This window comes from Microtus pennsylvanicus, chromosome 1 (assembly GCF_037038515.1).
Source record: "Microtus pennsylvanicus isolate mMicPen1 chromosome 1, mMicPen1.hap1, whole genome shotgun sequence".
Lineage (NCBI taxonomy): Eukaryota > Metazoa > Chordata > Mammalia > Rodentia > Cricetidae > Microtus > Microtus pennsylvanicus.
In genome coordinates, this window is record NC_134579.1 from 168144378 (window position 1) to 168432735 (window position 288358).

Genomic DNA, 288358 nt, shown 5'->3' on the forward strand with positions numbered 1-288358 from the left:
CCTCCATCCCCCTCCTCCATCTCCCTCCGTAACTAAACTATCAGTCATTCCCTCTCCATCCCCCTCCTCCATCTCCCTCCTCCATCCCCCTCCTCCATCTCCCTCCGTAACTAAACTATCAGTCATTCCTTCTCCATCTCCCTCCTCCAAGCAGCTGTCAAGGTTTATAGCTTGCTGGCCCTGTGGTTTACTCTTGAGCTCCAATAAAATAGTCCTTAAGCTTCCCTCTGAGTCTATTTGAAATTATTTTATTAATGAGACCAAGAATCCACAAAGGGAAACCCGAGTTCCCCTTTGGCCTCTCCTCGGCTCTGCTCTGCCTTGCCTAGGGGTCCCTCTGGGGACAAACTGATCTTGGAGATCACAACACTTGAAACCTTGAGTTTTAGCAGAGTCGTCCTCACTCTCTAAGCTTGGTGCCTGGAGACGGATGCCTTCCTAGAAGAAGAAAAATTGTGTATTCCATTAATTTAAGAGATTTTCCTCTCTCAGCTCTGCTTTCTTGGCAGGCTGCATGGAGAAGTAAGAGTAAACACAGCTCGTGGAGCTGTCTAAAAAGAGACGTTCTTAGAATTGCAGCTTACATAGAGAGGCCAGGAAGATTATACTGAGACAGAGACAGACAGACAGACAGAGACAGAGAGAACGACAGAGTCAGAGACAAAGAGAGAGACACACAGAGAGGGAGAGAGACAGATTCAGAAAGAGACAGAGACAAGGAGAGACACAGAGAGGGGGGAGAGAGACAGAGACAGACAGAAACAAAAGAGAGAGAGAGAAAGAAAAAGAAACAGTCAAAGAGAGACACACACAGAGAGGGAAAGACAGAGACAGACAGAGACAAAAAGAGAGACAGCGACAGACAGAGAGAGGGTGAGCGAGACACAGAGACAAAGAGAGAAATAGAGACAGACATAGAGACCTGCAAGACAAAGATGAAGAGAGACAGAGATAGAGAAACAGACAGAGATGGAGAGAAACTGCACTTCTATATTATGTATGCTCCCAACCCCAAAGCTCCTCCTATAGCTGCCCCACCCCAGGTAAACTGGCCCGTGGGGAAAGGCCCCTGCTCCTTGTGAGAGTTAACCCAGAGAATAGGAGAAAACTCAGAGGCTGCCTTGTGGACCTGAGGATCAGACTTTGATCTCCAGAACCCATGGTTTTTTGTTTTGTTTTTGTTTTTTTGTTTTGTTTTTAAAAAAGTCAGGCTTTGTGGTTCATGGTTGCAATTCCAGCACTGGAGAAATGGAGACAGAAGTTCCCTGAGGCATTCTAGCTGGCTAGCTTGGCTTACTTGGCAATTTCAAGTCAGTGAGACTGTCTCAGAAACAGTGGTGGACAGTACTCAAGGAATGACAGTTGAGGTTGTCCTCTGACCGCTAAGTCACACACACACACACACACACACACACACACACACACACACACACACACAAGCTCAGTCCAGTTCAGTCCTTCCAGAAACACTTCAGAACCCTTCTGCATTTGTCGCTCCTTTTCTTTTGGTTTGGACTCAAGAGAAGCCTGTGTAATGTGCTTCCCCATTTAGTGAGAATAGGCCCTGAGGTCCACACCGGGTTTTCTGATCTCTGGAAAAAGCTTTCACGGGCCCCCTTGTTACTTGAAGATGTGCCAACCAATCCCCCACCCTATGCTCACCTGGGTCCTCTTAGAAGGCAGGGTGACTGGCCTTCACCAGCAGGCCAACAGCTGGACCCCAATACCCATTCTTTTTTTTTAAAAATATTTTTTATTGTTTATTGGTGTGAAGGTGTCAGATACCCTGCAACTGGATCTTCAGACAGTTGTGAGCTGCCATGTGGGTGCTGGGAATTGAACCCGGGTCCTCTTGAAGAGCAGTCAGTACTCTTAACCACTGAGCCATCTCTCCAGCCCCCCCCCTTTTTTTGTTAAATATCCAATACCCATTCTTGACTCCTGCCGCAGTCATAGAACAACAGTTAGTAGGGTTAACCGCTACCTGGAAGAAAGACTGTTCTTTCAGCCTCGGGAAGGCATGGTCACGTGTTGAGACTTGAGAAGTGGCGTGTGGGGCTCTGGGGTCCTTCCTAGACCACAGGCTAGAACCCGAATGGAATGGTGGTGGGAGCCGTTAGCGACCATGTAATGGCAGCAACATCCCAGGAAGGATGGACCAAGATGGAAGGCAACAGGGTCCCTGAAAATACCAGAACTTACAATCCTTCCGTCACATCATCCAGCCTCCTGCTTGACTGTGATTTAGTTGTCTGATTGGGTTTTCCCAGGAGAATGAATCTCTGCTGTTCTCTCCCTTCCTTCACCCGCTCAAGGGTATATATAGTCCTTCTCTCGCCCTTCAATCGCCTCAAGCCAAGGCCAGTGTGGGCTAAGGCAATCCTGTGAACTAAGAATTGGATGTTTGGTGCTAATAGAGAGTCACTACCCAGAACTGGGCTCAAGAAAAGAGCTGCACATTCAAAATGGGATATATCACTTACCCCAGGCCCAAGCCTGTGTGTGCAGGATGGGACGAGGTTCAGATGAAGACTTGGTCTCCTGCCGCATCCTTCCCTCACTCCTTCATATGAGCGCCACCCGACACACGAGGATTTTCTGTGTGAACACCCTGGCTCAGCTCATGCTATTCTATCTATCTATCTATCTATCTATCTATCTATCTATCTATCTATCATCTATCTATCTATCGAGGCAGGGTCTCACTATGTAGTCCTGAATGGCAATTCCTCACTCTGTAGATTAGGCTGATCCACACTCATAGAGATCCACCTGCCTCTGCCTCCATAGTAATGGAATTAAAGTTTTTGATTCCCCATAGAGCCATATTTCCCAGCCTTGGTTAATGTTTAGAGTCTGCCCTGCTTGCTTTTGGAAGAGTCTTGCACAGTCTGGACTCCTCATAATCTTACCAGGGGATGGAAAAGCCCGGTGTGAATGGGTGTCAGAGGCCCCCAGGGGATGAGAAAGTGAGTGTGAATAGGTGTTAGAAACCCCAGGGGATGGAAAATCCCAGTGTGAATAGGTGTCAGAAGCCCCAGCCAGTGCTAATGACCGCTTATAGGTAGGATCTTGAAAGCTCAGTCTATAGATATTTTGTCTGTTTTTGAGTGGGGTTTTTGCTTCTTTGTTTCTTTGTTATTTTAGGCAGGTTCTCATTATGTAGCTTTGGCTGGTGTAGAACTTGCTATGCAGACTGTGTTGGCCTGAAACTCAGAGATCCTCCTGTCTCTGCCTCCCTAGAGCTGGAATTAAAGGCACGTGTCACTGCACCTGGAAGGGGTTTTGTTTTGCCAAGGGTAATCTCGAGCTCACTAAGTAGCCAAGAACAATCCTGATTTCCGGATCCTCCTGATACTACCTCCCAAGTGCTGGGATTTTAGGTAAATGTCACATTGTTTTGACCTTGCCCATCTTTAACATCATACTGGTTGTCTGACGTGAGCTGTGGGAGAAGTATTTACACCATGGAGATTGGCATACACTGAAAATCAGACATTTCTCTCTGAAGAGCCAGACATCCATGGATAGATAGCTCACCCTGTGGCCAAAAAAAAAAAAAAAAAAAAAAAAAGCAGATCAGAACCCACTGAGGTAGCAGTTCTCCCATTGGAATATTGGGGGGTCTCTGATCTTCGCAGGAAGCAGAGTGACAAACCCTGCCCATCACCTGCCATCTACAGAATTCAGGAATGTGCGTGCAGTGACTTATTTTCTTTATTGATTGTCCTTTCTTGTTATGTAAGCAAAGACTGAGACCCTGGGAAAAGGTCCTGCGCTGAGTGTCCATGTAGGGTGAGAACAAGGCAGGGCAGGCTAAAGGGGACCTGCCAAGCCAGCATCTGCCTCATCCTTTCTTGTCCCAGGTTGAGAGCTCAGACCCTGGACACACTGGACTCACCATAGTGGTCAGTGCTGTGAACGTCCATGAGCAGGCTAGTAGAGCACCCGGTTCTACCTGCAAGTCTTCTGTTAGGACACTCCTGCTTGGATAGAGGGAGACCTAGATAGATGCACCCCAACTGAGGTCACAGAGCCAGGTACGTCTTGACATCCTGTGCCGATTCTTGTACGGAACCTTGGGGTCGGCTCAGGACCCCCAAGACCAAGTTCTCGGCACAACGGAGATTTATTTGCCCCAGAGGGACAAAACTGAGGGAATAAGAGACAAAGACAGGAGATAGAGGGTGAGAGAGAAGGGGAAGGGAACAGGAGAGAAGGGAAGAGATACTTGTTCTGGAGTGGGGCGGGGGCAAAGGACTGCCTCCAGATAGAGAGGAGACAGACGTGGCCCACAGAAAAATAAAGGTAAAAGGAGAAACCCTGTGTTAGGATGGGGTGTTTAATTTTAATTGGGCATGTTAATAAGGTGAGCCAAAGGGGGCTTTTGATTGTTGGACTTTAATACTTCGATAGCTGGACCTTGGTAGTCCACCTCGGGAGGAAGAAATGGCCAAATAAGGGAATAGACCTTGGTGGCTAGTTTTAGGAATGTAATCTAACAGTTTTTAGCAAGGCAGAGAGAATGGGGGAGAAGGGCAAGACCTGCCTGAGCCATTCTCACTGTGCTCAGGCCTGCTGGAGACCCTTCAATTCCATCCTCACTAAGTCCACATCCTAGGGTCAGTCTCTGCCTTGTATCTGAGACAACCCTGCCCTGGGAGAGCCCTGTTTGCCGGATATAGTGCTTGGTGAGGGGAGGCTAGATATAATTTTAGCTGTCTGGGTGACTCCCAGTGCCCTGAAACCCACACAACTCTGTCTGGCTGTACATTGCCAACTTGTCTCACAGACTGAGTCCTGATTGCGGCCTGCTGGACATGCTGGAAGCAGAGATTTTCTGCCCAGCGCATGACTTGGCATTCTTCCTCAGTCCAGATGCAACAGCCAGCGGTTGCCCGTTACTGTGCAAAGGCCTGATGTTCTCTGCACACCTAGAAAGCTCCTAATCCTTCTCCCTCTCTGGAGTGACTCTAAGGGGCCACAGCCCCCACCTCACTCTGGAGAATTCTTGAAAATATGGATGCAGATCACCCCCACCCCCTACTCCCAACCCCTACCCAAGTTTAGATGGCTGCTTCCTGCACCACTGTTCCTCCTGCCAGTCTTCCTAAAGGCCAAAGGCCACCATCGCAATTCTGCCATTTTAGCTGGATGTTCCTAGGGGCAGTAGAGGGGCATCTCAGGTCCCAGAGGGGCAAGTAAATGGTTTGGAATGGACAGAGTGGTGTCAGGAGTCAGTCTGGTGTCCTCGCCTAAGCGAGGCTCTCTATGGTCAGCTTTCACCCCCCGGTGTTGCCTTTCTCCAGAGCCCTCTTCTCCTCCGTTTAGGGTCTCCGACCCTCATCTCAGCACCACACAAGGAAGGCAAGAATCTTGCAGCTTTATCAGCCAATGTTATCCAATGCCTTTCCTTGGCTTGATGGCAGTGCCCTCTCAACTACTTCTGACTCAGATAGGCAAGCAGAATTAGGCACATGCACACAAGGGACTGGACCTTTAAGAAGAGTTACATTCTGACTCAGGTAACAACACAGAAGAGCCTTTAAATGATGATGCAGGGTTGGAGAGATGGCTCAGTGGCTAAAGGTGTTTGTTGTGCAAGCCGATCCCACCACGGAAGGAGAGAGCCATCAAAATCACCCTCTGACCTCTACACATACACTGAAGTACATGCGCACATGTGCACCTGCATACGCATGCACACTTACACAGAGAGGGGGGAGGGGAGAGAATAATAAATATCAGCTTCCCGGATACAGAGAGGTGAAATCGTTGTTACTAGGAGTTGAGAAGAGAGATGGGGAACTTACTGATAATGGACTATTTGGACTTTAGTAACGGATCATGCCAATGGCTGCACCACACAGTATGAACGTTCTCGTACCACTGAACTTTACCCTTGGAGATGAACAAAGCAAAACCAAACCAGTAATGATTGTGTTGTGTATACTTTTTATCACAACCTAGGCACACTTCATGAGGAGTTTGAGGTCCTTTATCCTTTACCCTTGCAGGCAAGCTGCCTCCCCACACCCATCCTCAGGGACCCCGGAGGAGACAGCAGGCCAGCACCGAGGCACTGTTTTGACACAGCTGTGCAGGGCGGCAGAAGGGGACTCTCCTTGGGACTCAGTGTCAATGCTTGCTCACAGGTAAGCACCCCCGCCTTGTTAAAGACCCCAAACGCTTTGCTGCCTTGGCTTTCCCCTGTCTTTTGACGGAGTGTGAGCCGGCGCTCTCCTTGGGATTGTTCTTCACAACAAGCAGCAAGCAATTAATTGCAGCAGTTGAAATTTATTGTGTGCTTGCCTTAACTCAAAGCCAGCCTCGGCTGGGTGTTTATTTTTCACCGTTGATACATTGCACACAGCAGCCCGAGGCATCTGAATTTAGGGCACACACCCCATTGTGCAGCGAGCATCCCTGCTGCCGCCTTCCCCTGGCCTGACCCCCTGAAACCCACAGAGCTCAGAGATGGGCGAATTCTTGATTGCTGGCCTATAGAAACAGTTGGGAGCAGAGGACGCTTTGGGTTTTCTGCCTGGTGCACGTGGCTGGTGACTCAATTCATTTCAGGAGGCCCAGTCAATAAATCCTTAGTAGCCTGCCAGCACAGACCACCCCTTCTGCCCAGCTGTCACCGAAACCACCAGAATCTGAGACTCTGTTTCAGAACGAGCAGGCTCTGGCCTGTGTCCTCTTCTGGCCCACACAGATGCCAAGGGGCAGCTCCCAGCCCCGCCTCCTGCCTCATCCCACGTGGCCTCACCCTACTCCCCATCCCAGAAAGTGACTGTCTAGAGAGGACTGTGATGCCGGTGCCGAGCAAGGCAGAACAAAGGCCTGTGTGCTCATCGAGTGCCATTTGGAGTGCGTGATGATTTCAGAGCACAAATGGAAAAGGAAAAAAAAAGAGGAAAAAAAAAAGAAGGCTTGAAATCTATAGCTTTTATCAAACCAGAACTTGTAGGTCTTGCCTGACAATCAGCCAGCAGCTCCAACCCACGAGGGACACTTCTCACGCGCAGCTTCTGGCTGGCTATTAGCTCCCAGCAGCCTTCTGACCCTTTGTGCAGGGAAGTAACAGCTGGCAGCTGGCAAGGGGGCTGGCAGAGTGGGCAGCTTTTGCGTCTCTGGGAGCGGATGTAAGATTGGCAGGAAAGGAGGCATTTAAAATATGACGATTATAAGCATTTTCCCCCCGCCTCTCTTTATTATGCGTTTGGATTCTGGCTCTGATTGCTAAAATGTATTGTATGATGAGAAGCTTTGATGATGACCCCCCCTTAACAAAGCCCCCCATTTTAACCGTAGATATCCCAGATTTTTCTGTGACTAACGCCAGCTTAGATGATGATGGGTTCTTTGAGTGTTTTCTGCTCAGCTCTCTTTCCAACTGTTCTTAGGAGCAAAGATGATGGAAGAATGGCCGTGAGACCAAGCTCGGGTGTGGGCTGGTGACTCACTGAAACAGAGTTAGCTCACGTGGGCCTGTCGGGCAAGGCCTTGGCTGGTATCACAGCACTAGGGAGAAATGGATTTGGGGATGGAGTGGAGTGAGGATGGATTAACTGCCAGTAGAACAGATAAAGATCAATTTAGCCCGTTCTCTTTCTTGTATGTGCCGACCAGCTTTCCATCTTGGATCAGAAAGGGTGGGGGTGGGAGCATGCAGTGGAAAGGCCTAGTAAGTGGCAGGCCGAGCAGAGTGAGGGGACAATCCCCCTCAGGAGAGTGGAAGGACTTTTGTGACAGCTTCCATGTGACTCATGCTTCCAAGGACCTGTCCAGCGATGGCGAGCGCATTGTTTGTGTAACCTCACATAAGGAGGACTGGCCGTCAGGAATCAGTGGATGTGAGGGAAGGAAGAGGGGACATATGACTTCTGCATGAACTATTCTTCACTATGCAGATGCACTGATGCAAAGATTTTGAGTTGGAAGTGACAGCTGTCATTTTGATCCTATTCCAGCCCTGCATCAGGAACACACAGACTTTTCTGTGTTCAAAAAAGCCCCAAGAGAAAGACAGTATTAGTCGTCCCTTAATGGAGACACTTCCTTGGCTGAAAGCTCACGGACCTGAGTTTCCTTGCAGCCAGAAGTGGACAGTACCCTGTCTGGAGGAGCTACTGTATTCTGAGGGACTCAACTGGCCTTGCTCAGAGGAACTCAGTGTCTTATGTGACAGAATGCTTTGATGTGTGGTAAGAAATAAAGCAACAAAGGCAAATGTGCTGAGCTTACCAAAGACAACGGCTGCCACCAAAGAAATCACTCTTCCTTCTCTTCTTGGTGCCATTATGCCGACCCTGGGGCACCAAAGACACTTCCTGTGACGTCAAGAATAACACGTAACTGTTCTTGTCAGCCCCACGACAAATGGGAAATAGGCCAAGTTCAGTATCAGAGTTTTCCCTCCCACTTGCTGGGGTTTTTGTTCCTTGGAGTTTCCCAGCTCACCCCTAAGGTATTTACTGTTCTCCAGTGCCAGGAAAACAAAATAATCTACTTTATACTAAAGTGTCATTGATTCCCTGTGAATTCTACCCCAAGGGCATCTGAAGTCTGTGTCTGTCTGGATTCAATCAAGAGGGACAAACTACACTGTAATTTGAACAGGCAACATATAATACAAAGAATTGTTCACTCTAATAAGGGACCAAGCCAACAAAGAGCTGGCTAATAAGAAGTAAAGAGGAGACAAAAGGATATGAAAATGGCAGATGGAACAACTCTTGAAGGTTGAAATGAATGCCTGAGAGCCAAGTTTCAGCCCTTGTTGAAGAGGGCAGGGTGACGGCCCAAGATGGCAGAGAAGACTCTGGGATACCACAGTGGAGACACATAGTAGAACTCTGGCCTCTGGGTTGTCAAAAAGAGTTGGAGAGGTAGCTCGCTATAGGTGCTTCGCTGTGCATCTTGAGGTAGGGGAAGTCCCAGGGAACTGCTGCTCTCAAGTGCTGCTGGCCACTGTACATCCCAGGAGCTGGTGCTGCAGGAGCTGGAGAATGGCAGACGTGGCAAGCATAAGGGCACCAGGGTAGCAGACCCCACTTCCCTACCGTCTCTTCTGTGCCTTCTGCTGAAAAGCTTAACATGGTACTCACCACAGAGAAAAAACCTTCAATGGTCACAGGTCCATTTTTGAAGAGTATTTAATGAAGGATATGGATGGAGTTGAGAAGCAATGTATTGACAATTAGCACATATTTTTTTGCCATTTTTTATTGAAAAAAAAATTTCCGCCTCCTCCCAGCCTCCCATTTCCCTCCCCCTCCTCCCACTCCTCTCCCCCTTCTCCCACTCTTCTCCCCCTCCCCCCACTCCTCTCCCCCTCCCTCTTTAGTCTGAAGAGCAGTCAGGGTTCCCTGCCCTGTGGAAAGTCCAAAGTCCTCCCCCCTCAATCCTGGTCAAGGAAAGTGAACATCCAAACTGGCTAGGCTCCCACAAAGCCAGAACATGAAGTAGGATCAAAACCCAGTGCCATTGTCCTTGGCTTCTCAGCAGCCCTCATTGTCCGCCATATTCAGAGAGTCCGGTTTTATCCCATGCTCTTTCAGTCACAGTCCAGTTGGCCTTGGTGAGCTCCCAATAGATCAGCCCCACTGTCTCCGTGGGTGGGTGCACCCTTTGTGGTCCTGACTTCTTTGCTCATGTTCTCCCTCCTTCTGCTCCTCATTGGGACATTGGGAGCACATATTTTAAAAGACAAGAAGTGGTCCAGTGGGTAAGAATGCGTATGAGGACCTGAGTTCTAATCCATCACCACATGCTGTGGGATAATGCTCTTGTACACTGTAAAGATCACTTGTGTTAGTTTAATAAAATGCTGATTGACCAGTAGCCAGGCAGGAAGTATAGGTGGGGCGACCAGACTCAGAGAATTCTGGGAAGAGGAAAGGCAGAGAGACACAGTCACCAGTCAGATGCAGAGGAAGCAAGACGAGAATGCCTTACTGAGAAAAGGTACCAAGACATATGGCTAAACATTAATAAGAATTATGGGTTAATTTAAGTTGAAAGAGCTAGTTAATAATAAGCCTGAGCTAATAGGTCAAATAGTTTATAATTAATATAAGCCTCACACAGAGGCTTACCAACTGCTTGGAAGCTCCTCAAAGGAGACTATCCCAAGGGCCCTTAAATCTGGATGTAAGCAACGTAAAGGTCAATCAGGATCAAGTGAGACAGTCAACTGTTGCTTTGAGGCAGGACATACCTTCAACTCTTAAGTTCATCTCTAGGCCTGGATGATGCAGGCCAGGGGGAACAAGTAGATCCCACCAACTTTATTTCTGCTTTTAAACCCGTGAAGAGACAGCACTCTCCAGTCAGCTTTGCTCTGGAGACATACCAAGTCATGGGCATTGGAATGCGGCCCCCAGGGCATCTTCCAGAAAGTTGCTGCTGCTAGCCAGAGGAAGGCAGGCTGCTGGAGGACTCCCATGGAGCATTACGGAGGGGTGGTGGCTTTGTTTGTTGGAAGCCTGAGTCATAGCCCTTAGCCGAGACACTCAGAAGGGCTGCTCATCCCGTACTCCACATGGCTCAATTGGGGCAAGACCCCGAGAAAGCTGGAATTTTCATGACTGATGTACTAGGAAAATGAAGAACTCAAGCATAATTTCATTCTCAAACTTAACAGAGCCCGTAATTTCCCACGGGGCCCATAATTTCCCTTGCTTGGAGAAGTTGAGTCATACAGTCTCTTTTGTGGTGTGTCTCATAGAGGGATTTCACAGGGCCCAGTGAGGAGGACAAAGCATGGCCCCTTGGCCACTTTACTGTAATATTTTGGATATGAAATGTCCCTCTATGGGTTCATGTTGAAGGCCTGGTCCCCTGATGGTGACACTATGGAGAGGCGATAGGATCATAAAGGTGCTAGTTAACCTCATTGGTGGATTAACCCAACTCTGAGTCTATATGTGATCCGTTATTGGTCCGAGGAGCCTGCTGGGGAAGCGAGTCACTGGGAGATGTGGTTTTGAAGCACATGTGTTAGCCCTGGACCTTCTCTTCTTGCTTCCTGGCCACTGTGAGGTGTTCCACTCTGAAGTCCTGTCTTCACAGCCCAGAAACAAGGGAGCCAGCTGACCACTTACTCAGCTTGAAACCACAAATCACAACATTCCTCTTCGGAGCTGTTCTCAGTGGCTATTTTCCATTTGATTCATTTGCTATTATTGTCTGTTATGGGGAGAGGGGCACATGGGGGCTATGGTGTGCACATAGCAGGGCAGTCAAGGAACTATTTTGTGGAATCGGTTCTCTCCTTCCACCTTCATATGGGTTCCCAGGATGGAACTCAGGCTTTTGCAGCAGGGTCCCTACTCAAAGTGTTAGTTACAGTTCCTAGTGCTGTGATGAAACATTGTGACCAAAAGCCACTTAGGGAATGTATGGCCCCCATAGACTCATAGATTTGAATGCTTTGTCCATAGAGAGTGGCACTATTAGGAGGTGTGGTCTTGTAGGAGTAGGTGTGGCCTTGTTGGAGGAAGTCTGTCGCTGTGGGTTTTGAAGTCTCATATATGCTCAAGCCACGCCCAGTGGAATAGTTCACTTCCTGTTGCTCATGGATCAAGATGTAGAACTCATTCCTTCTCCAGCACATATGTCTGCCTGCATGCTACCATGAAGAGAATGGACCAAACCTCTAAAACTGTACAATGTTTTCCTTTTTAAGAGCTGCTATGGTCACAGTGACTCTTCACAGCAATAGAAAGCCTAACTCAGATGGGAGAGAAGGGTTTATTTGGCTACCATGCCCTGAATTACAGTTCACTGAGGAAAGCCAAAGCAGAGACTCAAGTCAGGCAGGAGCCTGAAGGCAGGGGCTAATGAAGAGGCCGTGGAGGGGTGCTGCTTGCCTGACTTGCTCAGTCTGTTTTCTTACAGAACCCAGGACCACCAGACCAACGGGTCTCCACCCAATATGCTGAGCCCTCCTACCTCAATCACTAATGAATAAACTGCCTTACAGGCTTGCTGACAGCCTGATCTTAGAAGTGAAGGCATTTTCCCAGCTGAGGCTCCCTCCTCTCAGATGATGCTAGTTTGTGTCAAGTTGACATAAAACTGTCCAGCATAGCCACTGAACCATCTCGATGGTCTTATCAAATATGTTTATTACAGGACAAAGACATAACTAGCCAGGAGGTGGTGGTGCATGCAGACAACTCTCTGTGAGCTCGAAGCCAACCTGGTCTGCCAGGACAAGCTAGTTCCAGGACAGTTAGGGCTGTTACACAGAGAAACCTGCCTCGAAAAAGCAACAACAACAACAACAACAAACACCTCAACTCCTGATGTGGGAATCCCCTCTGTGTGCTGTCATTGCCATTAATGAATAAAGAACTGTCTTGGCCTGTTGATAGGGCCAACTTAGGTAGGCAGGGAAGACAGAACTGAATGCTGGGAGGAAGAAGGGTGGAGTCAGAGGTACGCCATGGAGCTGCCAGAGACAGATGCTGGGAATTTTACCTGGTAAGCCACTGCCACATGGCGATACACAGATTAATAGAAATGGGTTAAATTAAAATGTAAGAGTTAGCCAATAAGAAGTTAGAGCTAATGGGCCAAGCAGTGATTTAGTGAATATAGTTTTTGTGTGGTTATTTCAGGCCTAAGCTAGCCGGGTGGCCCGGATGAACAAGCAGGCCCTCCTCCTACAAACACCTCAAAGCAAACAAATAAAAACAAAAATAAAAAGCTCACAAAACAAAACAAAAAATTAAAAAAAAAAAAACAACCCTAATATATCCATGGAACAAAGTCTCCATGAGGCTTATTGTCAGGGTGTCCTGTCTTTTTCCTCCTTTCTGGGAGCTGGTCATTGTCACGAAGAGACTGGAAGTGGTGCATACAGCTGGACTGGCTGAGGTAAGTCGGAGCAGGTTCAGCGCACCGGGTAGAGGAGCCCTGGGGCTGTGGTATACTTCTCACCTCCTTCTCTCTGGGGTCTACGCTTCACTCCTAATTCCTAGTTCTTTCCTATTCTAAGCGTTTAGAAAACTGAATTTCCTCCATTTTAAAACACACACACATCTACATTAAATAAGTAACCGAATACACGTACACATTTTCCTACAGACAAACTTCCCACTGTGGGCTCCTTTTGGATGTGGAGCAGAAAAGGAAATGCATTAGCATGAGGGCTTCCTTCCAATCTGCAAAACTAGCAAGATACCCTTCATAGTCCTAGGGCTTCATACACACCAGGAGACCTCTCTAATAAGGCCTCAGCTTGGGAGCCCATGGCCCCCAGCCTTTGTGAGGTGAGGCTTCTGGAGAGGTCCTCAGCCTGCGTGACATGGTCAGGTCAGCACTGCTCTCCTAAGCTCTGCACCCCATGAGTCAACACCCTACAGGTAAATCACGCTTAGCAGCAGCACGGCACAACATAAAGTTTATGGAGGATGCACATAAATTTGGGTCTGGAAAGAACAGAGTTTCCTGTGGTGACAGGCAGCTAGGCTGGCGTGCTTTTACTCCCCGCACCCCAGTCATGGGGCTGCAGGGCTGCAGGGCTGCGGATGCTATCAGCTGGAGGCCTTTGCAGCAGGGAGCAAAATCAGAGTCTACAGGGAGCGAGGACACGCTGGCACCTGGCATCTGAATCCAAACTCTCAAACTGCTTTCTATGTTGTGGCGTTCACTTGATACACTGGAGACAGCTCCCTCTAAACCCAGGCAGAGTTCTTCTTTCTGGAGGTTTTGGTGAACTCCAGGGAGGGAGGGGGAACAGAAAGGAAGCGAACATACTTGTATTCTCTTACCTTCTCTAGAGTTTTACTTTAGGATTTTTGCGTGGGTCCAAGGACCTCTGAAAGAAGGCACTAAATCTGGACATCTTTGAGGCTTTAATACTGACATTAACGTGGCCCTGTCCCTGCAGGTTTGCCTCATGATCTGCTTCTTATGATTTTCAGATTGTCATTGTGATATGTGTGAATGCAGGTGACTATGGAGTCTGCAGGGCTGAGGGCTTCTCATAAGGGCCCAAGTCCAGGCTTGATGGTGGCACCTGTGAGCCCTTCCAACGTTGTCAAACATTGCTTTCCAGGAAAGGGGAGGCTGGACTTGGAAAGGAAGAGATGGGGGCAGGGGTTTGGACTGGAGGCTGGAGTGTCATCGTAAGGAGATGTAAGATGATCCATCTCAGTTATATGAAGACACCCCAGAGCCAGCACTCGTCCCTCTGCTTCCCAAAAGCCAGTAAAAAAGAGAAAAGAGGCAGACTGAGTGTCTGGACCCAGAGGCACACAGAAAATGAACTCTGATCTGGAAGCCAGGGGACTGCTCTGGTTCCTCAGACTGAAGAGACGAGAGGTGTAGGTGAGGTGGCAGGGTGCATCCAGGAGGGATTTGTGAGCCAGAAAGGTTTGCATAAAAACTGGGCCTCTAGAGGCAACATAGGCGGGCCGGGCATTGTTGGTCTGTGCTGGGCTTCTGGCCTCCCGTCTTCTTAGCTGTGTAGCCTGAGCAAGTTTTTTGAGCTGTGATGAGGGGTGACAGGCCTTACCATGTGCCACTGTTTGGACAGAACCTGGATAAAAAGGTGACTTAGTAGGACATCTCTTTCCTGCCCCACACTATCTCCTGGACCCAGATCTACAGGCTGACTCAGAGGGCCAGGCACTGGAAGATAACCACGGGTTCGATACTTCCCTGGATCCTGCTCCATCACCCGGGCAGTGTGGGCCGACAGGAATGAGGGGACAGTCAGCAGAGCCAGCTTGTCACCTCGGCCCTGTTGGACGGCTGTGGGTCACACCCAACCTTCCCGGCTCTAGATTGTGTAAGACTGACAGACACGACACTCTGTGTCCTGTGTTATAGCTGCTCTGCCCTCAGTGAGTCAGCTCAGAAGGACCTTCTGATAGGGGACACTTTGATATCCATTTTACAGGTGGGGAGATTGAGGAGAAAGCGGTACATACACTTTTATAGGCACTTCCTCATGATCAAAGTAATCAGTGTACTCTACAAAGAAAGGTGAGGCTCAGAAAAGTTTATTTAACACTGCACTCTTTTGTTTTGTTTTTGAGACAGTGTCCCTCTCTATATAGCCCAGGCTGTCTCAGAACTCATTGTGCAGACCAAGCTGGTTTTGAACACACAGAGATCCATCTGCCTCTGCCACCCCAGCACTGGGATTAAAGGCGTGTGTCACGACACGCCCCCAGCTTTAACACTGTATTTTTAGGACTCAGTAAGGTCTCTTAAATAAGTACTCACTCTCGATGATTTTTTTTAAAATTGAGAACACCTTACTGAATTGTATTGTACTCCATTCTTATACAGATAAATGGGCTTTTAAATATGTGTGTGTTCTCGCATGCACACAAATGCACACGCGCACTATGTGTACGCCGGTGCCTGAGACGGTCAGGAGAGGCTGCTGAGCTGCAGTTACAGGAGTCGAGAACCACTCAGGATGGGTACTAACAACCAAACCTGGGTTTTCTGGAAGAGTAGCAAGTACCCTTCACTGCTGAACTGTCTCTCCAGGGCAGGCTCAAGTCTTCTAACTGTTGAAGATAGTTTATCAGTTCTTGATTATTTAGTTTGAATAGCAATAATCTGAGCAACACTCTAATTGCATTCAGATGGCTAAGTATTTCTACTCCACACACGAAGAGAATGTACACCTACACAAACACACAGAGCAGCCTTATTGACAACAGTGCCGAAGAAGAAACAACCCAAATGCCCGTCCGCTGATACACGAATAAATAACAAACAGAATGTCTTAGTTAAGGTTTCTATTGCTGTGAAGAGACACCATGACCATGGCAGCTCTTATAAAGGAGAACATTTAATTGGGGCTGGCTTGTAGTTCCAGAGGTTTAGTCCATTGCAGTCATGGTGGAAAGCATGGTGGGATGAAGGCATGGTGCTGGAGAAGGAGCTGAGAGTTTTCTATCCAGACAGGCAGGCAGCAGGAAGAGAATGTGAGACACTGGGCCTGGTTTGAGCATCTGAAACCTCAAAGCCCGCCCCAGTGACACAGTTCCTCCAACAAGGCCACACCTATTCTAACAAGGCCACACCTCCTAAAAGTGCCACTCCCTATGGACCAATAGGGGTCATTTTTTATTCAAACCACCACATGGACTAGTAGTCAGCAACAATCAAGTCAAGAATCAGCAGACATTCTGCTGTCAATGAGCCTTGAAATCATACTGAGAGCTGCGACTGGCCACGTGCTACATGAGTCCTATTAAAGGAAACGTCCAGAGGAGATAAAGGTACAGAGACAAAATAAGTTAGTGGATGCTAAAGGGCAGGGCAGGGCCAGGACTGTGACTGGGAGAGTGACGGCCGATAGGCGAGGGCCCCCAGGGTGATGAAGACCTTCTGAAAGGAACAGGGGTGATGGCAGCGTGGGCCAGGGAATATTGAAAAATCCACTGAAGTCTATAATTTAAAGGTATGAGGCATGTAAATTATGTTTCAATAATGCTTTTGATAATTTGTAAATAATTTCGACCATAATCTATTTTGTTTCTTTGATACAGAGTCTCCCTGGGTTCCCAGGATGCTCTCTACCTCCTCGGCTCAAGCCATCCTCCTCCGTCAGCTTTCTGAATAGCTGTGTCGAAGGTAGATACACCATGACGGGCCATGATCTGTTTTTATCAGCTGACCTGTGTTTTCCTAGATTGATATTTTGAAGTCTTAACTTCCAGTACTCAAAATGTGACTTCATTTTAATTAATATAGGCCCTTTGTGGCGGGGGTGGCTTTTAAACAGAGATGAAGCCTTTAGGGTAACCCTCACTCTGTTGGGGTCCATGTGAGAGGACGTTAGGACACACTGAGAGACACCGGAAATGTGTGTGCAGAGAGGAAATGCTATTCGAGGGTAATGACGAAACAAACCAAACTTCTGGCTTGCAGCATTTTGTATGTCTGCTTTGTTTTGTTTTGTGTTTCGAGACAGGGTTTCTCTGTGTAGTCCCACCTGTCCTGGAACTCGCTCTGTAGAGCAGGCTGGTCTCAAACTCACAGAGCTCCGCCTGCCTCTGCCTCCTGAGTGCAGGGATTAAAGGTGTGCACCACCACTGCCCGGTTACAGTTCTGTATTTTAAAGCATTACCGTTTGTGCACTTTGATTGGCAGTTCCCAAACTAGTACATCCGTGTTGATCATTAGCTTCCTCAGCCATGAATAGTCTGTAAGTCCAGCTATAGGGGATCCAGAACCTTCTTCTGGACTCTGAAGACATTTACATTCATGTGAACATATCCATATTCATGTGCACACATACGCATAATTTAAAAATAAAATATGTCTGTAAAAAATTGATATTCAAAAATGTTTCTATTAGGCTAGGTCGTGTTTTTAGCACATGGAAAGTTGGCTTTTATGAAAACATAATCATTGTTATTATTTATATTATTAATTCTGTATAATGCTGGGAGCCAAAATCTCCTGCTTGTGAGGCCAGTGCCTTACCCTGGAGCTATTTCCCCCCACCAAAATATGAAAGCATTTTGATAAGCAAAACCTCAGAATTTCTGAGGGTCCCCTCCTCCCAAATTCAGAAAAGTAAGATTCTCTAAATTTAGGAGGAAATGACAATTACTGAGAAATAAAACTTTGAAGTATTCAGTATTGTCAATAATTCTCCACATGAAAATTTCTCAGGCCGAATCTCCTGCAGTAATTGATTAAGCTGGAACCCTTGATCTTGTTCAACTGAAAATGTTCCCATCTGTATTCGTGTTCTGGTGTTCAATGAAAAGCTCAAAAATAACACGGAAATAGATAAATTTTTTGGAAGACCCAACAAAACTATTTTGGATTGTACTTTTAAAAAATGGAAACTTTTGAAGAACTGCAGTAATTAACTTCATTTTCTAGCTTTGGGGGAAAAAGACTTGGGAAGTAAGCAAAGCTTAGCCACACGAACAAAGGAAGGTGCAACCCACAACTGAAAAGAGCTTCAAGGGACAGTGGGGGAAACGTGTGTTTCACAGGGAAGTAGGAGCTGGCTCAGATATGCCATTAGCGCATTCTTGTCATGACAGACTCTTGGCTCTAGTTTCCTCTAAGCTATGGTGGTTCGTCGTCGTTGTCCACTTGACTGGGTTGAGAATCACCATGGAAACGCCTCTCTGAGTATGTCTTTCCAGAGAGGGTGAGCTAAGCAGCAAAGATCTACTCTGAATACGGAAGCACTCATGGCTTTCTGCTTCCCCGCGGCAGGTGACCAGCTCATGCGTGAGCTCATGCTCCAAGGTTTACCCCAGTGATGCACACTTCCCTCCTCACATTGTAAGATAGATAAACTCTTCTAACATTAAGTTGCTTTTGGTTCCATATCTTGTCAGAGCAATTAGAATCTGTAAGCCAGATGCTAAAAATGAATAAAAGCTACTTTGATGACATTCAAGTCAACGTGACAATGGGGGTCAGAAAATTTTCCCCGTGTCACTTAAGAAAGGCAGCAAGCCCAAATGCTTCAGGGTCCAAAGTCTGGTGTACATGGTGTTGAAAGACATGGGCCTGCCTTCTCTTCCCCTTTGACATAACTTTGGAGAGCCCACACACCAGGAGTGGGTACACTTGTAAGCCCCACTGACTTGTGTTTGGCCACGTGACTTGTCTCATCAACTGTAGTAATGTGTTCTCATCAGGACTGCCAGCCCACAAATAATGACAGGGAGACTTAATATTAATTATGAAACTCTGGCCGCTAGCTTAAACTTTTCCCCAACTTCTCTTATAACTAAATTATCCTTTCATTACGTTTTGCCATGTGGCTTGGTTACCTCTCCTGTGACCGTATGCCCGCCTTACTCTGCATCCCCCAGCATCTCCCTCGCACCTCAATTCATCCCTCTGACTTCCTCTCTCTTCTCAGAAGTCCCACATACTCTCTCCTGCATAGCGATAGGTCAATCAGTATTTTATTAAACCAATCATGGTGACCCATCTTCCCAGTGTACAAAAAGATTATCCCACATCAGTCAATGGTAGAGATCATGATGCAATCAGATCTGGAACCCCTGGAAGAGCAGGAGAGGCTTGGTTTGATACAGGTGCTTCGGTGACAGATATAACACGTGTGGATTCCTCGGGAAGTTGCTGCCCTCTTTCTGGGATCCAGGACAAGGGGACACAATCATACCTGGATTTGACCCGAAGCTTGTAGCCAAGTCCTAGGAAGGAAAACTGGAACTTTGAGCCTGCAAAGCCGTCCAGAACAGAGGCTGGTGGTTCACCTGCAGACCTGTGATGGAAAGGGATGCCCCTACAATTCGAAGCCATTGAGGTTTGGAATCTATCCTGTAAGGCTAATGTTACCGTGGTAACAGCTAACTAACGCAACTGATCTTCTGTACTCTCAAAGGATGCTCCCTGGACACTTGCATCATCTAGATGCTCATTAAAATGAAGGAGGAGGAGGAGGAGAGGAGACGGCTCAGTCAGTAACAGTGCTTGCTGCACAGATGTGATGTCCTGGGTTTGATCCTTAGCACACACATTTAAAAAAAAAAAAGGTCAGGTATGGTAGTGAGTGCCTGTCATCTCAGCACTGGCGAAATGGCGACAGGAGGATCCTTAGGATTTGCTGGCCAGCCAGTCGAGCAGAGCCAATGAGCTCCAGACTCTGTCAGTCAATGCACAGCACCCGAGGAAGCCCCAGCATTGATCTCTGGTTTCCACACATTCACACATGCGTGTGCACCCACAAACACACATCTTTACAGAGTGAAGGTTCCCGGGAGAGGCTTACAAACACTGACCAAGCAGTTTGGCTAGACATTTCCGCATGAGACATGAAATACAAGGATAGGTTAAAGGTGGTGTCTGTAAGGCCAGCACTGAGGAGGCCAAGACAATAAGATTGGAAATTCAAGCCCACGTGGGCTACATAGTGAAACCTTCTCTCAAAAAAAAAAAATGTCTACTGAATTACTATAGAAACAATTCTAGCTCTAGATCTTTCAAAATCTTGCTGTTATTCATTAAAACATGCGAAGGCATAAATTGGCTCTAACAGTGAGAATACGGAAATAGCAAAACTATTAACAGAAGCAGGGCTAAATGAAGGATGAAGTCTCTGCTGTATGCGATTCTGTGTCGTTTGTTAAGAAGGTGGACACATGCAGATGGGGCAAGTTCTCTGTGAAGCGTTGTTTGCTGAAGAGTTGGCGAGAGCTGATGTCAGAAGCAGCCCTGTCTGCAAATTCAGAAGGGCCACAGAGACGCCAACAAAATGGACTGGGGTCTTCTGGAGAGACAGTGTTGGGAGGAGGTGTTACTTTATCTATGGAGTTTGCTGTTTCCATGCCACGAATTTGCAGTGCAAATTTACATTTTGGGTCTTTAAAAATGTAGATTTTTTTAAAAAGGGGGTTACCCCTTAAATGAGAGGAGTCCCTGAATCTACATCTAACTAAATGCTGTCCTGATAGGTAACCTGAGCGTGTCAGGGCAGAGGGCATGAGCACCTACCCCTGTGAACAGGAGTAGACCTCTCAGGCCTGAAGGGCTTAGGGTTGCCGTAGCTGTGATAAACACCGGGATTAAAGCAACTTGGGGGAAACAGGGTTTATTTAGGTTATATATCCTGAATCACAGTCCACTGAGGGAAGCCAAGGCAGGAACTCAAGCTGGACTGGAACCTGGAGGGAGGAGATGATGCAGAGGCCACAGAGAAGCCCCACTTACTGGTTTGTTCCTCGAGGTTTGCTCAGCCTGCTTTCTTATACAACTCAGGTACAACCAGCCTGGGTGTTCCCACCCACAGTGAGCTGTGCCCCCCCCCCATCGGTGAGTCGCTAATTAAGAAAATGCCCCACTGGCTTGCTATAGCCGAATCTTCCGAAGGCATTTTCTCAATGGATGTTCCCTCCTCTCAGGTGTCAAGCTGACAGAAAAATAGCCAGCCAGCACAGTGGTTTGGGTTTTTAAAAGGTGAGCACTACAGCCCCTTGCTCCCTGGGGAAGGTCCCTGACAATGGCTAGGATGGCCTTCTGCCCCACCCTGGAGAAATGTGCCTGGATCCTAGGGGAGGAGAGGAGGTACATGAAGTATTTACATTTACAAAGAATTAAGGGGGACATTTAAAAGGGGTGGGGGACAGGACACCAGGGACAGGACAACAGATGTCACTCCCCAAGGAGACACCATCAAGAGAAGTTGAGGTGAGGACAGGACCAGGACCAATGAGAGTTGGCAGTGTAGGTTTTGACGGTCCATCTATAAGACCAGGAGCTTTCCCTGAGCGTCCAGCCCTGTGCCCAGAAAATCTGTGATCCTTGGACACTCTCCTGGAAGACGGGCAGTGTCTCCTTGAGGTTTTGGGGTCTCAGCCAGCCCTGTGCAGCATCAGCTACAGCAGAGGACTGCAGCTGGGCACCCACACCTGGGGCCGCATGAGGCAGGCGCTTCTAAAGTCCCAAGTGCAGCTTCACAGCCACTCCCAGGATCCTGATCCCCAGGCTGCTAGAGCTGTCATCCCAGGGACTTGCTTGTTCAGGAGTTGAGGCCCGCTCAACTTATCTGGCATGACCTGGCTTGGTTGGCTTCTCCAAAAGCTCAAGGCTGAGACCGTCCTTGGCCCTTCCTGGAGGGGCTTCGTGTTCCTCATCCCAGCAAGGGAGGGTGGTGAGTGGCACCGTTGCTTCCACAGGTCAAGGCTAAGGGCAGGAGCCTTGCCAGCCGAGCCAATAAGGCCAGGCGAGCAGGACCTGGACCACGAGTGTGTGCCATGGAATGTTCTGCTGCCACAAGTTTTTAGTAGGAAGAAGCAAAGGTAAGCACTGTGCTACAAACTGAAGTCTGCGCCCTGGGTCCAGATGCTGTGCTCCTAGTACACAGAGAGACACGCAGGCAAGACACCCCTCACAGTCTCACTCATTTCAATGTTTGGTCCTCAGTTAGTAGCCCTGTCTGGAGAGGCTTAGGAGATGGGACCTTATTGGAGGAGATATGTCACTGGCGAAAAGCTTTGAGGTTTAGAAACCAGCTCCATTCCAGTTTGCTTTCCCTGTTTCCTGCTTGCTGTTAGAGACGTGAGCACTCACTTATTCCCCTACCATGTCTGCCACCTCCTCCCATGATTCCCTCCTCCCTCTAGAGCCATAAGCCCAAATGAATTATTCATTCTGTAAGCTGTCTTGGTCATGGTGCTTTACCGCATCAATACTGATGCGGTAAAAGTACTGATGTAACCACAGACAGAGAAGAGGAAAGTTTTAAACTGAAGATAACTGTCTACAGACATCTTGGTGGCAGGGCAGGACAGACACCAAACCTGTTGAGGCCTGGATCTTGGATTTCCCAGCCCAATATTCTGCTGCTTGTAAGTCGCTTGGCCTATGGCATTTCTGTTGTAGTAGCCAGTACAGTACAGACTAAGACACATGTTAGAGACAAGTTTCTGGCTTCCTGTCCAAAGAAAGGCCTGAGTGAGCAGGTCCAGGGAAGGCCTGGGCCAGTCTTTGTAAGGATTTACTTAGGTCATGCCAATGCAGGCCCAGATCTGTGGTTTGAGGTTGGCTTGCTTGCTCTTCAGAAAGTTTGGGAGGGGTCGGGGTCAGTGCAAGAAAATGTACTTTATTTTAGTCTCTCCCTCTTTTGAGAGGGCTCAGAACAAGTTCTTGATGTATCTATGACCTATGACCGCAAGCACAAGCCACAGAGGGAGAGGTATGAGAACAAGCTGGGGGATGAGGGTGGAGGATAGACGCTGGGACATTTGGGCACCGAGTAGTCACTCAGCTGAGGGTGTCTGGAGCTGGATGAACCCCAGGCCCAGGGCCCCAGACCAGCTGCCAGGCCCACATCTGGAGTCAAGATTGCCATGGGAAAGTCTTACGTGCTGGCACAACGCAGCTAACCAACCCTTCAGCGCGGTCTGCCTGAGGGAGCCGCTAGCTCTTCTTGACCTGGAGCCATAGAACCTTTCACCTGAGTGACCATGTATCCAAATCTCTCTCTCTCCCTCCCTCCCTCTCCCCCCTCTCTCTGTCTCTCTCCCCTCTCTCTCTCTTCCTCTCTCTCTGTCTCTGTTTCCTCTCTCTCTCCTTTCCTCTCTCTCTCTGTCTCTCTGTTTACCCTCTCTCTCTCTTCCTCTCTCTCTGTCTCTGTCTGTCTCTGTCTCTCTGTCTCCCTCTCTCGCTTTCTCTCCCTCCCCGTTCCCCCCTCCATCTCTCTCTGTCTCTTTCCCTCCCTCCCTCCCTCCCTCCCTCCCTCCCTCCCTCCCTCCCTCCCTCTCTGTCTCTCTCTGTCTCTGTCTCTGTCTCTGTCTCTCTCTCTCTCTCTCTCTCTCTCTCTCTCTCTCTCTCACACACACACACACACACACCCTCTCCCTATAAGACTAAAGTCAGGGGTACCTCTTGGTTCAGCTGAGGGTGGGGCTGCAGGCTCCCTATCGACTTGGAAGTCTCCTGCATTGCGTGTTCCAGCTGTTCTTGTCCGGTTAGCGTTTTAACTGGAGGCTACAGCCATCCTAACACAGTAAAGGGCTGATAGCATTTCTACCCAGCGGAAAGTTCCAGAAAGTCTAGTGTTAAACACCAAATCCAGTGTCGTGGTTCCAATCAATTCAGGAAACAAAATTTAAAAAAAGTCTTCAATTTATTTGCATCTCTGAGACTCAGAACTTCTAGCCAAAAATGCGTTCTTTGATTTTTCATCCCTTTAATGTGAAGCATTCTCTAAATGCATTTCCATTTTAGAAAAAAAAAAGCCTTGTGCTGGCATAATACTTCATATTGAAGGAACTCAGATGGCAACTGAGGATTCCGGTCACTGGATTGAGTTCAGCGTAATATCAGAGGGTCTGAAGCGTGCCAAGTTCCTACTCTTGGTGAACCTGGAGGCCAGAAGGAAACTCTAGGACACAGACCGACACCCCAGCAGGTGGTGAAGTGGCGCCTGCCGCCGGATGACCAGCAACCAGGTACACGGTGCTTCTAGAAGCGCAGCCGTCTCTTGATGTTAAGGTTCTGAAGGTTGAGTAAAGTCTTTACAAAGAGGACTGGGCACAGCAAGTCTGGAGGTGTGGGTCATTTTATGAAGCCGAAAGACAGGGTACGATGAACGGGACAGACAGTGGGGCCAGTTGCTGTGAGTGGACTCCCTTGAACTGGCCCCACATGAGGAGATGAGTCTGATGACCCCAAAGAGTGTTCAAGGCAGCGTGGTAGACTCCCCACCGAGACTGTAGGCAGTAGCTGTCCCAGGACCACTCTCTGGGGGCTCTCTCCAGCCACTGTTTCTTTCTGTAGATTCTGCAGATTCTCCCAGGAAGCCATCTCTGTCCCCAGCTCCACTGCCCAGTGTCTATCTAGTCTCTTAGTTTTCGTTGCAGCCTAGGGGAGATGATAGAATAGCCAGGAGCTAAAGACTTGCTTCCCTCTGGCTAGACTCCACTCCACCCATATGAACTCTTTCTGAGTGTCACATGTCAAAATACGACTAGGCACACCCTGCCGCTGAGGGGGGGGGGTAGGGGGTGAGGCAGATCTTTCAGGCATAGTCTCCTTCCAGTGAAGAGGGTCAGCAAGAGAATGATGCAATGAAACTCGTAATTGTAGATTATTTTCTTGGATAAAGGGTAAGGTTGGAAATGAAGGGCGAGCCGCCAGCATGTCTCAAACTTCTGCCACGTGCCAAGCACTGCTGTTTGCAGTGGCTTTTTATCTATTTATTTACCTTTTAAAATAAATGCTATCTCGTACCTGGCTTTTGTCTGTCTCCTCTCTATGAGCTTTTCTCGTTCTTCTCTTGCTGACACCCCCCCCCCCACCGCCACTATCTCCCGCTTCTGCTTTCAGACCCCACACATATGATATCTTATTCTCCTCGGAGGCCACTTTACTACACAAGGACCCAGAAGCTAAGTAAGAGGCTCAACGAGGCCCCATACCTTGCCCAGAGTCACACAGCTAGTTGGTGGCAGAATGGTGTTTGAATCCCAAATCTGTACTGATTTGAAGCCCTCACTTTTCATGTAGCAAGACATGAGAGGATCCAACTCCCTGCATGGGTCTGCAGGGGCCTCACTAGTCACCCGTCCGTGAGTCTGTCCTTTCTGGTCCTCCTTTGCATCTTCTCTCTCTGTTAACAGCATTGTGATCAGTCACCTGAACCCAACTCGCTCTGACTCTGTGCCCCTGCCAGTAAAGCAGGGGTCATAATAACTGACTCCTAAGGGAGGCAGAGATAGGCGGATCTCAGAGTTGGAGCTTTGCAGACTGAATTGCAGGATAGCAGGGGCTGGACAGAGAAACCCTGTCTTGAGAAACAGAAACAAAACAAAATAACAACAAAAAAGATTAATAGTGATGATGACAGTATGTCCCCAAGGTGTTGAGAACGAGCCCAGAGGATGTTCAGGAAATGCTTACCCCTGAACTTGGCACTTGCCCCACAGTTCTGCAGAATCCATAGAGAGAACAGTTGCCTGCAGATGGGGGCACAGGAACTTCCTTAAAGATGGAACAGGAACTTGTTTAAAGAAGGAATGGGCAAACACTTTCTATAAAGTAAGTATTTTCAGGGTTCTTGGGTCAATCAGTGCTCAACATAGCCAGCACTGGGTGAAGCCAGCTCTGACAGGACAGAACCAGATGGGTGTGGCCGTGTTTCCAGAAAACTTTACACCCAAAAGAAAGCAAGCCAAGGGCCCCAAGGGTGTGTTTTGCTGGTTCTTGTTCTTTGTCTCCCATGAGGAACGATGCAAATCTGTTTATCTCATGGATGTATCTCATGGATGAGAGACGTTGGGTGGCACATGTGTAGATACTCTGTAAATACTGAAGGAACCACTAGGGGGCCGAGAGTGCTTGCCTAGTGTCTGTGAGCCCTAGGTTCAATCCCCATCGTGGAAAGAAAACCAAAGAAAAATGAGTAGTGAGAGAAAGCTAGCTAGGAAAGACAGACAGACGGGGGACAGAATGTTGAGGCTTCCCCAGGGTCAGCGCAGGAGGTGGGTGTTTAAGTGAAGAAAGATGTAATAACTTACAGACTTATTGGATGGGCTAGAGGAGGGCACCAGGCGAGCCACTCTGCCAGCAGACCTGCGGCCTCTTGCACAGACCAGAAGGCTGAGATACAGAAAACCACTGTTGGAGCTGCAGTTACTGTGACTGCCAAAACAAGGCCAGAGGGTAGCCAGGAAGCCAGGAACGGCATGGGCTGCCACCATCACCTCTGAGTGCCTGTTAGAATGTGGAGCCTAGCCAATGGCACCTCACCAACTGAATCTTGACACCCATGACTGGAGAGGAGAGGTCACTGGCTCCATGACCTTGCTTCCTGGTAGGACAGAAACACAGGCTGCGGGGGGTGGGGGGAGACGGGGGGGGGGGGGGGACCTGGCATACACCGCCTTTCTGCCTTCCAAACTCTTCCGCAATACATCTGATTGGTGCAGCCCAATTCACAGTTGTGGTCTAAACAGCAAGGCAGTCTGGGAGATGCAGTTTTCATGTCCCTAGACACATTGGGGGCGGCATCCGGGAGAGCTGTGCCAGCCTACATGTTCTGGTGACGGGCCCGCTGCAAGACAATCCCAAGTCTCCTGGCTAGAATCCTCAGCCATTTCTTTTGCATAGAAACGTAAAGTTAGGACTCGGTGGGTGCAGCTTGTCTCTGCTTTGCCGTGATTCAGCTCGGAGGTCTGAGCACGGGGCCCCGCTGTGTGAGCCAGCCCACGGGCCACCTGGGAGCCCAAGTCCTCACCCACAGCCCCAGCTGGGTTCTTGCTCAGCAGCTAGGGACAGCAGCTAGCGAGCTCTCTGTCTCAAGAGATCCTCAGCCGCTGCTCTGGGGAGGAGAGGCCAGTGGTCCCCAGGAGTCTCCCCAGCTGCAGATCTCTGAGCAAAATACACGACTTGCTTCTAGCTCTGCCATGAAGTTTTGGGGGGTAATCTGTTAAGTAGTAAAAGACTGCCAGAAAGTGGGGGGCTGGATGGAAAACCAATGGGACAAGCAGAGACAGAGAGAGGGGTGATGGTGACCCTGGCTGAGCACAGTCCCTGCCCTGGGACCCTCACAGTCAAGCTTGACAAAAAACTTGGATGCTTTTGTCTACTCGACACTAGAGTCCAAACTCTGGCTAAGTCCTTGGCATCTGCCACTGTTACAGGCACTGCTACCCAGGGACTGTCTCTTGTAGAAACCGTCTCTCTACAGTTTCTGATCATGGCTGAAAAGCTTCGATTTTAAAGCTCTAACCAGGCAAGGCTGATCTACCGAAGCTAGGATGTCTCTGCAGGGTTTCGGGACAGCGCTGGCGAGTTCACGCGGCGGGATTGACACATGGAGTTGTGCCGGTTTGTACTGCACAATTTGAGGGGGTGGCATTCACATTTGAGTCATTGTCCCTTTGAATATTTATTGTAGCTATTTCCTGGCAGACGGCAGCAAAGCATGTGGAGGTAGGGGCGCCTTTTCTATTTGCATAAAGCTGATGGGTAGCAAGTGACAGGAGACACAGGTATAAAGCTGGTGTCTGATCAATCATAGGTCAATGGCAGGGCTGGGGACTGGGGTGGGATGGGGAGGAGAAGTAGGGTCAGGGAAGGCCCTTCGTCTGCCGAAAATGGGAGTCCAGAAGAGAAGGGATTTATGAGGTACAGAGTTCAGATTTCTGAGACAAGCAAGCATACAGAGGAGACAGGGCAGGTCTCCCACAGGACACCTCCTCAGAATAGTCCAGCAGCCGCAGGTTCGCCTTGAAGGGTAGAGACCTAAGGGTTTAGCTAGGCATAGTGGCCCATGCCCCAAACGCCAGCAGGTCAGCCTGGGATGGATAGTGAGAATTTTTCTTTAAAAGAAAAAAGTCTGCCTTTACTAAATTAATAGGGACCCTAGGAAGGGAGACCAGACAAGCAAACAAAGGACGGCATGGAAATGGTGGTGACTGGAACATGAAGAAGCGGAAGGGTGTGGGGGATGGGACGAGGAGGACCGGCATCAGTGAGAATGACTGGCATGGCTGTGCTCTGCCGAAGGGCAGGGCACGCTCTAGCTACAAATGCTGCCCTGCTTTGGAAAAATCTGTATTAGTCAAAAGCAAATATCATAATTCAGAGCAACAGGGCAGCTTCTGACTGTCAGAGCAGATTACAGGACCCCTTTTTTATTTCAATCGAATGGGAGACTGAGGAACCTTTCCGGTTGGAGCAAAGCTCTCCATTTTGCATTTGCTTTCGAAAACAGACTCTCAGCCAAGCGCAGCGTTTTGTTTCATCTATGTATCTTCCAAGGTCCCCTTTGGCTGCACGCACGCTGCTTTTGTTCTTGGCTTGCCGTTTTAAGTACAGCTCTGCTCCATTTCCATCCTCCCTCTGCTATTCAAAACACAGGAACTGTCTGAATCAGAACAGACAAATGCGGACAGAAGGAAGCATCGCTTTCCTGCCCTCCAACACGGGGAGGTCACGGTTTAGCAATAGCAAAGACAATGATGAATGCCTTGCGTTTTCACTCCGAGACCTTCAGGAATGTACAAACAAATATTTCCTGATATTCACAGGTGAGAGGAGGGAGGTGAAGTGGCTCACCAAGGTTTTTTGCTGATTGCACCGTTTCCTCCTCCACTTCCTAACTGTCTCACGACAGTGCTTTGCTGAGCGCCCCTGGAGCTGCCCATGTCTTAAAATCAAGAAGTCTATCAAAGTAGAAAAAAAATCAATGCATTTTATGTTAAGGATGTGGGCAAATTATCATTCCGCTCTAAGAGTCCTCTCCATCACTATGTTGTGCACAGTGTAACATGGCTAATTTACCAGAAAGCATTGTTCTCTAATTCTCTAGGCAGCGGCTGTCATGCGCTAACCATCTCCTCGTGCACTCTCTGGGACTGACAGACCTCCAGCTCCGTTTATGGTGGCTGGGGTTCCAGAGCCCAATCTCCAGAGGCTTGACTCCCTCCTGACACCCTCCAGTGCTTATCTCCTGGGGGTGTCTGAAAATATGAAATGAAAGGACCCACATGCTTGGATTTAGTTTGTGACAGGCTTAGGTGAATCCATTATAAACACATGCAGAAAGAAAGAAAGAAAGAAAGAAAGAAAGAAAGAAAGAAAGAAAGAAGCCGGGCGGTGGTGGCGCACGCCTTTAATCCCAGCACTCGGGAGGCAGAGGCAGGCGGATCTATGTGAGTTCGAGACCAGCCTGGTCTACAAGAGCTAGTTCCAGGACAGGCTCCAAAACCACAGAGAAACCCTGTCTTTTTCAAAAAAGAAAAAAAGAAAAGAAAGAAAGAAAGAGGAAAGACATCTCTCATGCTGTGCCCCACAGTGTCGCATGCATGCTTTTCATTAAAACACTATCTGAATAGTACTCATTGCATCCTCTCCTGCTTCCGATTATTACATAGCAAGCACTAGATAATTAACTAAAAGAGAAATATCCAGAACAAAACAACCAGAACACCTTGTGATACTGAGTAGTACCCTCCAGGAATTTATACCTTGTCGGACGCAGCAAGTGAAACAGTGTGGCTAGCAGGTACAGAAAAATGGGCACACCAATAGGGGAGCTCTCTCTATCGGCGGCCGCAAGGGGAGGTACCAAGTTGGTACAAACCCTTGGCTGGCAGTTCTTGGATGCTTGTGCTCTCCATTCCCAGCCACACTCCAGCAGGTACCTGGAATCAACATCCTGCCTGGAACTTATTCTTGGGGTTGGAGGGATGACCCGATGGGTGAATTGCTATGCATTCATGAGAAACTGAATTTGGACCTCTAGATCCATGTGAATTGGACGCAGAAGCACACATGTGTGATCCCAGCATTCTTAGCACAAGGTGGGAGGCAGGCAGGTGACTTCCTGGGATCTCTCAGGCCAGCTGGCCTGGTATACCCAGTGGCAAACAAGAGAATCCATCTCAAACAAGGAGACAGGTAAGGACTTGCCCACACTCACACATGCATACACACACACACACACACACACACACACACACACACACACACACACACACCAACAAACCAATGAATCCCCCAAAGGGAAAAAAAACAAACAAACGCCAAAAGCGTCTTACCCTCTGTCCTTAAATGGTGTCACCACCTCGCTTTCTAGAAAGTACAAAGAGAGAGAGAGAGAGAGAGAGAGAGAGAGAGAGAGAGAGAGAGAGAGAGAGTGAGAGTGTGTTTTAATGCAACTGCTTTGTTTTCTCTTTGGACTCATACTTCTGTGTTCAAAGCAGGTGTCACCCTGAAAGGCAAGAAGTGTCCCTACACTGCAATACCTAGGCCACCTTCACCGATCCCACGCAGAGCTGACACTGGCTTCCCCTCTACAGACAGCTAATTGCAGTGGGTCCTTTGGGCCTCCGTCTTCACTGGGCTGTGAATGTTAATTGTATGTCTTTTGACACCGGAAGTCTGAAGCGAGGCATAATCACCAGCACTCACGTGTACCCACCATCATCACTGCCTCCATCACGTTTCTCCAGAGAGCGGTGGCCCAGAGCATCTCTCTTCCCAGCCTAGGCTTCTTCTCCTTTGCCAAAGGTCTCCATCCCTCCATCTCCTACCTGTGACATCTGGGCCAAGGAGGCCGATCTGATCTCTCTCCAGGAGGCTCTGGGTGGCTTGCCTTTTCCTTTCCATCAAGTTCTCTCTTGCCTTTTCTCCCCTTCAGACACGAGGCCGTTTTCAGCTCAGTGGGAAGGGAAGTCAGAAAAGCCTCATGAGAGGGGGCAATGGTACCCTTCCCACGATCAGTCTCCACACACAAGCAAGCCTCCACTTCCTATAGTGCTTCTCACACAGGCCGGAAGTACTTGGTCATGCGCTGCCACAGGGATACTACAAGCCACTGGCTGGGGACATGGCACGCCTGGATGGTTTGGAGAAACAGTTTTATATGGAAACAACGAGATGGTTATCTTGGGAAATGGAACAAAGAGTTTTCATAAAATTATCAAATTCAAATAGGACCTCCCCTGGGCCACACTGTAGAGTACCCTCACTTGGTGACTTCTTACTCCATGCAGTTAGCTAGCACGCTTTAAGAAGTTTGAGTTTCTACCCATGCTGTTGGGGCGAGGCCCGGGGGAAGGCCTTCACAGTTATCTTGGAGACTAATAACTGCACACTGGAACGGGCAGGGTTAGTGCTGAGGCGGCATAGTACAGCCCCCTGGCTCTTGGATAAGAAAGCCATCGGAAGGCAAGCCATCACCCCACTGACTGGCGGGTACTATCCATCTAACCACCCACCCATGCATCAGCCCCCCGTCGGCCGGAAGCCCATCATTGTTCAAGGTGCAGAAAAGTAAAATCAAAATACCACGCAGTTCCCGGTCTTGAGGAGTGCTCGGCCTGCGCCGGAAAACTCATGACAGAAGAGCAGTACACCGAACACCCTGGCGGCGTGAAGCGCACCTGGCGGCGTGAAGCGCACCTGGTGGCGTGAAGCGCACCTGGCGGCGTGAAGCGCACGGTGACATGCATTCTGGGTACTTCAGAGAGAAGCACGGTCTTCTAGTCGGTGGGAGAGCAGTCCCTTGTCAAGCGTTACGTTCTTACAGGGCTGTTCCTGCAAAACCACAAAACCACCGATTTGTATTTCAGCCTCTAGACTGGTGTGGCAGGGAGGGTGCTGGAGACGAACTCAGGACCTCAGCTTGCAAGGCAGGTGCTCTAGCCCTTAGCTCGGAGCTTCCACTTAAAGTAAGGATACGTTGGTCCTCCTCATGTCTTCCTCGTGGGATTCTATTTTGCATTGGATAAAGAGGAGGAATGGTTTGGATGTTTGTCATAAAGCGTCTCTGAATATTAATATAAATACTAATTATGAAGTCTCATTTGGTATTTAAGATACTACAGGCATTATTTTTTCATCATGTTCTATGGAGTTAGAACCTACACTTGAAATTTTTTTTTAAAAAAAATAAATATAGATAATGAAGCTGCTTGAGCTACTTTTGTCCCCTCCAGGATCAAAGCCAACCTCCTTCCCTCCAGAAAAGAGGTTTTTGACATCAGCCTAACCGAATCTCACAGTGTATGTTACATGCAGTGGAAAGCAAGCCAACAAAAGTCATCTGACTCTATTAAAATCTCTTTCAGAACTAACTGATCAAACACCAGTTTTTTCTTGAATACAGCTTGTTAGGAAACAAACGCCTGCCCGTGCGTTTTCTTGTTCTGCGTCACAGCCAACAATAGAGGTAGCATCTCTTCCACAGGAAGCTATGGTGCTATTTTTCCCCACATGCTGCCGAGAATCTTACCTTCCCATGAAAGGTTCCAGTTAACATGGCAGACACTGTTACAGGCCCGTGGGAAATCGCAGATAAAAATTCTGCAGCTCTGGCGCTGCTAGAAAAATCCTCGGCTGCCAAGAATTAGCCACAGAAGGATTCCTATCTGTCTCCAGGTAAGTAAACACCCGGAATTTTGAGTCATGTGTCAGGCTTTGTGGGATCATCGTTCCCCTTGACTTTCCCCATGGAAGCACCTGTTCCCACCACGGCAGGCCCTTGAAAGTCCGTGCGGCTGACGCTCTGACACACGGGACCTGGCACCTACCAGGGCCCTATCAGGTAACTCGACGCTGCAGTCTGAGTTTGGGGTGCAGCGTCAATGAAGAGAAGAAGGATCCTTTTATCGATCTTTACTCGTGGGCTAGGAAAATGGACTTCTCCAGTCAGCTTCGTATTTGATTATTTCAGAAGTGAAAATCGCTTGTTGGGAAGGCATCCTGTGCCCTGAGCAACGCTAGTTGGTGGCTCTCCTTTAGAGCAAGTACTTACCTCTTCATTCCAGGTTACTGAAGAAAAACAACAATAAACAAAGACTCCCCCCCACACACCAATCACAAAAACATTTTCACCTCCTTCACAGTGAGCAGGTGCAGTTCCCTGACCCCTACCTCTTGTGACCCCCAAGAGGTGACCTCAGGGTGAATCAGGAGTTCCTAGAGGTGACCACGGGACTAGTTCATTGGACACTTGGAAAAACCTAGATCCTTGCCTGACTTCTTCCTGACTGCATCTCTTCTACCCACATTCTGGAATGTTCCCGGGGTTCTGATCTCAAAAGTGTGCCCTCGAGTTGACCTATGTATGTCTTTAGGTTTTCCTTATGTACAAGAATCCACAATCAACTCACTTGATGAAATGAAAAGCAAATAGTTTTTGCCTCAAAGAATTTCTGCTTAAAAGTTTCTTTTTCAGATTTTTCAGTAAGTCAAAACAAAAATCCTCCAGAGAATATTTGCAAATTACCTCACATGAAGGAAGGATTGAAAATCATTATCTTTAAAAAAAAAAATCTAGAACCTGTTAATGAGTCATCCGACATGATAAAAATTGTACCTAATAAGTCTGAAATTCTGTCAAGGGTATTCATATCCAAAATAACAGTTTTGATTTTAAAATGTTTCATATGTTCCCCCCAAATGCTAAAAAACCTTTCTGAAAGGTAAGTGTTACTTCAGCAACAATAAAAGCCTTTTCTTCCTAGGTGGCTCCATCCGACACCAGTGACCTTGGCGTCTTAAGAAGTTAGGAATGATGGTAGAGCTAGGCGGGGCCGTCACCTGGCCCACCCCACCGCCTTTTCCTCGCACCACTGTCTCCTGCTGAGACAAGTAGAGGGGTGCTTGGAAACGATTTGTCTTGAGCTCAGGAAGGACTCTACAAGGGAAGCCCAGTTCATTCCACTTAGAGACAGGGTCAGGTAAGCTACAGTGCTCGGGCACGCCCAGTTCTGCTGGAACAACTCTTGGAATCAGCCAATCGCTTTGCCTTTTGGTGGGGGAGCCTCTCCAGATGTTCTGCATGTTTCTGTCATTTGGAAATCACTGCGCAATGGCCGATTTCACCAGGTGCTTCTCCCCATCTGGTGCGGGACAGCTATGCCACAGAGCGCCTGGGGACCTCCTGTGACGTAACAAACGAACCAATTGTTTCAAATGTAAAATGCTCTCTTTAATTACTAAATTAAGAAAGTTAAACAATTTAAAAATGTAAACTCACAAATAAATCATCAACAAAAAAAGGAATTAAGACTTCCGAGTTGCTATTCAGTATTAAAAAACTCAATAGAAATAGGAATCGCTCTGTTGTTGTTAAACATATGTATTCAAGGTTGGTACAAAGAGCAACTAAAAATGTAATTCTTTTTTGTGCACCCCCATGAAATGTAAAGTAGTGCATAGTTATTGACTGGAGTACTCTGGACGCGGAGAGCCATTCATTAGCAGTACAGGACATCGAAACACTTACTTTACAATGGGACATGTACAACCCCCCCACCCTTGCCTTCCCCATACGTTTTAGTTGCATGAGAAAGTAGTTTTAGTAGGTTGCCGTGACTACAATGCTATATGGGTTTTAGACCATTTAAATGTGGTTACAAGATTTATTAAATAAAAGAAGAACATTTGAAACACTTCAGCATTCATATTTATACAGGAAGTCTGTGTGGTCTCCGTCTCGCGCCCTCCTGGCAGGACCGTCTGCTTGCTTAAATGTGCTCTTTCAAGTCTCAAGAACAGGTCACAGTACGCCGGAGCAAAAGCCGGTCCCAAGATGTGTGAACTCAGCTCAGGGACCTGAGAAGAGTCATACCAACAATAACCTACAGGTATGATCAGGAATCGAAAGTGCAATCCAAAGGAAGGGGGGAAATTCATGCTGTGTAGAAGTCAAAAAATGAGGCCACCGGCTTTCGGAATGACACCCGTGTGGAGATGCAGGTTTCTGCAGCGATCCTCCCTCTGGTCCTGTAACTATGCGGCCTTTGTGGGCCACGGTCTCCATGGTAGCACCCACATGGTGTATGTACAGGAACATGTGTATATATATATATATATATATATATATATATATATATATATATACTCATGTATAAAAAAGAAAAAAAAACAAACACCTGTCCTGATCGGTTTTTGTTAAAACATGAAAAAAAATTTTATTGTTTTAGACAAAGAGGCCACTTTTGGAAAATAATACTTTTTTTTTTAGTTGAATCAGGTGAAGACAGAGTTAAAATCACATAGGATTTGCATTTTTTTTTCTTTTTTAAAAAAGGAAAGCACTAGGATTGTTGGCACGGGAGCGACTATTTACACGGAACAGAGGTTGGCCTTTGACATAACATCGATACAATGCATTTCCAAAGTCTGAGAAACAACATGGTTCTGTCTCGGATGCTTCACAGAGGAGGTTCGGATTGGGGACAAAAGTGTCATTAATGAGGCCGTGGAAGGTCGTCGGCTTCAGTCACATGCAATCTGATCCTGGACGGTTCTCGCTGCTCAGGGGCAGCTGGCTACGGAACTGGAAGCTAAAGGGGAGGGGTTGGGGAGGCCTCTGGCGAGAGGTCTCCGAAGAGCAGGTGCTCACAGGTTTTCCCCTGGCTGGTACTGGGGCTCCGTGGCCGTAAAGTAGTCCTCCAGGAAGCCCTGCAAGTACTCGAAAGTGGGGCGCTCTTCCGGATCCTTTTTCCAGCAGTGAATCATGAGCTCGTGCAGGGAGATGGGGCAGTCCTGTGGGCAGGGCATCCGGTAGCCCCTCTCCACCTGCTCCAGCACCTCCCGGTTGTTCATACCTGCAAAGACAAGAGGCCGTGAGAAGTGGGCACTCCTGGGTGCCAGGCCCTGACCGCCAGGCTGCCCGTGGTTAAAGGAGGAGGATGCCATCCACCCTCTCGGCAGGAGAACCCTGCCTTTAAGCGGCTGTCACGCCATGCAGAGAGGACGGAACAAAGGGATGAAGAACTCCTAGATGCAGAAGCCCAGACAGGGAATCTCAAAGCCTGCAAAAGAGAAAAGCCAGACACAAAAGGCAGCGTACTGGATGGCTTCATTTATGGAAGGCCCTCGAAAGGAAAAAGACCGGGTGGTGGAAAGCAGACCAGTGGTGGCTGCGGGGTGGGGGGCACGGGTGAAAGGTGGGGGAGCTACAAGGTGGGAGAAGGGGAGTGTCAAATGCCCGTGTTCTTCCTGCGAAGGGCCGACAGCAAATATTTTTGTCTGTATGAGCTAATGCAAGCTTTGTTTTCTTTACACCACTGAAAGGGTTTAAAAGAAAGCCACGTTGGGCGCCGGGCTTGGCCCATGGGCTGCAGTCTGTGATGCTCATGTAGCATGTGTGTACTGAAGTGGCTCTTAGTCCGAATGCATGGAAGTATATTGTAAAAGGACAATTTGTTACATGCAAATTATACCTCAATTGAACAGATAAAAATATAGGCATGGAGGAGATAGCTTAACGGTTCAGAGAGTGTCCTGCTCGGGCAGAGATCCCGAGCTCAGTTCCCAGCACGCACACTGAGCGGCTGGCTCACAGTGGCCTGTAAGTCCAGCTCCAGAGGATCTGAAAGCTCTGGCCTTGGCAGACACCTGAACTTACACGCATCAATATCCACACACACACAGTGAAAAAGGAAGCCTCTCTGTGAATAAAGCACACACACAAATACCCCACGGAACACGAGCAAGCAGGCTTCTATTTGCAGGACATACACGATCTATTTGGGACCTTTGTGGTTTTCACCACGCCTGTGCACAGTGTCTGAGACGTGCCCACATGCCCGCAGGCCTGGGCATCATCTGGCCTGGTGACCGTCCTAGTGCTCTGAGACTTGGGAACTTTTGACAGGTGGGCAGGGTGTCGTCTTGGAGCCTTTGTTTATGGCTGACCTAGGGCAGACCATCTATCATCTGAGACCTTCCTGCCCCTATGCAGGAGCTGCCCCTAGCTGATGTTCTCACACTGCACACTGTGGGAGGCTGAGCGCAGCCGGTCACGTGACAGCACAGGAAATACCACACTGAGTGTGACCCCTTCCCAGCTACTCTCAGGTACTCTCTCTCCTTCTTGCCTAATTCTTTTCTTTTTCTGCCTGTTTACAGGAACAACGGCTGTTAGCTGTAGCATGAAACTTAGGGCTGTCACTAGGAAGGAAGACACACACATGCAACGCAGCCATCTTTAATCTTGGGGACAGAACCAGGTCGCTTGGCCAGAAGTTGTGTGTCCTGCTCTCCTAGTGGGAAACATGCATTTCTGGGTTGGCAGGCGATTCTTAGTTGTACTCTTTGGAAGCGGGGCCCAGCCTTGGTCTCCTTGCTGACACCAATTTCGGTCACTTGTTTGTTAGAGCTCTCACGGGAAGTTTATTCTCCGACTTTGTAATTTCCGGAGATGATAACATCCACACATTCTTGTGGCCGTGTTGAAGCAGATCTTCAATGTAACCAATAACCTCACTCAGGTCAGGCTGTCCCTTGTTTGGGAGAGGTCAGAGCTCAGTAAGGGACTGCTATTCCGCTGGGTATTGCCTGACGCTAAGGAGCCCAAATCCTCCTCCCAGTACTGAAGAGCTAGGAACCAGGCAGGGATCCGGAGGCAAAGGGAGGTACAGCGACTGCAGCTCTTTCCCAAGGTGCTCCAGACAGACGGGGCCAGGGGACAGGGCCGGCATCTACTCAGCCACATCTCCAAACTCCAATAAACTCGGAAATCAGAAAGTCACTGGAACTCACTTGGCTGCATCGCAAATCTGAACTAGTCACAAACCCTCCCTGACGCCACGCCACGGTGGTGCTCACTTCCGTCTGTGTTCCAGCCCAGATTCTCCCTCCGTGTTATGTAACACACGCCTGTGCTGCACTCGCTTTTCAAAAAAATGTCTGATTCAAATGTGTATCATCTGCTCCCAGGGGTTGGCTAAGAAGCGGGGGTCCAAGTGACAGCCACTTCAGGAAGAGAGGGTGCCACACACAGGGACTTGTGTTCTTTGAAGCAACTCTTTACTACACAATACAGTAGATAAAATTCTTAGTTTATAGCGTTTCTGGAGCCACACAGTCTGAGTCTGTATGAGTCTCCCTTGTTCTGACTCCTGCTGGGAACCCCTGGAACTGGAGGCAAGATCTGAAGAGGCCTGCAGCTCAGAGGCGTGACAGGCTTCTATGGGAGAAGCTACGATGTCCCAAATTCATCTCAGGGCTTTAACCTGGTACCAAGTGCCCAGAACAGCACCACAGAATTCAGTTAACCACTTTCCCATGACTCTGTGGCTCTTATGTCAGTATTGTTTTATTTCATTAAAAACCAAACTCCTCAAATGGAAATAGTTCTTTTCTTTTAAACTTTTAATTCAGTCTCTGCCAATGGAAAGTTTAACTGGTCATTTGGGTCAATCCTATTTTTCCAGCGCTCCGCCCAAGACTTGGACATAGCGGTTGTGACAACCTGAATTGGCATGCCACATTTGCTGGGGTGGCCTCCTTCCTGGATAGCTGCAGTCATGGGACGGAGCCACACCTCAGTCTATGCAGGACGATGACCGGGCCAGACCAGAAGGGCCACGTGGTCAGCTTTGATGTAACTTCCTAGCTTGCTACCTCCTGTCCTGCAGCAACCCACCTCCCACCCTCCTTCTCCTCTTCATGTGTTCTCTCTCCAGACCACGCAGAGTCTGGGGAATATATGAACAGTGCTGTGAACTGAGGGAACGGAAATGTGTCAAGGGCAGCTTGGCTGAAAAGCAGGCTATTAGACTCTACAACTGGCTGAGAGCGACAAGTGGACAGGAACTGGGACCAGCTCTCACCCAACCAGACAGAGGCCAGGACACACATAAGCTGTCCTGCAGACCTGGTAGCTCCTCAACAAACCTTCAATGCAGTCGGGATGTTCAGCTAGTGTTCCTTTCACAGACAGAACCTCAGTTAAATGCATCATGCTTCTTCTGTGCTCCCACAGCTCAGGAGAACAACATGCCCCTGCTCTTTCCCTGAGGGGGGCCAATTTGGAGGGTCACTCTCACAGGATCCAGCGATGTGGTCCTGAGCTCACAGTCCGAGGTCTCCCCTCAAATCTTTGTGCTTATAAACACGGCCATGGCTCTAGCACTCCCGTCCTCCTGCCCCTAACACTGCATCTGGGATCCTCTGGCCACCTGGACTCATTTGCTCTCTGACATTACGGCTGCATTATTCTTCTTGAGTCATTTTGATGGCTTCTTTCTCAAACACAAGAGGTCCCAACTCTCCCTTTCAGATGCTGACTGTGCAGGCGCCAACATGGATTCTCGCGTGCACAGACATCGTCTTTTCCCTTATCCTTGTGCTCTTTGCCTCTCCTTCTCTTGAAAGCATCAGTGTCCCTCGACCTGTTCTGAACTCAGGAGACCGTCCCCGCTTCCCCTTCTAGTTCTGGAGGGAAGGAATGAAAATGGCTTTCATTGGCAGAGCACTGAACGCCACTGACGTCCCTCGGCAGGGAACCTGACTTCCTCCAGTCTCAGTGTCTCCTTTGGTCAACCAAACACCTTAACCATCACCTTATTGTCAGCTGCTTGGGACAAAATCTTAGAAGTATTAATGTTTCACCGCTTTCTATTATCTGCACTCAGTGGGTTTGTTCCTGGGGGACCTCAGAGGGGCCCCATCCGCACTCAGTGGGTTTGTTCCTGGGGGACCTCAGAGGGGCCCCATCCGCACTCAGTGGGTTTGTTCCTGGGGGACCTCAGAGGGGCCCCATCTGCACTCAGTGGGTTTGTTCCTGGGGGCCCTCAGAGGGGCCCCATCTGCACTCAGTGGGTTTGTTCCTGGGGGCCCTCAGAGGGGCCCCATCTGAAGTCAGTGGGTTTGTTCCTGGGGACCTCAGAGGGGCCCCATCTGAAGTCAGTGGGTTTGTTCCTGGGGGACCTCAGAGGGGCCCCATCCGCACTCAGTGGGTTTGTTCCTGGGGGACCTCAGAGGGGCCCCATCCGCACTCAGTGGGTTTGTTCCTGGGGGACCTCAGAGGGGCCCCATCTGCACTCAGTGGGTTTGTTCCTGGGGGACCTCAGAGGGGCCCCATCTGAAGTCAGTGGGTTTGTTCCTGGGGGCCCTCAGAGGGGCCCCATCTGAAGTCAGTGGGTTTGCTGTCTATTCACACTGGCACCCGGGCCTCACCATGGCTGTGGGGATCTGAACTCTTGCGCCGTGTGAAGAACTGTTCTAACTGTGGAAATGATACTCAGGTTGCCCGATACTAGATTTCGTTTGCAAACTGAGCTTGTCGTGAAAAGGAATGGTTCGATATTAGGTATGAATGCGGCCTTCTGTCTGAGGCCCTTCGCTTCTCTGCAGAAGCTCTCTAAAAACCCCATCAGCCCGCTCGCTGTCGAGAGCGGCCACATGGTGCTGAGAGGACGTCGGAGTTAATGGTGCTTGCTCAGCACGAGCACACCGCGCCATCGCACACTCGTGCTACCAGATTACCAAGTGCTTTCTCATTTTACAGGAACAACCAGGAGGCTCTGAGACAAGCTTCGTGGACCAGAGTACAAATCCGGGCGTTGGGATGCTGGCCAAAGAGTACGGACAGAAATAAATGACTGGCCTTGAGAGGACACAGTAATCACTGGCTTTGTTTCCTGTGGCCCACCTCGCCAATCACCTGGGGGCAGCTGTTCTTATTAAACGCACGGTTTAATGAAATTGGAAGTGATGGCGGTGCGCTCTACACACAAAGGCTGTTGGAAGTCGATGATGCAATATTATGATTTTTGGGCTTCTCTTCTTTAATTTTTTGGAGACAAGGTCTTGCTATGGTGCCCAGGCTGACTTCAAACTAACAGCAATCCTCCTGCCCCAGTCTCCTGAGCGCTGGGATTACGAGGCCTGGGCAAGCATAGCTGCTTTTTGATAAGACAGTGTTATAAGAAACTTCTCTGTCCTCTGAATAGAGAAGTGACAAGGAGGGTGAAGGTGCCGACGTGGAAGGAGAGCCTGCGCAGTGAGACTGGGTGAAGCAGCATGCTGGGTTCGAAATGCGCCAGGAGCCAATGTCCCTTCCTAGTGTCCTAGCTCACAGGTATTCTCTGATCCTCTCCCTTCCCAGTGCCCTAGCTCACAGGTATTCTCTGATCCTCTCCCTTCCCAGTGCCCTAGCTCACAGGTATTCTCTCATCCTCTCCCTTCCCAGTGCCCTAGCTCACAGGTATTCTCTGATCCTCTCCCTTCCCAGTGCCCTAGCTCACAGGTATTCTCTCATCCTCTCCCTTCCTCTCATTAACCACACTGGCCAAGACAAACCTTGCAGGGGAGGTGACAGCATTCAGGTGGGTCTCCCTCTCTGAACTGGAGGCCTTTGGCCCTGGGGACCACAGAGGACCACAGGCAGGCAGGGGAGGCAGATTGGCCCAGGTTGGCCTCTTCGAGCTGTTTCTCACCCCCCTTCTACTTGCAAGTTCAAACTTTGCTACGTCACAGAGAACCCGTCTCTTTCGGCAGCTTGAACATGAAACTTTGTGCAGTGAGGAATCACAGGGGGCAGGGAGCAAAGGGCTCTGTTCTTTCCAGAAGGCGCTAGCACTTGCGTGGCCGGCCGGCGGGCCTCCCTCACCTCTCTCAGGCATTATCAAGTGACTACATATGCTCAAAAAAGTCAAGCAGCTGGCACTCTCTGAAGGATCTGAGGGCTCTTCCAACACATGGATAGATGGATTTGCTTACGAGAACATTCCTGCTCTGCCAGGTCCTGCCAGAACACAGGCAGGTGTTCCGTGAAGGGCCACGGCAAAGCACAGCCAGGATATTCTGCCTATCAGGTTACTGGATATGGTATTCGAAAACAGGGTCAACACCCTAGAACTCTGGGGACAGGTGCTACCTTGTAGCTGGGGAGATTCATCCCCTGTCAGCCGTGAGCAAAGACAACTGAGTAGGGTAGGAAAGGCTTTGTGGGCCATGGACCAACCTTGAAAGTGTTTAAAAAACCCGTGAGCTCTTCTTCCTTTTTGAAAATTCTCCCTTGTCATATCCATCCATCCCTTTATTTGCTTACACAGAGTCTACTGTGGGCAGACACTGCGGGGAATTGCAGATCATGAAAGATGTCCTGTTGCCCTCAAGGAAGGCACAGCTATTGGGAATTGATAGATGTGCTTCAAAAGAAACACCCGGGACGTGCTGATGCACGCCTTTTATCCCAGCATTGGGGAGGGGGGCAGTGGCAGGCAGTAGACCTCTGTGAGTTTGAGGTCAGCTTCCTCTACATAGCCAGTTCTAGCCCAACACAGGGAGACCTGTCACACACAAACAAAGACTTCCTGGTGTGTCCAGGTTAGAATGTGACAGGAGGGAGACAGCCGGGGACAGAATCGGATTGTGCCAGTCTCCCTGCCCCACTCACTTCACGTGGCATTCAGTAAGAGAAGAAGCTTACACCTACAAAACACCCCTATACCTCAGGCTCGGGGGGGGCACTATGAGAGAGGGGGCGGGGAGATAGCAAGAGCCGGTGGTCAGGGAGCTCACTGACACTCTGTCTCCTAGTGATACCAGGAGCTATACCTGTAAAGTCTCACCAACATGTCTGCCCAAACATGAACTAAACAAAGAGGATACTAACAGGCATGCCACACTGCATGGGAAAAAGCCCATAAGGCCGTAACTCTACACAAAGAACTGCAGGTTAACAGAGCATAAAGCCGGGAGCCAGAGAGATGGCCCTCCCCAGGGGAGAACACAGTAACTGGCTGTCTAGTGCAGAATGAGCAGCCATGAAAACATAGGACAAGTAACATCGTATGTACTCCACAGGTTACACTAAGGAATGTACACACACACACACACACACACACACACACACACACACACACACACAATACATATACATGCAATAACAATTGATGAAAAAGATGATATAGATTTTCAGGAGTGGGGAGACACAAAGGAGAAATGTTAATTATTCTATAATCTCAAAATGAACAACAGCAGCCAAAAGAGTAAAAAAGCATACTCGCTTACAACCCTGCAGGACCCTATCTGCCAGGAGTCAACACCTCCTGCTCCCTGGCCCCCTGCATGTGTGCACAGTCCCCCTAGATACCCCCTGGCCCAAGTTTGCTTCCATCAGAGTTTCACGCAAAGGGTACCTCCTAGTGACTCTTCCATTGCCACCATTTCCTAGCGACCCTCCTTTTCTCTCCCGCTCAACACTACTAGCAAGTGTGAACATAGTTTATATGTCTTTTTTGTGTATCTTCTTCAGGAAAACTCTTCCTGCGGGCGGGGGTTTTCACACTGTCTCTCTGCTATAACCCACGGGTCTGGAGCAGCACTCCACACATAACAGGCATTCGATTATATTTGTGGACGGAGTGAAGGAAAGGCTGATAAGGTGCTGCTCACGCCGCGGCCTCCTGGAGTTATCTGGAGGCCAAAGGGAAGTCTGGGCATCTTTAGCCAGGACCAGAGTGAGATAACTCATCTGTTTTTCAGGATACCATTTCTGCTGGTGACAATGACAGAATGGCGGTGGAAGAAGGGAGGGAGGGAGAGACCGAGGGCAGGAAGTTCCATTGGGAGGTCACTATCCGGTGGTGACAGCTTGATGTGGGCAGAGAAGGCAAGGATTTGAGACAGGTTGTGGAGGTGAAATGGCAGGCTAAGACGCAGAGCCGTGGCTCTAGCGTCAAGCCCAGGAAGCAGCTTTGGCACCAGCATTCCCGGTTCTCACGTCCAACAATGGTTGGCATAAAAGAGCTCTAATCTTGATGCAAAGAACAGCTACAACCCTGCCTGCAGAAAGCGAGGTTGGATTCCAACGATGAGGGTGCAACTGGTCAGGCTGCAGCAGCGAGGACAGCCAGTGGCGGTGCCCTGCAACGCTGTCCCTCACTGTCACACAACTTGGAAGCAGCCCTCCTCACCTGGCCACCTCCCTTCGCTCTCAGGACATTTCAATATGCCTCTTCCGGTTTCAAGGCCCTGGCTCAGCTTCTGTGTCTCCCGCCTTCTTTTGTCTCCAGTGAGTGCTCCCTACATATGCATGTGGTCCGCTCACTGCTAATCTGCCCGTCACTGGGCCATGCCTCTCACATTATCCTCCGAGTTCTCCGAGGCACACCTCTGGACTGGCTTTCACACTGGGCAGAAATATCTGAGCAGCTTTTGCAAAGCTCACTTCTAAATCAATCCCCTCTCTCACTTCGCTGTCACTTCCAAGCCAGGGCACCTTTCCTGTGTGACACGGCGACAAAGGACCATTCTCAGGTATGAAAGAACTCAGGAAAGTTTACCACCACCTACCATTCTTGAGAGGAGAATTATTTGAAATTACATTCTAGGCACCTGAGAAACGACCGTGTCACAGTAGAGAATGGAAGCGTCTGATAAACAGGGATTGGGGCGCTGTCCTGGACGCCTACTGGCAGGGAATAAGAGATGGGTGCAGGAGAGTTGAAGCGAGGTGACCCTGCAGTCTGTGCTGACTGACTGGGACACACCAACAACCGTGGTGACATCTACATAATGCCTAATGACACTGTCTGCGCCCCAGCCCGGCTCCCCTTTGTTAGGATAATGGTCCTGTAATTGCAATCCCTCTACAGAGCTTCTCGCTCAAGAAGAGTTTTCTGTCACATTCAGAAGTCCAATTAAATGTGATTATAGCTGAGTTTAAAAAAAAAAAAGATGAAGCAGTGTCTGTGGCTATCAGAGCAGGTCTGGGACTGGCTCTCTGTGGTGTAGGCAGCTCCTGTCACAGGCTCCCTGACACAGCTCCCTGGGCTCTCAAGTCAACCTGCCAGGATGCAGTGTCTCTCCAGGGCAGCACAGAGGCCCCCCCACCCAGCTGGCTCCGCCCCTTTCCAGGAGCATCATCACATGGGGTACCCTCTTCTCGGACCCTCCCTACAGCTTCTGAAACTTGGAGTAATTTTTGCTGCCTTTCTGGGGGTGTGGAGGGCCTTGGCTTCTTCACTGTGAACAAACCCTCCTGCCCTCCGCGGTCTGGTGTACTTGCCTTCTGCCTCCCCGGTGGCCCCTGCAGACAGGTGCAGTTACGTAAGCCTACAGCAGACCAGCATTTGCTGACCAGCAGAAATCCACACACTATGTTGGACTCAGTTCTCACTTCAAACGCATTTGCTCTTTTCATGGTACTCTCAGTGACGGGCCTCCTTCTGAGCCTGCTTCAGCCATACAATGAGAGCGAAGGTTGGGGACACACACAGAGCTGGTACACTTAGGAATCTACCCTCCATAAAGACGGCATGAATAAGGCCGACTGGGTCCTGGATCTGATGCTTACTCTACCTGACAATAAGATCCATGCACGCAGGTCTCCATTTATTCTTGGCTCACCATTCTCCCTGCATGCACTGCTTCGGGACAGGCACTGCTCTGTGCCACCCGAGAGCCGAAGGCCTTATTCTGTGCCATTCCCAAGGGACCAAACACTAGCGCAGGTCACACTGATTGATGACGAGTGAATGAATCCAATCTAACTTGTATTTTCTTTGGGCTAAAACCCAGCCTGACAAAACTTGTCTCCGAAGACACCTGCCTTCTCTTTTGAGGCCCCTGCCTTCACCTCTTTGTCTTGGCTTCAGCGTGTGACCCAGGAAACAAAAAGCAGCTTAGAATTACGGGAGGAAAGGACGCACAGAAATGCAGAACATTAACTTTTTCCCGTGATTGCTTTTAACACACCGGTGTCTACCAACCTGGGGAAATCAGGAAGAAATTAGCTCAAAATGTAGACAATAGTACATTTTTAAAAATAAAAGTGCCTTCTCATCTTTGAAATCTGGAGATGGCATATCCTCTTCCTCCTCCAGAAGCCATTCCAAAGCACCCATGCTGTGCCCCGCCCCTTCCTGGGCAGCCCTTTCTTCTCTGCTGGTTGACTAGCCCTACGGACTCTGCCCACTTGTGCATGCTGGTGGCGGCGGCTGCAGCGGCCTGGCTAACACAGACTTACACCCGCACCTCCAAACGCTGGCGCTGGGGCTTCAGAGGCCAGCACTCTGTTAATTTCGCCTCAGTGCCAACCCTGCTCTCTCAGAGGTATGGAGGCTGTACTAGCCGAGACAAGAGAGGCTCTTGATGAACACCGCTCTGCTCTCTGACGATGACCAGAAACAATCAGACAAAATGAACAAAGGGATTACAAATTAATCGGCTCTTGCTGGCTCCTCTGCAGAGATATGATTACAAGCCCGGGATTTGCAAGAGACCTCCATTCCTCATTAATCTCTACTATCGTTTCCATCACTGCGGGCTTTTTTTTTTAAAGCTTCTTTTTTTTTTCTTTTAAAGGCAGGGAATGAAGAGAGTGATCCAGCTATGCTCTTTTTTTTGCTCATCAGTAACTAAAAAATATGTCCTTAACATTTCAAACAGCAGATCGTCCCTGTACCGTAACCAGTAAAGCGTGGAGGTGAAATGGCACCAGCGCCCTTTATGTCTCCGTCGGGCTAAGTTAATGAATTTGAGCACGAATAACCTTAACCCATAGCTCCTCCAGAGAGGAAGCATATGATGCTCCGGGACAACTGCAGGCTCCAAGAGGCTCCAGGCCCTTTGTAATCCACTCCCTTCCATGCAGTGGATTCAGCAACAGGCGGCGAACACTCTAAATGCCTTGCATGCGCCTCTACCCTGGGGCCATCTGGAGTTGGAGCCTCAGAAGAGAACAGGTTCTGGCACCTTCCTGCTCTACAGTGTGATCAAAAGCACCAGGAATCTTTCTCAATCCAGACATGTCTACAAACTCCATTTGGGCATAGACTCAGCTTAGTGACATTTCTGCTCTGGGAGGCATGACACACACACCTAAATGAGACAGGACAAATTCCATGACCTGTGGGAACCGGAGCATTTATACCTCTGCTTGGCACACTGAGCTTGGTGTGCAGGTCATAGTTCTGCATTCCCCTGGCTAAACCAGAAGACTGAGCCCAGGGCTTGGACAGGTAACTGGACAAGATTTTTATAAAACTCAGTCAAGGGGGAGCCCACTTCTCAGGTTGGGGCTCTTACCTGGGTAGGGCACTCTTCCTTTGGTGACCAGCTCTGTGAGTAAGATTCCGAAAGACCACACGTCAGACTTGATTGTGAACCTTCCATACAGGGCTGCTTCAGGGGCTGTCCACTTAATGGGAAACTTGGCACCTGCAGAACAAAGACCTGGTTATTTCTGAGGTGGAGAGCCTGTGCCAGGTGAGGAGGGACGAGGGAAGTTATCTTCAGGGGACAGGTTGAAGGAGGATAGGAAGGCAGTGGAAAAGGAATACACGGGGGCTGAGAGGATGTATGGCCCAGGCCTGGCCTCTGTGACTTAAACCAAATCACTTTAATTCTCCCTGCAAAGGACTGGGCTTCAAAACCCTCAATATCTCAGCAAAAAGGGGAGCTGGCTTCTTGAACATGAATTCACAATCACACTGAATGCCATGGGCTTGGTCTGGAGTGTGGTTCTTGACGTGTGTGTTTGTGTGTGTGTGTGTGTGTGTGTGTGTGTGTGTGTGTGTGTGTGTGTGTGAGAGAGAGAGAGAGAGAGAGAGAGAGAGAGAGAGAGAGAGAGAGAGAGAGAGAAGAGAATAAGAAAGGTCCCCATAGGCTCATATATTTGAATGCTTACTCATCAGGGAGTGGCGCTACTAAGAAGGATTGGGGGTGTGGCCTTATTGATGGAAGTGTGTCAATGGGCCCAAGCCCAGCCCAGTGGCCCTCTCTATTCCTGCTGCCTGAGGTCTGAATATAGAACTCTCAGCTACTTCTCTAGCCACCATGTTCCTCCCCATGACAATGTACTAAACCTCTGAAACCATAAGCAAGCCCCGATTAAATATTTTCTTTATAGTTGTCATGGTCATGGTGTCTCGCACAGCAGCAATAGAGCACTAAAACCGTATGTATTCAAAATAATGCTATGTTTTAATAAAACATACAGGATTAGATCCTGCTGTTCTCCTGTGTCCTCTGGTATCTAAACTATAGACTGCCCTTATGAGGTGCCACAAAGCTACAAAAGTTCCAGCTTCTCCCAGGGCAGAGGTGAATGGAGGTAGCATGCGTATTACACTAAAATGGGCTGTATTTCCTCAGTTTCCTCTACGACCCCCTCCCCCAGAGCAATGATCAAAGAGCAGCGATCCTGTCTGTGGCTGATTTCTCTCTCCCCTCTCTCCGTAGTAGCCATCTTCAGCTCTGAGAAGTGTTTTAAGCTGCACTGCATATCACCTTCCTCCTGCCAGTCAGAGCCGGTTCAACCGACGGACTTGTAAGATAAGGCTCATCGCGATGACGATCCTATGAATCTGACTTTATAGGGTCAAGTGGCAAACATGCCAAAGGCAGTAGATTGCATTTCTCTCTCTCTCCTCTCTCTCTCTCTCTCTCTCTCTCTCTCTCTCTCTCTCTCTCTCTCTCTCTCTCTCTCTCTCTCTTTTTGGATTTTCGAGACAGGGTTTCTCTGTAGCTTTGGAGCCTGTCCTGGAACTAGCTCTTGTAGACCAGGCTGGCCTCAGACTCACAGAGATCCGCCTGCCTCTGCCTCCCGAGTGCTGGGATTAAAGGTGTGTGCCATCAGCGCCCGGCTAGATTGTATCTTTAAAATGTCTCTCTGAACTGTGGAGAATCCTCTTTTCTCCATATCTAAAAGAAAGGTGGGGGCCCGCCCTGCTCATCATGTTGCTAAAATGTGTGGACAGGGAAGATGGACCCAGCAGCCTGTGTTTTTATGGTAGGACCAGTAACTGTAAAGCAGCTCTGGACATTTCTTGAACAGACCACAGGAAGAACACAAGGATTGTGCATTAGTTATGCAAACAGTGATATGCTTACGGCATACTAATTACACTCAGGAGCCCCTAGAAAGCACACAAAGGCTGATAAAAATCAAAATTTTCACAGCATCATCTATGAAAAGTCACTGTGCAAAAGTGGCAAATGATTAAAATCTTCAAGTTATGGAGGTTTTCATAGCCAGACGTGATAAATTATAGCAATTACATTTTTGTTTTAAATACAGTACATGGTAACAACTTGAGCAAATACACCCTGGCATTTTCCAGCACTGCAGTTTTCTTCTCCATCTCTTTTACGCTAGTGTGATATCAAAATTGAAAAGAATCCTGCGATTTCCCTCCGTGGTATCTCACGTTAGCGCTGGAGCAGGCAAGCAGTTCTGCTCCTGAACATTATGTTTAAAGTCTGTTTGCTTCCGTCTTCTCCTAAGTGCTGGCAATTGCCTGCACAATTTGGGGTTCTCTGGGCAGTCATTTTGCTTTTAAAATTTCTTTCAAAGCATCCTTCATATGGCTTTCTGTCCTTGGGCATTCTGTCCACGCAGCGTGGACTCTAAGCCACTGGAGCTAGGGTGACAGTCTTCTTCAGGGTCAAGAGCAGACTGCCCTGGACCAAATACCAGTTCAAATTCTCTTATTTACAACAAATGAAGCTACATTAAAGTCAGCCTAACTTAGACCATCTCCAAAGCCAAATGGCTTTGAAGTCTGACCATGTCTGAAGTATGACAGAACCATTTTACTCTGGTGTGCGGTAAACTCCTGTCCCCTATCAGCAGGAAAAAGCCCTCTGTGTTCCTTGGACTCATGTGATACTGGCTGAGTGCAGACACTGTAAGCAAACTCCACAATTTGGGTGGAGTTCTTTTGGTCTCCTTCCTTGAGAGAGACTTCAGCTCCTGGTCTTCCTTGCTGCTACTGCCCAAGTGCTGGGCTTAGAGATGTGGGCTACCACGATCAGGCTTCCATCTGGATTTTCTGGAGGAGGATGTTTATGATTTCCGGTTTTAAAAAGTAAATATATCACCCAGCTACACTAGTCTGCTTGATTATTTTCTTATTTTATAGGAACAGTAATGATAACAATAAGCAAACATTTGTAAAGAAGAACCAAGTCTATATAATATAATGGATCTTTGACAGGACACCATGGATCTGTAGGTATGAACTCTGAAGGATCACAGGGACTTACATACATTTATGCATTCTTTCTCTGTAAGCCACACAATACTTTTCACACCAACCAACAGGTAGTTAGATGGGGAGGGGGAAAAACTGTCTTTTTCCAAATTCTTGGCAGCTACCTTCAACAGAAACGTAAGAAGACTTACTCTATTTTTATGTGTCTGTACCACTTATGTGCTGGTGCCCTCTGAAGCCAGAGGAGGGCGTGGAATCACTTGGAGTTTGAGACACAGCAAGTTGTAAAACCACTTGACATGGAGGCTGGAAACCGAACTCAGGTCTTCAGTTAACTTAAATGTGGAACCATCTCTCCAGCCCCAACAGATTTTTTGTTTGGCTGTTTTCTGAGACAGGGCTTCTCTGTCTATCTCTGGCTATCCTGGAAATCACAATGTAGCCCAGACTGGTCTTGAACTCACAGACTTGCCTGCCTCTGCTTCCATGTGGTGGGATTAAAGGTGTGCACGACCACCTTCTGTTTTGCTTCTGTTTTCCCCAGAAATTTCTTTAAAGACAATGTTTTCTTTTCCAAGGAAGACAAAAGGTTCCATTCCAGCAATGACAAGCTACAACAAAAAGAACTAATCCGTGCCCACTTCCTGCATATCTCATTACTTCCGCTTCCTTCTGGTTGGCTTCCTGCCTCCAGAGGGTACAAAGAGTGTGGCTCTGAGAAGGGGGTGTTAGGCAGTTGCTAATGCCTGGTGTCTCTGCAGATGGCTGTGCAGGATGCACAGTGTGAATCCCATGTCTGAGAAGGGTCTGTCCAAGGCCATCCGCTAATGTCACCCACACAGTCCCAAAGGCTCGGGGAACAAAAAGTGTTTAACTTGGGTCAAATTAGAGAACTAAAGAGACTTGGAAGGAGGCAAGACAGAAGTCGCATCCACTGCCACCCTGTGGCTAACCCCTGCTTCTCTGCCCTTGGCTACTTGCCCAAGGAACCTCCACCTCACCAGGAACACTTGGACAGGTCCCCAGCTCCAGGCTGCCACAGCAACCTGGGTTTGGAGCTGTCATGGCTTAAAGTCTGATGAATGCATGGGCTGTCAGAAGTGTCACCTCTTGACAGAGGGGCTGCCCTGAGGGCTGGGTATGTCGTCTGGAAGACAGTCTCCAGCTCAGAGCCTGGGATGTTGGTGAACAGGAGACTCCTGGGAGAACCAACCGGATGACAGAGAAGCTGGGCAGTGGACTAGGCTTCCAGCGCTCCTCCCCCACTTCACGCTGACTGGCCATGGTTTCTTACAAGCGACTGATTGGGTCTCCTACCTCTGGGGCATCTTCCCCTTGTTCCTGGTGTCAGCATCTGGACAGCTGTTTAAGGCCTGACAACTGCCAACTACAACAGAAAAGCACCTGCCACACACCAGTGAAAGTTAAAACCCCTTAAAGACAGGGTACTCGGAGTGAATCTGGGATGTAGAGGGAGCCCCAGCTCTGCTTTGATAAGGACGTGGGGCCAGTGCACCAGATGCTGCTGCAACGGGCAGCGGTTTTATTAGACAGGGAACAAGAGCCTCGGAGTGGTCCAGCAAGGCAAAGTGGGCAGCAGTCATTTCCGGTTTCAGGGGTTGTTTGCCCTTTTCATCTGAACCAGGGTTGATAATCACCTACGCTTTAAGTCAGAGACAGGAAAGTGTGGGTTCTATTCAATTATCCAAGTTTGTCTGTAAGAACAACCACCCCCATCCCCACCTCACCACTGCTGAGGTGGTCTGCTCTCTCTCCTTCCTGCCATAAGCAGGTCTAGAGTTTCCCCACAGAGAGCACCCCGTTCTCCTCAGGGCAGCAAATACAGCCTCCTTCCTGCCTCTGTCTTTCTTTGGTCCCCAGTGTCCCCTGTTCCTCGCTCACGGTCTAACCAGTGTCGCAGGGCCCTGAGACCCACACTCTCCACTCCATTATTCCTTTGGAAATCTCCCTCTCTCGTTACCAACATAGCCTGCTGTCTGTGGGAGGGGGTGGGCGCATTCAGATGTTTCTTATTTGGATTCTTGGTTCTTTACTTCCAAATATCTACAGGACAAGGTTTCTAGGTGGAACCGGATTTACAGGAAATACAGCAACTGTAGGCTGAGTTCGCTGTTCACGGTACTGTCTTATACCTCAGTACATGTGAGATTGCAGGAGATTCCTGAAGTAGGCAGGAAATTTTACCAAATGACTGAGTTATAAGTTAACTCTTAATTCTTACTTTGCAAATCTACGATACAAACAGAATCTCCCTCCGTTTGGTTTTGTTTTTTACCCTCCACCTTCTGGGGGTGGATCACTATGTTGCCAGGCTTTGGGACAAAAAACAAGGGTAACTGGGACTTTTTCCCTTCTTGCTGTTTCTCCATCTAATCCATCATCTTGCTGTTGATGTCAGCCTCTTGCTTTGTTCTATGACATCTTTCTCAAAATTGCTCTCTCCTGCTTAAGCTCATCATCACCAAAGCCAGACTCCAGCCATCACGTCTGCTAAGTCCTCTTGCCCTGGTACCGAGCCTCAGCTGAGTGCCCTTCCAGTTAAATCCTTTTAAACTGCAGCTTCCTGTCCCAACTTTTTCCACCACACAGGAGGTCCCTGCTGAGTTGAATCAAAATCCACCATCTGGTTCCCAGGGACGCACACATCTATTCAACTCTGGTTCTCCCCATTGCAAGCATACAGTTAATCCGGCTCAGTTTGCTTTGCCTTCCTGTAACAGGTACCCCACACCTGTTACACTTCCTTCTGCTGTACTAGCTGGCTTGAAATGCCATCTTTCCTTCCACTTGCCTAGTGACAACATCCTCTCTCCACCCTTCCTGAATCTTCTGGGATGAGATCAGAAGCAACAATGTAAGGCTGGGAAACACGAGCTCCTAGCATTACTCAACAGACAATGGGTACTTGCTAAGGGTGCCACGTGTCTGACACAGGAATTACATGTGTAAACAACATGTCCGTTCTTCAGCTGAGAGAACACGCCTTGAGGAACAAGTGTAAAGGATGAAAATGGGATCTGAACGGAAGGAGCCTGGCTCCAGAATCAGAGCACTCTGACACTGTGTGGCGCTCTGTCTGGTGTGTGTAGCTCTTAGCACAAGGCAGATCTTCTAAGGTTGGCCTAGTCTGCACTTACATTGTTCTACAGTACTTTCACTAACCCTGTTAGACCACAGCTGCTGAACAGATGTGCTAACAGAAAAAATAAAAAAGGCCCATGTGAGCAGTGATTCATCCAACACCCAATGGCCAAAGACGCTATCTTCTTAGACAGAGACTTTTAAAGACCACGGAGAAAGTACTGACATTCCAACTACAGTTTCCCACTGCTGGTTACTGCTGGGAATGAACTCGTTTGCACAGTACTCTCAGCCTACCTGACTCAGTGTTCTTAGTTCTAAGAGAAAACTGGACGACTGGCCGGACAACAGGACGGCCCATGCCAACTCCAGGTCACAGGCTGGGCCAGTCAGGAAGCCTGCCTTCCACTTCTGTCTCAGACAGAAAAGGGTCTTGACTTGGCTGCTTCAAGATGATGGATGACAGTGGTGTTTTAAGGCTCACACAACACGGTAGATATCTTTTGGCCTGAGTCAGCCTTCTGTAGGAAGTGAAAGGAAGAGCCAGGACTGAGCGAGCCGTCTATTTAGAAGGGCAAAAAAGGCCATTCAGAAAGAAGCTTCAATAGATATTAATGAAATTGTTATGGAGTCAATTTAATGAAAGAAAAAAAAAGGAATCTTCAGAGTCAAGCAGATCTGGGCTCTCAGGCTTACAGCTCAAGTCAGTTTTTGGTCTGTAGCATGGGATGGAGTAGGTAAAAAGGACTCGGCAGTGTCTGGAGCCTGGGGACAGCTAAGAGAGTGCAGCTACCCCTGTGTTTGGATGGACGAGCAGGGCACTCAGCTGCACAGACAAAGGCCCTCAGCATCGGCGACCCCTGAAACTCCACGAGAGGAAGAAGATGAAGAACACCCCCCACATTCATCCATCAACCACTGAGAATTTCCCGAGTGTCCACTAGGTCCCCAAGCACAGTGGGAGGCACTCTGAGGTCATCAGGAGTAGGGCACTACCTGTAGGAGTTTTCTAGACAGCTGAAAGAACACAGCTCTAGTCTGAACCTACAGAGAGCCAGAATGTGGCACTGGCTTGAAGAAGATGGCTCAGGAGATAAGGAAGTGACCTGAGGATGAGGATGGCGGAGAGGTGGCAACAGAGAAGGGATGCAGTGTGACCATGGCTTTCCCAGCGCAAGCCTAAGGTGCCACCGCACGTCACTGGCACTGGCTGTTTCTGGTGCCAATTCCAATGTGCGGTCTCAGGGAGAGGATCTCCTCCAGCTAAAGAACGGGGCCAGTGGAGGAAGTGCAGCCGGTGCAGGGCAGAGGATGCCAGATCGACCCCACACAACATGGTCTGCGCCCAACGTCATTTCCTAGAAGGAGGAGCATCGGCTTCAACAACACATCCTGCTTTTCTAAACCAAAAAACCATCCGAAGCCTGTTCAACCATGAAGCCACAAACTTCGCAAATCAATACATACAATAGTAAGTAATGCATAGGCCTCTGGCTATAAAGTCACCCTGCCAGTAACAGGAAGCTGACTCCACGCTGGAGAAGGCAAGGAGAGCAAGCCAGGACATCCCATGTTAGGACCCAGCCTGGAATTCTGCACTGATTCAAATGCAGTAATAATTTCAAACCTGGGGAAACCTGGCAGAGGAAAACTCTCAATTCTCACACCAGGCCAAGGGGTGATGTGCAAATTGCTCAAATGCCTCTGCAGTAATAAACGGCGTGTTTCCAGTTACCCCGGTAACATATCTGCTAAAATGTCCACTTTAAGCTTGTAAGAGCTTAGCATCATGTTTTTAGAATAAGTATAAATGAAAACCTAGGGGCACAATGGATTGGTATATTATTATATTATTATTATTCCCTTCGAAATTTCATCATGCCAGTGGGTAGGGAGTCTGACAAGGTGAGGAGGATTAAGGAAGAGTCCTATCTCACCAGGGACCTTGGGAGAGGAGGGAGAAGTAAAACCAAGAGAGCCAGGGGCCAGAATCTGAGCCTGAACATAACGCTAAGCAACGGGCTGATTAACTAGGCACAGATCCGAGCTCTGGTTGGGATAAACCCATGGAAGAAACGCTTAGGCTGAAACAGTGAGCAAGCTCCCAGGGAAGCTGAACCGTGAGCAGAGGCAGAGAGAAATCTTGGTGGGCCCAGCAGTAGGTTAAGAATGTGGTGGAGCACAGATTTAGCCACCCTCAGAGGGGCCCAGGTCACACCAGGCCACGCCAGGCCACACCAAGCTAGGTAGTGTGAACAGCACTGGTTTGGGGACACAGCCTGGGACAGGATCATCATGCTGGCCTGGTTGTGAGTCTAGGAAGAAGCCCAGGAAGAGGGGACGCATGGGAGAAAAGCACAACTTTGGGTTGCTTTTAAAACTGTCCCCTGCTTTCCATCTGGCAGAGTCTATGCCTTTGGGACCCAAGGGAGACCAGCGTGCTGGGCCGGGCACCCTCCTTCAGTGCGGAGAAAAAGGCTTGAGGCTGCAGGCAGTCTGCATGTGCTCCGACTGACCCCGGTTATCCAGATGATGCAAACAAGGTCCCTTCTGCCAGCGGAGCACAATAAGGAAGCCAAAAGACATTTCTGATGTTTGATGGCAGCCTGCGGTTCCTATTTACACACTTTAAAATCACAGAGGGTGGCCATCTGCTCCCTTACTGATGATCACCCAGGAACGTGGGCTGCACAGACCGAGGACTTGCTCCTGACCATTCATAAACAACTGCCGGGCAGCCCTGCCCAAAACAGCACAAAGGGAAGGGAGATGCCCTTGTCAGAAGGAGGCGGGGCTACCCTGGGCTGGGCAGATAGAGGGAGGTGCTCAGAGAGCCGGCTCTGGTGACCTGTGCTGGCATCAGGCCCATCTGCATTCTCTGGGCCAACTCAGAGAGCTGTCTAAGGATGTGATTGGCAGAAATCAGTTCTCCCCCACTCCGCAAGCATTTTTAATCTTAAAAGGAACTGGGGAGAAAAGGATGATTTAAAGTCCCCTTTCTTTCATTTCCTCCGGCTTTCAAGACATTTTTGCTAGGAGGGAACGAGGCTCCCAACAGTTCTTTGTCTCCGTTTCTCAGCATCCGACCTGCTCCCCTGACTACTAATCTGGGTTGGAGCTTCAGCAGATAAACAAAGCAGACCCTCCCAGGAAGGCTGGTGTGAGAAGCCTGGAGACTGAGGAGGCAGAATACAAATGAAGGCGACTCCTGCCTGCTGACAGAGGTGTGCCAAACTCCAGGGCTCGGTTCTGCTCACCAGGATCAGCACATGGCCGCCGACAGCTCTGGGGATGATAAACTGCCCACGTGGGCTTGGGGGTGCTGTGGCCTGGTCATTTCACTGCGGCTTCTGGTGGCTCTGCTGGAGGACAAGTGAGTTTTCTGCCTAGTGTTCGAAAACAATGGCTTGCATCAGGAAGAGGTTTGCTTTTTGTTACGAGATGAGCCACTTTTCCAGCAAGGAAAGAATTAGATTAAACTCAACAATTAACGGGGCTCCGAGCCCTCCCCACCGCCTCTCTCTGCTGACATTTGCTGTTCAGGTCACAGCACACAGTGTGGGGATGGTGATGCTGCTGTTGACAGAGAACAAGGAATTCATAGGCTGAAGGGAGCAGAGGGAGGGCATCTCATGGTGGGATCAGCCTTGATCTGCCACTGGATTACAGGAGCCTCTCAAGCAGCTGATTAATAATTCTGCAGGAGCCCTTGAGCTGGAACGCGGGAGCCCCGAGTCTAATAATCCCCAGTCATTGTAACAAAGGAAGAACAGGAATTGAAATCACAGTTCTGCGTTGTGAAACTGGAAACAGAAAAGAAACAGGGACCCAGTCATTCCTGGCTCTGTTTGTCAACCTACTTGCCTGCTTGTTTGTGCTAAATGGCTACTGTGCTTTTTGAATCCAAAAATCTGATTATATTTAATTAGCACGGGCATCTGGGATTTCTAATACACAGAGAGTTATTAAAGTAACAAATCTTTCTAAAATATGTTCTCCAAGAAAGAATGTGTTAATTTATGCAGTAACAATTCTTACCGTGAAATAATGAACATGAAAACTGTAACAATTATGAATTCTTTGTAGTCTAATTTATATGTGAATTTTACTCCAGACAACAATCTATTCAATTTAAATTCTCAATACTGGGAGTATTTGAACAGACACATTTTTCTTCTCCTACTTAATACACAAACCAATGGTCTTGTCCAAAGTTCTAAATGCCCCTGTTTTGTTCATATAGTCCACAGACTCAAAGATGACACTGTCTTGACATCTGCTTCCTAGGTGATCATCTGGTTACTGTTCTAGAACAAACCGACCGGCTGACCAATGCCACAGAGAAACCCCTGCTGATGCTCTTCAGGTGGATCAAATGTGGGAGGAGCCTTGGCAGGAGGCAGGCCCAGTGCAGCATGGGTTGAATGCACCGCCTGTGTGTGGGCATGCTGAGCATGGCTGTTTGCATCCGCAGGGTCAACTGTGTAACTACTGCTGTCAATGCTACTTCCAACTGCACCAAGTCCTTCATGGTAGGTGCTTCCTGTCTGTGCCCAGACTGGGCTGACAATTCTACCTGTTTTCAAAAGAAGATGGGCTCAGGGTAACTTATCCAAGGTTCCAGAGCAGATCAGCAATGACACCAGGATCCATACTATGATATGGACTTCATAGGGCGTGTTCCTAGCCGGCTCAGGCCCCAGCTTTTGGGAGTGAAGCTGGGAGCACAGAGAAAGAAGGAAAGAGAACTAATAAAAGGGAAGTGCTGTGGGGGAAGGATGAGAGGTAATGAGACCAGATAGCTTCTGTCCTTTCTACCCCAACAGCTACCTGACAGGTGGCTCAGGGGTGAGGACACAAGGGCTCAGAGAAGCCTAAGACACGGTTGAAGGTAGAGTTAGCATCTAACACAAGCCTACCCAGCTCAACAGCTTCCACAATTCCCCAAAGACAAGCGCATACTGTGCAGCCAATGCCGACGGAACAGCTCACCCTTTCTGGGGGTTCTTGCAGCAATTACAGCACTTGATTTCCTGGAAGCCCTGTGTACACTGCTTAGTGAGCAGAAAAACATGTCTGAGAAGAGTGAGGAGGAGGCCAGTGACCACAGCTATTTCCACTGCTACACACCAACGGTGACACTTAGTGTGTGCTCTGTGTTCAAGAGGCCGGCATCCCCACAGAGACCTGTTTTAGGGATGTCCAGAAGAAGTGCTGCCCACGGTCCATGAGTGTAAGCATCTCTGTGCAGGTGTGCTGACGTGTGACGCTGCTCAGCATGTCCACCTGACCTCAAACACAGCAAGCTTGTGTGTGTGTGCACGCGTGTGTGTGTGTAATAAAAAAACATGTATGCCTGGATCTTGGGGCCATGGATAGTTCTGGTCTTTGTTTTTTGTTTTTGTTTTTGAGATAGTTTTTATACATAGCCCTGGCTCTCCTGGAACTCACTATGTATGTAAGGTTGGCCTCAAACTCAGAGTTTTTCCTGCCTCTGCCTCCCTAGTGCTGGGATGCTGGGATTAAAGGTGTGCACCACCATAGCCAACCATGGAGAGGTCCTAACAGGAGGAGAGGATGAAGGTCTGTACAAGACACTGGGATGGCAGAGGCTAGTTGAGTGGCAGCTGAGTTCAGGACAGATGGTGTTGTGGGACACATGGACAGAACCAGAGTGCTGGCTGTCTGCATAAAACAGACTGGCTTAGGTGATAGATGATTATGTGTACACACGTACACACACACACGCACACACACACACTCACACTGCCATTATTTATCTGTCGGTCTATTATCCATTTGTCTGTGTGTGTGCATGTGTGTGTGTCTGTGCGTGTATATGTATGGTCTTACAAGTTCCTTTCTTTTATTGATTACGGTTTTTCTCTTTAAAGTATTGTTTAATAAAAATCTTTTCTACGGAAAACATGTCAATCGCTGAAAGTTAAGATTATAAAATAATTTTTCATATTTACCACCCTCAAAGCATTTTTATATATTGCTTACTTCATTCTCATTCTACTCATGCGAGGCGGTTACTATGGTTACTATTACTATTTTACAGAGGATGAAAAGGAGGCCCAAACAGTAGCCGCAGGTTTGCTTGAGGATACCCTGGTCCTCAGTGACAGAGGTGGTTTAATCCTGGGGGTTCTGACTTCTAACCCACGTAAGTGACATAACTTCATTGCCCTTTAAATCTGTGTTACTGCTCCGGGAGACAGTAACTGCCATTGCCAGTCTAGGCCTGCCATGACCTGCCTTTCCAACAGGGCAACTACCAGGGAGGTGGCGGCAGCGGCGTGTGTGTGTTCCCTACCCACCAGCCTCATCTGTAATGGTCCCAGGTGCAATCAGCACCACTGTTCCTGAGTACAGCGATGGGTCAGCTGTGGTGTGTGTGCTCAGTCAGTGGAATATTAGTCTGCTGTGAGAAGCTGGGAACCGTCACAGGAAACAACAGGATCATAACATAGTGAAGGGATGGGGGCAGACCAAACAGGATGTCATGGCTAGATGACGCTATTCCTAGAAGGTTCCCGAAGAAACGGGTCTGTGGAGCCACACTCCAGGAATTCCCACACAGGCAGGATGAATCTGCAGCGACAGAAACAGAGCCCTCTCTGGGGGCTGGAATGAAATAGCTCCACAAGTCAGGTCTATCTTCCTCTGTGAGGAGGTTTTAGGACTACGTACACATGTAAAAATATAGTCCGTTGCACACCGGATTTGTTCATTTTACTGGATAACGTAAATTAAAGAAAAAACAATCACGCCCACAAGAGCGAGTCATTGCTAAACACAAGGCAGCTCTACCTGAGTGTGCTAGGTTCAAGTTAGCATTAGCAAGCCCTCAGCAGCTTGAGAGCTCAGAAAAGACAAAGTCTGTGGAGAATTCTCATTTTCTGTGAGAAGGAACAGATGGCCCAGGGGCTGTGATGGGAGAGAGAGGCGTGTCTCCCTGTCCTGGGCCCAGGTGGGGCTGTGGTAGGGAGAGGGAGGTGCCTGTCAGCAGAGCCTTGGGGAGGCGGAGGAGACAACAGAGGAACAGAGGATGAGAGCGCACCTAGCTGAGGCAGTGGCTCAGGTGAGGAAGCCCCAGTGGGCCTCTCTGGGTTTAGACACACCAGCCTGGACACCACAAACGCAGTAAATCCCAGCTCAGGCTCACGCTCCCTCTCGGAAGTCAAGATGCCCAGATGTTCTTGCATTGCTGCTGCTGCCAGCTCTGCCCTAACCATGACCCACCACTCTTCCTTTGCCCTGCACGGTAACTGGGTTCTTCCAGGGCAGCAGAAACCTACCCATTTGTTTCTTCTCCTGAAGTCCTGTCCTGGGTAAGGCAAACAAGATCGGTAATGATAGTGACATTATAGTTCCCACGAGCGGGAGCTGGGTGAGACTGCAAAGACAGAGCTGGTAAGACCCATCTTCATTTAAAGATAAGTAATCCGCCCATGGAAGAATAAGACTGCTTGCCTCAGGCCCTGTCAATGGATGTTATTGTTGGGCTTCACTGCCTGACTCTGATGCTCCTGGGTTTCTCCTCATGCTAGCCCCCTGCCCTTATGTGCCCTTAGCCTTCCTCTACCATATTCTCCCTTTCTTCCTTAGGAGTCTTGTTATCTTCCCCAGGCCAGTCTCAAATTCCTGGGCCGAAGAGACTTTCCTCCTCAGCCCCAGGAGCTGAGACTACACAGGTACAAGCCTTTGCTGTGGCCTGGGTGTCTTCCAAACGGCCTTTAGCCAAGTTTCTTTTCAAATACCTGACGTGGATTATTTCGGAGACTCCAGATGGACAGAATGAAGCTGAGCTTCTGACTAAACAGGAACTGGCTCTAACTGTGAGATGTCCAGGTAACTATGAGGAATGCCAGATGATTCTAGTTGCTTCTAGAATACTGTCAGGGGAGGATTATGGTCATGGCCGCTGGGCCTGGTCTCGAGCCTCTCTGACAGCAGGCTTCTGCTCACAAGCCAGGGTAGGTGGGTGGTGAGTGTGGGCTCGTAGGAGGCACCGTCCCGGGCAAGACCTGCAACACAGCCCCACACCGCAGAGGTGCCCGTGCCCTGTGCTGTCACACCTTGCTGCCCGGTGTGTCGGTGCGTCATGACAGACACTTCAGAGCACCCTGAGACGGGGAGCTCACAACTGTTTTGCAAACAATTGTCATTCACGGTCCTAAAATAGCTACATTTGGCACACGTCTCAGAACACCGCCTGCACTCCCATAATCAAGATGCGGCACGGCTGTGGCCTGCGGGTGACATAAAACCCAACTTGCAAATATTATTAGGCACACGGACCAGCTGTCTCGAGGAGCTGATTAATCCCCGGCAGGAACGTCGGCATGCGGCACACATGCCATCTGCAGAATACATTGGCAAATACATGCCGGACCTTTCTATCCGGTGGAAAGGCCAGGGCCGGGCAGACCCAGTGGAGGAGTTATAGGAACAGCTGGGCTATCCAAGGCTGGAAAATGAGACTCTCTCTAGTCCCCTGACACATGTGAGCTTGAGAGGTTGCCCCTTAGGGCTTTTTCCATAAAATAAAGGGAAAACGGAACTTATGACTAATTCTCTCCATTTTTACACTCTGCTCTTGGTGAGAGACAGTAGGCAGAGTTCAAGAGCATGCTTGTCCTGTTTCTAAATCCTGCTCTTCCACTTGTGAGCTTTGTGACTTTGTACAAATGCCTCTGCTGACTTTCTGAGTCTATTTCCTGCCCCTTGAAAGTCAGGCAGTTCCAGCTCCCCACATGCCCTGGCCCTTCCTTGTTCTCTGCTTCAAGACTGCGCAGACTGTCCATATATTCTTCCATATTCCAGCTCATCAAATCCTCACCTATCCCTCCCCAGTGTTCAGTTTGGTAAAGGAAAGGAAGAGGAAATCATGTCCAAAGAGGTAAAGATAGAATCTGTTGGGAAATAGAGTCAAGGAGATGCTAAATCAAGAATTAAGGCTAGCCCTCGGGAAGGAGTTCGGACAGTGGCTGGGATGTGATGGGGGAGGCAGGGCAGAAAGGCAGCTCTGATGGGGAAGTGTAGGAAGGGAGGCTGCGCGACCAGCCTGAGGGAGTCCTGGGTGGGTTCCAGAGCAGAAGCTGACATGAGAGGTGCCAGTCACCTAAGGCTGCAGTTTGGGGCACCTTAATGAACGGTGCATGACTTCCACACCCAAGCCCTTCCAACAGCACCTCTGTTAGCATCTGTGGCTTCTGGCCTGGCCACCTTCTCATTTAGGGATGGATCAAGGGTGCTAACCACAGACTTTGCAGAATCCAAAGTCTGGTCAAGAATGAGGAAACAGCCTTGCGGGGCTCCTCCTGCCACTGAGACGTTCTCTCACACAGAAGAACGTTCCTGGCTTCTACTGGAGCCATTTCCTAAGTTAAATCTTCAGGGAGTCCTTTTCTAAATCAAGAATTCAGGTTGTCAACCTTCACTTATTCTAGGGCTCTGCACATATTCACTGAGAGCCTCTTGGCATCCCATGCCACCAAACTCGTGTCTGCATGCCACCAAACTCGTGTCTGCATGCCACCAAACTCGTGTCTGCATGTCACCAAACTCGTGCCTGCATGTCACCAAACTCACGTCTGCATGCCACCAAACTCGTGCCTGCATGTCACCAAACTCGTGCCTGCATGTCACCAAACTCGTGCCTGCATGCCACCAAACTCATGCCTGCATGTCACCAAACTCGTGTCTGCATGTCACCAAACTCGTGCCTGCATGTCACCAAACTTGTGCCTGCATTCCCCCTCTGCTTAGAGAACAGTCCTCTTTTGTGTCCCTCCCCCAACTCTGGGAGTGTGTCTGTGTACATGTCCCACCCCACATGATCCTGAGCGGCTTGCTGTGTGGATATAAGGCTCCAGGACAAGACATGCCACATATTGGAGGAGTTCAAATAGCTGAGCTGTTTGCCCAACGTGGAGTGGAGCATTTGGGCAGTATCTGTAACCCAGCAGGGGCTAGGTTTGACATTTCCCTTAGCACTCAGCAGACTTCTGTTCTGAGTCAAAGAAAAGAAGGGAAGAATTGGCATTAAAAAAAAAAAAAGGAAAGAGAACCAGGAAGAGAATGTTCTAGAAAGGAGTGAAATGGCTACGATTCATTCTGAAAGCAGCACCCTACAGTATATTGCAGTTACTGCTCAGAGTGGCCAAGTGAACCTCACCAGTGACCATCACCCTCTGCTGAGTCCTGGCATCAAATGCACAGAAGCCGTTGCAGCTGCTGGTTCCTCACTTAGTCCTGGCATCAAATGCACAGAAGCCATTGCAGCTGCTGGTTCCTCACTTAGTCCCACACCTGGACATGTGAGCAATCAGCAAGGCGAAAACCACCTTCAGGAATTCCCTCCTTATATCTGCAGCTCTACTAACTCACAGTCACCCGGGTGGGGTGGCTTTGGGTTCGGTGTGCTTTACACAAAGACTGTCCATGAATTAATTTTTGTAGGGTTGGGTGGAGGCAGACAAAGAAAGCAAGCAGGGCTTTTCAAGGAACTCCACCTTCCAGTTCCTCCAGACCATCTCTTTCCCCTTCACACCTTGCTCTGCTCAGGCTGGCTTGCTGGGGGCCATGGAAGGCAGTTGCAGAGTGAGGTCAGGATTGGCCTCCATGGGCCTCTGCAGGCTCCCACAAGGAGGCGCCCTCAGTGGGGTGCTCCCTCCTCTTGCAGCCTTGCAAACCTTAAACCTTGGCTGCCCTGACATTAGCGCTGAGGCATCATAGTGCCCTCAGACTCTGAAAACCTGCCTGTTCCACGGTAAAAGAGCACAATTAAAGTCTCTCCTTGGAGTGACACCTGCTTTCTGCCGTGACACGACTGACTGGGACTGAGCTAGAACCTGGCCACCAAGACTCTACTTTCTCCAAAAGCAGAGTGCTCTGATCAAGTGCACCGGGATACTTCTAGAAAGGCAGGTGCACCGTGGGAGTAGACACCCGCTCACTAACCAGTGCTGCATCCATCTATGGCCCACCAGTCCCCCACCTGAGAACCGCCATACTCCTGCTGGACCAGAGGGGAAGAAAAGGGCAGCAAGAGGAAGTGAAGGTAAGGAGCAAGGGCGGTGCAGAGCAAAGATGCAATCAGGAGCCTTTGTCATGGGCCCGCCCACCTTGTCTTGCTGTGTACTCATTGTCTTCAATCAGGCGAGCCAACCCGAAGTCAGCAATCTTGCAAATGAGTCCATTCCCCACCAGAATGTTTGCTGATCGAAGATCTCTGTGGATATAATTCATGCGCTCGATGTAAGCCATTCCGGCGGCGACCTGTGGGAACGCAGGGAAAGGGTACAGCTGTTACACCACAACCCCTCACGTGTCCATGCTCATCCGGCCACGGTCCGAATCAAGGCACCCCATCACCCACCTGTGCTGCCATGTCGACGAGATTTGGCAACTTCAGAGCTCTCCCTTCACCGTCTTTTAAGAAATCAAGCAAACTTCCTATGAATGAAACATAAAGCAATTTTAGTTTACTCAGAAAAGTTCCTTGCGGGCTGTACTTGACTTCCTTGGTGTAAGTAAAAGGTAGTGGGTTGGGACAATGCCACTGATGGAAAAAGAAAGGCTTGTATAAAAACAAAGAAACAAATTCTATGTTTTAAGTAGTAAGTGTTAGCATCTGAAAATAAACAGCGATTATTTTGTTTCTAAAGACAGGGTTTGGTAACAGAACAGCATCTCCTTTTCTGTCACGGGAGGAGTCCGTCAGGAACCGAACCGTCCTCTCGTGCCCCAGTCTTCCCTGCACAGGAGAGTGATGTGGACACAGACCGCCCGGGGGAGCACACTGAGGATGCACTGCTGGACCGGTAGTGGCAGTGTTGCCAGGGAGTTAGCGGGAAGAGCCTCTCCTCAGGCTCCATCTGCATCAGGAACTCTGGAGTCAGACTCAGACACCTGCGTTTCCCTAGGCCCTCAAGGTGACTCAGAGTTCAAGGAAGTTTTAGAATCATTGACTTCGTTTCAGGTTTTAAGGTGAGAATGTAGTGTCTGAGAAATGTGGGGCAGAGAGCTTCCTAATTAGATCACAGGCAGCCGAGCCTCCGCCTCAGACATCTGAGACAAACAGCCAGGGCTTCAGAGCCATGCTTGTGAACTGCCTGAGGAGGCCCAGAGCCGACACCCGGGTGGAGATAATCATTTGCAGGAGCCGGGGGCACATGATGGTCGTCAGGGCTTTTTTTTTCCTTTTTCTTTTCTTTTCTTTTTTTTTTTTAATGCTTTAATCACAAAGCTATTTACAAAATAACCCTGGATCCAAAGGGCAAACAATCTGCCAGGAAAAAAAAATTCCAATTATATTTTAAGAGAAAGTACATAGAAAAGAAAAACTACACTGGTGTCTCCTAATGTACAACGCGTGGCCTTTTAAGGCTGTTTCTTGTTTGGCTCATTTATTTTTCCAAAACAAAGTGCTCTCTGGCTTCATCCCCAACAATGCTGGTCTGATTGTAACGACATACATGCACACGTGTGCACCAACGCACGAATGTTCGGGAGGCGGGGAATGACTGCATCCCATTTCTTCACCTGACATTTAAAGAGAAAACTGGGGGAAAGATGTTGATCCGGAGCCTGAACTAACCCAGCAACCATCTGCTATTGATTATTTAGCCCTAAAAAGAAAAATTTAACAGAAGCCACTGATTCAAAATGGCAGCAGGTTTTGTAGCCCTGTACATTAGCTCTGATATAAAATGGATGTTTTACTTATGAGGAAGAACGCTCCTGATGAGTAACAGGCAAAAGGCACTGTGCTTCTCAAGACTCTGGGGGCAGACTCAAAGCTCCCCTTTCCTAAGCGTTATCCTGAGGGAGCACAGCCGGCACCTCCTGATGGGAATCCCCGGAACAGGTAGAGACTGGGGGCTGAGTAAGCGGGCAGCCCCGTTTCTGTCTCTGAACAGTCCCTGCAACCTGCCAGCCGGCGTGAGGAGGGAGGAGGAGAGGGCTGCTCAACCTTTATTCATGTACTCCGTGACGATGTAAATGGGCTCCTCAGACACAACCGCATAGAGCTGCACCAGCTTGTCGTGTTTCAGCTTCTTCATGATCTGTGCTTCCTCCAGGAAGGATTCTGGAGACATTGTGCCCGGCTTAAGAGTCTTTATGGCTACTTTTGTGTTTCCATTCCAGGTACCTACAAATAGCCCACAGGAGTAAGTCAATCCGAGGATACTCTTTTCACGGGAAAAATAATTTTGATCAGCAACTATGTGCAGAAAATTAGACTTTTAGTTTTAAAAAATCTTAAATGGTTTTTTACAAGCAAAGACAACCACAAAGGACTCTGTCATGTATTTCAACAGGAAAAAAATGAGTTTATTTATAGATTTTATAATTCACTAACTTGTCCCGCTAGATAGACATCACTTTTTATGGCTCATCCACATAATTGTGCATTTACACCACAAAGCGTTGGGCTTCTTATTTCAGTGGTGAAAGCCTAGGATTCAGAATTGGCCTGGGTATCCAGTAGCTGTCCCCTAGATAACAGGAAAAGCCTGGAAGGAATTAGATTAAATTCCATCTTAGAGGGTGTGCTCCCATAGAAATACGGCCACACACCGAGGATGCCTGGAAATCGGTTTCAGGCTTTCAACTGTGCACCGGATGAGTTAGTTACCTGACAAAGTCCTTCAGCATTCTTGCTAAATGAGCCCACAAGCACAGGCAAGGGACACACTGTCTCCTTGCCCATACTTCCCCAGGTGAGGCAAATCCCTCAGGCTTCTGGAGAGTGACCCCCAAGAACAATGGCTTCTAGCAGGTGGACTGCAGCATCAGCAGTGAGGAGAGAAGCATTTAAACACAGTGTTTAAATACTTCTGTAAAAATCTAGCTAACCCAACGGCGAGGCCCGGCTTATGGTCATCGGTTAGCTCATCTGTAAAATATGGGAATGGACTGGTAGCTTTTCATTCTCTTTTGGTTCTCAAATAAAAAGACAAAATTCTGGCTTATTCCATTTTTAGCTGATGACTTTGAAGGATAATTTTATAAAGGGAAAATAAAAATCTGATAATTCAGATTATATTGCTTATAATCTGAAAGAAAATGAGGGTTCAAACCAAGATTGACTCAAATGTAATCTGACTTTCTAAGGAGCCTGTATATCGAAGTATTTATTACTCTGTTGAGACATACAATTACAACATGCATTCTACGGGCGGGGGGGACCTATGAAAGTACCAGTGGCTTAGGGGTTCAATTATCTCAGAAAAGACCCGCCACTCAGTGTAAATGGGAACTTTGACAACTTTTAAATCGCCTCTGTGATTTAACTGCTAACAGTTTCCAATTTAAGCAGAGTGTGGTCTTCTTCTCTTAGCAGCTTGGGTAACTGTCTAGGCTTCTATCCCAGCTCTTCTACTCCATGGGAAACAACACCTTGGTGCTCTGTGTAATGATGATTTAAAGTTGACAGCTTCAAAAGTTTGAAGATAAAATTCTTATAGAATGCCATTCTTCCTGATTGTGTGATCTGATGAAATTCCTCAAGACTTAACAACTTCAATTATAAGTTGGGTAGATAATGAGATACAAGTTGTATAAGCAGATTTTTATTACACTTGAGCTAAAGTCTAGACGGGGATGGGCACATTAATGTGATCATTATGATAATATGTACAATCGATAATACATATACATGCATGGCTGTCTACTTCCACTGTCCATGTGTGCATCTGCGTCTGAGTCTGCATGGGACCTGCTATACTTCAAACGTTTGATTACGCCAACTCTCTTCCTGTGGATCATATCTGAAGAACACATGTACCTGTTTATACCCTTTTAGACTCCAAGGAAGGGAGATTCCAACACTTTGTCATCATTTGATGGACAGATGCTTTTGGGGGGGATCTAAGTCTATGGATTGTCTGTAAGGAAGGCTGCAGCTGACCTGGAGGATGAGAGAGGCCATCTCAAGGGCCAGTGCCGCTGGCATTACTGACAACCAAGTGAAGAAAGGTGTGCATGAATCAAAGATCTACAAGGGGTTTTAAACACGCCTGATAATCCTCAGAATAATCCAATGAAGCAGCTGTAACTTCAGGTTTAAAGATCTACAAGGGGTTTTAAACACGCCTGACAAAATCCTCAGAATAATCCAATGAAGCAGCTATGACTTCAGGTTTACAGATGAGGAACTGAGGCTCAGAGGTGTTAAACAGGCCCCATGCTTATGCTTCATCATCCAGCAAGGGTTTAGACCCAGGCCTGGCACACAGAAAGCCCGTGACCTCAGTCTACCACTGCCGCCCCCAGCATCTTACCGTCCTATTTAACAGGGCGAGAAAGCACCACATTTCCAGCGTGCTGGCTTCCAGTTTGCAGGTGCTTAATGAAGCACATGAAACAGGACAGATGAACACAGCAAGGTGCCACCACAGTCGGCAAACCCGGGCTCGAGGCCCATCTAGTGACACAGGTTAAGGGGCTTTGTCCCAGTGGTCACAGACACGTCTCTGTTCAAAATTGTCCTTTCCACCGGCTCTGAGATGTTGCCAAAACAGAATGTGCCCTCTGCCTTACCAAGCCACACTTCAGCGAAACACCCCTGCCCCAGCTTCTTCTCCAGAGACAACGAGCCACGTGCAACTTCCCAAGCATCTTTAGCCAATCCAGAAGTTTGTGGGGTACAACTTGATGAAATCACAGTTAAGTTAAAACACAAACCATCAGCTTTCTCTACAGGAAAGGGAATTAATAAAGAAAACACAGTCCTTATAATCCATAATCATGCATGCACTAAGAAAGATGGAAGGTGACGGCCCTGAGGCCAACGCTCGGCAGTATCGGCTGCTGGCTCTAAGGGGTACACTCTACGCAGGCCGCACAGCCCTTCCACCAGCCAGAGCGCAGCCCGAGCCATCTGTCACTCTTGCTCAGTCCTATCTTTTGGAGAAATTCCAATTTTTTAAAAAAATGAAAATTGAGTAATTCAAATTGTCTTCCTGCTCATGAAAGATACCTTTATTTCCACCTTCCATCTTTGAGGTTTGGGATTTCCCAAACGGGGAAGCTAATCAAAGAGTAATTGAGTCTCAGCATACCCATCCATACTTCCCCAAACTGCCCATTTCCCAGTCTCTTGATCAACTGCAGGGATTCTCGAGGGATTTCCCAGACATCTTTGGTTTTGACAGACAGATCGGTAAGCCGTGGCATCCCTTTGTGACAGGGGACTACTAGGCGGCAGCAGAGACCTGCGGCTCTCTCTGAAGGAGCAGGGCAGCGGCGAGGGAGAGAAGAGCAGAACATGTAACAACAGTGTGCACAGGTGGGCAGCGCAGTGTCGGCGAGCGCGGCGCAGGCCACAGAGGATGTGACGAACACAAGCAAACATTCGCTGGAGGTGGACGAGGGCACTTCAGATGGGGCCTCTGCAGTCGTCTGTGTCTGCCCCCCCCCCCCCGCCACCAACCCCCCCCCCCGAACTCCCGGGGAGAGTTCCACACACACAGGTGCAGACTGCTTTGGCTTCTGTGCACTTTAGTCTAATGGACTAGCATACATATTCCGGAGTTCTGAAAATGCCCTTAATTTCAAAAAGTGCATACATAAAAATAAAACATGTGACCGTCCCTTTTACTTCCTGATATATAGATGGCCTAAGGGTAAAAGGAATCTTCCCGGCACAAATGCATTTAAAATGTGACTTTAGCCTAGGAGCCTTCCGCAGAGCTCTGGTCTGTCAGAACAGGCCTCCAGAGCAGGCCTGGCAGCGGGCACAGCATGGCGCATTTTCTTTAGGGACTGCTTTGTCCTTCTGACTCTGATCTACCAGTCCTGTGCGTTTGCAGTGCTTTTAGGGGGCAACTTTCCACTAAAAACAAAAACAAGGACACAACTTTTTAAACAGCTTCCTAGGTATAATTTAGGAGTCTGGATTCAAAGAAAGAATAGAAATTAGCACTCACAGAAACTCAACGACATCAAAGACTAGGAAGACAGCAGCTACTGCTCAGGTTACTGGGAAGCTGAGTCTTTTTCCTCCTTTCCTTTGAAAGGATATACCTCTGAGAACCCAGCAGGGAGAGCGACTAAGTGTCAACAAAGAGTAAGCACTCTGGACAGACGGAAGCCACACAGAGCCTGGGCTGAGAGGTGGGCAGAGCCCTTCAGGTCCCTTGAAGCCCCTCAGATCCAAAGCACAAACTTGGCTGCCTCTTCTCTGGAAACTCCTAGCTTACTTTTCACTTTTCTTTCTGAGGGAATCTGGTTCTAAGGTGTTTAGGCAGGATATTATTTATGTGTCAGTATTTCAAAGGCATCCTACGTGCAAGAGAGAGAGAGAGGAAGGAGGAAACGCCAATATAAAAACAAATCTAACTCGAGATAGATTTCTTTCCCTGAGATTAAAAAACGTCTATTGTTCTTCATATCTGCTCTCTCCTCCAGCTTTATGGCATCATTACAGTGCCCTTTCCAGCACACTGTTTTCAAATGATCCAAACCCTGGGGACCCTGCTGATGTTTGCCTGTAATGAAATATATTTCAGCATTTGAAAAATCCTTATAACATGCAGGCGTTTTGTGTATATCTCTGAAGCTCAGGGAGATTTTCTGCTCCATTTCTCTCAATATTTCATTAGAATCCACACTGAGCGAGAGCTGACGCCCGAATCACTGGTTGCTCAGGTACTGTTAATTTTTTCAATGGCTCATCAATGGCCAGAATCAATTCGTAGGAATTTCTTATTGTTATTTTTAAAAGACTACATTTTTTTTGTGTGCTAAAGATAGCACAAATACTTTTCAATGGTGGGGTAAAAAAAAAAAGGTGGGTGTGGCTCCTATCTGTAATCCCAACATTCAGGATGCTGACACAGGAGGATTGCTGTAACTCTGAAAGGTCACACTGGGGAATACCCTGGGCTACAGGTGAGACCTTATCTCAAAACAAAAGCAATAAATAAGTAAATAAGTAAATAAATAAATAAATGAGGAGGTCAGGTCCGCATGCATTGTATAATGGGCACACTTGTTAACCAAGGAAAGCAAGCACAGCACATTAAACAGTTGCACATAAAGTTACACAGTTAAATGAAATGCACATGTGTATGCATATATCCAATAATTAAACTGCCAAGAACAAAAGAATGATATCATTTGGTGTGAAGGCAGTCTAATCTCAAAGTCGTCACAGCAGCTGGGTGTGGTGAGTGGCGCACACCTTTAGTCTCAGCAGTCGGGAGGCAGAGGCAGGTGGAGCTCTGAGCTGGAGACTGCCAGGCCTGCACAGTGACACCCTGTCTCAGGAAAGAGAAACAAAGTCACAACAGCAGTCATAGAAGAGCTGGCTGCACACACGGAAGCCCGGGTAGGAAGCAGCACTCGGGACACTGAGTCCTGCAGACAGAGCATCATGAAATGCAGGGAGGTGTGAGCAAGCCCACTGCAGGGCAAGTGTTCCCTGCAAGCCTGCCCAGGGGCAACTCCTCCCTCCTCCTCCTTTCACAGTTCTGCAGGACCTTACAGAAGGCAACAGGAAAAGAACTTGCAAGGACTTTTATGATGCAAATAAAGACAAAACCAACTTTTAAGATTTAAACCACAGCCTTCTACTTGGGGGGACTTCTCTGTGGTAGAACAGCAATATAGGCACTGGTGCAAGCCTGACATCAGGGGTGTGCACAGGAAGGGACCTCCTCCTCGCCCCTCGCCAGCTCTGCCCCGCCCCCATTTCCAAGTGCAGAGGGTAGTTAGATTAAGGTTACCTGAGTAGTGCTGTACAAGCTGCTGGAGGGTTTCAAACTGGGCCCGGGTGGTGATATAGTATCCACCATTGTCAAGTTTGCGAATTTTATAATGTTTGACATGGTCTCCTTTCATATCATCCCAATCCCGGATGGAAAGTGAGTAGGCACCTGGTAAACACGCGGAGTGTTAGCAGTGTCGACCAGCCTCGATTGCCAGTCTGTTTGTAGGTCTCATTTATTTAACTGTTCTAATAATTATCGAAAGGACACACATACATGCATGTACACAGATGCTTGCACACATGCACACCCCCCCACACCCCATCTCCACTCAGAACAGACAAAGACAAGTCTCGCTGTCCCGCCAGTGTCAGAAGACAGTAGCAACAAAACGACTTTGCTCTTGAAACGAAAACTTCCCAGCTATTTTTCTAAAGTTTCCTTTCAGTTTGTCATCTAACACAGCCTGCAACAAATCACACTGGGCAAGGTCAAGAGCGGTATGGAGACTCCAGGTGAGCGTGTCTCCCGGTTTCACTTCCCATGGGGTATCTGAGAGGCGGGGATGGCTGAAGGGTGGGAGACAGGGATGGTGGGGGCAGAGATGATGGAGAACAGAGGTGGGCACAGAAGAAATGGCATGGTGCTCCTCTAAAGGAGCTCCAGAATTCTGCGGGCCGACACTTCACGGGGAGAGGCTGCCCGTGTACGGCACACGGAGCCGGAGACCAACCATCTCACTGACCTCCACCTGTGGGCTCTAAAAGGGAAGAGGAACAAAGTCCTCTGCTGACAAAACAAAATGGAACGAGGGGAAAGTAAGCAAAGCAGCCTCCCTGCAGAGGAACTGGGACTCCAACAAGACCTGAGGCTGAGGCAGGGATGCTGTCTGGCCTGTGCTCCTGGAGTCTCGGAGTCCTCTGCAGCTCAGAGTCTTCAAGGGAACTGCAGAACGGGACGGCAACAGCCAGGAGGGGCTGTGCCAGCTAAGACCAAAGTATTACAGCTAAGCCTTCCCACCCAAAGACGAAGCCACAGATTCGAAAGACAAGGCACCTTCGCCCTGTCCTTCTCCTTATCTTACCTTTGGTGGTTTCGCTCTCGCGGATAAGAAAGGTACCTCTTGGGTTTCCAAAGGACAGGAGCTGTCTCTCGGCATCTTTTCGGCCAAGTTTTCCAAAGTACCACCTTTGAGGGAGATGGGGGAGAGAAAAGAAGGTCACCTGTGACTGAGCAAAGTAGCTTGCCCTCCAAAATTCCTTCTCCCTGAATGTTGTCCCAACTGGGTTTTCTTTTCTAGCTTCATTTGGTTCTTTTTCAATCTATCCCTGATTCTATCCTCTCTCCATCTCTTTCATTCTTAAAAAAAAAAAAATCAGATTTGAATCGTGAGTTGTTTTCCTTTCCTCTAGGGCGGCAGGCATTTACATGTGTGGAAAGTGCCACCTCACGCCCGGAGAGAGAAGCCTGCTACCTCGTTTGAAATGCCGACTGCAGGAGCGGCTTCCACAGCTCAGCTAGGAGACCCTTGATTTCTGAGAATAATTACAACCTCTGGGAAATACCAGGCCCCACTGTAGAGACAGCTCATTAATCAAGCATTGTTTTTTTAAAAAGAGACTCACTCAGGATGGACAAAGCAGAAGGATGGGCAACATTTCTACGCAAGCGCCACCTATGAGAATCCTGAAGAGAGGAAGCCAGCTCTAACCCTGATCTGAGAGGACGGCTGTCCTTGGAAGCCCATTTTCATTGTCTTGTTCCACCCAGCAGGTGTGAGGGCTCAAATTATCGACAAGCATTTACCTGGCACCTGGCCTGTGGTCTGCAGCAGGGCCTCTCCTAACACAGCTATAGGGACAGCTTACTGCACATCTGAGATCTGTGCACAGTTAACGAGCTGGTGGGGTAGACATGTTACCATTCCCTTGTAACAAACTGATGGCTCTTTTGTGTCGGGACAGGAACCCTCTGGAGTCACCTGGGGATCCTATGTGTCTTCTGTCTCCCACCTGCACTATTGAGCCCTAACCCAGCCTGGCAACTGGTTCACATTTCAGCACTGGCTTGGCTAAGAATAGTGATGTGCACCAAGAGCCCAAGAAAGAGTTTTGGAGCCTTCCACTAGAATCTCTGTTTAGGAACAAATTTTAGGATCTTTAACCATGAAAACATACAGTTTTTAAAAATGAATCCAGCACACCTGAATGCAGCTAGTAAGCTCACTGTCAGTTCTTCTGAGTGTCAGACTCTGAGGGAAGATAAGCCCCACCGCCCTAGCTCTCCAGTGACTTGAGAAGGCCAGCATTTCCCACAATCCCAGTGTAGCAATAGTTGATGTGAAGGGTATGACAGCAATTACCTGTGAGCCATGTCTTTCTTGGTTGGTGTCAATAACAACAGTGGTGAAGGGGGGGCTTGGAGAACAATGGATTATTATCTAAGTAGCACTTTAACGTAATGCTAACTAACTGCATGTATAAAAAAAATATATGACTTATTTAAAAAAGAACTATCCTCATCTTTAAAAAGCCCCAAATATTAGGAATCCTTATCGTTATAACTATGACTTAAACATGCAGTGAGCCAAGGGCTGGGGCAGAGGCCAAGTTCCTGAGCTTGGGACACCAATGTCCCTTTCCTCTTGCCAGAGTCCTCCAAGTGGCTCTGGTAGTAGGAGCGATGCTCAACCACTCATCTTTTGAGAACCCCGATGTCTCCCACCACGGTTCCTAAACTGCAGTGGGGGAGTGAGGCCAGCTAACGGCTAGCCAATGGCTATCTCCGTGAAAACAACCAAGACCTCACGGGAAAACATCATTTGAAACTGTAGTATTTTCCAAGTGGTGGGACTTGCTGTATGTGAAATACTTTTACCTGGGGTCCAAAGGTGTCTTTTCAGGACTCTCGGTATTTCTGATTATCAGGGAGAAGACTCCTAGCTTAATCTTTAGTGATGATTTGCCTCCTCAGCGCCCAGGGAGTAGACTGCAGGCGCACTGTGGGCTCTCAATATTGCATGCCACAGTGGAGTTTCACCACGTTAGTTTTTAATCTAGAGCAAGGTATTGGGTTTTCACTTAGGGTACTCGTACAAAGCTTCTAAATAAGAAAATGGACAGGCTTAAAGGAAAATATGAAGCTAGTAACAGTGTGTTCCAGAGGCATCAGAACAACATAGCAGCATTATATCCTCTCAAGCCACAATCAGGGGTAAATTTCTTCACTCTCCCGGCCCATGTCGCTGGCATTTTGTTGTGACAATTAACTTTTAGAAGCAGGTAGTTAGAGAAAACAACAACATACTCTTCTGCCTGGATAGAGTCCACTGGAGCCACATAGTTGCTCGGAATGTAACCAGTTTCCCCCGTTGTCAAGGAGCGGGCTTCCCACCAGTCTCCTTCCCTGCAAAGGAACAAGAGCAGAGATGTGACTGCATCATCCGGTTCATTCGGCACAGCACTCTGCAGTCAGACTTGACGCAGTAATTAACCCTTCTGCCTTGCAATTGCTGCAGTCTTGCTCCCCTTCTGCAAGCTAACATAGGCCCTAAGAAGACCAAATGGCTTATAACCCAGATCACCATGAGTTGAAGCCGGGGCTGCCTCTTGCCTTCTGTTGAGATTATGCAGCTGAGCCAGTGATGTTCGCCTAGCACTGGGAGGCAGCGGAGGAAGGGCTACAAGTTCAAGGTCATCCTCAAGGCTAGAGATTCTAAAACAAATACACACTTTCTCCCGAGGGGCTCTGGGGAGGGTAGGCGGAAAAGTGGTTCTCTGGGTGGGAGGCAAACTTGGATGAGGTGTGTAGGGTGAGCACAGACAGCAGCCCCAGCTCACTCTGGGAAAACTGTGGATTGTTTGGGGGAGGGAAGCCTGTTAGGAAGCGCAGAGAGGGACGCATGCATGCTTAGGGTACCAGCTCACTCTGGGAAAACTGCAGATTGTTTGGGGGAGGGAAGCCTGTTAGGAAGCACACTGAGGGACTCATGCCTGCTTAGGTACCCATCTTGCTTGCTCTTAAGAAAGAGGGAAGGCATGCGTTCTGCGGGTAGAATGATCAAGAACATCGAAAGGCAGGCTTTCCTCAGAGACTTTCATCTGGGGGGTCACTCTATCAACACTCGCAGCTTCAGCCTGCCTGAATCTGAGGCAGGGTGGGGGACAGCAGGGGCAGGAAAACACAGAGGGCAGCCAACTCTGAGGTACAGCAGCTAAGTGCTCGGGTGTGAAGAAGGGGTGGGGGTGTCGTGGAGGGTGGGGCACTTTCAACACTCAGTACAAAGTCTGTACAGAAAACAGGTGTCCACCTGCTTGGATTCATGCAGGGTTTTGTGCAACAAAAGGCAAGGATGGAGTATGGGCTTCCTCCCACTAAGAACGGGTGGGCGGAAGGTCTGTTGTGTGCAGTTTAGCTGTGACTCTCCACCGCTGAGGTCAGGAGAGTGGTGGGAGGGCAGGGGCTGCCTCCTGCACATCAGGCCTCCCAGCCTGTGACTATGACAGACTCATTGCCTCCTTGTCTTCCTTTAGTCCTTTGAGGTAACAAGAGAAACTCCAGGCTTTTAGTTACAATATTTTTTTTTTGGCTGGGCTCTGTTGATACTCTCATGCAAGGAAGAAAATGTTCTGGCATAGGGCTGGGGGAATATTCTCTCCAATGTAACGACATCTAGCCTTTGGTTAACCTGGAGTCTTTTCAGGGCCTGTACAGATGAAACTTCTGAGCAGGAGTACCAAGGAGCAGCGAGTCTGTGGGGTTTTAGAGAGCCACAGAAAAAAACAGCAACTAATCCAGTGGGTGTGGTTATGGGATGTCAGAATAGTTCCCAGGGAACTGAACTGCTACTGAGGTGTCTGTTTGTTCTTAAAGATTCATTTTTCAAAAAATTATGACTAGGCATGAGTGTGTGTGTATGTAGTCACATGCACGAGGATGGAGGTGCCCATGTGTAGACATGAGTGTGTGTGTATGTGGTCACATACATGAGGGTGGAGGTGCCCATGTGTAGGCATGAGTGTGTGTGTGTGTGTGTGTGGTCACGTGCACGAGGGTGGAGGTGCCCATGTGTAGGCATGAGTGTGTGTGTGTGTGGTCACGTGCACAAGGGTGGAGGTGCCCATGTGTAGGCATGTGTGTGTGTGTGTGTGTGTGTGTGTGTGTGGTCACATACATGAGGGTGGAGGTGCCCATGTGTAGGCATGAGTGTGTGTGTGTGTGGTCACATACATGAGGGTGGCGGTGCCCATGTGTAGGCATGAGTGTGTGTGCATATGGTCGCGTGCACGAGGGTGGAGGTGCCCATGTGTAGGCATGAATGTGTGTGTGTGTGTGTGTATATGGTCACGTGCACAAGGGTGGAGGTGCCCATGTGTAGGCATGAATGTGTGTGTGTGTGTGTGTATATGGTCACGTGCACGAGGGTGGAGGTGCCCATGTGTAGGCATGAGTGTGTGTGTATGTGGTCACGTGCACGAGGGTGGAGGTGCCCATGTGTAGGCATGAATGTGTGTGTGTGTGTGTGTATATGGTCACGTGCACGAGGGTGGAGGTGCCCATGTGTAGGCATGAGTGTGTGTGTATGTGGTCACGTGCACGAGGGTGGAGGTGCCCATGTGTAGGCATGAGTGTGTGTGTATGTGGTCACATGCACAAGGGTGGAGGTGCCCATGTGTAGGCATGAATGTGTGTGTGTGTGTGTGTGTGTGGTCACGTGCACGAGGGTGGAGGTGCCCATGTGTAGGCATGAGTGTGTGTGTATGTGGTCACGTGCACGAGGGTGGAGGTGCCCATGTGTAGGCATGAGTGTGTGTGTGTGTGTGTGTATGTGGTCACATGCACAAGGGTGGAGGTGCCCATGTGTAGGCATGAATGTGTGTGTGTGTGTGTGTGTGTATGGTCACGTGCACGAGGGTGGAGGTGCCCATGTGTAGGCATGAGTGTGTGTGTGTGTGTGTGTGTGTGGTCGCGTGCACGAGGGTGGAGGTGCCCATGTGTAGGCATGAGTGTGTGTGTGTGTATATGGTCGCGTGCACGAGGGTGGAGGTGCCCATGTGTAAGCATGAGTGTGTGTGTGTGTGTGTGTGTGGTCACGTGCACGAGGGTGGAGGTGCCCATGTGTAGGCATGAGTGTGTGTGTGTGTGTGTGTGTGTGGTCGCGTGCACGAGGGTGGAGGTGCCCATGTGTAGGCATGAGTGTGTGTGTGTGTATATGGTCGCGTGCACGAGGGTGGAGGTGCCCATGTGTAAGCATGAGTGTGTGTGTGTGTGTGTGTGGTCACATACATGAGGGTGGAGGTGCCCATGTGTAGGCATGAGTGTGTGTGTATATGGTCATGTGCACAAGGGTGGAGGTGCCCATGTGTAAGCATGAGTGTGTGTGTGTGTGTGTGGTCACATACATGAGGGTGGAGGTGCCCATGTGTAGGCATGAGTGTGTGTGTATATGGTCATGTGCACAAGGGTGGAGGTGCCCATGTGTAAGCATGAGTGTGTATGTGTGTGTGTGGTCACATACATGAGGGTGGAGGTGCCCATGTGTAGGCATGAGTGTGTGTGTGTGGTCACATACATGAGGGTGGCGGTGCCCATGTGTAGGCATGAGTGTGTGTGTGTGTGGTCACATACATGAGGGTGGAGGTGCCCATGTGTAGGCATGAGTGTGTGTGTGTGTATGTGTGTGTGTGTGTGTGTGGTCGCGTGCACGAGGGTGGAGGTGCCCATGTGTAGGCATGAGTGTGTGTGTGTGTGTGTGTGGTTGCGTGCACTAGGGTGGAGGTGCCCATGTGTAGGCATGAGTGTGTGTGTGTGTGTGTATATGGTCGCGTGCACTAGGGTGGAGGTGCCCATGTGTAGGCATGAGTGTGTGTGTGTATATGGTCACGTGCACGAGGGTGGCGGTGAGGCCAGAGGCCTCTGACTCCCTTCACCTATGAATGGTTGTGAGCTACCTGATATGGGTGTGGCTAACAAACTTGGGTCTTCTGGAAGAACAGCACATGCTCTTAACTCCTGAGCTGTCTCTCTAGTTCTAAGCGCATAAAAACTTATTCCTTGGAGCGCTCACTTGGTCCCAGCACCTGGAAAGCAGAGGCAGTCGGAAGCCAGCCTGGTCTACACAGTGAGCTCCAGGCCAGCCAGACTACATAGTGAGACGCTGTCTCGCACAAACATATTCCTCAGTATCTCAGTCTTTCCTTCCAACCCTATTAAGCAGATATTGTAGTTCTCTTGTCCATAAAGCCCTTTAGTTACAGCCACATCATGTCCAAATTCTTGTTTGAAATATTTATACACATCAAAGACTTTACATAGATAAAAACACCCAAAGAATGCAGTATCAGTTTTCAAGTTCATGAACATCTATCCAGCTACAATCTGTACATATGTCTCTCTTCCTTGTAGTACAATTCATGACTTGGGACTGGGGGTGCACTGTGGCAGAGTGGTTGCCTAGTGTGTCCTAGCTCCCAATCCCAGCACCACAGGGGGAAAAAAAAGGCCATGACATGGTATGGCATGGTTCCCACTTCTAGCCACACAGGAGTATATGTTGCTGAAGTCCAGCATCTAAATGTACACGTGGAAGTTATGCTAACCATTATGTGTGTTCAAGAAAAAGCTTTGGAAAACACCACCTTCATTTCAATACTGACAATCTTTACTGCTCTGAGCTTCCACTAGATGGAGACATTTCACCATTAGAAAAAAAATCACCCATCCAGTCCCCCCCAACCTGGGAAAGACTCTGAACGGGTAAAGGAAAGGGAAGTGCTTGTAGTACAGGCTTACTTTCCAACACATGAAAACTTTCATCAAGGGTGCTGTTAACACCCCCACAAAGAAAATACTTCACCCAATAAACAGCAGGACAATTTTTTGTTTATATTTAAAGGGGGATATGATATAGATATGAATAATTTGCATTGGTATGGATCTTGGTTTATTGCTACAAATTTAAGGTCAATTTTGTTATTTGTATATTTCTGTTCTTGATTAAGGTATCATGTTTGTGTAGCTCATTTAACAATGTAATGTATAACTAAGAAATATAAGTTAATAGATAAATAATAGTCAAGCTTGTAGTCGTGTTAGATGACCTCCTGGGGACATCTCTTACAGTTCCGCTCTTTTATTAATTCACACTCGCTGAGATACTGTCTTACTGTTTTGAATCAAACCCATGATTTAACCCCGACACTGGTTGAGAATGGTTTCTAGGTAGTTATAATAGCCCCCTGGCCTCCATTCCTGTCTCTAACCCTTAAAGACCCTCATGGGGCTGTGGTTCCAGGCACTGGGAGCCCAGACGGAGGCAGGAAGTGGCTTTGCCAAGGGCAGCCAGCCTTGCCCTATCCAGCCATGGAGTGCTGGATTCTTCCTGCATTTGGCAACTGTCCTCACTGAGAGAGAGGCTCTATGTAATAACTTTTATCACAACCGAGTTATCAAGAAAACAAACATACAAAGAAACAATTTTCTTTTTTTCTTTCTCCTGACTGTGAGAGGTAAGAACTTTCAGTGGGTTCCGGGCAATGACCATGATTCCATTTGTAAAATATCGATTGCGTTTTAAGGACTGGCTCTTTCAAGATGGTTAAGTCACTAGCTACGAAGTGTGAAGACAGGGAATAAAACAGGTGAACTTAGACACAGTGCGGAGTGAGCTCCCACCTGCTGATGTCACAACCAGCCCTCCAACCCATCTGTGCTGGGTGGGGCCCTTTGGAGCACTGCCCTGTACACGCTATGGGGGAGGGTCAGGAGAGGGACATACGAGAAGATGGGGTAGCAGCTGCCCCCAGAACAGCACCCCAGCCCTCTCCTGCCAGGGCTGAGAGACGGCTGGGCAGCGGGAGGGAGGGAGAGAGGGAGGGAGGGCGGGCCTCCGTACCATCTGCTCTATGTCGGTGCTTTGTTTTTCCTTTGCTGGCTTCCCTTCCCTGTTATTACTCTTGACTCCACATACCGCTTTGCAGTACAAAGCTTACTTTTCTTTTCCAGAACCTTGAACAGGGGCACTTAGATGGCATGTAGGATGAAGAGCTGCACTCTTAAGGGAGAAGCCCCTGTGCAAGGTTCTCTCCTGTGAGAGCAGGATGAGAGGGCCACGGGGCTCTGTAAACATTAAAAGCTACGCATTCAAATACAAATACAGACTGGGGCAGACAGCATCCCTCCTTCAACGTTTCTCTAGAATTCACTGTTGATGTGGTAGATCCTTCCTGTACCAAAGATGCTGGGGATTTGACTTTGCCGTGACTAACATGGCCGTGCCCTGCAACCTGAATAGAGAGGTCTGCATCAGGCGTGTGTGGATGCTCAGTGAGTGGATGCCCAGTGTGTGAGTGCCTGGCATGTGGATGTCTGGCGTGTGGATGCCCGGCGTGTGGATGCCCAGGGCTGTACTCGCTTCTCTCCACCCCTCCTACTTCTTACTTCCGGGGGCCTACAGAGTTTCAAATTTCTAGTCATCCTCGCCATTTAAAGACTATTGTACACACTGGGAAGGTTTATCAGCCCAGTCAACAGACTCTGACAGGCAGCATTCATGGAAGACTCAAACTAACAACATTCACAAATGAGAGGAGATCAAAGCCAAATCCCCCCCTCCGACTCACCAGCCAACTTTCTAAATCTTTTCCTGTCACTGGGATACTTCAGCTCCCTTTGATGGCAGCATCTGGGCCTTTCCAAGGTCACACCTGATACCACACTGGGAATTCTGAACCTTACCCCTCACCCCGGGCTTTGCCACCTGCCAGGACTGTGGGCTGGGTTCTCTAACCTGTGCCCTCCAGTTCTCAGATGTCACATAGCGACTGTGACACAGACCCCAGACAGTTGTCGTGAGGAATAAATGACAGCAACTGTAACTCAGCACATGGGCAGTACAGAAGGAGCCTTCAATAAATGACAGCTGTTCACTATTAAAGAAATTCCTGTGTCTGCAGATCCCTAGAGGGGGAGGGGAACGCTTTCAACTTGGGTGCTGGCTGCATAGCCATGCTTAGTTTGTGAGAATACCACAAATTTTATGTTTTAAAAAAATTGTGGTAAGAGACATGTAACATAAAGGTATCAATTTTTACATTTTTAAAGTCTGAATTTGCAAGGTAATAAGTTAGTAATTGTATACATTGTATACAAACATCACCAGGCATGGTTATATGAACATTACTGCATGTACTTCAGTAAATTAAGAACCAGCACACACCCCCTTCTTTGTTAGTGCTGACAACATCCACTACACTGAGTTACTAGTGTCTCTGGAGGTATTGGGGTTTACTGCTCAAAGTTGGTATGTTCTCAGTGTCCAGAGCTGCGAGCCAGGGGCATCCCAGGAAGGAGGCAGTCTTTAGGTTACAGGAGTCACCTGTTGCCACCACCCCCCTCTCCTGGAGTTTGTCACCTCTTACCTCCCTCCTTTCATCTTTTTAAAGGGGTTGAAGAGCCAAGCTTCTAATCCTTCGGCTACCATGAAATCCAAGTAGAGAGGCAACTGGACTCGGTAGCATGAGCGAACCCCCTGATGTGCCCAGTCCCAGCGGCAATCTTTCCCCATGACTGGGGAGCACACATCAAGACATAGAGGTGCTGAGCCATGACACTACCATTTTCTTGGGAGCTTGGGTTTTCCTGCTGTTCCCTCATCCATGCACACTGCCTGGATCTAAGGGGTCATGTTTTGGAATCTAGAGAAACCTGGCCCCCAGTTGCTCTTCCTCTGCAAGGCATAAAGGTGGGGCTTGGAAAGGATGTTGGCCCTAAGTTTATTCCCTGTTTACAGCCATTCCCAGCGGCCACATTTACAACACAGGCTTCGTAGCCACCCTCACGTGGGTGAAATGTTTCTGCTTCTTACAGTGCACAAACACTCTCACGCTTTCACTCAGAGCCACCTCCACGGGCGTCACAGTTGTCAAGAGTAGTGGGTCCTGTCGCTGGCCTGAAGAGTGAGGGTTCTTCCAGTGCCCACAGCTGAAACGTGGGGAAGATCTCAAGGCAGAGAGCAAGTGACACGGGCACCCAAATCATGAGCCAGTCATCTGAGAATGTGTGTGTGTGCGCGTGCAAGTGCGTGTGCGTGTGTGTGCGTGTGTGTGTGTGGTGGGGACGAGGGAGGGGAAGGCTGGCTCTTTTAAGATTTTTGCTAAAATACGAAAGCACAGACCCTGAGGTTGGAGAGATGCTTGGTGGTTAGGAGTACTTGCAACCCAGCAACCCTGTCACAAGCCTGTAACCCCAGTGCTGTGGGGGTGGGGTGGAGACAGGAGGATTTCTGGGGCTCGCTGGCTGCCAGCCAAGCTGAAAACCAGGAGATGCAGGTTCAAGGACAGAGCTGCCTCAAAGTGACAGCAGCCACCTGTTGGCTTCCCCTGACCTTGACGCAGGCACTTGCACACAGCACAGTACAAACAGCAGCTCTCTCTCTCTCTCTCTCTCTCTCTCTCTCTCTCTCTCTCTCTCTCTCTCTCTCTCTCTCATGCATGCACGCACGCACGCACACACACATATATATACACACATATATACATACACATGTATTGCGTGCACACACACAAATTAAAAAATAGATTCTAAAAGAAACTCTGAAAACAAAAGCCCTTTAGTTGCAGAGGGGAATTTAGCATAGGGTGCCAAGTATACTGCACTTCTTTTTAAACCACTCATTCATTCAGGTGGTACCGCTATGAGCGAGTGAACTCATTCCCTTATTTCCAGCTATCTGATGAGACTGTCACAAGAACCTTCTCCCAAAGCACAAGGCGGGTGTGCTTCATCTCCCCCAGCCCAAACTTACGAGCTGTTCAGTATTTGAAATTTTTCCCCTTTGTGAAAACTCAGGTCATCTTCCGTCCGTGCTTCGTAGTCGTAAAGAGCCACAAAGAGTGTCACTCCTGCGGAAACAAGGAAGGATATTATTACACAGGTTATCAATACTAAGAAATTACACCTCTGCTAAAGTCTCAGCCTTAAAACCTATATTTATTCAACATTCATAAACATGAGGTATTGTAAGTGATATGGGACAGCATGCTGGATTTATACCGCGGTCTTTGTAGAGGGGACATTATGACAGAAACCTGGGATTGAGGGACATCTCATTGTGCAACTGTGGGTGAGTACCAGGGAAGAGGCAGGGTTCTGACTGGCATGGATCTGCTGCACTTACAGCCGCCCGCTGTGCCTACCCGCTTCCCCGGACGCTTGTGTCAAGGCTTGGGTAAAATGAATCACTCGACTTCAGCACACATGCCAGTGAATGGAAAGGAGACCTCCTGTGCAGCCTGGGGGCACTTGGAGACTGCCCTTGGCACCTGCAGCTGTGGCAATGGCTACCAGCTGTGAGGCCCTCCTGCTGTGCCTCCTGCCCGCTTTGTTCTCCTGCCTTGAATTTACCTGTCTTCACAGTCTTCCCATTCTTCCTCAGACCCAGCCTGTGTCCTCGCATCTGCTCACCCGCAGGAACCTTCCCCCATTCTAGAGGTTTACTATCAAAAGCAAAACAAACAGGCAAGCAAATGCCTGGCGTCTCACTCAGTCTAGGGCTTGCTGCATCTGGCAGACATTCCAGGACCGTGCTCGTGACTCCTGTGTGGTTCTCTCGCCCTGCGCAGCCTCTCTCCCTTACGAACACAATGGCTCGATTCAAAGTGACCGGATGTCCCTAGTGGGACACATCTTTTCAGGAGACAGACTACTCTACTGCCTCACTACCCTGTGGACTCTGATTACGAAGGGCGCCAATGCTGGCAAGGCGCTCATGAAAATCAACTGGCTAACCCTCCAGCCAGGAACTGGATCCTGTCCAGACTACAGGAGTGAGGAGCAGTTCATTCTCAGTAAAACTGTAGTCAGCACGCCCTGACCATGGCCTCTCCTGAGGTGGAGGACCAAGCTGTCACTCCAAGATTCAGACCCTCAGAAACACAGGAAATAAACGTGAGATCACAATGCGTCATGCCGGAGCTGCTAAGTTTAGTGGTTGTTACACAGGAAGTGATAGCTGAAGGAAGCTTTTAATTTCTCTGTAACCTGGCTTCTCACTTAGATTTTTACCTATTTCAAAGTACCTGCCACAATGGTTTAAGAGCACATGGCTTCCTCTCTCCCAAGTGTCACACTGCTGGGGAGGTTGCTGCTTATAAGGACTGAGCAGAGCACAGGACTGGAGGAAGACTGATCTCCCCTTTCTCAGACAGATGTCCCCACCACAGAGCAGGACTCATTTGGTACTGTCTTCCTTTTCTAAGGTTTCTCTGACAGGGTGGCAAAGTATGACTATAAAATGTGTGTGCCTCTACGGTCATGCCTACTCTAATTTCAAATTTTTGTAACAGATGCCTGTAGTGGTATTTCATTTGTATTTTCTGAAGATCAAGAGTAAAACAGTCACACTGGCCAGGCTTACAAACCAGGCAGTGGTGACACACACTTCTAATTCCAGTAGCCACACTAGCTTGCCATAGAAACTGGGTGGTAGTGGTGCATGCCTTTAATCCCAGCACTAGATAAAACAGGAGGAGACAGCTCTCAGGATCAGTCTCAGGATCACCATTTCGGACTGAGGTAGAGGTAAGAGCCAGTGGCTGGCTGCTTTGTGATCTTCTCTGTCTCTGGGTTTTTATTAATCATGCTACAGGTGCCTCTCCTTTTATAATGTCAAACCAGATGCAAGCCATCTCTGTGTGGAAGACCTTCCAACCCTCTTACTCGATCGGGTGGATGGAGGAGGAAGCACAGGAGGCCAGAGGGAATGCAGACACTGCTAGTGGCCTCAGGGGACTGAGGACAATGCTGCCAGAAATCCAGGACACACAACACAACCACCCAAGGAAGGGACATCTGGCCAACATCCTAGAGTCGGGACACACAACACAACCACACACGGAAGGGACATCTGGCCAACATCCTAGAGCCAGGACACACAACACAACCATCCACAGAAGGGACATAGGCAAACATCCTAGAGCTGGGACACACAACTCAACCACTCACAAAAGGGACATTGGCCAACATCCTAGAGCAGGGACACACAACTCAACCACCCATGAAAGAGACATAGGCAAACATCCTAGAGCCAGGACACACAACACAACCACTCAAGGAAGGGACATAAGCCAACATCCTAGGGCCCTGTTTCTTTAAAACTTTTTATATGTATGTGCTTCTGCCTATGTATATGCATGTACACCGTATGTGGGGCCAGAAGAGGACCCTGGGTCCCTGTGAACTGGAGCTGTGAGTGGCTGTGAGCTCACTGGAGGGGGTGCTAGGAACAGGACCTGGGTCCGTTGTAAGAGCAGCATGGGTTCTTAACCCATAAGCCACCACTCCAGCTCCAGGGCACTGCCTTTGAAGCTTCAAACTTTATAAAGAGCCAGATGGCTCTTCCACTAAGATTGTCCCTGGCTGGTGTACACACTCAGGGTTGACAAGGAGCCCATGTTGGTTGGAGCCCTTAATGAATGAGATGTACAGTCTTCACACCCAGCCTTCATAAATGAATCAATGTGATGATGTTTATGCCTGCTGAATTAAGAGTTAGGACTGCAAAACACTCAACCTCTCTCACAGTGGAAGGCGTGTGCATGTGTGTGTGTGTGTAGTATACTGTAAGCTTTCCTATTCTTCCGTATCTTCTAAGAACAAACTGCCTGTCTGCTTTCTTTTCAGGCTCCTGGCTGGAGGGGAACTGGATGTTTGTGAGGGTCTCCATACGCAGCTGGATTTAAGGGTGAGATGGTGTCTTTGCAGCACAGATATCTGTTCTGTGGGGCAGAAACTGACACAGAGCTGCAGGAAGAGATGGTGTCCAGCTCAGGCCTGTGCCCTCTTCCACTGCCGTACGCCGCACATGGACAAAGAGCCTACTAAGGCTTCAGCAGCATCAGCTCTCCAGGGAAAAGACGCAATGAGCTGTCATAGACGACATGAGGCATCTGTCCCCAGAAGAGCTGAGAGATGCTACATTCTTTTCAAGTTTTGTAATAAACAACTTTGGAACAAATAATGTCAAATATCTGGTTACCATGGTTCGTGCACTGGGCGAGGGTTTGGCAGACTAAAGATGCACGAGGTGACTCACAAGAACTGTAGAGAACATGTGAGAATGAATGTAAACCAGATATGTGCTAAAACATTAGCTACGTCAGCCAACAGAGATGGCAGTGAAACCCAGCCTCGTGGCATTGAAAAAAAGAGAGCCTGGGGGAGGGAAAGAAGAGGAAAATGGTCTTGGTGTGCAAAACTCAACCTCAGAACACGGAGCTGGGTGTGATGTTTCATGGCTGTACTCCCTAACACGCGCTAAGGCAGGGGGTTGCTAACAGTCTGAGAACAGCCTGAGCAACAAAGTGATGGCCTGTCTCAAAAATCACACACAAAAAACCACAACACACATACACAGAATATAACAGAGCAAAATGCAGAGATGTACGAAAAGCTGAGGGCTTATCAGGTTGAAATACCGAGAACTTGAACTAATGGTAAAAGCATGCTGTCAAATAATCACACTGGCCAGGAGGTGGCTGGCAGGCTGCGAGTGGGAAGAAGAGGGAACAGAAGTCACCCTAGAAGTGAGGGAGGGGTACATTAATAGTAGGGACCTCGAGGTACACCCCAGAGCCAGGCCTGAGGCCTCTAGTGCAGAAGACCCAGGATAGGGGTCAGGAGCCATGCTTTAGAGCAGCCGCGTTAGGTGGCCAGGGATGGGAACGCTTGGCTTACAGGGATGAGGAGGACACCCCAGGGCACTGACCCATGCAGAATTCTCAGAGCACTAACAAGAGGCCTTTCATGCCCCCAAAGCCAGGCATTTTGATCTTGGATATTCAACTTGGGCCTTTTGTTTTGAATGGTAGGTGATAGATAAAGTTGACTTCTCTGTTAAAACCTTAGTCAAAGTGAGTCAACTGGAGCATGGATACAGAGCTGCCACAGTAATCAAGACACAGTCAAAGGGCTGGCAAGATGGCTTGGTGGGTAAAGGAATTTGTTGCCTGAGCCTGATCATCCAAGGTCGATCCTTGGAGCCCACAGTGAAGGAGAGAACCAATTCCTGAAAGATGTCCTCTGACTGCCACACACTCGTTGTGGCACACCTCCACCCACCCCATACACACACACACAACAGTAGCTTAGAAACAGCACAGCCGAACCCTCAGCCAGGTGTACCCTCAGCCAACACACCCTCAGCTCGCCCAACGTCAGGCTTACCTGTCCCTCCTCTCGTACGCAGGGTCCCAGTGTGAGAGGAAGAGTTCACACCCCCAAAGACGGTGAGTCCCTGGCCCCCAGCTGCATGGAAGTTGTTGTAGTTTGGGATGGAGGTCACGCCGAAGCTGGGGTAGTGCTGAGGGGTGGGGTCTGTGCCATAGCGGTACCCGGAGCTCTGGTTCAGGCTGCCGTCCCTCTCCTCCGTCAGTTTCGCTGCTTCTTTATCCTTACATTGCACACAGCCCATTATCCAAGTTCCTGACGGGAAGAGAAAATGGGCGCATGAGCGGGCATGCTTCTGGCTGCTTTCCTAGAGAGAGGGGCGAATGAGCAGGCTGACAGGAGCAGCGGAAGGGGCTGGTGTTAGGAGACGGCTCCGCTCTCTGGACCAGACTCTGTTCCTCACCTGCTGGACGACAGCGTGGTCACAGAGAGCAATGCCCACCACGTACAATTTCCCTCACACCAGAGGCCTGTGCCCCTAGAAACTCCACATTACCACATACCTGCCCCCAAGCAGCCCACCAGCTCCTTATGATTTTTTTTTAAGTCACCTCAAAACATAATGTGTGAGCAATAAAGTCCGTTTTCCAACGCTAGCGTCAAATCTTTCAATACGGCAAAGGAAATCTAAGGAGGATGTCGGGCGAGCTGGAAAAGCCAGGACACAGCGCAGACACAGCCTACGTACTAGACATCCACACTCATGGGCACCTACTCTTTACTCACAAATGATGGTTGGGATTAAAACCATGAAGTCGTTACAGACGGGGAAACAGAACTGTGCAGAACCGAAGAGGCTGTCCTGATAGCCTCCAGAAACAAGCGTTTAAAGCCGCTAATTAGCATTTCAAATTCCGATTAAGTGTTTGACATTCTTAAAATCATTTAAGAAGACCTTTGCTGTGCTCCAGAGGTGTGGATGAGAATCTTGAGCAGCTGTCATTCCACCCCCTCACAGCTGCCTCCCTGAGTGTGTGTGTGTGTGGGGGGGGGGGGGTTACCACACCTGGGTAAACCTCCAAAGAAGACCCAGATCTCCTATCTGAGTTCTGAGGCCTCCTCGTGGCTTGCCCATTTTACCTCGCCCTTCCTGCTTTAGCTCTGGCCTCCAGCTAGGGGATATGGCCTTGACCACACCTGCCCTTCCTCCTGGGCCTGTAAGGAGTCCCTCATGACCAGTAAAGCCAGCGCTTCTTTTGAGAAACCTTCTCAGACCCCCTTTCCATAAGCTACAGTGACTCTTTAAGTACCAACTGGCTTCTTTGCTATCCCTCGGCTTGGGAGACATTGTGCCAAATTGGAAGATGTTCTGTCCACTTGTCCCACCGCCCTACGGACTAAAGTCCATTTCCTCACAGATCGACTGCCAATGTCCAGGACGTAGTTGCTGAATAAGTAACAACTGAATGAGTGAAAATTCTCTATCTTGTATCTCTTTTTCTTTCTCTGTGTGCTAAATCCAACCTTTCAGTTACTTTCATCAGTATTAGGTCCTACTTTTCTTTCCTTATTATTTTTTTTTTAAAAATGCAGATCATAGCTACACTACGCAGCTCTGGCTGTCTTGGAACTCACTAAGTAGACCAGGCTGGCCTGAACTCACAGAGGTCTGCTTGTGTCTGCCTCCTGAGTGCTGGTCTGAAAGGTGTGAGCTCCCACACCCAGCCCCTGTCCTGAACTTTCTAACACTCTCGTATGTATGCGAGAAGTGAAGATTGATAATTCAGAAATAGAAGGGGTCGGGTAACAAGTGTCACCACTTTGGACTCTAAGTGGGCAGGAGGCAGGCAGAACTTTGCAGTGGGTGTCCCTGCCAAACTCTTGAAAAGTAGCTTTTGGGACCAAAGAGTGAAATAAGAAACAAGTGCCATCGTGTCCAATAACACATCCTCACCGGGGAGGGCAGGGCCGGCACAGGACAGGAGTGAGGAGATGCCCAGTGGCAGTTCCCAAGCACCAAGGTCCCCTAGACCAGGGCAGGGAAGCGCACTAGCTACTCCAAAGCTCTCTCCACTCTCCACCCCGGCAAACACTCAGTGAGTGGACCCGAGTTCTTGAGAATGAGAATGTTTATCAGGCAGCCGCCTACTGCTTGAGCTGAGATCACCAAATCTGGAACCCATTTCCTCATAAATCATACGAGATTAATTTACAGCATGCTGTGTCCAAGATGCTCTCTAACTTACGGTCAGTGAGTGACTTTAACAACATTCCAACAGGAAATGTGAACTATCTCTAAGGCATGATTACTGAGGGCATTTCATCACTGCTGCTGATGTTGCTCCATCTGACTGATAAATATCTTGCTCACTTTATATTAACTCTTCCATGGGAGAAAGTTGCCCTGAGCGTGGGCAAGGGCCAGACAGAAAATACTTGCCCCAAGTGCTTTTCCCCTTGGTGGTTTCACAGACTTCGGCAGAGGATGTGAGCCTAGACTCACAGGTCACATCCACATCTGTCATCCCTGCCCACCAAGAGACATGACAAGCAATGTCTGGAAATGTTTTCAGTTGCCAGAACTCAGGGAAAAGGGTACTTGTGTATCTAGCGGGAATATGCCAGGGTTGCTGCCAAACATCCTACAACACACAGAATGGCCTCCTGCAACAAGCAATTCCTGGCTCCAATGTTAGTGGAATTACCCTGGAGAAAACCTAAAACTAACAAGAACTTTTATTCCAAACCATCTTTCTTATGCAATAAAGCAACCCCCATTACAACCCTTGCAGAAAACAGGACATCATATCCCACAAAACAAAGGAAAGTCAACCTTCTAAAGTCTCTAAAAGAGTCTCACAATGTAATATATGACCAATTTTATTAGTTTTATTAAAAAGTAGAGGGAAAGGTAAGACTCCTTGAATTTCCTGAAGTCAGGAATTGGCTGCTGGTTCTTGGCTTCAAAGGTGCCCGGAGCAGAGCTGAGCACACAGCAGCAAGGTACAGATGCCAAGTGAGTGAATTCAAATGATCGAAATTACTCCAGAGAAGATCATCTCTTATGGAACGAGCGAGCATATTGCATGTGTTTGGTATTCTGAATGGACTAATGCTTCTGCACAGATCTTGCTTGCTCTTTTCTCTTACTGACTGACAGAGATGAAGAATCAGAAGTAAAGGAAGAAAGAGCAACGTGAACAAACAGAAATAATGCAGGATCCAGACACTAAGAGTCACTCGCAGTGAGAATGTGTGTGAGAGCTTGTGGTCTTCTCGCTCCCGACTGTGTCACGCAGTCTAACCATTTCTTGATGAGGACTCCCAAGAAATTACAGGGACTGCATTCAGTGTCATCAGGCAAACTTCTAGGCATTTGGGATCACATAAGAGCATCCCTGTTCAGTTGTGTGCTGTGGTTTTTTATGTCCACCAACATGGAGTGTACTTACCTATGGAGCCCCCAAAATGTGAGCCTATTTCCATATGGACCAAAGGTCAGAGAGTTGGAACTTAACCTCTATCCCTTCAAGGTCATTGTGTTTCTACCTCAAACAAAGGTCCCACCTAGTTTTAGGTCAGAGTTCTGCTCTCGCAAGGTTATTGTCAACAGGTGTGGCTAATATGTCAAGACTTTGTATTTCAGGAATAGAGAAGTAGGTATGTTTCTACCTCAAACAAAAGTCTAAGGATCTTACTAAGTTCCTTTATGGAGATAGCATTGGAGTCCACCCAGGGAGTGGTTTGCCTACAGAATGTTTTGGTCTAGGGTGTGAGCGTGTTTTGTCCTAGCAATAGAATTTTTAACTATGAATGTAGCCCGCAACCTTCATCTGGTCTGTTCATTTTATTGTATCATGTTAATGCAGTTTTCTTTTTTTTTTTTTAAATCGTACTCCCACCTCTTGGGATCTGGGTGTTTTAAGCAATTGGAAATTAAACGTGGGCAATTCACTGGAGCTACTGGAACCCTACCCTGGCGAGTGGTATTTTTGTCGAGGCTGGTCCATGACCCTTACATCCCACTTGCTTTGGATTTGTGGGTCACTGGAAAACACTGTCAGGGCTACTCTGAAAACACGGGTCCTGGAGTTCTAATTCGTATGATACCGCATCACATACTATGGCTCCAGTCCACATTTCGTGTCTAGCAGAGCTGGCAGAGGAGCATCTGACCAACCCAATCATGTGCGCATGGTTGAGATGTCCAGATTACAACAATAAACCCCTGCTTTTCAGTCGGTCTGAAAGCAGAAGAGCCCTGTTTTCTCTTCTGCATACAACAGAAAGGCCCAGCTCACTAAAATTTATGTATTTTTGCAAATCTTCTCAAATGTGCCAGTAGCATGACACAACTGGGGAAGGGCTGCCAGAGACAACTGCAGCATGGCCACACCCTGCTCCGCGCGCACAGCACATGCAATCACTTTATACTGCTATGTCACGGTGTCGTCTCAAGCCCTTCACACAGCTCTGCGATTGCAAACATCCTATAGTATCGGGGGTCTCAACTACAATAGGTGTAATATATCCAGCCCAAGGTGGGCATGGGCAAGCGCACACGCTCCTACGGATGCCAGTCTAAGCACACATAAACACACACAATGCTCCTCTTCCTCAGTTGTCACCTAAGGGTACTGTTGTCTACAAGAAGACTTCAAGTTTGTGCTGAGTTGAGCAGCAAAGCCTGCATGAGACACAGGCAATGCTGGCAGTGTCTCTGGGACGGACTCAGGGAAAACCAGTGAGTAGCTGTCCTCCCAGTGGAGTGTGCAGGATAAGAACAAGGCTGGACCGGACCACCTACACACAGGCGATGAGAATCCAGCAGAGCTGTAGATCAGCTGCAGCTTCACATACTCTGATGGGGCAAAGGCACAAGCAGACAGCTTCCTGAACAAACACCCCCTTAATGAACAGCAATGGCAGGAAGAAGCGGATAGGAGGCAGAGCACAGCAAAAGTGAGGAGACCTGAGACCTTAGGATAGGGAGTTCATGACAGATGGTTTTTGATGCTTGTCAGATCACAAACACCCACAGCATTGACCTAAGGTATTTTACCACATTCTCGATAGAGACTGTAATTCCCCTGAGAAGTCAGACTGGCTGATTCCGAGTTTTCTCCCTGGAGCAGGACTCAGACAGCTCCAATTCCAGCCTGGGAGCAGTGGGGGTTGGGTTACAGAACCTGCCATCCAGGCTTCCTGGTTCACTAGCACCTTTCAATTCTGTGCAGTGGGGCATTCCTCCCTTGTAGGAAACAGGGCCAATGACCCTGAAAGCACACGGGTGTGGGCAGGAAGTGCTGTCTTTTGGATACAAACAGAGAGGTCTTAGGAACTGGGAGGCTGGAGAAAGAGCAGGATCATCTTGGTGCCTCTTGATTACATAAGCACCCCTAGAGGCCCCAAGGCAAGGAAAAGGTCCAGCTGGGTTTGCACTGTGCAACTGTTAAGATCTTGGGGGCTGAGCCACCTAGGCCTTGGTGCTGGGGGTGGGTGGTCACCCAGCCTTAGCACAGCAGAGGGCTCTGCCCACTTGCTGCCAGCTGGAGGGAAGAAATGAGAATATGTGCCTTGCTAAGGTTGTGCTGTGCTAGGCAGGATTCCGAGCTACCTCCCGAGACTCTCGCCCCTAAGAACACTCCCTGTACAACCCCTGGGATGTGTGAATGAGACAGTCACTTCTGTGACAGGCTGTGTGACTTGGCAGAGCTGATTTTAAAAAAGACATTACCCTGAAGAGCTGACCTAATCGAGGAAGCCCTGGAAGACGATGGCTCTTCCTGGACACGCAGAGCTGATGCGTGAGAGAGAGGTGTATGGAGCCAGGATCTCCTCAACCGTAGTTCTTAACCCGGGACCAGACCTTTGGGGATCTCTGGAGCTGAGGAGTGCTCATAGCTGGCAGAAGCGAGGAACTGGGCTGCCAGTCCCACAACCGCAGTAACTGAGCGTGATCAAGAGCCCGTGAGAGTCAGGAACCGGACTCCTCCCTAGCAAGGGCTCAGGAAGACAGCTCCACCGGCACCCCGATGTCAGTCTTACTGAACAGAGGCCCCAGTCATGCAGTATGTTTATGGGATGGGGCACTATAGAGATGAAGGCTCCAAATCTTGGCGGCCACAGCCTACATAAGGAAGTGCTCGCTGTAGGCCAGGTGTTGCACTGCGCACTGGAAAATGCTCCCACCGAATTCAAACTACCCAAACATGGGTATTGTCCTTTTCCTGCATGTCACAAGGGAAGAACAGAGAGGCTAGGGACTGTGTTACACCTGAGCTCAGGGGTGGGGATGAGCGGTGAAATAAGGTAACAGGAGTCTATGCCTGGCATTCAGAACCTCTGTGACAAAGCTGCTTCCTGTACCAGGGAGCCCTGGCAAGTCCACACAAAGGTATGGGAGGAGGCATGGAGGGAAAAGGTCATAGTGAAGGACCCTCATCGACACCACCTCCAGGAGCAGAGGGCAGAGTCCCTGTTTGAGGTATGATGCCTCTGTCCCCCACCCACATTCCACACCGCAAATAGTCAATTCTATGGAGGTGCTGGGACCACAGTATAAAGTGAGTCACCTCTTCCCAGGCCTGGTCTGGCATCTTAATGACTGAGCCAGCAACACTAGAGCAGCCCTCAATTTCCCGATCTTTCCTAGTTGTGGCAAGGATATTTATACATATCACGAGGGAGGCCGCATCAGTTTCCTTGGTATAAAAATGATCTCTCGTATTGCCTTTAACGCATGATTCGCTTTACAGGCAAGTTACCTCATAAATGGAAATGTTCATATAATCTGCCCCCTCCCAACCAAACACAAAATAAATATCTACTCATGGTAGAATCCTGTGAAGGAGAGCCCCGACCAAGTACACGTTACACAATACTGCAGGTTCTTAGGTGTGAAGACCACACAACTGTGGCAATGCACACACACAGTGTCGACACTAGTCACACACAGTGGCCAGCAAACTGAAGTTAGGACATTTCAAGTCAAAGCCTCGCTTCAGAGACACTAAGAGTCGGGCTACTGGATCATTGACATGAGACTGCCGCATAGGCTTCAGGGGGATGAGGACAGATCACGTCAGCAGAGAGCCACTCCTGGCACCTGGGGTCCTCCTGCTTGCAGGGCCTGGAGCTTTGAAAGCACAGAGTGGAAAGGAGACTGAAGCATGAGACCCCGAGGGTGAGCGTCAACACCGCTGTCAGCTGGCCAGATGCTGGAGAGGTCCCAAACCTAATTGGCCAAATGAAGCTTTGACACCAAGCCATGGAAGGGCTCTAAAAAGAGGGCAGAGACACTTCTTGTGCCCAGTTTGACTTAGATCTCTCAGCTGACAGGAGTGTGAAGTTGCTGATACTAATAAGGGTATTTGAACCCTGTCTATATCAAAGAATTGAGGCAGGGACAGGGTACCCCACCTTCTCTAGTTCTTCCAGACCACAGATCAGTTCCTTTGGTTAATACCTTAACATTTTTTTGTGCTGTATTTAAAAAACAAACAAACAAACAAACAAACATAAAATCTACCTCCTTAAAGTGTGGCGCCGTGTGTTCTTAAGGGTATTTATAAAGGAGCCATCACTGCCATTTCATCCCAAAATGCTTTCTTCATCCCCAAATAAACCCTTGTGCACTAAAATGATCACTTGCCGATCCCTGCCTTCCCTGACAACCTCTAAGCTACCTCGGCCTTCTACGGATTTGCCTATTCTGCATATTTTGTATGGATTTAATGACACAATCCATGACCTTGGTGACTTTCTCCTTCTCGCTAGGCATAATGCTATCAGGATTCATTCACAATGGAGTATGTATTAAAGAATCATTCCTTTTATCCCTGAAAAGACATCACTGTATGACTCTGTCACATGGTGCTCATCCATTCAGCGATTATGGACATCTTAGCTACTTCCTCTTTTGAATAATTCTGTTATGAACATTTGTGTACACGTTTATTTTGTTAGACATATATTTTTCTAATGGGTTTATATAGATAAAATGAACCACTTAGGTGGGAAATGGGAAAAACCATTGGCGATACGCACATGCTCCCCTCTGGAACGTAAGGGGAAAATACCACTTTCCATAGACATCAGAGAAACTGTAGATTAGTGAGATAACATCTTCCAAAGCGCACAGATTAACAGTGATCGACGGTTCCTTGAGCTGAGCATGCTCTTGTAGTGCTGTAGAGTGGGAATCAGTAACAGAGACAGTTCCGACAGACCAAAGTGGTAATGTCAGCTATGGGCCTTAAAGACATGCTTGCCTTTTGGCCTGTGAGCTTGTGCTAAGAGATATTTTATGAAATACTGTTTATTATTTGGGTGATTAGAAAATACAACTGTTAGACAAGGGGGTGGTGAGTATATGAGGTAGGTCCATGAGAGGGTGTTCAGCAGAGAAGACAACAGTTCTGATCAGAACTGTGAGGCAGCGCACTGTATCTAAGAGGCACTGGGCCATTCCAGCTATGAAATGGACGCCTAGAAAGTGCTTCAGGGGGGACCCGGCTAAAATCTCTGCAGGTGGCCTTGTCATGGCAAACTGCACTTTCTTAGTTTCTGATTTTATTCCTCAGATTGTCTACACTGAAACTGCACCACGAGAATGCACCATCTTGAAAACGAGACTAAGCTATCTTTATTCTTTCACAGGAAATATCCCTTTTGTTTCAGTTCCCAACTGAATTTGGATGTGAGCTGAACGATCATATAGGAATGAACTATAAAGCTGGAGAGAATAGAGCCAATTCAAAGCACACGAAGAGGTAGCTTTGGGAAGTCACAAGAGCTAACCAGTCAAGGACGCGAATGCATTCCGTAAGCCTCAGTGGGCAGTGAGGGGCTGTGCAGAGAGCAGGTGTTGAGAACACACACATACAGCTGTGGAAACCTTACGAAGGGGTCAAGTGGAGCCATTTAAAGTCACACTTGAGGACTCTGTTAGTAACACAGGCAGACCTGGGCGACAGTTAGAACCAAGCATGGGGGTGGGACAGAAGCAGCCTTGGCGCTGAGTCCTTTGCCCGTGGAGAACCCACCCAACTAGGAATGAGAGTCCTTAAGCAGGAAGCTCCTGGAACTGAGGGCGGAGGGGCTGCGCTGTGCTAAGTTGTGCACTGGCCAGTCCGAGGAGAGAACCAGCAACCAGCACGCGGCTCTCTGAACGCTGGCTGGGGTGGAGGCAGGGGATCTGTCTGTATGCTTGCTGTTTTTCACCCTTTCATGCTGGCACAGTCAGCGTTGACTTTTGAGCCATGACTTCTTCAATCCCGGTAGAGTGCAGAATACTGAGCAACCATGGCTTAGGCAACTTGACCCTCTTCTTTGACACTAGCAATCCGAAGGAGATACCACTTCTCTCTGCTGCTGTCCAGCCAAGCGTGTTCCCACCTTCTTTGCCCCTGCTCTGTGGAAACGACCACAGAAAAACAAAAACATGGGCTTCTATTCACAAACCAGCACCGTGAAACAGGAAAGCCAGCCTCACATCTGGGGCTCAGTGGCAACGCCTGGCTCTGTGGCTCATCTGTTTTAGGAACAGTTGTAGCAGGACTGGCTGAGGGCCAGGGGGGCACAGGGTCTCCTGGCACAGACTCAAGCAAACACATCAGCATAAAGTGGCTGTCCGAACAGGCATCATGGACGTCCTTCTTTGGGAGAATGAAGTCCAAGAGGTTCCCTTTCAGGCAGAACAAACTCCCGCTCGACAGCTCTTTCCAGTCGCCATGGAGGTTCCTCACTAGAAGATCCTGCATGAGCCTTAGCCTTTCAGAAAACAGTGTGTTCTTTTACTTCTCTTTACGTCAGTGGCTCTAGTCAAGATCCATCTCTTAAAGAAGCAGGCGGAGGGTGGGTGAGATGGCTCAGCGAGTAGAGACGCTGCTGCGAAGCTCACCGATCTGAGTTTGGCTCCTGCCGAAGGGAGAGAACTGACCACTCCCAAGCTGCCTGACCTCCACGTGTGTACCACAGCTTGCGTGGAACCTTTTCCCATGTACATGCCTATCTGGCAGGGGATATGGTTTCCATATCATCCCTTTGCTCTGAGGCCTGATATGGAAAGAGTCCCAGCAGAACCTACCAGCCTCAGATATTGAGGTGAATTCAGATGCCATCTGCATTGCGAGTTTGGGGTTGAGACGGGCATCTCCTTTGAAGTATGACTTGGAGCCCTGCGTCCCACAGCCACTGGGAATGCATGTTGGCACTTGCTTCAAGTTGCAAGGAACACAGGTGTACAACAGCGACAGCCTCTGCAGCCTGGCAGAGATTTAGAATTTCAAAGCTTTGCGGCCGCTACTCTGCTGTGGATGCCGATAAACCAGGCAGTCGGGGAAACACTCTGCTTGGATTCTGTGGCTTCTGCTTGGATCTGGGAGCAAACAGCAGCGACAAAGGAAGCAGAGAGGCGGACTCCAGCCAACTGCCTCCCACCTCTTTATGGTGCAGAGTCTGGGAGGAAAGTAGGCTGGTCCCTGCCTTCCTTGAGCTTCCTCCCTGCTGGGGAGCCTAAGAGGTTTGCAGTGATTGCTGCTGAGTGTCAGAGGGAATTAAAGGAGGGAGATGAGAACGTGGGGCTACCTGCAGGCGGCCTTATTGGTTCCCAGCAGCCCTTAGGAAACAGTGACTGGGTGATAATTGACTCCTCTCTGAGGGAGGAACTGGTGCTACCATGACTAACCCACTTGACGACATGTTTGAAGTCCCACAGAAACCCTGTCAGTTAAAAAAAAAAGCTTAAATGAATTAAAAAAAGAATAAATGTTTTATGACCTACCATACATTTATTATACACATTAATAGATTATAAATTCAAGATAAGGTAATCCAACAGAGACCTTACTTGACATGTATATTATTATTAATATTTTTATTATCATTACTATTATTATCAGTATTGTCTTATAGAAGAATTAGGAGCCTGAAGAATTCTGCTATTAGATAGGATTATCCAAGGTCTAAAAAAATATAATTTTGGGCAAGCCTGGTGGTGCACATCTTTAATCCCTGCACTCCGGAAGCAGAGGCGGGTGGACCTCTGTGAATCTTGAGGCCAGTCTGGTCTACATAGCAAGTTCCAGGATAGCTAGAGCTATAGAATAGAGAAACCCTGTCTTAAAAATATATATTAACAAATATATAAACAAAATTTAAAAATATATATCCAAAAGAATAGTTTTGACAACCCCGAGGCCCAAATCTACCTCTGGCAGTGAGGCACAGCGGAGAAAGATGCACCAGACTCTTCCGCATCCCACTAGACGGCCCCTGCCCACTCCACAGGGGGAGCTTCAGGCAGACCCACGGCCATATAAGTGAAGATTTTCTTCTATATGCCTGTCTCCATGTCACTTCATCTGGTGGACTGGTTCTAAGTGGTTGTGACAAACCCATGTTCTTGATCTTCTAGGTAGAAATGTCTTTGGGGTGTCTCCCCTTCCTTCTTACTTCCTGTGGCACAGATGGTGTGTGTGGTGCTGGGAGATCAGCTTGAACAGATCAGCCCAGTAAGGAAGAGCTCGACATCAAGACACCAGCAACCTTACACGGCCGTATCCACCCTAAGTCACTAGCTCTAACCTTTGGGCGAGGTGAGCAAGAACATCTGCCATGAGCGAGTCCTCATGTTTAAGGGGGGCCCACAGGGAGTGTGCATCTTTCTGCTGTAACAGGCAGCCTGTATTTGGACAGTGTCAGGGGAAGCAAATGTAACCCATGGAAATCAAGCCTGGATGTGCTGGGCACATGCCCCTGTCCCTCTACCACTGGGTACCATGCCCAGGATTTCAGGTAGGGAGCATTGGGTTCACAGAACTGAAGCACTTGCTTGGATTACCTAGGGTAGAAGAGTGTGTTAGAGACCTGAGTCCACATCCCCGCAGTCATAGCCTCTACATACTACACGGCACTGCCTCTGACATGCACACTCCGCATTTGGACATTTCCCCAAGTGTCTATAACATCTTAGCTTCTATTATCAGGCTCTTGCTTTACAGAAGGGACGGAAGCAGTGACATTAGCCAGTATCAGGGATGCTGAGTGGCTGGAGTACGTCCCTTTAACACCCTGGAGCCTAGGTTCCTCGCTGATGAGCAATGGGCATCAACTAGAAGCTTGGCAGGGCTCGTGTTCACCCTGACATTCCTGAAGAAGCCAGAGCCTCTCTTCACAGATTCAAGTAGCAGCCCGGAGTCCACAGACCTGAATAGTACAGCTATGTTCCTAAGCTGAACCTCTGGGTCATGGGGACTCACGCGGTGACCTGGCCAAGGGTTGACTCTCGCTGTAAGTGCTCACTGCAGCTTTTCACCGCAGGTTCAGAAGACCCCCACATGCCCTTGTTGCTAGTATGAAGGACAGCTTCTGATCTGACTCAGTGGCTTCAGCACCTACCTCTTCCCTGTCTTTGGCGGGCTCTGTCCACTGACCCCAGACATTGCTGGGTACAGCTACCACTGAGCTCAGATGAGGAAGCAAGAAAGAAAACACTAGCAAGAATAAAGGAACTTCCTCCATCCCATCTCTCAAACAAAAGATACCCAGAAATCACCATAGTAACAAATCACCAGTTCTCCAGGGTTTCATTTCTCTCGGGTTTTGTCCTGCCCATACGCTTGGATTTGTATGCATCTCCGCTCTCTGTTCTTACTCAGCAACTACATTCTGATCCCTTCTTTGTGACAGGCACTGTGTGGTGAGCATGGTCTCTGCCCTCAAGGAGCTTACAGATCCCGAGGAGGGAGACAGACAAGCACACGGATGGTCTCACATCAGGAGGTGATTTAAAAGGTGACTGGCCACTAGCTCGGAGAGGAAGGGGTGCCGTTGGAAGTAAGGAACTACACACTGGAGCCCACATCAACACACTGGAGCGTGCATAAACAGCACGATGCTCACAAGGAGCTGTAAGCGCCCCCATGGCTGGTTTCATTTTTGTTAAGAATGATTCTTATTTATAGGGCACTCAGGCATGTGCCGGGCAGGCCAGCCTCACTGGGTCTCTGCTCAAGTGAAGTTTTCAGTTAAATGAACTGAAGCAGGCAGATGCGAAAGTGGAGAAGCAGCAGAAGCAAGATCGTATGTGTTGATTCTATCAAGTGCCTGCAGCTTTCCTCTGAGCAACATAAAAATTACCCCCTGTGATCTAGTAACAGCCTCGTGAGCTGAATATTGGTAGCATTACTTACATAACCAATGGCACCATTTTACAGATGGGGATGTCAACAGAAGGAGGTCAAGTTACCTACAGGTTTCACAGCTAGTCTGAACTGGATTTTAACCAAGACCTGGCAGAATCTAAGACCTCCCCTCTTAACCACGGGCTAATAAACCAGAGGAATTGTACATTACCCAGCGGACGGTTATCCGGAATTTTGTGGGAGGTAAAATGGGCCATGACAGATACATATTGAAACTGGGGAGAGAAGGGGAGCACAGAGCAGCCAGTCAAGAGGCCAAGAGTGGGAGGATTGTGTGTAGGCGGAGGCCAGAGACTCAGCTAAGTGAGATGTGACTGCCTAAGCTGGACAAATGGCTCCATCCATTCTGGCCACCCATCTATGCATAATTCATACCCCCATAAATCATCCCACGACAGCAAAGCGGTAGCTTCTGTTGTGTGTGAGAATGAAGATCTGAACCCATAGATGTGCGTAGAGGTGACTTTCCATGGGCTTACGTAAGTTCCATTACTGGAGGTCCCCGCACTAAAAGAGCCCGTGATTTTTTGGGGCTGCTAGAGGTGGGGGATGGCAGCTTGTTGTGCAGCTGTGTGGGTGGTTGCTTAACCGTGCTGAGGACAGATAATAGCAGATACACATCTGCAGTGCGGGGCGTCAGGAAGAGATACCACCACCCACTACAAAAGCATGGACCAGCTGGTCTCCAACGCAGACTGGTATCTGGGGTTAGGTGTCTTAAGGGTCCACCACCCCTCTCTATCTGCAGAGACTCTGCGCTGTCAGGTCAAATGGGAACATCATTATCATAGCACACAAGAGGCAGCTGCTTGTCAGTTCTGCATGAAATCCTCTGTTCAGTTTTCAGCTATAACAGGCAGCTGTGCTCACATACAGGGTCAGGGTGGTCGGAGGACGGGACCTGCTCTCCCACCAGCAAGAGTCATTACATGGAGGGAGGCTCAGGGAAGCAGTGCTTTGTCCCAGCATACAACAAACTGGTCTGTTCTTGGAAACATGGCTCACAAGACTCCAGGTGACGGTGACCAGAGGATGGCTTTGTGTTCTGCTCCAGTTCTGGCTCAATGCCACTCAGATGAATGGAGTAAACAGCAGTGGTGTGCACTTGGAACAAGTCAGGCGGCAGTTTTATAATACTTCTCTCTGACTGATTGCAGATTGACTAGCAGGCCAAGTAGGAGAAAATGATTCCCCGTACAAGAGTCTAGTTCTTGGCATCTCCTATCCCTCAGGCTTGTCTATCACATGGATGCCAGTCCCCAGACACACCCCTTTAGAGCCCCCCTTCCCTCAAGATCCATATTTGCCCCATAGAGTCTACTCTGTAACAATGCTGCTACAAACCGTGCATCTTTGTAACTCTTGGGACAGACAGGACATGCCATGCCCTGCTTCCTCAGGCTTCTCGCTCACCTTTTCCTACTTTGCCAGGACATACAGCTGCTTCTGTGGCAGACTTGCTGGTTACCTGCCTTCCGCTCCTTCACTGCTATTTCTTTCCTGCTTCACACACTTGACTCTTGAAGCTCAAACAGCAGCCTCAAATTTCCCCTCTTTGTTTTGACTAGTTCTGGACAAAACAAATAGGTACATTTTTATCTTCCTTTTGTGGTACCAATGGCTTTGGCTTTCCTGTCAAAGCTGGGTGACAGAGCTATCACCTTTCTTTCAGAATTAAAGCTTCATTATAAATAACAGACAAGGAAAAAAAAATCCCACCCGTCATTCAACCTAAACAAAACATCTCATTTGGCCTTTGGCCTAAGCGAAACACAACACCTGTCACAAACTATCATCCTTCATTTCAACGCTGAAATTCCAACATAAAGAGGCCATGGTATGGCAGGGTTTTCAGTGTGCCAGGAGAAGGTGTTCGTGAGCATGGGGAACAAGGAAGTTCAAGGGCAGCACTGGCAGCATCCGCACTGGCACAGCTCTGAAAAAGCAACCTCACATCTACTGAGACGCAGCCCATCTTTTCCAGCTACTCTGTTCCTATATCAACCTGAAGGAAACGTGGCTGATGAAGCAGGGGATGCGCGCACTGTCTAGAACGAGGCCCAGGACTCTGAGGAGCCGTCCTTTCGAATGGCCCGCAGGTCCAGAAAGCTCACTGAGCTAGAGCTAAGGAGCGGGGCCACACTCCCCTGCAGGCTGCTGGTCCAGGCCAGAGGCTGCTCTGCCTTCTCAGAGCCTGGCTCCTGCGGAGGCGGCTCAGCTTGGTGGTGCTCTACTCAAGGCTCACCTCAGTGGGAGAGGGGGTTGGAGCACAGTGTGGGCGCATCCACAGACAACTGAAGTGTCCATCCATGCAGGCTGGGTACCTTCAGCAAACACTTCCCAAGGTCCAGACGACTTGACCTTATGGTAGCAGGTCAAAGCAGCAAGGATAACTTCCTGCTTCCTGCCGCCACTGCTTTGCCACTTCTTGTTCGGGTTAATTGTGTGAGTCCCTATCACCCTGCCTCCCATTCATCTTCTAAGGAGAACAGCCACCTTCTCTTTGAGAACAGGTGGGGAAGCCCCTGAGCTGGCCAGGCAGCCCCCTTCTCATGTCCATTCCAGGATTCTATCTTGGAACTGAAAGACCCTCAGCACAAAGAGCCGACCACCACAGGGCTTTTAGGTTTAAAAATAGCTCCAAGGTGTCAAAAAAAGCAGTACAAGTTCCACCAGGCACCGGAAACCTGTCCTGTCTCTCGGCACCAGTAACATGCAGAGGGTGGAAACAGTTTGTTCACATTGTTAACTAAGAGCAGAGTCTGGCAAGACGCCAGATGCTGGGGCGGGTAAGGGGAAACTGAGATGAGGAGATGGTGGAAGCTCAAATGGAGTCTGGTATGGTTTCAGGGAGGGCGCTCGGCCCATTTCCACACACCTGGTCCCTGTCCCACGGCCCGCCAGCACTCCCCTCCCATGTAGGGAGCTGTCTGACGACTGCCCAGTCTATCTTTCCAAAAGGCCCCTGCCTGGCACTTCATCATTTGAGGCTGCAGGTAGGAGAGAGATGTGAGTGAAATTTCCATTCTACTCCCTCAGTTCTGAGGCAGGATCGCTTCCACAGCTCCACTGTCATTTGCCCAGATTTTTGGAAGGCAGAAAGCCATGACTGTGAGGAAGGCTCCTAGGTTAGGAAGGTGGCGAGGGTATCACTTGCTCATTCACTGTAAAATGTGGATTATGCCAATGCCACGGCTCTAGGCTCTACAATTCATGACTGGAGAGAGGCGACTGGTAAAAGGGAAGGAATGGGCAGGCCACGTGGCACAGGCAGGTCTGCATGCCCAGCTCCTTGGGAGGCTGAGGCAGGAGGACCACAGGTGCATGTGTGAGCTACAGGGACTAAATTCAAGGCCAGCTGGACAACTGGGTGAGAGCATGTTTAAAAAACATCACAACAAAACAAAAAAAAATGGTTGAAGACAAAGCTCACTGGTAGGGACTTGTCCAGCACGTGATGAGGCCCTCAGTACCAGGGGGCAACTTTAGGTGGTTCAGGCTAACAGGTATCTAAGGGTTTTATCTACTCATACCAAGAGTAGTTGCTTAGACACCAGCAGACATGTGGATGTGAGGCCCGTCATGCTGGAGGAACCCAAGTGTTTTCCTGTTGGCAGAGTGAGTCTGTCTGTCCTGAGTACCAGTGAGCCCAGAGCCTTGCTGTGTACCTGAAGATAGGTAGATATCTATAGCAGTTATCCAGCCACCTCCTAGATGGAACAGAATGAGCTAGTTAAGGTAACAACAACATGGCTTGCTGTGATAAAAACTTAGAAAGAAAATAGAAGTTAAGAAGGAGGGCACTGTATTTCTGCCTAACACATCTGATCTCAATTCAGCAAGGAACCTACTCTTTTACAGATGGAATTACTGTCGTGGGACTATTGCCCCACAAGGCCACCTCTGCTCCTTTAAAACACCATCTCCCCGTGTAGCTCAGGTTGGCTTGGAACCATGGCCGATTTTAGCTCAGGCTGGCTTGGAACTCTTGGCAATTTTATCTCTGCCTTCCAACCTCTGGGACCATGAGCCACCACATGCTTGCTAAGACTTATCTGCCGTTTTTCTCAAAGTAGCCCTTGGTGGCCTTGAACTTGTGGCAATTTTCTTGCCTCTGCCTCCCCAGCATTAAGATTACAGGTGTGCACCACTGAGCCAGACTAACACACCTCTGATGTATTATTTGGGAGGCGGTGGTGGAGGACTGCTTATCTTTTAACATGAAAAATCTCATTGGCATCATATCATCAGAGGGCCAGTTTCCAGGTTCACTAAAAAGAAGGCACACAGGGCCAGAAGAATAGCCCACAGGCACACCACCTTGGGGAACTGTGAGAGAGGCTCCAGGACAAAAGAGCCTTTTACCTCAGGTGCATTTGTTCCCTGGATAGTTCCTGGGTGTGATTTCCTGCCTCCTGTGACAACCATTTATGCTCAATGCACGAGGCATGTTTCTTCTTGCTGGATGTCAGATCATAGCTATAAAGCCCAATCTGGTCAGTGTACCCTGAATCTGCATATGGCCTTCTGCCTTGCTTTTGTGCCTTCTCAGATACACTCTATAGAACTTGACGGGAAATTGTGTTTAAACCGATCTATTCTGAAAATGTTCTGGAAAAGAGGTGCTCTGTTAATATTTAGTGTGCGCTTACTTATGTTTATTTGCATGTTTGTTTGTTTGGATTTTTTGATCATGCTTTTCTGATCAGCTCAAACACCCTCCTGGGATCACTGCTTTCTTTGCTACATCTGGGTATAAAGTACACTGAAACTGAAGTACAGGCGTCTACAGTAGCATCCAACTGTAGTCTTCCCCATTCTTTCTGGTCCTCAGACCCCAGGTCCAGCAGACAAGATCTACACAGGCCGGATGAAAAGTCAGCAGAAGGTACTAGGATGAGTGGCATTTCTGCAGGAAATAAGCTAATTTCCCCTAAATATCCATGTTCAAACAGACCTTCTAGAAGTTCATTTCTGATGATTGACAGCGGAGAAGAGCAAATGGGTCTAAGGATGGAGGGTTATAGCTATGCCCACTCTTCTTAAAGCCACCAATGGCATTCTGAGACCCCTGGCATGTTAGGCAGCATCCTTGTGGCCTAGAATGATGTTCAGTCAGCAACTCATGGGGAACCAAGATTGTGTGGGTTTGTGGCAGCCACCTTTGAATTCTTCAGGGATGGCTTCTGTGGCTTCTTGAAGGGTTCTCAGCCTTTCCTCTCCTCCAGCGCTGTTCCCAGCAAAGCCGGGCTGTCCAATTCTATCCTGACCTTTCTATCTTTTGGGAGAAGAGGCAGCTGCGGAACCCAAGCAGTCCCTAGATGCTGTGGACAGGCCACCCTCTCACCCTTCTGAACAAGGCAGGCTCGGCCGTCTTCACCTATGCTGGCATGGGGGGGGGGGGACTACAGGGAGACACGAGACACGATACAACCCAGAGGGTTGTGGCTCTACAACTTTCTGGGTTCAGAGTTTGGACTGTGGCTTCTTCTGCAGCACAAGTTCTTGCTAACCACCAACCTAATGAACTACATACCAGGCACCTGTTCACTGCAGAGAGGCTCCAGAATTACTGATGAAACGGGAAAGGGACAGAGGGGAAACTCATTTTACCTATACGTCAATGGAGAGACTGCGGCAGTGGCCCTGACCGTGTGGTGTGATGGGCTGCCCAGTGGACACCCAGCAGAAACAAGAGGACCTATGTAGTCAAGGTACGTGTGTTACGAGGAGGCAAAGCTCTGTGCCTGAGAGGTTGGGGCAAGATACAGCTTTGTTTTCTTTTCTTCAATTATGTGCTGGAAATATCTAAAAGACTGCTGACTTCTGGGTAGAAACCAAGAACTGGGGTGGGGTTAATATAGAGAAGGGGATCAAAACAGAGAACTGAGGACCTGTTTGGGCACTCCTTTTGAGTCTGGCTCATTTCTTTTGCTTGTTAAAACAGCTCCAACTATATATAACTTTTAGTCCTCAAGTTTTTCTGGGAATTGAAGAATCTGAATAGATTGGGGGGGGGAGTTGGATCACTCTTGGGGCAAAAGGATTAGGCTAGTGACAAACTCAAGTCATGCTGTTCTGAAGGGCCACACAGATATTCTACTCAGAACAAGTGAGCTAGTCCAGGAAACACATATGGCATGGCCATCGGGAGGCCAATGAAGAGAAAGGCACAGAAGACAACAGCCCCAAGACATATCTGCTAGTGACAAACATGTACCTAGGACCTGTTATCTGTTGTGTGTCTGTGTTCAACACTTAGTTGCGAATGAAGAGGACAATGGACATATACAATGATAACCTGTAACTAAGAAGCAAGGAAATGGTACTGGGAATAAAAGAAACAAAACACACAACAAAAGATACAAACCCAGAAACAATTAACTACTTGTGTCTCCAGAGAGGGCCTCACTTGGCTCACTCTGGGCTCAGCCTGGGGAAAGTCATCAGCTAAAGGTGTTAAGATACTGGAAAATGACCAATAAAACAATTACAGATGAAATGAACTGCCAGAGTCAGGAAAACGTCTCCAAATGCATGCTATTCTTGGCCCAGGACTTCCCCTGTCAGACATTATCCTAAGAACAAAAATGTGTAAGAGATTCAACAACATGGTAATGAAAAGTTGGACATGATCTAGGCTCTTACCCACAGGAGGTTAACAAATATGTCAAACAGAGCCCTATGCAGCTATTAAGATGTCCATGTGACAGAGTGGTAGACTGTCCATGCTATGGCTAAGGGAAGTAAACACACAAGTTACAAAACCCAAAGTGAACTTTGGCAGCTGCTCTCCCCTGCCCTCTAACCATCCTCTACTGACTCCGGGAGACAGTTTTAAGCTTACTTCCAAGCCTGAAAATGCCTTTCTCCTGTATTGGAAGCGTTTAAAGTGTTCTAGCAGCTCTGCTCTGGCTCCCACCTATGCTTGCTGCCCCCTCCTCTCTAGACATACTGTGTGCTTTTCTGTTCTTTGGACAAAACACTCCTTGAACTCAGTCTATGTTAACGCAAGCTCTGCGTGACTGTGCCCCCAGCACCCAGAACTACTTCTAGCACAGAGCGCTCAGTGGATGGATGCTGTAATCTCACTGGGGTATGACATTATATATGTGCAGGCTAGCAAGTGGATATACCCACAAACCAGCCAAGAGGCACGCACCTGTTTTCCCATCCAGCTCCAGTGAAGACGTAAGACGCTTTGGGGCTCGCTGCCCAGCCAATCCAGCTGTATGAGAGTTGCTGAAAATATAGCTCAGCAACAGAACACTTGCCTAGCATGTGAGAGGTCCCAGGTTCAATTCCCAGGAAAACACACACACACACACACACACACACACACACACACACACACACACACACGATAGAGGAAGACACGGGAGACGCCAATGTTGACGCTCTCAGGCACACACACAAATGTGAATGTGTGCCCCCTCCACACACATACACAAAGCAAGAGGCGCAGCAAGGGGACAGTATTGAAGATAGTGAAATTCTGGATATTTCTAAGTTTCTTCTTTTTAAAATCAATTTTCTGCAATAACACTTAGAGATTTATTTTTATTATGTATATGTGTGCAGATCCCTCAGAGGCCAGGAGAGGGCAACAGATCCCCTGGACTAGAAATGGTAAGTGGTTATGAGCCATCCAATATGGGTGCTGAGAATTCAACCTGGGTCCTCTGCAAGAGCAGCAAGTGCTCTAAACCACTGAGCTATCTCTCCAGGTCCCATTAATGCTTTCTTTTGAGGTAACAAATTAAGGTTTTCCCTCATTTATTTTTTAGAGTGTGCTCAGGCTAAGAAAATGCCATCACAGCTGGCTTAAGACAAGAAAATATATATATGGAAGACCTTAGAAGCTATTTGGTTTCATGCTCTTCCCCTTTCAGAGGGAAGGGGGGTGGGGGATGAGGCTTAGCACAGGGAAGAAAAAAGAAAGGAAAAGAAGAGAAGAGAAGCCTGCTGGCTTCTGTAGTTGAACATGCAAGAAACTCATCCAGCTGTGTTTCCCTACACTAGTGGTTTTCAGACTTCATGCTGGGGTGACAGTCGCCTGGACGACCTGGGAAAAGACACTGCTTGGGTCTTGTTGAAACTTCTGACTCAGTAGCAGGGACGGGAAGAACCCTGAAAGCTGCATTCTGACGAAGGTACTGAGGGTGCAGTCGCTATTAGCTCGACTGTGTCCCACGGCCCCACAAGGCTCCCTTCAATATTTCTGACTCTTACTGTAGAAAAGTGATTAATTTAAAGAACAGCTCAAGTCAAAGAACTCACGTCAAAGAACTCACAGGAAACCCCGTTCTGCCCTCGCCCAGGAGTTCCTACGGAAGGAAGGAAAGGGAGCAGAAGGCCTACGTTACTTCAGACACTGTAGCTGGACGATCTACATTTTATGTCTGTTTAACCCTTTCTACTATAAGGCAACAACACAGCCAACCAAACAGGCTCTACCCAGGGAGAATAGGGAACTCAGAGGAGATACTGGGATTAGTTCAAAGCCAGAGCTTCATGACCCTGGACTCCATGCTTACTCTCCAGCTTTCACATTGAAATCTGTCGTTAGTGCATCCAGAGTGTTGAATCGAGGCCCCCAGTGTAGAAACAAACATCCCTAAGAAATTTGAATATGACGACTGTGATGGTCTGAGCAAATCTGGTCCCCACAGGCCCATAGGGAGAGGCGCTAGTAGGAGGTGTGGCCTTGATGGAGCAGATGTGGCTTTGTTGGAGGAAGCGTGTCACGAGGGGAAGGGTTTGAGGTCTAAGAAACTCAAGCTGGGCAAGTGTGTCACTGTCACTTCGTTGCCTTTGGATCCAGATGTAGAACTCTCAGCTGCCTCTCCAGCACCATGTCTGCCTGCGCACCACCATGCTTCCCACCATGACGATAATGAGCTGTATCTCTGAACGGTAATCCAGCCCCAATTAAACAGTTTCCTTTACAAGAGTTGCTGTTGTCATGGTGTCACAGCAATAGAACCCTAACTTAGCCAGCATCATACAAGTTGGTTGTGTTGACACATGCCTGTGATCCCAGTTGCTGGAGAGGCGGGGCGGGGGGGGGGGGCACGACTGGATTGTAAGAGTGTGGATGGTGCTTCAGCAACGTAAGAATACAAATATGTATCTTTCCCAGTAATGTGCAGCCAACATGAAGATGGTCTGAGAGGCAGCAAGACTTCTGTGAGGCAAGTGGTGGGAGGCAGACTTTATCAACCCATGACACAGAAAGAATACACATACAACCTGTGGGGGGAAGACCCTACAAAGGGGGTTCTGCCACAGAACATGACTCCCAACTCTCTCAGAGAAAGCGTGAATTGAAAGGCTAAAGCCAAGCACAAAGATGAGAACACATGCATGCTGGGGAATGGCTCAGCTGCTAACAGTCCCACTGCACAGAGGACCTGAGCTGGGATCCCCAGCCAGACGTGGTGGTGTGTCGTCTGTGAGTCCAGAGCTGACGAAGCAGAGGAGGGAGGATCCCTGAGCTCACCGAGCTGTCAGTCATTCTAGCACTAGGCAAGCTCCACAGATAACCTGTCTCAAAAAACAAGGGGAAGCCCCAGAGGCAGGATCTGACTCTATCCCGGACTACCACAGACATGTGCACACACATACATCTGTACCTACACACCTGTGCACACAAGCATGAACTCTCGTGCATGGACACACATACCCACACATGCACATGTATGCGCATGTGTGCACATTAAGACTATCATTTTATATGTTAGGCAAAAGTAAACTAGGAACCAGTTACTGATTTCCCACTCACAAAAGAAATGAACGAGACAAGAGGTCTAGGTGACAAAGTCTCCATACCTACAAACAACCACATAATCAAGGTTGACAATTTGTCTTACGCCCTTATGGTCAGAAATGACCCCAAGTTGGACAAAGTCCTGAGGTCATAAAGAGAGATATGTTGATACTTTCTAACATTATACTATCATTATACTTTTGATTGAAATTCCAAATTGAGACTGAGGTTAAATATTAGTGGGTTGAAGAATAACAAAACCATAATGCTTTCTGTACCAGTCTCCCTGTCTTTCTTCCCTTTGTGACTTTCCACCCGGCTGCTCTAGACTTCCCAAACAGCTGCATAAACAAGTTCAAAGGGAAAGCTTTCTGAGCAATTCCGGCGAGACCATCAGAGGAACAAGGGCTTCACACGAGGTAGCCCATAGCTCATGGGATCAGTCTCCCGTGCCCTCTGCAGAAGGCCTTTGCGTCTCCTTTCCAGGAAGTCTGTTTTCCAGCTATGGCAGTCTGCCCAGGAAGACAGCAGAAGGAACCCTACGAGGAAGGTAAATGAAAAGAGGGAGCAGGGGAGAGTGAAGGGAGAATGGAGAGGGTCCCTGGAGCTGTGAAGATGAGGTTCCGACAGCGAGTTTGCAGACACACCGCTATAAACATGTCTGAGGTTTTGCCGGCCTGTGGTCGCATTTCTCATTTTGATAGGGACAAATAACACAAATTGCACAGTGAGTCCATGTAGTCCCTTACTGCTTGGGGGCTTTCAGTCCCAGGACGGAGCCCCATGAGATCTCGGAATTACACCCACCTCTCTGGTCAGTCCTGCGCTGGCTGTGTAATGTGGACTGCAGGCTGGACATTTAACCTGAAGCAGGACCAAGTCTTCTGCTCCTCGCCCGGCTCCTTCTCGGGCACTGGAGAAGAGCCCTGTAGTGCTCCCCAGAGGCACGGTGCTACTGCAGCTGAGAACACAGCTTTAGCAGCGGGCAGCCTACTGTTAATCGTTTGCTTTTACATTTTATACTGACATAGCAGAAATAACTGTCTCCTCCGACCAGCCTCAAAGTTGGGGACAAACTCTTTCCTTTAGGGCCCATACCTGCGTCCTTGGGGGAGTTCATTCTCTAACCAGGAAGTGAACAGTTGCTCATTCCCCGCAGTGGTTCCAGGGCTGTGGCCTGGGGTGGTTTATGCAGGAGACAAAAGAGTAACTACTTGGCAGGTGCCCCACTTCAGGCCTCAGGGAAGGCACTCGGCTGAAAAGATCTGTTTTCCCTGGACTTCTTCGGAAGTGCTTTTTCAGCAACTATTTGATCTTTCCTGGGCACTCATTCTTTTCCTCACTTTGCCAGGCTGGTGGGAACACGTGGGCTCTTGGCATGCCCTCAGTGTTATAGCTAATCTGATGTGGAAGCTGGAGAACCATCAAGCTCTTATCTCCCCATGGTTTTCTCATTTTGATAGGGACAAATAACACAAATTGGCACAGGAGAAAGATGTTGAGAAAATGCAGGAAGCTAACTGATCTTCAGCAATGGCTGTAATACAGCCCTCCCCTCCCCCTACATTGTTAGTAGTAGGTTTTGTTTTCTTAGAACTGGGTAAGGATTTTTTTTTTCCTGAGGAGAGGGCAAGGTAGAAAGCACAGGTCAGGCTGGGCAGTGGTGGTGCAAGCCTTTAATCCCAGCACTCAGGAAGCAAAGGTAGGTGGATCTCTATGAGTTCGAGGCCAGCCTGGTCTAAGAGTGAGTTCTAGGACAGCTAGGGCTGTTCTCAGAGAAACTCTGTCTCGAAAAACTAAAAAAAAGAAAGTACAGGTCAGGCAGAGTACTGTCAGGGTGTCACCACCTGGGAAAATGAAGCAAGGGGAGCAGGGCTGGAACCCCATAAAGTCTGCTTGTCTGGAGCGTTCTAGTCCTGACAGCCTGGAAGCCGACTGCTCCAGTGCTGCAGAATGAAATGAATGGATGGATGCACTCATTCACCTGCTGCTTAGGAGACAACACCATATCCAAACTGTGCATAGGATACCAGACACAAGGCGTGTCCCCATTATTGAAGTGGGTTAGTGTAAGAGACAGTGGCCACACAGAGGGAACTTTTCTGCTTACTTCCTGAGCAGTGGTGTTCAGGGAACTTGGGTATGCTGATAAGACCAGCCTGAGGGTGCTCAGCCAAGCTCTATAGGCCGAGTATGATTGAGAATCCTCCCAAGAGTCCAGAGCTTGGTGGTCCTGGGAGGTAGGAGAACCTTTTGGATGTGGGCCTTAGTGGGAGAGCCTTCTGATTAAAAACGCGCCCTTCAGAGATAAGCTACTAGGATTGTGTGTGTGTGTGTGTGTGTGTGTGTATGGCTTTCTCCAGAGAGTTACTAAAAGCCAGGGTTGCCCCATCCAGGACTTCCTGCTCCTGGTTTGAGCACCAGTCATGACCTTGATCCTGTCACTGCTGTCCTCACACGTCAGGGGTTGGCTGTTGCCAAGTCTATGCTGTCATTTGAACTGTCAAGTTCTGGAACTGTGAACTAAATAACCACTCTCTTGCTTACGGGGCCTGCTCAGGTATTTTGTTATGACGATGTACAGCAGATTAAGACAGCATCCAGGCTGGGTCTGTAGATAAGACTGATGAAGGAAGGGGTGGGTGACATGCTTCCTGGGCTGAGAAACGGCAGCAACAAAGGAACAGATTCAGGACCTATCCCAGGACCAGTAGGATCAGGTAGAGGGCAGAGCCTAGTGTGAAAGAGCCAGCAGGCCACAGAGGCTTCCAGGCAGCAGCCACATAGTGGATTTGTATTTTTAAAGGATTTAAACTTTAGGCAGCCTGCTCCTGAGAAGGCAATGAAAAGAGATTTAAAACGAAAGGGAAATACCTGTATTTCCCAATACTTCATGAAAAGTCCTGGTTTAAGAATGTTCTTTCTGTACTCCAAATCAACATATTTCCGAAGTTTAAGGAACCTGCTGCCAATTCTGGTCTCTTCCCCTCCATCCCCGGGACACAGTGTTGGAGAGAGAACCGACCCCTGGTCTCTTCACCTCCATCCCTGGGACACAGTGTTGGAAAGGGAGAACGGACTCCTACAAGGTCAGTCTCACTCCCACAGGACACTGAGACACATTCTCATGCACGCACACACAAGATGTAGAAAATATAAATAAACCATTCGGGGAGTGAACATGCATTGTCCCTTAACAGAGTTCCAGAGATTTCTTTTTCCCTCACACTACTCCTGAGGCATTGATCTCGCATACAGTTCTCGGAAAGCCTCCCGTCAACAGGAAACACTGTTTCTCACACATTAGTGGTCCAGGGCTGTCTTGAAGTATCTCATACAGGACAAGAATTTCCAGTAGAAGGGGAGGTTGAACAAGGCATGTGGACTTTCACTCGTTAGCACCACCCGCCCCTCGGCTGTCTTCTTTATTCTTCCTCCTTATCTTCTAGCTTCAGTGTTTTCTTCCTTCTTCTCTTCTTCTCTGTGTCCTCTTGCAAGTCCAGATACAACTTAGACAGAGTGCAGACTACAGACTGTAAGGTCACCGCCCAGTTGTCTATAAACGTGAACAGGACAGACCTGTATAACAGTCCTCCATCAGGACGGAACACTGCAATGTTCCAGAAAGATCTACTTAGGGCAACCCTGTCCCAGCTGAAGGCTGCAATTCCACCAGAGCAGTTTCTTCTCTGGTCCAGGTTTTCATAAAAATGTCACCACACAGTGCGTGGTCTCTGTGTCTGCTGTACTCAGCAGTTCCTGACGTGGTTTATTGTTCCTGAGTTCTGCGGTAGTTCCCACTGCTTTGTTCATTACAGTAACTTGTTGCTTAGGGCTATTCTATAATGTGAATCCATTGCTGTGTGGCAGGTTTTTAATAGTGTTCTCTCTCTCTCTCTCTCTCTCTCTCTCTCTCTCTGGTATGCAACCACTGACTCATGGCAAAGCAAAAGGGAAAAGGCAATGGTATTTGTGAGTTCCAGTGAAGCCATCAACTTTTCTCTATATTAAACATCATCTTCCGAATCCTTTAATGGTCATGAAGGCTAACACTTAAGTAAATCAGGACAAACCTGTACGACAATACTCTTTGTCCTAGTGCTCTAAGTTTGGGTCACAGGAACATATGGAAAATGGTCCTTAAAAAAGAGAAGTTGACTTCCCGAGGATCTGGGTAACTGGGAATCAGACATTTTTTTTTAAAGATTTTTTATTTAATATATATACAGGGTTCTTCTTGCATGTATCATGCAGTACAGAAGAGGACACCAGATCTCATTACAGATGGTTGTGAGCCACCATGTGGTTGCTGGGAATTGAACTCAGGACCTCTGGAAGAGCAGCCAGTGTTCTTTACCTCTGAGCCACCTCTCCAGCCCAGACATTTTTAAAAAAAAAAAAAAAATTAAATGTGAGGCTGGGAAGACGGCTTAGTGATTAAGAGCACCGGTTGCTCTTTCAGAAGAGCCAGGTTCCGTTCCCAGCACCCACATGGTGGACCATAACCCTCTATAACTCCAGTTCCAGGGGATCTTAAATTGCACATGGTGCAGGCACACACGCAGGCAGAGCACTCCACACATAAAATAAAATTTCCCAGCTGTGCCCGCAATGCCCTTTTCAGGGTGTGAGAGCCCCTCCCTACTGTCACTCTTTCTTACTTAAGTGACACTGTGGGAAGTGAACTAAGACAGTCCAGCCGAGAAAGGAAACGATTAACAACTACTAAAGGACATGTAGGTTTCCTTTAAGAGAACCGCACTCATGCCGGTAACCACGTGATAACTTCATGTGTGCTTAACCAAGAGATAATACACCCAAGTCTCAAGAAAGTCTGAGCTTCAGCCAAAAAGGCTCACGGGAGAGCACGGCCAGGAGGCAGGGGCAGAGGAAGGCAGCAGCGGATGCTGAAAAGTCCTAATCTAAAGAGACTATCTTTACTCTGTGGAGAAGCAGCCACACGGCAGACCTGAAGCTCACTGTCTTTGGCAGTACTTCCAGAATTCACCATGAAAGCTAGGTGTGGATGGGTCCTGACGACCTGGAATGTTTATTTGGGTCAGTTCATCCTGCTCCCCTTGCCCACTGTTCTCCTGTAACACCACAGCCACATTAACTCCAACAGGCCTACCACCCTCAGAAATGATGGTCTTTCCCAGTGCCACGCTGAAGACACACAAAGTACCGAGCTGAGCCCTAGTGGATTCCAAGAACCAGGGGGATAATGTCCTACGGGAACACCTGGTAGGCGTCCTTCCACTTCTCGGACGAGATAGATGCACTTGTTAGCGCTCTTTTGTTCTGAAGCAATTTAGTATTTGTTGAGCACCAATTATGGGCCAGACACTGTGCATTTAAGTTTCACCCTCATGGTTCTCTGAAGTAGCATTATTGCAATCCCGGTTTCAAAGATGAGCAAAATAAACAGGCCGGGCTTCAGCTTTCATTACTATTCTCTACCTTGCCTTTCCCCAGCAAGATCAAGGAGGAGGCGGGGAGCCGGGAAGAAACCGAATGCACAGTGACCTCCGTCTTTGATCTTCCTCCTTATACATCTTATCATTACATCTTGTAATTAGGTCAGAGTGAGCGATGCCACTGTTGAGAGCTACAGTTAGAGCCGAACAATTATTTCTTAGAAGATTGCTAATTAGACTGCCTTGGATGCAGCCTCTAGAATGTATAATCATCCCGAGAGCACACTCCCAGTGTGAGGAATCTCGTAAAGGAAAGCCATTGGAACGCTACCCACAGGAAGCAGCTGCAGCTGCCGAGGGCTCGGCTGACAGGAACTGCAGAATTGCATGGAGCTGCCTCGCGGACTCATATATCAGACAGTAACCATCTGAGCGAGAACAGGGCTGTGCTGCAGGAGTGCTCGCATTTTACAGCGCTCACATTTGCCTTTCCTGTCTTGGCTTCCAGGGGACAACTGTGGCATATCAAGAAGGAAATCCCTAAGAAGCATGGACTAGAATTTAGAGACCTGGGTGTACTGGGTGTACAGTTTGGGCCTGATCAGCGGCGCAGACCCACACTGTCAACTACACAATGAGCATCAGCTGCACATGGGTGGTACAACTTTAGATGGGATATAAGGCTCATAGCAGACCCTAAAAGCTTAATATGAATAAGGGATACAAAATACCTCAATAAAGTTTAAAATGTAGTTATTTACAGAAACGATGTTTTAAATGTGTAGACTTAAATATCAATATCACAGCTGTCTGTTTCTTTTCTCTTTTCTAATGTGGCCACCAGGGAATTTAAAGCTATTCCTCTGCCTGTTACAAAGGATAATCTTCATTGTCAGTTTGACTGGATTTAAAACAACACTGAAAAAACCTTTTAATGTGTCAATGAAGGTGTTTCCAGAAAGGTTTAAACAAGGAGGGGAGACCCACCCGGGATGTGGGTGGGTGACATCCTCCCCAGGGCGGGGGACCTTCAGAGAAGAGAAAGGAGGAAGTGAGCTGCCCATGGGCACTCCTCTGTCTGCTTGCTAAGAGTGAACATCATCTAAGCAGCTGCTTCAGGCTCCTGCGGCCGCACTTCCCCGCCTTGATGGACTGCACCCTCAAACTGTGAGCCAAGGAAACCCCCTTTTCTTACACCGCGTCGGTGGGTGTTTTGTCATGGCAATGAGACAACTCCTCAATCATCCCTGTTTTAGTTTGCATCCTATCCCTGGGACAGCAATTGGTATAGAGACTCCATGACAGAAGAGATCAGCCTAAATTGCAGGCTTGATAGCATTAACTAGTGAGTCGCTTGCAGAGAAGTGTGTTCCTTGGGAGGAAACACAAGACTCAGAGCAGGTCAGGCGGCCCACTGCTCTGCCCCGACCTGACGGTGGCCTTGGCTGCCATTTCCAGACTCTAACCTTTACAACAGCTCATCCAAACACGCTTAAGAAGTTCTTCTAGGGATGGTATTTTTAGTCTCTGGCAATTCTTAAACGCTAGTAACTCGGAGGTGAGCATGAATTGAGCATCCCACACATGCATAGCTCGTATCACTCAGGCTTTGCAGCACCAATGTCGCCAGCTTCTCCTCATGGCTGATGTAGAAACAGCTTCTGGAGCAACAGCTCTGAATGACAATAACCGTTGTGTGTGGTGCACATGCACAGACAGGGCCCCTGAAAGCAAGAGAGATGCTGCTTGCTCTACGGCCCAAAGTCTTAGGTGACAAAGTTACCGTAGCAGAGAAGAGCTTGAGAGTTCTTTAATGACCAGACAAAACACAGCTGACAGGCAAGGGCCAGCTATTCATCACAGGAGGGGGAACAGAGCAGTTACCCTTCAGTCTAGGCGCTTTCTTGCTTCTCTTCATCTTCAAAAGCATGCCCTTATCTGTGAGAGATTATTCCACATCTTTTGTGTAAATTACATAGACTATTTTAACTTAAATACTGATTAGGGTGAAGGTTTCAGCATAATATCAGATAAACAGCATTTGTGTCCTGGACATATTCTACAAAAACACACACACACTTGAATCTCTATGTGGAAACAAATGTGGAATTAAGACAATGTCATAGTAAATGAGCCACAAGAGGGAAGGAAATCCCTTGCTTGTTAGGAAGATCTCCAGAAATTCCAAACATGCAAGAAATCTAATTCCTATCTCCATTTCTGTAGAACCTTTCTGTGTTTCTAGTGCATCTGCCTCCTTTGCTTCTGACCAGGCAGAAGTGTGCTCCACGCTAATCCCCATTCCCTGGGGAAGAAGCTGTGGCCTGTTCCATGCATAGGGAACATGTGTATTTGGTCCCGTGCTCTTCCTAATGCTCCCTGCAGCTGGGGCAGCACAGTGGATACTGCTCAGCCCTGCCTGCACTGCAGATAACAAGAGGAATGGCCAAGTGAGAAGGGAAATGTGTGGGATGCAGGCTGCTCCGTTTTCTTCCCTTGGGTCTTCCTTTTACATGTAGTTCACCAACATATCACGCCAGGGCAGTTTACGTTAGTATTAACTCTGACGTTAATAACTTGGCAATTTTGACTGAATTGCTGAAACAAACAGCACATGCTTTTACCATTCTGTAACTTCTGGGGAACTTGTTGCAGAAAGCAAGACGGAGGTTCAAACAGGATAACCCACCACCTTCATTTACTAGGCTCACGGGTGACATACAGCTGGCCAAATCATGACTTACAGCAAGTCTCGGTAGGTTTCTTGTGCATGATCACAGTTTTATTTGGAAGTAGAAAAAGCAACCCTATGTTTCTTTCTAGCTGCTATTATCTGCAGAACCACATTTGACAAAACGCCAAGAGGAGCAGGTTAAAAGCAAAGCTCTCTTGGCTCCCTAACAGTGCCACGTAGCTTTGGCCTTACTTTTTCTTGTTCTACCTCACTCCCCACTATTTCACTGTTGGGGCACAGGATGTGTGGAAACTATAAGGCTTATTAATCTGCCTGATTTTCCAGTGAATTCTTTCAACATCTTTGTGTAGCAACAGGAAGGATGCAGCTGCCTTTCAGATTCAAATGAGGCAAATGGGCCCCAGGGACAGCGTCATGCATAAATTGTTCTGTAGCCCAAGAGCCCCAGAAGCAGTCTCTCAGGTAGGGGGGTTATTTCATCCTAGGGCTTAATTTAAACGTAAGATTTTGGGGTCCTATCATTTAAAGCAACAACTATTAAACAACAAACAAACCAAAACTATAGGTATGGAATAACTAGAAGGTACTACTCTTTAAAGAGAATTCTGATTTTTGGGCTGAAAAGATAAGTATTTCTAACATCTAAACACATTTTAAATTGTGTGGCACAATCTTTAAGTAATGACAACATCCTTCACATTCTTCCTGAAACTTCCAAAATGTATGTTCACAAGAGTGATCCATTTAGAATGTGGTGAGCAACAACACCAAAAATATCTAAAAGATCTAATAACAACAACAAAAATCAAAAAAAACACCAAAACGAAACCATGGAAGAAACTCGGGAGCGGTGTTAGTCAAATATTAATAACAAAATTGGGGACCAACATTATTATTAATTTGCTTAGTGGAAATTAGTGATATTAGCAAGTTACTTATCCTGTCTTGGGTCAATCCTGTCTTTTCACCCAGTCTCCCATAATCAACATCCTCGCTGTCTCCTCATCCATCACACATCCATCGGATACGGCCTGTCTACTCCTGGTGAGCCAAAAAGATGACTCAGCAGTGATCCTGCCCCAGAGCATACAAATAACTACAAACAAAACATGGTCACTGGGGGCAGTGAGAGAAGTTCAGTGCAGCCAGAGATGTCTCCTGGTGAAGAGACGAGGCCAGGCTGAGTCGGGGAGGAACACTTGGTTTATTGCTAAGGAATAAGAGTTCTAAATATAGAAGTAGGTGGGGACACTCCTGGCCATAAGAGGCAAGGGACTTGGGAGCCAGGGAGGAGTGAAGAGTCCACTAGGTGGCGTAGGGTCTGAAGAGCAAGGCCATGGCTGCTCTGAGCAGAGGATGACCAGGGAAAGGGAAAGGACCTGGACTGGAGCTCCATGGCCCCCTGCAGAGTGGGTCAGCAGGGACCGCACTGGGACAGGGACTAGAAAGAGCTCCGGGGGTGGGGTGGGGGTTCAAGTCAGCCTTGGTTTAGGAAGAGAGGGCGAGGGCAGAATGCAAAGGCAGACTGGCAGTCGGTGGGGTGGGGTGGGATATGGATGGGCTACCTGGTGGATTTCTAGTATTCTAGTTGATACACTCTGATATCTGATAGTTTATCGCTAGCAAGGGGAACTCAAAAAATGTATAAAGATAATTTTGTGTGAACTCTAGTCCTATTTCAGCACTCTAAATCTCAGTAATAATTGGTTTTATAAGGAAAGAAAAGTCTTAGGGAAAAAGTCTCAAGGCAGGACACACCGATGAAAAGTCCTGCTTGAGGAATCTTGTTGTAGTGTGTCAGCATTTCGTCTTATCCCGCGTGCAGGGGCGACCTGTCCCTGTTTCTGTTGTGTCAGGAGTGCCTGGACAGGCTGGGGTAATGGTCACGACTGGGATGTGATGAGAGGAAACATGGGGGCTTGAACAAGAAGTAACCAAGCACAGGATGGGGGGGGGCAGCGTGTGGTTTGGCTGCAGCAAGTGTGAGAAAGACGTTGGGGGTTTTAGCTGAAAGTAATTTCAATCTGAGTCAATTGTGTAATGCAGCTGCTTAACAGTGTGCTTTACGTGGTGGTTAGTGAAACACAGTGTGAACTCCAGCGTCACTTACATGGGGGTTCCAGAAACCATGGCACAAGTGGGTGCTTCTGATATGAACAAGCTGGGTCAAGTTACTTAATAAACCAGCCACACTTGACCAAGCAGAGGTTTTGCTGGTCAATATTCTGCCCACTGAGCTAGTGAGGCTAAGAGGAAGGACAAACTAGAAGCCACATGTGCCCATTCTTAGCAAGTCTAACTGTTAGTCTTTAAACTGCAAAGGTAATGCAGCTTTAGGCACCATGAGACTGACCTGACCCAGGAACGATAAACTGCCCTTCTGCTGCCCCTCAGACACACTGCTAAGTTATATGAAGACACCGTGCTTGTTCTGTTTGTCTGAAGAGACTCTCCACTCACCCCAAGAGCTCTGGACCCCAATCTGGGTTTGCGTTCTTGACAGCAGGAGAGGAGCATAAGGGTGGGGCGGTGTGACCCTTGACCTACAGACCACTTGTAAGCCAGCAGGGTCTGTTTCATGCAGAGCTGGTCTCTGAAACTCGTTCTCAGTGTGTAAACTGCAGAACTGCTACTTCCAAACCTAACACTTACCTCACGTTGGCAAGTGAAGGCCATCTCCGTCCCCTCAGTGAGAAACACAGAGAGCCAGCCAGCATGATTTCTAAATGCAGTCAGCTATGTCTGAAAACAGGAAGCTTGCCGCTGTGTGCTTTCTCCTCCCTCGAACAGGATGCTGCTAATCTTCAGCTCGGACCCATGAACCTGTTGTCCATGCTGAAGAACGACAGGCAAGAACCGCAGCTTCTACTCTCACTTGTTACCTGAGCCTGAATGTCCTTCCCTAAGTCCTACAATGCAAGAGGCCGCTTTAAGGCTCAGAACAGAGTATTTTCCCGAGAGCTGGTCTTAGTAATCTATCCAACAAAACATTCCTTACAACACATAGAAGTATGCATACATACATAGACACACGACCTGCCTCTATAGACGCATGACACATGAAAAATTTAGTTGTCCCTCAAGCCTTGACTATACAGAAAATAGAACTTGACAACAAAAGAGCAGTCATGTTGAAGAGAATTGAGAGTGTGTTAGTAAAAACTAGCAAAAAAGCTGAAATGTGTTCAGCTTAGCAGAGACACTTGAAGCTGCTCTTAAGCAAGTAACCCCAAAACGGATGGATGGTATTCAGAAGAGTACCCCTCCTCCATCAGAGAAGTACCGAACCAAGGACTTCACACACTCACCCTACTCCTGAGCCGCCTACTGTTTCACTGGCCCCTTTTCTCTTTTCAAATTTTCAGACAGGCTCCATGTTGCCCAAGCCTTGAACTCTTTAATCTTGGAAGGCAATGAATGAACTTGCAATCTTCCTGCACTGGCCAGCAGAGCAGCCAGGGTCACAGTCCTGAACCACCAGGCCTCGCTCACAACTATTCTTTTACAACTCATTTCTAACGAGATGTCACTAAGGTGGTCGAGCGCACCTAGACACTAGATTGTTCTGGTGGAGTTGTGATGGACGGATGGAGGGTTAGATGATCAGTACTCTTTGAACTGGATAATCCCAAGGGTTCCTTCAGGCAAAAGCCCTAGGATCTTATGATATGGTTTTTCTTCTCTAAAATAGCCCATGGTACTGAAGATAACTAAGCAGTATGAAAATAATGCTCTGAGACTAGGGTTTGTGAGAAACTGGATTCCTAGTTGTTTGGAAGCCAAAGCAAGAAATCCATGTTCTGAGGAGAACAGGCAACCGGTATACCCACATGAAAAGCTATCATGAGAAATACACAGACAAAACGACAATACTGCAAGAGATTTATCAACAACTCCTTTAGAAATTGGCAGAGTAATGTCAGAAAAGATGAGCGTGTGCTGAGTTATGCTAAGGTGTATATATTTGGAAGTCAGTCCCCTCAGCCCCACTACAGAATACATTTTGTGGGAATCATATTAACATTCTTGGACTACAATTTTGTTTTATTTAGAAACCCTTAACAAAATGACTATCAAAAACTGTCACTGATTTGGGGATTTTAAAATGACACTGTTAAGAACTCATGAATCAAAGAAGCAAGAGTTATAGAAGCCATTATGTAACTGTGATAGAGTATCCCACATTATACTGTGTCAGAGGCCTCTAAAGTAGGACTTTGAAGAAAACAATCAAAAGAGGAAAAGGTAGTGGAAAAAGGAAGTGGAAAAGGACAGAAATCAGTAAATTCATAAACAAGGAGAGCTGAGAATAAAAAGTTTTACTTGAAAAAAATTAACAAAACATGCTAACTCACCAAAATGAATCAAGAAAGACACAAAAAGGCACACATTAATAACAGGAATGAAAGAAAATACTCAGCAGAGATGGAAAACAAGAGCATACCCTGAATACTGCAGGCCATAAAGTCTAGAACTTCATTAAAATGAAGAATTTCATAGAAACTTCAAATATTACTTAAATAAGGAAAGAAACCTGGGCAGGGTGTAACTGTTGAAGACTGGTTCAGTAGTTACAAATTTATTCATTTCTTATCAAAGAAAACCCACCCAACACTAGGCTCGGAGAGGTTTAGAGGAGAAAGAAAAAAAAATCAGATATTTATTTATTTATTTATTTATTTATTTATTTATTTATTTATTTTGTATACAACATTCTGTCTGCGTGTATGCCTGCAGGCTAGAAGAAGGCACCAGATCTTGTTACAGGTGGTTGTGAGCAGCTATGTGGTTGCTGGGAATTGAACTCAGGATCAGGCAATGCTCTTAACCACTGAGCCATCTCTCCAGCCCCAGAACCATCTTTTGGTACACTGTGAATGTATATTACTCTCATTTGTTGATAAAGAGCTGACTGGCCAATAGCTAGGTGTGTGGGGGGTGGAGGTGGAGCCATCAGGAGATTTTAAGAGAAACAAGATGAACATGCTGTGTTGAAAAAGATACTGCCATGCAGAAAGTGTAGATAAGAAATATGGGTTAATTTAAGTTGTAAGAGCTAGTTAGTAATAAGCCTAAGCTATCAGTTGTACATTTATAATTATCAATAAGTTTAATTACTAATTGTTATTAAAATCATTGTTTTGACTTAATAAAAATTAATAATAATTACCAATTAATTATTAATAAGTCTCTGTGTAGCTATTTGGGGAGCTGGCTGGTGGGACAGGGCTGGAGGGACAGAGCTGACTGATGAAAAACTCCACCTACACCCACCCTCCTTAATTTTCACAAATGTAAAACTCCTACATAAAATCTGCTAAACTTAACCCAAGGGTACATAAAATATATCACCACTAATTTGGTTTGTAACAATAATGCCATTTTTATTTTATTGTGGGTCTTTATTCTCTACCATGTTGGGGGCAGGGTCTCTATGTTGTTCCTTGCCAAGAGACTTTCTAAAGCTTTAGTCTCCATGTCCCATTTCCTGCACTAACACTGCAAGTTAGATGGGTGCTCCCATTCACACCTGGTTTTATGCATTTTGGGGATTCCTCATATTTGTGTGCAAGCATTTTACCCACTGAGTCATCCCTAGCCCCAGCAATATAACTGTTTTTTTATTGTGCTGGATAACATTCAGGGCTTCACATCTACTCAGAAAGAACTTCATCCTGAGTTACACACAAACAACAGTTGAATTTTAGAGAACTGATAATAACCAACTGCTTTATCAGATTAAAAGAGAAAACCCTGTGATTTTAATCAATAGATGCTAAAAAAGCATTCAAGAATAATTTTAGCTCTTTGCAATTTTTGAAAATGTAAAATCTGAGTAAAGTACAATCAAGGGGAATTTTCATACATACATAATATATATATATCTGGAACTTGCTATGTAAACCAGGCTAGCTTCCAACTTTCTGGAGAGCTGCCTCTCTCTGCCTCCACATTGCTAGGATTAAAGTTATGGATCACCACACTCAGCTTTTATATTTTTAAAATGTGTGTGTGTGTTTTGTTTGTGTGAGGCGATACACACACGAATGTAGTTACCTGCAAAGGCAAAGGTCGGAGGTGAAGATCCCTCTGGAGTCAGTTATAGATGGATATGAGTTGCCGAAAGAGGGTGCTGAGAACTGAACTCAGATCCTCTGAACTGCTGAGCCGTTTCTCCAGCCCCTAAAGGGTCCTTTCTTAACCCACACAAAGCATCATATTCAAGGCTGGAACATCAGTAAAGCCACCCTCCTTCATCATCAGTAGACAACCTGTACATGGTTCTTAAAACTGCCCTGCATTAACCTCCCTGTCGGGTGCGAAGTCAGGAGAAATAGACGATTAAGAAGGAAGAGCTAACACCATTTAGACAGTGCGACTGGTTACACAGAAACTTACACAGAAGCTTACACAGGGAACACGATGAAGGTGGGAACCAAGAAGAAGCGTCATTAAACAGTATTACTTCAGTAGGAAACACTGCACAGCACTGGTCAGAGAAGTCATTTAAGAGGAGAACGCTGGCTTCTTTCTCTTGACCTGCATCTCCTCCTCTTCGCCAAGCACCTTATCCAGATAAGCACAGGATGACAAAAACAAGTAACCGAATTATACTGCAGAAGTATGAGAGAGGGACCACAACCTCACAGAAGCCTTACAGGATTCCAGTCCATTCTAAGGTCCCATGCAAAAATCCAAATTCTACTTAGTATTAGAGTCACACGCAGAAATTCCAATCCTGCCTCTCCACCTTGAAGGAAGAGCGAGGCTGGGAGGGCTCAGATGACAAAGTGTCTGCTGAGTTCCCAGCACCCACGTAAAGGGTGGGTGTTGTGGCATCCATCTATAATCAACCCCAGAGCTGATGGGGTGGATATGACTGGAGCTCTGGAGCTCTTTGGCCAGGCAGGGTAGTGGAATCAGTTAGCTCCGGATTCAGTGAGAGGTGCCGCTTCAAGCACTAAGACGGAATTTCAGCACTAGGGAGACAGGCAGAGGCAGGCAGATCTCAGGGAGTGAAGCCAGCCTGGTGGTCTACATAGCAAGCACTAGGCTGGCCAGGGCTACAAAGTGAGAGCCCATCTCAAACAGCATAAAACACACAACACAAAACACACACACACTACTGCGGAGAGGTTACAGAGGCTCTCAACATTGACCTCTGACTTCCACACGTGTGCGTGCACACACCTCCACACCACACACACACACATCACCTCCCCATACACACACACACCACACACACACCATACACCTCCCCATACACACACACACCTCTACACCATACACACTATACACACACAACACATACCACACACTATACACACACATAACATACACCTCCCCATACACACACACACCACACACACTACACACACATACCGTACACCTCCCCATACACACACACACCACACACACTATACACACACATGACACACATACACATCGCATACACCCCTACACACTACACACACATACCGTACACCTCCCCATACACACACACACCACACACACTATACACACACATGACACACATACACATCGCATACACCCCTACACACTACACACTATACATACACAACACACCCCCACACCACACACACTATACACACACATAACACACATACACATCGCACACACACCCCCACCACACACACTATACACACACAACATACACAACACACACACTATACACACAACACACACAACACACACCTCCCCATACACACACCATACAACACACCACACACACTATACACACACATAACACACATACACATCGCATACACCCCTACACACCACACACTATACATACACAACACACCCCCACACCACACACACTATACACACACAACACACACCACACACACACACCACACACACTATACACACATATAACACACATACACATTGCACACCCCCCACACCACACATACATCACACACATACTACACACCTCCCCATACACACACACCATACAACACACCACACACACTATACACACATAACACACACATACCACACACATTATACACACACCACACACACACACATACCATACACACAAAAAGACAATGGGAAGAAAGGAAAACAAGGCTGATACCCTTCTTCTGCATGACTTACAAGAAATGTCAACAGGAACTGAGCCTCCAAAACGCCACCCACATTGGGAAGGAGACAGGTGTCATAAAGGGAGACATGGGTAAAGAGGGGGCTAGAGAGCCAAGGTTAAGAATAATTTCCTTCATCTTCTTGAAAATACAGTTAAGGGTAACTTTGAAAGAAGCTGTTGAAGCTTCACTCAAGTGAAGAACGGCTTGATCCAGGGTCTGGATCACACTGCCAACCATCTCAGGAAAGCGAACTTTAACATGCACACTCTTCTCCCAAGGGGTTGGTTCACTGTGATTTTTGATTAAAGTGAATACAAATTAAATACAAAATACAAATGAATACAAATAATACTGATTTTCTATATTCCTTTGGATCTGAGTCAGCTATTCATTTAGTAGTAAACAAGGTTATTTGAAAATCCTAAATGATGATGTCACTTTTAAAATATGCTAATAGTCTAACTGGCTGGAAAGGACCCAAATAAAACTTGAGAGACTTCCTATCTGATTGACTGATTACTGACTATTGACTGATTAACTGGTACATTCTTATGATGTAATAATACATAGCACAATGTATTGTGAAATAAATTTCCTGACAGAAAAACATTCATGATACATTGTAAAGTTTTTTTAAAGTAGGATACAAAACACCTGGTATAATTCAAAATCATTTTCAAATATCTAGATTTATAGCAGAAAAGGATAATGAGTAAAATCCTAACAATATGTTATTATCTTTGTACGGTAGAATATGTGACTTTCATTGTTTTTCTGTATTTCTAAGTTCTTCACAATGGAGTGTGCATTGTTCACACAGGTTATTACCCCACAATCATGGAAATACCTCCATTTTCAAGGCTTCTGAAATAGTGATTAATTCCCTTTGTGATGGTCCCACCCAATATAAACCTGCTGGCAATTATGCTGGACCCAGGTCTACCAGTTGTCCGCGAGTGACACCCAGAGATGGTCATCCCCACAAGGTACCTATCGCCTTGCTTACTCTCATCATTCAGCATGACTGTCAGCACAGATGGCCGAGGCTAGCCTAGGATGTGTGGCAGCTTGTTATGCAGAGTGCTGGGCTGAACAACTGTGTGCATGTCCTTGTCATACTGCTTCCTGCTTAACAGCTTTCCCTGGCTTGAAGTGTTGTTTTAAAGCGGTCACACCAGCCCCTAGATCTCCCCTAGCGACCTTCTGCAGCTCCTAACACACCCTCTCCCCACAGCTGTGCACCTATGGGTCCCACAGGAGTTCTGTCCTCCAGGAAGCCTCCTTCTCAGCTTCCCGGGCCCACAGAGGTCCTCCCATCTCAGTCTCCCAGCTGGTCATCTGTGGGTTGGTCTGCAATACAGCAGTTTTCTACACTGGTTCTCAGATTCAGAAGATGGATGGCCAAGGTGCCGTGGTTTTGCCAGGTGTTTTTTCATCTTTATGCACAACCTTTCCCACCCGGTCTATCTCCATCTGCCTCCTTTTTCTGTTGATCTCACTTTTTTTTTTTCAAGACAGGACTTCTTGGTGTAACCCCGGCTATCCTAGAACTAGCTCTGTAGACCAGGCTAGCCTCGAATTCACAGAGAACCACCTGCCTCTCTCTGCCTCCTGAGTGCTGGAATTAAAAGTGTGCACGATCACTACCCAGCTGTTTATCTCACTTTTAAAATCAGAAAATATCATTTTCCTGTTCCCAACCCACTCTCTTCCTGAAGATCTTCAGCTCTCATTTAGCTATGTAGTATGGTAAATTCTGAATACAGATCCCAGATGGGGCCTCACGCCCTAGTCCCATTCCAAGGTCCTGCATACTGCAACCTCTATGGCCAGTCCTGTTATGGACCATGGAACATTTTGTTGCTCCATGTTGTTGTTTTTCAGGACCCTAGCAGGCATACACTTGTCTCTCTTTAACACCTAGTCACTTAGTATCTTCCACATGGCAGGCCCTGTTTCCCCAAACCTCACAGCTTTAACGCGCCGTTTCCCCAACTCCACGGGGCACTCCCCATGGCAAAGGATGTCTGGTGCAGTAATCTGCTGCCGGGAAATCTAGCAGAGAGAGAGAACAAGGCAGAGGCTGCAGGTTTCTCTCCCTGTCTCTTGTGTGGTCTGACCAGAGATGGTGGAAAAGCCTTGGGTGGGTGGGTTATGATGACTCTGGCTCTCCCATCCTGAGTGGTGCCTTCATTTTTTTTCTGAGCCTGTATCCACACCAAATGACAGAGTGACGTAGATAAAAAACATTGTTTCAGTTGTAGAACACTTTAAATATGAAGGTTACCATATTTACTATTGTGTACTACCCAGCCCTCCCCATGAAAAGTCTAGTAAACTCGAAGTAAGTAAACCACTCCGCTTTTTGCAAGCTCCTGCTACCAGCAGCCAAAAAAAAAAAAAACAAAACAAAACAAAACAAAAAAAAAAACAACCCACAAAACCTGACAGCTCGACAATACCCAAATGGAAAATAAAAACAGAGTAAGAGTCACACACCCAGAGAGAGTGAGCAAACCCACACTGCCTGGAGGAACCCTCTAATTGCCCCCACACTACTCCGGCACCCTTCCAGCTGCTTACATTTAAAGAAACCCATCTCCTGGGCTCCTGGCAGCTGGGGAGGAGTCAGGACTTATGTTCTCAGGCAGGGCCAACGAGGACAGACATCCACAAGCAAGAGCCAGCAGCAAGCTTAATGCATGCTATGCAAAGCTGAGCAAACGAGTTCTCAGGGCAGCGCAGCTACAAGAAACAATAAAAATCATTGCCGGGAGAAAGGCAGCTGGAGCCTGTGTGGGCAGGAGCGCTGCAGTGGCCACTCATCCCGAGCAGCCTGCCAGCCTCCCCCGACAGGCTGCCTGAGGAGCCCAGGCTGCAATTAACCTTCTAGAGGGGAAATGACCGGAAACGCAGGCACCCACGCTCTTCAGCACGGTGGAACTAAGTAAGCCTTCCTTGGCAAGAATTCCAAGCACCACTCTCAATGCTTAGAAATGCCAACCTCTGATTTCAGGCTGGCTCTGATCCTGTCCTCCTATTCTCTGGACAGGAATCTCACCAACTCAGTTTCTCATCCCTCCCAGCCTTCACCCTTTTGCGTTCCCATCACTCTCACGCTCAGGTCATTCTTAGGGAAGTAGCTACAAAGAAGGTTTCTTTTCTTTTCTTTTCTTTCTTTTTGGTTTTTCCAGACAGGGTTTCTCTGTAACTTTGGAGCCTGTCCTGGAACTCGCTCTGTAGACCAGGCTGGCCTTGACCTCACAGATCTGCCTGCCTCTGCCTCCCAGTGCTGGGATTAAAGGTGTGTGCCACCACCACCCAGAGGAAGGTATTTTTTTTTATTGATATTTATTGAGCTCTACATTTTTCTCTGCTTCCCTCCCTGCCTCTCCCCATCCCACTTCAATCCTCCCCCAAAGTCCCCATGCTCCCAATTTACTCAGGAGATCTTGTCTTTTTCTACTTTCTACTTCCCATGTAGATTAGATCTATGTAAGTCTCTCTTAGTGTCCGCATTGTTGTCTAAATTCTCTGGGATTGTGGTTTGTAGGCTGGCTTTCTTTGCTTTATGTTTAAAAACCACCTATGAGTGAGTATATGTGATAGTTGTCTTTCTGTGTCTGAGTTACCTCAATGTTTTCTAGCTCCATCCATTTTCCTGCAAAATTCAAGCTGTCATTATTTTTTCTGCTGTATAGTACTCCACTGTGTAAATGTACCACATTTTTCTTACTCATTCTTTGATCAAGGAGCATTTAGGTTGTTTCCAGGTTCTGGCTATGACAAACAAAGCTGCTATGAACATAGTTGAGCACAGATAATCAACACCCTTCACAATAGTCACAAATAGCATAAAATATCTCGGAGTAACTCTAACCAAACAAGCTGGAAACTTGTATGACAAAAACTTTAAATCTTTGAAGAAATTGAAGAAGACACCAGAAAGTGGAAAGATCTCCCATGCTCTTGGGTAGGCAGAATTAACATAGTAAAAATGGCAATCTTTACAAAAGCATCTACAGATTCAACGCAATGCCCATCAAAATCCCAGCAAAATTCTTCAATGACCTCGAAAGAATGGTATTTTTAAAAGGAAAAAACAAAACAAAAAAAGAACCAGATCACAACAACACACACAGAATCTCGAAGAACAGGCCCTTTTCACACGATGAAACTGTGGCACAAGAAGAGATGTGTTGTGCCACCCGCTGCTGGTGGCAGGACTGGGACCTAAGGGCAGAGTCCTTCCCCCCTCAGCTCTAACACATGCCACCCCTGTCAGAAGAAGGGGCACATCTATGAACCAGAGACCAAGGAAGCTGTAGTCACGTACCTTCTTCAAGTTCAGAATTAACAATTATTCTATGAGTGAGCCTCAAAGAACCTGGGCAACTTCCCCAAATCCCAAAGGCAGTGAGGATGGTGTTGGGACTCTTGGCCCAGACCAATGACAAAACTTGCTCATCACGCTTCTGAATGAAGCAGAAGGCTGCTTCTCTTTTGCGTGGCGCTCTTGGCATCATGGAAGAACAGTCTCAACGTATGAATGCCAAAGTCACTTTCCCAGAGTCTACTGGAATTTGGAGGGTGGAGTTAGTACTCGGTAAGAAGGGTGGTCCTTAAAAACGTCTTGATTTCCTGGTAAGACCATCATTCTGGAATTTGTAGGGACCGTGGGGGATTCTGAAGAGGTGGTGTCCCCAGGTGGCTCCCCTCTCCCTAGCAGACTGAAGCAGAGGCACAGAGCCCTCCTTCAGCTAGAACACACCAGTTTCTGGGGATACAAAGAGCTCTCTGCGGGGCAACACCAGGGACTCACGGGTTTCCTCTCCCCTTCACCATGAAAACTCCCTCACATATCCAGACTGAGTATGTCCGACCCCAACCACCATTGCCTATGAATAATAATGTGGCAGTGACTGGTTAGGCCAGCTCATTATCAAAGCAGGACTGAAGCACACCAGAGCAGATGCCTGGGTTTCCTTCCTTCCTTCCTTCCTTCCTTCCTTCCTTCCTTCCTTCCTTCCTTCCTTCCTTCCTTCCTTCCTCCCCTCCCTTCCCTTCCCTTCCCTCCCTCCCTCCCTCCCTCCCTCCCTCCCTCCCTCCCTTCCCTCTCTTTCTTTCTTGTGTTGTACAAAAACCAAAAACAAACAAACAAACAAAGGTGGTTATGCCCTTGCACACGGGAACAGTTTCAAGACATATGTTGTACGTACACAGTGTTCTTTTAGACAAATGACGAAAAGACATCACCATGGACTCTTACGTAAGGAGCCTAAACCGGAGAAAAGAATCGTCTTCCCTACATTTGGTTTGGAGTTCCCGGGAGCAGCTCAGTGAGAGCTGACCGGGCAGCAGGCCCACAGCCCAGTAGCCTTCGGGAAGATGCTCCACTTCCGCATCAAGCTCCTCATCCTCCTGTCTTCGGGTAATCTCTCTCCCTGTGAAATGTGTGAGTCTCCTATCTTCATACAGCAGAAAGCGACAGAAGCTCTAGAAACAGCTTTTGTCTCAGCCGCTTCTTGCCAGTTAAGAGAAACTTGATTCTGCTGATACCCCCTGCCTGCGTCAACACTCTAGTGTGAGAATTTTCACTCTGAAAGTTTCAAGTTTTACTCGGAGCATTCATGGGTACCATTTAGCCATTGCCATTAATATTAAAAATGTGTTTGCTTTATGATTTAGCTGCCCATCTGGCTATATACAGCTTTCAACTGTTCATTTTTTTTTTCTAAAAAGGGTTTCACTCTTAGGGGTGTAGATGCATGCTTGGGCCTTTATTAGCCGGGAGCCTTGGGCAGGTAAGTAGGTTCTTAGAGCTTCAGTTTCTACACATAAAATGTGGGCAGCAATATCTCTGGGTGCTGCGAAGGGGTCAACACAGTATGGGAAATACATGCCCCACTCCGACTCAGTACATGGTAGTACACAGCCAACTTTAGTTCTCAAACTATGCTTTCTTTCTTAGCTATAGAACAAAACTGAAGCAGTTGAAAAGTAACAGCATCAATCCAGAGATGAGGCGAATGAAGCACAGCACACAGTTGGAGCTGGCGAATCCATGGAGGGCTCTTGGGTTGCTCTGTTTACTTCTGGAAATGTAAAAGTTTCTGTGGTAAAATGTTTTAAAAAACAAATTGGTCACTGATTTTTTTCAAGTAAAGATAAAAATTGTGACGATTACTTCCTGTGTCTGAGGAAGTGATAGGTGGCGGTGCTGCGGTTAATTCGGGGCTAGGAGGCTACATCATCTCCCCTGGCTGGGTGCTATAGGGGGCGTGCACATCTGCAAACGTCGGGCGATATTCTGTAAAGGCTCCCCAGGTGATATGGATGCTTCAGGGTGAGAACCTCTGCGCTGGCAGAAAGTGCAGAAACCACACTTTCCAGCATATTAATTGTGAGAATCAACACTCTGCATAACGCAAAGCTGGTGCCTTCCGCTCATCTGCGGCTGATGCACAGAGGAGCCTCCCTCTGTTAAGTCAAGGGTGGACTAAGAACCCAGTGTGACTGCATCCTCTCTGTCAATTGAGGAGCTGCTTCAGCGGCTTTCAGACTCAGTGACCCGGTGAATGGGACAGTGTTACACAGAAGCAAAAGGAAGGTGTCGTGTCCTTCACGACACAACTGCCACCCCCTTGTTCTAGTCCCCCAGCTCGTTCCTTCTCTTCCACTGCCTTCACTGGTAGCTGAAGAAGGCAGAGAGACGTGTGAGGGATGCTAGGGATATGACAGCATGAGGGGAGCCCTCTCCCGGGAGCAGAAGTAGTCTGACTTATGTCCCCTTAGAATTCCTGTACTGAAGCCCTATCTCTCAATGTGACTGCATTTGGAGACAGGGACTTTAAAAGAGGTAAGTATGTTAAATAAGGTCACAGGGGTAGGTCCTTCAGAGGGGGAGGAAGACATGATGCACAAAGAACTGGTTGGATTCCCAACATCATAAAAACCTGTTATGTCGGTTCACATCTGTACCCTAGCGCGAGGTGGAGGCAGAAGAGTCACAAATTCAAGGTCACCCTGCACTACAAACTGAGTTTGAGGCTAGCCAGGCTTTTGGTGGGGTTTTTGGGGGGGGGGTGTCCTATTTTTTTTTTTTAATTTTACTTTACTTTCTAAAACAAAGCAAAAAAACTAAATAAATAAAATAGGAGGAAGAATCCTGGCTTAGATACAATACTAAGTCGTAAAAAGATTGCTGCAAACTCAAGGCCAGCCTAAGCTACACAGTGAGACAAACAAAGAACTTAAGAACACATATAGAACGGGACATGTGAAGGCTTAGGGAGGCCGTTGTCTTCTACAGGCCCAGGAGGCAGGCCTCACAAGAAACCTTAAGTGTTGGCATTTGACCTCTGACTTCTAGCATCCAGAACGTGAGAAATCTATTTCTTGCTTAAACTCCCCTTGGCCCTCAGTCTCAGGCATTTTGTTATACCTCCCTGACCTGACTGATATCAGAGGTCTCTTCGATAGAAACAAGTATCCAAAAGTGGCCTTTATTTGTTTCTCTCGTTTGTGCAAAAGGTTCTAGAATAAATTAGACTCATTCCTTCAGTTACTGTATAATGAAAAAGAAACAGTGTGGGCCACAGAAGTAAATTTTCCAGCCTGAGGGACCAGGAAGAAGGTGTCATTTAAAATAAGCCTTGGGTAACGTTGAGTGTGGTGGGCACTGGGAACTAAACCTGGGTCCTCTGTGAGAGGACTGCTGGGTCACTGCTGGGTCATTCTCCTGGGTCGCCTGAAAGGCTGGTGAGAGGAGGAAGGGAGCTCTCGTCTCGCAGCCTGGTGAGGGCACCGAGGAGGGCCCAGAGTTGGACTGGGTATGAAGTTTAACAGCTGAATGTGGCGGAGAGGTCGCCTGGTCGGAAATCACAGAAGGCCCTGAATAGTGCTTGGGCCTTTCTCGGCCAGGGAGCAGGGCCAAGGGTGTCTTACAAGGTTTGAAGAAGAGAATGCTGAGACTGTTACTGGCTGGTGAGGGCAAATGAAGAGATATGGCATGGGTTTACACGTTTCTTCGTCTTCTTTAATCTGCAAGGGAAGGTTCAGAGAAGCGATGTGTCTGGCCCAAGATTCCACAGATGGTCAGATGGAACTCTATTTCAAACACAAGCCCAGAACCAAAGAGATGCCCTGCCCATTGTTCTGCTTAAAGCCCCAAGTCAGGCTGGAGGGATGGCTCAGAGGTTGAGAGGACTGTTGCTCTCCCAGGGATCTGCAGTTCAAGTCCCGACAACCACACAGGGGCCCACAACCATCTATGAGAGGACCCCATGCACTCGTCTCGCAGGCAGGCATACATGCAGATACAGCACTCATATACATAAAACACATAAATAAGTCTTTTGCTGGTCAGTGTGGGCATATGCCTTTAATCCCAGTACTTGGGGGGGGGTGTAGACACAGGCTAATCTCTGGGAGTTTGAGGCTAGCCTGGTCTACAGAGTGTGTTCCAAGACAGCCAGGTTAACACAGACAAACCATTTCAAAAATTAAAACAAACAAACAAACAACGTCCCAAGCTAGCTCCCGGTTGCCACCCTCCCTTTCATGAGAATGAAGATCTGCAATTCACACTGCTTTTAGAGTTGAGAAATAGGAAAACCAACCACAAGGGCCTCCAGTACACAGGCACCTGAGGAAAGAAGCCTTCCCAACAAAGCAGTTGTGTTCTTCATGTCCTTCGCTGCTTCAGCACAGTGAAAAGGTCAGGGTGAAATTTCCCCTGTATACCTTGTAGGATCAAAGCACCAGCAATGGGAACTTGAAAGGCAGCTACAGAAATGTAGAGAAGAGAGGTGGCGGGAAGGGAGGGGTATTGTCCCACACGGTATTTTCAGGGCAGCATCGGCCGGTACTCTCAAACATGCCATATTTCTCCAATTCTGGCTTAGTTCATTTTCTGTGGTGGTAACAGAGTACCCGAGCCTGGGCCACTTGTAAGAGAAGGGAGGCTGATTTTAGCTTCACAGATCTGCTTGGCGTCTGTGCAGAGCTGGTTGTGGGAGGCGAGTTGGTACCTGTAGAGTGGCCGCGTGGTGAGAGGGGGAGGAAAAGAGAGCTGAGGAGCAGAACTCGGCTACAGCAGCCCTCTCTGAATAATGAACCCATTCCCGTGAGAGGAGTACCAATCTATCTAAACAGAATCAGCCCTTACACACCCTGCCTCTCCGCATGGTTACTCGGGAGACCAAATTTCAATGAATTTTGTGAGGAAAACCTTATCTATACCATGAGTATCCAGCATCCATGCAAGCACAACGCTTTTAGCTCACTGCTCTTCTAAAACCTTAAGATATAGTGAAACTGAAAATTAGGTTAGGAATAAGAATTAATGCTTCTAAAAAGGTGACATGTTCTTCACCTTCTCGTGTGCTCAAGCCTTCACTGCTGGGTGCTATGGTTTCTTGGTGAATTCTTCCGGTGCTACCAACCACCCTCTCCCTTCCGGTGAGAGGATACAAGAGGGAGTGTGTACAGGTGTGTGTGGGCGTGGGCGTGCGCGTGTGCACGTTGTGTGTTTGTGGGTCTCCTGCTCCCACTTTGTTCTGTAAGTACATTCATATCACAACTTTCACACACACACACACACACACACACACACGGTAATTACAGGTTATTATTCTTATCCATTAAATAAACTCCTCTGTACTACATGCCACGTCTGACTGCCCCTCTGATCTGTCAGGGCAGTGAAGGATTGTTCCAAGCATGCACTCTATCTGCAGACTCTAGAGGGTATGAGAGTCAAAATATTCTCCATGATGGCTGGTGTTAGAAGCTTGGAAAATGCTGAAGTTATATATGTACACAGATTGCAGGATAAGTTTGTCAAGGTATAGGCTCCCTAGTCTCCCTAAGTCAAAAGATACAATTGAGTTGAAGTGGGTGATTGTTACACTCTTACTTAGTCCCCATTTCCAGGACATCAACTGGGCACTGAGACAAACTATGTCCTCAAGAGAGGCTGAGAAAGGTTCCAGGTCAAGGGCCACTTAAGTGAATGCTGTCTGTCCTCAGCCTTTGCTATTTCCTTTCCCCTGCTCATCCAGGGCCTCCTCTCTCAGCTATTAGTATAGCACACAAAACTACACCATTTTTACTCAGGACCACCTTTGAAAACTAAACCTAGAGAAAAAGACACTTCTCTAGAGGCAGCGATAATCTCTGGCTTCTTAGTAGCAAGAAGCCACTAAAAGACACCATGAGAGGAACACGAGCTATTCACTCAAAAAAATACAGATGACTTCAACGCAGGTGTGAGAAAGGAGTGTTGTGTGTTGGGGTGTCTAAGTAAGCACTCTTTAGGGAAGGGGTAAGGAGAAAGGCCTTTCACACTGTTCTGATCCCAAACCACCTTATACCTAGGGCAATTTAAATGGCAGGTTTTGGACAATCAGGGAATATAAAGGACACACCAAGTCACAACCTCAACATACAATACTGAGGGAATCAGCAAAACTCATGGAGCTCCCAGAAGAGGGGCTGGCCTGGGTGCCATCCTCCCTTCAGCTGCTGCATGACCAGAGGGAAGGCATCCTTGCTTTCTCCCCTGTATCACTGAGAGCAGTGGGAGATATGGGTCTGGGCTCCAGTTAAGAACAAGAGAAATTTTTTTTCCTGATTGGAAGTTCAATTTTTATAAATCAGAGCTTGTATGTGGGTGCTCATTGTACAGACCCCAGGCTTCTTGTCCTATTTTCTTGCCAGCTTCCTCCCCACCCTGCAATTATGGTCTAAGAATTCATGCAACAGGGTCAACAGACAAAGACTTGACACCTGGAAGAAACAGAACCTGACCTTTTCCAATGCTCATGGTACTGATGTACTGGGGAAATAGTTGACCAGTCAAAACAAAACATAGACTAGGGAGACGGCTTAAGTAAAGTGTTTGCTATGTACGCAGAAGGACCTGAGTTAGGATCTTCAACAACCATATAAAAGCCAGGTGTGGTGACACCATCTGAAACCCTAGTGCTGGTGCAGGACAATCACTGCGGCTCAGCAGCCATCTAGCCTATGTTCAGTCAGAGACTCTGTGTCAAAAAGTGAAGTCAAAGTAACAGAAAACAACATCGATGCCAACCTGTGGCCTCCATATTTACTTGTATGAGAAAGTGTAACCCCACATACATGCCTGCAACACATGCTTGCACGCGACACAAACCATAAACAACAAAGGGGAGAGATAAAGCTGGGTGTGGTGGAGGTATCTATAACCCTAGTTACACTTGAAGACTGAGGTGAGATTGCAGGTTCAAGGACCACGAAACAAGTTTGAGACTGGCCTGGGCAACTTGCTGAGTCCCTGCGTGTCTCAAAGAGCAGGTAAAAGGCCTAGAGATAAAGCCCCGGGTTAGAGTCCTGCATTACACTTACAAGGCTATATATTCAATCCCCTAGTATCCCCCCCCCCCCATTTAAGAATACAGAATACTCACAGACCTACAAACATTTAAAGAATCTATTAGTTAGGAAAGGTCTTTAACAAAGAATGCCATCGTTTTGGACTTGAAAAAAAAATGCCACCCAGTAACTTCTAAGAAAAAGAGAAACATGGAAACCACCATGGAGAAAGGAGGACTCTGCTCCAGCACGCACCAGCTTTTCCGGGCAGTGGTCTCCGGGGCTGCCAGGGTGGAGGCAAACCGCTGAACTGGCAGTTATGGTTGCCCCAAGCATCTCCCTATAATTAGAGTGCCAGGGGGAAAGGCACAAGGAGGAGAGAAATGTGTGACCTCAGACTCGGGGACGGGGGAGGCAATTCAAGAGAAAGAACCAGCTGGTGTGACCTTGAACCACTACACTGCCCAGGGACGGAGACACCCAAAAGGCAGCTCCCTCAAAGTGAGGCTCACTGGGACAGGAAGATGCACAGAGTTTCAGAGATGCAGTCTAAACATTACATGGCAGACATTAACTTTTCGTCTATTGGGTTTACATGGCAAACAATAACGTTTTGGAGATAGATGGATGGATGGATGGATGGATGGATGGATGGATGGATGGATAGATAGAGTTAAGTAAAATATAAAAACCACGTTCACTGTTTATTTTTTTTCAAACCTGGTGTTGAGAAAAATGATCCACAGTTTTTGTGTTGGATTCCTATTGGATGGAGCTGGTTCAGACCACAGCTTCTTCACTTGTGAGTCAGAGCTCATGGTGGGGCCCGGCTGCTGGAAGGCTCGGGTGGTCTGCAGAAACGGCGAGTTATGAGATGACCTGTGAAGTCACAGGTTCTCGCTACTGGCTGGCAGACAATTTCTGCTTTAGGAAGCATGAGAAGCAATGCCAAGAGATTCAAGATGATCGAGTCTAATTGGCAGGGTGCTGTCCCTCGGTGTCTAGAGGGTGGTTAGTCTGTTAAATGGTGGAAGGATGAAGTCCCTGCACAACAAGTCAACATGACAAGAGGCTCTGTGTCTGCACAGTTGCCACCATCCAAAACAGAGTGATCCTAGAACAACAGGGATGAGCCCCGCCAGTTCTTAAGCAGGAACATCCTGGACGCGGTTCCTGTCCTGTCTGCCTTACCCCTCCGTGGGCACAAGCGTACAGGTTTCCCCTTGCTGTGTGCTCACTGATACACATGGAAAGAACAAGAAAACACAAATGGGTGAAAGCAAGACTTGGGGAAGTCTGAGAAGGAAAAATCCTCTAGATACTCAGAGGAAAGTACTATTTAAAGGTGACCTAAGAAATAGCTACTTGTGAGCTTTTACTCTACTAATTCAGAAATTTCAGACTCTGATGTAAGGAAATCCAAAGCCTTAGAGCGGTGGTTCTCTACCCTTTAACATAGTTCTCCATGTAGTGGTGACCCCCAACCTTAGAATTATTTTCATTGCTACTCCATAACTGTAATTTTGCTACTGTTATGAACTGGAACGTAAATATCTGTGTTTTCCGACGGTCTTGGGCATCCCCTGTGAAAGGGTCATTTGACCTCGAAACCCAACTTTCCCTTCTTCCCAAATCTAACAACCTGTAAGTCAAAACAGCATTCCAGTTTCGCTCCATTATAACAGTTTCTTACATGGAGAAGAGAACGTTAAACACAAACACACAAACAAGAAAGAAAAACTTGCATTTGTGAACAGCCATAGGCAGCAGCGGTGCTGGCTGTAAACGGGCTCAGCTCCTCAGTGGTCCATACTGAAGTCAGGGCAGGTAACAGGCCGATCCGGCAGTGTCAGGCTTGCTTGCCTAGGCTCTAACAGCACCTGTTCCTTTCAGAAGTGGGGGAATTGCATTTCTCCAGCAGTTTAGGGACCTTCCCAGACATGCAGGGTCTACAGCCTGAGGCAGGAACTGCAGAATGGGAAGCACAGCCAGAGGGAATTCTGGACAAGAAGGTGCTGAAAGACCCTGGTTAAACTTGGCAGACAGAGGTGGCTCCATCTGAGCTCCACCTTATGGCGTGCATGCGTGACCTTGTGCAAGTTACTTCAGTCCTGTGAAGTGTGTGCAAGGAGAAAGTGAAAGAAGCCGTAGGCTGTGAGAGATTTAGCTCTGCAGAAGTCACTCCTTCCTATCCCTAAGGCAAGAAAGAAAACTGTGTAGGACAATCTGTTACTACAACAAGATCTAGCAGACTACCACAGAAATCAAACATATGAAGACATATATTATACGGCGCAGAGAATTCAGAACAAGTAAGAGGCAAAAATATCTGGCAGCCTTCCAAAAAAACAACAGATCAAAGACTATCCAGACGCTCACACCACCAGACATTAGGAACATTAGGACAGGATTCACAATGTACACAGGTGTCACACACAGGTGACTCGCCAACTCAAAGTGCACCCTCTTCTAGCTGGGTCTGGTTACCACCTTAGCCAACACCAAACAGCACCAAGGATGGTAAACAAACCAACATCACTTGCCCTGTGATGTGATGTCATGTTAGACATAAGACATCACTTATGACAGATTCTTCCTATTTTAATAGCAACCCTCCAGACCCGATGAGTTTTAGAAAGAGAAGACCAGATTAAATGATATCATGAAGAAATAGCCAAGACCAGAGCATGAGTGTGTGGGAGGCAGAGGCAGACAGAGCTCTGAGTCTGAGGCTATGTTATCTGACTAGTGAGCTCTAGGCTGTCCAGCGCTACTCACGGAGTGGATTCATCTCATGAAATAAAAGAGTTCTGGGTAGACGGGGAAATCCAAAGACGGACTGGGATTGGAGAACACTAATGGATGTTATCGACAGAACCGTGACAGAAGGAGGCTGTCGTTCTTAGGTTAGACATGGTACAACACTTGAAACTGCAGGGTCAAGACAGTCTCTGTTTCTAGGTGGTTCAGAGAACAAATAATATGGGTGCAATTTCCATGTATGATTGGAAGAGAATAAAGCGAACATAGTAAATATGGAACAAGCGGGAATTTTAAGCAAATGACTTAGAGGCGTTTGTTTCTTCATTGGCTCTACCTGGCTGGTAGGTTGGACACCTTTTAAAAATAACAAGTAGGGTGCTAGAGAGATGGCACCGAAGTTGGGAGCATGCACTGCTCTTTCCACAGGACCTGAGTTTTATTCCCAGTACCCACACCAGGTGGCTCACAACCACCTGTATGTAATTCTAGCTCCTATTGGCTTCTGTACATCTGCACTCACGTACACATAAACATACACATATCTAAACATAATAGAAACAAAATAAAAAATAAAAAGTTGGGGGAGAAAGGCAGGAAAAACCAAACAACCACTATCGCCTCCAAAGATGGAAGAAGGGGAGAGGGAGGAGATAGTATCAGCACCTCCTTCTGTGAAAAGCTGTCCACACTGACATTCAGGCTAGCTTCCCTTTCAGGGTTTTCATTCAGTATTTCTTTTATCGCTTTAATGAATTTTGCATGTGCTGATTCAAGTCAACATACCAGTGTATCAGCTTCTTTGCTAGCCGACACCAAAACCAAACTTCTCAACAAAGCTCAGTCGGCAGGCTGTGCTAATCCACAGGGCAGGATGAGACCTCAGACCAAATCCCAACTCAAGACACTGGCACCTATCTCTATCAGGATGGTTTCTTAAATTTACTTTTTAAATAGTGTACATGTGTGTGCAAGTGTACATGTATATTTCTGTCCACAGAAGCTGGGACTACAGGAGGTTGTGAGCTGACCAAAACGGGTGTTAATAACAGAACCCGGGACCTCAGGAAGAGCAAAGAAACACATGTAACCACTGAGCCATCTCTCCAACCCTTTCAGGATGGTTCAAACTGGTGAGATTAGATAAAGTCTGTGGGCAGAGCATTACTGGACTCTTACCTTTCCCCCTAACAGAAGGGTCCCATTCTTTTGGGCTGGGCAATGATGGAGGAAGAGCAGTATGGAGCACTGGTTAGCCATGCCATGAAGGTGTCCATCAATCTGTGCCCATGCACAGAGCAGCAATGCACAGCCTATAGAATAGCCTGTCTGAACTCCATGCCTAGAGTTCCCAATGAAGCAGGAATGAGTACCTCGAGGCCTTCAACCAAGAGGGCTACCTGGATCCCAACAGTGAGTGTGCCTGGCTTCACTGTGTGCTTGCGGTCCAGCATAGAGCTGTGCTCCTCAGCAGGGTGCTACAGATGCTGTCACAGAGACATCTCTTCCCAGGCTCTGCAGGCCAGCTGGCATCTTTGCGCCACTCCCTAGAGCGCCACCTATTAACAGTGCCTCCAAGTCTGCAGAGGACATCAAACACTCCCACGGCAAACATCCCCACCCCAGACAGGCAAATTCGGGAGCCTCCGAGTTTATCGGGTGATATGACTCCATCACCTGAGAACTAGTTTGGGAGGATCAAATGCATTGCAGCTCTTTATAAAGAGCTACCCGAAAGGCACTCGGATACACAGTCTCACTGGCAAAGCTGATGTGGGGCTGCGTCCCCAGCAGCCCGATTTCAGTCTTTTCAATCTAGTCGAACACTAGCGAAGGCAACAGTTTCCGACTCTGAAAACACTTCCCCTAAGTGAGCAATTTGGGCTTCTATGTGTTGCTACAGATTCAAGCCACACTACGGCGTGACTTTTAGAGTGAGGGCAGATGGCAAAGCCATGGGCTATTGTAGATGAGCAGGGAAGCATGCTGGAAGCAGCTTCACGGAATCTGGTCCAGGTTGTTGCCAAAACTACCCTGGAGTGAAAATGGCACCTGTCTTGGTAAACAAGTGAGAAAGGGACAGTGGATGACCTCAGCAGCCAGGACCATAAGACGATGCAGAAGACACCTTTCTGCCTCCTAGACTCGGGCTGGTGTCCAAAGTGACTACTCTGGACAACTCTAGCTTCTAGCACAACACTCTCAAAAGGGGATCTTAGAGGCTGGGCCAGACTACAACATACAGAGCCTCTTGGGCTATGAGCAAAGGCTGAGAGGGGGCGGGGAGTCTTGATTTAGGGCTATAAATGGACAGTTTTGCCACACTTACCCCGTATAAAACACAGGGTTTATTGTCTCTTTCACCTGTTTGCCTCCGAGACCTCTGTATGCTCCTCCAAGTTCCACTCATTTTAAAGACAAGGATCGACAACGCAAAGTCCCTAGACCTCTGGGTCTGGCCATCTGAAATGAGGCTATCAGACTTCTCTTGCCTGGCTTTCCAGAACCTCTGGGTCTGGCCATCTGAAATGAGGCTATCAGACTTCCCTTGCCTGGCTTTCCAGAACACATTTCCACTGCAATCGTATGAGAGAAAAGGATAAAGAAGATCAGGAAGCCAAGAGAGCATCCCACCAGAGCTTTCGGTAGGAACGTAGTCACGTGCTCAACACATGTCACACCCTTTCTGGGAAGATGGTATTGGTCTGGAAGTGAGGTTGGTGTAACCTAAAATACACGGCACAAAAAGCACAGTTACCTCCCAAAATAGGCCCCATAATCAAGCCAAGCCATCTCGAGAGAATTGTTCTGTGTCGCAGCTTGACATATGTTGCTTTAATCTCCCAGCTTCAGCGAATGCAGCCATATTGGGCTGCGAACGTGCGCAGCCAGTCACATCTAAGCCAGACTGTGGTGTCACTGGCAAACGGATGCAAATAAACAGCCCTGCGAACCAAAATACTTGATCTCAATCATCTGTGATGAGATCCCTCTCCTCCCTATGCACATTTCCATCACACCAGAACCACTACCCACAATTTGGAAGGAGGGACCACTCAGACTGCAACGCTATCGGTCTCATCTGCAGACATACACATCTGAGGAAGCCAGGCTGAGGTGAAGCGGAGACGGCCCCTTCTGTAGAGATGCCGAGGGCACGCTGAGAGACCCACTCTCCTTGTGTGGGCCACGGTTCAGTACGACCTGTCTGAACTCATTAGGTCCACGTCTGCTTGGAGTCGGGAGGTAGCTTGACTCCTAACGAAGTCAGGTAGCTTCATGAAGAAGGTAGCTTCTTGGCAGCCTCTCAGGCCTCTGTATTTTGAGCCCTTTTCAGATGGTTGTATATAATTAGATGTCAAAGTATCTTAAAATATAAACCCTCCACACAGTAGTGGGCACTTCAGTCATTCTACCGGTTCTATCTCCATACCACTGACTTCTGGGATCACTTTCTGGGTTTGTGCACATGTGCTGGTGTCTTATACATTGCAGGGCATTCAGCAATATCCGTCCTATCACCAGATACCTCCTAGAGGGTACTCTAGGAGGGCAAGGTGACCTCAGACGAGAACCTCTGTGCTCTGTGCACTTACCTCTCACTCGGACATGGCCCAGAGGTGAGAGAATCTTGGCTTTAGGGATCTTAAAACTTCTTGACTCATGATGAAGAATCGAAATCTGAGAAATACTAGCACCTCTGAAGATTCATACACCGCACTGCTGTCTCAGTTATTAGTGCCAGGACACAGAAGACGACATCTTTGCTACTCTGAGCTCTTGGACTGCTCTCCTCTCAACAGCTCTGTTCTGAGACTACTCAACAGAAAGCCCCTCCCCCAGACCATCAGTAGGTGCTCAGTTAGAGAGTAAAGGATGAGAAGGGAGTTTAGGGTTGGGTGTCTACTGACATTATCTACAGATCCTGACAGGTAGAGAGAAAACGGTAAAGCTTCCAGGACAGGGTGGGGTGTGGACATGACATTAGAGGACACGGATGTAAAGGGGAGATGGTCAGGTTAGTCCCAGAGAACGGGTGGCAGAGGAAGAGCATATGGACTTGGTGGACCAGGGTGAGGGACAGTGAGGTGACCGGCCCAGACACTAAGAGCAGCAGGGAGCTCAATGAATGTTTAAATGTTCATCACATCCTTTGGTGTGTCAGGTACTGTGGTGGCAGGAAGGGACTTAACGAAGTCCCTGTCCCACAAACAGTCTGATGTCAGGAATAGGCTGTTTTCCTTTCCACTCTCCCTCATCCCATCCTTTTCAGCAAGCTAACTATCCTCTGTCTAAGAGTTCATTCTTTCTGTTCTTTATTCACACACAACAAAATTCTCTCTCTCTCTCTACTGTGCAGTTCTGTGTGCTTTCACAAAAGCCTATAGTTACATAAATACCACCACAATTAAGATATGGAACAGTAATGACCACTCTTCTCAAGCAATTTCCTTGTGTCCCCTAATTGCTTATTATTTTATGTTTCATTAACACAAAAATGGGTTCAGTACAATGATTTAATGCATGCACATACAGTGTCTAATGACCAAATAGAATGAGCATTCCCAGTTCCTCAAATGTAAATACTTCTATATGCTTGGAACACTTATGTTCTTTTCCTAGTTGTTTTGAAATATACTCTATATTGTAATAATCAGTCCTTCTGTAGCGTGCTGGAGAAACCAGGCCTACTTCCTTCTGTCTCATGTCGTACGTATCAGCAAGCTGCCTTGCCACACGCTAGTTTCTTATCCCCGAGAGGACCTGTATCCCCTGGATAGAGATTTTGTTGAAGAGACTCTGTGGCTTTTTAGAGATTATCATAGAGACCTCCTGAGGTCATGTTCTTGATTCATAAAACAGACATATGTGACCTTCATCAGCACTCCTCTGCAGTTAACATGGGTGATTCTTCCCCAAACACAGGTAAAGTCTTCACCCCAAAACCAAATTCTTGGGTCTCTATGAACTACATAACTATTGGGGTGGGGTGAAATAAAAAAGAAGGTTTGGAAACAAAAGCCTATACAAACCAAAAGTATCATTTCCCTCACTGCCATCACTTCTGACTAAAGTGAATGAAAACAGTATCATACTTTAACCAAAAGCTCCAACAATGTCACCTCACTCGGTTGCAAGGTGGCAGGAAGGGAAGCCAAGTTAGCTGTGCTTCTCTGAGAATAGTTTCCTGGGGTTCCGGAAGGAGGCCCAGGTCACAGGGGTCCCCCAGCTCACTATGGAGCAAACGATGGAGAAGTGGCTGTGGTGCCCCGTGAAATCACACATGTCTTTCTGCTGAAGACACACACCTTGAGTGTGACTTAGCTTCAATGGCAATGTGGTCCCCAAACAAGGGGCTCTGTCATGCAGCACGGCTACTGTAGAGCACCTACTAAGCCCAGCACTTCTCAGCTCACTTATTCCCACAACAGTCCTGTGGAGGAGGAGATACTAATAACAGCCTTGGCTGGCAGAAGAATCCCAGAGGCTATAAAACAACCAATAGGCGCAGAGTGCTGCCACCAACAGGGAGGTCAAGCTACTGCTCCAGCCTGGGGCGAGCTCCCAGGAAGCCGTGCAGCTCACGTCCTTCCATTTCCCATTCTTCTCTCATTACAACATGCAGGCCATTGCAAACCCTCTGCTTCTGGACTTTATTGCTCCTATTACATGGCTGGCTTAGAACATAAACAATTGCCAAGGGTGTCCTGGGTTGTGCATCTGAACTTCCCCAAATCTAGACTTGGTTGATTTTTAGAAAATCCTGTATCACTTAATAACATTAGCTTTAACAAGAAAAACGGCATCCTCTCAGAAAACACCAACTCAGTGCCACATTTAATTAAAAACTTTCATTTGAAGTTCTGTGCAGATCCAAAAGATGTGCAGAGAAGGGCAGTGGCTTCCCCTCACTGACACCATTTTATAACTAGATGCGTTAGAAATAATCATGACAACACTTACCCAAATTTCCACCAACTATCGCAAACTTTATATACACCACATGTCTTCTAAACCACGGGTAGGACCGGCTCTGAAAAGACAATGCAATGAACACCTTAGTCACAATCCGCTTTAAGCAGCCCCGTGTGCATTCTCTGCCTCCTCACCTGACGGGGCACCCATTCCTGTAGCAGCACACTCCCTACCTGCTGCCCCTTTGCCGTGCACAGGAAAATGAAACCAATTTACAGATTATCTCAGCACATACTAGTAAGAAAAAAAAAAATCTGTGAACAATTGAATCAATGAGAAACTACACTTACAAATACAGGAATTTCCCGTCCTTTACAACAACCAAAGGTAAGAGAACAGTGGGGAAATACCTAAGATTAAACTCTACCGTTTTCCCCTAGAGCCAATTCCTTGCCTTCTTCTGGGAGGTCCCAGGCTACTTTTCCCTCTTCAGTGGATCTTATCTGGCTAGCTGTAAACCGGGAATTGTGGTGACCAACCTCACAGTGTCACATTCAGGACGCAGAGAGGCTTAGGACAGCAGCAGACATATAGTAAGTGCCCAGTGAATGGAAGCCTGGCCCACATGCTCCTTGTTGCCCTAGCCTGAGACCTAACGTGGCTTCTCATCTCTGCTGCACACCAGGCCCCAGCCCTGCTGCTGAGCCCACACCCAGGCTGGGACTCACTTTTCTTCCTTCTCTCAGGACACTCTATCCAGTCTGTATCATGCTGGATTGCAGAAAACCCATGCCCAGTCTCCTCCAGGCATCCCTCACCCCACAGCCCCTATGCCAACTCTGCCTGCAAAGCGCTTCCCCAAACACTTTTCCTCAGAAAACCCGCCTCCCATCCCCATCACCCGCATTTATCCAGGAGTTTACATACTTGTCCCTGCTTTATTCCCACATGGTTTCATCCTGGCGGGAAGCAGCAGCCACTTCGCCTGCTGCTGCTGCTGCTGCGGATCCTATACCAGGCCTGTGCCTCTCCCGGTCCCTTTTGTCCCACCCCTACAAGTAAGAGTCCCAGGTATTTTCCCGGGCAGGAGCTTTTTGCCTTTCTGGTCTACCTCAGTCTACAGAATTTTTTCAGAGTTCTAAATGAAATTTTTATTGTTGTTACTGCTTGTCTGTTTTTCTGGAATGTCTTTAAGTGCTTGAAATTAGCATATGAGATGCAAAGAATTTAAGCCACAAAATGCATCCATATCCAGTTATCAAAATATTTCAAAGTTACATACTGAGATGGTTTCAAAATAACAAAACTGAGGTGAATTTCCTTCAATATTTAAACGTTTTTCTACAAAAACTAAATGCCATTTTTAAGTATCCTTAAATGGAAAATTATATTTCATGATTTCCTTGATTGTAATATAACATAAAAACTTTCTATTCATACTCTATTCTATACAGAGCTACAACTATTCCATAATAAAGAGAAACTCTGGATTTCAGTTCAAGGTTAAGGAAAACGAGGAATAACCCTTGAATTCCAGCCATGTCCTCAGTCCCAGAACACTGGCTTTAAGCCTTCCCCCTAACTCCCATTATCTTTCGCTGTCTTGATTTTCCTAATTTGGCATTACCTTAAAGTTTTGTTTTTCTGGTCTTTTAAATTGTATTTTGATATAAGACTTATATTTTAAGTTCTAAGCATTTTAACACTTAAGCATTTAACTCTGTATTCTTTATTTTTTAAATAATGCTCTCCCCTACCACTAGCCCGGGAAGGGAGGCACTCATCAGTAGTGTCTGGATCAATCAGTGATTAAGTACACTGATTGTATAAGCCTGGTTAATATTAAAATTACCACGCCTCTCTTTGGCAGCCTGTGAGGCCCTAAATATGTAGATGGACACCTCAGCATTCTATATTTAGATTACAAATGACTGAGGTTAGGCAACAAAATGTTCCCTTCCCTCAGAGAGGGTGCTTCATCTGCGTTGCTGACAGACAGGTCTCTGGGAACAGATCAGCTGTTCATAACTGAGAAGTAACACCCTAGTTGCCCAGAGACAAGTACAACCCTGGGCTTCATGGAGCATCAAGCCCGGCAACTTCTGTCAGCTGGTCCAGAGCAGGCAGGACTCTCTCCACCTCCCAGAGTCTTGCCCAGGAAAGAATGGTGAAACTATGCTGGTAAGGCCAGTGAGCACCACTTGGCACCTACTGGAACTGGACCAGGATCCGACTTCCTGCCAACCACACAGACGTGAAGCAGTGGTGCTGGGGCAGGGAGACCAAGCAGATGAAATGGTGAAATCCCACACTCTTTCCCCATGGCCCCAGGAGTGATGTCCCTGAATAGGAAGCCAGAGATGGCAACCCTGCTGACCACCCCAGGAAGGTGTATTCAACATCTGGCCACATGCTTCATTCCAAGCCCCACAGCATCTGTGATGATCACTCATGACGGACAAGACTATCCATATTATCCTCTTTCCTAAGAGAATCTTTTGCCAAAAACAAACAAAAAAACAGGATAGCTCTCCCTTTTCAAATGAGGGAGACATAATGATTTTCTCCGCTGAAAATCAGCAATCAGGGCACAGTGACCACTGCTTTGGCAGAAATTTACCACTGGCAGAATTTTTCACACCTAACATCATGTCAAGTGATTCTTAGGAGTGTGTTCTTCTCCAGTAACTCCTAGGCTGACAAGCTTCTACTGTTAGGACATGGGTGGACTTGGCACATAACCCTCTTTATACTTAAGCACATCTATTTCCATTTCATTAGGATGGGGATAGATGATCTTAGTTACCAGCAGAAGTAATGAAGGATGACAAACAGGTGATTTGACTACTGTACCTTCTGCTTCTTGAACTGCAATGTGTGCGTAGTTACAAAGGAATAATACTGTTTTTATGGGTACTCTCACACAGTAGTGGGTAGCCATGTGTACTTTCTGTTTCTAAGATACACCACAGGCCGTGTATGACTTCTGAGTTAAAGGCAACATTTTCAATACACACTGTGAATAGGTATTGCCAATATAGTTCTCATCAATACAGTGTTATTCTTTCTTCTTCCCAATGTAGCCCTTATATGTCCTTTATGAGCCACGGAGCCTCAAGAGCAGGGGACAACAATCTCCTTGGGGGGTGGGCATCGGAATGGCTTAGAGCCTGGGAGGACTCCAACCCTCTGACATGAGCATCACGTGGACACATCCAGGAGTGTCAGCCCTCAGGCTTCACTCAAACAAGCTTCCCCAGGTGATGGATGTGTATACTAACGTTGGAGAGGCCCTGACTCAAGGGACCCCCAGACTCTTGTCAGTGACTGGGTCAAAAATAAACATGGCCCCATTACAAGCCGATGAGACAAGAATGTTTTGCTAGGAACATCTCACTCTTCTGAGAGAATCTCTGTCTTGCCCACTGCTGTGTGTGTACGAAGTATGAGATTTCCATGACTCTCTTGCTGTAGCCACTGGAGACGGGGAAAACGCTGGAAGGCAGAGTTTAGGACTGCAACATCTGAGCTCCAGACGCATTCTTCAGTTTTTAGGTCTCCCTGAGTGGGGTCGGCGAGTGCTAGCTCTGCAAAACGTTTTAAGAAATTGGTCCCCAATCAATGTTCTAAGAGGGAGAGGATAGCAAGGCTGAGCTCCTCACACTCCGAGGAGAGCAGAGCAGCTCTTGAGAGGCTCATTTTGTTCAGGGAGCCGACCCAGTGGTGCTCCGGTTATGATGACCGTCTCATCTGCGCATTTCCAAGTCAGCTGGACTCAATCTTCCAGAGGAAATGCTGAACACTTTCCAAATTATCTTAACCAGAGTGATCAACAGTTGCCTTCCCAAGCAGTCACACGGATGTCATTTCCTGCAAAGACAATGGGGGACTAATTGCTCAGCCTGGGCCTCCAAAAGGGAGGGTATGTAATTACTGAAGGGAAAATAAAGAAGAATCTGGGGCTCTCAGAGTCTGTTTCTAGATCTGCTCCAATGACTTGTGGAACTGGGACCAGCGATCTGGTCTGGAGAAGATCTGAGGGGCAGTAACATGTGCAGGCATGTAGGCCCCTTTACATGCCCCTGCTTCTCCGTGAAGACTTTTCTGAGAAAAGCAAATAGACCAGCCGTTACTCAGAACCACATGCGGCTTTAATATAATTTTGATTCACATGTAGGAGTTATGTATAGTTGTGGAGAATGGCAACGTCTCAACGGACATCTTCGGTGTCCTAGGTTGTTAGCCACACTGGGGAAGAGGGCTATTCTGGGTTTGTATTGGTGCTGGATTTGTCACGGTGACCTGATGAGAATGAATTTTCTGTCAGGGAGTGAGCATGCTGACTACCTCACAAAATGTCTCCCCAGCTTCTCCCTCACAAGCTCTTTCCTCCTCAGCCCCCTTTTGCTTTCTCTTTCCTGCCCTCCTTTCCACTTCCAGCTTCCCCAGTTCCCAACAGCATCCCATGCAATGAATTTCAAACTACATCGCTACGATTCTTGTTCCTGGCTCGTCGGCTACCTTTAGCTGCAGGGAAGGAACTCTCTTGGCCACTGTTCTGTTCGCAGAGCTTGTACAGTAGCTGGCATGGAATCACAGCATCTGCTGAACGAGGAAGCAAAGGCCTCCCTGGACTGATGATGTCTCATAGGAGCTCAGGTTACTTCCTAGCTCTGGCTTCTCTTCATCCACCTTACTGGGGTATATTAATATCTGGGCACAGGCTGCACAGGTCCCAACTAGGTGTCATCTGGAAAGGACTTACAGCCTGGATCAAGCTTTGCAAGTGAGAAACCACATTCACTGTGGCCAAGAAGCTTACAAGCAAGAAGTCTTCTAACTGGAGAATAGGAGAGATAGGAGCGTTACCCAGGCCGCTGAGCCAGTGCTCTGGCTAACTAGCTCAACACTAGCACAAACGCGTACGACAAGCTCACAAGGGAACTTAATTTGTAGCAAGCATTCAAAAGTATTTGTTGACTGTTTGAATAAATCAATGGGTCTCATGCGTGTAACAAGGGGTGTCTCTTACAGTGGGTGCCCTCTCCCCCAAAAGTTAAGGAATGGATATGACATGGGAAGCTGCTGTCTGTTCTAGGGTAAGGGGAACAGCTGGAATCCAGACTTTGTCCCACAGGGTCATTAAACCACATTCATCCAGGAACTGCTGGGCCTGTGGCATTGCTAGAAAAATCTCAAGATAAAACAAAAACAGTAAGTAAACACAACCAACCAAACAAACAAACAAAAAACCCCAGCCACCTATTATTTACAAGGTTAAACACAAGCTCTGCTCTTAAAAGCAAAGAGGAGGGCTGAGAGGGAGGTGGGGTGCGTTCCTGTCCCTTTCTTTTCTCAGCTCTCCTCTGGCTGCTGCTGTTATGTGTAGCGTGAAGTAAAGGCTGGCAGCTTATGTGCACAATATCAAGGGATTTCACACTCAGCCCTGACTCCCCACAGCTACAATCGTCTCTGAAGTGCTACAACTAAATTGTCCGAAAAATCCGAGCTCCAAAAGATTGAATAATACACTAAACAAGCAGCAAGCACAGAGACAAAGCCGCACCCACTGCCAGGACCAGGATGGTTCTCCAGGGAAGCCACACTTCCTCCTCCTCCTGGGTGGAGCGATTAACGGGGTGTTTGGGGAAGGACTCACTGACCCTGTCAGCTAACCCTCCTGTCAGTTTTGGCTTTCCTCCAATAAGCTGTACGAACTCAAGCAGGGCTGTGAGGGTTGCTTTATGAGTTTTTGGAGTGGGAGTAAACAGCAGAGAGATGAGGAGGAAGAAGAGAGAGGAGAAGAGCATGGGGCGCTAGGCCAGCAGGAAGGAAGTACTGACCGCAGATTAAGGGGATATGAGGGTCAAACTCTAAAAAGCTGGATGCTCCTTTTAATGCAAGTACCAGGAGGAGACGGCAGAGGCTCACTGTGAGCTAGACATCACAAAATCAGATTCCTGAGACTGTGAAGTCAGACTGGAGAAACACAGGTTGGGGGTTCACTGCACTCAGGCATGGCGGTTGTGCAATGAGTGGCTGAGCCAAGGGAGTGCTGCTCCCACCATCAGAACCTCCAGCAAAGCCCGAGCAATAAAAATATCGACATAATTTCATATTCTTCTTATTACTATATTGAAATCTATGGATCAAGGGTACTGCACTCATTTAGGGTTAGAAATAAATGAAGTAAAAGTCATTGGAACTGGATTACCTGTCTAGCGTGGGGTTGATTTTGAGTCTCTAAAACTCGTTAGAATAAAATATATGTGTGCAATCACCCCATCTTTCTTGCCAGTCCTGAAAGCACATCAGGCAGCAGGTAGAACAAGAAAACGAAGCAAATCCTGTTTTATAGCAAATGCGAATTGTTTCTGAGCTGCCCTTTTAGGTCAAGCTATGTCTAGGATGCGCAATCTAGTCAGGATTAGATACACTGCACTGCTCTGATGCACCTGCTGAGCATGTCCCCTAGCTCTCCTGAAGAGACACCGGGGTGGCTCCAGGGACGGCTGAGGAAGGCACGTCTGCGTGATTTCACAAGCAGCTCAGAATGGAGGTAACAGCAAATCATGCACAACCTGGGGTGTGGGTGGTGACCATATCAGGATTGAGAGTAGATGGAATGTTTAAAAAAATCTTATAATTTTAAATTCTCTTTTCAGTACCAGGACCCAGTATGTCTCTCACAGACCCAGAACACACACATGCACACTTTCAACGCTTCTACTAAATTCTCATAACTAAATAGTGGAACAGATCAGTTTTCCCACAGAACCATCTCCAGGCCAAGGGCACTGACAACTAGAGATCTAGTTTTCCATCTGATCCAATACCCAAAGCTTAGCCCAACGTCTCTTACAGCCCATGTTAAGGTTCGCAGTTACAGCATTGATTATCCAGCATTGTGCTAACTTCTTCTTTACTAAGAGCTTGTTTTAACCATCCCAGAAGAGGCCACATTTTAAACCAGCAAACCTCCCATAAAAAACAGAACATCTGAAGTACTTGTTTTATTTACCCAGCTCTGGAATCAATGAGATTAATTTCAATCTCGACCCTGGTAAGTGTAGTAAACTTGGGGGGGGGAAAAACCCTTAATGGCGTGAATACAAAGAAGAAGCTTTCCTTCTTTCCTTCTTTGCTTTTAACAAATCTTCATCGAAAGACAACCTATTACCAGGACTGCAGAGATGGCCCAGTGGCTTGGGAGCAGTGGGGGAGGAGCTTGGGACTAGTTGGGAGAAGCTTGGGACCAGTTGGAAGGAACTTGGGACCAGTGGGGGAGAAGCTTGGGCCTAGTGGGGAGGAGCTTGGGACCAGCGGGGAGGAGCTTGGGACCGGCAGGGAGGAGCTTGGGCCCACTGGGGAGCTCTCTGAACAAGCAGAAGGACTGAAGGATTACAGAACGTGGAAATCTCAGGGCTCTTTAGACATCCATTCTCTCACAAACTGAACCTTTAATTTAATTTTAAATAAAAAAGACAGGTGATACTTTTTTTTCTGTAATGAATCAATAAACAGAAATTATCAGGAAATACAAAGGATCAAAAGAAAGAAAAATCCTGAAAAAGAAAACAAGACTTTATCAGATATGGAGATTCACCATAGAATAACAGTGGTTATTTGGACATGGACAGTCATTTGTACATGCACACTCAAATAGACCAACAAAATAAAACAGTCTAAAACAGACAGAGTGCACGGTGCTCAGTTCACTGAAGGTATTAAGTTGACTCTCCCCAAAAGATATGCTGGGAAATCCTGACATCGAAGGACCTCACAATGGAAAGACCTTACTTGGAAACAAAATGGCTGAAGATGTAGAGATGTTATATAGAATAGACCCAGTGGAAGGTTTATTTATTTATTTAGTGCCTTAAATAAGAAGGAAATGGACCCAAAGAGACTCCCAGGGAAGGCCATGTACTAAGGGAGACCAAGATCCAAGCGCTGCAGCAGGAACCCAAGGAGTGGGATCGAGGAAGACCTGCCAGTCTCCCCCAGCAGCAAGCAGAGGACTCTGCCCAGCAAGCTTTAGGAGGCACTGCCCTGCTCACCCCTCAGGAGGCACTGCCTGGCTCACACCTCACCCCTCAGGGGGCACTGCCTGGCTCACCCCTCAGGGGGCACTGCCTGGCTCACACCTCACCCCTCAGGGGGCACTGCCTGGCTCACCCCTCAGGAGGCACTGCCTGGCTCACTCCTCAGGGGGCACTGCCTGGCTCACCCCTCAGGGGGCACTGCCTGGCTCACCCCTCAGGGGGCACTGCCTGGCTCACCCCTCAGGGGGCACTGCCTGGCTCACACCTCACCCCTCAGGGGGCACTGCCTGGCTCACACCTCACCCCTCAGGGGGCACTGCCTGGCTCACACCTCACCCCTCAGGAGGCACTGCCTGGCTCACACCTCACCCCTCAGGAGGCACTGCCTGGCTCACCCCTCACCCCTCAGGGGGCACTGCCTGGCTCACACCTCACCCCTCAGGAGGCACTGCCTGGCTCACACCTCACCCCTCAGGGGGCACTGCCTGGCTCACTCCTCAGGAGGCACTGCCTGGCTCACACCTCACCCCTCAGGGGGCACTGCCTGGCTCACACCTCACCCCTCAGGGGGCACTGCCTGGCTCACTCCTCAGGGGGCACTGCCTGGCTCACACCTCACCCCTCAGGGGGCACTGCCTGGCTCACACCTCACCCCTCAGGGGGCACTGCCTGGCTCACACCTCACCCCTCAGGGGGCACTGCCCTGATCACCCCTCAGGTTAGAACTTCTGGCCTCTAGATGACCTTTCTGAGAGGACTCCCATCTGCTACCTCAAGGCCCGGGTTTTGTTATGCTTGTTACTGCAGCCCCAGGGAGCAAATGCACAAAATATCAGTACCTAGAAGACAACTCTGCAGAAAAATTATAGATAGATGGTAGGATTAAAAACAGCCAAAGAAAAGAAAACAATTCATTGAACCCCTTCACATTCTCCAGCAGGTAAAGATTTTTAGATCTGTACAAAAAAATGCACTACCCAAGAAAAAAATACCTCAATTGTAATTATAGTAAAATTGCGACATCATGGAATGACATCAATAAAATCAAAAGGCAAGGAGGAGGAGGCAATTATAGCACATGTCTGACAGATACACTGCGGACAATCCAGTAGGAAATAGGTAAAGAGCCGAGAAGGAAAATCAGGAAATAGCCAATGCATACTTAAAATGTTTTAATTTAATCACCAAAGAAAACCCAAATCACAATGGACTACACTAGCATGTTCTGGCCAGACTGGCTAAGCTAACCAGGACAGACATCGGGAAGGCTGGCGAGGAAATGGGTGTGTTCATGGGGACTTTCTCATCCAGTGCAGGTGAGTATGCTCACACAGGGAAGGACATCTCCTCAGACTTAGGATCTGACCCCCAGGGGTACATCCTACACAGTACCGAATATGTCTGTCCTCTGAGGCACTCTGGAAACAACTTAAAACAACTACAGAAGCGCTGAATGGATTCTGATACAGTCATATACAACCCCGTCACACAGCAGCATGAAAGCAGAGGCATGTTTTATTCATATAAAACTTCTAATAGATAAAAACCAACCTTTGAGGTTTAAAAGTGCCGTTGCTGACTACACTTGGTGGAGTTCCCTGCTAGAGACTAGAGGGGCCTAGAAGTTGGCAGCCTCTCAGTGACTTCTCTCCCATCGGCTGTTGCTAACAAGGGTTGAGCTCCCCTGAAAAATCCACCAGCCCTGCACTTACCTACTCTCTGCATTTCTCATGCAAGAACACAAAACTTCCATTAAAACTCCTAGAATTCTTGGCGCTAGCCCAAAGAAATCAGAAACAAAACAGAGCTCTCCTGAGCACGGGAAAGCGGAGGAACACTGCAAATTAATTTAAACAAGATAAGATGAGCTGAAGATTTACAGTGCTAAAAGCTTCAAAGTGCCATTTCATTAAACTGCGTGTTTTATTCACTTAAGATGACTATCATGGTAAAGACATTTTAGATTGTTAAGTGAGGACGGCATGCAGCAGGCAGTTTCAGTACAGTAACACCCACTAGTCTGTCTTTATCTTAATTGAGTTTTAAGTAAAAATTTGGCTATTCAAGGCCAACATCATATACATCAAAAAATGTTTTTCTGGAACCTTGGTTTATAGCTTGCAACATCCTAGAAGGAAAAAATCTTTAAAAAAAAAAAAAAGGCATTTCCATCTTCAGGTGCATAGAAGACCCTGGCGAGAACCATAGCAGAGACCAGCCCATTCCTGCCTCCACCACAGGGCATGGATGGGTGAAACATCTCCAAGGGGGCAGTGCTGGCTGACCTCCATGGAGAGGGAGAGGAGGCTCTCTGGTTTGGGGACACCCTGATGTCAGTCTTCTGGTCATCTGATAGTCAACCGGCTATCATCACACATAGTCCCGGAGATCCTGGTGTGTAGGAGGCCAAACAGACTGGCCTTTTCGGACAGTTCGTTTCTAGGACTTTCTGGAGGAGAGGTTCATTCCCATAACTAGGCCAGCACCCTAAGAATGAGGGCCACCTGCAGAGGAAGTGAGACACACACAATGGCTCTATCCCACAGACCCTACATACTGTGTGTGCTTTGAGAGTGGTCCCAGAGATGCTCTGCTCTCCCCACCCACAGTGTAGAGATCTGTGCACCTCCAACTCACCCCACTTCCCAAAGAGGAGTATCTCTCGCCTCAAGCTCTGTCACCCCAAAAAGAAGCACCTCCCACCTCAAGTTCTGTCACTTCAAAGAGGAGCGTTTCTCACCTCAAGCTGTCACCCCAAAGAGGAGCACCTCTCGCCTCAAGCTGCTACCCCAAAGAGGAGCACCTCTCGCCTCAAGCTCTTGCATAAGCTTTCTGGTGGACGATGGTATTATAAGTTCAACCCTACCCCCCCAGTCCCTAGCTGAAGTTCTCTTGATAGAAGAATAGCATGAGCTTTTCAAGCAATTTTTTTATCATGAATTCTGAAAATGGAGATGAATGATAGAAATCAAATGCAGTAATCAGTTCAGAGTTATATGGACAGAGCAAAGCCACCCAGGCCAGTTCCTTTAAGAGCCTTTCAGTTGGAAGACTGAGTCCCGCCGCTATGCAAGGGAGTCACAAGCCACAGCTGTGGGAAGGTCTGATTTGATTTTGGATGGCCCATGAATTGAGTGGGTTTTGACATTTTTCAATGGCTGGAAAATAAAAGAAACTCAAATTTCAGCGTTGATAAAAGCAAACGTATTGGCACATCGCCACGCCCGTTTGCTTGTGTTTTGTCTGGGGCGGCTTTCAAATGACAATAGCAGAGCTGTCTCCGAGGAGTCCGTATGGCCCACAAAGATGGAAATATTTATAATCTGGCCTTTGCAGAAAACGTGTGCAGGTCCTGAACTAAAAAATCGCTAAGTTTGCAGAAGGCTGTCCCGCTCATTAGCACCCCATGCCTCTGAAACCATCTCTGTGACAAATCAAAAGCAAACCCTAAAGCAGGTGCCGATCCCCCATCCAGGTAAGAGACACAACCCGCTAGAGCTGTCTTTCAACCCGTGGGAAGCAAACTATAAAATTCAATAGTTACACCTACCATTTCTTGAATTAAATGAAAGACAAAAATTCAAGGATATAGCTAGGGACGCACATCCACGGGACTGCTCAGAGGAAAATGGTTTCCAGCCATACGTGCATATGACAGACACATAAGAGGACAAAGTATTAAGTTCTGTGCTGGCAGAACATTTAAAACTGCCAAACACCTTGCTCGAGGGAGAGAAGCACATACATAAACGCATACATGGTAACAAAATCACTACCAGAGAGATGTTGTCATTGGGTCTAGCCGGAGGCTATAGTGAATTAGCTGAGGCACGTTGGTACGTGTCCTCACAGCAAACCTACTTGACGAGTCACAGCTCATGGCTTCAGCTGACAACGACAAAAAAGCACAAAAAGAATAAGCCGGGTGAATTTGCCTCAAAGCCTACGCAGCTTCTCATCATGAATTAATCTCTGTGGCCCCGGGACATAGGTCATAGCTCAAGGTTCAGAACAGGTTGTTGCTGAGAATGAATAAGAGAAAACAGCTACTATTTACTGAATATTTATTACTTGCCAGGTTCTGTGCTGGGCTTCAGTCTAGCCTATCAGATGCATGGGCTCTAGCACTGGTTTGCAAGTTAAAAAAAATGGGAGCCGGAAGAAATGAATTAAGTTGCTATATGTTAGATTATAAATTTGTGGAGAGCTGCAAGCCTAGGACTTGATGTTCCCATTGGCCAGGTTTTGGGGTACGCTCTCCACTACTATAAACTCTCCTTTGAACTGGTACACGTATTGCCAATATAAAGGAATAACTGCATGTCTGGGAGTGCATAGGGGAACAAGAGGAGGAGGGAAGATGGGAGGAAGGATGGGAGGGAAGAGAGAGGGGAGGAAGCGGGGAGAATATGTTTTTTACTCATACATCCAGTAAGTACTGACTGAGTGGGCACCGTGTGTCAGACCTTGGCCAGAGAGTCAGGGATACAACAGCAAACAAAACAGCGAGAAACGTGGGCATCACGGCCATCACATGTGTGAGAAAACCCTTGGAAACAGGATTTTACCATGTAGGTTACAAGCACACTATAAGTAAGGCTGGTGACAAGCAAAATTCATATGTGTTGAAGACACAGGCCAATGAAATTGCAGACATTACACAGACGGAAGAAGGAAGATAAGAAATTTCTGGTAAATTAATTTTTGTGGGACTGCGAGTTGGTCCCTGGGCCTTGCTAGTAAGCGGCCGAAGTACTTCCCCAACTTATTTTTACTTTATGAAGGATAAAAGCGTTTTTCTTCTAAATTTTCACTTAGAATATTTTTATGTATCAAACGTTTGTGTTCTTATTTACTCAAGCCTATTCTTGCATCACGAAGTAACCAGAGAAGCAAATTCTCTGATGCCAGAACATTTACAATGATGCTACTTACAATATTAACTATAAGAATTCTTAAAGGCACAGTAAGAGTATAGTGCGTGGTTACATAGTCTATTCACATAACAAAAAACATCATAGCACTTTAATCATATTAGAAAATTAGAATATGAAATGGAAGAAAGAAGATCAAAGCATACACACAGGAAATAATGACACCATAACACTGTTATCTTGATATGGGTGTGACTAAGAAATATTTTCATTTCTTTGTAGCTTACCACCTTGCCTACACTGAAGACTGTAAAGCCAAGAACATTTTAAAATTTTATTCTAGAAGTTTACATCAAAGAGAAGCCATGCCTCTCTACCTTACCGCTCCAGTTCTACTGGTCACCTGGGACTTGTGAGGAGCTTGGCCGTCAATCAATTTCAGCACTACCTTGGGTGTGAAATACTGTTATTTCATTTTTATTATGTGTTTGGTGGTGCATGTGTGCCATGGTGTGTTTGTGTGTAGATCAGACGACAACTTATGTGGGAGTCAGTTCTCTCCTTCTATCACATGGGTTCTGGGGAACAAACTCAGGTTGCCAGGATTGGCTGCAAGTGCCTTTGCCGGCTGAACCATCTCACCAGCCCTAATACATATTTCTAAATTCACCTGCAAAGAGGTTTCAAAATAGATTCAAAAGTGGCCAAAGCCATCACCAGGGTGCAATGGGTGATTGTAACGAATTCTTCGGCAGTGACAACATATTCATTTAACAAATACACCGAGTGCTGGCTGTGCTTCAGGCACCCTGTGAGGTAGGTACCAGAAGGTCGAATCAGGTCTCTGGGAACAAATGAGCCACAGGGCTGCTGCTGGTCCTCTGCACCAGCTCTCAGCAGGATGCAGGGAGGGGCGGAGCTGGGTAGCAATCCTCAGGAGGCTCTGACACAGCCAGGACATGTGGCCCCAGAGAGGCTGGCTTCATTTCTCTCCTTCCAGCTGCCTCATTTGTAAAACAAGGATAATTCTGACCCAGTTTGAAGCACTGTGGTGCAGGATAAATGCAAAGTATTCCAGGCTTGTTTTTTACCTTTCCAGTGCTCAATGGATTCCACATGGATCTGATAGGCAATGTTGCTTCCTTCCTTGGGAAATTTACATTCACTCTTTAAGAGCCAGGAAATGAGGCTAGGTGGAAAGGGGGAGTTACATACTTTTTTTCTTCTACATATTCAGATTAGCAATCATAGGAAAACTCATTTCCTTTAACAGATAAGAAAAGGAAGGGATTTCAAAGCTGAAGGAAAGTGCACCCCCATTCTCAGGGCAGCTCTAGGGCTGCAGCAGGGGACTGGCACAATTGTGATGCAGTCAGCTGGGGACCAACCCAGCTGTGGCTGGCACTTTGAACTCTGAGAAGGCCTCTGGACTTTCCCTCCCACCTTTTAAGATTTTTTTTTTCCTAAAGCAACATTTTTGTTTGTTTGCTTTGTTGGCCTGGAATTCACTATTGCAGACCAGGCTGGCCTCCAACTCAAGACATCTACCTGCCTCTGCCTCCCAGACAGCACCTGTTGCTCTCCCCAGCCCAGTTCATTTTCTAATTATCAGGAACATTTATATCCATCAATTCCCTGCTACAGACAGGTAGAGGAGAGAAGCTGGGCAGGGTATGGTAGAGGGGGACAGAGACTTGCCCGTGATGCTCTGTGAGGAAGCTGATTCTGCTCACTGAGTGTATGCGCACAAGTGGGCAAATGCCCAGACCCTGGCAAAGAGGTCACCTTAACTCCTGGGTCCTGGTAGTTGAGGCAGAAGTTAAGGACCTATTTTTCACAAACTCAGATTCTTTGTGCTCCCTCTGCTCCAGTAAGGACTAGGAACTGGAAAGCTCCACAGCAATGAGAAACCGAAGCCCTATCCTCCTGCCTATGCTTCATGATGCCACACGAGTGGCTGTGGATGTTGAGATGAATGGACAGAGATGGCTATGGAGGTCAGCCTGCCGTCTTCCTCCGCCCCTACATCCTTTTTGTCTGAGCCTCCTGAACTCCAGCTCCCCAGTGCAAATGAGTAGGCACAGCAGCCGCAGGCGAAATGGACAGAGCTTGCAATTTGTACCCTGGGCGGGGCAACTACATCCATGGCAACAGTCAAGCCCAATTCTGAAAGGCATGATGAGCCGGCATGATGAGCATGCTAGGATAAATTCAGTAACTGCTCCACTTTTTAAAAGGGAGTTGTAAAAATTATCTTTAAAATGCTCGTTGATGCCCTGTGGGTATGAGTCACTCTGTGTGCAGCAGGATCAAAATGGATCTCTATTATGGGTTTCTGCCAGCTCTTTGATTCTGAACAACTTTATTAATGTTAATAGGAGTGATGCACACATCAATGAAAGAATAAATTCCTTGGGTTTAGGAGAGCTTCAATTAGTGATCTGTATTAAGCAATGTAAAATGCTTTTTAATTTTCTTTCAAGTAATGAGACATCACCCCAGCAGGGTTGAAAACGAGGCAAAGGGTAGGAAAGACAGGGAGGGAACAAGCTTTCCAGCCAGCTGGCTCTGCACCCAGGTCCTCAGCATCACTCAGGGAGTAGAGCAGGAGGCAGGAACAAACCTTACCAAAGGGACAACGAAGGAGATGAAGGGAGGAGGAGGCTACACAGAAAACCGAGTCAGCTGCGGGAGGAATTCACTATTGTCCACAACAGTACCGACTGCAGTCGGGTTTTCCAAATCTGTCACCATACTGCTCCATTCCCCCCACCACCACTACCAGAGCAGAAGTTAATACCATCCATCTACTTCCAAAAATATCAAGACAAAAGTGGGAATTTCAGTTGAAAGGATGATGCAGCAGGTCCCCCAGTGAGCAGGCTATCGTCCAGTGGGACAACGCATCTGTGCCTGGCATTTCTGCAAACTCGGCTTTTAACCCTCTTCTACACAGATCGAATTGTCTCTCCTCGTCTTGGAGCAGAACAAATGACAATTCTTACAGAGTATAGTTTAGCTGAACAAGTATTTATAGAAAAAACATGTTGGCTGCAGAAATGTTCCACGCCAGCTGCAGAGGTGCCTGGGAACACACCATTTGCTCTGAATTATCAGTGAGTCCGGGTGTCTCCAGTGCCCCAGGATGAACGAGGAAACTGTGTCTGAGACGGTGACAAAAACACAGCCTGGCGTGTGCACCTCTTGACAGTGTCGACTTCCTCTCAAATCCGCTGCTGCTAGGAATCTGTGCGTGTTCTGCAGACAGCCTTCCCGCAGCAGACACACAGCAAAGGCTCTGCCCGGGCTTTAGTTACCATCCCCAGCACGGATCTGCTGGGCCCTAGGGGAGCTCAGGTTAGACATTCTGTGCAGGTGACAAGAGACGAGGCAAACACTGACCAAGTCTCAAGGCTCAAAGTGTCTGCAGCCAACTTGGCAGGTAAAAAGGCAAGACTAACTACTGCGTACCAAGATGGACTTGCAGTTGGCGCTGAGTAAAAAACTCTTAACCGCTGAGCCATCTCTTCGGACGGTTTCAGTAAAACTCTTAGGTTTCTCAACCCAGGTGACCAGAATCCCGATGAAGGTCTTCTAAAACAGAAGAAATCATTTACCTCTGCTTCTACTCCAGCTTTCTCCAGCAAAACTGTTCCCAGAATCATCTACCTTGGAGCATCAAAATATCCGCTTCCACTAAAATGTCTGAGCATAGGCTACTGTTTCATTTCTTGGAGCAATCTTTTTGGGCCAATTCATGTTTTTAGGATTTTCTAATTCAGGTGATTCTTAGTACCTATGAAAACTGTCATTCAATTATCTGTGCTATCTGGGCTTCATTGGAAGCATTTGTAAGTAAGGATTATAAACTACACAGTCTTTAGGATCCCAGCCAGTTTCCACCATCATATCCTCAGTTTAATTTCATAATTTGTTTCATCTTCTCCAGCCTGGCAAGGGAAGTCATGTGTTGCTAAGGTCATGGAACAGTGGTTCTCAGCTATCCTAAGGCTGTGACCCCTTGTGTTGTGGGGATCCCCAATCATAAAATTATTTTTGTTGCTATTTCATAACTGTAATTTCGCTACTGTTATGAATTGTAAATACCTGGCATGTGACCCCAGTGGGAGTCACGGCCCACAGGTTGAGAACCACTGTCATGGACGGCAGTAATGTCTTAAAACACTGATAACTGGGGCAGGTGTGGAACAAAACCCCAGAGACGAAGGCCACTCGAAGACCCTGAACACTGGGGTGTCCCTGTCCAACGTTAAATAGTATCACTCCTGCAATAATAACGAAGCAACATGCCAAGGATAATTTAAATTTCTGTAGTCACCAGTCTAAATGTAGGATTAGCCAAAGACAAAAACCACGAAAGACAGATAAACACAGAATTCCGTCTTCCCAAAGAGCACTGCATCGATATTGGATATTTACTTTCTAAGGAAATACCAGAAAACATATATCAAATTAGGAATAGGACAAACCACAAAAAATAAAAAAAGCAAAAAAACGATCATCTTTCCCACGAGCGACCTTTCCCCCCTCTAAATAGTTTCCCACAAGCTGAGCTCCTGAACGCACACTGCAGTGTGGATATGGTTACTGGTCTCACTGGGACCTTCTCCCTCAAATCTACAGTTTATGTCAAAAGCTGCTAAAGTAAACCACATAAACTTTAAAAGAACATTTCATTCCTGTGGCATTAAAAGTCCAAGAAGAGACATCACAGGCCCAAGAATACAGAATACAGAGGCAACAAACTCTTTAGTTCTCAACCACATGTGTTTAGGCACAAAAACTCACATTCCTGAGGGTCAAACCTTCTGGAAAGAGCCACCTCAGCCACTCTACCCCCGAGGGGTTCTTTTCTTCCCAGCTCCACAGAACGACAGCTCCGTCAGCTTTCTGTCCCGTATGGGATTTGAGACTGCACTGCAGAACCACTGGATGTGTTTGGTGACCCAGAAGGGAAGCAGACTCTCAAGTTTCACTTTCACGTCACTGAGCGTCTAGGTTTCGGAAACATACATGAACACATCCCATATTACACCCACTGTCACGAGTGATAACCACTTCAATTCTGGTCCCTTGTTGTGAGATATCTGATAACACTGTGTAAAGGCCTGTCACTGTGATTGGTTTAATAAAAAGCTAAATGGCCAGCAGCTAGGCAGGAGCTATAGGTGGGACTTCTGGACAGCAAAAGTTCTGAGGAGAAGAAAGGGGGAGTCGCCAGCTAGACACAGAGGAAGCAGGACATGCCAGAGGAGAGACAAAAGCCACATACCATGTGTTAGCATGCATTAAAAAAAAAGTTATAAGAGCTAGTTAGAAACAAGCCTGAGCTAAGACAGAGCTTTTATAATTAAGAAGTCTCCATGTCATTGTTTGGGAGCTGGCTGGCAGGACAAAGAAAGACTGCTTACAGTCCCTAGTCTTTGTTACCTAGCAACAATGAGCTACCTATGAAGTACTTAACACAATAGCCACCTACAAAGTACTTAACACAGCAGGGCTGTGACCACAAAGGAGCTCTTCCTGTTATATGGACTCTCAGGAGTGTCACTAAGAATCCAATGAGTCACCACCACTGAAAGAACTCAGCGAGGGCTGAAGAAATCCTGACTCTGTTTGAGGCTTCCGTGGCCACTGCTGCATGAGTCCTCCCTCAGCTTCCTTATAAAACCAAGATGGTAGAACAGGTGACTGACGCTTCTCCCAAGTCTCTAACTAGAAGAAAACTCTAGGAGTCTTTGTCAGCCTGCATTCCTCTGAGGAGGTCCTTTCTGCCAGCTGAGTCAAACACCAGACGGAAGCCAGCAGTTAGGTCCTATGGTGCATTCTCCATGGAGAGGTGGAGGCTGGGGACATTAACTTTTCCACCAACTAAGAGCCTGTCAACCACAACGCCTTCCGCCTGGCCTTCTCCTCACTAAAGAGGTCTCACAGGACTATCCAAATGTTGGGTGGACAGTCGAAGAGAAACACCATCAACTAAAATCAAGTGTGAATTCAGACACAATCGGGGCAAACTTAGCTTCAAAATGATTCACTGTGTATCTCAAATTCTAATTTAACTGGGCATCCTGTATGCTTCTGTTGAATCTGGCGATCCCACACACACGCTGCCTCATGCCACCCACTGGTCCTCCCGTACAGTCAGCCCAGCACAGGTCCATCTTCCGGGGCCGAGGAAAAAGGGTTTGCGGGTTAGGCTCAATCCTTTCCCTGCCCAACTGTCCCTCTTGGGCCCTCCTACTGGCTTCACATCGCTGTACGCCTACTTACATCCCCTCCACGAGAGGCTCTCAATTGTCTCCTGACCACCCTTTCAGCCACAGCCCCTTTACCCGGGCAGTAGCCGTCAGTCGGAAGGAGGCAACTCACAGCGTCACCCAGGGCTGCATGAGTCATCCACTCTCGGAAGCAACTGCCTCTTTTTTTTTTTTCTAAATAAAAGGTCATTTATAACCACAAATTAAAACCATCAAATTACAAGCCTTTTAAATACTGAAGTGAAACAAAAAAAAAATGCAGGTTGTGCGAAAGAGAAGCTGGGGCAGAGGCGAAAGGCGGGGAGACAGGCGCAGCTCGAGCGCTGGCTCTCATAGTCTTCTAGGGTTCTGCTTTTCTGCCAGCTTCCAAATTTCTCTCCTGAGCTCACAACAGCTCTCAAGGGAATGGAAGACCCTCCCCCCCCACACACACACCAAGGAACAATGTGGGAAGGGGGGAGGGATACGCGGGGAGGATTGGAGTAAGAAGCTTTGATTGACTTATAAACTGGCCTCTTCCCAATTGGCCCCCAGTGTGGGGCTACCCTCTAAGACCCCAGTGCGATTCTGAGGGACCCCTGACATCTCCTTCAGACTGTGGACCACTCATTCTTCCTTAGGCTACTTGGTGCCCACAAACAGAAGCACCGTGCGTTCCACCTCTGTCTCTCCAGAGCCGAGTCTACACAGCAAAGCTAACCCAGTGGAGGTACCTCCAGCACTAAAGCTTGTCCTACTGGGTCAGCTGATTTCCCTAAGCCCAGCTCTGCCTCCTGGCAGAATCTGTCTCTTCAGTATCCTATCACAGATGACCCTTTTCCTTAATATCCACAACTGGGCTGGGTAGTTTACTGTCAACTTGGTACGAACTCAGATCATCTGGGAAAAAGAAGCCTCAGTTAAGAAAATGCCTCCATCAGATTAGACTATAGGCATTTTCCTGATTAGTGATTGATATGGGAGGCCCCAGCTCACCGTGGAGGGTGCCTTCCCTGGGATGGTAGCTCTGGGTTGTATAAAGCAGGCTGAGCAAGCCATGGGGAGGGGGCAATAAGCAGCACCCCTCCTTGACTTCTGTGTCATTTCCTGCCTTGAGCCCTGGCCCTGGTTCCTTCATGACGCACTGTAAGGTATAAGGGAACAAACCCTTTCACCCCAAGTTGCTTCTGTCATAGTGCTTATCACAACAATAGGAAGCCAACTATGACAAGAACTTGCAGCAAACGCCCAAAGGAAGAGGCTTACAATGAACTACATGACAAAGTAGGAAAAGCGTTCAGTATCCTTTTCACGCCATTAGCTCTCAGCAGCCCTCAAGCAGCTAGAAGACAGAAGTGCCCATGGCCTGGTCTACTCCTGAAGGTGGGGGGATAGAGGGGGGAGGCGTCATCACTAAGCTGGGACTGGAAGTTCAGTCTGATAATTTTGCAGATCCATTCTGAGGAGCTGGGGCACTTGGGTCTGCCCCCCACTGACTCAACAGAGTATCTGCCAATTACCTTTATGTGGTTGTTCTGAGATCTGGATGTGAAATATTTAAGATAGCAATATACGGCTCCGAGGTGGACGGGGAGAGCTGGGGGACAGGGAGTGACACTCTGAGAATGTCATATCCCCCAGAGTTTTACCTCCTCATTTAATCCTCTCACTATCTGCTGGAGAAATAGAACCAAGCAGGTTTCAAACTCACTTCTTTTGGACACCAGGGCTCTCTGTCTACCACATCCATCTGCTCCACTTGGGTCACTGAGTTCCAGCTTCTCTTTCTCGGGTTGGCGCGAGGTCACGGCCTTCTCTAGGCATGCACTTGGTAGACACAGACTGGGCATTTCACGGGCTTTTAACAAGGGCCCTACTGAAGGGATTCATCTAACAGAGGCCTTCTTTATAGACTTTTTGCAACAAAGCTGCGTGCATTATGTAGGTAATTGCAGTCTGTATCTTGAGACATACTTAGGGAGTCGACAAGAATTGCTTTACTTAGCAGATGATGGTGAAAGTGCCATCATCAATGCTGAGCTTTGTCCCGGATGACAGGAAACATTCTCAGCTTCTCACACAGGGAGTCTGGGGAAGCTGGCCCTCCCTGCTCAGGTGTCACCACTTCCCTGCCTCTGGTCTCTGTGTGTCGCCCCGTCCACCATCCCCCTCTACCACTGATCTCTCTGGTAATTCTGATTTACAACAAGAAGGGACTTCCTTAGCCCAAGCTAGGCTAACACAGCTTCCCCACTTACCCACAACAAGGATCTGGGGTCATTTATAAGTTATCATTTGCAACTTAGAAGTCCTATCAATAGGAAACACACTACTGTTAATGCTAAGGTCAGAGGTCAGTCCCTCGGAAGCAAAAAGAATCAAAGCAACAATACTGCAGGTGCACTGTGTCAGTCAAGGCACCATCAGGTGATAGGCAGGTGACATGAGGTGACAGGCAGCCCCTTCCAGTTGCAATCCCCTCAGGAGGATTTAACAAGAGAGGTATCTAAAAAATGACCAGGGCGCAGGAAAACCACAAGGCCTACTGCAGTCTAGCAGGAAGTCTGGAGAAGCAGTCACCATTACAGCCCAAGGCCTGACAGAGCTGAGAGAGCAGACACCCAGGCTTGGACAGGAAGACATAAAGGCTGGTGGGGAAAGCTGCCCGAGGGGAACTGTGCCTGCCCCAGCACAGACACTGCCAGTCAGAGAGACCCCAGGGGTGGTGAGTGGGGGCAATATTCTCACCTCATTCCCTTCCTCCTTCTCTCCCTCTCTTCAGTATGTGGGTGCTAAACCCAACTGCAAACCAGAAACAAAAGAACCCCTCAAGTAGGTCACAGAGGTCAAGCTGCTGGGTCACTGGGGACAGAGAGAAGGGAGGGACTTGTTCAGGGTGCAGAGGAGTGTCAAAGGCCTGCCATCTTACTCAGAGTTGACAGTGTCCAGCGCCCCCTGCTGGGGGGGAGGACCTGGTGCCACTGCAAAGCTCTGGACATTTTTGCCAGAATACAGCATTGATTAGGCAAGCATGTTTTAAAAATACATTCACACATGTATTCATACTTCTTAAATATCTATGGGCATGAGTTCCATGAAAGAAAGAATATTTTACTTTAGTGATGTAGGAAAAACCTCCATGTATTTTATGCTAAGCTTCGTTCTTTTTCTAAAAGAAGTAAAAACAAAAACTCTACACACACAAAAAAAAAGCAACTCCAATCTTTAAAGTGGACGGTAACACCAGGCTTCATTCAGTGGGTGCACGGGGCTACCACAAGGTCCTGCTACCACAAGGTCCTTTCTTTCCCCTCCCCTCCTTCTCTTTCCCATTTTCCCTTTCTCTTCCCCCTTTCTTCTGTTTAATAGCTATGGTTTTCCAGTTAGATTTATCTTAGTAAACAAATGGATAACGTGCCTCCAGGTTTAAGGGAGATTCATCCCACCTTTCAGCTTCAACTCAACTAGCATGAGTTCTGCTGGGCTAAAGCAAGTCTTGGGAGTCGGCACTGACACCCTCTGTTGCATGGGGTGCACCCAGTAAGTGCTTTCTAAATCTCCCTGGGTGTGTGTGCATCTTCTGACAAAGGAGAAAGAGGGTGGCTCCGGAGCTCCCTGGATGGGACAGGTGGCACACGGGTACAGGAGATGGTGTGTGGTTCTAGGACAGCGGTTCTCAACCTGGGAACTGTGACCCCTAAGGGAGTCCAGCAACTCTTTCACAGGGTCACCTAAGACCATCAAAAACCACAATTTATAAATTATAAATTGTAATTTATATTACAATTCACAACAGTAGCAAAATTACAGTTATGAGGTAGCAACAGAAATAATTTTATGGTTGGGGGTCACCACAACATAAGGGACTGTATATCAAAGGGTCACAGCGTTAGGAAGGCTGTGAACCACTGAGCTAGGGACACCCCAGGTTGTTTCTGAGATGATAAAGAGGTGGCTCTAAGTAACCTTGACCACAAGACGAGAGCTTCATTCCTTTCAGGCTCTCAGACTCTAAAACTCAGGGGGCTGCTGCCATGCCTGCAATTTCCTTGTGGTGCCTGAAGTCCTTCCTTCGCCAGAGATACGCGGTCACAGGCTCGGGTCACTAGAGACACGCAGTCACGGCTTGGGTCTTCTGGTTTTATGGCTTTGCTTGCTTGCAAGGATGGATTTCACTTTAACTTAAACTTTGCTGGTTTTCTACTTGAGGTAATGAAGTTTCATTTAAAATTTTAAAAAATTAGCTTCTAATAGAAAGGACTCATCTGAGAGACTACGCGTATGAGTGACAGATGGGGAACCCAGATGACTCGAGTTTGGGGAAACGCAGATACACACAAGCACAGCCCATGATTCAGAGACATCCAGGATTTTGGTTCTAATTGCCAAGCAGGTAGGCAATAATGACTAATTTTATTGCCTTATAAAGAGATAATTCTTTCATTGAAGGTAGTAGTTCTCCCGGCCAGAGACCTGTAACTCAAGGAGAGCAATACTATTTTAGTAAACTGCATTGCGACCTGATTAATGATTGAACGTTCAGGCCCAAAGATTTAGATTAATAGTCAGATGATAATTACAGACCATAAATATGGAGCAGGAAGAGAGAAGCAGTACGCTGCTCTCTCTGCAAGGCTCTAACAAGGGGCTCTTGGCTGTCATTGGGATGTGAGGAGAGGGGTAGGGGAAGCTTCCCTGAGTCACACAGGCCTCTCTGAGAGTACCCAAGGCCACCAGGGGAATTAGATTACAAAAGCAATCTGTCACAGTCTGTGACTTCTTTTGATGTCAGGCTGGTGAGACTGCTGTGTATTATTTCCACGGCACTCACTGATCAGCGGAATCACTTCCAACTGTCGCCTCCTACATGAGCTGGAAGTCTGAGACATGTTTGTTTGCTCTGATCCATCCCCAGACACCCCAAAACCCTTAATTCTAACCTCTCGAAATGAGCATTACATTAACGCTCATGACTCCTTCCAAGTGGAGGGCTCAGGAAGCATGGTGTCTCTTCCAACAGCGTGAGCGTGCAGAAGCCCAACCCACTTCACACACGCTTGCACATCCCTGAACCCTACTCAAGCCCACCCCGTGGGTGAAGCCGGGCATGAAGTCCACAAGGCCTGCTCCCTACTTCAAAAGAAGATGTTCGGTTCAACATATCCTATGCTTCCAAATGTCATGTCAGTTCCCAGCAGACTGCATTCTGGAGCTGGGATACCTCCCCTGTGCACGGCTGTTTACTTGTTTTAAAAATATTTCTACAAAGCATCCATTGTTTTCTCCCCAGTGTGCCACCGCATGATACACTGACAAGCTACTGCTTCTGCATGAATAAGAGGGTTTTCCCCAGTGAACAACGGAGTCGCTGGCACTGGGAACGAGTCTGGTCCAGCAGCAAGCGCTGTATGTGGCCAACGTGGCTACGCACGGCCTTCTGTACCCAGTGGGCCCACAAGCAAACAGTCTGCAGCGGCTGACTCTAGAGGCTCCGTTTCAGACATGACACAGAGGGCTGCTTTTTTGTGATGTGTGGCTTCGGTTGGGAATTTCTTTAGACTTACTGAGCTGCTAGGACAGGGAATAAATAGACTTTAATTTTCAGTCATCAAGTTTAGCTTCAAAAGCAAAGGCTTTAAACATAATATACAGTAGCTGATTTGGTGGTGGGAGTGGTAGTCACACAGCATAGTGTTCAGACCTACAAACTGAAGTGTTGCCAACACTGGACAACACAGGCCAAATTGTTTCTGCACTTCTTATTCTAATGGAATCCAGTTCCGCAAAGGGACTTGTGTTAGAACAAAAGGCAGAATAAAGTTTGTGTCCCATGATTTCTCAGACTGCATCTTTACTGGATATACTTTTGGGGGACTGCCCCATCCCTGACCCCTATAGAAGTCTGTTCTGCTTACAGTGCAGCAGCAGGCCATGTGACTGTAGTTATCTAACATCTGACTAGACAGAAATGAACAACTGACCCAAGAAAGACTTATTCATGGGTGGCTAGGAACTGACAAATAGTGCAGCGTGGCTTAAAATGAAAAAGTTACACCAATCAGATTGCTCTACAAGGAATCTGAAGTTCCAGGCTGATACCGGCTAGCTGTGGTTTGCTAAGCCAACAGATAATGCGTCCTTGGGTACTGTGGGGTCCAGTTAGGACCAAGGTCAAGCAGGGCTCCAGCTGGCCTACAGACTGAAGAATGGAGCAGACAGATAAGGTGACACGGAGAACATGGGGGCTACAGATGCAGCCGTAGACAGTGGGCTTTGTTCTCATGGCTTTCTAGCCCCAAGAGGCTTTCTTACTGATGCAACTAACTCTAAAGAAAGATGAAATCATCAACTTAAGCGTAGTCCTCACCCTTTACCAAGGAAACATCTTTGCAACCGAGACTATTGCAGAAAACCACAACCAATCTAAACACAGAGTTGTGGAGCCCAGTCCCAGCGGGTGTCCAACTCCTGTACCTAAGGCTCTGGAAGGACTGAAGAAAGGGGGCAGGAAGGCAGTAGAGTCAGGGAACCTGGAAGTCTGCTCTGAGAATGTGCCTCCTAGGAATGTCAGAAGCTACAACCATAAAGTCCCAACAACAACACGACTCCCTAAAACGCAGCTGTGCAAGGCCAACACTAGACATGTTAATATCTAATGTTATGAGATGGAGGTGAGGGAGCCAGCAGGCCCCCAGCCTACACAAAGAACTACAGGCAACATAAGACACGTTGAGGATGGGAGAAACAGTCTTCCCCAGGGAAGGGCACACGAATTAGTCTCCCAATACAAAACAGCTAGCTCTGAAATAGATATACAACTAACATTATATATAGACTGATTAGGGTATATTGAGGATAATGTATGTGCTATTAATCAATAATTAATATGAATTATTAATATATCTATCTACAATTAATAAAAAAAGAGGCCATGAATTTGAAAGAGCAAAAAGGGATACACGGGAGGCTTTGAAGGGAGAAAATGGAAGGGGGAATGATGTAATTACATTACAGTATAAAAATACAATAAACATATTTTTAAAAGAGCCATAATCTTTTTACCTGGGGTAACTTGATGAGGCCTTTGTTCTGGCAACTGAAAACAAGTTCTGACCGAGACAGCAGCCCACAGGGCTCTCACAGGCTGACGCGCAGCTCTAAAGACTGGAGAGAGACTGCGGAGAGACATGAACTGTGGTGGCAGGAGCTCAGAGACCAGCAAACAGACAGGCTTGGGGCTAAGCTGGTTGGCGTGAGAAAGGAAGTAGAGCGGTCAGCGCTGTGTCTCCAGGAGTATGGGAAGGGCCTTCAGGAGAGCAGGGTTCTGACTTCCTAGCAGGAGGGGGCGGGGCCAGGCCCCTGGGAGGGGGGGGGGCAGCACAGCCGGCTGCTAGGGCTGTGAACTCAGGTCCTCAAGGTTGCGCAATGAATACTTCACTGACTGAGTCATCTCTACAGCTTCGAGAATGTGTCTTTATTTTTTTTTAATTTTAGAGGATAACAGTAAGTAGAAATGCCTGCATTTGGGGTAGACAATATTTCTGTAACTATAACTAGTTGCTGGCCCAGGAAGAACATTTGAGGAAAGAAGAATAAGTATGTGACTCCCTTAATGGGTGGGAAAGGGGGGGTGCTAGCTGGTGCATCTGGTGCGTGAAGACAGCTGCTGGCTTTCCAGGTAGCCCAGTTGGCCAGCAATGGTAGTTTCAAAACCACACACAAAAAAAAAAAAAAAAAAAAAAAAGAAAGAAAGAAGAAAAGAAACCTTTGTTTTAAGAACCTTCTTAGTGTGTGGACAGTGCTCAAAAGTATATAAAAGGAACTGCATGGAACTGAACTTGCCCAAGAACAGCTTTTTCAAGAGCTTCCTGGATCCTCAGATGGACAGGCTTGGGGCTAAAGTGAATGAGTGAGAAGCAGAGCAGCTGCAACCAGCGCTGTGTCTCCCAGAGTATGTAGGCAGCTTCTGAGAAAGCTCTGCAACCATCAGTTTGTAAGAGGTGTTTGAGAGAGCAGGGTTATGACTGGGCCAACAGGAGGGGAAGGTGCCAGGCCACTGGGAGGAGGCAGCACAGATGGCCATAGATGCTTCAGGGGAGTAGAGCAGAAATGCCCAAGGCAAAAACCTGGGACTCTTTCGTCTAAATGAATGTGTTAATGGCTCCCGGGGAGCGGTATGAGAGGGCTTAGCACATATGCCTCCTCTACTGTACTGGCTGTAAATAACCCATGTGCTTGTCTGTGCCATCTGCTTGGTGTGCATTTTGTGGCACTGGGGAGAATAAAAGGAGGCAGAGAAAGAATGGTTACTAATACTTAAGTTGATACTCTGAAAAATCAAACAAGCTTACGCAGCTAGAGTATTATTATTATTATTTAAAGTGGTTAATTAACCCAGAAATGTTCCTTTTTCTTTTTCTATGGGGTGTGGGGGCAGGGCAGTTTCCCAAAGGTCAGAGAGCAGTCACAGACAGAATGAGGCTAAAAGACAAACCTTCTGTTACTGGATTTCACACATCTTGAATTAATCACACGTAACCAATCGCGGCTATTTCTTCATCCGGACACAAGAGCTGTGTGTCACTAGCTTTCCTCAGAGTAATATTTTACAATTATCTCTAAAATATCATGTTTAGATAAAAGACACTCCGAACACACACGATGTTTTTGTAGAGGAATCACACCCTCCACAAGTCCCGACTGCACGTGACTGGATACTGACTGCCTTCACACACACTACTGTGAGACTGCTCACCCATGTTTTAGTTCCTCACAACTATAGAACGTAAACGATCCATCCACCAACACAGCTACCGAGGGAGCATTCACTCCACTGTCCGCTTCTCACGCTAATCAGAAGGCACCTGCCTGCAAGAGTGCTTTAAACCCACAAACTTAATAAGCTGCAAGGAATTTCCAAAGGTGGATCTGGACTTTCAAGATAAATACTTGGTGTCTGCCCTCTTATAGATGTGCAACTCCCTGTCACTTTGAGATCTGAGAGACTGTATAGACTGGGTGTGAGCCAATGGCTGGCTAAGAAATTTAACCTTGACAGCAGCGTGAGTTTCATTTAAGCCTGTGTCTCACCTTGATGGGATCCCCAGAAACAACCGAGGTTGAGTCCCAATACAATGTGTCCCCAGGGTAGCTCAAAGGCTCTGATGTCTGATGGCTTTCCCTTCAGATGGGCAGAGGGGTGAGGACAGTTATTAAGAGCTGAATGCAGGCTACTTATACCCCACACATTGTAGATGAGTGAAAAGTTCTAAATGAGACTCCTCGCCTCTCCAGACCTGAGTTCTGTCATCTACAGTGAGAACCTAACCCTGTCTCACAGGAGTCCCAAGGAGCCTCAGGGGCTCAGTGAGGTCTTCACATGGTAAGCTCGCAATGCGTATCACTGGGACCGTCATTGTGTGGGTGCAAGAACCGACTTGGATCCCAGGATCCCAGAGGGAAGGAGGTCTTCCTTGAAGCCCAAACAAGCATGAGGATGGGTAAGGAGTTCCTACTGCTAAGTTCCCATGATAGAAGTGTCAAAAAACTGTCCTAGTGAGACAGGGGCTGAAGCGGCATGCACGCCACCTGAAAGCAGCTCTAGCAAGCCCTCAATGCTCGTCCTCACCAACAATGGGTGCCTCGCTGCCATCCTCACGGCTTAGTTCTGTAAGAGACTGAGCAACACTTGCTGTAAGACGCTTAGGGGAAATCCCTTATCACACACTTCAAACACCATTCTTAGGAAAGACTTCAAAAATAGGTCAAAACAGCTAGGCGTGGTGGCACCCGTCTTTGACCCCAGCACCTAGGAGGTAGAGGCAGGTGGATCTCTGTGAGTTTGTGTCTACAGAGTGAGCTCCAGGTGAGGGAGGGCAACCTGATAAGACAGTGCCTCTAAATAAATAAATAAACAAACAAACAAATAAATAAAATGGTGACAGGGAACTAAAACGGAACCACTCCCTGCTCTCCTGCAGGCCCTTCCCGCTCTGCTCCCTTCCTCATGCCAACCAAGCCTGTCTGTTTGCTGGTCTCTGAGCTCCTGCCACCCGCCGTCTCTCTCCAGTCCTTAGTGCTGCGCGTCAGCCTGTGAGAGCCCTGTGGGCTGCTGTCTCGGTTTTTCAGTTGCGAGAACAAAGGCCTCATCAAGTTACTCCAGGAAAAAGATTATTGCTCTTTTAAAAATACATTTATTGTATTTTTATACTATAATGTAATTATATCTTTTCCCCTTCTATTTTCTCCCTTTAATCCTCCCAATAACTTTACCTGTGGCCACTACACCATTTGGCAAGGAAATCATTGACCTTGTCTTGGACTGAACTCTCAAGCTGGCTGACCAGTGCACGGGGTCTTCAGGGCTTCTTAGTTTTCCAGAGCTCTGGTGGGGGAACTGGCTCTGGGTCCACCTCCCTGCTGAGGGAGTGGCTCTCGGCTGAAAGAAGTCCAAGCTGGAGCTCTCCATTTGCCCCGCCCTCTAGGTTTCCACTGCTATTGCTGAGCTCTGCAATTCCATCCTTACCACCCATACCTCCCTGGGGCACTATGATTGTACCTTCGTGGGAGACAAGGAGACCATCTATGACAGCTGTCACAGAAACCTTGACGCTGAACACCCAACTTACACTAACTGCCTTATTAGCTAGACTGTGTCTTCCATTACTGATTCCCTCAGATTGGATGGAGCCTTGAGTCTGACAGAATTCTAGACCAACCTGGTGCCCTACCCTCACATCCACTTCCCTCTGGCCACAGATGCCCCTGTCATTTCTGCTGAAAATGCCTGCCATGAGCAGCTTTCTGTAGCAGTGACTACCAATGCTTGCTTTGAGTCAGTCAACCAAATGGTGAAATATGACTCTTGCCGTGATAAATGTATGGCTTGTTGCCTGTTGCACCATGGTGATGTGGTTCCCAGAGATGTCGGTGCTGCCTCTGCCACCATCAAGATCAAGCGCAGCATCCAGTCTGTGGCCTGTTGTCCCACTGGTTTCAAGGTTGGCACTGACAACCAGCCTCCCACTGTGGTACTTGGTGGAGACCTGGTAAAGGTCCAGAGAGCTGTGTGCATGCCAAGCAGCACCACAGCCATTGCTATGTCCTGAGCTTGCCTAGATCACAAGTTTGACCTGAGGTATGCCAAGTGTACCTTTGAGTATTGGTTTGTGGGTGAGGGTGTGGAGGAGGGAGAGATCTCTGAGGCCTGGGAGGACATGGCTGCCCTAGAAGGATGATGAGGAAGGTGGTGTGGATTCTGTTGAAGGAGAGGGTGAGGAAGAAGGAGAGGAATACTAATCCATTTTTTCCAGTCCCTGGATCATGTCAAACTCCCAGAACTTCAGCTTCAGCATTAGCTGACAGGCATTGATGCTTCTAATTATATTCATTTTGTGATCATGTGTATCTTTTCCATGCGTTCCTGTAAGGTTTCTTCCAAGATGTCTCAAAGTAAAAGCTTTAAGACAAAGAAAACAGAAAGAAAAATCTAGAAAGATTCAGAGTGGATGCCTGTCTCAGAAGGTTGCACTCGGGGACTACGAGACAGCCCTCCCCATTCTCCCAGGAGCAATGGTTGTGTGGACTGGCTTCAGTGGCAGCCTCCTCCAGCCAATTAAACAGCCTGAACACTTCCCAAATAACAAAGACAACAGTCATATTACTGACTATGACTGCATGATAAGCAGCAGATTTGAACAATGAGTTCGGAGGAACTAAAACATTCAGAATTTTAAACTGTCTAAAATACTACACTTAACTTCAGTCTAAGAAAACTTTTGTTGCAAATAAATAACACAATAAAACCATGTCAAAAAAGAAGAGGAGGAAGAGGAAAGACTTGGGAAACCACTCCCTTTTATTGCTGAATAATGAGATCTATACATTTGTTCTGTACAAAGTGTGGCGTATGTTTAATATAGTCCCACTTCTATAAAGTATGTAGCGAGACACAAACACTGGACATTTCTAGATGCTGGAATTTCAGGAAAGGAGCTTTATCCCTTTCCCATCACTGAAATTTCCTACAATGAAATCCATTTCCTACAAGATGATAACAGAGTGTCTATTATCTTAAGTGTCATCAAGAGCGTGTGACATCTTTATCTCACAGCATCGCCTAGGTTCACAAGCTGGGTACCACTATCCTTGCACACGTAGAAGCAGGCCATTCACACATGAGCAGTGGGGAGCTGGAACTCATGATTGCTATGCTACTGCTGTACTGCACATGGAGCTGGTAGAGGGGGGAATCCCAACATTTATAAAATACCAACACTACCTAGCCAAGTGGCAAGCTAAATGGAGACAATATACTTGTTTTAACCTTGTAATATTTATATTAGTTATTCTTTAAATACCTTTGATGTTGCTGTATTTTCACAACCATAGCATCTATTTGAAAACAAACAGAAATTAATCAAATTAAAGAAATGCCATTAAATTCTAAGGGTAAATCTTTGCTAAGAAAGATTCACTACTGATCTGAAACATAATCACAGTTACCAATGTTAAAACCAACTCCATTTAAGGTAGTGAACACATTCACACATTTGCTTACAGTAACAAGTCAGGAGCTGTAATAGACAACCTTTCTTTAACTCGAACCTGACTGAGAAGGAAATAGACACAGCAACAGAAAAGCTCCCTTTAGGAGGAATACAATTAAAACTCAAAGAACTGGTACTCCAGAGATCACGTGGAGGTCGTGACTTCTGAGTAAAAGCTTCCATTCACTGGTACAGAAGCTTGCTGCTATATCCTAGAACTCAGCACAGTGCCAACTACATGATCAGAACAAAAACTAAAAATAAATTTGCTGAATGAACAGCAGCACCATATACAAATTATTAAGATACAGTTACACAACTGAATAGGATTTTTTTAAAATAGGAAGATCTAGATGATTCAGAAACTAATGTTTTATGTTGTTGTTGTTAATTGTTGTTGTTTTTTTTTTTTATTTAATGGGGCCAGGTGCCTCAAGAGTAACAGAACTATGCTGTCTGCTGAGGAGTGGTCTTTACTTTTTTATCTTTGTTTTTTAATGCAGTGTGCTAGATATCTCTGAATTTTTTTTCAAATGACTACAGGACCTGGAAAAGCTGCTATCGATGCACAACATACTGCTATTGATCTCTTTATGTAAATATCTATCTACTTGGATATACTGTTTGAAGTTTTGAAAACATTAGCTGTGCTATCAGCGTTGGAAAAAGGATGGGATAAATCCGGACTGGCTGAATATAGAGGACAATGAGGAATACTGAGAACTCAAGAACAATCGCAGAGGGTTTTTGATCCTACTGCACGTACTGGCTTTGGGGGAGCCTAGGCAGTTTGGATGCTCACCTTAGGAGACCTGGATAGAGGTGGGCAGTCCTTGGGCTTCCCACAGGTCAGGGAACCCTGATTGCTCTTCGAGCAGATTAGGGAGGGTGACTTGATCGGGGGAGGGGGAGGGAAATGGGAGGCGGTTGCGGGGAGGAGGCAGAAATCCTTAATAAATAAATAAAAAAAAAATAAATAAAATAAAATTCCAATTTCCCTATGAAAAAAAAAAAAAAAAAAAAGAAAAGTATCCCGGTTTACTGTGTTGAGTTGGCATTGTCCATAAATTAACAGCCATACTGATCTAGAAACATTCATTTTTCCCATTTGTAAAGGGTTGGTACAGTGTACTAAACATGCCAGGTCTTGTCTACATTACAAGATTACAGAAACTAATATTCTTTAAATAATGAAAATTTGTAATGTAAAACTATATTCAACAACCAAGAACCCACGATGCTTCATTAACTGTTCAAAATCGCTTGTACACTAACCTACAGACTTTAAGGCCCACGAAGGAAATCCTGTGTCCCTGGCAGCAGATTCTCAGGGCAAAGGATAGGGTTTGGATAATTTCTATCTTTTTCTCTGCATTTTTCAATACTGTTTAGATTTACAAACAAACAAACAATACCCATATACTTGCTATTCAGCTGACAGTGTTCCTGTTCTTGAAGTATTTGTCCAACCATTCGAGCTTTGGAGGGAACAGTATCAAGGTTCAGCTGACAACGAGGACAAACTTCAGACAACATCTTCCTGCTTTCTCAAATACCGTGTGAATGAAGCACTCTTTTCTGTGAGTTACTCCTATATACATGCCTCTAACATACATTTTACAACAGCAGCACAGATGCGCCCGTTACCCTATTAAACCAGCCTTGACACCCTGTACCGAACCGCTCCGAGTGTGTCCTTCTTCGTTTCCTGGCTGACCATCACAGCCCAAGGATGACCTCCCGGGTTCTGTATCTAAATGTATTCACCATTGATAGTCTCCATCTGTCAGCTCCACACACAAAGACCTCAACTCATTGGACAAAGAAACAGTGCTCTTCTCGAAGGCTGGGTGAGTCTGAAAGTAGACGGCCTGTACGAATTAATAACCCGTGCTTTCTTACCATTCTTCTCTTTCAGTCTAAGGGAAAATGCGAGCATTGCCTGATAAACAAACGCTAAGTGTCTCCTTTCAGAGTCCATCAAGAGCAATGTGTGTCCTTCGCTGGGGTGCTAGCCTGGTTCCTACAGTGCTGGGCTGCAATTCTGGCCAGCTTCAGGCTGGCCTCTGAAACCTTGCATCCATGCACGTGTGCCCTGAAGAATCAGCCAACTGTGAGAAGGGCAGAGAGAACACAGAGGGCCTGATGACTGGCAAGTGGCCCACTCTGGGTGCTATTTATCTGAATTACTGAAGTGTGATGAAATTTACTCATGCCGGGCTGAAGCACGGAGTTCACCATGCTGAGAATAAGCTTTGTGCTTTCAATCCTGCTCAGAGATGGCAAGGTGGAGGCTAAGAGAAACAGAGAACTATTATGGCTATACATGGTCCTTCTAGCTCCTAGGTGCGGCATCAGTCCAGCAAGAATGGGGAGTTCCTGAGGACAGTGGTAGCTGGTGCCCAAGATGCAAACCATTCCATATGCTTGAGGCATAAGAGCATGGGGTTAATCTGATTCAACTGACTATGGCCTTGATATAAATACTTTTTCTTTTTCCTTTTTTCTTTGTTGGTTTTTTTTTTTTTTTGAGATAGGGTATTACTTTGTAGCCTAGGATCTCCTGAACTAAGGGGCACAGGCTCCTCTACTTTGTCTTTCTTTCTGAAAGGTATGTTGGCATATGATAATAACCCCAAGTTATGAATGCAAGGTTACCTTTCCACTGGATGTGACGGATCTTTGTAATCGTGTTTGATTGATGTCAGAACCACTCATTTACAAGATGCTGGTGGACCTCTAACCCGTACTGTCTGATTCCCAGCCTGCCGACACAGAGTCCTGGCTGTAGGCTGCCTCGGGGGTCTGGCTCTGTCTCAGGCATGGGACCTGACCCCAAGCCCTGCTGCTGCGCCACCGCTGACTAGCTTCCTCTGATGCTGCTGGCATGTGCCTGCCCTACAAGAACTGTCTACTCGTGAGCTGCAGCCATTTCCTAAAGGATAAAACAGCAAATAAACAGCACAGACCATGACCTCAAGCTGTCAGGCTGCTGGGGTTTTGTTTTGTTTTTACAAACTGTGGCATTTCTGCAGTTCTGATTTACAAGTATCACTTGACCCTTACTTTCCTCTTTTCCCATTTCTTTAACTGCCTAACTCAGTCCCCCGGACCTCCCCATTGGTGCCTACCACACCCTACTCAGATCCTGGTTCTAGGGTTCATTCAGTCCCACAGACGTCCCCAATGGAGCCCACCACACCCCATTAGGACCCTGACTCTAGGGTTCACTCAGTCCCATGGGCCTCCCCATAACAGCCCACCACACCCCGCTCAGATCCCGGTTCTAGGGTTCACTCAGTCCCACGAACCTCCCCAGAGCAGCCCACCACACCCCGCTCGGACCCCAGCTCTAGGGTTCACTGAGTCCCACAGACATCCCCATTGGAGCCCACCACACCCTGTTAGGACCCTGACTCTAGGGATCACTCAGTCCCACTGACCTCCCCATTGGAGCCCACCACACCCCACTCGGACCCCAGGTCTAGGGTTCACTCAGTCCCAGACATGCCCATTGGAGCCCACCACACTCCTCTCAGACCCCAGCTCTCAGGTTCATCAAGCTTCAAAAATGTGTTCTTACAAAGTTCACCAGCAACCAACCTCTGACCTTTAAGACTAAATGACTTCCTTCACCAGCTTGACTATGACCCTCTCTCACAGAGGCCCCGAAACCGAGAGCAAGTCAAGTGTTCCTTCTTCTCTCTTGCCGCCTGAGTCCCCTCCACCCAGCCTTGCCTCAGCAATCCTGAAGAGAAGTAAAATGAAACTTCCCAAGGAACCGGTAAAATCCAGTACCCTCCATAAACATGGGGTATCTGTATGGACACAGCCACCTCACTTCTTTTTTTATTGTTCATGTCATTTGAACTCTTATTCCAACGTACAATCTGGACTCAGAGTCTCCAACTAGATCACCAACTGTTGTCTCGTGACAGCGCCTGATCCTGAAAATTCCTTCCTCTCCATCCACCTTTAAAGCACAGCTCTTGACCCACTTTCTCCAGGACCTTCACGATAGTAAACAGAGCTTCACGGTGCGGTAAGCCTGAAGCAGATTTCAGTTACAAACATACACACGTGCGCGCGCGCGCACACACACACACACACACACACCTTCACCATAGCAAGCAGAGCTTCACCATGCAGTAAACCTAAGGCAGATTTCAGTTACACACATACAAGCGCATGCACCCCTTTATCATAGCAAACAAAGCTTTACTGTGCTGTAAGCCTGAGGCAGATTTTAGTTACACACATACACATGTGCACACACACACACACACACACACCTTCACCATAGCAAACAGAGCTTCACCATGCAGTAAACCTAAGGCAGATTTCAGTCACACACATCCACATGCATGTAGGTGCATGCACATGCACGCACACATACGCACACATACACACACACACACACACACACACACACACACACACACACACACACACACACAGCAGAGGCCTTTGTAGATCCAGTTTCCTGTTTCTTCATTGTCAAATTTGTGCTGACTTATTTTTCAAGTTTGTGCAAGTAGGGGGTTGCATGAGCAATGATTCCATTGCACTCCTGGTAACAGCCCCACCTCCCTACTTTCTTAAATACCCAAACAAAATTTTAAAATAGTCCCACATGCTTACCCTTGGTGTCTCCTCCAGAGGGCCTGGCGACAAGAGCTTTTGAGACTACTTAAAAGCCTCATTTCAATGCAGGAGAAAGAAACACATCCACATCTAACAAAAATAGCTTAGGGATCAACTAAACACCCAAGTCACTTTCTTCAGCTCCTAAACCCAAGAACACTGCAAGACCATGACAGGCTGGGAAGGCATCCCCAGCTACCAGAGGACAGATGCTTTCTTTGGTTTCTTCTTTTATCAGAGCTATTAACAGCAGCAGGACACTAAATGAAAACCTCAGCAATAGGCTCCCATTGTATCTGACAAGGCTCACTTCATGAACCTCAGCTATTGCCTACTGAAGGGGCCCTGTTCTACCAAAGCCCTGTTTATACAACCAACCACTGTGCACTTACACTCCCTTTAAAGATAGATGATACTTTTATGAAAAATGAATTGCATACAAAAGACTTATCTGTTTTGGCAAGATGCCAAAAACATAAACTCATTCAAAGTATGCAAAACTAAACCACCAGATACCAATATTCCTTACAACCAAAAGAGGCGGCATGCGAACTTCTCTTTGAATCGCAGGGTAGTTACGATCCGCTATTGGCTCCTCATTAAGATGAGGAAGACAGAATTAATTCAAAATGATTAGGAAATGGCCCGAGAAGCAGATTACCTGTAACTTATAATAAATATACTAATATGTTGACTATGGAGCTTAGAATATTGAAATTTAGATTGTTATATAAATTTTATATACATAGTTAAATTAGAATGGTCTAACTGAAGGGACACCACCACCACACTCCCTCGCTGACTTGCTGAATAAACACCGGCAGGTACTTTGACAGAGGGAGACAGGCAATGACCGCTTCAGACAGCTCACAGTCCATGGAAAACAGACACACGATCATAAGTGCGGCAACATGGTAAGTACTATGATTATTCAAATGCCATGCCGAGAAATAGCAACACTCGAGTAGCTGGGAGAGCACAAAGTACACAAGGGAGGGATTGGTTTATGCCAGCAGGGTCATCGCTAATGTAGAACAGTTCCACATCATGATGCTGCTTATGTTAACCTACAAACTGTATCACGGGGGAAAGGATCCGGAAAAGAAACCACATCCAGGGGTTAACGATGGACTCTGAAAAGGGGGAGGGACAGTGGTTTTAAGTTTATTTTATGGACAGGAGTATTTTGTCTGTATGTGTGTCTGTGCACTGTGAGCTTGCCCAGTCCTTGTGGAGGCCAGAAGAGGGTGATGAGTTCTTTGCAACTGAGTTACAGGCAGTGTTGAGCTGCCCTGTGGGTGCTGGGAACTGCATCCAGGTCCTGTGCAGGGGCAAAAGGTTCTCTGACCTGCTAAGTCATCTCTTCAGCCACAAAAGGTGGGGCTTTTATTTTTTTCTAACTTCATCTACTGCTATATTATCTGATTTTTAAAAATGACTTTTGGGTCCTTGTAAAAGGACAAAAATAAATAATCACTCAGGCAGACAGTGTAGGAGGAGCAAGGCAGATCGAAGAGGTCGCCAAGGAAGAGTCAAGGGAGCCCGAAGAGGCCGGCGCTGAGATGGGAGCAGACCAACCACACCGCAGCCCATCTCCCTGATTGTGAGAGCTGATCTGGAACGTGGCCGTACCAGTGTGACAGGGTGAGAAAACAGGATGTGGGGAATGAGCTGCAGAAGGTCACAGGCCACAGGACAGGTGACAGGCTGGAGCAAGGCGAGTTGGGAACAAGTGAAACTAGCCACTGTCTCTGTCTCTGTTGTGTCCATTACAAAACACTAATCGTAATGTGTTTGTGGAGGTCAAAGAATACCTGAGGCGGAATGAGACAGGCTGGGAAACACTTATGGCGGGCAACCAGGAGGCTGGCTCTAAGATAGCAAAATGCCCTATTTTAAAAGAGACCATAAATGTATTTCGTTTGTTTGTTTATGATTTTTCAAGACAGGATTTCTTTGTGTAACAGTTCTGGTTGTCCTGGAACTCACTTTGCAGCCCAGGCCGGCCTCAAAATTGTGATCCTCCTGCCTCCGCCTCCTTCAGCAAATCCTACCGGCATGCGCCACCACAAGCTATTTTTTTTTTTAAATATGAGATATCTTGATTTCTAAATGATGGCTCAATTTAAAAAACAAAACAAAAACAATCAATCAAACAAAAATGACAAAATTAAAGGTGCATACCTTTAATCCCAGAACTCGGGAGGCAGAGATGGGGCAGATCTCTTCTGAGTTCAATGCCAGCCTGGTCTACAGAGTGAATTCCAGGACAGCCAGGGCTACACAGAGAAGCTCTGTCTCTAAAAGTAAGCAAAAAACTCAAACAACAACAACAACAAAATAAATATAAAAACAAGAAGAAAATAATAGCCAAATGAATGTGTCTGTGTGTTTCCTCAGTAGTGAGACTTCCTAAAGGCTTGGGGCTGAGGAGAAAATGACAGATTAAAATATATGTTATTCCTCCCTCTTACTTTTTTAGGAAAGAAAACTTTGTACACGGCTCTTCCATACTTTTAGACAGAAGCAATACTTGAATTAAAAAGCCTCCTCATCTTCCTTTCAGGATTCAGGGCTCACAGCTCTGACCTCTTACATCATGCTAACATAGCAGACAGCCGAGGTCTGGAGTAAGCGCTAAAGTATGTGTCTGGGTGGGGCTCACAATTGACCGGTAATTTTTTTTTTAAAGGAAAACATAAGGAAGGGCAGAAAAATCCCACAAAAAAATATCTGAATCTTCAAGCTGACTTTCAGTTTATCAAATTTCCTCAGGAAACAACTTCCCATTTGTAGCTGACTAATTCGACAACACGCCCAACAATTTCATTAGAATGCTATTTATAATCAGCTCAGTGTATCACTGTGCCACAGGACCTGAGAGCGAGCACATGACGTCATTGCAGGTCACTGGGAAGTACACAGCACTGGTAACTGGAAAGGGGCTTTAGCGGGATTGCATCTGTACAAAGTGAGACTCCTGTGTGTGTGGTCTTTAAAATATTCACTGCGAATCTGGGAAAATGGAAAAGCATCTGTCTGAAGGTGTGTGTTTAGCAATGGCTCCTGAGCGAGCATCACTGGGTGAGCTGTCGCCACAGGTCTTCACTAGACTTCCCTTCGGTCTTCGTGGTGTGTTGGGGACAAATTTGATGATAGTAAAATAGTGCCCCTACTTGCAAACGACCTTTCTGCCAGGGCACCAAACACACTCTCAGGCATGTGGAAGAGCTCCTCTCAGTCCGCCAGGCTGAACTGTCTACTGGAGTCCACAAGACAGACAGCCAGGCAGGCACCCTTGAAGAGAGCAGAGAGGCTGACTGTCTAGTGAACGCTGGGGACATGGCAGCCGGACACCCTACCCTTGCCTGTGCGCCATGCATTCCTGCCTCTCCCTGTCCGCAACTCACACCCAGTCCTGCTCTGCCTTATCCCCCTGCCTCAGCTGCTTCATCTTACTTGCTTTCCTCAGCACTCCGGGTTTCCCTTGGTATCTGTTTCGGTTTGCATTTAGCCATTTCCTTCTCCAGACACTTCCCTTCTCCCATCTGATCTTCTTTTCCCACCACATTCCCTGCCCAGTCAACGGCAGTTCAGGGCCAAGGTGTTGCTACCAAATGTGATCCAGTGCAGGTTCACTTGAGAATTCTTCCCCATTGTGACCACTAATTCACACAGTTAACCAATGTGTTTGTGGGAAACCATCTTTATCCTCACGTACTTGTGAGGAGGAACTGCCCGTACTCCGTGCACTGCAAACATTGCCTAGCTGTCCAGACCTACCATGCACTTGTTGGGGTTAGAAGGGCAGAAGGAGCCCATCACCTCTGATTTATTGGGACAGGGCTCCAGTTTGCTAGGATCTCTTTGAAGTGAGTTTTCAAACAAGACAAAAATTCTACTTCCTAAGGCTTTGCCTGTAGAGTTTTGCTTGTTGTTGTTTTCAATTTACATGTTATGCTTCCAAGATGGGTGCTAAAATATATTTAACTGCTTCAAGGCTAGGAGCACACAGGATTTTGATCTGGCAATTGATATACTATGGAGTATCGAAGGTTTGTGTCTTTTAGCGGTCGCATCATATAGAAGAAAGATAAATGATTTTGTAGTTAGAGATCTGGGCTCCAACGCCAGCATTTCTCTACCACACAGCACTGGCCAGGTACTTCATGCCAATAACTGGAGCTATCAAGAGGCTGCCACACAGCGTTTCCATGAGGATGGCGTCCTAGAGGTGACACAGAAGGAAGCCCAAGAACGCAGCCCTCAGCAGCTGGAAGGAAATGTGTGCTGCACAGTGCAAATTCTGGAGCTTTCCCCTGCCCACCCTTGGGGAAGACCCTTCCTAATCTTCGCTGTTTTGTGATGTAGACTCAGAGAAGTGGTAGGAAAGTGAGCCACGGTTAGGAAAGTTTGGGGGACACACACGTAAGAGTTGGAATGTGTGGGTAAAGCAGGAGGAACCAAGAGAGACTTGGCCTGCTGTAGATTCTGTATCCTACTATGGCATTGAGAAATCCAGTAAACAATTGGTTGTTCTGAATCCCTAGACTATACAGTACTTTTATACTTATTATAAAATGATACAGAAGGGCTGAAGTGAATATTCTGTCCATTTTTAAAAATTAACCAGATAGTGTGGGGGTGGAAGTGATCCACAAGCAAAAAGAAAGGGGGGTGAAACCCTGCCTCCCAGTCTGGTGGGAGGACCTGGGGAGGTGCAGGAAGGTGGCCCCCAGCAGCTGGAGGCTGGAGGCCAGGCCCAGTTCCCACCCTGACTCACTGGCTCTGGTGAGTCATGAGCATCTCTGTTTCAGTTTCTCCCTTGATCACAGGACAGGAGGACCGCATCATCACAGCACCCATGTTGGCCTTTAAAAACTGGCTTGGAAAAATGCCAAGAGCCAAGTCCTCCCTGCTTCAGCTTCTACCACAGCTTAGGCAGTAATATCATGCATATGTGTGCATGGATTTATACATCTAGATGTGTCGGCACATGCGAGAACACACACATACACACACTTTGGAGGTAATCCTGCACACAGCTTTCTAAAAATCACCTGATTTGACATGATACCATCTATGCCCAAACAACCCTGAATCTAGAGTAGATTTTTTTCCTGAAAACCCCAAAGGCAAGGCTAATAGCCTCCCCATGCGCCTGTGTGTACCACATGCCTGCATGCCCCGTACACCTGTGTGTACCATACACCTGCGTGTACCATACACCTGCGTGTACCATACACCTGCGTGTGCCCCATACACCTGCGTGTACCATACACTTGCGTGTGCCCCATACACCTGCGTGTACCATACACCTGCGTGTACCATACACCTGTGTGTACCCCATACACCTGCATGTACCATACACCTGCGTGTACCATACACCTGTGTGCCCCATACACCTGCACGCACCATACACTTGCGTGTGCCCCCATACACCTGCATGCCTCATACACTTGTGTGTGCCCCCATACACCTGCGTGCCTCATACACTTGTGTGTGCCCCATACACCTGCATGCCTCATACACTTGTGTGTGCCCCATACACCTGGGTGTACCATACACCTGTGTGCCCCATACACCTGCGTGTACCATACACCTGTGTGTACCATACACCTCGTGCACCATACACCTGCATGTACCATACACTTGGGTGTGCCCCATACACCTACATATAACATACACCTGCGTGTACCATACACCTGTGTGCCCCATACACCTGCACGCACCATACACTTGCGTGTGCCCCCATACACCTGCATGCCTCATACACTTGTGTGTGCCCCATACACCTGGGTGCACCATACACCTGTGTGCCCCATACACCTCCGTGTACCATACATCTGCGTGTACCATACACCTGTGTGTAGCATACACCTGTGTGCCCCATACACCTCCGTGTACCATACATCTGCGTGTACCATACACCTGTGTGTACCATACACCTGTGTGCACCATATACCTGCGTGCACCATACACCTGCATGCATTCTCCATTTCCCTTCCTGGGATACCTGACATTCATGCAAGACAGATGACCTCCTTGCCCAGCCTTATCCCCTGCCTCATCCATCTCCCTTCTTCCCCATCTAGGCTAAGTTCACTAATTTACCCTGCACACCCAGAACAGCACCTTGCTCATACCAGCCACTTTGGTAAAAGTTACAAACTCGTGACAACAGAAGAGGCCTCTTAGGGCTGTGCAGGGAGGAGAAAACAGGCTCGTGGAAGACCCTCACTGGAGTCTACACTTTGCACCTTGCACTTTGTCTCGATGCTTCTGTAGACACCTCTGATCCTGGGGCAACAGAGAACCTGAAACAGCCAGCTCTGAACTCACTTGAAGCAAAGGAGTCCGAGAATAAACCCTAGCCTTTATTTAGGGAACAGCGAAGCCCAAAGAATAATGATAGCTCTGCGTAAGTGGCAGCTTTCACCTAAAGATCTCAGGACTTATGAGGGTGATATGGGATTTCCGTCTGTGTGCTAAAATTACCACTGATTAATAAAGAACTGCTTTGAGCCTATGGCAGGGAAGAAAAGAACTAGGTGGGAAAATTAAACTGAATGCTGGGAAAAAGGAGGAGGAGTCAAAGAGAAGCCATGGAGCCAATAGACACTTGGAACTTTACCCTGTAAGCCACAGCCACGTGGCAATACACAGATTAATGAATATGGGTTAAACTAATATGTAAGAGTCAATAAGAAGCTAGAGCTAATGGGCCAAGCAGTGGTTTAATTAATACAGTTTCTGTGTTGAGTATTTCAGGGCTAAGTGGCCAGGAACCAACAAGCGGCCTCCTTACTACTACAAGAGGCCCTCACTCCACACTGTGAGGTAAGGTGTCATTATCTGTTCTTGGTCACGTGGGTTAAGAACCTGGGTGCTCCTTGACCTCACCGCAGGCTGATCTGAAGACACTCTGGGGCCATGAGTCCTTCTCATAGTTCTTCCCGTCCTTATTAACACCAAAAGCAGCTCTACAAAGCGGTTACAGCGACAGGAGTTTATCTTCTCTTAGGTGCCCCTACAACTTCAGCAGCCCACGCCGATTTAGGGTGCAGAAAAATGACAGCACTCGGCGCTGGGTTGTGTCATCTCTCCTGTCAGATCAACAGAGCCTGGGATTTCATGAGCTTGTCCTAGAGAAAGGACAGCCACAGGCACATTTGTCCTGGAGGCTTTGACCACCCACACAATTACAGCACTCCCAATCATTCCCCGGTTATTAAGACCTACACTGCAGGCCGATTAGAGGGAGGTACAAGGCAAGCCCTGCAGAGGAGTCCATGAGACCCGGCCAGACAACATTCTTCCTTCTTTGGGCTGATGAGGAAACGGTGGATCTGAAGCTGAGAGCTCACCGCCAAGCTACCCAACCCCTGTTCTCACAGGCAGGATGGCACATCCTCTTTCACAACCCTGACTGAGATGACTGAGATGGGAACAGGCTAAATGGCAGAGACCAAAGTGAAAGAAAGCAGTCCCCACAAGGCTCACCTTTCCCCATGCCGAGCCCACAGCCCTGCTCTCTCTTGTCATAGCTGGCATTCTGTGAGGTCCTCTGTGCTCCAGGTTCTGGGACTATTTGCAGATGAGGTCCTCTGTGCTACAGTCTCTGGGACTATTTGCAGATGAGGTCCTCTGTGCTCCAGTCTCGGGGACTATTTGCAGATCTTCTACTCAAACCATGAGCATCATAACCCAGCTCCTTAGCCCGTCTCCTCAGGTTCTGGCCCCTTGGAATGGGTGGGGATTTTTACTAAGCTCAAGAAGACCCAAGGTTTTTTGAGACACCTTCTATCTATATCATGTGAAAAATAATTCTGTGACCAAGGGAATTTAAGAGACCTGTGTATAAAACATGGCAGACAACTGTGGAGTCTCAAATATTTACAAACAGTTACTACAGTGTCATGGTTTGAATATGAGATGTCTTCCAAAAGCTCCTGCTTTGAACGCCCAGGCCTCAGCTGGTGGTGCTATTTTGTGAGGTTCTCGAAACTTTAGGAGGTTAGGTCTTCTAGGCAGTCAGATACCAATAAGCTCAGCAAAGAAGGGGAAAGAACCACAGCCTGGGTGTGCATTAAAACAAAAGGGGGAAACCAGGAGTCAGAAAGCCAAGGCTAAGAAGCTGACTTTACTGCTGTCTGACCTTGGACGAGTCATTTGGCCACTGCTTGAGGCTTGCTTAGCTGTCAGAATGAAGTGGTGGGAGATAATCCCAAAGGTTTCTCCCAGCTGTATAAGTCTATGAAATATTGAGACAGACAAGCTTTGGGAACTTGCTTAACCCCCTCCTCAGATATTTAGGGGTGGACCCTGTGCTCAACTGGGTGCTGAGAGGAGGAACAAACTGACGTCTCTGTACTCTCTGCTTAGCCAGGAGGCAGTCACCACCTCAGCATCCAGAGGACGCTGCCCATGCAGGGCAGCCAGGGCTTATCTCCTGATTCTCTTGGTATCCCTCCTCTCAGATTTCTACAAGTGTTCCAGAACTGTATTGATCCACTGGCCCAATGGAGTCAAGCGGACAACAGCAGGGGACAGCTGCTGAGTGGGCAGAGCTGAAGACCTCCAAAGGTCAAGGATGCTTGGACCATCTCCTGGAGAGCTCAAGGGCTTCTAACAACACAAAGTGTCAGGTACCCAAGCACTGCGGGTTGGCAGCCTGGCAACCTGCCTGAAGATCCTCGTAGATGGGCGGTGTAGCAGCAGCGTGTACAGATGGGGATAAGAGTTCCTGGAAACTGGCTGGTGGGAAGGGGAAAGCTCTACATCTGCTGTGGACAGTGACAGAGACCCAGCGAGATGACAAGGAGGTGGGAAGCAAGACAACACACACAAGAAAGACTTGGCTGGCAATGCATGGCTGGATGAGGGCTGTGAACAGGTGTTCAGGGATGGGAGTCCAGGTACCAGGAGACTGGGACAGGACAGGAGCTGAAGGCCTGCACAAGGCAGCGCTGGCAGCATAGGGGGCAGAAATGACAGAGCCGTCAAAGCAGCACAGCACAAGAGGCCATCAGGCATGCCTTGGAGACTGGGCAGAGGGGGAAGTTCATGACTGTCCAGCAAGATTGAGGAAGTAATACAGTATTCTGGAAATCAGTGGTAGTGGAAAAGAATCTGCTTCTGTCATATTAAAACTGGAAATTAAGATAATTGGGTAAAAGTGTCCAACTTGTTGGCAGGCAGGCTTGTGGGAGAAGAGGTGATGGGGTACTCAGCACAGATTTGTACAGTGTGCTCTTCTAGAATGGATTTCTATCTTCTGCTCTTGAATGGGCATTTAGGGAGTCCAGGTACTTTTTCAAAGAGGTATTTGGCATTTGTGCTTGGACGTTTTCTCTTCTATTTGCTTGGAAAATCTGCTTTGTTACAATATAGTAAGATTAATGTGCTAAGCTGGTCATGGTGGTACACGCATTTAGTCACAGTACTCGGGAAGCAGAGACAGGCAGATCTCTTGAGTTCGAGGCCAGCCTGGCCTACAGAGGGAGTTCCAACCAGGGCTATGCAGAGAAACCCTGTCTTGAAAAACAAAAAACCAACCAAACAAAAAGCTGTACTAAAACTACTCATCACCAAACCTAAGAACCATGGACGAGCTCGATACTTGCTGTCTTATCCAAGACAGTTGGCATTGCCAAATATTTAATTCAGAAATTTTAAAATTAAAATGTTAAAAAAAATCATACCTTTTTTGGATAGGGTCTTGCTATATTTGTCTAAACTGCCCTTAAAGTTGAGATCCTTGTTCAGCCTCCACAGTGATGGGATTACAGGTATATACCACCACGCCCCATGCCCCTTTTAAAAAATGATAGAGGAAGGTCATTGGCTAATAAAGAAACTGCCTTGGCCCATCTGATAGGGCAGAATTTAGATAGGTGGAGTAAACAGAACAGAATACTGGGAGGAAGAGGAAGTGAGCTCAGAAATCATGCAGCTCCTCTCAGAGCCAGCCGCGATGAAGCAAGCTGCCAGGTCAGACATGCTGAATCTTTCCCGGTAAGCGCACCTAGTGATGCTACACAGATTATTAGAAATAGGCTAAATTAATACGTGAGAATTAGCCTAGAAGAGGCTAGATATAATGGGTCAGGCAGTGTTTAAAAGAATACAGTTTGTGTGTTATTTCGGGGCATAAGCTAGCCAGGCGGCAGGGAGCAGGGCAGCAGGAATGCAACCCGCAGCTCCCTTCAACAAAAAAGCACATTTAAAACCTTTCAAGTATACAGTCCTTGTAAATGCCAGCATACATGGCCTTTCCCCACCTGGGTCTGCCATATTTACAGCTAGGTCAAAGATTCTGCGAGGAACAGTCCCTGGAGCTACTTCCAACAGGCACAGTCTTTTAGTGCCCCAACATGATGCGATCAAGTAGACTGTGCAGTGACGATAAATGTGACATGCCTGTTACTATAAATACATATAACATAGTCTCCCAACCCACTTAATTACTTCTCGTGTAAAGCTGTGCAATTAACAAAACTGTCTGAATTCTGAAAATGGGAAAAGCCCTCCTGTCTCTCTTCGGTAGTTTTACAATCCTAACAATAGACTTAACGAAACCTTTTAAAAAGAGAAGACGATTATATCAATGATGGAAGCATGTAAAAATTCGTCACAGAGATCCTCATGCTGTCTGATGGGTTGAATGCATCATCGTACCCTAGAGGGGAGGAAGAATAAAGAGCAATCACAACCTTCTGAGGGAATACTGTGGGCCCAAGATGTGCCTGTCTTCACCAGTCACCAGGGACTATGCCCACACTAGAAGCTGGAGAGGGATGTGTGCAGTCTATCAGGTAACTGGGAGACGGCCAGAAGAACGCTGCCTGTGGAACATGAGCTGATGCTACATATCCTTTTCCTGAGGAATGCAATCATCACGCAGTTGATACAACATTTCCCCCCAGAAAACACAACAACCCGAAGTCTACTTCCTGGAGAGCTGCCTGGGGCTGCTAGAATCCGCTGCATCCGAGAGTCTCAGGGACTGTGCCAACTGACTGACTGGTCTGTCTGCAGCTCCTATCCCTACACTGTGGTTGGCCTCATACTAATGCGGGCTGGTGTAGGGCCATGAAATCCGGGCTGTGAGGAACTGTGGCCTTGGACATGAAGATGCGATTCCCACCGACCCATCTGTAGGTGACACAGGCCTGCCTCAGAGCCTGGAACTGGAAGCGACCAGAACTCATTGTTGCTCACCTCCTGTAACTTTAATTAGTTGTACATCTCAAGATGCTGAAGCTTAAAACACAATACACGAGGGAATTACTGAGTAATTTTTGAACTTGAGATCGGAAGGCTCTTAGCAACTGACTGTCATGTGATCCAAAAAGGAAGCGAACATAGATGCCCTCAAATTAATAAGCAAATTTCAGTCAAAATACACATATTTAAACAGTTGAAATTTTCAGCTTTAGGAAGTTCAGTTGTTTAAATTTCCCCTTGTCATACGTCTTAGTCACTGCTCTGTTGCTGTAAAGAGACACCATGATCAAGGCAACTCTTATAAAAGAAAACATTTAATTGCGGCTTGCTTACAGTTTCAGAGTTTAGCCCATTACCATCACTGTGGGCAGCATGGTGGCATGCAAGCAGACATGGCAGTGGAGTAGCAGCTGAAAGCTAAATCCTGATCCATAGACAGAAAGAGAGACTCTGGACATGGTATGGGCTTTTGGAACCTCAGAGCCCACCCCCAGTGACATGCTTCCTCTAACAAGGCCACACCTCCTAATCTTTTTAATCCTTTCAAATAGTGTCACTCTTTGATGAATAAGTATGCAAATACATGAACCTATGGGAGCCATTCTTATTCAAACCACCACAGCATAGAAGGCCAAGGATTCTTTCTTACTCATCAGTTGCTTCTCTAAAATTATCATCAGTTGTCAGTGCTAAAAAAGAAGTCCCAAGAGGGTGTAATCAGAGCTGGGCCACAACAGGACAGAATAGAAACCATACAATAAAAGGACATCACTCATGGCTTCTGGGTGTGGACCGGGTGAGGCTAGTTTTACCAGGGAAGGGGAACCAGGGAAGAACAGGAGCCAGAGTGGAGAGAGGGGGCGCTGAAAGGCCAATTGGCCACAGCCTTGTGAATGGGGTAGATGAAATGTCTTTTAGTTCCTGAGGCAGCCTGTGCCAAGCAAAGAAGCTTCTCTAAGGTCAACCAGCTGGTTAGGGAGAAAGCAGCAACGGGAATCCAGACTGCCTGCCCTTAAACTCACTGTTTAATTAATTTTATTATAAAATTATATAAACACATTAGCAAACACAGAGGAGGAAATCCCATAATCTCAGACCCCAAAACAACAGCTAGTATTTCAGTATGATTTCTGTAGTCTTTTCCCTCATAGAAATTTTGTTTTCAAAGTTAAACTCATAGTCCACAAGTGATTTCCTACCCTGCTTCCTTCTTATTTAACAACTTAAACATCTGTCCAGCTTACTTAGTAATTTGGGCAATCAACATCTTAACTAAGACTTTTTCCTTTACTCCATGGAGCTTTACAGTTTACCTGATGCAACTTCAATTGTGGGACCATCAGGGTTCCTTCCCTTTTTTTTTTTTTTTTTTTTTTGGCAATATACATGTTAGTTACAGAACACCATGGTGTTTCTTCAAATTGGAAATTTCGGCATCAAAAATTTCAAACAGGCGATACTACTTGTCAATACATAATGAAAAGCCAGGATGTTTTTATCTTGACCATCCCAGCATCAGTGCTCTCCTGGCCTGGAATCAAATGCATCTGATGAGTGTTATTAATGAAGAGGGTCCAAAAATAACAAGTTAAAAAAAGCCGCCCTTCTCGGCCTCCAGAGGCCACGAGCTTTTAATGGTTCAATGCTCCACTTTCCATTTCAGTAATGGCAACAAAAGAAGTTGCCCATCCGCAGAACTACATTTGGAAAAGTGGGAATTCTTTGAAAAGCAAACATACCCCTCTGGCTTCAAAACCAGGGTAGTCAGAATTTGCAGTCATTCCGCTCCCTAAGGACTGTGTCATAGTTCAGAGTAAGCAGCTATTTATCTGGTCAGAGACATCTTGCTTTAAGGGGATGTTTTGTTTTGTTTTCTCATCAGGTCAGGTGGGTGAGCAGCCCCGACTTTTCATCAGGTAAACCTAGGATGTGGAAGAGCCTTGTGTAAGTGTGCTGGACGTGAGACACACAAAGCAGGCTGGCAGGGCGAGCTACTGTAATGTGACTGGAGGAAGGGAACTGCCAAGATGGCTGTGTGCTTCCGTGGCTGTCTGATGTCTGTGTGCTTCCGTGGCTGTCTGATATTGTGTGCTTCTGTGGCAATCTGATATCTGTGGGCTTCCGTGGCTGTCTGTTTGGAAAGCTTCCCTAGCCTCCGAGGAACTGCCAGTCTGACATGGAAACACACATGTCAGTACCCGACAGCATCTGCTCCCAGACAGTGCCCTACAGGGACTGGCCAGGGAGAACCTAGTGAGGAGGGAATTAGGCATGTCCACTCCTAGCAAGATGAAATCTGCTCCCTCAAGGCAATGTGGCTTCTGTCCATGAAGTAGCTTGCCACTATTCCCCAATGACAATTTAAAACCCAAGTCCTCCTCTTCATTATCCCATGGTTATTCCATTCCTGAACAGGAAGTTGTACTTCATCAGAGCCCAAGGCCTTCCCTTTCCTCTCCGATGTTCAGCTAATGCGGCTTCCCATCTTTCCTCTAGACCCCCTCCTCTAGGTCACTGCTCCTCCACAGGCATGCCAAACAGTATGACCACACTTGGGAAACAAACGTGGCATACTGTCCAGTCAAGAGAAGGGTGCGTGTACACCACGACTCAGGAATCCTTCCCTGGGGCGTCTCTCCCAGGGAAGCTGTGGCAGTGTGCACACTCGAACAGACTGGCAGCAGCTGTAATGCTGTTGAAGAACAGCGAAAAAGCAGAACTGACCCAGATACCCACTGACAGGAGAAGGGATTAGTAAAACCGAGGTACACTCATACAATGGATACCATGCGGGACAGTAGGAAGATAAATGAATTCCAGGCATGGGACACGGATGAGTCTTGAAAAGGCAAATGGTACAGGAAACAACATTACACAGGTTATTTGTGGAGATTGGCCCAAGGCCTCGCACATGCTAGGAGAGCGCCCTAACCACTAAGTAACATGTCCAGCTCCAAATTAGGTCTTTCAAAGAAACTATTTTCAAAGCAAGTGAGAGCTGGTGAGAGGGTGGGGTGGGTAAGGGCACTTGCTGTAGACCTGACAATCTGAGTTTCATGCCTAGTTCCCATACGCTATGAGGAGAGACCTGGCCTATAACCCCTCCACGCCAATGCGCGTGCACACACACAATAAATAGTTTTTAAAGCGAATAAATTCATCCAATTTATTTTCCTATTTAGCAGTCACAAAAATCACATGATAACATAAATCATAACTACTAGTCCTAGGTGGTCTGTTACTTCTTCAAAATAGTTCCCACCATCCGGATCACAACATCTCCATTTTCCTCCATTGAGCCTATTTCCACCAATCACTGAGACCTGAAGCAAGAAGAGTGGGGGATGCTGGGAAGCACACAAAGCTCAGCATCTAGAGACAAAGTCTAGGGTAGAGCGCAGGACTGAGCCAGGAGGCTCCAGGGGGAACCCTGAGTGCCACATGAAGTGGGAAGAGTGCAGAACACAAGGTGGAGGAGGAGGGCAGGGAAGGGAGGCTGCTAGGGAAAAGCTCCTGAGCTGGGTGGTTTCTGCGCATGAGTGAACCACACTGTCAAGTGTGACAAGTCCGGAGACAGGCTGACAGGAAAAGAAGCAGAAATCTGCCGTGAGCTGTGTCAAACCTGAACTGAACGAACGGGTGTTTGTGGGTTGAACAAGGGTAAGGACGGTGGCCTAAAACCTTACGAAAACAGGTGCAAGGTACTCACTGAATTGGGTTTTACCTTCCGGAGACAAAGTGAGAAAAAGTTACATTTCCAAATAGGTAACAAATCCTTTTTCCTGACAACACATTTGGCTCTGTTGGGTTTGAAATGATTGTCTCTGAAGCTTTTTACTTTTCCCTCCAAACAACTCTGATACAGTAAGATCTACAAACACAGACACCTAATTATATTTTTTTTCCTTGGCCACTATAAAAACAGAGTAATGTAAAAATCACTAGTAGCCAATATTAATTAAATACAGGAACTATAGTAAAATATTCTGGGTTTTTGTTCTAGTGGTTGATGGGCTCTGACATTTGACCCGTGAGGCCTCCTGGATGCACAGCTCATAGAGGGCCACCACCACCACTGCTAAGTTGCCTGCCATACCCTAGGGCTATTCAAATCTTTTCTCATTATCAAATTTGCTTTCACTTGTTCTTCCATAAGCAACACTTGAAAGAGCACGTTCAGCTCTTTCCTAAAGGGGAAAATGTGCTTCTCCCATCTGATAACAATCTAATCAGCAAAATGGAAGTTAATTCATTTCAGATTATTCTCTCACCAGTCTAGAAGGTCTACTTTCCATAGTATTTTTCTAAAGATGAACAAAATCAGCCCCAGACAAAGGTTCTGTTTGCTTGTTTTAAATTAATGCAACACGGAATCTTGACAGGGAGCAACAGAAGAAAAGCAAGCAGAAAGGAAGACTTCTCCTACCCATCAAAGCTGGAAGCTGGTCAACCCCGGGTGAGGCTCTGCCCAATGACAGGGGAAGGGGGGCCATCGCTGGCCCCGCTCCCACCTGGGGCTCCCTTACTGCAGTCCAAACTCTGTTTTTGGACACTGAGCACAGCCTCTGTGGTCACCTGACAGCACTGCATGGTGTCAGCTGAGGTCAGGCCTTACTTGGGGCCCTGATCTACGCAGCCTTTGCAGCCTTTCCACTGCTTCGACCACCTCAAGTGCAACTCTGAGGCCACCTCAACTGTTTCAGCTCTTATTTGGAGGACGATGCAGACAGGCAAAGCCGTCGATCCATCCCTGTTAACGACTGCACACCCAGATCCTCACTTCTTCCCTTCCACTTTACATTCTGACTATATTCAATACTGAGTGCACACTGCACAAGACACCTTCCCAGAAGCAGCCATATTCCCCTGGTGTGTGACTCCAGACTACACAGACCATAAGGGCAGGTCTTAGGGAGAGCTGAGGGCTTCGAAGAAATACTGGGAGATGGGGGTGATATCTGGTAAAGTAGGAAGACCTGTGTTTGACCTCCAGAACCCACATGAAAATGCCAGATGTGTTAGTATACTCTTGCAATCCCAGCACTGGGGAGGCAGACACAAAGGCTCCCTGGGGCTTCCTGGTCATTCAGTCTGGCCTAAGGGGCAAACTTCAGATTAGTGAGACTTTATCTTAAAGGAGGTGGAAAGGATTTCTGAGGATGATGTCCGAAGCTGCTGACTGGCCCTCCATGTCTGTCTGTCTATCTGTCTGTCTGCCTGCCTGCCTGCCTGCCTGCCTGCCTGCCTGCCTGCCTGCCTGCCTCTCTCTCTCTCTCTCTCTCTCTCTCTCTCTCTCTCTCTCTCTCTCTCTCTCTCTCCTTGCTACATCTGAGCAGAGAATTCCAGCTCCTCCTTTAAAAACAAACCCTCACCACCTGTCCTGGCTGGTTTTATGTCAGCTTGAGAGGGTGAGCTTCAATCGAGAAAATGCCTCTATGAGATCAGGTTGTAGGCAAGCTTGCAAGGCATTTTCTTAATTAGTGATTGATAGGGGAAAGCCCAGCCAATGTGGTGAGGCCATCTCTGGGCTGGAGGTCGTGGGTTCTATAAGAAAGCAGGCTGAGCAAACCACAAGGAGCAAGCCAGTAAGCAGCGCCACTCCATGGCCTTTATCTCAGTCCCTGCCTCCAAGTTTCTGCCCTTTTTGAGTTCCCATCCTGACTTCCTTCAGTGATGAACAGGGCTGTGGACGACGAAGCCCAATAAGCCCTTTCCTCCCTAAGTTGCTTAGATCATGGTGTTTGGTCACAGTAACAGAAACTGTAATTAAGATGCCACCTACCTAACACTTGAATACGTGACAGGAAATAGGCTCAGAATTTAACACCATGACCCCAATGAAGAACCTCTCAGCACAGTGGCTAACCGAGAACCCTACCAAGTCTCCCTTCCCTTATCAGAGTCACAAGACAGGGCATTGTCAAATAACTATGAGGTGCTATATGACGGGCATAGCACCCCTGGGTGTCAGCAAAGGGGCAGTCACCCAGAGGCCTATCTAAGCATCATGGGAAATCCGGCCAACTGATGATTCAGCTTGGTGGACTGAGGAGAGACTAAATGATGACACCCCAGGGCACCAGCATCCCAGGAGAGCAACATCTTAGGACAGCATTTTGCACATTGTTCCTCAGTCAACATTTTCATCACGTTGTCCTTCAAGAACTCATGAATAATAAATACACAGCTGAAAAGAAGGGGGGAGAGGGAGTGAGCAGAGATTTCAAAATGTTTCAGCAAGTTAAAATAATAGCCAAAACTGATCCAAAAGATTCACACAAGCCCATGTGTTTAAAGAGCTAAATCTCCTTTCAACTTTAACAGTCTTCCTGCCTCACACCCTGCAATCCGCTCGGCTAGACAACTCATCGTGTTCACCAGCTCTGTCGGCCACTCCCTCCCAGGATGTGAGAGGATATGGGCCAAGGACACTCAGAATGGCATCAGTTCTGTGACCGTGACATCAGACTGAGGCTTCCAAGCTCCTACCTTGGCCTTCTTTATTCAGTGGGTGACTATACGCTCCGCGCATTGGCTTTACGCCTCCTGCCTCCTCTTGGCCCCATGATATACTCAGCCAGAGAATTCTGCGGCCAAGCATCTGTCTAGATAACACCTACTGAAGAGGCTCCCTCATGGCAAGCTTTACCACATTATTTGAACTGCCTCCTGTTCACTACCTGCTAGGACCATCCTCTGAGTATGGCCCAACCCACTAATCGATTTCTCCTCTGGATCCTAAGCTGACCCCATCTGGCCACTGACCAGGAACCAAAACTTCTAACAGCAAGAAAAAAGGAAATGCTTAAGAAGGATTGTCTTCCACCAGCAGGGCAAACTGGTGGTATTACCTAGTGGTTAGTTAAGCAAGCATGCAGCTTGGCTCCCACTGGTCTAACATTTGCAGAAAGATGCAGGCGAGGAGATGGCAGAAGAACACACAAAGACGGAGGCAGAAACAATGCGGACAGGCCACAGCCAAAGGACACTGGAAGCTACCAGAAGACAAATAGAGGTGGCATAAGCCTGCTGACAACCTTGATACTGAACTTCTGGACTCTAAAACCATGAGAGAATAAATATGTCATTCCAAGCTACCACATTTGCAGCAATTTGTAACAGCATCCACAACAAACAAAAAAGGTTTACTGCTTAAATAAAAATTGGCTGTGGGTCAAAAGTGAGCACCAACGACCTTCTTTTAGGCACAATATGACTTTGAATGCATGTTACGGCGAGGGCATAATCAGCCTCACAAACACAGTCTAAGGGCGTGACAACTACATCTTTTAAACCACCCCTCATATGGATTTTATTAATAATCATACCTTCACGTGCAAGGCAGACAACCAAATATGCCAGCCTCTACCATGTAGTCCTGGCTGCAGCAGAACAAATAATACGGTGATTCACAGCTCCTGGGGAAGGTATCCATGTTAAATTAAAAAAAAAAAATCGAACCGAGCAGGTGAGGGCTTGTGACTCTCTGCTGTAACGAGGACAATATTTCCCCCACTGGGTCTACATCTCACTCCATCTTCTGGAAGGATGACTGCTACTGAGGTGGGGAAATTAATAAAATGATCCCTCAGCAGCAGGAAGAGACGAGCACCCAGCAGGCTTCCCGTACCTACTTACTGCCTGCAGCAAGCTATTCCCCAAGTCACCCTTTTGCTGCCCCAGGGGACCACCAAACAGGACCGGGTCAGCTTTAAATGGGAAGTTTAGGGATTTTTCAGTGTTCCTGATTAATATATATATAATTACCACAAATAAGGGAGAAAATTCCTTTAAATTTAGTGAAGAGAAGATCAACGATGAGCTGAGCATTGCCAGTTAAATTGTGCGGTTGTCTTCTGCTCAGCTTCAGGGCATCCAGCAGAGGGAAAGAGAAGAGTGACCAGGGCTACGTAGAGCCTTGGGGTCTGGCCACTTCCTAGGTAACAGTCCTTGGGCAAATCACTTCTCTTCTGTTGAGCTTCATTTTCCTCAGAGGCAAAATGGCATAACCAGGTATAACAACATTGACCCATGCCAGAGGCTGACCCACTGGTGTGTGTGAATGGTGAGAGAATGAATGGATAAAACGTTCCTATCAGGGCTGACAACTGATCTCAAATTGCTCCTCTTTCCATGGATTATAATGGGAACATTTGATTTGCAGCTCTTCTCTTCCGATTATGATCAATATTTGCCTGGGTTTATAATGTCTAGAAAGAGGGGCTGTTTATTATCTTGGAAAGTTTGTGCTGGCGGAGGGTATGTTTTTTTCTTCTTAGACAGTAGCACTTTTACAATCCAGAGATTTATGGAAGAGAAAGTTGGTCGGCTATTAAGAGTGATGCATATAACTACTATGTTTGGCCCAGGACTAAAAAGAACTGCCTTTGCGTCTAAAACAGTACTCTACGCATGCTCCTTCATTCAAAACTTAGTCTCCTTCTGCCCCCAACTCAAAGCCATTCTTCTTCCCCGAGCCCAGCAGGCAGGAGGGTGGGCTGTGTGAAATGCGACCTTCAGTGGCACACTGGGGTGGGATCTGTCCCTGGCCCTACTGCTAGCAGAATGGGTCAACCCACCTGTGAGCGTGGGGTCAGAGGCAGAGAGAATGTAAGCAAGCCCGACATCCTACAGTTCCCTGGGTCAGGTAGCCCTAAACACGTGCGTCAGAGAGCTAACGGACACGGTACACACACACGGGACCTTCCCTCTCCAAGCTCCACCAATGGGCAGGCAGGACAAGCATGGGGTTGCTTCACTTCTGAAGAAGTGATAGCTTCTCAAAAGGCCGGGGACTATGCTGGAGTTCCTCTTCCCTCTCCCACCTCCCTAAAGCAACCACCACACACAGGGGCCTGGTACCCATTGGCACTGGAGGCTGACTTGTTAGCCTAAAACTAGCATTTGAAACCTCTGGATGATCCACAGGAGCCCTGGCTTAGTATCAGAGCGCAAGAAATCCTATGTTCAAACTGAAGAAAGCCATGTTGACCTTTCACCCCTGGACCAGCTGTACAGAAATCCTATGTTCAAACTGAAGAAAGCCATGGTGACCTTTCACCCCTGGACCAGCTGTACAGAAATCCTATGTTCAAACTGAAGAAAGCCATGTTGACCTTTCACCCCTGGACCAGCTGTACAGAAATCCTATGTTCAAACTGAAGAAAGCCATGGTGACCTTTCACCCCTGGACCAGCTGTACAGCAATCACACACGCACGGCTTCACACCAGCATGACTCCAGGCACAGCCTCCACTTTCAAAAACTTAACTATTTGGAACTAGTTGATTTCTTTCCCCACAGGACTAGTAGTTCCACTATAAAAACCCAGGTTTTGGTGAGGGGTTGTTTTGTTTGTTTCATTTCCCTTGGGAGTTAAAATTAAAACAAAGAAATATTGAAAAGCAGCGCAGCCCTGGATGCGCAGAGCAACGCGTCTCACCAGGATCAAGGGCAGCAACCCTCCAGGGGAACTTTCCTGGGTACTTGGCTTTTGAAGGGCACTCTTGTTTCGGAAGGCCACGGTGCCTGTGGGACAGGCAGCCGTCCTTGTGGTCTTGAGTGCAGCTTTCCAGCTGCGGTGAATGGCTGGAAGGACAGCACAGACTTCATGACCTTCCTGAGATACCAAAGTGGCAGGGGGAGCACTGTCCTAGAAGGTCATCCAGGGTACAAGGAACTCAACCTGCTGCCTGGAAAGCAGCTATGACTGAACTAGGTGTTATTTTAATCAAATCCATTTAAATCAGGTTTTCAGTTACTAAATAGAATGAAACAATTTAACCAGACTTTTATACAAAAAGTGAGTTTTTCTTTCAAAATTCAGGTGCATATAACTTCATTTTCAGAAGACACACTTTGGATACTTAAAGCAGTAAATGTACAGAATCCACTCAGAAGAGTATCCCCAGATGGCCAGAAGAACCAGCGCAAACAACAAAACTACTCTGATATTTTCAATTTGCTAGAGACTTCTTTTATTTCCGGATCTGCTCTGATTACCCGGATTACATTATTCTTGAGAATTATCTATTCATTTGTCTGCTTGACGCTGCATTCTTCTGGAGAGAAAGCCAACGAATCGTTATCTTATCTCCATACAATGCTATTAGCAAGCATGACTTCCACAAATGAAGTCCTGTCTCTAGGGTGTTTGACAGGACCGCTTTCAGTAATTCACCACACACCAAAATGGCTTCCACTGGCTCTTGCTACCCTTTCATTTGGCTGCCATTCATTCATCTGTGCCTGCAGCTAACATTTTTGAAGGGTCTGCTCTGGCCTAGGCATCAAGCTTAGCACAGATCATGATTCTGGCCTGACAAAGCCTACAGTTCAACAAGGAATACAGCTCCTACGGTAACTACATAGCTGCAAAGGCAGGTTTGAAGACACCCATGGCGATCTGCCATAAACTTGGGTGGGTAGGGGGGGTGTCATGGAATACCTCTTTGGAAAAATGACACTGCTTCCTTACACATCTTACTCAAAAAATGTTCTAGAAGAAGGCGTACAAATCCATTCCAAGGTAAAGTGCACTATGGGGAAAAGGTGGTTCTAAATTCCTGATATAATCATAGCACCTGACCAGCTCACAGTGGGGGCCATGTCCCTCCCCATGGGTATGCACTACAGGTCAGGAAACTATGCACAAAGCACACAGCTAGTGCCATCAAGTCATTCTGATATTGATTTATGTATGTGCTTCAGCATTTACAATAAACTTCACTTCCCATACAGAGTTCTGTTGTCCTCACAAAAAATCCACAACTAGAAAAAGCCAAAATATCCATTTGACAAACACTATTATGTCAGTGGCTTTTCTCTGCTCACGCGGTTATCAGGAATCATTTGTATCTACAATGGAGGAGTCCCTGTACCAGACTGACTCCGGCATGCATAAAAATCGGCAACAGGAAGAGCCGGTACACCGCGCTCAATCGCCCTGCCCTCTCACAGTGACTGGAAAAGAATCTGAATTAAGGGTTTTCTTTATTTTTATTTTTTTTGCAAAGGGTGAACTTATTTAAGGCATTAAGTGATTTTCAAGTCATTAGGTGCCTGACTGGGGGTGCAGGCAGAGCCTTTTGGAGACAGCTAGAATTCACTTTATCACTCACTCTGCACCCGATTCTGCGATCCCCAGTGTGTGGAAAGCCCACAGGAAAGTTAGTCAGCAAAGCCTGGCCTTCCAGGAGCTGCTTCTCCCTACTGGATTTTACCGAGAATGCTGTAGTCCCGTGAACAATAGCACATTTCCCATTTTGGTACAATACCTACATAAAAACGTTAAAAATACATATGGTTTGTGTTTCTAAATTCAAAACATAAATAATTTTACTAAGTTCTGAAAAAGGAACAACTCTTTTTGTTTTTGTGGGGTAGGGTGAAGGAGAGAAAGGGAGAGGGAGTAAGCCGGCATGCGTGCGTACATGCTTACGTACGTACGTCACACCGTGTAACACTGTTTAGCCCAGAACTCTGAGATCCACCTGCTTCTGCCCCCCGCCTCTGCGTGCTAGGATTAAAGATATACAACACTGTGTCCAGATGGGACCACGTCAGTGCTGGGGAGAAATGGCGTCACAAGAGCAACAATTAGCCTAAGGTCTTACGGAAAGTTAAAGACCTGAGACAAAGTTAACGCCTTCACCCGGCACTTGACCCCACATACCAAGCCCTGCCGTCTGCCTGGGATAAGGGACCTGGAGAAACTTCCTGTAGTTACTATCCACGGGGTCAAGTCCTGTCTGATTCACTCTACTGAGCTGAGAGAGCAGGGAAATCTCACAGCTTGGACAATACCACATGTCTCCTGAGGTGTCTTTGGGCACCCAGAGGTGCCAGACTGCTGGGAGCTTGGCCTGACTGCTGAAGGTGACAGCACACTGGCCTTCCATAGGGAGAGTCTTTTTAGCTCCTGTCCTCAGACCCCAGTGCAGAGACTTTCAAAGACTTCCTCTGCCTGGGCTCCACTAGAGCCCTTGATTTCCCTAAGACCCTCATATGTGTGTGAGCCGAAAAGCTCATGAATGAAGTAGACCATGGAAGTAAATTCTGCAGCGGCCAAAGGCCTGCATAAGACAGAGGGTCAAGACTGCTCCAGATCAATGCTTCAATGATTGCTCCAGATAGATCAGTGGTTCTCAACCTTCCTCATTCTGCGACCCTTTAAGCAGTTCCTCATGTTGTAATGACTCCCAACCATAAAATTATGTTGCAACTTTATAACTATAACTTTACTACTGTTATGAATCGTTACGTAAATACCCCCAAAGGAGTCGAGACCCAACAGGTTGAGAACCACTGCTCTAGCTCGATGCTTCTTAACTTCAAAGAAAAATACCATCACCCAAGTCCCAAGGGGCTCTAGGTCAGGGAGAACGTCCCTATACTGATATTCAAAAGGAGAACTAACTCTAGATCACTTCTGATGATGACGAAGCAGTGGCAGCCTGAGGAGCCAGGAAGGTGAAAAATAAGAACTGATGGAAATTACACTCCAGGCCATGTGGCTGAGCAGAAATGGACGCCCCAAGAGTAGCCAGTAGGACTTACATCCATTCAAGAGAGAAGAGAGTCCAGAAAAGACACAGCCACGCTTGGAGAAAGATTGAAGGTGTGGTTGCTCACACAGCCCACCAACTGCTTTGTGGATAGCTCGCCCTTCCCAGGCTTCCAGAAGTGATCCAGTGTAGCCCCGTGACAGGGTGATGCAATTGCTGAAGTAGCTCTGTGTCACATCCTTGTCTGGCTCACCTGAGTTCAGTATATCTACCACCCAGGGCGCACACACACACACACACAAAGTTAACTGAGTGAAAGAATGACCTATTACACAGCGGCCACAATTCAAAGGCACAACTAGGGCATATTAAGCATTAACCATGTGCACATAGAGAAAAAGGTGACAAGGAAGGGACTAACGGTGGGGGATGGGGGGTGCTTAACTAGTCTGAAGACAGCACTCTCCATCCTGGGACTGTTCCATTTGACTTAGGGAAAGGAGACCTAACTTAGAGCTAAAACGTTTGTTTTTATCATTGTCCAAACTGACGTGAACTAGGGTTTTCTTTACATTTCGTGTTCCAAAGACTTTATCTCCAAGTCAACTTCTATCTTTAAAACCTATGGATAAGTGAGGCATGCCTGCAATCCCAGCACTTGGAGGTAAAGACAGGAGAATCGTGAGTTCAACGTCATCCTCAGGTGAGTTTGAGGCAAGCACGGGGTACCTGAGATCATCTCAAAAAGAATACATACATACATATAAAACAAAACAATCCCCTATGATTCAATTGCGATTATAGGATTCCACCGAGAAATGCTTTCTAACTCACGAGACATTAGCCTTCAGCACAGAACTTGCCAACTTACTTTTTCCACGTCTAGATCAGCATCCTGTTCTTTCCAAACACTGTAAGAAAAAAAGAAAGATGAAGATTAAAACAGAACCAAACACTTTCTATATGTGAACCACCACGAGACACCACCATGCAGTGCCCGCTCGTGGAGGACAAATGGCCCACAAATTGTCTTCATTGACATAGCTGCTACAGTTACAGACACATGCCTGCAACTGCCATGGTCTGCCACCAAAGGAAGCCAGCATAAGATCTTAATTTCTAGGGACAGGAAGGTTAAAGGACAGGAATCATGAATGCACCACCAAATGCTTAAGCTTACACACACCCCTTCTCGGGATCTCTACAAGTCAGCCATGCTGGGGTACATGGGGAATGAATATTTCAGCTCAGTAAGATGGCTCGCATCTGCCACTGAAGCGTTCAGGAGGCTGAACCCCATGATCAGCCTGGGTCAAGGGCAAGTCTGGCTATAGAGTGAGACCCTAATTCAAAGAAAAAGAAAAACCAAAACAAATCTCTCTCCAAGCCTCAGCCCAAATTTGCCTCAATTCTCCTGTCTTTGTCAAACCAGGCTGTCTTTTCTTTTCCTTCTCAAGATAAAGTCTCACTCTTTTACACAACAGAGTAAGCTGGCATGGAACTCCAGATCTTCCTCCTCAGCCCACCAAGCACTGAGCTGCAGGCATGGCCATAAAACCTGCTCCAAGACAGCTCATTGCAATGGCCTGTTTCCCACAATCCCTTCCTTCTGCAGGTCCGCTAATGCAGCCTCTACTACCAGCCTGTGGCATGCTAGGCCCAAGATGCCCTCAGGACCTGGGGCCAGCACCCCTGGCAAGTCCAGGTGCTGATTCTGACGATGCCCATGCCCACTTCGCATTCCCCTTTGAAGTTTGAAGGGTGAGATAGGAGACCTCGAGCTTGTGTGTAACTGCCTACGGCCTGTCAGTATCAGGGAGCATAGTTTGTTACTTGCCTTTAGCTGTCTGAATAAAAGTTCTGTTTTAGTAAAATACCTTAAAGAACAATAAAACTGGTTGAAGGATTTATGCAGAATGTGTGAATTCTGAGTTGAGGAATCTGAAGTGGGAAGGAAAAGAAACTTTTTTCTATCTTTGCTGTGGCTCTTACACTTTTACAGTATGAATTTTTACTATCTTTCTTCCTGGCTCATAGTTTAAAACACCCCCATAGAAAATTTCATTCCCATCCAAAGCATCCTCTTTCCACATGTACAAAACAGAATTTTTGTACTGCCTGAAAAGGTGCAGAGTTAACAAAGATGACTCAAAATGAGGGGTGGAAGAGGTGGTGACCACAGGGAAAAGAATTAGAAACTCATGTATTGTCCTCCTGCAGGTGGGCATTGGAATCAGGAACTCACTGCAGACACGCAGGAGACCCACCATGGGGGCCCACCTCTATGGCTCCTGAGTCATGCTGTCCTGCCCAAACCCTGAAGGTGCCACAGTCTATGACCCCTCTGGAGGCTAACCCATTGGGGATCAATACCACTGAGCTGTGTGACACTGTGACTCTCTGCCTGGGGAACTTTAACTTGGCTCCTGATAAGCAGAGAAGGGTACTTCAGGGCCACAAGGACATCTGACTGAAGGTAACATTTACATGAGACACTGGCTTCCTCCGGAACACTTCCACAGAGGTTAGGCCAGTTGGTCTGACTTAAAGGTCATGGCGGAGAGTTTTCTATTTTCAAGGGAATGATTCCGTCCTCTGATATAGAGCATTTCAAGCATCCTCACCCTTTTCTGGCATAGGAAGGAAATTTAATACTTTCTCCCCCCCCCCCATACCGCAAAATTGCACAACACCGGATGCCCAATCCCTAACAGACTGTGAAGCAGTGCGCCTTCCCCACACAACACTCCAGCAACTGGACCAAGGGGAAAACTGAAAGCCCATTTGGGGCTGGAGCTACTGGCTCACTACTGCACAATTTCTTTTTCAGGATTTATTAAAAAGATGGAGTTAACTAACAAAGAGTCTATGAATCTACAGCCATAAACCCAAAGCCACAGTGTTGACTTTAAACAAGGCAGCTTGGCAGTTTTAGGCATCAGCAGATACCTCGTTTCAAAGATAACATGGATGGATAAAACGAATATAGAAGAAAAATTTACATGACAGTCCCATCTAGAAACAAGAGCAGCATCTGCATCTTTAGAGGTTTTAACCACATACTATTTTTCTTCAAGTTATAATTTTGAAAGTTAGGATATAGAAAGTAACTGTTTAAGTAAAATGGAAACATTTTAATTAAAAATTACCAGCTTTTCTAAGATCATTTAAAAACTGACCAACTATCCTGATTTAACTGTATCCAAGTCTGACTGTAGGAAATCCAAGTTTAAGGTTTCCAGGCTTAAGGCAAGAAAAATCTCCCCAACTCCCTGTGTGTGCATGTATATATGTATATGTAGACAAAGATGTGAATATGTGATAGAGATGTGCACATGTAGACAGAGATGTGCATATGTGATAAAGATGTGCATATGTAGATAGAGATGTGCACATGTAGATAGAGATGTGCATATGTGATAGAGATGTGCACATGTAGATAGAGATGTGCATATGTGATAGAGATGTGCATATGTGATAGAGATGTGCACATGTAGATAGAGATGTGCATATGTGATAGAGAGGTGCACATGTAGATAGAGATGTGCACATGTAGATAGAGATGTAGATAGAGATGTGCATATGTGATAGAGATGTGCATATGTGATAGAGATGTGCATATGTGATAGAGATGTGCATATGTGATAGAGATGTGCACATGTAGACAGAGATGTGCATATGTGATAGAGATGTGCACATGTAGATAGAGATGTGCACATGTAGATAGAGATGTGCACATGTAGATAGAGATGTGCATATGTACAGAGATGTGGACATGTAGATAGAGATGTGCATATATGATAGAGATGTGCACATGTAGATAGAGATGTGCAAATGTAGATAGAGATGTGCATATGTAGATAGAGATGTGCACATGTAGATAGAGATGTGCATATGTGATAGAGATGTGCATATGTAGATAGAGATGTGCACATGTAGATAGAGATGTGCACATGTAGATAGAGATGTGCATATGTGATAGAGATGTGCACATGTAGATAGAGATGTGCATATGTGATAGAGATGTGCATATGTGATAGAGATATGCACATGTAGATAGAGATGTGCACATGTAGATAGAGATGTGCACATGTAGATAGAGATGTGCACATGTAGATAGAGATGTGCACATGTAGATAGAGATATGCACATGTAGATAGAGATGTGCACATGTAGATAGAGATGTGCATATGTGATAGAGATGTGCACATGTAGATAGAGACGTGCACATGTAGATAGAGATGTGCACATGTAGATAGAGACGTGCACATGTAGATAGAGATGTGCACATGTAGACAGAGATGTGCACATGTAGATAGAGATGTGCACATGTAGATAGAGATGTGCACATGTAGATAGAGATGTGCATATGTGATAGAGATGTGCACATGTAGATAGAGATGTGCACATGTAGATAGAGATATGCACATGTAGATAGAGATGTGCACATGTAGATAGAGATGTGCACATGTGATAGAGATGTGCATATGTAGATAGAGATGTGCACATGTAGATAGAGATGTGCACATGTAGATAGAGATGTGCACATGTAGATAGAGATGTGCATATGTAGATAGAGATGTGCATATGTGATAGAGATGTGCATATGTAGATAGAGATGTGCACATGTAGATAGAGATGTGCACATGTAGATAGAGATGTGCACATGTAGATAGAGATGTGCATATGTACAGAGATGTGCATATGTGATAGAGATGTGCACATGTAGATAGAGATGTGCACATGTAGATAGAGATGTGCACATGTAGATAGAGATGTGCACATGTAGATAGAGATGTGCATATGTACGGAGATGTGCACATGTAGATAGAGATGTGCATATGTGATAGAGATGTGCGTATGTAGACACAGATGTGCGTATGTAGACAGAGATGTGCATATGTACAGAGATGTGCATATGTAGATAGAGATGTGCATATGTGATAGAGATGTGCACATGTAGATAGAGATGTGCATATGTAGATAGAGATGTGAATATGTGATAGAGATGTGCACATGTAGATAAAGATGTGCACATGTAGATAGAGATGTGCATTTGTAGAGATGTGCACATGTAGATAGAGATGTGCACATGTAGACAGAGATGTGCACATGTAGATAGAGATGTGCATATGTACAGAGATGTGCATATGTGATAGAGATGTGCACATGTAGATAGAGATGTGCACATGTGATAGAGATGTGCATATGTGATAGAGATGTGCACATGTAAATAGAGATGTGCATATGTAGATAGAGATGTGCATATGTGATAGAGATGTGCACATGTAGATAGAGATGTGCACATGTAGATAGAGATGTGCATATGTACAGAGATGTGCATATGTAGATAGAGATGTGCACATGTAGATAGAGATGTGCACATGTAGATAGAGATGTGCACATGTAGATAGAGATGTGCATATGTGATAGAGATGTGCACATGTAGATAGAGATGTGCACATGTAGATAGAGATGTGCACATGTAGATAGAGATGTGCACATGTAGATAGAGATGTGCATATGTAGATAGAGATGTGCACATGTAGATAGAGATGTGCATATGTGATAGAGATGTGCACATGTAGATAGAGATGTGCACATGTAGATAGAGATATGCACATGTAGATAGAGATGTGCACATGTAGATAGAGATGTGCACATGTTGATAGAGATGTGCACATGTAGATAGAGATGTGCACATGTAGATAGAGATGTGCACATGTAGACAGAGATGTGCACATGTAGATAGAGATGTGCACATGTAGATAGAGATGTGCACATGTAGATAGAGATGTGCACATGTAGATAGAGATGTGCATATGTACAGAGATGTGCATATGTAGATAGAGATGTGCACATGTAGATAGAGATGTGCACATGTGATAGAGATGTGCATATGTAGATAGAGATGTGCATATGTAGACAGAGATGTGCACATGTAGATAGAGATGTGCACATGTAGATAGAGATGTGCACATGTAGATAGAGATGTGCATATGTAGATAGAGATGTGCACATGTAGATAGAGATGTGCATATGTGATAGAGATGTGCACATGTAGATAGAGATGTGCACATGTAGATAGAGATATGCACATGTAGATAGAGATGTGCACATGTAGATAGAGATGTGCACATGTTGATAGAGATGTGCACATGTAGATAGAGATGTGCACATGTAGATAGAGATGTGCATATGTAGATAGAGATGTGCATATGTGATAGAGATGTGCACATGTAGATAGAGATGTGCACATGTAGATAGAGATGTGCACATGTAGATAGAGATGTGCATATGTACAGAGATGTGCATATGTAGATAGAGATGTGCACATGTAGATAGAGATGTGCACATGTGATAGAGATGTGCATATGTAGATAGAGATGTGCATATGTAGACAGAGATGTGCATATGTAGATAGAGATGTGCATATGTAGACAGAGATGTGCATATGTAGATAGAGATGTGCATATGTGATAGAGATGTGCACATGTAGATAGAGATGTGCATATGTACAGAGATGTGCACATGTAGATAGAGATGTGCATATGTGATAGAGATGTGCACATGTAGATAGAGATGTGCATATGTGATAGAGATGTGCATATGTGATAGAGATGTGCACACGTAGATAGAGATGTGCATATGTGATAGAGATGTGCACATGTAGATAGAGTTGTGGACATGTAGATAGAGATGTGCATATGTGATAGAGATGTGCATATGTGATAGAGATGTGCACATGTAGATAGAGATGTGCACATGTAGATAGAGATGTGCATATGTGATAGAGATGTGCACATGTAGATAGAGATGTGCACATGTAGATAGAGATGTGCACATGTAGATAGAGATGTGCATATGTAGATAGAGATGTGCATATGTGATAGAGATGTGCATATGTAGATAGAGATGTGCACATGTAGATAGAGATGTGCACATGTAGATAGAGATGTGCACATGTAGATAGAGATGTGCATATGTACAGAGATGTGCATATGTAGATAGAGATGTGCACATGTAGATAGAGATGTGCATATGTAGATAGAGATGTGCACATGTTATAGAGATGTGCATATGTAGATAGAGATGTGCATATGTAGACAGAGATGTGCATATGTAGATAGAGATGTGCATATGTGATAGAGATGTGCACATGTAGATAGAGATGTGCATATGTACAGAGATGTGCACATGTAGATAGAGATGTGCATATGTGATAGAGATGTGCACATGTAGATAGAGATGTGCATATGTGATAGAGATGTGCATATGTGATAGAGATGTGCACATGTAGATAGAGATGTGCATATGTGATAGAGATGTGCACATATAGATAGAGTTGTGGACATGTAGATAGAGATGTGCATATGTGATAGAGATGTGCATATGTGATAGAGATGTGCATATGTGATAGAGATGTGCATATGTGATAGAGATGTGCACATGTAGATAGAGATGTGCATATGTGATAGAGATGTGCATATGTGATAGAGATGTGCACATGTAGATAGAGATGTGCATATGTGATAGAGATGTGCACATGTAGATAGAGATGTGCATATGTGATAGAGATGTGCATATGTGATAGAGATGTGCATATGTGATAGAGATGTGCACATGTAGATAGAGATGTGCATATGTGATAGAGATGTGCATATGTGATAGAGATGTGCACATGTAGATAGAGATGTGCATATGTGATAGAGATGTGCATATGTAGATAGAGATGTGGCCATGTAGATAGAGATGTGCATATGTGATAGAGATGTGCATATGTAGATAGAGATGTGGACATGTAGATAGAGATGTGCATATGTGATAGAGATTTGCATATGTGATAGAGATGTGCATATGTGATAGAGATGTGCACATGTAGATAGAGATGTGGACATGTAGATAGAGATGTGCATATGTGATAGAGATGTGCATATGTGATAGAGATGTGCACATGTAGATAGAGATGTGCACATGTAGATAGAGATGTGCACATGTAGATAGAGATGTGCACATGTAGATAGAGATGTGCATATGTAATAGAGATGTGCACATGTAGAAAGAGATGTGCACATGTAGATAGAGATGTGCATATGTGATAGAGATGTGCATATGTGATAGAGATGTGCATATGTAGATAGAGATGTGCACATGTAGATAGAGATGTGCATATGTGATAGAGATGTGCATATGTGATAGAGATGTGCATATGTGATAGAGATGTGCATATGTAGACAGAGATGTGCATATGTGATAGAGATGTGCACATGTAGATAGAGATGTGCATATGTACAGAGATGTGCACATGTAGATAGAGATGTGCATATGTACAGAGATGTGCATATGTAGATAGAGATGTGCATATGTGATAGAGATGTGCATATGTAGATAGAGATGTGCATATGTAGACAGAGATGTGCATATGTAGATAGAGATGTGCATATGTAGATAGAGATGTGCACATGTGATAGAGATGTGCATATGTAGACAGAGATGTGCACATGTAGACAGAGATGTGCATATGTAGATAGAGATGTGCATATGTAGATAGAGATGTGCACATGTAGATAGAGATGTGCATATGTAGATAGAGATGTGCGTATGTAGACACAGATGTGCATATGTAGATAGAGATGTGCATATGTAGATAGAGATGTGCGTATGTAGACACAGATGTGCATATGTGATAGAGATGTGCATATGTAGACAGAGATGTGCGTATGTAGACAGAGATGTGCACATGTAGATAGAGATGTGCACATGTAGATAGAGATGTGCATATGTGATAGAGATGTGCACATGTGATAGAAATGTGCACATGTAGATAGGGATGTGCCCATGTAGATAGAGATGTGCACATGTAGATAGAGATGTGCATATGTAGATAGAGATGTTCATATGTAGACAGAGATGTGCGTATGTAGACAGATCTGCAGAGACAGGGTAACTAATGAAACTGTCCTTGTTTACACATGAGTACAGTTGCTGCCTGTTGGGTTGTGGGCTTTGGGACAGTCGGCTATTTTCCATGCTTTTGTTCTTTGCTGTAGCAAAGATAGCCCTGATGTTTTAGATCACAGACCTAACCTAAGTGACCCTGACCCTCTCACGGAAAAGGCCAATCACAAATACCCAAATATGTGATCTTTTGCAGCAAACCTGCCAAAGCTGTAGTATAGCCAACTGCTTAAACCATATAACACTCCAGCCCGGGGAGGGGGGGGGGGGGGTTACATAACTATAACAATGTAACCATGATCTGGTGTGGTGGCACAAACTTCTAACTCCAGCACTTAGGAGAAGGAGGAGGATCAGAAGTTTAAGCTCACCCTTGGCTTCATGGTGAACTGGAGGTCAGCATTTGCTACACAAGACCCCATCTTAAAAAAAAACAGTAAAAAATAATAAAAACTAAATGAATTCCAAGAGTTATCAACTTTGAAGTCTCCTGACACAGTCAGCTTCCAGCTTTTGTGGACCTGGAGTTTCCAGGTGCCTGGGGTTATCACACCTGAGCCTCTCAACAGGCACTCACTCATGGTGAAGTTAAGCAGGGCAAGGTGGAAGGGACACAGGCGTGGCAGCAGCCTGGGAGTTCTCCAGGGTAGAGAGGCTGACAGCAAGGTGGAAGACGGAAGGTGGGAAACTGAGGGGGAGACCAGGCTGTGAGAGGACGTGTCGGCTGAGAATTCTAGAGTTAGGAGCACACTCCCATAGTGTTATATTCTCCACCCCACCCTAGCCCAGGAGGAGGCACAGAAAGAGATGCAGCCTGCAGCCCAGAGGCTTTGTTAGCCCTGCGCCAAGTCATTCCCATCTCACCCAGCTTGCCAGGGAGGTACAATTTTTTTACTACTCATTTTGCGATCATTTTTGAGTTTTCCTTTGCCCGCACTCTATGTAGAACTAACTTTCTCCTCTGCCATGCACTTGCTTTATCATTGTTTTCCTGCTAGACTGGCAGCTCAGGGAAGTACCGAGCACTGTGCCTGAACCACCCTGGTTCTGGCGTGCTGTCTCTGCTGATGGATGAGAGAGCAGTGGTGAACAGGCAGAGACAGAGTGACGAACGAACTGACCTCACTCCTTCCTGTATGAAGAGTGGGGTGCGTGTGCGTGCATGCGTGTGTGGATGTGTGTGTTGGAGGGAGAAGCAAAGTGTATAGGAAACATGTTCCCCTGCAAACTCAACCTACAATTAACTAGAAGACAATTTATCTCTGTACATTTGGTCCTGAGAGTTTATTTTTAAAACAAATGACACGCATAATTGTGATATTAAGTTGGGGCGTCATCCCAGACCTCTACGTCTATACCCAAAAAGTCTGGGATGATTGGAAGTCCCTGGCCTGGGAGTTGCCCTGGTCCAGAGTCCAACTCCCAGCCTGCCAAGCGCTGACCCCCCCCCCCCCGGGAGGGTCAGGACTACTCCCACAGGCTATTTAGGCTCGTGCAGAAAAAGGAACATGTGGTTTCAGGTTTACGTGGACTTTTCTCCCCACCATGCTGTCTCGGTCCACCGGAGACTGTCACATTTATTAAACATGGGCATTTTAATTTGGTCTAATCTGGTTTGATTGGAGTTTCTTGCATCAGCCAAGAGACTTTTTATTAAGATTAAACGAAACAATACTATTGGGAAGTCTTGCTTCTTTTTCATGAATCATTTTTGGTGATTCTTTTCATTTAAAAAAAAGGTAATTAAACTCTACACTATGCACTAAAATATATGAGTAATAAAAAATAAATAATAAAAGGGTGATCAAGGAGGCTAAAAAGATGATCCAATGGATAAGGATACCATGTGTAAGTCAAGAAGACCTGTATTCAAATCCCAAGCACTCACATGTGTGCCTGTAACCCCAGCACTGAAGGGCGGGAAAAGGATGATCCCAGGAAAACAGAAAGACTTAAGCAAGAGATTCTGTCTCAAAAAAAAAAAAAAGTGGAACGTGATAGGAGATGCCCAACATCCTCCTCTGACCTCTTCATGCTCATGCATGGCTTAACACGCACGCACACACACACGACTGAATCACTGAAATTCACTCAACTACTACCATAAACATATCTTACATGTGATGAGGATTTAAGGGTCATGAGAAATTAATTCAAGACTTGAAGCATTATTTAGGTTATTTTAAAATGGGAGCTTGAGAGGAAAAGGAGGTGTGCTTTTTCTGTCATAGTGTCTTCTTCATTCCACTCTCAACCTTTTTCACTACTTGCAAAAGGTTTAAAATATTCATTGACCTGTCAAAGCCATCTACACATTACTGGACACACAGTCAAGTCTGAATGGCTTCCTTCTGCTCCAGCGATCACAGCCCTATCCAGTCACAAGTAAAGTGGGACCTCAGAGCTGTATGTGGTGTGATGTCAGTGGCCATGAGGAATAAAATAGCCATTTCATAGCAACTTCCCTATCAAGCCTGTCAGCGGGGACAAGTGTTCCTTCAGTTATTCTTAGAGTCCAAAGCACAAAACAAGGCCAGGCAGGGCCAGACTCTGCTGTGATCCCACAGAAAGCTGAGGCACAGACAGAACACACACAAGCTCTTCAATGCTCTCCAGTGTGGGGTGGCCCTGGCTCACAGCCAGGGGACCAGGAACAGGCCCACTCTCACAGTGGGCTCCCCAAGGCCTGTGCAGCTGCAGATAGACACATAGTGTCTGGAATCATCCACGTCCGTGCCCTTGATTGCCCGTGTGCCCAACAGCTAAATCGAACCCCAGAGACAAATCCCAGCTCAGACAAGGACCTGTATAGCAGGGTTTTCCTCAGCACCCCACTTCCCTAGGAAAACTGACTTTCCTCTAACCATTCATTCTGGCCCCAGGCTAGCTCCTTCTCTTTGCTAGATACACAGACCTAACAAGGTACAACCTCATGCCAACTGCTGCCTCTTCTCCTGATTTCCTCACCCCGTCCAGGCACAGTGAATGACTAAGTGTGCGCCTAAACAGTGACTCGGGGCAGTGACAAGTTGGAGCATAATGATACGGCACAGTGGCATCAAGGAGAAAGCCTAGACTGTCATGGAGGCAAAGGTGGCCAGGGAATGCCTTGAGTCTCTCATGTGTGCAACAGGACAGAGGGTCAGCCAATGCTGTGTGTGCTCACATATTCCTTGCTTATATAAGTAATATTTACTATGCCTCCTAAAAAGGTGATAGATACCCACTGAAAACTTTGGGGAATACAGAAGTTGGGGGCTGGGGAGGTGGCTTAGTTGCTGAAGCTTTATGAGCACAAAGACGGGAGTTAACCCTCCAGAACCCACACTGAAGAAACAGCTGGGTATGGCCGCCATGCCTGCAATCCCACAGCTGGCTAGACAGAGGAAGACAACAGCTGCGGCTCACTATCCAAGCAACCTCGTCTCTTTCGGGAGTACCAAGCCATAGAAAATGGGGTGCTCAGCATTTCTGCGAGGCCACCTGAGGCCATAGGGACGCACGCGCACACACACACACACACACACACACACACACACACACACACACACACACGGAGCCCATGTTATGCTGGAGTTTTTTCTTTCCAGCCAGTTTTTCTATGCACATGGAAATACAACATTACTGCTAACACCTGCATCCTGCACACCGCAATGGGGAGCACACGTTTTCCCACCAAGGGAACCAGTAGGAAAAGTATACCAAATAAAAACAATGTACTCCAACACCATCGACTGCAGAGCGAATTTCCATTAGGAAAGCGCACACTGTGGTCTACACTACCTAATGATGCCTCTCACCACTGACCTACCGAGTACACTCTAAAATAGAAAAGTTTGGCCCATGGCCAGGGAAAAAGCCGTTGACCAGCAAACAAAGTTCTATCCCTAGCCTGGCTATTTATGTGCTCTGTGATTGAGCGCGTGGTGCAGCAAGGGTCACACGCTAAAACCCACAGGGCCAGGCAGGTATAAATATGCAAAGCAGGTGAGATGAGACTGGCGTGAGCTAAAGAGCTTGGCCCCTTCCCAAGGGGTCAGTCCTACACGGCCCCGCCCGGGGAGACAGCTGTCGTTAAACAGTTCTTGAAATCTCAATTTTCATGTAAAACTGCCCTATTATGATTCCATGTGTTAAAAATGTAATGTCTACACCACAAGGACCGTTGTCTCGGTTTCCCTTTCTGTTGGACAGGAATTTGAGTGGCACCTGCTCATCCATGGAGATTTATTAAGAGCATAAAGGAGGCTTGTACAGTCTTATGACAAAATAACCCAAGTTCACTCACGGGCATGGAGCGGAGCAACATAATCCCCCATATCGGCTTAAAATCCAGGATCAACTACACAGGGCCGGACATTTGAAAGTAGACACGTGTGCACTGGCTTCTAAATGTAAGATTCCCCAGAGGATACGTGTGGCCAACTGGTGATTTGGGATCAGCGGGGAGAGCACAAGCCTGTCCGGAAGGCTCTGCTAACAAATGCTGGAGGGAGGCAGGCAGTGCAGGCAACCAGCTCAAGAGGAAGTGCAGAAATGGGAGCAGAAAGCAGGGCTAGAAGCCAGGGAAGGGGGTGAAGAGAGCATGACAGGTGCATGTTTTAAATAGCGGCCACATTAAAGCGGGCAGACACGAAAACCCAAGACTGACCAAGGAGCGGTGTCAACAAAACACCAGATGATACTGGGTGCAGCAAAAACCGCATTGGTATATTAGTAAGTCAAGAGCTAGTTGCAGAAGTTGCACACACACACACACACACACACACACACACACACGGATCTTTACTACAACACACACTGCCCTACATTTTACACTGTGCCAGTTCTGTATCTGTCCCTTTTAGCCTACTTCTATCACAGTCTGTCTTCACTAAAATACATTAGTTACTATGGAAACGATGTCATAGTGTGTAAAAACCATTTACTGTCCTTGGAAAGGCATTCATGATAAAACTGAACGCTTGGCATGCTTAAAAAAAGAGAAGCAACAGAAAACAGTCGCTCAAAAGCAGTCTCAATATTGCAGCTTCAAAGAATCCTCTCCCCCAGTGTCCGCTGCCCCCAGCGGCTTTCACATGCCACACCCCCCATCGCCCAGAGGAGCACCCTGCCAGCTTATGCAGGGCACGTGTGCCTAACACAGGCGCTCATCAACTGCTGCTGCAAACAATCCGCTCCCTTTAGCTCACACTTGTTTCCAAGAGGTGGAGAAGGGCTGAGGATGGCAGGAGCGGATGGAGGCAGCGCCTTAGGGTGGACCAGGTACAGCCTGCTCTCTTAACTGTCTTCAGAGATGGAACTGGCACTAGAAACATAGAGATGGGAACCTGAATTTCCTTACCATTGTAGTTACAAAGTACGGAAACTGCCTTCAATTTTTTCTTCTAATTTCAAGTCAAGCGTACCACATTAGAACAATGTACAGGAACCAAGCACGGTGGTGCACACTTGTATTCCCAGCCCTTCAGGAGCCAAGGAAGGAGGCTCTTGAGTTCTGGGCCAACCTGGGGTACATAATGAGACCCTGTCTCAAAAAAAACTTTTCCACTCTTCAGTTTAGTTTTTGCTAGGTTTTCTTTTTCTCAAGAGAAGTTAGAAATCTCAGATTTTGTATAAAATTGTTCTATTTAAAAGCATGAGTCTAAGTTGGGCAGTGGTGGTACATGTCTTTAATCCCAGCACTTGGGAGGCAGAATTCTGTGAGTTTGAGACCAGGCTGGTCTACAAGAGCTAGTTCCAGGACAGGCTCCAAAGCTACAGAGAAACCCTGTCTCAAAAAAAACAAAAAAACAACAAAACAAACAAACAAAAAAGCTAAATCTATATTTTTAAAATGTGCTGTGGACAGCTTAGCTCAATGCCTCTGGATATAGATAAACACATATGAAAACACACACACACGCACAAACTTAGCAAGACTCACACGCTAGTTACACTGACAAAGACAGCAACGTGTGTGTGTCAGAAGACAGCCGGTCTACGTTCTGTCATGGAAGACACTGAGGGAAAGGACGTGGCCGGGGCAGACTTTAAAAGCTCACTCTGCTCCTGGAGAAGACTGGATAAGAGAGTAGGAAAAGGCAGGAGAATACGTCTGTGGGGACAGTGCACAGTCAGTGACAGCGGAAGACAAAGAGCAGGCGACCGTCACTCAGGGTGACCATCTACCCAAGCTCTTTCACTTCAAACCCCACCTGTTACGGTGAGTATCACTGAAACCACCGGGCCTGGGCTTTGTCATCTGACTGCACTCACGGTGTTCTGATACAGAGCTGCCCACCAGTGAGACAAACGGCGCAGTAAAGGGAACTTTGCTCCAACGGTGACAATCCACCTCGCTTCTACTCTTTCCAATCATGTCACGGGCAGTACCTTTCTTTCAGTGACAACATGGGCTCACAAAAGTCTCTTGGCCAAGAGAAGTTCAGTCTTAACTGGCAGTGACACAAGGATTCCAGACCACTACTCCTGTCAGGGGCTGCCACTGGGCCGCACCCATGCTGAGCCTGGGATGCACAGAAGAACCCTAGCTAGAGGAATTCCGAGTTGACAGCTGGACACTTGGTATCTGCAGGAAACAGATCCACTGCGGAGTTTTAAGAACTGGCCTCTCTCCTTACAGCTCTCCTGCCCTTTGCTGAATGTGTATGCTCTTTGTAATCTTCCAGGATCTTCTCTGCCACACTGAGGCAAAAGAACATACAAGTTTAACTTTTTAAATTGAAGTACTGCATCTCTGACTTTCTTTTTTCATGCTGGCAAACTTTACTGCTGAGCTAACACCCATCCCCCAGTCTTGTTTTCCAAGAAAGTTGAAAATACATGTGATTTAGCACGAAATGCGTGTTGGTATTTTCTATCCACCGTGGAGATGCAATGTAGCATCCCCCAACTAAAGTTCCAGTCACACATCACCAATCAGCTAGAGAAGCATCACTTGCGACTTCAGACGCCAGCAGCTTCACCCATGTACCTGCAGGAGATCAACTATCCTAACACTGCGGTAAACTCTGTTCTCTTAAAGCAAGTGATCTGTTCTAAACTGGTTCTGCTTATGTCGAGCTTCTCTGTGTTTTTCTGTGTGTACGTGTGTGTAATGTGAAGTGAAAGCTTTTGAATGTGTTACCTTTATGAGAAGGAACACCTTCATCAACAGTTAAGGGATTCCAGGTTTATGCTACTATTCTCGTGCATTTTAAAGATGGAATTATGGGAGTTCCAATCTATTTCATGGGATCACAATAAACCTTCTGGAAGTCTCACCTGTCACAGGTGAGCTGTCTGTTGTTAATGCTGCTGTAAAGGTAACAAGTTCTACACGGTGTCGGATCATAAATTATGACCGCGCCTCCGCGCCTGTCAAGAGAGATAGTTTATGTTGGGGTCTGGTCCAGAGAAGTAATTTATGGTCTGAGCTGCCACCACAGGAGATGAAATGACTTCTTGCAGCAATGACAGAAGTGTAAATTTTGTGGTGTTGAAAACCACGATCTTGCTTTTCAAATCATTGTGGATCACAAAGTTACTTAAATTTCGGTTATGACATGCCTAATTCATACCTGCATGTTCAAGTAAGTGGCTAAATTCTAAATACAAAAGGAAATGAGGTTGTAGAAATTGACAGCTCAAATATATACTCCCATTTAGAAAAGTTGATTGACAATTTTTTTGTTGTTGTTGAATGCCAAAGACACTTCCCAGGAGCACACACTTTCTCTTTTGCCTCCTATCAGCTGCGTGGCACACATATGAGAAGCCACACTGACTCTACATGGTGCAGTGTTGTGATTGACAAGCCCTCTCAAGTTGAGTGTATTTTGCTCCAACAGTTGGAAATCTCTGAAGAAAGCAGTGAACAGAGCATCGAATGGCTTCAGCTCAAGGCTGAGCCGACTGTAGTCATAACGAGAGTGAGGCAAATGCGCAGAAGATGATGAAGCCTGTCCCAGTGACAGCAAGGGAGGAAACTGAGCACATGAGCCGAGGAGAACTTGAAGAGCCTCCAAGACTCAGCTCTGAGACTGTACCGTGCTATCTGGGACTATCTTGCTGTGAGACAAGCTTTTGACAGAGCTCCTGGTTTTAACCCGATACAGTTTATGCTCTGCACTAGGATGAAGTGATGCAGAGAAGACCAAGGTCCTCTATCACCCAAGACAAAGCATTCAGAAGGGTCACAGAATAACTTAGCTTGCTACATTGTGTATTGTAGCTATCTGTGGGAGGTAGCAATTCCAAAATGAGGAGAAAAGACCTGTAAAACTATTGGGCAAAAAAACGTTTGCACACTTCATTATGGGGGGAAAATGTTTGGAAAGAGCCTCCCTTTGGTAGAATTTGCTCTAAGCACATCCGGGAGATGCACCTGTAGAGAGAGCCACTTCACAAGTAGAAATACTGTGGTGTACACCTAAGTGCTATGCACAGGTGCCTACCTCAAGGTCTAATCATAAATGTAATTCTGGAAGGATTTAATAACTTCAGGAGAAAATTAGAAACAACTCATTCTTCATTTAAAAAGACACCGGCGAGGCGAGTCCTGAGAACTGGCTGGACTGGGGAGCAGAGAACGCCACTCTACATTGCTGCTAAGTCACAGAACTGCTTCTCCAGTGTGTATGGACACATGCTGGTAAGCTTTAAATGAAACTATCTCACAAATGCAACTTTTTAACTTGCCAGCCAAAACACACACACACACACACACACACACACACACACACACGGTTCTGGAGCTGTATTTAGTGACTCTTTCAACCACAGCACCCCATCTCTAGCTCTCCTGGCTCTTCCTGACAGACAAGGGAGAACAGGAGACGGATTTATGGCCTGAGATTAGTTCCAAGTGCTACAGGGATTTTCTGGCAGGATAATCCACGAGCGAGCGCTGTCCTGTCAGGCAGCTCCCACCACCCCTCGGAGCGGCACGTGCTTTTAAAACAGGCCTAGAGATTTCCCTGCAAACATTGCTAGGTATTTCAGGACACACAGGTTCTCAACCACATCTTCCTAAACGCAGCAGCGTCCTCGTATGGATGCCAGTAGGAGGGAAATGTAATTAAGAAGAGTTTTTCTCCCTCTCATCTGAGTGTTCTGGAAAGTACTTATGAATTAGACTTGGAAATGAAGCCCTGCATAACGGATGCTTTATTTAGTACATGGGGATTGAATAAAAATGAAGGGCATCTCCCTGGTGTTTAGGGACATCATTTCTAGCACTTTCCCCATTTCTTTTTAAAATACTGAACTAGAGCAACACATAGTAAAATTTCTCCTCCAGCGTCCAACATCAGGGCAAACCTGAGAAAGGCTTGAACTTCTAAGTACATTTCCCTGACCTCAGCTCCCTCCTTCCACAGCACTGATAAGAACTCTCAGCAGCTCAGCCTGGAGAGCCAACCCCTCACTGCACTCTGTGGTTCCAAGTTTACAGCTCTAGCCTTAAGGGCAGAACATCTCACGTCTCACTCTAAGTAAGCCTGACACAGGTATCCTGAGCCATGACTTCCTCAGAGGCGTGTTAAGAGGGAATTCCTTGCCCTACCTCAAAGTAAAAATAGAGCCTAACTGCTCCGCTTGCGGTGCACACTCAACTGTGTATTTTAAAATATGCTGCCTTATTTCTCAATGGTTGGATTCAACTTAATTACCAACATTACATTTCTGCTTATGACGGAAAAATATAATCTTGTTACGGTCTCTTAGGAGTTAAGACTTTGGTTGCTACGGGCAATTAGTCAATTAAATTCACCTCTCAAAGCCACTCCTTCCTTTCGCCTCTTCCCTCCAGGGAAAGAGGACAGACCACGGCAGTGATGAGGGGGGGGTTGGTACAAGTGCTGATGGCCCCATGGGGTATTTCTTCCTTCTGTCTTTGGGTGTGGGCTTGGGTCTACAGACACACTGGTCAACTTCTCACTAGAGCCTGGCAGTATCTGCAGCCACGAGCTCAGCCAGCCTCTAGGGGTGAGACCAAAATGCTTCCTTCTCCCAGAATTCAACAACTCCACACCCACTCAGAACCTAAGTAGGACTGACTCTCAGAATTCTCCCTATGTCATGTGTAAGCTTTGGGGAATCGGGAGGGGACATGCTCCAGGTCTGGTTCGGCCTAAATGTGTCCATGGCAGGCACACTTCAAGGTGGTTTCTTCCCCAGAGTTCCACAGGGTAACAGCGTGCACACGTTCTTCTGCCTGCAGGGGTCGTTCCACTCTTCTGAAGCTACAGTGTCTGAATGCCCCCTTAGATGAATCTGAGGAAGGGGCATTGGGTCTCAATGACCATCCATCCCTTAAATCAACTTCTCTGAGTCTCTGTAAGCTCTTCTCGCTAACCCAGGTGAAAATTTCTCCTTTCCATCTGGAGGGGAACAGTCCTGCAACCTCCCTTCATGAGTTTCACATAAGCATGCCTGGCCTTCTGAGGTTTGGTTCCTGGGACCCACAGTTATTTTCCTTCTTACAAACTCTGCCTCTTAAATGGAGCCGGGCTAACCCTGGTCCCTAAAACATGCTTGAAAGGCCTGCTTGAACATCAACAGCTAAGCAAAGCGCTCTTGTCCTTGGCTATGCTCTGTCCCCACCTTACAGTAAAAGGATCCTTAGCCTTCCATGGGGGTGAGTCCCAAGGCAGCAGGAATCAGTAGAAATAGAAAGAAAACTGAGCATCAGTTAAAAATATGATTCCCGCTAAACCAGCTGCTCGTGGTACAACATCTCCAGGGGTCCAGAACCCCCGGACAAAAGCAACACATGCATATATCCTCCTTTCAAAACATTTATAAACATCTGAACCAGGGGCAAGAAGGACCAACGGCTTTCCACTCTCGTGTTCTTGGCATCTGGTAGCCTTACTCTCTACCAGGACCAGGCTTCTACTGCTGAGAAGAATTCATTGAACACAGACTCACCCTTGCATCAGCATCTAGCAGGAACCATCCGCCTCCCTGGCTTTCCTTATCGGAGAGCATCTTCACCTTTTCTCTTCCAACATACCTACTGGGCTAACTCCTCAGAGATCAGTCTCATCCTTATTATTCCCAATTCAAGCCTAGAACCCACCCTGAGCTCTACTTTCAGCTGGTTCGACGGATGCTTTCTTTAGTGTCTTAGAACACCCTGCCCGCTTAACTAGTCAAGTCAGTACTGAATTCTAGGTCACCACTAGGCCAGCTTTCCCATTCATGCAAAGTCACAGAACTGCTCTGAAAGGAACCCAGTTCCAATGGAGTGCCAATCTAGATTCTTCTGATCCATCTAGTCACAAGCTGAGCACTCTTTGAACTTTTCCTAGGCTTCCCAAACCCTCTTCTATCTATTCCTCCACCTCTTCCTGCCTCGCCAACAGCCCCCTCATTAGTAAAGAGAACGGGCATCGGGAGCCCAGACGGAGGCTTGGGCAGAGCAGGCCGTCTTCCTTCTCAGGTCTGAGGAAGAACTGTTGCAGGGCCAGGGCCAAGGTGTTTCACCCGGTGAAAGGACAACTTCCATCCCAGTGGGAGAGATGAGGAACAGGCAAGGCAGACAGGGTTGCCTTAGATGTAACAAACCGGGAACTCGATCACTTCCGTGTGCTGGACTTTTCTCTGTGGTGCAGTCTGAGTGGGAGCACTGTTGGGTAAGGAGTGGAACTGCGGTCTTACAAGCAGCAAGTTCTCTGCAACACACTTGGAAGACATGAGCTGCAAGCTCTCCGTTTCCAGGGTAGACTGGAAGGGGCAGATCGGAACGGATAGACTAACAGACAGACTGGGATGAATAGACTAACGGACAGACTGGAATGGAGAGATTAATGCTCAGATTGGGCTAGATAGATTAAAATGCTACCAATACCTTACAAAGCAGCTGGCTGAGGGTTCTTAGATTCTTCCCAGGCACCCCTCACTGGCTTCCACAGAGGAACTCAGCCTGCAAAGGAACTATCTCCAACTCCAGCCATCCGAAAACAAGAGTATGTTCGCCAATGACAAGCTAGTGAGAATTCCTCGGTCTACTGTACTTAGAACAGGGCGAGGTGTGGCCCATTCTCTTTGCTTCTACCCCCAGGGTAAGAAAAGGATTACAGAATTTTCGCCCAAGAAGATGGAACACGGAATTCAAATTATCACTTGAAAACAGAATGTGAATTCTAAACTGACTCTGAGGATCCAGGGGCAAAAGGATTATCTGAAGTACTGCCCACACGAGGGAAGTTTTCTAAAGACACATCTCCATCAAGAAGTATTACTGAAAACATGCAAAAACACTGTCACCAGCAAGCACATACGTGCACAGCTTGTTGTAGTTTTATACAATCATTTAGACCAGTGCTACTAAAATTGACAGTATTGACAATGGCATACACAGAAGTGGCTGAAGATGAACAAACTGGGTACATAAATCAAGCGGGGACATTAGACGCCAACAAAGGGTGAAGAGCAGTGTGTGACCACCTACATTTAAGGTAGGGGACAGGAAATGTTTAGACCCTAGACTGCACGCTGAAAGCAAGCAAAACACCCCACCTCCACTTCCGAGCAGCAGTGAACACCGGGCACGCTCCCTTTCGCTTCTGCAGCTGCCCTGCATCCAGAGAAAACGTTCTTCTTTCTACCCCCCAGGCAGATGAAACCAGCACTCAGGTGAGGGCTGGCTAGGGGAAGCCATTCCTGAGAACCCAGGCTCAGCTCACAGGTGGTCCAGAGGGCTTCTAAGGAACGCCTGACAAACACCGCCCATTGTGCTGTTGTGTCTTTTGTTACAAAAATGACTAGATTGCTCCCTCCTGTCACCATGGAAAACAGTTTATAAAAAGCTCATTTCCTACCATTCCTTTGAAAGCCATACAAAAAAGAAAAAGGAAAAAAAGAAAAAGGCTGAAGCTGAGCTACAGCGTCAGATCCTCACTTTGCAGGACCTTAAATCTGGTATAAAACCCTCCTCCTCCTTCCCTGAAAAAGGGATTCTTCAGGTGAAGCCACGTGGAGAAGGTACCCCCACAGACAAAGCTGCCTTCCATATGGCTGAGGCAACGCAGTCCAGTGTGAAGTCCGGGAATGGGCAGGTCAGCGGTGGGGAGGCTGCAGGGCACAACACGTATACCCAGGCGGCCCCTTCTCTTCCACTGCTCACTACGATAGCTTCCAGCCTCCTCCAGCTGTGGGACCATTCTGCCTATTCTCCCTGGTCTCGCGTGTCACTCTGCAGTGTGGTATACTCTCCTCTGTGTGTTACGTCTCCTCTGCCTCTGCAAACTATGCTGATGAGAACCTAATGGCAGAGGGGAAGACCTAACCACGTTCCTGACTGCCTGAAATCTTCAGCAAAAAGCTCAAACTTCTGAGCAGAGTTCTTTAAACACATGCCGTTCTCAAGGTACAGTAGGGCGTGAGCAGGCTAGGACCAACTGCTACATCTGCTCCAGAGTCAGTAGGGAACGCTCGGAAGCTCAACGCTCAGGAAGGTGCCGGTCTAATAACATGATACCCAGGAGACCAGCTGCACCCCAGACCTTGCTCCAGGCTCTTCGAGAGAAGCATCTACTGAACTTCTACTCCTGGGGGACACCACTATAAGTTGTAAGTGGACAGAACAAAAGATGGAACATCTTTTTTATGCAGGCACAAAAAGGACCAACAATTTCTTGGAAAGACAGGAGTCCCGCGTAAGAAGTTCAGGAAATTGAAGAGCTGGTCTTAGCTAAATGAGCAGCTGTTACCTTGCAGAGGACACAAAACTCTTTGAACCTTCGATTTCTCACGTCAGGTTCTAACTAGTAACACCAGACATCCTGTATTAAGAGGCAACAGAAAGATACAAAAGGCTAATGTAAGAAAACGAAGAGATTGGGACTCCAGCTGGGCCTTGACAAAAGGGAAGGATTCTAAGGGAAACGGAAGACTAGGGGTCTGGGAAAGGGGACTGACTAACCGCAAGAACACATGATCCGTCTGTCCGTGTTGAAGATGTAGCGGGTGGACAGACATCTTGGCTAAGGAGTGAGGTGAGCCGGGTTTAACTTTAGGGGAATGCATGAGACCGTGGAGGCTTTGAAGGCCGTGCTCAGGACTCTGAGTTTTTGCCTCCTACTCAGTGGGCTGTTAGCACGTGGGAGGAAACAGCATTAACACTGGCTCTCGCTGACAAGGACAAACGCCTAGCCACTAATCCAGAAGCAAACGATCTTTGCAAGCCAGAGTCAGAAGGATACATATTCCGAGGAGGAGGACCAAACCAAGGTGGACAATGAACTGGCTCAGAGCAACACTGTCAGGGAGGAGATGACGATAAGCGGTACGAATTGCAAAATGTTTCCTGATAAGCCAGCTCTGGAGCCCACATCTGAGAATGGTAAGATGCTGGGTTTGCATTTCTCCGTGAGAAAATAAACCAGACCAAAGTGACACCCTCCAAACTGAGAGAATAGCCAGAGAAACTGTGAACAGAAACTAGCACTTCTTAAAACGTTCTTATGTTACTCATGCACTGAAATTAAAATAAAATTAAAACAAAAAAAAATCAAATTTTACATGTGTCAGTATTTGAAAACATTATGACTTTAAAACGTTATGACTTTTAACAGGTGTGGAAATGAAGGAACTTCCTGATGGGCTTTTGCCTCTCGGTGGAGATTAAACTGGACAGGCTGTCACAGACATACAGACCGGGTCACTTTTTCTGCGGTTAAAGGGAGGACTGGGGAAAGTTCCCTGGGCTATGCTGTGAGAAAGGAGAACTGGCTTGTTTTAAATGTTCCGTTAGAGCCCTACTTTTCAATATAAAGCAGATGGACTCCTTATACAACTTCTAAAAACCTGCTATTTTGGGGTGCCTCAAAGATGGAAGCTCGGAACAAAATACAGAGTCAGAATTCACTAGATAAAATCCCACAAGCGCATTCAAGAGGAGCAGAGACCTAGAAACCTCCAAAATGCCAAAAGGTCTTTTTGTGGCAGAGGCCAAGGCTCCCCAACTCTGGGTGTGTGTGTGGGGGGGTCATTTCCAACAATTCCTACACCTGCTCCCACATTGCACTCCCTGTACTCCGCGCCTTCTAGAAGCTCCTCCTCCTCCTCTATTCCTGTGTCTCCACCGGGCTACAGAGATTTCATAGGGGTCTACCCTGGCTGTCCCGTTGAAATTAGAAAGTGGCTTAGGAGCAGGCCTTCCAGCAGGGCCCCCGGTACTCTGAATCACTGACACAGTGTTCTTTTCTGGTTTCGTTACCTGTCTGCTGTTCTGCAGGGGTGGATGGAAGGATGAAAGGGCTGATGTTCAATACAGTAGCTGTGTATGGCCTGGCAGCTGCTGGGCACAGACTCTCCCTTAGGGATCACCATCTCTTTTGAGAGAGGAGACAAAAGCAAAAGAAAACACAGACACCAGAGCCAGACCACCTGGGTTCAGATCCCCAGCGCTGCCACTTTTTAGCCTTGACAAAAATCACATAACCACTCTGCTTTGGTTTTCTTGACAAGTGGGGCTAATCATGTCATGGAATAGAATAGCGCTGTGTGCTACCCTGGCTAAGCACCCCCATATAGCCCTGACTTGCCAAGGGCTTACGTGTCACTGTAAAAGTCCAGTACTCCCTGTCCCCCACCCATCTGACTCCCTCTGCTACGTATGAGTCAGGCCACAATGAGGGTGGCAAGCCAGCTCTGAGGTGAGGGAGGGGTGAAGGGGACTTCTCGGAGGAAGAGTGCTCAGTGGCTACATCAGGAGTGAAGTTTTCACACTGGGGTAGAGGTGCCTGGCTGCTCCCTTTGCAGAGCAAAGGCAAAGAGGCGAAGTCTAAACAGCCTTCAGAAGAGGAAGCACCCAGGCCCGGCCTCGTAAGCTATTAGCTGTGTGACACACACGCACAGGTGACCTCACAGCTTTGAGCCTCCGTCTCCCCGTGTGACTAATGCCGACAATAACACTGTCCCTGTCACATGGAGTTGTTGTGATTTAAAAAAAACGACTATATGTAGAATGGCAAGCACAGGCCTCCAGGGTTCAATAAAGGGCTGGTGATATCTGGCCAGCACATTCTGACAAGAATGAGAAGCTGTGGTGAGCTGTGCATATTATTTATCACCAACATTTTTTGATACAAGACCAAAACATGTTAATTCTCAGGAAAAAGTTTTGGAACAGGAATAAGCGATGAGCTAAGCCTTTTTGATACTATAATTTTTCTTTCACAAAAGTTTACAGGCCCAACATCTGCTTTCCCAACACAGCACGATGTTGCTTGAGAGAGTGGGCATACTAATGCAGAATGGGATCTGTACTCCCTAGATGCACCCCAGGAGACCAAGGTGGCCTCCCATCCCAAGGGAGGTGCAGAGCAGGCCCTGTGGAACCAGCTGGAGACCAACAGAAGCATTCTCATCCAAATGTCACAACTCCGAGTCCAGCAAACACTGTTAAAGTCTCATGAGTCAGTAAGCATTATCTTTTCTTCCCACGTTTTTATTAGGCCATAAATCCAGTTCAATTTACATCCTTCTAGGATTACTGTGTCCTAATCAAGTCCAAAGTGTCACTTATCCCTAAGCTGTCTATACTGCATGTCACCCAAGCCCATTGAGATAATGTTGTTGAGGCTACTTAGGTTGTTTTAAGAGCTAAAAATTAGATTTGCTTGACTACAAAACTCTAGAAGATGATCATATTTCTCTAAATAACTCAAGTCTTTTCTTTTCTTTTCAGAAATCAAATGCATGGTTTTTCCTACTTTGTAGTTTCTTTTTCCTTTGCAGAATCAGGATACATTCTTAAGTCCAACTCAAGAGACTGAAGAGTAAATAGGTTACAGTTCTGCTTGTCTGATGGAAACAAAGAAACCCTTTACAGGGCTGACTCCGGAATGCCTTTATGTTTCTGTTCTCAGGGATAAAGAAGCCGCTACATTTCTTTAAAAAAAAAAAAAAAAGAGTAAAAATGCTATTTCAACCACACCACATAAGCAAATGTCCTGCCTTTCCTAACCTTTCTTGATCTGAGACTGACAGTCTTCCACTATCTCTTTCAAAACACTTAAATTTTCCTAATGTACACACAATATATTTTCAATGAACACGCACAAACAAACACGGTGTCACTCAAGATCTTGGGCATACATAGTATGACCTCTGCTTTCTAAATGCTTGTGTGTGCACTTGCGTGTGCGTATGTGCATATACACATATTATAGATTATCAGTAAACACACAGCTTACTGATATGTGGGGTGTGATTTTTTAAGAGCTTTACATTGGTTAGTTCACTCAGTCTCCATTTCAAGCAGTGTTTCTCAACCTGTGGGGGGTTCAAATGACCCTTTCACAGGGGTCACCTTTAATCTCAGCATTCAGGAGGCAGAGGCAGGAGGACCTCTGTGCATGTGAGGTGAGCCTGGTCTCTCTCCAAAGTGTTTCTCCAGGAAACCCAGAGAAACACTCTTTCAAAAAAAAAAAAAAACAAAAACAAAAACAAACAAACACACCAAGAAAAAAAGCCATCAGAAAACACAGATATTTACATTATGATTCAGAATATTAACAAAATTACAGTTATAAAGTAGCAATGAAATTTTTGGTTGGGGGGTCATCACAACATGAGGAACTGTATTAAAGACTGGCAGCTTTAGGAAGGTTGAGAATCACTGATTTAGAAGAAATGGGAGCAGAGAGAAGGCTCAGAGGTTAAGAATGTATAACGATCTTGGAGAGGACCCTAGCTCAGCTCCTTGACCTCACATAAGGCAACTCCCAGCTGTCTGTATTTCCAGCTCAGGGGGTCTGACACCTGTACTCATGTGCATCCACCACCCACCCCCATCCTACATATTGAAAAAAAAGACAAAGAAATGGAAGTAAAGATCAGGTCATACATCTGGGATGACCAAACCTGGACCCCACCTCAGCTCCACGCTCTCTACCCCACCCCTCCCTCCCCTGAACTGAAAGGCATAAAACCTGGGATAAAACCTGGGGGCTTTGGCTCTTGGGATGGGTTACCAATTCTCTCTGGAGTTCATTTTGCCTCATGTGAAATTAGCATGTTGAACTATATGATCCTGAAGACTCCAGGCTCCATGACCTGCAACCTTGAGAAACTCCACAAGGGATTCTCTGTACAGGCGTGCCTGACTGCGCACACATCTGTGGTGAGGACAGCCAAGGCTGCTACCACTCTCTCCAGTCATGTTCCCAAACTTCCCATGCTAAATCCAATGGCACTTTCCATCCTGTCTCTGGTCAACTCTCTGGCTCCAGCTACTACTACCTACCCAGGCCCCGGCCTGTCCCCTATCTGGGATACCCTCTACTGAGGGCCTGCACCCCTATTTCTATGGCAGGGCTCGCCTTGGCCACATCTATTCTATTGGTATATTCTTCCTCAAGGGATATATTCCATGGCTTCAAGTATTTTGCAATTTGCTACTAGCAGATTGACTTTTGAATCTTAGTCCTCTTCCCTAGTTCCAGACCCTCCTAGTCGTCTGCACAGAAGTCCTAAGTGGCCACAATGAAGCCACCACCCTGTTCCCTTACGGGTCTCCACCTCATTTCAGGGATGTCTCTGCTCTGTCTCAATCTTTCTCACTCTGTCTCGACAAACTCATTTCCTTTCGGACCTGCATTTGTTGTTCCCAGAGTCTGCAAACAATTCTGCTGGGATGGCTCTTGTCTCTCTCAGGTCATGCTCCACACTACGACCAAGTTATGTTCCTAAAATACAATGTGACCCATGCCACATCTCTACTTGGGACTCTTATGGCACTCAAGATGGGTACCTGAAGAAACCCTTTTCAATTTCTCCTTCAGCTCCGTCTTATCCCTCTGTCCATCTCTCCACTGCCCCCACCTAGTCTTGAACTAGCTGCATCATCCTAAACAGTTTGTGTAGTCACTTTGGGGCATATTTTTTTTCCTGGTACAGTGAATTGCAAAAAAAAAAAAAAAAAAAAAAAAAAAAAACCTCAGCTAAGCAATCCTCATTCTCATATGTCTCCTCCTTCACCTAGTGTGGCATAGGGCAAGGATACTGTAGCCACCCACACTAATTGAGCCTGATCCTGACTTCCCTGGAATTTGATTTTAGATTAGTTACTCAAGAATTACTGAAATGTGTAATTTTCCATCTATAAAATGGTGATTATCAGAGGCATGGGCTCATATCATTATTGTTCAAAGTTGAGCTTAAGTGGAACATGACATGCAGTGAATGTCCGATAAATGTTAACACTGTTTATTACTGTCCTCTCCTCTAGTAGGCTGTGGGCTTCTGAGGAACCAGGACTCGGCATGTATTCATTGCCATCGCCCTATCTTTTTGTTATCTTGCACAAAACAACATAATGAGCCAGTGGTTGCAGAAAAGAAAAATACAAGAAAATGGCCATTGCAAAAATAAAAATATATTATCAACTGTGATAACTGATATAGACAACTCCTGCCACAACGCTGAGGCCTGTGGAGACTGGGAACCTTCTGGAACGCTAGCAGTCCTCCACTCCAGCTCCCAAAGCACACTTAGCTTCCACGCAATGTGCTGGATGCAAAGACCCAGGACAGTGAAGTCTCACCTGTCCTACATGTTGACGGAGAAAAGGGGAAGTTCAGTTCCCAACTAAAAGAGGAATCATCATGAAAGAAAGCTGGATCAATGAATAAACAGGAATATGAGTTCAGTCTTTAGTAACCTAAGCAAACAGACAGACAGTTCGCTCCCTCGTCCATGCTGCCCAGTCCCCATGTGCCAATTTCTTACTTTTCTTAATTACTTAAGGAAAATAAGTTAAACGGAACCATGATCTGTAAGGATCCTCCCTGGACTCTTTGGAGTCTACAGAACTGCCAAATAGAAACCAGGCCAAGATAGGTGCTTCTGAAGCAAAAGACCACATCAAAGTCCACAGAGCAGCGTCAAATAATGGAACGGCACGAGACTGCCTATATCCAGACCAAAGCACATTAAAGGGAGATGCACCCTCCGCACCAATCTATCAGCTGAAACAGGTGACGAGGGAAAGCCATGGCACGGTGGAGGAGTGGAACCCAGAGTCTCTCACTGCATTGGAGAAAGCCATCTACTGAACAGAAACACCTACTGGGGACTATCACATTAGCAAGAACAAATATCTTTTGTTTTGTACTGCTCTATGTTTTCAGGCCTATTATAGCTGCTAGCATGTGCCTACTTAAAACACATGTTAGTTAAGTATCTATCACTGACCTAATTCACATTCGCTGCTCACTAAATGAAGTCACCAAGTAACACCAGCTAAAGTATAACTTGAGGGAAAAACAAGACAAGCCAGATTAGGTTCTCTTCTGAAGGCGCTCCTGGCCAGTTCATGGCCGACACAGAAGACAAACAATATCTGATGATGACGTTGGAAGACAAATCTGGAGACCTGGTGGTCTGTTTGGAGCAGAGGAGTTGTGAGAGAGAAGGGTTTGGAAGAGAGATGGCATTTGTGCTGGGCCTGGAGGGTATCAACTTCAAACTGATGGGGTTGGAGACTCCAGACCCCAGGAAAGTAGGGCGTACTCATTCCTGTTCAACCTTATTATTAGTGAGTTCCTCTAACTTGGGCAGCACAGTGTGCGTTTACTGCGTACCAACTTCCCTTCCTGGGTCTGGGATCCCAACAAATCAGCCTTTGTTTTCAGAGAACATTTAGTATGAACCCTTCTGTCTTTTTTTTTTCTAATGTAAGAAGTTACACAAGGAACATCAGAGTACAGCAACATAAACTTTTCAGCTAAAACGGCTAAAGAACAGACTTGGGACAGTTTTGTCACTTTCAACAGCCGAGGAGCCACAACCCGGGTCAGCAGTCTGGACATACCAAACCTGAGATTTACATTAACATTTCCGCCTTCAGAGGAACATCGCAGGTTCTGAATTCAAACATCCACATCCCCTGTTAACTACCCCCGAAGCTTTAGAGTTGAAACCACTTCCTCTGAGATCTGAGTTTTTTCATCTAAAGAACACTTGGTACTCCTGAGGCAGAGACGGGGACACAGAGCACAAAGGATGGAAAAGTATTGTAGTTGCTTTGGTGGTGAATGGAAAGACGTGGGCATTCAAAGTCAACCTTGAAGCCAACAAGTGCTGTCTCCAGCGGTCTTCCATATGCAGCCCAGTGTTATTCTATCCACAGCCCCGGTTACTTAAATAAAAGGGGCAGAGCAACATTGCTGAGCAGACCAGAGCACATTTCAAAAGACTTCATTCAGCAAAGCGGCCTTGTACTTTAAGGGCTGCCTCAGTCTTGTTAAACAGTTTGATTCTGACTCAGAAACAATTTTTTTCTGATCCTCCATCAATTTATCCTGTCTCAGGTACCAGTACCTATCCCCCAAAAAGGAAGAGGGGGGAAAAAGGGGGAGGAGAGGAGGTTTCCTTGAAAGTATAGCAACTCCTAAGACAGCTGAGATAATCCCCCTCCCCCTTAAATAGAAAAAACTGCAGTTGCAACCAGAGGGTGAATACAGCAAAATGCCTGCACCTGCCGCCCCGGATCTAGGAGCTTTCATTTTTTTGGTAAATGTGGCAGAAAGGACTAAGAGATCAACAGCTTCATCGGAAAGAAAAGGAAAGCCTCGGGATGAGAAACAAGAAGCATGGTGCCCTGGGTACTTCTCTATGAACTGAAAGGGCTCTTTGTGTCACACACACACACACACTGAGCGAGTCTGATTTATTGGAGGAAGGAGGGGCAAAATGGGTGATTTTATTATCCCTCCTCCCAATGAGTCCCAGCAAACGCCTCCTGGACCCAAGCTTGGTGGCCTCTTTCTAGCCAGTCCCTTCTGCCTGTGGCCTCAGAGATAAGAGAGCCTGGAGGCGACCAAACAAAACCATCCACCGACCTAGGGAAGTAGGGAGGAAATCCAGCGACTGGAGAAGGGAGGAAAACCGAGCTTGACAGAGCAGAAGGGGTGGGGGACAGAGGAAGAGGAGGGAAGGCCAGGCACAGGGGAAAAGGGGAAGGGTGGGTGGGTTGTGGCACAGGAAGGGTGAAGGGGAGGGTGGGGGAAGTGCAAGGGAGGTTCCAGAAATAGGCAGGAGGATGCGCTGGGGAAGGCGAGGGCCGCCGAGGGAGGAGGCCAAGAGGTGGAGGAGTGGGGCAGGGGTTGGGTGGGGAGGAAAGCAGCACGGGGCATCAATTATTAAGTGATTACATCATCCCTGACATTAAAACAACACACACAGCCCGGGTCCCCGCCGGGGGCCGCGAAAGGAGGGCGGGGGCGGAGCTGGGCCAACCTCGCCCCCAAGCCAATTCCTATTTTTCTCCCGGCGCTTGCCGGTGGCCGAGGAAATAGACCGCGGTACCCGCGCAGCCTCGGGGCCGCACCCCGCATCCGTGTCCTGCGTCGCGGGGAGCCCAGGGCTCGGCGCCCCGGAGGCTGCGCGGCGGGACCGCAGCGGAGGCAGCCCATGCGGGGGCGCTGGGCCGGGCGTCTCCGCAGCATCCCGCGGCTCCGCGCATCCCCGGCCGCTTACCTGTGTGGCGTGGCTCTCGGCTCCGGAGCACATTCACATGGTCCTCTCTCTGCCCTCCTCCGGCGCGGCCCAAGCGGCTCCGGCGGCTCCGGCGGCTCCGCGGCGGGGCCCGGGAGCTCGTGGGCCTCGCGAAGCGCCGAGGGGGCGGCGCCGGTGTCCCCGGCCCGGCAGACCGGTCCCTCCCTGGCTGGCGCAGGCGGTGGCTTTGTGTGCGCCCGGGGAGTCCTAGGAGCGCTCCGGCTCTAGGCGGCCTCGCTGCGCTCCTGGCCGGCGGGAGGGCGGGCGGGTCTCGGAGGCCCGGCGCACGGCGACCCCTCCTCCTCTCCGCGGAGCCCCCTCCCCGCCGGCTGCGCTCCTGACAGATGGCGCAACTGCACCGACGCGCCGCCGCCGCGGCTTCTCGCAGCTACTCTCGCTGATGCTCGGGTTGCTCCCGATCCCGAGGAGTGCGAGAGGGGGCGGGACATGCTCTGAGACTGTCAGATCGCTCTGTCCTATCAAAGGGCCCTCTGGGAGCTGAGGGCCGTAGCCATTGGTGCGCGCGTGGGAGGCGGGACGGCTCTGGGTGGGGCCGCCGAGTGGGTTGAGCGTTACTGTGGTGGCGGGCATCCTGGCATGCGGGCTGTGCAGGGTGTGCGAGAGGATGCGAGGTTGGAGGAGGAGGTGTGTATCTGAAGACCGTGTGGAGTTGGGAGTTGGTGGGGTGAAAGGAGAGAGCAGAAGCTATGAGCTGCTTTCTTCTTTGCTAGTAGAAATTGGCACCTGCCATTGCAGCCTAACAGCCATGGGAACCTATTTCTCCAGAGAAATAGCCTCGTCTTTGAGAGTGGGAGAGTGGGAGGATAAAATGGGAAGGTATCCAGAACGGCGATGGCAAATCAGAGAAGTGAGGAGCAAAGTAGAGAAGTACCATTGCAGAAACTGGGAAAGCTAGACGACCCTGCAAACGCACAGCAAATAACAACAACAGCAACATCATATTTTATTAGTCTCACTTTCTTGGGTACCCATATATCTTTCTTTTACAGAACAAGTCAGGGGAAAGTATTGCTGAAATGCGAGGGGCCTGCAACAAAGAAACCCCTAACCACACAGCAGAGAGTGTTTGCACCCTTTCTCCTGATGGTTAGAAGTAGCCATTGCTTGTCTGGCTTCGTGGGACATTTCAAACCTCTGTTGGTCTTGTTTTCACTCGTTGCTGAGCTGAGCTTTTTGCTCAGATTTTCCTTGATGAAATAATGGCCGGGTTGGTATGCAGTTGGGAAAGCCTCAGTCTTTATTTCCGATCCAGCTTTTCTATGGCAGGATGTAACTTCATAAAAAGAAACACGTCGCCTTCCTGATTTTCTTTATAGGTAATTCCTGTTTACCAAAAGCTCTGTTTTAAGACATGTTCAGAATCAGTTTTCCTTAATGATTTTGGCAAGAAACTCCCCTCTCCCCCTCAGCAAATCTAATCTTCTAAGAAGTACATTTAAGCGAAGCAGCCTTGACTTTAGAGCTCAAGGTCTTATCTTTCCTAACGACTACTTTCCCTCTCTGTAGTTTAAAAATACCAGTCACTCTTGCTGACTTTTTTTCTCTTTTCTGAGGTGCTTTTTCTTTTTCTTTTATTTTCTTTCTTTCTATTCCATCTTTCTTTCTATTCCATCTTTCTTTTTTTTGAGAAAGTTGCTACTGTTTAATAAAAGATTCTCACATGATGGATGAGGAGACTGAGGACAAGAGGAGGTGACACTCAGGAATTCCATGTCCAATCTCTTCCTGAAGTCCGGAGCAAATGGCTGAAGTCACCTCATTGTTTATAGTTTCTTCCAGAGGAGTCACTTTTTTGGCATCTGTAATGTAATGGCTTCTCTGTATAATTAGTGGACAAATGAAAGCCAAAATAGTTAAATGACGAATTAACCAACTCCCAGCAAGACTCCAGTCTTTATTTTTAGTTCTTTACTTAACTCGCTTTATAGCAAAACAAAACAGAAATCCTTCCTAAGTATAGCTTTAGAGGGGTTGGGTCTCCACAGGATTTGCTGAAGTTGTGAACAAGTGACTAAGCCGGGCAAAGATGTCAGGATTATTTCCCCTCTGACCTGCTCCCGAAGGTCTTCTCGGTGAACTTGACTTAAAGATCCACAATGGTGTCCCCGGCCTGCCCGAGGCAAGGCATATGTCCCTCTAAAACCTGCAGGTTTGTGTTGGTTTTGTTGTGGTGAGGGGTTTTTTTTTGTTGTTGTTGTTCGTTCGTTTGTTTGCTTGCTTGCTTGCTTGGTTTTTGGAGACAGGATTTCTCTGTGTAACAGCCCTTTCTGTCATAGAACTCGCTCCTTAGTCCAGGCTGGCCTCAAAGTCACATAGATCTGCCTGCCTCTGCCTCCCGAGTGCTGGGATTAACAGCGTGCACCACCACTGCCTGGCCAATTTTGTTTTCTCATTTTCTTACAGGCAATATCTATTACACGAACTAGAATGGAGATGTTGTTCTAGAATTTCTCTTAGATTTTCTTGTTACTTGGTTGGTGTTCATTCTATTTCTTTCACTTTAAAGTTCCCTGTTTCTATTCTGGTGTTCTTTTTTGTTTTGTCTAATCTGTTTTTCCTGTTTTGCTTTCAATGTATATTTAGCATTACACTAAGGTAGATGGAGACTGCTCATTCATTTCCTGGCCACCCAGACCCAAATAATTACACAGAAATTTTATTCATTACAACACTATTTGGCCAACAGCTTAGGCGTCTTTCTAGCTAGCTCTTATATCTTAATTAACCCATTTCTATTCATTGATGTATCACCACAAGACTGTGGCCTATTGGTAAGGTTCTGACTTCTTTCTCCTTTGGCAGCTACAAGGCGTCTCTCTGACTCCGCCTTCATTCTTTCTCTATCTCTGCTTGGATTTCCTGTCTTGCTATATTCTTCCTTGCCATAGGTCAAAACAGCTTTTTTTAGTATGTCAACAAAACATATTCATAGCATACAGAGGGGAATCCCACATCACACTAAAGTTTGTCTCATCTTAATTAGATTTTAGTTTTCTTACCTATCCAAAAAAAATGATTGCTCCAACTAAAAAACTACATGCAAGGAAGAGCTAGGGAAATGACTCGGTGGATAAAGGACTTGCTGTGAGCGTGAGAATCCGAGGATGGGCCCTGTAAACATATTTTATAAAAGTTGGGACAGTGGCAAGTGTCTGTAGCTCCAGGTTCAGTGAGAGACCCTGTCTAAAAATATAAGTTAGAGAAATAATTTAGAAAGCCTGACCTTGACCTCTGACTTCCATAGGCATCGCATACACGTGCAAGCACACCCATAAACACGTATGCACACCTACCCCGATCATAGACATATGAATGTGTACAAGGGAAATGCATCCCAAACTGACCACGAGCTAGCATATGCCCAAAGGACCTGACCTCATACCACATAGCGGCTTGCCCAGCTGTGTTCGTTGCTGTTCTATTCATCATAACTAGGAAATGGTAACAGCTCAAGCATTCTTCAGCTGAAGAACGGATAATAAAAATGTGAGACAGATACCAATGCAATATTCAACCGTAAAGGAAATTGAAATCATGAACTTTTCAGGTAAATGCATGGAACTATAAAAGATCTTATTGGTTGATGTAACTCAGACCCAGAAAGACAAACATCACTTATTCTTTCTCATCTTTGATTCCGAGTTCCAAGTCTCCTCAGATGGGAGTGCTTGCTCTGGAGTCACTGCAGAACCCAGGAAAGTAAGGGTGACCGTGGCAATATAGAAGGGAATAGCAGGGAACAGGCAACTTGACGGGGGAAATGGAAAAAAAAAACGGAGGCAGTAATTAGAGAGAAGAAAGAGGTAGGAAGTAAAATAACAATAAGGATGTTCAAAAAAGTCATACTCAAATTATTATCTATTCACATAAAAATTAAATACAAAACATGCCTGGGTATACCTATACATTTGGTTTTGTTTAAATGAAGTCTTAGTCACCCCCCTGCCCAAGAGCCATAGAGCCATAGACCAGCTAACAAAACCCCTCCACCAGGTATGAGAAGTCCTGTTTGGAGCTGTTAGTCAAGGTTGTCCAATGAGTCTCAAAACGTTTTAGAATTTTGCCGTCACTCTTGGTTGCCTCCAAAAGGTGGCAGGGAAGTCCCTTTTTCTGAAGATACTATGCACTTCAGACATAGGCGCAAAAGGACCTGGGCTAGGTCTCATCTGAGAGTCTCTTCTATGCTGACCAGTTCTCATCGTACCAGAAAGTGTCATGCAAACTTCCAAGGGAGGAAGCAGTCACTAGTCCTACCTGACTAGGATGCCCACGGATCGCAACAGTAGCCAGCTTGGCACGATAATCTGCAGGGTGCAATAACGGCACTCATACCTTGATGGAAACCAACAGCTCTCTAATTGGACTTAAGACCTGCTCAACAAGAGGGAAATCCTGCCTGGTGGTGTAAACTTAGTTTGCTACCTGGGGCTAATGAAGTCATGAATCTTAGAGGAGAGCCTACAACCACTTTAGTAAACCAGCGTAATTCCAACTACATTCTAAATATTATCCCACAGATAAGTGTTCTTCTTATCCCATCAAAGAAGCATCTCTTCGCAACAGATAGAGACCATTACAGAAAATCACAACAAATGCAGAGAAAAGGACGTTGTGTGGTACCCAGTCCCAACTGATCATCTACAGCACAGTTCCTGCACCTAAGGCTCAGGGATCATTGCAGAAGAGGGGATGGAAATATTATAAGAGTCAGAGGATCAGGAAGTTTGCTGTGAGGTTGTCTTTCCCAGAAAGGTCAGAGAGGTTACACTCATGAAGTCTCATTAACGTGGCTGCCTAAACAAGACCCGAACAATGACACAAATGGGCATGCTAACATGGAAGGGGGAAAGATCAAGAGGCCTCCACTCTAGACAAAGAACTATGAACAACGAGGAAGGCTAAGAATAAGAGAAATTATTTTCTCCATGGAAGGGTCCCCAAATTGGTTATCCAATACCAAGTGATCAGCCCTGAGAAAATATGCATACAGGTAATGTTATATGGACTGAAAAGTTTGTATTTATGATATATACATACACAAATGCATATATATGTGTATATATATAAACAATTAAAAAGAGGCCATGATTTCGAGAGAGAACAGGGGGATATACATGGGAGGGGTTGGAGCCTTAAAGGCATTGAGAAAATGAGGTAATAATAATTTTAAAACCTAAAAATATTATAAAATAATATTTTATAATATTATATATAATAATATATCATAACAATTACATTTGTAATTTTTATGGACAAAATATGCAAGTATATATACAAATTTTAATATAATATTATAATATATTGTATAAAATATAATAAAATAAATATTATAAAATTACATATGTAATTTTTCATGGACAAAATATGCAAGTATATATACAAAGTTTAACTGTGAAGGTCTCCAAGTTAGGAGATGAATTAGTCAACTTGCTACTCCTCAGAAAACAGATACTCCATAACAACCCTGTGAGACTAGCACAACACTGAATATATTAGTCATGAAATGCCGGTTGCCATGACACCTTTTCACCTGGCAGAGGCATTAGGATGTGCCCACCATGATTCAGAACCCTTCAGGACTCAGATTTCTGTAGGACTATATATATTTTTTTAAAGGATCACGCCTCAAGCTTTACCTGATGTAGCAATCACATTTGTATCAGATATAGATCTTGTAATATATGTGGATACTGATTTCAAGAATTCAAATAGTCTATCATCAGACTGTCAATGAAGAGATGAACAGAAGGATGAGAAAATCATTGTGGCGGTCAACGTTTCCCTTTGCACACATTAAAAACTTACTATGTCCAATGTCAAAAAGGGAATCTCTTAGGAGACTGGCTCATGGAATCAATGGGTGGATATGAGAACTAGGCTCGGAAAAAAACAAACACCAAGAGACACTGGTCATGATATCTCTCAGGGGACCCCATACTGCCAGACTTCAACCACTATAGGAGAGCAGAACCCAAACATACCACACACACACACACACACACACACACACACACCCTAAACTGTTTCCTCATCCTTATCTCTTACTGAAGATTCCAGTCCTTAGGTGGCACTACCCAACAGGCTGATGGGATACAGTTGTAGCTTGGACAGGAGGGAACTAAATATTCTAATCCCTTCAGCTTCCATGAAACATGAAGGCCTGTCTCCAACCCAACTCAGATAATAGAACCCTCCCAATGCTAAGCCAGAATTTTTAAATTGATACAACAATTGTTCACCTAACCCCATGTTCTGGCACTGTTGTTACTTATTAAACAGGAACTTCTTCCTTTCCGTTCATGATTTGTCCTCAGCAAAAAGATCACAGGCTAGAGATCATCTTAGCTTCCTCAAACAGCGCCTGCTGGAGCATAATAAGAATGGCTCTCGGCTTTTATCCCATCTGTGTTTCTCAAGGGAGGGCTAATTGTCTCTGGGAGTTAATTATCTAGGATTTACAGCTGGTCTTTTGGCATGAGGGCTCCTGAGAAATGGGAAGATGGATGGAACAGAGCCTTTTCTCCTACCTTAGGAGGCAGCTTAAGAGGCCCAATCCGTCTTAGTCTTTTCCTGTGTAATGTCCTTCATGTAGGAGACACTCTTGTGTGGTTCTTAACTCATAAGTCCCCCTCACCCCGCTTCTTTGAAACTAGCTCCCTGTACTCCAGAGTAGGTTGTGGGTGGCCATGTCTATATGAAATGACCTTCTATAACACCCCAGGCTAACTGTAACCTGTAACCAAATGATCAGGATTAGACACTTATCCCAGAATGAGTCAAGTACTGAGAAATCAAAAAACAGACCAGAGTTATACAGATGTGCATATAAATGAGTCAGGAAATGCCAGTTGCTATAACAAATACCTCCTCATAGATCTGTGAGTTTATATAACAGAAATTCACTACTCTGTCAAGTCACAAGGAAGCGGTTCACCATGTAGCTCAGAATTTAAACCTGGATCTCTCTGGAGTCATTCTGTTCAGACAACTGACAAATGAGGGGAAAAGGAAAAATTACATGGCAGGTTTTAAGGTCGGTCCTAAAAGTGACATACACCATTTCTGTTCATTGTCTGCCGGTCACGTGACTGTACCCCTATGTAAGAGAGTAGGAAGTGTAGTACAGTGAGTAACCACGCAGAAGAGAAAATGACCTTGGCAAGTATCTTGCCTATAGGCAGCATTAGGAGCTGGTGCAAGTAAGCTGTGCTTGGGGAAAGAATTCTGTCGATTCCAAAATACATTTTCCACTTGATGTAGGTATCTAATATAAATTCATAGGATAGTTCTAAGCATTAGGACGACCAACTACCACCCTCTAAATTTCATTCTGACTATTGCTTTACTTAACTGGCCAGCATTTTGTTTTGCTTCTTCTATAATCCAGCAGTCCTTATCAAGCCAGATACTAAGAAGGCAAGGGATATTTTTTGCCAAGGTGTGAGTCAGATGGCACCAGTCTTGAGTTTGCAACCATCTGTTGATGGTATGTGAATGGTTGAACTCATTCCTTGATGCATGTGTTACTTTTTCTGTCGCTGTGCTAAAATACCCCAATAAAAGCAATTTAAGGGAAAGAGGGCTTATTTTGTCTCTCTGTGTGAGTTATAATTCATCATGGCAGGGAAGGCACGGTGACCAGAGCATGAGGAGGCAGCCGGTCACACTGCATCCGCCGTCAAGAAGCAGAGAGTGGCGGATGCTTGCGCTCAGCTGGATTTTTCCTTTTGCTGTATAACCCCAGCCCAGAGAACGATGCCACCCACTTTTAGGGTAGATCCCCCTACCTTACTTAATCTATTTAAGATAATCTCTCAGGCCTGGCTAGGAGCTTGTCTCCCAGGTGACAAAATCCCACCAAGTTGACAATACACATTAACCGTCACACTTGAAAAATCCTCTGTGTGTGTGTGTTTAATTAATTTAACATTTTTATGTGCATTGGCATCAGATCCCCTGGAGCTGGGGTTACATATGTGAGTTGCCATGTGGGTGCTTAGAATTGAACCCGGGTCTTCTGGAAGAGCAGTCAATGCTCTTAACCACTAGGCCATCTCTTCAACCCCCTGTGTGTAATTTTCATCCTTCAGACATGTCCGTTTTATTCCTCATGAATATACTTGAAGATCCTTTCAGTGTACCTTACTTCAGTTTTTTTTTTCTGGATAGTTAAAGCAGGGTCTGAGTCAGCTATATTTAATAGGAGATGAAGCAGAAATGAACATTTCTACCAAGTCCAAAAAGGATGGTTTACTTCAAGGCACAATCCACTTTAAGGATCCTGATTTACTCAACTCATCACCTGCTAGTTGACATGTAAGTCACCTACAGACTTTGAGATTATAAAAATACCTAAAATGTTGTCATTTCATATATGATTTTGAGTTTTTATTGCATTTACTGTGTGTGTTTGCAGGCATGCGCATGCCACAGCATGCATGTGGACCACTTGCAGGAGGCGGTTCTCTCTGTCCACCATTGGAGCCCAGAGACTGAACTCAGGTTGTCGGGCTCGGCAGCAAACACCTTTGTTCCCTGAGTCATCTCACTATTCCTCATGAATGATTTGTACATGTGTACAAATCTATCTGACCACCATGAGCATAAGATGAGTGTTGGGTAGATGCTGAGGCATCTTAGTGAGCCCAAGATGACTTTACATACTCAGATTTTATGAAATATTATCTGTGTGAAAATATCCACCAAGTTTATGTACCTATGTATAGCTGTGTGCGGTTGTCAGAACTGGTAATAAGAGCAGACATGCTTGCTTGGAATGTGTGAGTCTGAAACGACCCCTCTTACATGTTACAGGTTTAACTTTCCTGTCTTGCAGGTCAGGCTCAACTACCCGAAGGTCTTAAAGCCCCAGACTCATTTAAGGAAGGAGTGCTTCTTTATATGATCCATGGAACCAGAAGACAGTGAAAATAAAAGCAACCAGAAAATCAATCAGATAAAGTGATATCGTTCAGAACCTTGGCAATCAAACTCATTTTAAACCAGGAGAATCAACTCTACTAAGATTCATTTCTTAAAGAACACCTTTCCGTTTAAGTAGAAGTACATTTGTCCCATCTTGCATTTTTCCACCTCGAGACAGGGTTTTTCTGTGTAGCCCAGGCTGTCCTGGAACTTGCTCTGTAGGTCAGGCTGGCCTTGAAGTCAAAAATCTGCCTACCTCTGCCTCATGAGTGCTGCTTGGATCAAAGGCATGCACCACCATGCCCAGCTCAACCATCTTGCATTAAAAAATTTTTTTGTTGTCGTTTGGGATAAACTTTATGTGCTCCCTTAAACCAACCTCCCCCTCTGCTGTCTCCATAGAAGGAGAAGCAGAAGCATTCTATTTATAATCAAATCTAAAGTTAGACAAAGATATTTCTTTCACCACTAATGCTTAATATTGCTCTGAAAATTTAGTAAATACAATAAGAAGGAGCCATATGTATGAAAAACTGAGGAGACAAAGTTCTTACTATTTCCTGTTAATTTAATTGTCTACCTGGAAAGACCAGCAGAGTCAATTCTAATAGCATTAGAAGTAGAATTCAGTATGGGAACTGGTTTCCAAAGATACTGAAGCGAGGTTCTAAAACTATAAGTGGAATAGAAATTATATGAAGCCAGAATATCCTTGAAATTTATCTTCTTACTTTTTATTTTATGTGTGTGAGTGCTTTGCCTGCATGTATGTTTACGCACATGTCCAGTGCCTGCCTAGGTCAGAGGAGGGTATCAGATCTCCTGGGACTGGAGTTACAGGTGGCTGTGAGCTGTCATGTGGGTGCTGGCAATTGAACCTCGGTCTTCTGCAGGAGCAACAACACTCTTAGCTGCTGAGCTATCTGTTTAATACACATTATTAAAGAGTTGCGGGTCATGGCCGCCAAGTGGTGGCTTCTAGGACTAAGCAGCAAGCGCGGTAGAACTTCCAAGCCTCCCTTTCTGACTCCAACAGCCAGAGCACAGCACCCTCTCACACTAGGCCTTTCATGTTATGGGTGATGGAGTGCCTAGTAGTCTATAAATTCCATGAGTACCTGCGTCCACTGGTCCTTTGAACCGGTCCTGCCCAGCACCCTAGTGTCCTTGGCAGTTGATGAGCTTGCATATGACTCACGGCCATGATGTTGGTGATCCATCAGGAGTGCCTCGGAAATTATAAACGTTTCCTTGAAGTGCAGTATACATATATAAGGGTGTGCACAAGTCTAGATTCTATATCTATATTTATATCTATCTCTCTATAGGTCTCTATATTTGTGTGTACACATATGTATATATAGTAATCTGTAGCCTCTGAGAGCATATATGTAAGACAGTTTCACGATCATAATTTTTGCATGTCAAAAACTTGTGTTTGAATATGTCCTTATATGAACATATATCTGCCTATAGTTATAAAAAATAGATTTCTTACATATCTAATTAGCACAGTTCTTAAAACAGTATTTATATACTCACTAAACACAAGGAGGAGTCATGTTTTGGTTTTAGGTTTCCTTAAAAGCTGAGCCTGAGACACAGGTAAGTGTTAGGGATGTTTATTGAAGAGTGGCTCCAGGTACCCCAGTCTAAGAGTGAGGATGAGAAATGGGGACTGGAAAGGAGTCGGCAGAGGCTGCATCAAGCTATCTTCCTAGCATTAAATATAGCACCTACCAGGAGCCCCGTGGGTAGATATCAGAGTCATACCAACAGAAGGGGGATGAAGCCAGATGCTTACACACTCTGGTGGCCAGGGCTCTCAATGGAACCAGAACAGTGCTTGTGCACACACCACCCAGTTTAGTATGAGGAGTTGGCGTGTGCAGTATGGGACTGAGGACATTATCTACTCTCTACAACTTGACGCTCAGGAAAGCTGGTGCTGTCCCGAGGACCGAGGACCCAGCATACGTAGCTTCTTCCCCCCTCCTCTGTTCTGTTCCTGGCCCCAGAGGATTAGCTGGTGCCCACCCACATGAGGACAGAAAGCTGCTTTAGTTCCGGCACTGATTCGGGGGATGGTCTCACCTGGAAACAGCCTCACTGGCACACTTAGAAATACCTCATAAGCTGGGCACACCAAAGTCAACCATCCCACTCACGCGACACTGCTGCCGTTGAGGGTATCACTCCAGACCTCCAGCTTGCCCTGCCCGCGGGGAGGTTGAGGGTTTATATACACAGCTATATACAATCCTCCACCGTGGAGTCTGCCCATGGACACAACACACTACCCCTAACCAGCAGGTGTGAATGCCACAGCACTTGGTGAATCAGTTGTCTCCTGGGCTCACCTGAAAGGAAATAGAATCTGTTTATAAAAACCACACATTTTTTTACTGAGGATCATAAATTTAAAAAGAATTAAGTGCAAAGATGGACCATGTTCCTGGGGGAGAAGACCTAATAATGTTAAGATTTCAATTTCCCCAAATTAAACTGTATAAATCAAATGCAATTTCAATTCAAAATCTACTGGGGGCCTTTTCTTTTCTTTTTAAGTGTATCTAGAAGGAAAAGAACCTGGAATGGGAAGACGGAAGACTGATTCCTTGGTGTACAGTGTATGTCAGCCTTATCAGATAAGGAACAGAATGTCACTGACTCAGAAGTACACAGACACCTACAGGTAACATTCTTCAGATGGCTAGAATACACCCAAATACTTACGAACATATAATAAATTTAACGTGGTATTTCAAATAAGCCCTCGATGAGAAGACTATTGAATAAAAATTATTGGAAAAAAGTTCGACACAGGTCATAGAACAAATCCGACATGAATTTAAGACTGAAATGTAAACAAGTGATACATTAAAGGACAGAAGAAAGTGAGTATGGATATTGATGACCTCACTGGGTAAGTCCAGCATAAGCTTGGCGTCTCTGTTCATTTTAAGAGGACAGACTTGAAATAGGAATGTGAAAACATCGGTGGGCCAAAAGCTCACCAAGAAAGCAGAGCGAAAGACAAAGTATTAATATGCTTAACATTTAAAGTATAGTACATGCATGCGGTCCTTTAAAATCAAGAAAAATTTAAAAATACAGGACGAGCTAAAGAGGGAACAAATTTATTTATTATTCCACAAGTATCTCTTCCTGACCTGTCAGATGGGAAGCGCTGTGCTAGGCACTGTCGAGAAGTTTCTGAATGAATAGGCGTTCTCTGCTCTCCCAGATCTTCTAGCGCAATAGTATAGTATAACGGGTCAGAAAGAAGCGTGGGTGCAGCCACAGACGACTGTAAGCACTGTGGAGAGAACCATAGCTTACGTGCTTTGGTAGAGGCCAGAAGAGCCTCTTTAAAGAGCTTTAAAGGAATTCGCCGATCTAAGGGGATAGGAGGAAGTGGGAAGAACACTCCAAGAGGAAACAGCATGCCCAAAGGCCCTGGAGCTGTAAGACAAAGCAAAGCAAAAGAGAAGGGAGGCCGGTGTGGAGGGAGAGGGCAAACCGCGAGGTTGAAGAGGACTCGCGGGAGAACATACAAAGCCATCTTGGTCATGCGCACTAGCTTGGAGTTCAGTTTACACCTTATGAGGAAACAATGGAGGGTTCAGACAGGTGAATACTATCGCCAAATTTAGCATTAAAAGGTCGAAGGTCTGGAGAGACAGCTCAGTCAACAAAGCGTTCAGTCATGCTGCGTAAACACGAGGGCTTCCGTTCAGATCCCCAGCACCGATGCAAAGTCCTAGGGTGGTCTCAGGACTGCAGTCCTAGAGGCGGAGAGGCAGATCTAGGTAGATCCCTGGAGTCCGTCTAACCAAGTGGACGAGCTCAAGTTTGGGTGAGAGACCCTGTCTCAAAAAGTAAGGTGATGGGTGACTGAGGAGGATGCCCAATATTAACCTCTGACCTACACACTGGTGCAAATGCACCAGCACACATACCTGTACACATATGAACATGCATGCATACAACCCCCCCCCCACACACACACACAAAATTCTGCTGTATAGACAAAAGATCGAAGTGATGCAACGATACAAAGAGGGTGAGGAGCTAGAGTGTTGCTGGGGTGGTCTAGCTTGAGCTAGTGATATTGACTGGGGCTGACTTTGCAAAGTGGAAGAGGTCAGATTTATGGTGGAAATATAAACAATATGATTTGATTATGAGCAGGAAGGCAAGCTAAGAAAGAAACTCATTGATTTTCAGGTTTCTAACTTAAGTGGCTTTGAAAATAGTGATGATACTTTCTAATAAATCTTAGGGAAAAACAAGAAGGACCGGAGTCTGTCTTGGTCCCTGAGATAATCCAAGAAGAGTCCTTACTGTCATTGAATGCCTGTGTTTCAAGCCCAAGAACTTGGAAGTATACATATGGTATCTATGTGGTGACTGAGTCACGGGTGGGTGAATGAGATCCCCAAAGGAGAGGCTCCTGCACTGAGACATGAGCTCAGGAAGATGGAGAGTCTAAGAAGGAACTAGGTGACAGTCAAAAAAGAGATGAGGAGACACCATGGAGGAAGAGTGTTTTAAGAGAAGTGGTAAATGTCTATTCTAGGGTGTGGTGAAGTGGAGACCATCACTGATTAGCCAAAGAGGCTGAGGTCAAAGACCATGAAGAAGTGGGAATAGATTATATACAGTCTCTCCATAGCTTCTGCAGGGGACTCTTCCCAAGCCCTCTTGAATACTTAAATCAGGGTTTCTCAAGGCAGTGTTTATATACAGTCTGTTGGTGCACATCCTTCTGCAGATTTCAAATCTTAGGGTTACATGTAATGCCTAATACATTGAGGATGCTGTGTAAATAAGTGTCATACTATGCTGCTTAAGGAACGATAATTTTAAAACTGCATGTGTTTTGAAAAGATTCAACTGAAAAAAATTATTCGTGGCAAAGAGCTGACATCTCTTTAAGAGCTTTGGGCCTAACTTGCACCTTGTCTGGGCAGCACAACAGAGATGACCCTATTAATGGGAGCCTGGGAGATATGGCCCTCCCCCTCTCAACGCCTGAAGCAGGCAGGAGAGCTGGCCTTGAGCACTCCCTAAGAGTGGGAGAGCAGCCCCTGCCCTCCACTAACTGCAGCTCTTGGGAGATCAAGCCCTGCCTCTCACCTGGGCAGCACAATAGAGCTGACTGTTGGCGGAGACATGGGTGGAGGATCCCCAAATCTGTAAGCATGGGGTAGCTGTCCTCACTACTTGTCTGTCATGCAGGGTGTGGCAGGAGAGAGATGCTCACTCTTACCCTCCACCCCTCTCTGCCTGTGACAGATGAGAGAGTGCTGCAGCACTCGGGAAAGCAGGCCCTGCCCCTCGCCTGGGCAGCACAGTAGAGCTGACCTTATGGACAGGGGTGTAGATGAGCAGCCCCGAGAATGTGAGCATGGGCGATCTGGCCCCTCCCCTCTTCTGCTGTATGGTGGTGTGGGCTGTGGAGAGATCTCCCCCCACCCCACCCCCACCCCCCTACCCCGCCCACTGTCACCACTTGCTGCCTGTAACAGGTGGGAAAGCTGGCCCTGAGGTCATACAAGCGGGAGAGAAGTCCCTGCCCCTCACCAGCTGCTGCACTTGGGAGAGTGGCCCCTACACCTCTATTGAGGTAGCACCATAGAGCTGGCCTGAAGGTGTAGTTGTGGTAGGACTGACCCTGAGGAGGTGAAAGTGGGAGAACTTGCCCCACCTCTTGCTCATGGCTGCAGGGGTGAACTAGCCAGGGCCATGCTGGAGTGTTCACCCAGGGGATGATGACGGGAGAGCTGGCACACTAACAAACCTTGCAACTACTCAGGCCCATAACCAGGACTAGGAGTTGGCTGACCCCAACATCCACCCCCTCTGTGATCTGCTAGAGCACAGGAAGGGGCCAGTTCACAGACCCCTCCCCTCATCAGCAAGACATCCAAGAGGAGTCCAGTGAGAGCCCAGCATTGGTAGTGTGGCAGAAACCAGAGGCTGCAAACCAATGATGTTTCGCAATGAACACTTGCACTTAAAGATACATCGACAGAAAGGTTGACTGGTTTACTGTGAGACTCACTATGTCACACCACCACTTCCGTGAAGAGATTTTTCCTCTCTTTTCTTTCTCTAAAATTTTATTTTTTTTATTTTATTTTGTGGGGAGGTTGCAAGGACAGAGGGCAGATACAAAGGGATGGAAAAATGAATGGGATCTAGATGCATGATGGGAAAGACACAAAGAATAAATAACAATAAAATTTAAAAGAAAGAGCTTTGGTAGTGAAGAAGGGGCGTAGACATGTCTCAACATTGAAACACAAATTAATATTCATGAACAAATAAAAAACCATTTCACCTCAGCAATAACATGAACATCAAATTAAAATATTAAAGACAAATATTTTTTTAAACTTATCAAGTTAGCAAGACACTGGCTATGCTCGAAGAGGGGGGATGTGCTCCTTCGAGGACTGCTATAGAGAAATTATAAATTCATACAGCATTTCAGCCTCACAGTGACCAGTTTGACTCAGCAATTGTCCTGCAAACACAACTGAGGACGCAACCATGGATGCACTCAAAGTGGGGCTGAGTTTTTGTCCCATTGACACATAAAAGCAAGAATCTTGTAAACAAAATATCCAAACAATAAGAGACGAGTTGTGTTATGAAATGCATGGGAAGAAGTCTAGGCAGAGGCCCGCGCTGGCATTGGTCCATCCTAGCGGGATCATCAAGACAGGTCCCTCTTTACCCCCACGGCACTTTGGCTTTTCATTTAGAACTCATCACTTGGCTGCAGTATGACCGCCACAGCCAGGAGCACACATTCACATACCCGGGGATATCCAAGCAAAAAGAGGCTTCTCCTTTCCGCACCTCCAGCATTCTATCTAGCCTTTTACAAGACCAGACACCTCCTGACTAGAAAGATCCCCCACCTCCCCACCCCACCTCACCTCACCCACCCCTGTCTCCTCCTTCTCCCATCTTTTCCCTCCCTCCTCCTCTCCCTCACTCTCCCTTCCTCCCCTTTCTTCTCATCTCCCCTTCCTTCCTCTGTCCTCTCCCTCACTCTATTCCTTCCCACTTCCACAGCATCTTTCTTGCTAGATATCTGAACAGAACAAGGATGGGGTGGGTGCTGGGGATGCCCATAGCCCCTGATTCCCTGTGAGCCTCCTACTGACTTCCGGTTCATCTTCTTTCCCATGATCCCCTGTGTCTTCTAGGCTTCTGTTTATTCTGTTATCCTGCCAACTTTCTCATAGCTTCTGTCAGGAACCCCACGGAAAGGATGGCCTAGTCTCCCTCCTGAACTTATCTATTCCCTATTTAAGTTAAAGGGGAAAAAAAACAAATAAAAAATAACAACAGAACCCTTATATCTGCTTATTTCCTCTCAGAGATTTTGTTTTTGTTTTTTAAAAATAAAAAAGCCAGTAAAGCTGAGTGGTAAACGGATGTTTGGAGCTTGCAGCCAAGCTGCCCACACTGACATTAACATTTATTGAAACGTATATATTGATTACATGCATCAGACGTATGAAAGGCCCCAGCACAGCACGACTGTAGAAATGATACACATGACCTCAGCAAGCGCGAGGCCTTAGTCGCTCCAACCGGCAAAGTTCAAAGGGCGACTCCAGTGATCCTGGGTACATCTTGCTAGCATGAAGCCACCCATGTGCCCAATTATTGGTACAGGTTGGTTGGATGTGCCTCTTCCTGTCTGCAGTGCCCAGTGTTTTCATCTTTCCCAGCATCATTGTCTTGGAATTCTGCCTACATTTCTGGTAAATCTTTTAAGAGTCAGGATCGCTCCCGGCTCTGTTCTTTTGAAATCTATTAAGAAGGCTTCCTCTCTGCTCACCCGTGGTGTGTGTTCTTTCATTCTTTGTGTTCCCATAGCTATTTCCACTGTGTCTTTCAAGTCACACAATGCAGCAACGAGAAGAGGGGAAACCGGCTGAGAATTTTGAAGATCGGAAAATTGGGTCTGTGCCAGAAGGTATGAGCCTGTTTCCCCCTTTGCTCATCTGTGTGCTCAGATCCCTGGAGGAACGGAAAGACAGGGGCTAGAAAACAAAACAAGAACAGGAGAGTAATCTTGTGGGCAGAAGCAAAGGAACACACTCACTTTTGGAGCTGTTATTCAGTATGAGGTTGGAGCTCTCAGACAGTAGAGCCCTGAACATCTACATAGGTGGGAACAACAATATGGGGCGAGCATTTTTGAAAGGAAACCTTCTTATTATTTTATCTGCAAACCTGATTCATTCTCATTTCCTTAGCCCATGGTATCCTCCTCCTTAGATTTACCCTGGCTCATCTTCAGGCAGGAGGATGATGGATGCCTCTTTAGCAGGATACGCATAGGAACAAGGGCAGCCCCAGGATGCCTCTCCCTCTGAGGTGTAGGGTCTTTTACCAGGAGAGAACAAACTTCTAGAGAGGACCCTAGAGAGATAGGGACCCCCCCCTACAAGGGCTTTGGTTTTCAAAGCTACTCTTCCCTTCTGAAACAGAGCAGGAGGAGGATCAGAGGATGGAAGTTCCTTCACGACCCTTCTAAACCTGCTTAGAACTTCATCCCTGTTGGACCAGATCTGCAGTATACGGTTAGTGAACTGTTTTAGTTAATCTAATGGGCCAGGCTAATTATCTAAGATTTAAAAACAATGCCAAATCCTGGGTAGCAGATAGGACAACTGATCCTAGCCACACTGTTACAAGGAAAAGTGATGGGAGTTTTAATCACACATGCCTGGTAGAAAGCCTGGAAATGTACCCAGTTCAACACCTCTGGAAGGTGATCTTTGGGCAATGAAAACTTGGAGGGACCTTATCTTTTGCTCTCCCCCTACTCCCAACACCCACATTTGGGTTCCAGGCTGCATTTTTGTTCTTACTCTCCAGCGCTTCTTGTCCTTGCGGAGACAGTTCCTCCTTGGGATTATTTTCTCTCTAGATCCGCGACTTCTCCCTCCTTCTCTTATTTGTGTATTCCTCACCTTCCAACAGTGACCAGTCCCTGGTTTGACTTCAGTCTTTTCACCCCCTTTACAATTGCATTCATCTATTCAAGTCTTTCTTGAGCGTAGTCCCTGCTTGCTGAGCTTACAATCCACTGGTTACTGCTTTTACATATATGCTAAACCACTGAGTTGTAATCCAGCTCAGATTATTTTTTAACCTACAGGGCATTCCATCTCAAACCAACATATTGAAAACTGGACTGCTCCTTTCTTGTCCCTACCTAAAACATTCTCTGTTGGCGGAGGCTGCTTGTTCGTTTCCTGGCAGCCCAGACCCCAAATGAATACACAGAAACTATATTAATTGCAATACTGTTTAATATAGCTTAAGAGTATTTCTAGCAAGCTCTTACATCTTAAATTAACCCATTTCTATTCATCTGTGTATCACTACATGGTTGTGGCCTACTGGCAAGGTTCCATCCAATATCCAGCATCTGTCTCCTGCGGCAGCTACATGGCTTCTCTTTGACCCTGCCTTCTTTCCTCCTCTATCTGCTTGGAATTCCCACCTCTCTTTATTCTGCTAAGCCATTGGCTGAAACAGCTTTATTCATTAGCCAATAAAAGCAACACGTATATAGAAAGACTTCCCACACCAATTCTTCTTGGGGGCTGGTGGCTCCGTTTACTTAGTCACCCAGGTCAGCAACTTGGAGACATTTCAACTTTCCTCTCTCAGTACATACACCTAAGTTAGTTGTCACTTTCTCAGCTTGACTCAAATCTGCCTTCCATGTTCCCATTCCTAATCTGTCCACCTGAATTTAGTCTGTATAATTTCCTGCGTAATGATCTTCCTGACTTTATAGCCACCTGTAAATAGAGGCTGCTCATTCCATTTCCAGGCTACCCAGACCCGAAATAATTACACAGAAACTGTATTAATTAAAACATAATATACTTATGCATATTTCTAGCTAGCACTTAAATCTTAAATTAACCCATTGCTATTAATCTGTGTATGCACGTGGTTGTGGCAACTACATGGCTTCTCTTTGACTCCACCTACTCTCTCCTCCTCTATCTGCTTGGAATTCCTATCTTGACCTACTCTGTGCTGCAATAGCCCAAAGCAGCTTCTTTATTAACCAGGGGTATTCACAGTATACAGAGGGGAATCCCATATCACCTCCTCTTTTCTGTCTCAATAAAAAGGAAGGTTTAATTTAACATAGCAAGATTGCATACAACAAAACATTTATCAAGCAAGAATTATAGTTACAATATTTATTACCTGAGTTAATAGGAAGTGCATTGTAAGCAACTTCCACAACTCTAGAATTGACAGAGACATCTCGCTGCCTGGACAGTCACACAAAGTTCTTCTGTAACATTCTTCTAGGCATCCATATTCAGCCTACAGGCCCATAGTAGCCAACAGACTTTTCCATGAAGCAGGAAATTTCAAAGACAGTTCTGCCTATATCGTCAGTTTGTCAGTCACTTTCTTATGTGCCCTGCAGAATGTCTAGCAGACTCTTTTATGAAGCAGGAACACCAAAGGACCATCTCACCTTTAGGCAAGTTTAGGCTCGTCAGGTGATGTAGGATTCCCCCTCTGTATACTGTGAATACCCCTGGTTAATAAAGAAGCTGCTTTGGGCCTATTGTAGCACAGAGTAGGTCAAGGTGGGAGTTTCAAGCAGATAGAGGAGAAGAGAGTAGGTGGAGTCAAAGAGAAGCCATGTAGCTGTGGGAGAACTTACTGGTAGGCCACAACCACGTGCATGGTGATACACAGATTAATAGAAATGGGTTAATTTAAGATATAAGAGCTAGCTAGAAATATGTATAAGGTAATAGACAAAGCAGTGTTTTAATTAATATAGCTTATGTGTGACTATTTTGGGTCTGGGCAGCTGGGAAACAAACAAGCAACCTCCTACAGAATGGCACACCATTGTGGGGCAAGAATTTCCATGTAAAGTCTAAGAACGCTTTAAAAGAAAAAAAGGCTTCTAGACCCACAAAAATGGGAGCCAAGTAAAGCTTCTTGGTAACAACATTTTTTTCAGATAGGCTCCGTTTGCTGCTGGGGAGCAGGGTGCCGCATCTCCTTTAACAAAAGGCTGACTGCTCAGCATAAGAAACAGTGGATTCTTGGTTCATGTTGCACAAACAGCTCTGGCTCTTTTAGGAGTTTGAACACTTAAATGGGGTTTGTGAACACAGACCTGCTGCAGCCAAATCTTGGATCTGGGGTAGAGAGAATGGCAGTGAACATACCTCCTCAATGTTGGACTGGGCAGAGCCAACAGGCAGGATCATAGAGTTGGCCCTAGCCACGCCCGCTTAGCATTTAAAATAAAAAAGTGCTCCTGGTCAGAAAATAATTACAGATATGCAATAAAGACAGATTCAGATAAAAAAAGACCTCTGAATGGGTCACAGTGTTGGATAAATATATTTAGTCTTGGAAGAGAGAAGAAAAAGAATATAGAGAGTTATAAAAAAAAAGTAAATGTTTTTTAAAAAATAAAAAGTCTTTAAAGAGACAGAATACACACAGTCATAGATTAAAGAATAAAGAAAAAGAAGTCATGTGTTTTCTTTGAATTTTTTGACTATGAATGAGCTAAGTACAGAGAGACATTTCATTGTATGGGCTGCGAAACTATATCTTGATATGTTGCTTTGGAAAAGAGGTTCTGCTTTTGTTTCCATAGAAGATGAGAACCTGTGAATTCTTTCCAAACTAATGCAGTTTGATGGACCAAGATTCCCTGAAAGGTCTCCACGAACCCCAAGATTACTTCGACCCAAGAAAGCATCTTCGTTATTAACCAGTGGTTTTCACAGCATACAGAAGGGAATCCCACTTCAGCCACCCTCTTATTTCCTTCCATTTTCTACAATACCAGCATGATCGTGCCATTTGTCCCTTTAGAAACCTCTTTTCCATGATGGAGAGATGGCTCAGAGGCTATGAGTACATCCTGCTCTTGGAGAGGCCCCAAGTTCTTTTCCTAGTGCCCACTACCTCCTATGACTTCAACTCCATATGGAGTGCTTACCTCCTCATGTAAGTCCAACTCCAGGGGCACCTCCAAAGGCAGCCATCTTTGCTTATAGCATACACACACACACACACACACATGTGCACACACATAATAAAACAATAATCATAAACCTTTTTTAAAACGCCTCTCTTGTCTGGTGTTTGCTTGCTTGTGGGCATCCCAAGTCCTTAGCATGACACAGGAAGAAAATGCTATGTTATGAAAGGTCCCCTATAGGTTCATATGTTTAAACACTTGGTCTCTAGCTGGTGGTGTTGTTTGGAAAGCTGTAGTTTGGCTTGCGAAAAGGCAGGCTTTGAGAGTTACAGCACGGCCCAGTTTCTTGGTTTTCTGATTCACTTAGATGCAGCAAGCAGTCAGTCACTTCATGTTCCCAGTGTCACAGAACTGTGACATCATGTCTTCTTCACAGTTGATGGCTGCGGTCCCTTCAACCCACAAGCTAAAGCTCAAGTATTAGTTATTTGTTTACTATGATAAAAATAAGTGAATAGATTGATAAATAAATAAATTACTTAAGGGAGACAGGGTTGATTTTTTATTGAGTTCCAGGACATCATAGAGGAGTCAGGGCAGTGGCTCCTGAGGCTGCTGGCGGCATTGTATCAGCAGCCTGGAAGCAGAGAGTGAAGCCTAGTGACCATCTCACTCACTCCTTTTCCTTAGTCTGGAATCCTAGTCCATATGTTGGAGCTCCTCATGGGATCTTCCCATCTCAATTAACCCAATCAAGATAACCCGCCACATCATATTCAGAGGCTAACTGAATATAGATAATCTTTCATGGGCATGTCCCAAGGCTTGTATCCTAGATGCCCCTAGATCCTGTCAAGTTGACAATCAATGCTATCCATCACCCTTCTCCTCTCTAAGTTACTTCCGGTGGGTAAATGAGAAACATAACCGATAAAGAAAATCTCTAGACACACGTAACAGATTGTATTCTGCCGCAGCAGGTGGATGGTCTGTTCTGAACCTTTATAGATTCCTGAGTCCCTTGAGCAAGTTGGCTGTTCTGCCTTTGTCTTTGCACAAACCCTTCCCTCTTCCCAAAGCTCTTCCTCTTCATTTTCTCTAAAATAGCTCACCAGGAAGCCGTGTTAACTCCACCGTGGATGCGACACCCTGAGAGGGCTCGCCTCACTCACTGTTTTTGTCAAGGTCTTATTGTGCTGGGGTCTCTCGATAGGTGTTCACTGAGTGAACTATCTAATAAGTGATGAATGAAACCTCCCAATTAATTTTACAATCATAAAGTGGTAATTCTAAAAGGAATCTTTTTTCCTTTTTAAAGCAGATTTAGAGTTTATTGAAAGAGATTTAATAAACATTTTAAGGCACAGATATTGAAAGAAAGAGGGGCACTGGAGAAGAAAATAAGACATCCCCAAGATCATGGGGGTGAAGGGGACTTCTGAAAGCGGTTTTATTGAATAGCAAATTTACAGAAAATAAAATCAAAATTAGTAAGTAGATCTCATTAGTCCTGATTCTTCTCTTTCACACTTTCCGAAATGTGTCTTTCTTTCTTTCTTTCTTTCTTTCTTTCTTTCTTTCTTCCTTCCTTCCTTCCTTCCTTCCTTCCTTCCTTTCTTCTTTCTTTCTTTTCCAAGACATGGTTTTTCTGTAGCTTTGGAGCCTGTCCTGGAACTAGCTCTTGTAGACCAGGATGGCCTCGAACTCACAGAGATCCGCCTGCCTCTGCCTCCCAAATGATGGGATTAAAGGCGTGCGTCAACACCACCCAGCGAAATGTATGTTTTTATATTTCTTATTTTGTGGAACTGAAGTGTGCTTATTCAATAGGAAAGTTTGACTGTGAACTGACAAAAGTCATTCCGTGCACGCTCACGGGGATTGTCACAGGAGAGGCATTCAGTGTTCTCCTGGGCAGGGCTCCCTAGAATCCATGTACAGATGCACAGTGTGCTCCACTGTAATACAGTTGTCATGTAGACACTCCTTAAGGGGGCAGGTGATAGGCATCCTAAGGTATAACTTTGGTTATCTTTTTGTTTATGTGATGTTTTCGTGTAGACACTCCTTAAGGGGGCAGGTGATAAGCATCCTCAGGTAGAACTTTGGTTGTGTTTCCGTTTTCTTCTGGAGCTGTTTATTTCTAATCATTGTCAATATCCAGAGGAAAAGAACGGGCATGGAGTTTGTAGACACATTGGCGACCAGCCAAAAACTACAATATAGGTTATAGGGCATATATTTAGGAAGAAACAAAAATAAATTGGCACACACAGCTTGGAACAATGACAGGAAAGCAAGTAATTAAGATGTGCTAAAAAAGAGGGGGGTTGGTTTTTGTTTTTGACCATATTACATGTGTACAAAGAGATTAAAACAAGAAAAGGGTGAAATAAGAAAAAAAAATGCAAAATGACCTTGGTAAACAGGCCCATCGAGAAAAGCAGTGAGATTAAGTTGCTATGACTATCGGGTTGGGCATGATTTGAAAAGTGTCACGTGTTTGATTAGCGCCCTAGCTCTCATGGTGACCCAATGAGGAAGATGTGAACACAGGTGGACGGCAGCCCTGAGAGACTGGCCGAAGTTCCTTTCGGTTAAAACTATGCATTTTGGTGAGCTCCCTGGAGATAGAATTCACATACTAGATTATTTTCTCATGGAAAGACTATACTTTAGTGGCTTATATTACATACAGAATTGCTTAGTTATCACCAAGATATAATTTTTGGAACATTTTTGTCAACTCCCACTTCCCTCCACCCCCATGAGTTGTCAGCGCCACGTCCTTTCTCCCCCTGGTCCGAGCCAGCACTAACTCACTTCCCAGGTCCAGGAGTGGATCCCCTCTGCCGTTCTATATAAATGGCCCCATGCAGTTTTGTTTCCTTCCATTTACCATGTTTTTAGTACTGTTGTATCAGAACTTTGTTCCTTCGAAGAGTGGAGTCATGCCCAATCTTTGTGTAAGTTTTCATTGTATGATGGACATTTGGATTGTTCCTATTTTTTGGATACTAATGTGTCAGGTGCTATGAAAATTTATGCACAAGTGTGTGTATGAAAAGCACACATTCGAAACGAAGAATTGTTTTCAGAAATGTCCCCATGGTTGCTCCTGTGGAGGACTGGCCCATGCAGTTGTCAGGAAAACAATGTCTCATTCTATGGCTCAAAACGCTTGGTTGCCCGCATGCTTCCCTGCCCTGCTAAAGTCGCGTTACCCAACAGAGACACGTAGAAACCTTGTTCCGAGGAAACCTGTTTAACTTTCCTGTCCAGTATTCCTCCAGCTTCCACAATGCTGGAGCCTCCTTCCACAGAACGGCGTTAACATTCCGAGGGACGCGTTTGCTATGAAACACATCTTGTGAAATGCTACCTCAAATATTGAGCAAGAGAGCCTTTCAGGAGAGAGGCAGGGTGGAGTCTTTCCAAACGCTTCCTTCCCTTCATCCAATCCAGCATGTTTGCATATGAAATGCACATTATAATGATAGCACTAACATTATGGCCCCATTTCTATTTTGGGTTGGGGAAAATAGGTTAAAATTTTCCCTTTAAATATGCCTCTTTTTGGTTAAAAAAAAAAAAGTAACCACTAGGTTGCCCTGGCAGCATTGCCCGTCTGTCGCAGCAGAACACATCAGGCAACCTCCGGTGAGGGCTGGACTGGCATTCTCTTTAGGGTGTGGTTCTCCCCGGCCCCATCTCTGTGACTTTCCTAGAACCTAGCAGAGGCTTTGGCACACAGTTAGGTACCCAAACTGCTGATGAAGAAGTGGGTGTGGATTATGGATTGGTGACTGTATAATTTGGCACAAGTGAAATTGAGGTCCCCTCCCACCACACTTATAGAAAAAAGATTCACGAATCCTGGAAGCCCTAGGTGACCAGCTTAAGGGAGCAATGTGGCAACCCAGCCAAGCTCAACTTGCGCTCCCCCGCGGTATAATGTTGCGTTCTGCTGTGTACAATGTAAGGTTGGAAACTCATCTCTTAATCTAAATTTCAAATGAAAATTTTAAAATTGCATTTTTTTTTAAGAAAACTGGGCTTGAGTTGTGCTTAAAGGGAATTATGCCAAGAGAGTAAGGGCTGGGGTTTTCTTTCCTTGGAATGTTCGAAGCTGGGAAAGAAAGTGAGCTCTGGGCCCTGTCTAGCTGCCGAAATGGCAGCCGCCCCCCCCCCCCCCCCAATGAACAGCTAAGAGAAAGCCAGGGCCAAGCACTGAGAGCTCACGGGCAAACATTGTGGGGTGCCATGCCCTGCCGCCGTGCATCTCATTTCCAGCCCTCCGTATCTGCACACCCAGTTTCTGGAGTGGCAAAACTATCACTGGGAAAAAAATGGATCTAAACGCAGCCGGTGATAGAGAGTTTGAAAGGTCGGGCAGATCGCTTCTTCCCTTGTGAGTGGACAGGGTCCCTGTACAGTAGCACTCAGTGAGACACGCAGCGGTGGGGAAAATTCTATTGTGTAGTCTGGGGGGGGGGCTCTGTGTTCAAAATGAATTTTAGACACTCGTGAAGATTAAAACGTCCGTTTAGATGGCTTACTGATCAAAAGATTATGTTTAAAAAAATGACTTGGTTTCAAATTTGTATAGAAAGATGTTGTCGTATCTGAAATTAAGTATGACCGCAGGGCTACTGATGAAGTTCACCCGTAGAGCCCTTGCCTAGCGTGCACAAGGCCCTGGTTTCATCGCCAACACTGCATGGGAAAACCAAAGGAAATAGAGTATAAACCCAGGAATCTCTGTTTACCTCTTTATCTCTTTGCTATTTTACGTATGATTTTGACATTCTTAGAGATGGCAAATTCCAAGTCAGCACATTTTGTAAATCATTCTTTAGATCATTTAGCCAATTTTCTTTAAAAGTTATGAAGGTGCCGGACAGGTCGTCTGGGTTCTTTCCTGGGCCCCCGGATGCCCTTGACCTATTTTCCTGAATTCAAGTATGAATCAGTCCTTAGCCGTGCCAATCCAGCGTTCTCCCCCCTTACTTAATATGAGAGTAGCACACAGTACTGTCTTAATTCCTCATCTGATAATAACAACACTTCTCTCTGACACTACCATGCTGCTGACCTCAGTGTCCAATACAAATCCTTTTTTAATAAAACGGAACACCTCAAATAGAAGCCCTTCTCTGGGAATGGGACCAAGTGTGAAACGTGATTTTTCTACCATTTGTTTGCAGAAACCTTCCAGGAAGGGGTCCCTGGATGGTAAGGCAGGCAGGGACCTATGTTATCCTTGTGGGCAGGAATGCTCCCCTTCCTGGTTCCCCCCCTATTGATCTAGGCCCATCTGGGAGGAGAACGGAATTTGGTCCCTAGGAGTACAAATTCCAGGTTGGCCTAGAAACTGGGTCATTTAACCCCTTGCATCTGTCTGGCTTTGCCACTTCTGCACATTTGCTCAGTGGAGGAGCCAACTCTTATCTGATTTGGCTTCCCCTCACAAGATAATCCCCTTTCTGTTTCACACCTCACCCCCTTCCACGGGTCTCCTGTCGGTAGAACAAGCCTTGACACATGATCCAGCCACTCATCAGGGATGGTATGCTTCCTGCTCCAGGCTTGTCATCGTGTGGAGGACCACTGGGTTTGGACTGGGGCAGTTTGCTTTTGGGCAGCTTGTTCATCAGCTGTCGGCCTTCTCCAAGTCAGTCACCTTTCCGAGGACTTCTGTATGTCTATAACGGATTTCCAAGTTGGGTAAACACAACCCACAACAAGCCAACCCACTGAACCATTAGGAGAATAATAATAAAAGGTAACACACTTCAAGCATTTCACAAATATCCCAAAGACTCACACACGCAGCAGATTTGCGGTGGGTTTGTTGTCCACATCTTTTGACTATATATTCTTACAGTTTTAATAATGAGATCTGTGGTATCTTAGTGCACTTTCTATTAATGAGATTAAATACTGTGACCAAAACTAACTTGGGAAGAAAAGGGTTGAGTTCATCTTACAGTTTACAGTTCATCATGAAGGAAAGTGAAAGCAGGAAGTCAGAGCAGGAACCCAGAAGTAGAAACTATGGGGGAGCACTGCTTACTCAATTGCTCCCCATGACTTACTCAGCCTACTTTCTCATATAACACAGGACAGCCAGCCCAGGGGTGGCACCACCCTCAGAGGGCTGGGCCCTTTCACATCAAACATCAATCAAGAAAATGCCCCACAGATTTGCCTACAGGCTAACCAGATGGAAGTTTCTTGTTTGTGTGTTTCAGTTCTTCCCTCTTCCCAGATGACCCAAGCTTGTGTCCAGTTGACAAAAAACTAACCAGCGTGTGTAGCAAGAGCATATGTGGTACCAGTTTTCCTAATGGATGCAACAGATTTTTGAAGGCTTAACATTCTCACTGACAGTTAAGGAAGGAAGGAAGGGAAGCATTGGAAATTAGAGAAACAAATCTGGATTTGTGTTTCAGCTGAAGAATGCAAGGCAGATTATTTAAGTTCGGTTCCCTCAAAGGCGGGGTGGGGAAATGATGCTGTTCTTCATCCCTCCAGTTAGGGCTAAAGACAAACCAAGAAAAGTGCGAGCAGGGTTGGCTGGGTTTCTGAGTGCCCTTAGATTTTGGACATGTCTATGTATCTGTCATCTTTCAGAACTGGTCTTGAATCCTAAAGAAGGCTTATGTTCCTTTCCTTTTGAATAGCTTCTTGCAAGTCAACACTTTTACACAAAATGCTGGCTGTGCCTGCAGGAACCCTTAGTGCCTGTTCTGTAGATAAGGAAAGACAGTCTTGGGTCTGACGGAGATACCATGATTAGTAAACTCTTCTAACACATACTACGGCTGAACTCAATTAGATTAACATTTGAAAGCAAAAACTTCAAGGCCATAGTCACTCTAAATTCTAGTCAATTTTAGTTCTTTCTGATTTAATCAGAAGTGCCTGAGTCCAAGTGACAGAGCTGAATGAAAATGTATGTGTTCAGTCCTGTCTTTTCATGGATGGGGACATCTAAGGGAGTTGCTGGTACAGGGCCCAGGCCTTTGAGACTTTCAGAGCTGAGTTTTATACCCGCTGAGGCTGGAGTACCCGGGCTGATGATCTAGCATCCACCTTCCTTTCCTCTCCAGACTTGTTATGCAAGAAAGTATGAAAACCCACAGTAAAACCTCTTCAAAATATGATTCATGGAAAACAAAAAACCCTGGTCCTTCCTTGAAAAGAACATGTTTGTTTTTTTTTTTTTTTTGGTTTTTTTTTTTCAGGACTAAAAACCAAACACCTTGCTGTGTACTGGAAGAACTGAGAGCCTACAACCCAGGCCAGTTATAGAGAATGAGGCATCTCAGATGCTCCCAGCATCCATTTCTTCCAGGTCCCTTTGGTGGTCTCTAGTCTGACATCCTATTCACTTGCTTTCTGCTTAACCTGATAAGCCATCTCTGATCCTTTAAAAAGTAAACAGGTTGTAAATCCTAAACAAATAAAAGGACCAGTGCCTCTGCAAGCCTGACTTTGGGCTCCCATAGAGGCAGTGAGCTGTAACCCTCTCTCAATTTCCTGCTGGGGGCTGCAGCCCCTGCCTCCCAGAGGACTCCTGAAGCTCTGGCTTACATCTCCTTGACAGCCATGGATCACCAGACAGGAAATGTTCCAATTTGCCTTTCTCTCGCGGTGAAATATTGGACTCATTAGAATACATGTTGTCATTAATTTAGTCAGGCATCCAAGCTTCTGTTCTCTTATGCATAGAAGGTTGGGCAAAATGCTGCTTGAAGTTGTGAGAATAACACCCCCCCCAAATATTGTGAGATTAGAAAAATCCCCCCACCTAACCACTCAAGCCAGAAGCTTGATTGATCTAGTTCCACTGTGGAGCATCAAAGAACTGAATAATACTTTAACTTCTACCAGCCAGTGTTTCCAAACCTATTACACAGTCGAACAAACTGGGAGGCTTTCAGAGTGGGATGCTTGGGGCCTCTCCTCCAGATACTGTGTTCAGTGACATGGGTGTGGGGTCCAAGGATGTTAAAGTGAAGCCAGCGTTAAGAACCGTTTTTCTAACTGTGACTTTGGTCAATCCTATCTTTTCTACAGCATGCTACCATTTGTGAGTCTCTGGCATCATTGTACCTGTCGTGGAGCAGAGAGCATCCTAACCTACTTCCCTGACTCCTGCCCTATCTGAGCTCTTTTTCTGGTACAGTTTCTCCATTCATTCATTTACTTATTTATATTTAAATTATTTTAAATTTAAAATTCCCTCTTCCACCCTTCTCCCCTCCCCCATCCACTTTTCAGAGGAGGTAAAGCCTCCCATCAGGAGTCAACACGTCTGGTATATTAAGCTGAGGCAGGATTAAGCCTCTCCCCCCTGTATCAAAGTATCCACCATAGGCAATGGGCTCCAAAAAGCCAGTCATGTACCCGGGATATGTCCTGGTCCCACTGCCAGGGCCCCCAACAGATCTAGCCATGTAACTCTCACCCACGTTCAGAGGGCTGAGTCCTGTCCCATGCAGGCTCCCCAGCTGTTCGTCCAGAGTCCCTGAGCTCCCCCTAGCTCAAGTCAGCTGTTTCTGTGGTTTTCTCAATCAAGATCTTGACCCCCCCGCTCTGTTCATATGATTTCCTCCTCCCCCAGTTTCTCCATTTAAAAGAATAATTTGGCTTTTTAATTTTTGGCCTCCTGTGCCAAAGTGTCCCTCTGTCTTATGTAAATCTTCCCCCATTTGCATAATGGCAATCACCAGCTTTATTAAGGAGCTGCTGCGTGTCAAGTGTCGCTACAGACATAAATACAATATTTCATTTGATCCTCACAGCCACCGAAGAGGTAGGTGGTAGCGTTATCCCTGTGCCACAGGGAGGAGATTGAGATTTCCAGAAGTGAAGTGAATTGGCCCGTCTTCGAGACAGTGCATGCTGCAGGCAGAGTGGAAACACACTGCTATCTGTGCTCCTAGCGGGTCCAGAGTTTTGTCCCTTGTCCAAGCCAAAGACGGGAAATGAATGCTTAGATCTGTAGCCTTGCCTTTCAGAGACCTTACTAAAATATCTGGAAAGATAGAAAGAGCCTTCTACTTGCAAGTACAATGAGGGTAGCAGAAGGGACAGTAATTGAAATATTTCGAAAGACAGAAAAGGGATGGAGAGGTGTCTTGCATAACCATACAGAGTGCTTGCATGTCTTTCTTTTTTTCTTTTTTCTTTTTTTTTTTTTTTTTTTTTTTTTTTTTGCTTTTTTCGAGACAGGGTTTCTCTGTGGCTTTGGAGCCTGTCTTGGAACTAGCTCTGTAGACCAGGCTGGTCTCGAACTCACAGAGATCCGCCTGCCTCTGCCTCCCGAGTGCTGGGATTAAATTGCATGTCTTTCTAAGAGGACAGAGTGAGCTGGCCCTGGAGAATCCTGGAGAAGCTCATCAGCAAGGGGAGCTGGTGTAGCTGAGTTTGTGAGGAGCAGTCCATCCACATGAACACTGGCAGATACATGGTCACCCATGGGCAGCAGGCAGAGGTGTTATTCTGAGAAATGGTTGAAAAGAAGGGCAGGATTTGGAGACCGCATGCACAGCATCATGGGAGTTAGATTTAGCATGGGGGGGGATTATCTCAAGTTGCCTGAGGTGTTCTAGAGATGTAGCTCAGCTGCTAGCAAGCTTGCTCAGCATGTGCCAGCCTCCATAATCCACAGAACCCCATAAAACTGGTGTGGTGACACATGCTTGCAATCTCAGCCCTCTGGAGTCAGAAGCAAAAGACTTAGCATTTTAGAGCATTCTCAACTATGTTGTGAGTTTAAGGCCACCCTGGGATATGTGAGTCTGACTGGAGAGGGGCCAGGAGAGGAGGAGGAGGAGAAGAAAAGAGAGTGAAGGTCAGATTGGCCTGTGGGTGCCTTTCACTCCTGCACTCTTAGGATGAGGGAGACTTTCAGAGAGAACAGAGGATCCCCTGGAGACGCCAGTGTCTTCCTGGAAGAGAGGCTACTGTTGTGTGACAAAACTTTTCCTGGGGACACACGACACCATCTCCCCATCCCAGAAAGAGAGCCCTACAACAGACCTAAAGCATGGATTTAACCAAAGTCCAATTGGGTGATATGTTTTATTGGGTGTTATTTACAGGGGTATAGGTGAGGGGTTGCTTACAGGAGCAGAAATGACCCAAAGCCCACTCCAGCACAGGTGACAGTGCCCAAAAGCTGGGAACCTGGAGTACACATAGTAGGCTGCAGGCAGCTCTACAGGTTGGAGAGGGTCCCTTCCAAGTGACTCAGTTGACCTAAACCTCTTCCAGGCTGGCTCAGCGGGTTTCTGCTTCTTCCAGCCAGCTTGTCTGGTCTCAGAGTGTTGTAGAATATTGTTTTAAGGTGAATTATATTTGTTTATGCTCTGTAACATTTGTTTAACAATGTAAAGATGTGTTGCTTTTGTTTGTACTACATTTGTTTCACTCTGTGAAGCTGTGATTCTTTGCTTGTCTAAAACACTTGATGGTCTAATAAAGAGCTGAACCGCCAATAGCCAGGCAGGAGAAAGGATAAGCTGGGTTGGTAGGCAGAGAGGAGAAAGAGAAAGAAGGAAGGGAGGAGCAACAAGGGAGCAAGAGAACAAGGAAAGGACACCAAGGGCCAGCCAGAGAAAGAAGTAAAGAAGGTATACAGAAATAAAGATAAAAGCCCAGAGGCAAAAGATAGACTAGATAATTTAAGATAAGAAAAGCTGGCTAGAAAGAGGTTATTAAGCTAAGGCAGGACATTCATAAGAAATAATAAGCCTCCATGTGTTTTATCTGGGAGCTGGGTGGTGGGCCCCCAAGAGCCCAAAGAGAAAAAACTAAAATAAAAACAACTACATCAGAGTCTTCTTTGAAACTTGGGTTTGTTGTTCTGAGAGGGAAGCTCAACAAGTATGGCTTACTTTGTCTGGGAGGGGCCTAGTGTATCTGTCAGCTTCAGGAACTTCCTGAAGTCATTTTGAGTTGTACCTTCTTGTTTAAGGAGCTTCCCAGCAAAAGGAATGTTTTAATCCTAGTGTTTCATTTTCAGGGAAACCATTACACAATAGTTACATATTTTGGAGTTCTCTGAAAGATGGGTTCCTTGCCACTCACCCCGTGCATGGTGTAGGTTGAGGGAACACAGGATTGTGGCAGCTTATTCTTGCTGTTGCAAAAAGTTACCACAAACGGAGAGGCACAGGCCAGTAGGATTTGCTGAAGGAGGCAGAGGCAGGAAGATCTGGAGTTTGCGGCCACCTGGACTAGACATTTAGCTGGGTGGTGGCAGTGTAAACCTTTAATCCCAGCACTTGGGAGGCAGAGGTAGGCGGATCTCTGTGAGCTGGAGGCCAACCTGGTTTAGTTCCAGGATAGGCTCCAAAGTTACAGAGAAGCCCTGCCTCGGAAAACAAACAAACAAAAAAAGTGCATGTATTATCCTATTAAAATATCTAAAAAGAAAAAAAATGAGTGTAGGAAACTGGGAGTTAGCTCAAGACGTCTAGACACCCAAGGCCAAATACTCAGCACAAAGGAGATTTTTTTTTTTGCCCCAGAGGGACAGAGGGCAGGGAATAGGAGACAAAGACAGAATGTTGAGGGTAAGAGAGAAGGGAAAGGGAGGGGGAGGGATATTTGTCTGGGAGGAACAAAGGACCACCTGTGGATAGGGAGAAGACAGCTGTGGCATTAGGAAAACGACAGTTTATAAAGGAACAAGGGGAAGCCCCACATTGGGAGGAGAGTTTAATTTTAATTGAGCATGTTAATTAGGTGAGCCAAAGGGGGCTTTTGATTGCTAAACTTCAATACTTTGGTAGCTGGACCTTAGAAGTCGGCCCCAGGAGGAGGAGGAATTCACCAAATAAGGGACTAGACCTACGGGGCTGCTGCGTCAGGAATGCAATCTAGCAGCTTTTAGCAAGGCAGAGGGACTGGGGGAAGAAGAGAAAGGTCCTCCAGGAAGGATCATGTTCACACACTCAGACAGGCCAGAGCACCTTCAGTGAGTGGGTAGTTTCTCTTCTAGTTCCTTGTTCTGATAATGCGACTTCTCATTTTGACCAGCAAATTTTGCCTCAAATCTTTAAGTCCTGGGTCTAGCTGAGCTTGGTGATAAATTCATAAGCCCAGCACTGAGGCAAGGGAATCCTAAATTTGAGGGCACTTGGTCTATATATTGAGACTCGTGTGTGTGTGTGTGTGTGTGTGTGTGTGTGTGTGTGTGTGTGTCTGGATCAAAGCCAGAAGGCCTTGTGGGGTCTGTACCAACTCTTCCAAACACATTTAGTGACCCGTCCCTACTTTAGGCGTCCTTGCATCTGGTGTTATAATTTTGACTATGTCACATTATGTCACATGGCATCATTATTGCCTGCTCAGTGTCTGCCCCCCTGGAGCAGGGTGTGCTGAGTCCTTGGAGGCAGACACTGTCTAATTCATGTTTGTGTCCCCAAAGATGATGCAAGACCGGTCACATAATAGATTACTAACAAGTGATGCTGGGGTGGTGATTGAGGAGATGAGTTGATAGATGGATAAATGAATATGTTCATCAGAGAAAGAATGCACTGGAGAACCGCGGGTTCATTCAACATTTTTTGCCACCATGGGTTTAGCCATGGCGATTGCACTTTTCTTGGTACCTGTGGTGTTATGAACACGAGATCAGTTTGAGACCTGTTTTTGCACACCTCGAGGGAAGATAAGTTGGTACCTAAATACTGGACTTGTCTGCAAAAGGAATGTGTGTGTTTAATATTCCCTAAATACAGACTAGTCATGAGATATCTGTGAGAAAACAGGTGGAACCAGGAGCACAGCTCAGTGCCTGTTGGGCACGTGCAAGGCCCTGGGCTCAAACCCCAGGCACACAAAACCTCAAAAACAAAATAACCACAGAAGCTCCAGCTAACAACAGCGCAACTGGGAAAACATGTTACTATGTCTGCTGAGAGGGTAGGGCAAATAATTTGTGGGAAATAGATTTATTGATATAAAATACATATTTAAGACAAGTGACTCGATTTAGTGGAGAACACAGAAGATCCAAACAGGAAGCAGCGCTGGTTCAGCAGGGTGTTATTTGTCTGGCTGTCTGTCTGTCTGTGTCTCACTGTGTAGTCTAACTGGCCTGGAAGTCACTATGTAGACCTAGACCAAGCTAATTTCCAAATCATAGAGAGCTGCCTGTCTCTCCGTGTGGGGCACTGGGGTTAAAGGCAGTGCCACCATGCCCAGCTAAGTAGTGTTAGAAATCCCGCTCTATCCAGTCATACTTCTATAGCGTCTGGCTTCCAGCTTCTTGGAGAATGAAACTCGAGGTCTTCACCATGCTCTTTGAAAGCATCCGTGATGGGCTCACCTTCTTCCTGGCACCAGGTTTCTGGAAGGCTGCTCTTCTTTCTTGTCCCAGGGAGCCTTAGGTTTACTCCCTCTTCCTGACGTGCTCAGTGTTCCTCCTCAGGGAGATGTCCCCAGGCCATCTTCTCTAAAACAGCACCAGCTCCAAGTTACTTCCTCTTACGTCACCCGTGTGCAATTATTGCACCTGTCACTGTTGGCCATTATCTGGTCATTGGCTTGTTTTTCAGGTCTTTTATTTGTTTGTTTTCCCTCTCTGCTAAGAGGCTTGGAGAGAAATACCGCAGTCTCTGTCCTAGCTCTGCCCCACTAGACAACTAGTGTGTCCTAGAGTCTGAGACGGAAGACCGAACCTGCCATGACCCTCTGCTGGCCATTGCAAATGGAGCAGGAAATACAGCAGTGGAGGGGCTCACTCGGAGAGGGAAGACCGAACCTGCCGTGACCCTCTGCTGGGCCATTGCAATTTGGATAGGAGCCAACCTCCCAGCAAAGCCATAATTTGTGTCCTCATCTGTGATTTTCAGGCATTCATGTTTAAATGCCTTCCCAGCAAGGCTTGGATGCCAAGCTAGCCCACCTGTGTGGTCTGCAAGGCGCTTGCCTGGAGGCACTAACGGGGCCAAAGATGGTTTCTTGCCCTGAAATAGCTCCTTTCTTTCTCTCCTTGTCTTTTGGATCCACTTTGCTAGCCCTTTCTGTGGGCAACAGAGAGAATTTCTGCCCCTGCTTCCTCTCACAGGAAATATGCCTTTGGGGGGCAGTCCCAGCTGACAAGCATTCCCAGCTGAGCAGAAGAATAGACAACTTACTAGTCTCAACAAATACTTTAAAAAAAAAAAACCCTTTCGATGTCACTTGCATTGTGAAGTACCCACCAGAGAAGACTACTCAGACAGGGCTCAAGCCAAGAGGAAGTCTTCATTAGTCTGGTGGTGACATACTGGGTGTTTGGGATTCCAGCGCAGCCCCTAGTCTTTCCCAGGATGCACTTCTAAGCACAAAATCCCCATCCTGACATCTCAGTCAGCAAGAACTGCTAGCCAGAGCAGAACTACAGAATCCAGAAAGCAAGGTTGGTACACTTAAGGCCTTCCCCAGAAGGACTGTGTCTTTGTTCTCATTTTGGCAGGTGTTGCTGCCTACATGCTGAGTTCCAGGCCTGAATGGTACTTTGGCTATAGTGTCAGTTGTGCTAAGGTCTGGGGTCCTGCTATACTTGGCCTGCCTCTAGAAAAATAGACGGGAAAAACAGAACAAAACAAGGAACAGAAAGAAATAATTCATAGTTCAAATGAACGTAGAGGTTTGGGATTCAGAAAGTCACAGGAACTACTGAAAACCTACAAGGCAGTTTTTAATTTGTAATAAGATTGCAAAAATATGAACTGATATCAGACTCAGAGGGACTTAAAGGATAGAGTAAATAAATACTGATAACAATCAGCTTATACAAATAAAGATAGTCAGAGTCCTTTTTTCTAACATCATCTTGTTTCCAGTCAACCAGAAGCCAATAAGTGTTTTAGAAACGTAGATTTGATAGAATTAATGTCAAAACAATTTTAATGAATAATATAGGTGTTTTGAATATTAGAGAACTTTCTGGAAAGAATGTAGCTCACAATGAGTCATTGAATTGACCACTTTTCTGGTTCTAATAATCCCTTGTTTGAAAATTGGAACTCTTTGGGGAAAATGGTTCTTTGTACGCAGGTGTTTGTAGCTAGTCTGTATGTTTTTGACACCAGCAGCAAACACCAAAGGACCTAGAAATAATGGAATTATCCTATAATGGGTCGCTTGGGCATAATTGGTAGGTTGATTAAATATTTCAGCATCAAAATGGCAGGAATGGGGAATTATAGGGACATGTAAGGAAGTATATTTTAAATAGCATGAACATATATAGCATAGCTTACGTAGCGTTCCCAATGCTGACCCTATTGTATGTCTTATCCGGGTATCCATCTTTGTGTATGTGAGCACAGGGAAGCTAGATGTGGAGTTAGCTGTCTTCCTATCAGTCTCCACCTTATTTTTGAGACAGTTTCTCTCACTGAACACAGAGCTCAGTTATTTGGTTAGACTAGTTGACTAGAAGGCCCCAGAATCACCTCTGCTTCCCCAGTGCTGGCATTAGAGATGTGTGCCACCCTTTGTACGTGGGCCCTATAGGGTCAAACTTAGGTCCTCACATATGTATGGCAGCACTTTACCAACTGAGCCATCTCCCCAGGTCCCTGTGCAGACCTCTGAAGAGCAGAATCTTATAAAACCTGAGTTATCAGCAGTAACCCTAAGGGCTTGTACTGGATATTTATGGAAATGGGAGTGGTATATATATAATATATATATTTGTCTTGTTATTTGCTTATATTTTTATTGTGATGTTGATCAAATATATTCTAATGGAAAATTCCAGCAAATAGAATTTAAAAATAAACCCTAATTCCAGCACTGTTATTTCCCCTCTGCATGATCAGAATGAATAATCCCTTCTGGGGGACTTCTCCCTCCAGGAGAGTGCTTTCTCGGTCTACCAGGTCTACCAATAATGCTGTAGGGAGAAGCACTAGCATTGGTACAAAGCTACCCGCTGCGATATTTCTATCGTCTCCTACCTTAGTAACTGACACCCAGGGTTTAGCAGCAAAGATGGTGTTTTCTGAGCTTCCTCTCTATGTTTGTGTATTTTGTGGCAGCGTTCTGGGTAAGAGCAGGCAAGCAGACAGGCTATGCGTGGGGTTTCTTCTGTTTGTTTTATCTCCCTGAAAAGCAGACATCATGGCTGGCTCTCCAGCAGTTCTGTTCAGGGTGGGAGGTTACATGGTAGAACCTGTTCCCTCGTACCTTGAAAACAGTTCTCAGCTACAGAACTGCAAGAATTTCCCTAAGTGAATAAACGCTCTAGTGTTCAAACTATTGCTACTGTTAGTTCTGCACTCCCAGAGAAAGTGTATCTTAGGTAACACTGTGACCTTTGTCAGTTTCCTTGCTAATCTGTGCCTTCTGAACTTAAAAAGAGTGGAGGAGATGATATCGCACACGTTTTACCGCCTTGGTGTTTCTTAAACTCTGAAACGAACACCTTCTGTCGTGTAACAATGAATCACCATTCCTCGGGATATTTCTGGAGTTTCTATGCACGTACAGATACAGACGCACACACACACACACACAGAGACATACAGACACACACAGAGACACACACAGAGACATACAGACACACACAGACACACAGACGAATAATTTATAACTATTGCCCTGTGTACTCACCATCGGTAGCTTAGTCCACAAGGCCCGTCATTGTATTGTATGTATATTACTTGTACTTTTTTGTATCCTGTGTTTTCATTCATTCACTACACTGTGCTTACATTTCCGGGTTTTTTAAATGCCTTTTAAATACCATTTTTGTTTCTTTCTTTGTTTGATTTTTTTTTGAGACAGCATTTCTCAGTGTAATATATCTGGCTGTCCAAGAATTTGTTTTGAAGACCAGACTTGCCTGATCTCACAGAGATCCTCCTGCGTCTGCTTCCTGAGTGCTGGGGTTAAAGACGTAAACACCATATTTAATGAATGCACTCAATTCCATTTCATGGATGATGTATCTCACTGAAGCGAACCAATCCCATACTTGGACATTTAAAGCGTCCCGTTGTTTGGTTGTTGTAAATAGCCTTCTTATGGATTCGTTTGCAATCCAATCTGTGTGTGTTATAGTGACCTATTAGTGCAGGTAAAACGGAGACAAAAGTTGTATTGAGTTCCAGACCTTTGCAGACTTATTTGGCTGCCCTTTCTCTGTCGCCAATGTAAAAGAGTGTTATGTCCTCTGAGGGTTTACTAACAATGCACGTGCCCACCCATTTATTGAAATCTTTGTCTATGTCTCATAAATGTCTTATTGTATGGCTAAAGATATATGCAGTGATATATAGAGTTTAAACTTTTCCCAGGTGTGAAATTCAGGGGTGTTAGTGACCTTCACGTTGCTCGACAATCAATAGAATTATTTATCTCCCAAACTTTTCACCATCTGTGCCTATTACACAGTAATTATCCCTTCTCACTCCTTGTAGTCTGTGGCAACCCTGGATGTCTCCATTCAGTGGGTGCCTGCTCTGGGTATTTCATGAATGAGGTTAAAACAGTGTCTTCTGCATGTATTTTGTGACTGGGATATTTTGCTTAGCACAGCGTTTCTAGGCATTGACTTGTGCTGTAGCCAGTGGTAGTATTGTCTTCCTTTTGGAGCTGAATGTAATATGTGTGTGTGTTTAAGTATGGGAGTGTACATACGCATGCATCATATCCCAGTTTTACCCATTCATCCTTCTCTGGCGACTTGGATTACAAGCATGTGTTGGCTATTGTGAGTAATGTGTTGTGGACATGAGTGTGTAAACATGTTTGCTTGTGTGACTGCTTTGCTGCGTCATATAGTAAAATTCTGAGCAGTTTTTAAGGACCCACTGCACGGATGTCCATTGCTTTTGCATCATTTCACATTTTCATCCGCATTGCGTGGTCTTCAAGTAGCTCTACATCCTGGTCACCATTTATCTTCCGTATTTTTAGATAGTAGCTATCTTGTTGGATGTGATTGTGATTTTAATTAGCATGTTTAAGTGGTTAGAGACATAGTTCTCTTGAGGGTCTCACATGAGAGATTTACAGTCCGGTTCATAGCAGGAGTAAATTACAGTTATGAAGTAGTAACAAAATAATTTTATGGTTGGAGTCACCTCAACATGAGGCACTGTGTTAAAGGGTTGCAGTGGTCGGGGGGAGGAGGAGATCTGGGACAGAGCGTCTTCTCATATGCTTAATGGCCATTTGTATTATGTCTTCAGGCAGAAATGTCTATTCAAGTAACTGACCCATTTTTAAAACTGAATTTATTTATTTGTTGGTGTTGAATTATAGTATGTGTTTGCATATTCTGGATACTAACCCCTCGCCAGTCACACTGTCTGTAGCTGTTTTCGTATTTCATCATTGCCCTTCAGGCTCCATTAAGTCATTTGATACATAGAAATTTTGGATTTTGATGAAGGGAAACTTACACATTTTTCTCTTCTGTAGCTTGTGTTTCTGGGTATATGTTATTATTTGAATGTATAGTGCCCCCATAGGCTACAAGCTGGGCATTTGGTCCGTACACTTTAGAGTGTCTTGAAGCAGGGTCTGACTGGAGGAAGTAGGTTACTGAGGGGGCATCCTTCAGAATGTCCTGGCCCTGCCACCCCCTCACCTCCCCTCATTGTTTTCTGTCTGCCTCCTTGCCAACAGGTCTCTGTCACAGAACCCTTTCATTGTCTGTTCTGCCTAAGCACATGGAGTCAAGTAACCAAGGACTGAAACCTCTGAAACCACGAGCCCAAATAAACCCTTCCTCTTTTCTTTCCTTCCTACCTTTTTTTTTCTTTCTTTTCTTTTTTTTTTTTGTTTTGAGACAGGGTTTCTCTGTAGCTTTGGAGCCTGTCCTGGAACTAGCTCTTGTAGACCAGGCTGGCCTCAAACTCATAGAGATCCTCCTGCCTCTGCCTCCCAAATGCTGGAATTAAAGGCGTGCACCACCACTATCCGGCTAATTCTTCCTCTTTTCAAGTCATTCTATCAATATTTCATTGCAGTAATAAGAAAAGTAGCTAACATAGCAGCACACAAAACACATCAAGGCTTAGGACTGTATCTTAGTCTATGTGCCTTCCCTTTAGATGTTATGGTTAAGACACTGGTCTATTCTGAGTTAAGTTTTGCTGACGGTATAAGCCAAAGCTTCCCCTTCCTCCTCTTTCTCTTCTTCCTCCTCCTCACTGCCTCCTCCTTGTTATTTGCTAATCCTGAACTGCACTGCCAGCCCCAGCCCACTTGTAAACTTTGAGACAGATGCTTGCTAAATGGCCAAGGCTGGCCTCAACTGGCATGCTCCTAGGTTAGCCCATGGAGTAACTGGTGTTTCTGCTGTGTGCCACCGTGCCCAGTTCCAGCTTCATTCTTTTTGCATGTAATGTCTTTATTAATTCTAATTTTGCTACCCCCCCCCATTCCTGCCTGTTTTCTGGCTAAGATGAGTCCTAAGTGCTTTGTAGCTTTCATTTGCTATTGTAGGTAAACCTCTCCCATCTCCCTTCCTCCATCTAACGTCAGATTTTCTGATGGCAGGCTTATAGGAAATGTGGAGTTTTCCAGTTGAATATCTTAGGATTTCCAAGTAGATAGAAATATTTTTTCTACATACCATGTGAATTTAGGTAATATTTTTTGCATGCCTAACAAAATGAAGTTTGCTACTTTCTGTAAAATGTGGCTATAATGAATTGTGAAGCCCAGGAACTGTTTTAACTGTGTAACGTTGCCTGGCCCATCGCCAAGCTCCTGGTCATCTCTCTTGTATGCATTGTCTTTAGCCCTGTTAGTCCATGTGTGGTCCCCAGACCAGCAAACCAGCTTTACCTGAGAGCTTGTTAGAAACGCTGTTCTCGGGCTACTCCAGATCTACTCAGCTAGAATGTGCCTGTTAGGGTATGTGGATAATTTCTATGTAGCTAGAGCTTTGGGCGTTCTACTTCAGAACTTAATAAAATAATGGTTCTTCCTCTTTTCTTTAAGCCCTTCCTCCACTTTACAGGTAATTAAAGACTACAAGACAGTAGAAAAAGATCTTTCAAAAATAGCAGTAAATAGACCGTGAATTCACAGGATGCTAGGGGAGAAATCAGGTTTGGGAAGGAGCAAGTTCAGAATGTCCAAAATGTAATCTTTTGTAGCAGCTTCCTCAAATCTGAATATGGTAGACTATCTCTTGTAAAATTATTTTTCTGCTACTTTTTTTACATGGAGTCATTTTTTTCAAATATGGAAATAAGAGTCTATATCACATAAATAAAATAAAAATGATAGTAATAATAAATAATAATATAAATAAATAATAAAATAACATAATATAAATAAATGATAAATAATAAGATAACAATAGTAAGTAAATAAAAGACAAAGAATGTTAAGACATAAAAGTTACCAATAAGTTATAAATAATAATAAATTTATTTATGAAAACAGTAAGTGCTTATGATTGACTAGAAACTTGCAACAAATTTCAGAATAAGGCAAGGTTCTACATCAGTGAAAACATCTGGAGAAGTTACTTAAAAATTGGTAAGTTTCAAGGGCTTAGCGTGTACCAGGCATACATCTAAGAGCTTTGATCCTCTCGAGGACCACATGAGGGCTTCAGTAACATTGCCCGCATCCTGCAGATGAAGAAACTGGGATGTACAGATGTTGGGCAACTTCAGAGGAGCCACAGAGTTACATCCAGGCACATCCAGAACCTAGAATGTTACATGGACAAAGACTTCCCAGCACCAAGAAATCCAAGTCTAAGTGTGTATGTGTTCTATGAACAGAACAAAGGCTGCCTTTTCTATTTACGTTTACGTTCAGTATCACTTAATGTGGTGATTTAAATGAAAATGACCCCACAGGCACGTGTATTTGAATGTTTAGTCACCAGGGAGTGGAAACTCTTTGATCTGATTTAGGAGAGGTTTTCATCACTGGGTCTCTCTCTCTCTCTCTCTCTCTCTCTCTCTCTCTCTCTCTCTCTCCCCCTCTCTTTGCCTATAAATCAGGACATACAACTCTCAGCTACTTCTCCACTCCAGCTCTTCACCTTTGTGCTTGTCATGCTCTCTGCCATGATGACAATGGACTAAACCTCTGAACTGTAAGCAAGCCCCAATGAGATGCTTTCTCTTATAAGAGCTGCCATGGTCATGTTGTCTCTTCACAGCAATGGAACAGTGACTAAGACACACATGACAGGAATTTTCACCCTGGTTGAATGTCACTTACTCAGTAAGGGTGGGGGCACATGTCATGCACATGTGAAGACGTCAGAGGACAACTGTGGAGACTGGTTCTCTTCTTCCACTGTGGGAATTCTGGGAATTGAACCCAGGACATCTGGTTTGGTGGCAAGTAGCTGACCCTGAATATCTTGTCGTATTGTAGATAGAATATAACATTGTAGCTAGAAATTCTGGGAGGAAGAATCCAAGTCACCGGCAGATAGCACCCTCCTTAACCGTAGTCCTCTGCGTTATGGCTGACAACCACATTCCTTGATCCCAAGTCCCTTTCCATATAATCTAGTAATTGTATAATCTAATAATTGTTTATTTGTGCAAATGAGTTTTGCCTGCACATAATGTGTGTGCCTGGTACTGATGGAAGCTAGAAGAAACTTCAGATTCGGGGACTGGAGTTACAGAGCCTGTTAGCTGCCATGTGGGTGCTAGGAATTGAATCTGGGTCCTCTGCAGGAGCAGCCAGTGTTTTTAACCACTGAGCCATCCTCTAGCCTCCTGCGATGCTTTCTTGATTTGTATTATCAATGCCTAACAGATGCCCCTCCTCTTGATAAAACATGAGAAGTCACAGGTTCCCTGTGATAGTTTGCCTTTTTTAACTTTACTAAAATATAACTAAAATAAAATACTGGTTTTTATGTCACCTGAAATCTATGCCTTAGAATTATTAGCCCCTTTGGTTTGGTTTTTGTTATTGTTGTTGTTGTTTTGTTTTTTGTTTGTGTGTGTATGTGCGAGTGTGTGTGCATGAGTGTGTGCTTTTATTTTAAGCCCAGGGCAGGGCACACACAACCACTGATACATGCCCAGCATCATATCCCTCCATCCTGTATGTAAAAGATCAGAGAGCTTCTTATGGCTATAGAGGAGTCAGAGGATGGGGACATCACTGGCATCTCTTCAAATTCAGTAATACATTCTTGTGTCTTTTAAAATTAACCTGGCTTGTTAGTCTCCACAATTAATCACACTGTAATTTATTGGTAAAGATGTTGCATCTTTGATGTAGGTAATTTTTGTGATGGAGATGCCTTTTAGCCCTTAGATTAGAGTTCAAGATGTAAAATCTCCCCAGTCAACTTAAATTTGCCAAGTGATCTTGCATCCTACCAGCCAGGTGGGAAATCTCTCTGCAGTCATACACGGCCTGTGTCTCTCTCCAGCTCCAGGTGTGGAAGTCCAGGGGTCATGAAGAGAAAAGTCTCCGGCTACAGTGCACAGTGGTAATGACCTCTACCATCCTGATGGTCCCTTCTCCTTGGGCCTCCGCGGTTTATAGGCTGCCCAGGGTCTTGGACTCTGGTCAGCTGGGGAGATCTCTGACTGACGATTCCTGGACTTGGAGGAGTCATTTTATCACAAGGATGGATGCCTTTCTCTACCACAGTCTATACGCGCCTGCTTTTTCTGGGGTCATAATTCTCTCAGGTCATAAAACATGGCTTAACATGGGGGAAGGGAACTCCTGGTGTTGTGGTATGAACACCCCAAAATACCTGTTCCTGAAACTTAGTCCCCATTGTGGTAGTATCAGGAGGTAAGACTTTGTGGGGAGTTCTCTTCCCTTACGAATGGATCATTGCCTTGGAAAAGGACTGTTGGCCACTTTGCTTGTTTTTGCTCTTCCACTGGGTTAGGTGCCATCCTGAAAGGAATGACACCGAGAGAAGCTCCTCCAAAAGAGCTCATTTAAAAGTGGCAGAGGAATGGTGATCTGGGGAGTTGTGTGAAGGCCACGGGTGTACCCAGGGAGGCAAAGGAAGGCAAGGCATTGAAGAGGTAAAGCGAAAGAAGTTACATAAACTGTTTCTGGAATGATTATCCTTGGCCACAGAAACAACAAGGATCCCATCAGGCCAAAGCTGAATAGATAGCTGCTCTGTAGATGTCTCCACAGGGAGAGGCAAGATTCTTTGTGCAAGGCTGCTGCCTTGGCAATCTGTTGAGACGGATTTTGTTACAAGGCGACTGTGCCTATGTGTCTTCCCTTTACGGCTTCCTGGTTCTGCTGTGCCTGGGTGTGGAAGCAGAGAGCAGCCCTTGTCAAACATTAAACCTGCTGGTGTCTTGATCTTAGGCATCCAGGCCCCCTGAATGTGTGAAAACGCATTCCTGGTCTTCATAGGATACCCATCCCAAGGTATTTCACTATCACAGCACACGCAGAGGGCAGCACAAAAAAGACATAGTCTACTAATCCTTCTTGCATATAGAAAATCATTTAGCTGTAGCCAAGGAGTAAAAAAACTAATCTTTGCAGAGTTGACCTCCAGTGGTGCATAACGGACCTCAAAAAGGCTGGGGATGCAGCTCCTTGGTAAAGCCTTGCCTAGCATTCTAGAGGCCCTGGATCTCCTGCAGGGCAAAGAAGAGAAGGAGGGGGAGGAGCCATAAGAGGAGGGAGGAGGAAGAACTGTTCTTCTCAAGTGATTGTGAGCCTATCCCATTAGCAGTTTTTACCCAAGAGGAGCCTGTTTCTGATACCCCCCTTTCTGTAAACCTAGTCACACAACCGTTGGCAGAAAAGCATGTATTTAAGAAGTAACTGCTTCTGGTGTTATATCAGTGTTTGATTCGTAGAACTTGCTTAGCCATGACTGAAATCAAATGCTTGACACTATCACCTTTAACGAGGGTGACGACGGCCTTTGTGCTGAGTTAAAGATTAGTATAGAGTCTAAACTAACCTTCCTCCTGCTGCGACCCCTTAGTATAGGTCCTCATGCTATGGTGGCCCTCAACCACATAATTATCTTCGTTGCTACTTCATAACTGTAATTTTCCTACTGTTATGACTGTAATGTAAATATCTGTGTTTTCCTATGGTCCTAGGTGACCCCTGTGAAAGGGTTGTTCCACCCCTCAAGAGGTCATGACCCACAGGTTGGGAACTGCTGGTCTAGACCCTGTTTCCCATGAGCTTTACCTCATAGGCCTCCCCTTTGAGGGTCGTCGAGGGCTGACAGATGCCCTTTCATGGGCAATTAATCTTTGCCAATTAATGACGGGGGTGAAAGATAGCCAAGATCCAGAAAGTGAACCAGCCCCGTAGCCACTGTGGGCCAAGATGGCTGAGTCCAGGGCCCTGCATGGTGGACCTTGTGTGCTAAAGAGAAGGTGACCTTCGGTATAGAGGAGGCTAGATCCTTGGGTCCATCTCTGTTCTTGGGTCATCTTCCTTTCTCCTCCTGTGCTCTAGGCCACTTGACTGTCCTGTCTTCTCCCTAATCCTCCAGCCGCTCACTCAGCTCATTGACTTTCAGAGTAAAGTGACCTGTAGTCATTCCTAGGAATCCACTGGGCCCTCAGAAAGGAAGCAAATTAAATCAGTCCAAGTAGTCTGGTACTGTTAGTCCTGGAAAAGTTTGAAAACGACAGTTTAAATTTATGGATGTATGTGTGTGTGTGCGCGTGCTCGTGTGTGTATGTGCATGTGTGTATATGCATGTGTGCATGCATGCATATGTATATGTGCATGTCTGTGCATGCACGTGCACGCATGTGTGTATGTGCATGCCTGTGCATGCATGTGAGCATGTGTGTGTGTTTTAAATAAACTACCAACCATAAAAATAAAAAAAAAGATCAATGTTGGTGTCGATGAACAGCCCAGACTATGACTCATGACGTAAAGAAGTCCTGGAGCCAGGATCAAGGGAACTGGATCCCCACCAGCCTGGGTGCCTGCCTGCTGCCTGCTGACTGTATCCGGGTCTCAATCTTTCTCATCTACTGAGTGGTGTGTGTGTGTGTGTGTGTGTGTGTGTGTGTGTGTGTGTGTGTGTAGGGCTGGCTGAAGGTGGAGAATGGATCATAACCCTCACAGTTTGCTTGGTAGATTAAGGGAAATTAGGGAACCACAGGGTTCCTTTGTGAACAGCGTAGCTCTCTCCAGGTGTAAATACCGCCACTGTGTCTTCCCATTGCAATATTTGCAACACAGCAGAAAACACTGAATTTTTAGGTACAAAAGCAAGTCAACTGTGGGATCAGCAAAATGAACAGGCAAAGCATTTGCTGCATGGCCTGATCACCTGAGTTCATCCCCAGAACCCATGTCAACATGGAAAAGTGGAAACAGAGAACCAACTTCAAAATCGTGCCCTCTGGCCTGCCCCCACCCCTGTGTTGTTCATGCATACAATAATTACTAATTAATAAGATAAGCTAGCCAACATCAGCACTGGTGTAACTTTGGCAAGATAATGTAGGCTTGAAGCTTAGCCTGTGTCATGGAAGGGAGAGACTGGTACTCTGGAAGAACCCGAAACTGTCAAAAGGGGCATTTCTCAAGTCCAGACTCTCTGACTGCAGACGTTCCTGTCCCGCCCACTCCCTGAAGATACCTGTCCTTTGTCTAAGTCACACTTGTCCCCAGACTCCATCTGCTTGTCTCCTGGATGACCTGGGCCTGTTAGATGCCAAGGACCAAAACCCTCAATGACTGCTCTTTGTCACCCAGAAGACTGATTTCATGGTTCTGCTTCCCTTAGCTATTAGGTTAAAACCAACAGCCTGATCCAGGTGAGAGGAGGGGAGAGGGGAGGAGCCCATCCTGAGGCTGAATGTTCAGTTCCTGCATGGTAGGTCCTGTTACACTTGGGAGAGGAGCTCCTGGCCAGGCAGTGTGGGATTTGAAGATCAGCTTCTGTAATGAACGCTCGTTGGAAAGGGTCCCTTCAAAAGTGTAGCCATTAAGGTGAAACATGCAAATTAGTTTGGAAAGGTATGCTGCCAATCAAAGAGCAAGCTTCCTAAAATCCTTTCAAGCCCTCTCCTGAGATGAATGATATCTTGGCTAGAGCTGGTCATTCATTCATTTGCTCACTCACTCATTCATTCTTTCTATGAGCCTCCCGGTACCAGGGACCCGTCTGAAACTGCATCTTTGGCTCAGCCTGGATATCTGTGAGTCTGGGCAAGTGTTGGCCCCTTACGGCTGGCTGCCGGTCACCAGCTTATTTTCCTTTCACTTCTCTGAGGTAATTTCCCTCCTGTCAGCTGACAAATACCAGAACCTGCTTCCCTTCGGGCTGATAGGCAGCAGATCCTGGTAGCATCTGTGTTGTACAAGCGCTTTAATTTTGCATTTAAATTCCAAAAATCCCTTAGATGCTATCATTTGCAAACTGACTCTAGAAATAACCAAATCATAAGGAAATCACAGCACAATAAGTATTTTAATAACTTTTTATTGCTTGCAATCAAGTTGACAAATAAAAAAAATTACCCGAGTATTATTTTTTTAAAGCATCCGGTAATTAGGTCTCTTGTTTACCATCTTCCTGGAACCCAGTGAGCTTTATAATGCATGCTGCTGAATTCTAAGGCAACAGGAATAAGATACATCTCTTAGCTGAAAAATTTTAAATTTCTTTACTTAAAAAAATCTTCCAAGAAGTAGAGACATGGCTCAGTGGTAAAGAACAGGTACTGCTCTTACGGAAGACCAGAGTTTGATTCCCAGCACCCACAGGGGGAGTGCACTAGCATCTGTGACTCCTCCATCTCCCAGGACTCCTGCACTCATGTGTGCTTATGCTCACACAGATCCACATGCATGCGCAGAAATAATAATAATAATAATAAAAACTTCCTGCTGTGTCTGGTGGCACATGCCTGGAATCCCAGCACTCATGAAGATTATTAGGAACTAGCCTGGGCTATATAAAGAAATCTTATCTACAAAGAAAAACACAATAATAAATAAACAAACAACAACAACAAAAAATAGCCATGGGCCAGCAAATGACTCAGGACCTAAAAACACTCCGTATGAAAACCTGATGACAAAGTCTGAGCAGAACCTTGGTGGAAGGGAAGACATGATTCCAGAAGTTGTCTTCTAACTTCTACATTAGAGTCATGGCACCTGTGCATACACACACACACACACACACACACACACACACACACACACATTAAAAATATGTACAACCTAAAGCCAAACAAACATTAAAAAAAAACCCTCCAAGAATTGGGTATGGTGCACACTTTTAATCCCAGCACTCAGGAAGCAGAGGCAAGTAGAGCTCTGTGAGTTCGAGGCCAGCCTGGTGGAGTGAGGAGTGAGCTCCAGGACAGCCAGGGCTACATAGAGAAACCCTGTCTCACAAAGCCAAAACAGCCCAAAACAAAACAACCAACCAAAAACAAAACCACCACAAAACCGACCACCTGGTCACATTTATTACTTCTTCAACTTCCAGCAGTGTACATTTAGGAAGCTTGCTTCTCAAATCATAACCTATCTGCATGTGGTAGCATATACCTACAACCCCAACGTTCTGGAGGCAGAGGCAGGAGGACTGCCACAAATTCAAGGTCAGCCTGGTCTATACAGCAATTCCCAGGCCAGCCAGCGCATCATATTGAGATTCTGTCTCAAATAAGGTAAGATAAAATAAAATAAATCATAATGTAATTGTAGGCTCCTGTAAAGTGTGTCTCCCTTCTGATTGTCCCAAGAAATTCACTGAGACAGTGGGCAATTACTTCTCTCTGGGCCTGCGCCCCAAACTTCTCTCTGTTTCCTATATCCCCATTATGGCTTCTTCTTCCATTCTTATTTTCTTTATATCCTAAAAAGACAAATTTAGATATTCAAAAACAATGATTAATATCTGGGAGGGCATCATCTCATACAAGGCAGAATAAAAACACTTTATTTTTAGTTTCCGAGGCAAACATTCCTAATAGAACAGTGAAATGATGTATCCTTGGTGACATCAGACTTTTGGGAGGTCTGTGGTCGCAGAGTAATTTGAAAGTTGCAGTTGGAATCTGATGAAATCACAGCGGGTATTGCAAGAGACACCCTGGTAGAAATTTGAGAAGGATCTGGAAGCTGCTTCGTTAGTTCATGTATTGGCTTAAATATATATATTTCTGTGTACTTCTTGCAAGTTGTAATTAGTATGCGTGTTCTGTCACACCGCAGGTATTGTCAGTGACTTTTATAAATATGCATTTGCTTCCTAATTACTTCATGAAACTGAATGCCAGCCACATATGTGTTCACCTTTAATCACTGCACAGCTCTGCCAAAGACTTAATTACAAAAGAAGAGGTGGGATTCTTTCCCATCAGCTTTGCGCTCTTTCGTCAGGCATGCTGCATTGTGGGATATTTAGGATTTCAATTTGTTCATCTTAATACCAACAATCCTTATTCACTTGTTTGTACTTGTTCATGTACATTATTCTCTCTATCTTTAGAGAGTGATTACTATATATCAGGTAATATATGCCCTGAAGAAAGGGCAGAAGTATCAGAGTGCAATTCACTCAGTGTTTTCAGGTCTAATTAACTACCACCCTCGAGTTAGAGCAGTCTCAATGAGCCATGGGGAATGAGGGGAACTGGCCAGCAATTTTGTGAATAAATTTACTGCTGTAAAACTCCTGTGTAACACTGTCTGCAAATTCAGGTAATGTGAATTATATATACTAGACATGTGTGGAATATTCCTTTACGTTGTATGAATATATGTCACTGTGATTGGGTTAATAAAGAAGCTGACTGGCCAATAACTGGACAGGTAGATGGTAGGTGGGACTTGCAGACTAAAAGAGCATGTGAAGAAGAGGTAAAAAGAGAAGGAGATGAATTTGCCATACTGAGAAAAGGTACCAAGCCATATGGCAGAGTGTAGATAGGAAATAT

General features: G+C 46.6%; 1 protein-coding gene and 1 pseudogene across 6 annotated transcripts; one reads left to right on the forward strand and one right to left on the reverse strand.

Annotated features, from left to right (window-relative positions):
- Positions 1-34893: 34893 nt before the first annotated feature.
- Fyn (FYN proto-oncogene, Src family tyrosine kinase) lies at positions 34894-238686 on the reverse strand. 6 transcript variants are annotated; one of them, XM_075945335.1, is made up of 14 exons: positions 238460-238686; positions 207897-207936; positions 146968-147037; positions 87740-87997; positions 83322-83418; positions 74825-74923; positions 72603-72706; positions 71537-71686; positions 68870-69034; positions 65776-65955; positions 64180-64256; positions 63926-64079; positions 46780-46911; positions 34894-35558 (listed from the first exon to the last, which is right to left on the reverse strand). In XM_075945335.1, the coding sequence occupies exons 4-14, from the start codon at positions 87984-87986 to the stop codon at positions 35350-35352; spliced, it is 1614 nt and encodes a 537-aa protein (XP_075801450.1). In that variant the 5' UTR covers positions 87987-87997; positions 146968-147037; positions 207897-207936; positions 238460-238686; the 3' UTR covers positions 34894-35349. The 6 variants fall into 6 exon arrangements, with proteins under 6 accessions (XP_075801450.1, XP_075801442.1, XP_075801434.1 ...); XM_075945327.1 differs by lacking the exon at positions 68870-69034 and adding an exon at positions 68349-68504 and having other exon boundaries at positions 238460-238600; XM_075945319.1 differs by lacking the exon at positions 146968-147037 and having other exon boundaries at positions 238460-238606.
- LOC142860441 (tubulin alpha-1B chain-like) lies at positions 175492-177396 on the forward strand (annotated as a pseudogene).
- Positions 238687-288358: the final 49672 nt, after the last annotated feature.

Bases quoted from the DNA above. Each gene is read 5' to 3' on its own strand.
- Fyn (XM_075945335.1), bottom strand. From the start codon at position 87,986: ATGGGCTGTGTGCAATGTAAGGATAAAGAAGCAGCGAAACTGACGGAG. The intron at 71,687-72,602 runs GTAAGATAAGGA...CGTGTTTACCAG, and splicing joins CGAGAGCGAAACCACCAAAG to GTGCCTACTCACTTTCCATC. The intron at 64,257-65,775 runs GTTGAGCAGCCC...TTTCATTCATAG, and splicing joins CACGGAGTACATGAATAAAG to GAAGTTTGCTTGATTTCTTA.